This window comes from Callorhinchus milii, unplaced genomic scaffold, assembly GCF_018977255.1.
Source record: "Callorhinchus milii isolate IMCB2004 unplaced genomic scaffold, IMCB_Cmil_1.0 Scaffold3, whole genome shotgun sequence".
In the NCBI taxonomy this organism is placed as follows: Eukaryota; Metazoa; Chordata; class Chondrichthyes; order Chimaeriformes; family Callorhinchidae; genus Callorhinchus; species Callorhinchus milii.
In genome coordinates this window covers 88,039,460-88,283,252 of record NW_024704744.1, presented here as the reverse complement: position 1 = coordinate 88,283,252, position 243,793 = coordinate 88,039,460, and the positions used below count along the sequence as shown (strand labels likewise).

Genomic DNA, 243,793 nt, shown 5'->3' with positions numbered 1-243,793 from the left:
AGAACAGCCGGGTGATAACCTTTGGGAGGCTGGTTTGAAGGACAATAAAAGTGTGAGGTTAAATACTAGAAGGTGTTCCTGCCTTGTTCATTTATGAACTTAGATAGTGGCTGTAGGTTGCATAGATCTCAATTTTTACAATTTGTGCAGCTGACATTAATATGAGACGGACTGTATGAAATTAATTGGAAGCCAGATTTGCAAATTCTGTTTGAAGAAGCTTCTGGAAGGCACAGCAAACAAAATTAATTTCCCAACACAGCAGCCTATGCTTTTTGTGATGAAGAGCTGGAGGCAAACTCCAAATAATGTTCAAGCACCCCATGAAGAGGACTTGGATGTAAAATTAGAGTCAAGCTCACAGAAAGTGAAAGTGGTTTGGAATAATGAGAGTAGGATGATACATGTACCATGTACAATGCATTCAGAAACTCTGCCTACAGAGCAGATGATACCATACAGACAGACTGTATGATATGAGCTCCTAGATATCAGACTGGTGCTGCAGATGGAAGAAGCAGAAAGACTCACTGGCACATATGCTGTGGGATTGCCAGAGGTTAACAACAGATTTGAACTGAGCAAGATCGGGTCATTGGAGTAATTTCAGGTGCAGTGTGGAGAGATGCTTTATCTGTTATCCTGGAAAATCTTGCTCATGTGGGAGTATATGTGAAAATCTTGGCGTATTAGTTATTATGCTGCGTTCATATTGCACGTTCAGCGGAGAATTGCAGCAATTTACCACGAGACATACAGCATATCTAAAACAAACCAGGGTCTCAAGACTGACTGCGAGAATTGTGCTTGAGCTGTGCTCTTGTTGCAGTCAGGTAATTCTGAATGGAGCATCTTTTAAACATTACTGCTGTGCACAATTGGCTGCCACATTTTGCCCACAATTCAGTCAATCCTCTTTACAGTGTATTCTGTGAAGCACTTTGAGACGTCTCGATGACCTGATAAGGCACAATATCAATGCAAGGATTATTATTATTAGAGGGCTGTTCAGACAACCAACTGGGCCTTTAGTAACTTTTTAAAAATCTGGGCAATTTTAGCGCTCAACACATTTGGCAGAATACAACCTTTAGTGAAGCATCTCAAAAAAAATGTTTTATCCTAAAACATCTTAACACAACATGATCCACCTAGTCATTTACTCATTACATTGTTTCCTGGAATTAAGTCAAATGCTATACACAGGGCTCCCACCTCCTGTCTGATCTTTTACTAACATGCTCATCACTATCAGTACAACACATTGAACACAAATCACAGACGCCACGCTTAACAGCAACAGCACACTGAGGACAACATCTTCACTGCATGGTCCATCGTTCCACCACCAAAAGAGCACTCACCAGTCCAGGAAGGTGAACTGGAGAGTCTCATTTTAGGTTGTAGGCATAGAAGGCTAGAGAATACGAGGAGGGGCATGCAGATACAGAGATCAGTGGAAAGATTTTCAAAGGAAAGTGGCACAACAGCAGTACGATGAATCAGTACTGTTGGATTATAGCAAAATTGAACTGATGAGAGGTTGAAGACCGTTAAGACTGGCTCACTGAAATATGCTATTTTTAGTTTCAAATTGGATGAATTCCAGTTTGCTGTGGAGGGGATGCCCGACATACTGGCTGTGAGTGAATCCTCAGTGACTTGCAGATTTAGCAACACTTGGGTAGCTCTGGAAACCATACTGAATACAGGTTGTATTCGATAATGGATTCTACTCTCCAAGCATCTCAGAGCAAGGCTACTAGATAGCAGGGAGATTGCAGTCTTTTATGAAGGAAGTTTTTTTTACAGAGCTTAAGGATATCCTTTGGTGTGGTCTCAGCTGGATGCGTGGCTGGATTGAGCAGCTGCACAGCCTGCTGTAAGCTCAGGACATGAGAGACCCTCAGATCAGCAGTCTGACTATGATGATGAATACCTATTCTTGGAAGCTCCCCTAAAAGGCATTGACTCCTCCTTGCAGTATTGGCCTCAAAACAGTGCTGCTCATCCTTCCTTCATTTATACTCCCAATCACACATTCATGTGTGTCTGGGACTCCTTCCCTCAGTAACACTACTATCAATCCACGACTGTTTGTGGGACACTGCTGTGCGCAATTGGTTGCCGTGTTTCGCCCACAAAACATTCAGTCACTTTGCAGTATATTCTATGAAGCGCTTTGAGACTTCTCAAAGACGTGATAAAGCGCTATATCAAATACAAGGATTATTATTATTGCAAAGAATGGTTAAAGTTTAGATCATACAGGCACTCAAAAGGAATAATTACAACGACTCATAAAGACCAGAAACACAGACTAAGGAAACATATGCATTGAATAGTTTGGTAATGAAGAAACGTTTTGCATTTCATCGTATACCGGGCAGTCCGATACCTCAGGTCCTGCAATTATAAAAAAGCACAAAAAAGGCCAACTTCCAGGTCTCCGCTGACATGGCTTTCTATGCATTGAGTGCAAGATGTGATTTAAAATGCTGCACAACAACAGGAACAATAAAATACAATAGGTGGGTGATTTGGGTCCCTATGACATGTGACAGTAAGTAGGGTTGACTAGGATTGAATCAGCAAATGCATTTTCTTGGCCAAAGTGATGCTGTTGTCATGTACTTTCCGTATCAGTGCTGACTCACTCACACAGGCTACTGGAACATCACTATTTATTGCATAGACAGGGAATGGGTCTGATCCAGTGCTCACTGATACCAAATGTGAATGCTGCTTTGAAAATGACAAAATAATGAAAGATGCAACATATTGCAAAGAGTTTTCACATTTTGGTTCTCTGATCTATGTTGCAACACATCCAAGATCAAAGCAGACACCAAAATGTTTATTTTAATCCAAATTCAACATTATCCCCAATGCCTTGGGACATCCTCCTGACTTGAAAGGATTGATGTAAATGCAATTTGTTGTTATTATAATAATCCTTGCATTTGATATAGCGCCCTATCACGTCTTCGAGATGTCTCAAAGTGCTTCACAGAGTATACTGTAAAGTAAATTGACTGTATATTTTGTGGGCAAAATGTGGCAGCCAATTGCACACAGCAGTGTCCCACAAACAGTTGTGGATTGAAGTAACCAATTTATTTTTTACATAGATTGTTGCTCTGTTTTTCTTGTGCTACCTGTACTTTCGTAGAGTTTGGAGGTCTTTAAAGTTGTGTCCAAGGTCTCAAAAAGCCAACTGTTTAATCAGTTTTCTTATTAAAATAAACCTGAGACAAAGACCAGTTAAGGATGTAAATATTTGTGTGTAGGCCTGAAATTCCATCTCACATTAGAACATTTTGTCTTATTATTTAAGATTGTGCAGAAAAGTCTTCCTTTGGAAGGTGGCTCTTAATAAGAATTGTAGAAAACCGGAATCCAAATTAAAATGGTGTGACCTTCAATTTCCCCCAGCTTTAAATTTTAAACCAGCATAGTCTTACAGGCTAAACAAACAGGAATTTCAGGTCTCAAGAATTTCACCACAAGGATAACTTTTTTCAGCATTGCACAATACCTGCATTTTGGGGAAGTCAAAAACCCTTATGATTAATGTACAATGCCAGGTTGAATGATGGCACCCACATCTCCGTGGGGGCATGAACCATACCCATCAACAATGTAAAATGTTGTGTGGCTCAACTGTTCTCTGCAACCATAAACAAGTGAACTAATCTACCAGAAGTTCAGAACAATGCATCAGACACCTCCTGAATGCAGATAGACACTGTAGCTTTACCAATAGAAGTGTAATCTTTAACTTAGAGCATTTGGAATCACCGATTCCACCGATTCGCTGCTCTGCTCCGATGATTCAAATCTCGGCTCGTTCTATTCATGTACCTCAGTGATTACCTCCTTGAATAACTCAAACTTCCAAATGCAGGGCTCCTAATGGGGAAAAACACAGACATGAATGGTCACAAAATATTAGTTAATTTCAGGCCTGTTCAAGACATCATAGATATCTCTCCTTACATTCCTCCTCTCCACTCTCTCCTACTTTTTAGAGAAGAATGGTTGTTGGAATTGACGTAATTTGCACTCTAGTTTGTAACACAGAGTTCAAATTTTATCACTTAACTTACGATCTAAAGGTAACTTGCAGAGTTGGTGATATATGCCTTTTAAATGATCACAGTTTAACTTCCATGCTTAAGTTAATTGGATCTACTTTGATAATTGGCTAAATTGGTGTTTCAAAGCAATGCTGGAATGTGTAGGGTTGTAGCCTTAACACCTGGGTAGCACATTTACACCTGACAGTAATTGAGCTTTAAAGTTACTGCTGTTCTGAATATTTGCCTCCTGAGAGGAAAGAGAGAAAATCATTTGCTGGCTACAGTGAAGGTCAATTTCTAGATTTGCACATTTATGAAATTAGTGATTTTTTTATGTTATTGAGCTAACTGATTATTTTTCACAGATTGACAGTGCTGACATAAATCACTCTTGCAGAACAGGAGAGATTGCAGATAATGTAATTCAGATGATAAGGGACACTCAATGGCATGTAACTGTTTAAGTACTTGCTCCCTCATGGAGTTAATCATTGGATACTGGAAACTGAAGATTTGATATTCGAGAAAACTTGATACATACATGAAGGAGAGGGGAATAGGAGGGGTGGGAAATTGTACGAATAATAATAATAATAATTTTTGCATTTGATATAGCGCTTTTCACATCGGGAGGATGTCCCAAAGCGCTTCACAGAACACACTGTAAAGTGAATTGACTGTATATTTGTGGGCGAACTCGGCAGCCAATTGCGCACAGCAATGTCCCACAAACAGTCGTAGATTAAAAGTGACCAATTTAATTATTGTTTTTGTTTTTTGGAGGGATTATTATTAGGCGTGTGGAGTAAGGAAACTTGCCCAAGGTTTCGCCCTGCCTGGAATTGAACTCAGGTCTCTCACTTGCAAAGCGAGTGCTCTAACCACTGAGCTACAGGACTCCACCAAGTATAAACGCTATCCATGAAGTATAAACGCTAGCACAGACTGGTTAAGCTGAATGGCTGGTTTCATGCCGCATCAGTCTATGTAACTTTGCAAACCAGAGACCAAGGTTTTTTTTGTTCCGCAATTGAAATGCAATTTTTTTAAAAAAATCAGGAGAATAAATTGCAACCTTGACAGCCCACAAAGGTCTCCCATAACCAGTCTTTTTCTTTCTGATTGTTCTGTTGGCATTTTGAGGCTGTGAAGCCGAGAAATAGCCCCGAAAAGAAAACCCATGGCTACTATCACAAAGTTCCCATTTGCAAACATTGCATTTTCAGTTACATGATCTGGCAGTAAAACACGTGTACTTCTTTTTGTGGGGGGGCAGGGATGAAAAGAACTTTTGTAAAGGTTTCTTTTTGTAATAATTTTCAACTCTTGCAAATATTCACAAGCTATATTAAATAATAATAATAATCATTGCGTTTGATGTAACGCCTTATCACGTTTTCGAGATGTCTCAAAGTGCTTCACAGAATATACTGTAAAGTGAATTGACTGTATATTTTGTGGGCAAAACATTAAAATGACACTAAATGGGGAAACAGCAGAAGACTGGGATTAAACCAGCAATCACAAGGCAATGTGGGCCCAATGGCATTGTTATTGTGCTGTAAATCTCTACAATTCGACCCTTCTAAATATAATTTATTTTACCAGCGTAATGAGTATTCTCAGCACATATGTTTTTTTTTCCCTTCCAAATAATGTTTAGCTTATGGGTAGTAGCTGCAAAGAATACTAAAGTGTAGCAGGGATGGAAAACCTGGCATGGTCTGCCTGAATCATTTCTATGACGTTGCCATGCCACACACTACTGCATCAGCACTGCCAGGGACCAGGAAGGAGCTCTTCAGCTACATGTTTGCACCCTGTCCGGTGATGAGAGGCATTTTTGATGAAATAAAGAACAAAACGAGAGGAGACATTATTAAAAAGTGAATGCCATTTTTTTTCAAAAACGACAGCTCAAGCTCTTTTGTTTTGCTTTGATTTTGCTGTGTGAAAAACGTCCATGCTATACCCCTACACCAATCTAACAGCAGAAGTATCCTTCATTAGCAGTAAATGCTTGGCAGAATGGCTATAAAATATTTCTAAATGCCGCTGATAGTTGTCCTCCTGTGTTTTGAAGTGGTGGCATGAATTCTGCAGCTCGGCTAAGCCTTACTATTTCTATTGAGGTAATGGTTCTCAAGTCACCAGTATAAATCTCCAGAGAACCACCACCACCAGCCACTGTAAATGTATTGGACAAATAGAATAGAGAATTGCTTCAGGGGCTGTCGAAAACTCCAAACTACACATTAGCACTCTTGTGATACCTTTGTGAAGTGTCTTTCTGAAACACCAGTTGACCTTGTACACAGAGGTCTACATCTCTTTTCAGACTTGATTGAGGTGAGGATTAAAGTGCAATAGTTGTCACCAGTGAGTGGAAGCTTTAAACAACAGTTATGTCAGCCAAAAATTCTGCTCATTTGAAGAGATTGGATCTCACTCAGCGACCAAAATATGTCAGAATCAGTAAATTGTTAAATCTACAAATGTCCCTAATTTAAAATCCCAGAGACAGGGCTTTATACTGACTGCAACAGCGCGCTTTGTGTGAAAAGTCGCTTTTTTTACGATTATGTAACAAAAAACAGAGCAAAAATGTAGGGGATTTGAAACAAAAGAAATAATAAAGACAAACAGTTGACACTCTGCATTGCCTCAAGCGATGATGTAAAATTGGTCATTCACTTCATGGCTGAATGTGGGACATAGCTATGTGCATACAAGCTGCTGTGTTCATTTACTAAAAATACAGTTGTTGTAAAAATACGGTCACACTTTACAGTAAAGTGTGAAGTGTTCTGAGGCATCCTCCTGAAGTGACATATAAATACAAGGATTATAATTATTACAACCATGTATTGATTATTGTAAGTTAAAGAAATTATTGTCACATATGGTCTCACAGTGAGGTGTTTAGCGTCTTTAAGTGATACAATACAAATCATGCCTCACTACCTGCAGGGTTGTATGAGGATCACCAGCACATGATAATAATAATCCTTGCATTTGATAGAGTGCCTAAACTGTTTAAAAGGCACAAAGTGCTTCACAGGTGATTGCTGTCAAGTGTTATGACTGTTTCTAGACAAAATCATTTTTCATTTCTAGACAAAATCATCTAACATTTGGCACATATCGAGGATTATCAATATTTCAGTAAAACAAACCCACTTCCAATATTAAGATTTAAGGCAAAATCAGCTTAAGACTGAGTGGAATTCAAGGCCTCAGGAACTTCTGTGCAGGGGGAACAAAAAGAATCAATATGGGGAAAGCACCCAGAGCTGCTGTTCAACACTTTCATGTGATGAGCAGAGCAGGGCTCCATCCAGCCCATGGTCTCAGGTGGAAGAGCTCACAGGATGTTGAGAGAGCTAACAAAATCAAATAAATAAAAAGTTTGTGAAAATTAAACATTTTGTGGATTTTTTAAAAAAGTATATATCTGATCGTTTGATATTCCTTTTCATTCCATGCCAAATTCGACAGCATAATTTAAGTATTCAAAGCCCTTGATGTCTTATTATTATTCCATATAAAGTCAATATTCATTTTCAGTTACTTCTCTAAGTGTTGTCACTGAGCAATAGTGTCAGTAGAATCTGAGAATGAACACATCCTTAAAAATACTAACTTTTTTTTAAGAATGTTTTTGCTTAGGTTTAGGACCCTGTTTTTATTTTTAAAAAGCGTTTTAATTCTGTGAGGACATCTTCCTAAAGGTTTGCATGCATTTCATAGCATTTTGATGATATCATTGCATTTTAGATCATGTGACAAGAACCAGCAGTGCAATCGGATTGATGACAATAGTCCTTTGGAACATCCAGAAACACAACGGTAAGAATGAGAGGCATATATTCAACACTCGTGCATTATAATCTGTTTCAAAAGATTGCTGCAATAGACCATATGGAACATTTAATGGAGAAACAATTGGGATGGCATCATTCAGTAACTTCAGATCATATGATGCAGAAAATGTGTGTATAGATTATAAAACAGTCTGATTGTTGAGATAAAATGGGTTATTTTAGGTAAAATTTGAAATTGCTCCCAATGCTCTAAAGATTGCGCTCCATCGATAAGCTGATGTAGCATTTAAAACTCCAGCAACCACATTTATATTTAATGCAGGACACTCGTCTCATATCTACTGTAGTTCCTAGCACAGATTAATCTTCATCAACAAAGTAGAAACACATTTCAGAGTAGATGTTTTCCACTTAACGAGAGCAGTTATTAACTGCTTCATTCATTACAGGCCTTTTCTCACCAAATGCATTAAATCACTTCTTGTCGAGCTACATAGTTTCAGGGCACAATAACTTACAAACCTCTTTTAAAATAAAAGAACGCTGTTCATTTAGGGGAAAAAAAGACTACATTTTAGAGAGTATAATTATTGTTGGAAGTCTAAAATTCTCCTTTGCTTCTCCCCTAACTGAAAAATTACAACCTTGGTTTTTTTTTAATAAAGGCATCAATTCAAGGCAGTGACTTCCAAAACTATTTTATTTCAAAAAACTATTATTTTTGCATGTCATTATCAAATAAATAGTTTTCATCCAACTTCTTTTCCAATTACCTCACCCAGAATCTTTTTGGTTCACACAGGATTCCACCTGCCAGCTAACTATAAGCCATAAACTCATTTTGTCACAGATTGGCTTTTGCCTACCTCACATTCACTTCATTTAATTAATCTCAATCTGCAACCTGCTTCAACAGATTTCTTTTGCTTAACTTTCTAGATAAATGTTAGGTATGAAATGAAAGTTCTTTCTCTCTGGCTGATTGTGAGACTTTACTGCATGAAACAGATTGCTTGCAAAATGCAGTCACTAAACTGGACAGCAATTCCCTATGAAAAACACTTTACACTCGCTACATGAAATGTAAGAATTATTATTTGTTACATTATTGCTTATTGTCATCTGATGCAACAACTTTCTGCTACTTAGTTTCATGTTCTTACAAGAGAACATTTGCAGGCAGGCGTTTGCCTAGAAAATGTACAGTCACTTTACCCACTTTGTCCAGCAAGTTAAATAATCCTCCAGGTAAAATGGGTCATTCATTTCATGGCTGTTTGTTGGACATTGCTGTGCAAAAAAATTCTGTTGTGTTTGCCTACAAATACAGCCACTTGATTGAGAACGCCTCGATGACATGATGAAGCACTATATTAAATGCAAGGTTTATTATCCTATGAAGCACTTTGAGGCCCCATCCTGGCGTGAAAGGAGCTATATCAAAAGCAAAGGGGCAAAAACAGTCATAAAAAAGCAGGAAATGTACAGCTCCTTGCTCAGCACTAATGGCAAATGTGGTCCTTCATAGAGAATACAAAACTAGATCAAGGAAGGAAAATAAAATGCAGAGGAGCATGTGGGACAATTTATGGATTTAGATTTTAATTATGACCGATAGGGAAACCCAGTACTTGTAGCAATAGTGCCAAGACTAGTGAGATTCAAACTCATTTGACCTCACTGCAAGGTTTAGGTAGTTTTTTGCTTATCTGTTAATTAGTAAGAAAAAAGGGAGTATTTGCTTAAAAATAGGGCAGTGAAAGTGAATCCAGAATGATAATTTCATTGAGGTAGGACAGTTGGTCATGATTGCGTAAGCCGCTTTTGGGACTGATGCCAAGAAATATTTCTTTACGCAGAAGATAGTCGACTACTGGAACGGGTTACTAGGAAGGCTGGTAAAAGCCACAGCATTGGAGTCATTTAAGAAATTGTTAATTGACACTGAAGGTGGAGTTGTCATTCTGCAAAGATTACGTCACAAGGGCCGAATTGCCTTTGCCATTCAAATCTCTCATGATATATACTGACCATCATTTCCAACAACAACAAATTGCATTTATATGGCGCCTTTCAGGTCGGGAGGACGTCCCAAAGTGCTGGGACTGCCAGTTGGTACAATTCACTATGCAACAAAAAGGAATGAACACTCCTGTGATAGACAAACTGCTATTGTGTACAATGAAGCATCTATTATTTTTAAGCTAACACAGATCGGTGTATCAAGCCACAAAGACTTCCGTGTGTGTATTTGTAGTTCTTTTTACACTTGATGAATTCCTTTCAAGTTGAAGCGGCAATCCCAGGAATCGTTTTAGAGGGTATGCAGTTAATTTCAGGTTAGAGGTACAAGTTACGTGGGTTTGGCGGGGGCAGGGGATCACAAGTGCTCAAAATATAAAAATAATAAATATTTAGACCAGTCAAAGCTGTGGCCTACCCATTTAGAAACCCTCATCTCTTGTTAGCCATTAACTCATTACTGTTTGTGGAACGTTACTGTGGTTGCAGTGTATTACAGGGTACACTTTACAGTAAATCCTGTGAAGAGCTTTGAGATGTCCTCCTGATGTGAAACTTTCTGTTTCAAATGCAAGAATTCTTAGTATTAGCTATTTCATTTTTTTCCTTCCAAAAAAAACACTCTACAAACACAAGCATGTAAAAGTGGAAGCTTGTTTAATATTGCTCTACCATCATCCTGAAAGGCATAATTAGAGTACACATTGGAACTGATTAAAGTTACAGAATCATTGTCTCCTTTTGCATTAACAATATATACAATATAAAATAAATACATTTACACAAATGGACATTTGTCAGCACACAGTATGATACACGTCACAAAAATATACAGTTGATTGTTTACAGATGTGAAGCACAAAGCTTGCCTAGACCTACAGACATGTTTTTTTTCCACTACACGTTAACTTCAACTCCTGGTATTTGTAGCTTTTTAAAACTTTTTTGTCTGCTTTTAAACTTTGCACATAAGACCGCCATAAATTGTTTGTAGGCAGGTAAACACAGATGCATAAATAATTTAAATACAACCACCAACACCCACATCCTCTTCTATATAAGAAAAATAGCCGTTTATAATTTTTTCATATTATTTCAAAACTTGTTTTTTTTCTTAAAATGCAAAATAGTGGAATAAATATTTGTTCTGATTGAAATGCAAGTGCAACTGTTTTGGGGAGTTGCACAATCATCTATTGCCATAATTAAGCAGGAAAAAAATGCAAATAAAGAAAAAAAAGAAAACAGATACAGCTAAAACATACAACCTTCATTTTAACTGAATCTCATTTTCTGCCCGTCTGAGCGCTGGTAAATGAGACTTCATTGCTGGTTCTAACCATAAGCATGCGCAAAATAAATCTCAAAATCCATCCCTTGCACTCCACAGAGGCTAAGCTCCTATTACTCAAAATCAGCACCTTATTCCCAGGAGTTGGATTATTTTGAAGGATCGTGCCAACTTCTTAGTTCCCTATTACAGCTATAAACTTCAAGTTATTGACCACCTGAATGAGCTGCTAATGATGAATAAAGTCTAGAATCACAGTACAGTCAATTCTCTACTGAGAAACCACAATCTACTATATAGTCTCGTACAGCTAATGATACACAGTATTTATAGCACAAGGTTGATGCATACCGTCAACCTTATTTTGTTTTTTTTCTCCAAAGCACACAATGTAGCAGTAGTTTGGGAAACTTGTATGCACCAAAAACTTGCGACGACACAAAGCTGTTTAATAACAACCATTTGAGATGTTTGAACATAGCCATATTTACAGCATTTAAAAATTAGACATTTACCTATTGTTTGGAAATATTCAAATTCTTTTCTAAGATATACATCATTATTCTACAATAAACTGTTACACAAAATATCCCTTTTTAAATTAATGATTTAAATGTGTATTGTCGGAAGAGATATTTGTTCTGATTCTTAATCTATTTTGATCTTATTATTAATAGGAGCAATCTTATCACCAGTAAGGAATAGAATACACTATCTCCTGAGGAATTTTACATCCATTACTGTCTCTAATTCTACCCTGTGTCTAATGCGTACAATCACAAGAATCTAACACCACAATAAGAACAAGACAATAGTCTTTGAATTCAACTAAAATTAGAAGAACACAGCAAACATGAAACATTGCAAGCTGAACTACAACATTTTTTTTGTTTCCAATACATGACCTCAGGTTAGGCTCACAATCTTTGATTACATATGTGTACACAGAAGAGGATGTCACATGGTACAACAGGGAGCAGCTACTAATACTGACAATTGAGTACTTGGTACAGGTTAGCGCCTTAATTTGTTTGTAAAACGTAGCAAATGTAGTTTTTTGGGGGGAGGGGGGGAAATGACATTGGACTGTTTGCCAAGTCAAATTAGATTACACCTCTTAACAGTCTTAAGTTTCAATTGATTGACAAATGCATGAAAATGGCCTGTATAATACATGGCTTTGCTTTAGTGCCATATTTCAAAGTATGGTGGGGTAAGCTAGTGTATTCTTGTTGAAACCGGATCGGATTATCATATCAACTAGTCTATCAATGAAGGTGTAATCTAATTGCAATAATGAAATTGAAGCGATGTATTACCTTGTGTTAAAGAAGTTGAGGATCTTGACTGAACTGGCACTCAACATAAATTGCATCCATAAAAAGTATGCACCTTCTCATTCGCTATTGCTTAAGATAAATTCACACATTAATAAAATGGCTGTAGTGGTAAAGCTGGTACAAAAAACCCATAAACATCAACAACAAAAGGTTTTAAAAAAAGCATTCCAAAAGTTTTGTTTGTTCTTCATAACTGTCCATCATTTTTCCAGCCAGCAAATAAATGCAGTATTTTCAGTATTGCATGACTGAGTAAAGCTTACTATTCCCTGAAATAGACGTAGTTCCTAACCTAAGAAATATCTGGAAGACTTGAAAACAATTAAGGAATTAAATGGCTGTAACTGATCTAAGGTGGAAAAAATGCAATGAGAAGAAGCAGCCAATGCAACGCTGCTCTGTTGCCTAATTACAGACTGTTCATATGGAACCTAATATTGCATTCAGCTAATGCACTGTACTGTTAGGTAAAACAGTTGTCAGTCTGAATCCTTTCGTTGATGGGGATATTTCTGGTATTAGTTCAGTGGCATCCATATTATGGATTCCCATCCTTTGGCAGGGCTGGCTTCCTTCTCTCTCTTCACTTAGAGACCTCATTTAAAAAGTTCGACAGCAAAATCTGCATGAAAAAGTCCTAGAAGAATGAGAAGTTGAAAGCTGCTTCACAGTCATACTGCTAAATATCAGTGCAGTTTTTTCAATTAAACACTACTGTTAACTTTGATTCAATTCCTACATTTTTTCCCTTTGACATGGCCTAACCCCATTCTGTGTGCTTTCATGGGATGGCCGAGGTTCCTCTAGTCAGACCTTGGCCTCCAGCATTTCCAAGAATAGTTTGTGCATGGGAACCTTGCCTTCCAGTTTGATGTTGTAGAAATGCTGCACAGCTTTGGTGGAGGTCTGCCGGAGAAGCGGGAGAGTCATCAGCAGCTTTCCAGCACGGCGTGGATCTTCCCCGTGTTGCCCGGCCTCATAGTCCTGCAGTGCTTCATGCAAGACATCTTGCAGCTTCTGAACAGCTTCAACATCTTCTATGTGCATTGAATCTGAAGGGAATAAAACCAACATGAAACTGAACGCATTCGTGCACTCGCAACCATAAAGGAATCAACAGTATCCAGTGATTTAAAACAAAACAAATGTAAGATTCTACATACAATACTTATATTGCTTCAATGTTGTTAACTTGTTTTAAACATCGATGGGCTCAAACACACACTTTAAATTAGAAATGATCAACCTTAAATAAAACGGAACACTATTTGGTGCTTCACTTAAGATCTAACTTGATATGTTAGGCTAACTTAATATCTGGATTAGATAGTCTGCCTACAAATACAATCACTACACTTCACAGTAAATATCCTACAAAACCCCTTGAAATATCTCTTTGACGTGAGAAGGCACTATATCAACTGCACGGATTACTATTATTGTTATTATTAGATGCTTTAGAATGCAACCGCATGACGTTGACATTCAGCAAGTCAAATCAGGAAAAAATCTTCATGTATACATTATCATTTAATTTAATTGATGAAACATGATGTTGTCAAAGATCAATGAATGATGCTTTTTCAAAAACAAAGTAGTGACCATAGCAGTTAATGAGGAGGGGAGGTTGCAGTTCTCAACTTAGTAAACCTTTCATTATTGTCTATGTTAAAAAAATGTAACCTTAACAAAGTCAAATAATTGAATACTTTTTTTTACAAAACAAACCTTCTAGATGATTATCTTTCAATGCAGTGTCTAAAAACAGTTTTTTTCCCCCATCCAAATCTCAAGGAACTTCTATCTATATTGCATATTGTGCTTTTTATTGCTTCTTTTTTTTACAGGGCAAGATATTCACACTGTGCTTTACCTACTGTGATGCCCAGTTACAGATAATTAACTTCTTTGCTTTTACAGTTTCTTAAAAGATTTTAATTTTGTGCTTTGCTACCACTGCTTCTCAGCCACATTGTATCTATTTATATTTCTCGCAATATTAAGTGATAAATGTCTTGCCAGCATGACTTTATTAATAAAAAGATGAACAGATCTGCAATTGGAAAATGTTACTAGCGTAGCACTAGGCCTTCAAATCCTTTTACTTTATTTTTTTCTGTTTCGAGAGATATTTAATGTCAATTATTACAAAAAAAATTGTTACTGCAGGACACAATATATTTTGTTTAACACTGCTTGATAATTATGTTCTCCTTTGCTTTACAATTTCTGCTATGGTAAAATCCAGAGTCACACAAGCCACAACCACTAATGCTTAGGAACAACAACAACAACAAGATTCCATTTATAAAGCGCCTTTCACGTCAGGAGGACGTCCCAAGGCGCTGCACAGTTGGGTCATGACCCGAGCAGGGGGGAAATGGTCAGGGTGAGGGGAGGGAAGGGAGGGAGCGAGGAAGGGGGAAATGGTCAGGGTGAGGGGAGGGAAGGGAGGGAGTGAGGAGGGGGAAGAGAGTCGAGAGGGGAGCTGAAGGCTCGGTCAAAGAGAAAGGTTTTGAGACCGGCCTTGAAGGAGGAGAGGGAAGAAGCAAGGCGAAGGCACTGGGGGATGGAGTTCCAGAGCCTGGAACAGCGTGATCTTATTGTGAATTAGCCCTGCTTTATGACACCACCCCCCAAAAAAACATGCAAATAGAAGATGTGTAAATAAATCTACATGATACTCATACAAAAGTCAAATTCATCAAAGGGGGAGGAGACGTTTCTGAATCAATCTAGTAAACTAGAAAGGTAGTGGATTAGTTTATTTTTCAAAATTGCTGAGTTTAGAAATGTCATTAAGGGTTGAAGGGGCCCTTGCTCCTATCTCATTCTCGTTTGCCCGTCAGGGCCAGCAAAGTGCCAACAGCAGTTGCTGAGACAAATGAAAAAAGTGCAACTTTTTGTTGAAACAATTTCTCTCCCATCAATCTAGGAATTTGCACATCAATATACGAGATGAACTGTTAATTACAAAATCAATTAAAAAATAATTTTCAAAACAGTCACGCTTTGATTCTCAGGGGTACAATTTGGCAGAAGGTTCATCTCGGACCCACCAAATCAAGAGCTGTCATCCGAAAATAAGCAAAAGCAATCTGGTTTTTCATTTTTCAGCGTGGCTGAGCCCAGCCTGAGATTGATCAACACATATGGCCTCAGAAAACAAACTGTCAATACCTTGAGTGCTGCAGAATTTGAACAAATGGCTGTCCTCCCATTCAGCTACTCATTGCATTCCATTTAACAGATTTTATTGAGTTTCCTTCTTGTAATTAAAGAGAAAACTACTGGCCGGCAACCAAGATAAAGTTCAAAGATTAGGTCAAAACAAAAGGAGGCAGGGGGAAATGGAGGGACATGGCGTGATTGTCAACGGTACACAACATCAGAGCTGTTATTGACACACAGGTAGCTAACGATCAGTATGTTATTAAAGAGGGATCTATCATGAACTTTATGCAAATGCTAAAGTGTCTAAAGACTGCGATAAAGCATTGGGGAGAAGGGAAAAAAACAACAAAGCACAAACGATTTTATTCATGATTCATTCCCAGTTGCTTCTGCAATTCAAATGTGGATAATGTACGTGCTGGAGGGTTTAACCTCCTCTGTGCTGGTGTGATATTCAGTGAAATAAAGTGCCTGGCTTTCCTTTTTTTTTAAAAATTGCTGGAGAGTAATTTGGTAACGAAATTTCAGTTGAGTAAAAGCAGCTTTTACTTTCAAAAGCAAAGTCTTGTGAAAGTTGAGTGGATCAGTCCTGTATGAACAGCTTTGCTGAATTACTAAAACCTAATTGAGTTAACCATTTTCGAAGAATGATCCAATTATTTTATGCCACATCCATCATTGATAACATCTATTTCAACACAAGATCAATTTTTGTTGTTAAACAGCACATTATCTTAGAAGAGTTCCAATATACAACCAAGCTTACATTAAAACCTCTGAGCTAGCAGGCAGTTCCCATAGCTGATTTACGACAATGTGCTCCTATTACTTACAGCACATTATCAGTTTATTTTGCCTAATGATGGATACACTAGAATAGCTTATAATGGTGAGTGATTGATTCACTATTTAGCAATTTACTAAAAAAAATATTTAACCAACACGAATACCTGAACTTTCAATATGGCTTCACTGACAAACCCTAGGGGGGTGGGGCGGGGGGGTGGGGAGAGAGATAACCAGCACAGAAGGGGTTAAACATGAGGAGGAGGTTGGTGGGGGAATATGACTTATTTAAACTGTGCCAAACAGTCAAGCAAGTCTGCCAACCTGAATTAGCAAGCGCTATAGCTTTGAGGGTGACAAACTCTTCTTTCTCCAGCTTCATGCTCTTGTATTTTTTTACCAGCTGGAGGACGGCGTTATTCAGGTCGAGGAGCCCAGCGAGCTTGGACTGGTCTTCATCCATGATGTAGTCTTCAGCATAGACCAGTTCGTCCTCAAAAGATAGTGACCTGTACACAACTCCTAGGATCAGAATCTCCATCCAGGCACTCTGAAGGAGACTCATCTGATCGGCCAGAGATAGTGTGGAGAACCCTAGCAAGAAGAGAAAGAACACAATGGTTTTAGTCTTGACACACTTATACTATCGAAACCTAAATGACTGAACTCAAGTTGAACATTTTCCTGCACTTATTATTCCTTGTATAGTCAGAAAATCCTGCACGTTTGACCCCAACATGTGGCAAACACTGCAGGTTCAAATGTAAAATGTTACTTTACACCCCAAGGTACAACAACACAATGTTGTCACCAATTCTATCACTTAACCTCACTATTTGAATATCATGTAGCTGATAAAGACCATTTGGACCATTGCTGGGCCCCCTTTGGCTGGAGTTCTTCCCATGCACCCTGCTGCAGACTGGAACCTGGGACTCCCGAACCAGGCTCACAATGATTTGAGCACATGGCACCAATGAATGCAGTGATGTCACTGTTCCCCGTCCCCCAGACTACTGCTCTTGCTGCCCCAAACCAGGTGTGTTGTAGGACAGAAAACCTGGTGCAATTCCAAATCGATCGTGAACCTAGGCGAGTGCAGATGACTGACTGCACTCAGTTAGCACCTGAACTTATTTGTTTTTGCAATAAGAGCATCTCAAATTCAGTGTGAAAGAGTGCTGTAAAAAGGACTGAAGCCACGCTATATATTTTATATTCCTTGCCACAGGGCTCTCTCTGCCTTGCCATGCCTGTAGTTTCTGTGCCAGGGCATTATTTATGGCAGTGACACTGCTGTGACTATCGGTGAGACAGAGGCAACACAGCTGTGGTAGCTGAACAGCAAATCCGTCACCATTTTATCAGGGGAGGGGGAATTTTAAAACATCTGTTCAGGCAAGGCTGTCAGGCTGAAGACTTTGCTACATGAATCAGTTTGCTTCATCCCTGTCTAACTAAACCACTAATGGCAAACAGCTCATTATGTATCTTTCACAGTATTGTTTATAACAACTAGCATACTAATTTATTACCTCCTCATTGTTAAGATCTGCTATCTTGTTAACAGGGCAAGTTTACAGGTTTTGAGATTTTTTTGAAAAAACAAGGCTGTCGGTTTGACGCAGAGTGGAATGCCAGTTGCCAGAGCTCGCCTTAAGCACTTAATACAATCATCAAAGGGGATTAGCCAAGCTTTCAAACTGTGTGTGTGTATGAGTGTGTGCGTGTATATGAATGTGTGTGTGTATGAATGTGTGTGTGTGTATGTGAGTGTGTGTGTGTGTGTGTGTGTGTGTTGGTGGTAGTGGGCATAAAAGACGACAAGGTTATGATAACAGCTTAGATCAGCCTAAGTTTTTTCAAACCAATAGCAATGACATAATCTAACACTGTGACTCCCCCCATATATATATAAAAATATTATTTTTCTTGGAAAAGTTCAAAATATAGCAAAGTTTTACATGAAACGTTTGCACCATTTAAGCTCTAATCAAATAGCACAACTGAACCATGCCTTTACAGTATGCCAGCAATGCTACCAAAATAACTTGTGTCATCTATAATTCTTTACGTGTGTGTGGCACAGCCACTTCCTCCCCACCCTGCACATGCCTTCAAACACTCAAAAATATTCCTCCAAAGAAAAAGCTTTTGAAATGGTGATGCCAAGTTCTTTGACATGTCCTTCCAAAATGAAAGGTGCAAAATACATCTAAATTGCCTTGCAATTGTATTAAGAAAGCTTTTGCCTTTTCAATCTGATAATAATAACATAATAATAGTAATAATCCTTGCATTTGATATAACGCCTTTCACGTTCGGAGGACAATTCAAAGCACACACAGGATTTATTATAAAGTGTTGTGATTGTGGCAAAGCTGGCAGCCAATGTTTGCACACAGCAACATCCCACAAACAGCCATGGAGTGATTCACCGGGAAACAGAACAAATCTCTTTTGTCACACACTCACAGTACGAACTCCCAGAAGCAGCAGATGCCCTGTATGTGTGTCTGCCAGCACCTTCGTGCGACGGCAGAGAGCTAGTTTTATTTTCTCTCTATCCCCCTCCCCCTCCACCAGACACTGCTGTTGGTAAATAATTAGATTTACACATTCCCAATCTACACACATCTTCGGCCTAATAATTAAAAGCAGGATGATTAGTTTATTGAGTGAAAGGAGGAACTTTTTTTTATTGAGGCCTATCAATGATTTTATCAGGGCAGCACTTTTACGGTTGTCATGTGGGTGCAGGCATCCAATTTTTCTTATCTGACTGATTAATACAAACGCTGTTTCAGGATGCATTAATTAACAGATACAAATCTACGTTCTCATGAAGGGATCAATAAAGAGAAGAAAAGAGGCATCAAAGTGAATTTAGTGCTGATGATGGAGAAGGCAATGTATTGACATTTACGTGCGCAGAAACTCCAAAGTCTGCCCAGTTCTGCTCTGAGCTTCAACCACTGATGCAAACGCCAGTGGCGCTTTGTCAAGCACATTTGGGTAGGTGAATGGGTGCACTTCAGTCTGCTAAAAGGCTAAATATTTGACTGTGTGAAGGGCAAAAAAAATATATATATGACAGTTAGTCTTTAAAAGGCACTTTCATTCTGAAAGATATGCAAGATATAAGTAGTCGTTTGCACACAAAATAAATTCAGCCCAAGGTAACGGGGACATGTTACGCAGATCCGGCAATTGCAGTAACAAAAATAGTGTGCGTTTTGTCCATTAGCAACGGTTTTGCTTTGGGCTCAATTATTGGGTCAGGAGGATTTGCATTGAAACATTGCTGCCTGCCCCCTCCCCACGCCAAAAAAAATTCACCATGCTGCCCGCCATCATACACCGACGAGGTGCACGCACAAATAATGACCAGAGGATGACTGACTGTGTAGTTATACCCTGGGAGACAGAGATATGAGTTAAAATATCTTTCGTTGCCGATAAAATTTGCAAAGATTTAAAAAAAACTAACAAAAGATTTTGGGTTAAGTTAACTGCAGGCAGATTGCACATCATTTGGCTTATGCTGTTGCTATGCATGCTGCTAAACAGCATGCATTTACTTATTTTTAATGTTGATAGAGGCACAGGGGGAAAACAGAAGAATTCAGATTTTTCTGAGCATCATTAGTCATTTGAAGGATATCCCGAAAATCAAAAATTTAGGAAAATTCCCCAGTCACAGACAGATTCTGAATGGTTTAGGCTTTGCTCTCTGTGGTCATTGACTTGCACTTCTGACCAGATTCAATTTTACAAAGTAAAATAGCTTGAAGATTATTCAGCATGGGGTCTCAGTAGCCCAGCATGTTAACCTGTTAATGCACAATACTACATAAGGCAATGGTAGGATAAGACGATGACCTTCTGATCTCAGATGGGCCATCTGGGGAGGTACTCAGAGAAGCAAGTCAGTTCTGTTGGCTTGGCTTCGCTGGGAGGGGAGGAGAAGGAATGGAAGCTTGGAAGCTGACATGCTCTTCTGAATTTCCCATTCAGACATTTTGGAAGAGACCTGAACACAAATTCGATGTCCCACCTCCACAAAGTGCCTAAGTAATGTGGTGGTGGACCTAAAGAATGGGGAGAAAATTAAATAAAAAACAAAACGGAGAGAATGTATTTAAGAGGATACTTGATGCTTACATGAGGGAGAAGGGAAGAGAGAGTTATAGGAGAGGGGAGTAATATGGGTGGAGGCTCATATGGAGTACAAATACTGGCATAGTTGGTCTGAATAACCTGTTTCCATTGCAACACTGGATGTAATTCTATGAAAGAATATAATGCCCCCCCCCCGCCCCCATCAGACATTTTTCACTTGTTTGGAAACAAACGATGCAATGGCAGAAAGTGCACAGAAAGACATCACTACCTCGCTTGCAAAGGACATCACTAAGGCACTGGCAGTTTAAAGCACATGACCAAGTTGTATAATGCTCTTAAAGAAGTCCTTGTGACATCAGCCAGGGTTTCCACTCTTGAAAATATGTGTGTGCAAGAACGTTAATGAAACTAAACCTCACATTTGATATTCCGCCCTTCACGCAGGACAGAGCCTTGGGAGTGCTGGAAATGTCTCAAAGAGCTTCATGAGATTTTACTGTAGAGTGCAGTGACTGTGTATTTTTTGCAGATGAACATGGGGTGAAGATAGGATCAGGCTAAGCCGTGATCTCAGTCTAGGCTCACACACAAAAAATGGTGTATCAGAGTGCTATTGTTTAGCATCTGCAGAACCACAACCTAAGCAAGATTCAGTGGGGAGAGGGAGTGCTTTTGAAGGCAGCAATGAAGTTTACATGGAGTTTCTCTTCCCCCACCCCACAAAAACACATTGGGAGTACTATATTAACAGTCCCACACTATGTGGCGTATCTGGAAAAGAACACAATCATCGTGGGCAGTTCTCAGAGATGGGTTCAGACCATTTACCATCTAAACGAGATGCTAAACTACCAGCCAGCTCTATTTGACAGTATCTGTTATTTAAAATATAAGTCAATGACTTGTTACTAAAATACATAAGAAAAATAACTGATTTGTTGATTTGGGACTAATGTACAATGATACTGTTATGCAAAAATAGATTAGCACAGACTGGGGGTCTGAGCTTCATAGACTAGACTTTATTGCAATGAGATAGCTTAAGATCACTTATAAAGAACAAAATCAGGATACGGTTACACTTTTATACTGAATCAGGCTATGGTCAGGAAGATGCGTCTACCAAGACTATCTTTACTCAGATTGGAGTGTGTCTCCATTTGAATCATTAATCTAAGAAAACCAGAAAATTTAGCAAAAAGCACACACAATGCAAATTTCATTGAACAGGGTTCTTTCCTCCTGCATTTAAATGCATCTCCTTTGTTCAATAAGTATTGAATAATTCTGTTTGTTGAAAGACAGCGAATACAGTGAAAATTAGACAATTTTAACACCTAATCCCCCCGAGCCTGTGTAACGGAGACATACTCTGGTGCCATTGAGCAGATTGTAGTGGTTTCAGCTTTTATCAGGAACTGCTTTCATCTCGTTGAAACAAGGGATAAAACTCTATGCGGCACCAATGCTGGGTGGAAAAAAAATGCATTAACACTGCTATGTTTATCACAATCCATTTAGTAGCGTTATCATTTGCTCTCGAGGCAGACATCCCAAAGTCTATACTGGGATGGTAAGCTGCATGATTCTAATATACCTAATTAGGAATGCACAGACTCTTAATTGCATACATTAAGACAATTCATAGCCAAGATTAATTCTAAATATACCCAAGCAGCTGTTTAAGATGCCTGGATTACAGTATGGACTGCACTTTTCCACTTAATTAGATATCAAAATTAAGCAGGAACAAGCATTTTGACATGACAGGATTGAACTGCTGCTTCATGTCCCAGAGCTGCACTTAAGTGACCACTAAACAGAGCTGCACAGATGGAGCAACATTAAATGTGGTACTGGAAAGTAATTTCAAATAATAAAATATCAATATTTACATTTTAATTACTCCTACTGAGAATCACTCTGTCATTTGACTATTGCTAAGACAGCATGGGGTAGTGAAATGACATTGGACTTCTTACTGGGAGGACTATTTTGTTTCCATTAAGGAATGCCAAGTGATCAGAGTCAACGAGACACAGACTTTTGCAAGAATAACACCAATAGTCCTAAACGGGACCGAGTATCCACACATCAATTTGTGGGCAATGGGAAGGGGTGGGAGGGGAGGAGTGGGCAATAGGAAGGGGCCAGAGGTGTGGGCAATGGGAAGTGGGGGGAGGTGTGGGCAATGGGAAGGGGGGGGAGGTGTGGGCAATGGGAAGGGGGGGGGGAGGTGTGGGCAATGGGAAGGGGGGGGAGGTGTGGGCAATGGGAAGGGGGGGGAGGTGTGGGCAATGGGAAGGGGGGGGGGGAGGTGTGGGCAATGGGAAGGGGGGGGGAGGTGTGGGCAATGGGAAGGGGGGGAGGTGTGGGCAATGGGAATGGGGGTAGAGGTGTGGGCAATGGGAATGGGGGGGGAGGTGTGGGCAGGGGGAGGGGGAAGAGAGAGGGGAAATCAAGAGAGAGAACCTCTGTGCTCTGCCAAGTAATGACTTTAACAGAATCAGATAACTCTGCACTGGTGAAATGTTCTAGCTCGTTACCTCAAAACGCTGCAATTTTTCCCTTCAGCCCCTGGTGCAAGCTGTTTAAATTAAGAGACAAGATTCTGTCCTCATCATTCCGATGAGCTTATCGGATACGATTCCTGTAATAGCAGGAAAGATACAGAACTCTGGCTCTAAACCCCTTCCAATAAACATTGGGCAAAACTACCCAAATGGAAGAAGCTCTTCAGCTCACTCGCTTTTATTTTGTTGGTGTAATCCTGTGAGGCTGAAAGGATTTTGTATCTTTGCATTTTTAAAAAAAAATCTCTCTAGCGTGTTCCCTCCATGATGAATTTTCACAAAACCAGTGATGTGCATATTAAAGCAAATTATACATCCATGATGTCCTCTCTTCATCCTCCCCACACTCACCAATCCTACCCATTTACGTTGACATCATGGGGACCAAGTGAATTGTGTCGACATAAGAAATAATAACAATGTGTATAAAAGCGCTGTTAGAGACTTGAAAATTTGCAATTGCAATTTTTTGTCAAACATAGGCAGGTTGTTGATATAAACAGGTTGTTCCAGATAAGTGAACCCACTCTATATATGGTCTTAACAAAAAACATTAACTGGGCAGAACTCAGGAATAAAACTACTTTCCTAAAAGTTAAAACAAATACCACTCACTTATCCACATTTTGCTTTGTAAGAATGATTTTGTAACTGAGTACTCCTAATAAACTCCTGAAATGTAACATGTGCATCATCCCAAAGGAAAATAATAATAATGTCAACCGGTTTTTTTAACACCATTTGGAACTCCCTCTACCTCTCCATCTCAACCCCTCCCAATTCGTCTTTAAATCCCATCTAAGATTTTTGACCGCTGCTACAGTCACCTCAGCAGCCAAAACTGTCCCAGCAAAGTGTTCTGAGATGTTATCCATCATTGTATAAACACAATGATCTGTGACTACATAAATCGGTCAGAAGTTGTGTGAAGGTCCGGTCATTTGATTGGACAGGTTTGATTTTGGATATTCAATCAATTCAAAATTACAGCAAGGTCATATTTTTAAGTCACTGTCCCGATCCGCACTATTCAATTAGATCGGACTTCCATGGCCCTATTGCCAGCTGATGGTTTGCAGAGTGCCCATATGTCATTTTATTTGCCTCACGTTGTCTACTCTCATTTTCCTATACTTCTCTCAGTGTTGTGAGTTGATGGTGGATTACTCTGAATGACACAATGAAAATAAACAATTGAAGGAAATGCTAAATTTATATGTTGCTGAGTGTCAATTGGAGAGAGGAGAGAGGCGTGTGTGTGTGGTGCGTGTGTTTGTGTGTGTGGGGGGGTGGGGGGGTGGACGTTATTTCCTCCCCTTTGCCGATCAACTCTCACTTTGTTACATAGAGCATGAGAAAAACGTTAACTAAATTCAATTTGTCCCAACTTAACATTGCTTTCTGCTCATCATACTGTTAATGATGCACTGAAATCCGCTGCGGTGCTTCCCTCAAAAGCACCACAGCGCCTCAAAATCAGGATATTTTGTATTGTTTAATGTATCGTTTGCTCCTCTTCCATTTCTTACATCGATAGTCTTTTAAAAGAAATACCGATATGTTGCTTTTTTTTTAAAAAAGGATGTCTCCACATTAACATGTAGGTCAATTTCTTATCTGCTGCACCAAAACTCTGAATGGAGTACATAGCTGAGGAAAACGGCAGACGTGACAAGTCTAATCCGGGGTTCTATGACACTACATTTTGTTGAAAATACTTCATTTATGATTGCTGGAAAAAGAATTTTCCTTAGTTCAGTGCATCTTACAAATTTAGGCTCAATAAATCAGATTCCCTGAACACCCGTCTCCTTCATGCTTTAGAGGAAGCCTCTCCCCCATTTCACAGACCGAGTACCTTTTAATTTCAAAAAAGCCATGGTTCAAAATCTTAATTAATTGTTTCATACTGCTTCAGGATCATTATGCAATGTAATAAAAGACATGTAATTATGAAATTTTACAGCCATTACTGAGCCTGATGGCTCGTATTTCATCATAAGCTTCACCCAATGGCTTTTAGCTACTCCAGTTTCTTTGATGAAGTACAGACAGATCTATCACCCCCAAACAATAACCAGCCCAGGCATCTATAATAGCTACCTACAGATGAAGCAATAGATAAAGATAAACTATAAATCCCTGCACAAATGCAACCACAATGCCTTGAATTGACAAAAGGAGAGGATGAGCTGTCTCGGGGAGACAGCAGCTGTGCATTAGACATCCCTCTCCAGCTATCCGTTAGCTGCCCTGTCGTATCTCGTGTTTTACTCTCTTTCTTCTTCCCTCACCAGTCCCCAGTTGGTTTGTTCTTGAAGTCTATAGTTCCTTTCAGCTAATTCAGCAATCTTTCTTTTAATATAAAGAACTCTGCAGACCCCAGGAGTATGACAATAACAAATGCGTTGAAAGATGAGGATGCTCTTCACTAGACCTAACATTGCTGTGAGGGAATAGTCTGACTGTATTTATACACTGCTCCTACAGGCTTTATTTCCTATTTAAAAAGGAGGTCTGAGCACTGATGCCTTCAAACATGGAACTCTTAAGATGACTTGAATTTCACCGATGCAGTTTCACTTGATTAGGTGGAAATCAAATCTACACATGTGTTTTTTTAAACCAATTTATTATTGATAATAACAATGATCCATGCATTTTATGTAACGCCTTATCACATTGAAGTTTCAAAGAGCTTCAGAGTTTCCTGTAAAGTGCAATGACATGCAGAAATGTCCTGCAAACAGCCATGAAGTGAATGACCAAATTATTTTTTATAGGGAGATTGTTGGCCAGGACATCCCCTTCTCTTTTCAAATAATGCCACTGGATCTTTAATGTCCACTTGAACAGGCAGATGGGACCTTGTTTCCACATTTTACTTGAAAGTTGGCTCCTCCAACAGTGCAGCGCTCCCTCGGCATTGCACTGGAGTGTCAGCCTAGACTATGAACTTAAAGCTCCCGACGTGGGGTTTGAACCCACTACCTTCTTATTGAGCCAGGCTTACCTCACTATGTGTAGACACAGTCTTTACACTTAGGCAGCAATTAATGGTGAAGCACTTTGAAACATTGACATTATAGGCACTATATCAAATGCAAGGATTTTAGCATTATGGGGGGTGGGGGGAGAGAAAAACAATATTTTCAGGAAACCCTCCCACAAATTAAGACTGCTTCAGCCATCAACTGGTTATGAAGAAACTACTACATGCATTTTATAACAGCCAGGAAAAAAGTTATTATGCTAGCCCTCAACAAAAAATACTCTAATAACAGTTAGTGAGGAAAGAAGGCAAACACATCACATTTGTAATATTTGCCCAATATGTGTAGATTATGTGTAGATTAAACAGGAATAGAGAATAAAGAAATAGTCCTTTCTAAAAGCCCATCTTTAATGTAACTCTTTCTCTTGATCTCTGGTCAAATTAATGTAGGTTATGAAATATGAATATCCTTCTCCTTTTTCGTAGAGAGCTAGCCACTTGTTCACTTGCTCATGTGTCATGCTGTATCTAAGGGAATCGGCTGCTGTCGTTTTACAGGAGAATTCAATTGTATATTTACATCATGGTTAAAAACATTTTGGGGAAAAAAAAGGAGATGATAATATGATAGAGATGTATTTCAAGACCTAAATCTTATGACATTAATAATTAGGTAGATTTGGTACAAGGTAGATTTTTTTAATATTGTATTGTAAGGCTGTATTTATTGTACCAAAAATTATATATACACAAAATATGATTTCCATAAGATTGGTATATTCTCCGAACTCAAAACAAAAACTGGATTACTTGGCAAACTTTGCCTTACACAGTGTCTGATACAGAAGCCTACGGGCTTTTGTCAGGAATGCCAGCTCCTCTCTGCCTTCACCCTGGAATCCCTGCTTAGCCTGATGCATTGCTCCCATCTGCTGATGTGCAGAGGTTATAATACTTTAGTGGACTCAGACAGCTCGTATCCAATTCCATTTCCGAGGCCTGCCAGCCCTGCCTGCTTGTTCTCTGATGGAAAGGATGGCCCATTTGAACAGTTATTGGGGAAAGAAATGGCCATTTCATGCTTGTCTGTGAACTTTGCATGAACTGTGAGGAATAATGTACTGTGATGACAGCCAAGTTATTCCTTACAGTAAATTTGCTGTCTGGAATGAACTGAAATAGTGTTTGGTTTGTGTAATTACGTCCATCTATCTTTATATTCCAGAGGCATATCGCAAATTGAAAATACTAAAAATTGACTGTTCATTCTGATATTTAATGATTGCCAATGACATACCAATGATTTATTGGTTACTTACTGATGTGACACATTTGCATCTTATTAGAAGAAGATTACCATTCCTTGAATTCTGAACACAGCTGATCACGACTGATGGATTGATTTGATTTGCAAATGTAATCAAACTAATAAGAGGGAAAAAATGTGCAATAATACCTTGTTTTCTTCGCCTGGCAATCACTGCCTGCCAACAGGGTGATATCCCTGACTAAGCAGCCTCAGAAAGAGCATTTCTTGTCGCTTCGTAGACAAAATGCTTCTCTAATGATAATTCCCTCCTTCCCCTACCGCCACCCGGTCTCCGCCATAGTCTATCTTGGCTATACACCACCAAGCCAGCTGTGTTTGTTACTGTCTGTAAAGGCTATCATCAGTAGCTTGACTGTTTTAATTTCACAAAAAAAAACTCTTGTCCAAAAGGAATGTTGAATATTGTGAAAGAGGCAGGCAGTAAATCACAAACTCTATTGCCACACCTCATTTCCTTAGCTTATTTTATAAAAATAAAAAAAAGTGAGATTCAAAATTCTAAGTGATGGAACCATTCATTTAGTCAAAACGGGAGGGCATTGTCTAAATTAGAGATATAAAACCCAACGTTGGTGGGAGGCGGGGGGTGGGGGGGAGAAACAACCTACTTTAAAATTGCAGACAGAGTGGTAGAAGTTTCAATGTGCTGCTCATTATCTGACATTAAAACTGAGCGATATGATATTTTAATATTTAAAGCCTTTTTCTGGGTGTGGGTTAATAGTATTGTTAATTCAGTGTGTATGTGCGAGGGAGTTAGGTAGTTACACTAATGATAATAATTCTTGCATTTGATGTAGTGCTTTTCACGTCTTCTAGACGTCTCAAAGCGCTTCATAGCATATGCTGTAAAGTGAATTGACTGTATATTTGTGGGCGAAACGCGGCAGCCAATTGTGCACAACAGCGTCCCACAAACAGTCATGGATTGAAAATGACCAATTTATTATTGTTTTTTGTTTTGGAGGGATTATTATTAGGCGTGTGGAGTAAGGAAACTTGCCCAAGGTTTCGCCCTGCCTGGAACTGAACCCAGGTGTCTCGCTTGCAAGGTGAGTGCTCTAATCACTGAGCTACAGGACTCCACTGTACTATGAAATTGATCAACTGCTAACATCAATCCATCCCATCCCACCCCACGACACGTAAGCAAGGCGAACAGTGATAAGGTTTTCACGAAATGGAGTGTTTTGGGTCAAGTTTTGTGGTATTTTCTCAACTAAGAAATCCTAAAAGAAGCTCATTCTTGCAGACAGAAGAACATCACACTGACTTGAGAGAGTCTGAGAGTTACTTCCAAATCTATGTCATGTACTTCTGGATTTCATAATTAGTGAACACCAAGAAAATCACCCTGCAGTAGTCATACCACAATATTAATGCACAGTAAAAAGGAGACATACTTTTGTGTATAAAATATACTCTGAGCAAATCATCACCCCACCGTTTAATAAATACATCAACACCACTATTTAAAAGTAGCCAACCAGAAATTGTACGCATTATAAAATAATAATATTAATAATAATCATCATCCTTGGCTTGACACCTTTCACATCAGGAGGATGTGTCAAAGCGTTTCACAGGATTTACTGTAAAGTGTAGTGACACAATTATTTCTATTAGAGCCCCAGACAAGAGGGTAGAGGGTGTAACTATTTCTTGTGATAATACTTATGATGGCAGAGTGGTTATCCCTGCTACAACTGCATAGCAACTTGTTAATGTACCTCTTCCTTGCTCAAGCTGAATGATATCTCCAGGCAGTTTTTAATTTCAGATGTGGACTTAAATTCATGGCAGCTCTCAACTTCAACGATAAAGTTGACCCCACAAGAGAGCATTCGACCACGACAAATGCGCTTCACTTTTTGTGACAAAACAAACAAAACGCACTATTATTACGAATGAGCGTCAGAAGTTAAGGAGAATTTTTGCAATAGAACAGGTTAGCCACTTTGGGCTGCAGATCAGTGAGGTGGAGTGATATGGTTGTTAACGTATGCTGCATTTCAGTCCTTCTATGTGGTCAATTCAGGATTCAACTTAAGTGTTAATAAAACACAAACTGGGACCAATAATTCATTTTAACAAGGCCAACTGGCCAACTCATAATTCATTCATTACAATTGGTTGGAGAAAGGAAGTCTCAGCCCGTACTTCTGCAGTAACAGTGGAAGGATCTTAACTGTATAATCTATACTAAGCTAGGACTCCTGACGCAAATCAATGAAAGGACTTTCTACCCCCTTCTACTAAAGTCTACCTAATGTTGCACCTCACATCACTGTAAATTGCAATCTTGTGTAGATGTGTAGATTTGTCTGTGCTAACCAAGGTGAACAAAGATCGTCATGGATTGATGCTTAATTGCATTTTTTTAAAAAACAAACAATACAAATAAACTCAGACCTAAATATTAGTTTCGGAGCTCCTTACAGATAAAAAAATACACAGCCTGCTTTATTATCAAAGTAAAACATACTTGTATGATCTGGTTGTTGCAGAGGATTAGAACAGACTGGTTTAAAACTGCTGACTGTACTTCTTATATTAAAACCAAGCTGGCCATTATCGCCCTACTTCCCTCATTCACCAAATTCCTTTCCAGCCAGGTCAACATGTACCTTGTTAGGAACGTGCTGACGTGTTTTAACACTCCTCAGTACAGGTGATTAATCCCTTCTAATGCACGCTAAGTAGCTGCATATCTACCCTTAAATGGGAAAGTAGTACGATAAGGCACCTGCGATTAACACTTATATTGCTTAGGTAACTAGATCAGGGTTGACCTACTCACACGGTTATGACCCCTCTCTGCTCCTAATCTGACCAGACGCTAGTTAAGGTGCCAACCGATCCTCAATTGACCCAAACCGAATTATCTAAGAATATTCAAAATTCAATACAGACTCCGTCCCATAGTCTTCACGTTAACCACAGATTTCTATGTTTCTTGATAGTGCAGCCTCAGTTTATTATTAGCTATTATTATTATTATCATTATTATACATGTCCAAGGATTTTCTGGTGAATTACAGAGAATATTCACCCTAGATTACTTTCTGGTATTACTGGTCCTGGATTCATACAGTTTATATTTGCAGTTTGATTTGTAAATTTTATTTTAAATATGCAAATCAACTTCTCCCACCCCACGGAATGGAGTCTGTGCGAATTGAAATGGTGAATGTTCTGGGAGCCCATTTCTAAGCCACTTGCAATGCCGTTGTGCAAAAGGTGAGCCAAGTGTACGATTTTCCATCCTTTCCTGGTGGAATACCGGGAAAGGACGGAAAATCGTTGGGGCGGACAAGTTTGCAGGGCTATGGGGAGAGAGGAGGTTGTGGAATTGATTTGGATAGCTCTTTGCAAAGGGACATGATGGGCAAATGGCCTCCTTCTGTGCTGTGTAATTCTATGATTCTATGAATACAGAATGGGAGTGCCCTCTCTTGACCCCACACTTCCCTCCCCTCCTAACCAACTCCTCCCTCAAGACATGAACAATGTGAGGGTGCAAAATCTGGGACTGTGGCTTGGCGAGGTGATCCCAAAATACTGCCTAACATATGAATAAGTTATGAGTAAGAGAGATTCAGGGGTGCATGCACTAGAATAAGAAGCTTGAGATTGCAGTAGGGCAGCAGTTTGGAGGTGCTGCTCTGTGTGGGTCATGGATGGCCTCAATGACAACTGTCCTGTAAAAGGTGCCTCTCAAGCTGACCCTTTATTTTTTAAATGGCGTTTACCCACGTCTTCGGCCCACGGTTATTAACAGCTTTAACAGCCGATTTCATAGCTTGTCAGATTGCGAGGCTCCGACACTAAGGGTTTCAAGACATTGTGTGTGGGGATGGGGGGGAGGAAAGAGAGAAAACAACACATGAAAAAAAAGAAATTGCTGGGAAAAAATCTGTATCGTGTGACAGCTGCTGTGAAATCCTGTAACAATTTGAAGTTTTATTCGAATTGGATAGCTGGATCAATTTGTACAGAAGAATTTATAGAAGTCTGTGGGGGGTTAAAGGAAATTAATCAATGAACATTTCTGCAGGCAAAGCAACAGTCAATGCAGACCACAGGATAAAAATGGAATGGTTTCAGAGAAAATGGCTAGGAAAAAAAGGTCTAAGTATAGGCTTACAGACTTTGATAAATAGCATCCAAGATGCTCTTAAGAGTTTCTTTTCAGGAGCCATAAAAGACAGGTCTGTATTTTTCATTCAGATCTCCACATAGCGATGTTGCTGTTCTACGTAAGACTTTTAATTCTTCGTCGGTTAGTTACAAAAGTGTCAGATTTATGTAAATTTTTGCACTCTCGTTGGTCCTCTCACTAGCTGGCTGTCAGGCCACGTTATTCCACTTTGGTTTTTGCTTTACTTAATAAACAAAAAGAAATCTACAGAATTTCGGGTTTCAAATCACGTCAGGCTTAATTAAAGTGGATATTCGGCCACCTGTTCAACTCTCCAAAAAAAAAGTTCAGCGTCCGAAGCTGGGAGGAAGGAGGAGAGGGAGGTGGAGGAATTAAAGCAGGAGGGAAAAAGTATACTTTGAGTAAGTGGGTTAAGTGCGAGTGCAGTATAACGGTCTCCGAGACTTGCTAAGGGGATTGGGCTGCTTACATTGAAGAGCAGCTGATTTAGAAAGGTTTATTTCAGCTCAGGTGATGACAAGCTCTCTGTGGAATTGAATGTGACTTTACTAGGAACACCCCAGCAGCCAGATACCCTTTCTGGCACCCCCTCCATCTGCTTCAACCAATATCCAAATGCATCACTGTCTATCAGGGTCTCAGCACTGACACTCTGGATGTATTGATTAATAGTTGCCCTAAGCTCCTTTTAGCAAATCAAATTTTCACTTTTAGCGAGGATTTCGGTTCTGATTTATTCAGCACAGTGAAATGCAGTAAATTGACTTTGACACTCTGGAAAAACGTCGGAAAAACAATGCTTTCAAGTGGAGAGGAAATAGATATAAAAATGTGTGGCAGCTTGTTTGTTCAGGTTAAAGAGACAATATTCCTTTTTTGTTTAATGGAATTTGAAACTGTCAAAAAATCCACGCTCCTCAACCTTCCTGTTTAAAGTCCTTCAGTCTTCTACCAAAAAGCACACACACGCATGACAACATACACAACAAATTGCAGTCTTGGTGACTAAAGCTAGTTTCCCCCTCTAGTCCCCCCCAATTATCCTTCCTCCCCCACATCCAGTCCCTCACTAGCACCGCCTTCTACCTCCTCCGACGCATCGCCCGTCTCCGCCAATACCTCTCCCCAGAAGCCGCTGAAATCCTGGTCCATGCCTTTGTCACCTCTCGGCTGGACTACTCCAACGTCCTCCTCGCCAGTCTCCCATCCACTACCATCCATAAAATCCAAATCATTCTCACCTCCCCGATCACCCCAGTCCTTGCCAGACTGCACTGGCTGCCTATCCCAGAGAGGATCGATTTTCAAGATCCTCACCCTTGTATTCAAGTCCCTGCAGTCCCCTACCTCTCTGACCTCCTCTTTCCTCAAAACAGTACCCGTTGCCTTCGTTCCTCTGGGTCTGGCCTCGTACTCGTCCCCCGAGTTCTCCGCTCCACCCTCGGTGGCCGTGCCTTCAGGCTACTACGCCCCTAGGCTCTGGAACTGCCTTCCTCACTCCCTTCGTCTTGCTCCCTCTCTTCCCATTTTCAAGTCTCTGCTGAAGACCTTTCGTTTCGACCACGCCTCTGGTCACCTTCCTGCCCCTCGCTCGGCTCCGGGATCCGTTACTGTAAAGCGCTCTGAGACGCTGTCCGGCATGGAGAGCGCTATATAAATCCAAGTTGTTGTTGTTGTAGTCTACTATTAAAAGAGTGGCCTGACTGTTGCAGCATAAACATACCGTTTCCTTGTTTAAATAAACTTATTTAGCCTTTTGAGAAGTATAATTACACAGAGCAGGGAAGTTTCACCTGGTGAAACCCTTCGCTGGCCAACAATTTCCCCCAAAATAAATTGGTCATATCTGTATTATATTATTTTAATAATACTTGGATTTGATATAGTGCCGCCTTATCAGGTCGAACATATCAAAGAGTTTCACAGAGTTTTTCTGTAAAGGGTAAGCAAACACAACAGCCAATTTTGTACGTAGCAAAAGAAAGAAGTGAAGGACCAATTTTTGTTAGCTTGGAGACTGTTGGATGATTGTTGTCACCGAGAGAAACTGCCTTCTCTTTTTGAAAAGTGCTATGCGATCTTTAACATCCACCTGAACAGACAAACAGTTAACGTCTCAAACTGTTGAACAGCACCTCCAACTGCAGCGATCCCCCAGCACTGCACTGGAGTCTCATACTAAATTACGAGCTCAAAGTCCCAACATGGGGTTTGAACCAAAACCTTCAGAAACGAGAGAGACGAGACTAGCAACTGAGCCAGGTTGATACCTTTATACAAATATCTTGATTGTAAAGGGTGAATTGAATTTCCAACAGATTCCCACCTTCGCTGTTTTATGAAAATTGCTACTTGATCTGCACCAAACAATTTAACTGGAGCCCAGTAAGTATCTGAGAACGACTGAAACATCCCACAACCTCCTCTGAACACACTGCACTATATTGCACTCAGCGTGAACTATTGGAAGCATTAATTTCTGCAGAGCTCACATGAAAAGGTTAAAAGCTCTGAAGGAGTAAAACATTAGGAAAATTGGACTACAAATATTATGAAATTTAAATCTTTCATGCTCCAGTCGGACTGCAACACTTGGCTTTGGTGTTGTGCAATCTCTTCTAGCAGGACAATGCCATATGTGCATGTTTAGTGAGTTCTGCGTCATGTAAGAGATCATCTGAAAAGGGGTCATCACATTTTGCCTGCTGCCTGTGATTGTTCTGCAGCCAGTGACTGAACCATCAGCTCTCGTACTTTCCTCAAAGCGTCAGCAGCTAACCAGATGCTGGGGCACAGTGCTCTGTCCTTTACTGCTTAACTGCTTGCTGTGTGAGCAGACATTGCAACTGTATCTTAGACTTCTCACAAGGCTTTCAAAGTACTGTTGATACTGCACCACTTTGTGCAGTGTCCAGTTCCCACGTTTTAAGTTGATAACGTTAAAAATCTATTGTCACAGACGGGATCTCAGTTAGGGTTTCAGGGTAACACTGGCAGATGTCTGGGATGAAGTGGTTTGATTGCCTGCACAGATAGAAAATGATCCTGTGGCATGACCGGTGGTGGGTGAGAGAGGTGAAGAGAGAAATTGTGAAAAACTTAGAGATGACCTGAGAATACCTTCATTGCGAGTTGGCGGAAGGTTCATGCACAAAATGTGTCCATAAAACATTAGCTTGTCAACCCTTGACGGTCTAGTGGGTAAACGTTCTGTAACACTGAAGCGCACAGACAGGATGGGACAGATCTGAAGACTGATTTGGGCTGAGACACTGCAATGAACCTCACTCAAGACTCCTGTGCTAAGGTGTGTGTGCGCGTGGAGGTGGGGGTGGGGGGGTGGGGAGGATTGTAAAATTAAAGAAGAAAAATAAGTCAGCCAAGGATAACACATTTATCATTGTCTAGTGAGTCGCAGTGAAAGTGCATGTAAGTTGTTGGTTAATTGCAATAGCCTCCTCCTCTCCATCGCCACTCTCCCACCCAACTTTCCACAGACATTCTCACACGTGTGCACACATTCACACACCCACACACATGTACAGGCGCACATGCTTACAAATGCACCACACATATCTACACATGCTCACACGCCCACCATGATTGAACAACTTTCTGAGCTGCCACTCACTATCTCAAATTAAACCATGAAGAATCTGGGATGAGGTAACTAAGGGCTGCTTGAGCCCATGACTGTGTCTCCCAGCAAGAAGCAGAGGCTTTAGGATGGGACCAGGAAGGGGGGAAGGAGAAGAGAAATTGGCAACAAAAAGAAGATTAACTTAACCTCTTTTGTTACAGCTCATGATAAGGAACCCATTTTATTGTAGCTGGCAGGTTCTGTATCAGTCTGCATGATAGGAGCCACTGACTTGAACATCTGAAAATAGCCTCTTCTTACACCACAACAGGAGATACAGATTCAGCCATTACAAACTGCTGCCATGCATTAACGTCTAAAGGGAGGAAAGCTTCCTTTTGGCAGAAATAGCATATATTCTTATATTTACCTGCTAATAACCAACATATCTGAAAACAAAATGTCTCACTATCAAGTGTCCCTTTCAATAAAAAGCCTTAACAAGGTATCCGGACCCGATTGTCCAGGGCCTTGGGATGTCCTCCCGACGTGAAAGGCGCTCTATAAATGTAATTTTGTTGTTGTTGTATCTAATATCTTTGTACGTTTTGACTGAGTTTATTTACATGTCAAGTGCTGACAATATTACTAGGGGAAATTGGTAGGGAGGGTCGGTCTGACAGTACGAAGGAGTTTAACATGTACAATCCACATGATATAATCACTTAACAACTGGGCCCTTTACTTTATAAACGGACTCTTGTGTGGTTGGATTTGTTAATGCCACCTCAGCTATATTGGGAATGTCCTTTCTTCAGAAAACAAAAATGCAAGAAAGTAAAAGTTACAAATAATCATTATTTAAAGTGAATTTTGCCCACCAAACACACAGTCGTTCCACTTTACAGTGCATGTAAATCCTGTGAAATGTTTTGAGATGTCTGCTCGATGTGAAAGGTGTGAGACCAAATTAAGGATAATTATTATTATTTTATAAAAGGGTGAGGGGGTACTGATGGGGAAAGGCATCTCCTATAAGAAATTGCAAATGTAATAATTTGGTTTGAATATCACAGTGGAAATGAAAAGATTTCCACGGGTGTATCTCAAAGAGTTCTATAACAAATAGTTCAAAGTACTAAACAATGTAGTGGCTTTCATGTTGGAAAGATGTCTGAAAGAGCTTCAAAATATTTTACTGTAAAGTAGTGACTGTGCATCGGGTAGGCAAAAATATGGAAGTGCTCACTTAAGGCATCAGTGAGTGGGGAGCGGCAGGCAGTTTTAACATTTCCAAGTTGTTAAATGCCGGTGACACATAGGGGCAAAAGAAGAGATACAAGCTCTTTCAACATGAAGATGGAGCACCCAGAACTGCAGCAGCAGGGCCTGAGTAAGCACCTGCAACATTTTGTTAACGAGGTTACATGTGGATATTCTAATCCAACACAAAGTGCAACAATACGTCTGACTGCTGCACTGATAATCTTTTTATCGTATGCGTGAAAGCTAGCTTCAATATTTGATTCAGCCTACATTACTCTCTGGCCCATTCTGTGCATCTTACAATAGACTGGATGAAGCAGAGTGTGGAAGTACTACAGTATCTACATAAAAGAGATTAAAGCCGACAGGATTCCATTTTACAGCTCAATCATATTGTGTTAGCACGCGCTTATCCAAGCACGTACAGAATTGAAAGGGAGAGAGAAAAAAAAGAGGGCAGGCAGGCAGATAGGAGCCAGAATAGGCAGCATGGGCAATTTTGAAGAATATAAAAGGATGCTAATGGCGGGGGGGCCTGACACGCTAAAGGGCTATTAGGGCATAGCCACCATCTCTTGTACCCACTCATTCTGCTCTAACTTGAAATGACTGAAGTCAAGTGCTGTCTAATTCCATTGTGCTCTTTGTCAGATAAGGACTGTTCAAATTTCATAACGCCTGCTTTTTGCTCAGCCGCTTTATTAGCGAGGCAAGCCTAATTCTATTTACTGATAAAGTAATTTTATTTTTTCTTTAAATATTTGCCTCTGTTGTGGACACAGCCGGGTTGAGTGCTTTGCGACGAGGAATTAATCAAAGCAATTTCTTTAGTGCCCTTTCTTCATATCGAAAGAGCCCGCTGATTTTATCATAACCCAATTTCTTAATTCACAATCGCTGTTAAATAATATTTCATCAGAGCAATGTGGCTTGCACATTTGTCTTCTGCTTTTAACACCTTCAGAAATTAAACTGTCCTGATTCATTTCTGCATTCGTGCAATCTAGAAACATCCCAAACTGCCTTTGTGTTAAACTGTGTGTTTGAAGAATGAGAGCGAATGTATTGACACATGCCTTAGGATCCTTAGATTACCTTAGTTAAGTTTTTGGGGGGATAGTGATCTGTTCATCAAAGTATTGGAGGTAAAATAATATTCTTATTTTTGCAACATCAAGCGCTCCTAGATCAGGCAAGGGTTAATGTGGGATCAACTTCCCAGTTCACCGTCCAACAAAACAAAAATCTCACTATCAATCTTAGAGGGCCAGTAAGAGTGCTAAAACAAGCAGTTTGCTGTTGCACTCGTTCATTACAATGTCAATTATTTTATTAAGCCAATGAATAGCATCTGGTAACCGGTAATGCTGCAAAGTCTGACTTCTCTCTTGATGTTTGAAACTCTAAGGATCCAGGTCGGTCCAGCTGAATGTGCCCACTCACAATCACAGAGAGTGCAAGCTATATTTGTGCTACACACAGGTTCTGCATACCTGCGGGAAACCTGGATACTCACTGGTCAAAGGTGACTGATGGTAAAGAACCAATCAAAAAACTGAGATTAGATCAAATGTGGCATCCTTGATTTCCACCGCAGGATCATCAGATAACTTTAACTAAAGGCTTTTGTTCCTGTGGATAACCTTTTCTAAAGGCTTTATGCTCTCAAGCCCTACCCCCACACATCACATCAGCATGGCAGGCTGGCTAATCAGGCTGCTCTCTGTGTCGTCAAGTGAAAATCATCAATTAGACTTGAATTATGGGTGGTTTGTTTGGTACTGGGGGAGACAGATCCAGAGGAGACTGGTCGGATTCTATTCAAACATGGTTCAGATTCCTGCACACCAACTCACAGGTGTACCCAGCACATAACTTGTCTGTACCCATACTGATCCTAATACAGAGCCACTCTGAAACAATAGTGCATTGCTCTTCAAACTGGAATAACCATATATGATCTCTTACCTCACAGTTAGACGTGCAAGAGCAGACTGGGGAAGGGAAGGAGTTTTTTTTTTAAATTCAGAAAGAGCGCTTGTTCTGGGTAAAGGTATTGACAAGAACGGCAAGGATGGAGAAACCATAGGAACAGAATAAAATACAGTTCGATTGCCATAAAAAGATTGTAACCATATAAATTCCACAATTTAATGCAACTAAACAGCAGGATTGGAAACAGATCACGATACATCTATATGTAACATCTGCGTACCCCTTAAAAGAATCACTATCATTAAAAAAAGATGAATGAACGAGTTGCAAGAGACGTTTTATGGGGGTGTAAAGAAGAGGAAGAAAACCACTGACCAGGAAAATAACTAAACTGTTTTCAGATCACCTATTCAGGTGCATGTTCAGGATCAAAAAGAGAAGGGAGTTTCTTCCAGTGTCCAAACCAACAAGGCTCCAGATTAATTGGGCTTTTACCTCACAACTGCTTGTGGGATTTGCAAGCACAAACTACTGCCATGTTTCCCCATACAAGAAAAAACAATCACTACGCTCGACAGTAATTACTTGTGAAGCACTTTGGGAGTTTTGACGTGGGTACTATAAATTAAACCTTTTCAAATGACGGCGCCTTACCCTGGAGAGGTTTTTTTTTTGAGTTGGTTCACCGATATTTTAAACTAGCAAGTTGATGAGGGAGAGTGGTTTGTGCTGCGTTCACTCTACAACTAACCAAGCAGTTCAAGTGCCACTAAGATGATAGTTTAATTCTATCTGTTTGGACTGGATATAATCCCATGTTTCTCGAGAAAAAAAACATGATGTTCATGGGACAAACACTGTTGTGCTACTTTGACTAAAATGCTCTGCCAGCTCCCTATGAGGTTTTCACAATACAAAAACAACAACTTGCATTTATCTAGTGCCCTTAATGCAAGAAGATTACTAGTTACATACCAAATGTGCCAGGACTAGAGGGATAGCTGAATATCATGTAAATATCTCAGTACAGAAACCTACAAACCCTCAAATTTCCAGTGCTCTGGAACATTCTCCCAACACGAAAAGCGCTACATAAATACAATTCAATGTTGTTGCTGCAAAAAGATTGTCTTTTATTGGTATTAGGGAATAGATTGCAAGTAACAAATAAAATTAATGAAAGAACGCATTACCCTTTATAACATGGAGAGAAACCTTGTGTCCACTATTTTACCATCAAACTTCAGAGCTTTGGAAGGAAAGTCATTGTTGCTATGAGTTTACACACAAATATTTGGATACCCGGCAGCCTCAGCTATGTTACTATACTACATTTTATGTGAAGCAGATTCAGAGCTAGGGCAAAGGCAGAGGTGAGTGATACATGTTTTCTTGTAATGGGACACAGAATGTATCTTTCCTCCAAAGAGTTCCAACCTTCTTCTCTTCAAAGATACAGAAGGAGTGAATTGTTTCCCCCTTGACTGTTTAGTAGTCTTACATATCATGGTTGGCAAATTGGAAACCAAATGGATTCCATTCTGAGCACTAACACACTGGTAAAGTTGCAAACGGGTTATGATTTTGTCAGTCAATCAGGGAACAGTGTTGACTATTCATTCACTGGAATAACAAGGCAGCTGAGAAATTCTTAAATGGCAAAAGAAACATTGTTCTTACTTTACAGCTGCAATCGGCAATGGGTGGCAGTTTGTTGGGTGATTTTCTTTACCTGGAATATGCTTTGCCCATCCAATGATGACCACCAGCTCTCGGTCCGCCAGGTCGCACAATGTAGTGAGGGCTTTGATGTCACTGTCAGGGACAGTGGGATCAGGCATGGCGTAGATCTTCTCCGGCTCAGCCACAAGCAGATGCGAGACAATCTTGTTGACTGGAATGGAAGGCCCGGGCAAGGGAAAGCAAGAAACGTTTGAATGAGTTTAGACAGCCTCATCAGTCAGGGAATTGAGTAGCTGCAAGCAGTATCTCTTGGTAAATCTTATTTAATGTTGCCTTAATTAGAATCAATACGACCCAATTTTCATCAGAATGGCTTTGTTATGCACAAATAATCAATCAGGACCTAGAAAATCTCTGAGGCTACATCCAACATACAAGGGATTCTGTGCTTCCTGACACTTGTCTGACACAAGTCGAAAATTGACCACGCATTTTATAAATGTTTCTCAAAAAAAACTGCTAATTAGATGAACTGCAGAAAATTAACACAACAGCTCTCAGATAATGAGTAATGATTTGCAAGTGGTAAGACTGTCCGAAACAAATGGCACTTGCCAACACTGCCCTGTTACTAACACTACTGATGCTCTGAGCTACCAGGGGGGGAAAAAAAAAGTGCTTGGATTGCAAAGGAATGGAAATTAAAATTCAGAGATAAAATCTTTTAGAAAAGGCCTCGAGTGACCTTTACACTTGTTAATCTTTAACCCTTTAAACAGATCAAAAATGATTCTTGTTTTTGTGCGCATTGCTGAAATATTTTTGTCACAAACCTCAGACCAAATTCGACTTGTAACGTTTCATGTGCCCAAATTTCTGGAATTTAGAGCTCTTTGAGATGGTTAGTCAAACAGGCTGACAAACTGATAATGTTTCATTGTAAGTCTGGATTATTACAAGATGGGGCAATTGTTCCGGATTTATAAAGAGTTATGTCACAGGAAACCACAAAGGATGGAGTCTGCCTTGTATTTGCAATATCTATGTTTGGTCAGGAAAGAAAATCCCTTCAGCATACAGTCAGGGGAAAAAAAAAGCTTTCATTTCATTTCCATCTCCATAAATTTCCATTCCATCCCTATCAGAAATGATTCTTTTTATAAAAGCTAGGAAATGTATAGATATTTTGTTACAAAGACTCAACTTAAGATAGTGTCACCTCCAGCAAAGCAAAAGGTGAATGCATAGTGTCTCACTTTTATTAACCTAGAATCGTTTCCTTAGGGTTTACAATATTACATTATTGTGTATTTCCAGTGGTGCTCCTGACAGACGAACTGCACGAGATGCAAAGTAGACCTTCTATTTAGTACTTTTAAAATGGAATAAATGTTAAGATAAATTAAAAGCTCCAAGAGGCATACATAAAGGCACACAATACATTCAAATGATTGCACATTCTTGTGATCAAAAAGATTGTCATTCCAACTGCACAAGGACCTTAAAAGAAATAGAAGGGTGTGACACTGGAGCTACATTAAGAGTACCAAAAATGTTCTCTGTTATTCAGATATCTATATTAAAAATTGTACTCTTGACAGACATTGCAAAATCCTAATATAATGTCATTTACTGAAATGTAAATGTGAGTGAAATGTTTCATCAATACAGTATATTACACACAGTGGTCTCCCTTGTAAAAATGCAAGCTGTGGTTTGATTAACATTTGAAATTCCATGAAGTGCTTTCAGCTATACTTAATTATTTATTATTTAATAGAGGGAATATGCTGGAAAATACAAACAGTAACTGTCTTGTCCATCCTTATGCACAACTGTGCTATAAAAGGCACACATAAAGGCATTGCATTAAAATTATAGTACATTTCTTATAGTCAAAAGAATTATTAATGTGCGCCTCCATAATAAGCAGAATTTCAAACTGGTCGCCAATAAAAATAAATGCAGCCAATTTGAGAAATAATCTGGTTATTTAATCAGTTTTGTTGCGCAACCTTTGCTTAAAGATTTGCATATTTATTTCTAACCAACTCATTCAATTTTTTTTGATAAATCAAATAAAAGCTTAAAGGACCTTGGGATAGCACCTAACTTTAATGGTACGCACTTGATAGCAAGGTCTCATCAAGAAAGCTTAAAGATTTATAAAGGCAATGTCCAACTTACAGGGGTTTGGAGAGGGTGTGGGAGAAAAGATTTGTAATCTTCATTCTAATGTTTTAAGTTAAACACTATGGTTAGTTCAGAAGCTCAGAGAAAACATACAAATTGTCAGTATCATGGCTTAATCCTCATTTTTAAGGGCGTAAGAAAAGTCAAGTTCATAATTTCAGCCATGGATCGATCTTTGGGAACCCACCAACATTAAATAAAGGCTTTGTTTATCATAGGGAACCTGTAGCTGGTTTAGGGCAGATTAATAAAATACAATGATAACAGCTGGTTTCTGGATAGTTTGGAAAGAGCAGAGAAAATTTGGGGACTATTCAAATTACTTTACATAGTTGTATATTACTTTTCACTGCGTACTCCATGTTATCCTTGATGGAAAACAAATCAGCGATTTCTAAAATGGAGACTGAATTAGCTTTGCTGTAAGATCTGTCCCATCTGTTTGCAAACTCTATAACTGGTTGTGTGTGTGTGTGTGTTAATACATTGAAATAGATAAGGCATGCCAGTGTTCCACTGGATTGTAAATTGATGTGCAGAAGCTTTGTATGCTAATGAATCTGCCATATAATACAATACAAATTAATTATTTGTCCTTACATGGCTTTTTGGCTGGTTGAACCAGCTGAGGGTTCAAGTAAGGGCTATTCTCTGCATCTATCCTGCGCTTGTACTTCTGCCGCCCTCCACGTACTCGATCTAAACGCACACCTGAAAAGAACAAGGAAAGCAACTTCAAAATACAGCGGGGAAAAAAGCACACACAAAACCTCATTACAAAGTCGACGGCTCACAATGATGGATGACTTGAATTAACATTGCATTACTTTTCTTTAAAGACTGCTAGGATTGGCATCAGTTTGAAATTCAGAAACTGATTTTATAGAACCATTTACTTGTTCATTTCATCAAGAACTACTTAAGCATTTGGCTACAGAGTAAATTTATTAGAGCAAAACTGAAGATTTTAAAGTGTACAAGACCAGCAATAAGAGACATAACTAAAAACAATTTAAGATGAAAATTGCAGTAGAAAAATAACATACATAACTTGCCTGAGTCTAGCACATTTCCACTGGATACAACTTAATACATTGAGTTCCCATTGCATTTAATACAAAATATTGATCAATCATTTACCAAGTTCTACAGAGTACCTCTCTCTCTCACTGCTACAAAAGAATACGCGCTTATACATATCCTGTTATTACGACCCACAAATATATTACCCTAGTAAAATAGTAAGAGTGCATTGAAGTGGGGATTCTCTCGTTGGCTGCACTTCAAAATTAAACTATGGCCTTCATTTATTTGACACAGTTTAAAAAGATTCCAAAAGAAGTAAATTGATGGAAAGGGCACAGCATATACAGTCTTTAGGTTATTCGATCATGTGAAAGGAAGAATCAGGTTGTTAAAAACATTTTCTATCTTAACCTGAATTTTAATACATTTTGTTTTAATTACATAGCCTCTTCAAACAACAATTTCTTTCAAATCAAAATACCAACTTTTGTGCTAATAAATGCCCATTTGGAATAAAACAAGATATTTTAAGTCTTATTTATTTACAGTGCTGCATGCTTGGTTTGGGAGGAAAAAACAACATAATAGTGTGGTTTCAGCAAGCCTAAATGAGATCACTGCCTAAAGGACAATCTATCCTTTTAATTTATTGACATCAAAAGAAGCCTAATTTAATTATACAAAATTTCTCCTGGGAATCTGTGTCACTACGGAAACAGGCTAACAGGAAGTGTCACTGATGTCTTTTTGGGTGGTTGTTGCTGTTGCTGGGAACATAACAGCTACATTGAAAAATATTGCCTGCTTCAAAACTGTCTCAATTTTGCCAATCACTCACATCGCCAGCATGAAATGGGGCTGCCTCGGAGAGCCCACAACAGGTCAGAGGTTTTAATTGAACAACATCTCTTTCTGTCGTTCCGACAAAAGGCAAGCAGGAAAAATGACTCTGGCAAGATAGCTCAGAGTCGAGCAATGTCCAATTTCTCATTAGGTCTAAGCAGCTATCTAGCTGCTAATGCTGACAAGCCTTGAACCTTTTATTTTTGCTCAGAAATTACTTTGGCAGGAACAGGGATACAGCTTCATCACAGATGCCTGACTGCTGTTGCATTAACCCGAATGAGACCTCATAGACTGGCGATTCGGTGTGGTGGAAACGTGCCCGAATGCAACACGTACAAGTCTTTTGTTATCCTGGCAGACACTCAGAGCAAGAGGAAAGCACCACAAAGCTGTGCACATTAATAACCTGATTATTTGTGTCTCTGCGCACTTGTATCAATTTGGAGAGGCACAGGAGAAAGCAAACCTTTTACTAAGCTGAAAACAAAAGGCAATTACCCAGCTAGTAGGTTAATGCATATGATACTGTATGTGCCAAGACTTTCACACTCAAGCTCCAAGGCAAACATTGTACTATGAAGTNAAAAACTAACAACAGCACCTAGCTTTTCTTTCCTGACTTGCTTGGAAGGGACCTTTTCAGTGTTCCACAGGACAGACTTGGTAACGGAATGGCTCAATTAGCGTTTTATTTTGTCTAAGACTGTAAACCTGAGAAGTAGAGTCTCATTATGCATGTCAGGACGAGACTGTACAGCAAGCCAGCCTACAGAACCCCAATAACGGTGCTGTGAACTGAGCCACATCAAGCACCTTAATAACAGTCTTGCTGCACTGAGCCACACCAATTCATATTGACCTACTGTTCATATTGGTCACAATAACTCTTTCCTTCCTTATGCTGGTCTGAATCCCCAAACTTATCCCATTCAACTCTCAATTCCGCTCACTTTATGCAGGTGGGGCTGATTTCCACAGGTTCACTCCTAATCTTCTTTCCTTCCTCCCTCCTCCCCAAAATAACAGGCCAGGTTACTGAACTTTATTCACATTTGGGCTTCGGAGTCTATTGTTTTATCCTTCCTGCAAGGTTGCCACGCTGACCTAATGAATCAAAAGTACAATATCTGCTATAGTGCCTGAACTTTTGCTGGGAGAATATTATTCTGAATAAATGGTACCGTTTCAGTCCACAGCACTGTAATACAGACTTACTTTATTTCTATAGTACAGTATATGAGATTAACTGACCGCAGTTTATTATTGCCTATTTTTCACTGGTAAGATTTTATTTCAATGCTGTTTTTTAATGCACAACAATATTAAATGCGGTGTTTGCTCTAAGTTCAAGCAAGACGTCCCTAATGCTCAGCTGCACTTGAAACCAAGTTATCTATAAATATCAAAGAGGAGTGTGTAACATAAATTACTTATGTCCAAAAAAACTGCTTAGTGAAATTACTTGGACTAGTAGAACAATAAGTAATTTATTTATAATGGAAAACACAAAGCGAGGAGTTAACATGCTGTCACTATCCTAGGATTATTTTATACATGTAGGCAAGCGTTCAGTTTGACAAATCATTTGGTAATTTAGTACACTGCGAGACGCATAGATAAACAATTTACAAGCCAAATCAACAGGACGGAATGAGGTTTTGGCCCTTTTAATACCATTGCTTTACCATTAGGTGATATCTTATCCCACACAAAGTATCTACATCTGTTCTAAGCCTTGTGCTCGAATGATTTATATTCCTTTATTCATAATGAGATCGTATTACTAATACTGTACTACAACAACAACAACAAAATTACATTTATATAGCGACTTTCACGTCGGGAGGACGTCCCAAGGTGCTGGACAGACAGAGTTATGGACCCGAGCTGAGGGTCGGTGTGGGTGAGGGTGGAGGGGGAAGCAGGGAGATCGAAAGCACGGTCGAAGAGGAGGGTCTTGAAGGTGGCGAGGGAGGGGGCGAGACAGAGGGACTGCGGGATGGAGTTCCAGAGGGTGGGAGCAGAGCTGTAGTTATATGCCTTTATTTATAGTGACTGTATTACTAATACTGTACTACAACAATAACAAAATGACATTTGTATAGCGCCTTTCACGTTGGGAGGACGGAGCAGAGCTAAAAGCTGTAGTTTGGCTACAGCAGCCTTGTATGTCCATTTTCCCCCCTAAAGCTTCTACGTTTATGTAGATCTGTCAGCCTATGTAACATCTCCAAACTACAACTTCAGTTGTCACTAACCTGCTGAGGCTTATGATAATATCATTTCAGCTACGAAGTAAATTCAGCTTTGTGTACAACTTGAGCAGACTGACGATCATTTGAATAAGTCTGTGTTAAATCTACTGTACTAAAGAGGTGATTTAATGCTTTGACTGCACTGACCTACTTATTCCAATACATATGGTTTTTAAAAGCAATGATCTAACCCTTTGCCCTAGTGGAAGTATTCCTGTTCCAGTCATGCCTCCCCATCCCCTCCAATGTAAAACAATACAAGAAAATCTTTCTCTCTCTCTTTCTTCATTGTAACGTTTCTATTTGTCATCAGGGCAAACGGTTAAGTTAATGTGAGATTTTATTTTTCTCTCTTTGCTTGAAATGCAATGCAAAAATTACATACAGAGTATTTTCCAGACACACTTGACAGACTTTCAAATGGTAAAATAAAATCCCAGGAGTTGGTATGGCGGGTGATTTTAAACAGATAGTAATAATAAATGATGTACAGGAGAATATACTGAGGCTGAGTAAGCCAGGGCATTTCAATGTCAGAAGATGCCACAGAACAACAACAATAATTTTACATTCATATAGTGCCTATCACATCAGCAGAACATTTCAAAACACTTCACAGAGCCAACTGCAGGCCTGAGCTGGAGTGGGGCAAGCTAAGGGGAGGGGGTGGGGGCTCGACGGTGAAGGTAGAAAGTTGACCAAAAGCACTGCCAAAACAAACTATTTTAAGGTAGGCTTTAAAGGTTGGGAGTGGGGCCTAGGGATTCAAGGAAGGAGACCCACAGAGTGGGGGGAGAATGGCTGAAAGCTGGGGACAGTGTTCAGATACAATGTGAGGAGGGGGAAAGTGACTTCTGAGAACTAGGCCTTACACAGGAGAGGGTCACAAGCTGGAATCCAAATCTGCACCTGTTAGTTGACTCAGCCAAGGCAGCCACTGGGAATACTATTATTGTACTTCAATTGTACCCAGTATCCCTGTGTTATAGGGAGCGGAAAATCAGCCAGGGTTCTCGCTTATGATCAGAGACTCATACTGGAAGCTTTGGTGGGGATAATACTGGGCTCAGCTTTAATGCTGCTCGCAATAAAATAGCTTGTAGAAGGGCAAAGGGATCTTAACACCAGCAAGAGAACACTGCGAGAGCGGAAAAAATAATTCAAGCAAAAATGTGGAGCGAGTGAAATTTAAAACAAGTTCTTACATACTAAATTGTTTAGGGAAATTAAACTATGTTTGGTGATAATCACCTTATAATAAGCACCTTTTATAATATTATCCTAAGCATTTCTTTTTAAATAAGAATCCTTGCTTCTGATATACAGTATTCCACATCGGGAGGATATCTCAAAGTGGTTCAAAAAAAGACATTTATTTTAAAGTGTGGTGAATGTATTTTGTAGACAAATGCCCACAAAATATAGTCAATTCACTTTAAAATAAATTCTGTGAAGCGCTTTGAGACATCTTGAAGACATGTTATATCAAATGCAAGGATTATTATTATAATGTGGCAGCTAGTTTGTGCATAGCAATGTCCCGCAATAGTAAATATAATTAATTCCTAACATTTTTGACCTCTTATTGTTAACAATGTTAATAAGATTAACATGGAGAAGTGACTGTGGTTGAAATATGAAGGCTGATTCATGACAATGATGATGCATTAATAATAATCTTTGCATTTGATATAGTGCCTTATATATTTGTGATGTCTCAAAGTGACATCACATAATATAAAGTGAATTGGCTACATTTTGTGGGCAAAATATTTTATGGCCATTGGATCTTGTTGTACTCTACTATACAATGCATGATGAACTGGACCTGAAACCTACTGCTTACATGCAATAAATATAAATCCTGTGTTGGACTTAAACACAGAAGCAACATGGTATAAATATTACTGGCTGCACCCTGGAAATTCTCAACTGTAAAATTGATAAAATGTAAAGAGGCGATTCACACTGCAGGTATTTTGGAAACAAATCGTAAAAATAAATATTATTTACCATGGAAGAAAGCACTCCCTGTCAAACAATTAATTTGCTACCATAATGCTACACATATACACACTTGGAAGTAAGGTTATTAAGATGTATGGAGAAAAGGCGGGAAATGGGATTAAAAGATCTGTCCTGATCTAATAAACTAGTGGAACGGGTATGATGGGCTGAATGGCTTACCCTTGTTCCTGTGTTATTTCTTCCATGCATGGAAAATTTAAGATAGATAGCACAGAATTATTTGTGTCCTAANTTTTTTTAAGCAAGACAAACCCCTCTGGTTCTCTGTCAATACAGCTTCATAAATACACTTCATTGCTATCAAGTCTTACTGCAAAGTATGACAAGATTAAATTAACAATAAGACCCATAAATTCTAGTATGGATTAAAAGACAGCTCTTCTGCATCTTTGATTTAATGCTCATATAGCCCCTTTAACTGACACTGAAGGTGTGAAACCTGGTCCTTGCTAGATTTTAACGTATCCATTTTACAGGATACATAGGGATGATAGTAAAATTGTTACAAGTTGCGTTTTAAATTTCATGGGCAACTTGGAATCCCACAAGACACCTACTGTAATTCATGGTTGAATGGACACAACAGGAGTCTTGCCATTCACAGCCCCAAAAAGTAGACTAACTGGTGAATTTGCTGCATGCAGAATTATAAGGCAACAGATGTATGCATCCACAATCAAAGCATATATATGCATATATATATATAAAATTTGTCTTACATAAAGTGGCTCTCATCCACAAGATAAATAGTATTTTGTTCCCACTCTCAGCCCTTTAAAAGACAAGGTTGTTTCTCGGCATTGTGCTCCACCACTGTCAAGTGCTCTGGGAAACTACCCTATGGGAGGGAGGCTATTAAATGCAAGTTATTGTTGTTGTCCTTCCACCTCCCTGCCTTTTCCCTGTTTTCCTCAACATGGTGCAACCCATTTGAAGATGCTCAGTGTAGGATACAGGTCTGTTTCATAGTAAATGGAATTTGGACAAAGTACAGAGTAATGAGTGCTGAAATGTTTCTGATTTAGACTGTGTACTATATTGAAAGCCATAATGAAATGGTAAAGCCAACAATTTACTTTGGGCAATAAAATATCCTGGATCTATCATTGAAGGCACGGCTATTAAAACATTCTGCTTATGTTCTGTACTTGATTCACATTGTAGTTTTTAAATGTTGCTTTCTAATTTCACAGAATATTAATTTGATGGTGTTACAGGCTGGGAAGTAATCTGTAAAGAAAATTTAAGAACACAAGGATAAAAATGAGTAAACGTAAATCTACTGTTTGCTGTTAGTTCAGGACAGAAAACACGTATTAAAGAATTTGAGATTAGAGCTGCTTTTTTAAAAAAAAGCTTTTGGGTGGGGAAGAAGAGGATCGAATAATAATCCTTGAATTTGATATAGCACCTTATCACATCTTCGAAACGTCTCAAAGCACTTCACAGAATATACTGTAAAAGTGAATTGACTGTATAATTTGTGGGCAATATTAGACAATTGATGAGATTTCTTAATATGGAGACTACTACAAGTACATTGCGCTGCTTCACAGGAACTCCACTCTGACACTGTGTTCAGAGTGAAGCTATTGCAAGTTGTCTTGACTCACTGTTGGATAATGGGGAGGAGTCCCATCTGGTAATACTTATGAAGGAATCCTGTGAGGAACTGGCACATACCTGACCCCGCCCTGTCACATCGTTTTTTCTATTCTAATTCTGATAGAATCATGGCTTCGCTTTAAATAAATAATTAGCCTTGCATTTGGTATAGCATCTTTCATATTGGGAGGACGTCTCAAAGTGCTTCACAGGTTATACTGTGAAGCGGAGGGACTGTGTATTTGTAGGCAAACATGGCAATCCATTTGCACACAGCAATGTCCCACAAACAGCCACCATGTCCACTACATCACAGGTATGTTTCAATTTGCAACTTGAAGAACTTCTGATGTTCTGCTATCATACTGGCTGGTGCCTTTGTGCCACTATTTGAGCGATGTTGCAAGCAGGGAGCTGATGCATTGCCTACTTGCATGAGCAGAACTTGGGAGTGGTGGAGTACAAATGCGAGGATCAATATTATTACTAAAACAAGTCAACACCAAAGGTGCATTATATAACTGCAGCATCAGACAAGAAAAATAATATTATTTTATACATCAAAATTTCAAGATTCCCCAAATACTGTACTACTAACATAAATGTTTGCTAGGATGGGGGGAATGTTAAACAAAGCACTCTATTTCTACTGGTTTGCAACTCACCCCCGTTGAAACATGATCTTCCACCTACTGAGGTCTGAAACCTTCCAACTGACTCCCTCTTATTAAAGACTAACTAAAACCCAATTTCATGCTAGACTTAGAAGTACATAAAGCATGATTACTGATGTAGTTTTCCTTGAATCCATTGGTTATCTGTCACCCTTCTCCACTTTTCCCTGTGTACACATGTTACATTACTGCCTAGGCTAATAAAGACTTCTGTCACACCAATTGCATTCATCTTTTGAGCCACTTTCCCTTCTCTAGATAACACTGCCAAATTCACTTGCAGTAAATGAGCTCATACTATCACTTCATTTCTGCTTGTAAAAGCAAAATGTTCCCGCCCCAGAGCAGAAGAAAGGTGTGGGGGAGGGGGGGAATGCAGTTCAGAGAGTTTATTTGCCATTAACTTTGCTCGTGCTCTCTCCCTTCAAAGAGATTCTGACCATCTGCAAGTTTATTTTCTTTGAAACAAAATTCTAACCATTAAAACCTTAAACTCGTAAGTTAGATGTGAATCCAGCTATTTCACCGATCCCCTTAAAATTAAACCTGATGCACTGAATGAAACTGGTGGCTGTAGTCAGACAGCTATTGTACTGACAAGAATTTGGCTCAATTTATAAATCATCGACACTGGGAATTAAATGAAAAAAAACTATTTAGACGCAGATCACTCCAGTGTATAGGAGCATTAGTTTGCCTGCAACTGCTGGAAGGGAATAACTGAGCCATACTTCCCTTAATAGTACAAATTAGTCATTCCCCCCACCCCCACCCAGATACACCCCCATGTATTTTATTTCCTCTTTTCCATTTTTCTCATCTACCTTATATTGTGCATTATTCCTGACTGAGATGGGAAGGACAGGGGTGGGGAAGAAATGACCTTCTACTCTTCAGTCAACAGCTAGGACCTAGGAAGAGCACCCACCCATTGACATTCCCCTCTCCATGTTAACAAGTAGCTAGTGTCTGATTGGCATCTCCACTGGATGAAACTGGGTGAACTGGAGGCCCAGGCCAACATCCCAAGGCTTGAACACAGGTTTTGAGCAAAGGTTTTGAAATAATTGAAGTATTATTTTCAAATAACACTCGGTAGTTGCAGGGCAAAGATTACCCCCAAACACACACACACACTCAAAGTGTGAAGGGTTCAATTTTAACCAATGAAGGGTGCAATTATTTTAATTTATGCCATCGATTCTGAAACTGAACGAATATCAATAAAAAAGACAAAGATGTCAGCCAAACCTTTAATCAGGAGAAGATTAGTCAATTAAACTTGTATTTGATTATTGGAACAAGTGACTTTATCAAACCTTCCGATCCCCATAAATAAACTTTAAATCGATTTGTTTCAAATTTTAGTCATGATGCCGTTAGCCAGACAAATGACCACTCTCATTAAATACCAACTAAATGCCTAATTGGTGACTATCTTGAGTTGGGAGGGGGAGGTAAGCAGGATCTCCCTGGAGCTGAGCTGGCTCCAAGGTGAGTGGTCACAGTCGAGTCAAGTCAACTCTCTGTGGTGGTTTCGACAGTCTGCTTCCTGACCCAGGCGGGTTTATGGTACTTTGGGATATTGTTGATGTTCTGGCTCACTGGCAGAACATGGAGGACAGACTGGTAGGGAGCAGGCATTTTTCCTCACACACCTCCTGTTAACCCTGCAAGCCAAAGCCCCAATAGGTAGGCTTGTCCTACCTGGACAAGCAGTAGAAAGCTTGCCAGACAGTGCTCTCAATGGCAAGCCATGCAGCTTTACTTGGTTAAACTCCAGCAGTAACTCAATGCACATTCTGAGGTTGGTAAGCCTCGACTCTTGCCATCCCTTTACCTCATACTCCCTGGATCTGGTGAGCAGGAGACCCTTCATTTGAATGTTTAGGTTGCATATACACAAACACATTTCCAATGTGAGTCAGTAACTAGTGGGCTTCAATTTAGACCTTTTAATCTAGTAGTTCTGAGTGAATATGACAAGAACTCTTCACCATTGATTCAAGTGTTAGGTTAGCCCTGGAGTTCTAACCTGCAAACTCTGGATTTTTAATACTTCACTCGTGGACTACCACAGCCATTAGTGTCAACGTGCCTTTCCCCAATCAATACTGACTCATTTTACTACATTAATAAGACAGCCTCATTGTGCAAATGGGTTGGACCAACAGAACGATGCTCAACGGCTACATATCATGCTACAATAGCTGAATTCCAATGAACCAAGGGTAAAAGATTTTGAAATTCCCACCCAACAAATTTAATGACAAGAACAGAACCCGAAAACCTTGAACATTTAGTAAGCAAGCAATGGCAAGTTTTCTACGACTGCCTCTTTTTTTTTTGGAGGGGAAGGATGATAGCCAGGTATAAACTTTAAGCATCTGCAGACATGGACACCATTACAGTTGAAGTGAATTGGATAAAAAGCTGTACAAAACGATTATCCAACCAAAGCTTATTCTACTGTCACTCTTCTGCTTAAAAAGTGCTTTCAGAATTTACATAGAAATAGCCTTTGGAATGTTAATCTTTCAATATGATTCTTTATGAACTCAACATGGATTCAAAATGCTTTTTTTCATTACCTGCATAGCATCTCGTAAGAGATCACGACACAGCCAATATTTCTTTTATGCTCATACTGTGTGTTCCCCCCCACCCAGCCACACTCACTTTTGTGAGTGATTTTCTTGTAGCTAGGGGATTTACACCGGAGTGATTCTGCATGGGGGGAAAACATAAAGCTGAGATTAAAAGAACTAATTACAGTATAAAAGAGGCTTGGCGGTGCTGCCGGAGAGCTGACCGGTTAAGCAATAGTCAAAGAGTGTGATCCAATATGGGAGATCTTCTGTAACCTTTTCAAGAGTGGTGTTGGTGAGGAATTTAAAACTGAACAATTTTTCATTCAGTGCCCTCGACAGGAAGACTGCAGTGTTTTAAACACTTCAAATATAGCACGGGAAGCGATCAGGAGGCAGAGAGTTTCTGCAGATTTGAGATTTCTGACCTGCACGCAAGCCATTAATGACATTTGGCTAAGACAAAGCATTATTCACATCAAGTCATAGAATTTATTATTGTTAAAGTTAAGTGTCCTGTTGAAGAATGGACAATTAGCATCATTCGAAGTAATGCAAAAACAATGGATCATAAATATCAATTTTAATAGAACCAGTTTTGAAGAGCTGCCGAGGCATAAAATGGAACTAGGATTTACTAAATACAGTGTAATACTGTTGGAGAGATAACCTTCTCCTGTGGCTGAGTAACTCCCATTTGTACTCAGAACCAAAATATATTTGCATGTTTTTTTGCAATGGATAAATGCTTTTCATTGCTACACTAACTGTCCTAATGTCACTCGTTGCATCCTAGATCTTCATTGCCACAATGATACCATCTGGCGTCTTTCTGGGACGAGGGACTGCAGAGACAGTGACAGCAAGTGGCAACTTTAGCAGTGAACATGTTTAAAAATGCTTGTGTTTGCGTATTGTGATGTTGTATTTACTGCTCCTTGCCCCTCATCCAAGTGCACTTAGTAAAGCTAACCCTTGCTACCCAGTTTATTTTCCAGAAAATTAACTTGGAGCTAATTAATGATTTAATCAAATTGAAATCAGATTAAAAATTGTAAATTATATTTCAAAAGCTTGGGGAAAAAAAATTGACCGTATACAATTAACAAATATCCCTTTCAAACACTAAAGAATGACCATGAAGCGCTTCTGATGATAATGAAAGCTGTCTAACCCTCCTGCTTATCAAGGATTCACCAAAGAAAAAGTACACATTGTTAACATTAAATCCCTATAGGGGACCTAAAATAGCTTTCACTTAGCATTCCATTTTAATTGCTAGGCTGAAATAATTCCAATCTGTTTTTTTGGCGTGCCACTAATTAAAACTGCAAGATTACACAGAGAAAAATAAATACATCATCTCTGCTTGAAAATGAAAGTTTTCTTGAATGACAAATATTTGTAATCAGAGCCATATGCACAGGAGCTAGGAGGGCGAGCTTAATCTCAAAACCACTCCAGCAGCATAAAACAATTCAGTGGGTTATAATTAATGTCACAGTCATAACAGCAAGCTCAAGCCACTGTTTTTCTTTCTACTTAAGGAGAAATAACTAGCTGTTATCTCTACGCCTGCAGAGCCTCCCCATTGTAGATTCAATAATACAAGAGGTTTCTTATCACCATTCGAGGTGAATGATTGTAACTGTGATATGTTTAGACAATGTGTTGTATTTAACCCAATTTACAGGTGCCCCAGCTTGGCCATAGCAGTAAACACTGGGGACTAATAGAGAATTAAACATGTACAATAGACTAACTCCATTTACTCTCAAAACTGAAATGCATTTAGTAAACTCACTTAAAGAGACAGTAGCCTTCTTCAGGGCACTTGCTGTCATTTACTATTCTCATCATTTTAGGGTGGGGGGAATCTCTTTTTTTGATTGCATTTATCTTATCTCATGCGGTGGCTAAGTTTGTCAATACTGCATTATGCCAAGCCCTAAAGCTTTGGTTTTGTTTCCCTAAATGTGGTCAATGTAAAAAGAAAACCTTCAGAGCGACACTTTTGTTTAGTAAACAAGGGCTGTTGTGCAAGTTTGCCAACAAATAGAAACAAAATACAACTCCCTTTTACTCCTGACCCTTTTCTCTCTCACATGGCTTCACGCTGTGCCACAAATCTGCATTTATCATCAATTTGTGAAACATTTATCGGCAAATCTAACAACAGGAACGCAAATGGAAATGCATGCTGTCCCGATGTCATGCACATTTGATTTTTCAGGGTGCTTAAAGTACTGGCAGCCGAGCTTTACAAAAGAAGGGATGCTCTCCCTCTCTCTCTGTGATACTGCAATAACACTGGGAAAAAATAAATATCCTGCCAGAGGAATCAAAGGAGACGATTTATGATTTCATTCCGATTGACGGCCGATTAAATTAAAACAGATCAGTGTTGCAGTTCCTGGGCAGGTGGCTCAAGCCCGGTGACAGCCTCAGAACTATTAAATTGGTGCAGAGATGGAAAGCCTTCCGCTTGCATTCACGCACTTACTGATCAAACTGTGACAAATGAGATGTTACTGTTCTTGTAAAGCAAGGCTACAATCTGTCAAACCTGAACATAATTTGTGACCCTTGGAGACATCTTTTTTTTCCCCTTTTAGTTTAAACAGGGGAACAGTCACAGAATTTCTCTCCTCTCTCACCCATCACCCCCCACTCCTCCCTTCCCATCTGCAGAGATTAAAATGCCATGTGAACCAAGGTTTCGAATGCTCCAAGCTGGTGTCAAATTCTCTGCACTACACTATTGTACAATTCATTTGACCAGACTCCAGAAGATGTCACTTTATAAATACTCAGGTATCTGTACACTAATCAGCCTTTGAAAAAAATTCTAATTAGCTTTAATCCTAATGGCATTGCCTTAATTTCCTTAACCATGATCACCCTGCTTTAAATTAAAATAGACTTGAAACACTTTAAATTTAATTCTTCTGTTGCAAGAAATTTTGCTTTAGCACACCTCTTCCTCACCCACCACCCACCTCAATCATTTTTTTTCAAAGATCGAAAACATCTCTATTGGGTAATTTGGTGTAAATTCAATGATATTCACAGAAAAATCTAGGGCAATCCCATACTGGGGTGCTTTGTGACTTTGAACACAACTTACAAAAGGAAAAGAACACACAATAGAAGCTCTTAATTATCGATATAATTCTGTTGATCTTAACCGTGGAGTATGATTAGAACGTGGCTGTGAAACGAGTAGGGTTAATGGGAGAGACAGCAGACAAGGCCTTTAAATGCCAATAGCTGCATTTAGGACAGCAGCTAAAATAACTATCGGGAGAAACATTCTTTCCAGGTGCTGCTTGCATGGGTTGCATGATGGATAACACATGTGTAGAGAAGCCGCGAGGATGCTGCTTCCATATTTGGCAATATGCTGTAATGTGCACTAATCCAGTCTATCATGATGAACTTTTGAGCCAGCTTCTGAAATGCCCAGACATCAGGAGCTGTCATCAGCCTTTTGTTCTCCCCTTCATTGCCAGCAGCTCTGGTCAGTGCACCATGAGCAGGCCTGCACCCTGCTAACCTTGCCTATTAAAGGCAGGGTCTCAACAGCTGTCTGGAGTGCTAAGAGGTCACAAATACAGTTTGCTATGCCAACAACAACCTCTCATTCCCTTTGAGCATGCCACGAGATCTCCGGTCAGGCTTGTGTCAAGAGGGCATCGCAAGCATTCACAGTTGTTGATGCTTTAAGGAGGAGTGAAGACTAACCTGTGCTAATGAGCTACCATACAAAGCATTTTATTTTCTATTTGACGAAATCACAGTCGTCGAGACCGTGTTAACATGGAAAGCATTCGCCGGTGGCTCAGCCGCCTGACAATATTCCATTCTGAAATCCAAGCTTCATAAAAGGCGAGGAGAGAAACTATGTGAGGTATGTCTCCATTGAGGTTAGGCACTGCAAGTGTTTAACAAGTCAGCGATAAACATCATTAGGGGAGAGTGTCTTGAACAGCGACACAGTCGTCAGGCACAATTAGCAAAATTGTTCCTGCTTTCAAAACAGTAAAATGCACAATAAATCAGATATATCTTTTCTAAAAAACGTCTCGATTGAACAGTTGGCAGAAACACAACACAAAGAAAGGGGCATGGATGCCACCGATTTAACAGTAAATAAATGATCAGATTATTAGGTTCAAACCATCATGTACTAGGTTTGACCAGGCCCCGCATGGTAAGACTGCAGTTCAGGGATCACTATAGTGCACTTGTGTCTTGTGACAACATTTTGTTACCAGGAATGCAAAGCCAGTGGTCCTAACCATAGCTGTCGCTTGCTTGTGTTTGATTAATCTTATCTCTACACTTTGGCAACTCTCAACCGAAGCCCAAATTAGACATTCAAGCAGCCTGCAGAGCTGAGGGTGAATATTTTAGCTACAGATAGGAGTGCTTCTTTTTACAAGTCCTTTAGACATTTTGAGCAGCTTCAGTGGTCTGGGGGGGGGGGGGTGGGGGTGGGGGGAGGGTGATGTATGAAAGCATGCCTGCATCAAAGGGAGCATTAACAAAGCAAAGAATATTAAATCGTGATTGAAGGTTAGCAAATGTCGGCGCATTTCCCCAGAGCCGTCAGAACATATTATACTGTTCTATTCAAGTATCTTAACTTCTACTTTAGTTGCACATGGCACAGGTCCTGACATTATAATTTTGATGCAACATACATTTCTCATCCTGCATAGTGCATTGGAAAGTGCCATATATTACTGTATACACGATGTGTAGTGAATATTGTACAAAACAATAGCCATCAATGTCATTTTTTTGGATAAGATCATTTCAGGAAATGCTGTCTGTGTAATCGAAAACCAAATGGGTTCATTAACTTTAGATTTTTTTTTAGTTTCTTTCAAGTGAATTTGCAGGAAAGAATCTATTAGAACTGTTCGGAACTGAAGGGTAAAAAATGACTATTTAATACTGAGGTAAACTAACGGAGTGTTAATGCTATTTTAAGATACTAACAGAATTAAGTGGTTTGTCTTCATTGTTTCTGCTTGATTTATTGCACCAGGGTAAATTAATTATTATTAAACTCGTGGGTTTTAAATGATAGAAATGACGGAGAAATAATCCATCAGTGAGACAAGGACTTGAATGGAATTTGTACATCTGATCTGAAGTGTGCCAACTTTAAAATAATTTTGTTCAATAGAAAGGTCCCTGTCCTCCATTGCCTGCCTGCATAAAAAAAAAGCTTTTATAATTTTAGGAGGCATTTTGTTTAAAAAAGTTAAAAAACAGTACAATCCAGTGAAAGTTAGCCTTACACTGAAAGCTACCTGGAAAAAAAGGTTCAGTTGCCTGCGAATATCCCACTTGCAAAGGATTCAGGATCATAATGGCTATGAATACCACAGGAGCTTATATCAATTGAACAATAAACTCTACACCTTTTAATAAATATAAATGTCACTTGACTTAAAAAACATTCGAAAATACGGATATTAGCAAGAAGTGAAATCTCCCAGATTAACAGGGAATCAATATAAATGTAATTCCGAGCCTTATTTACAATGCTGCTCAGCCTGTGCTTGTCACAGGTTCATGAACCACGAGTGACAATCTACATAAATGTAAGTAAATAGTGTGGAATCAGAGAGCCTTCTGCCCATCTGTCACCTAGATACATTCAGAATCTAATGGACTGGTTTATAATCTGGTAAACTGGTGTTAGTGGGAGAGGAGTAAGGCTGGAAGTAACTCCAGAACACAGCACAACAAGTTTTTTCACAAATAAAAAAGTGTTTCGAGCCCACAACAGTTCCACTTAAACCTTTGTCTTCACCAATTAATGGGAATCGGACACATTCCAAAAATAAAATCTAAATTCCGTTTCGCACCCCCCAAAAAAAAACTGGTTTGTTGCTAACAGGCAAAGCTGAGAACAGGAGCATGCAAGGTTGTTTTGCTTTGAAAGACAGCAGATAGGATAAATATTTGCATCGATAGTTAAAAACAATCGGCAAATACAAACAGAAGCCGATGCATATTCTCCAAGGAGATTTGAGGAGGAAAATGTATGTGAAACTTGGAACAAAGGATCTGTTTCAACAAAATGAAATATTGAAGGAAACAGATTTCAACCCTATCCAAATGCAAAAAAAAAAAAGCCAAATGCTGCGAGGATATAATCAACTTAATTCACATTTGACGTGAAATATAAAAACATTTTGGGGCCGGGAAACAGCATGAGGGGATTAATTTTCCATTTTTGCATTCAAATGAGGATGCTGTTTTGGATGGCAGCCATTCATTGCAGGCTCGGAGTGTTTTTTTAAAACAAAACTAAAACTACTTGTGGAAGCCGTGCTACAGCTGGAAATGTGTGGTGTCCCTCGCTAGTTCCTCCCCAGAGACCCTCAAAAGGGTATGAAAATATTCACCAACACTTACCCCTTAATTGTATTCAAAATCCCAGAAGGAAACACTTGACAAAAATCACCATTAGCTCCTGACAGTACAACATGTTCAGGAAATGCTTACCTGATCAATAGGAAACCTGTGGGGACTGACTTTGCAACTTTGGAATGTGTATTAAAAAAATTCTCTCTTTGGTTCGATAAAATACAGGAGGCAAAATAGAAGGCACTTTTGTGAATCGGAAACACTGGGAGAGCAGCTCGTCACTGCACGGAGCAGCTGTCAAATTAATAAGTAACTGTCAAGAGATCTGGGGGAAAATTTCTATTTAAAAAAAACCTCTTTAGAGTTCCATGAATAAGCCAATTGTGCCTTCTAATGCAATTAGTGGAGAACAAAAAAATATATAATACACGTGAGTGAGCGAGACAAGGAGAGAGAACGTGTGAGTGAGGGAGACACAGAAAGAACGTGAGTCAGAGGGAATGTGAGTCAGAGAGAATGTATTGTGAGTGAGAGACTGAGAGTATGTGAGTGAATCAGTGAGTGAGTTGCACAGTGAGGATTCAAATGAGTAAACGTGTGAGTAAATGAATGAGCAAGTGAGTGAGACGCCATCCGGGCGCTATATAAATGCAAGTTGTTGTTGTGAGAGGTAGCGAGAATGTGTAGCAGAGAGACGGAGTGAATGAAATGTTAATAGCGTGAGCGAATACGTTGCAGAGTGAATGTGTGAGCAAGCAAGAGGCAAAGAGAACGAATGAGCGAGCAAGTGGCAGAGAGAATGTGTAGGGATGCGAGAGGCAAAGAGGATAATTCTCCTTGGAGCAGAGAAGGTTAAGAGGAGACTTAATAGAAGTTTTCAAAATTATGAAGGGATTCGATAGAGTGAACAAGGAAAAACTATTTCCACTGTTGGGTGGGTCGGTAACTCGAGGACACCGATTTAAAATAGTTGTTAAAGGAAATAGATGAAGAGAAATTTTTTCACACAGTGAGTTGTTCGGATTTGAAATGCATTGCCTGAAAGGCTGGTGGAAGCCGATTCAATAACAGCTTTTAAGAGAGAAGTAGATAATTGTTTGGGGAGGACAAGTTTGCAGGGCTATGGGGAGAAAGCGGGAGAGTGGTACTGAATTGGATAGCTCTTTTCAAAGAGCCAACACAGACATGATGGGCCGAATGGCCTCCTTCTGTGCTATATGATTCTATGAAGTTGAGAATTTCACGTTTTTAAACAGATGAAACAAAATTTTATCAGAAAGATCCAATAAGCTCTGTTTTGGATTTATTGGGCACTTTATTGTAAGAATTGGTTCAGTCAAAAGCTCTTTTGAATGGGGCCTTTGTGAAAAGAGAAATTCGATTTGGGGACGTTCGCTTTATAGTGACTGTAAAACACAAATTGATATATTTTTAGTGGGGAGGCGAATCGGAGCCATTGTTTGCAGTAGTTGCCTTAGAAAATGTAGACGTGCAATTGGGAAAAGTAATGAAACTTTGATGTGAAGTTTGCAGCAACAATTGAAAGTGGAACCTGAGGTACATTATGTGAGCAACTGCACTATAACTGCATTTTGAATACTGTATCTTTACTGCCCTAATGCACAAATGTATGTAACATCACGCTCCAAACTACAAGAGCATAAAAAATGGGCGAGCACTCAGCACTGGCAAATCTCTGACCTCAGACAGAAGCACTTCCCACCAATTCTCTCAAAACATAAATTGTATCAAACAACTCGGAAAGGCAGTTGTTTATACCAACAGTCACTGGGATCTACATACACTAGAATTACAGGTGGATTATTAACAGCAGATAAATTACAAATTAGCAAACGTAACACAGCAGCTCGTTTATTCAGACAGGTTTGGCGGTTCTGATACTGTACCTTATTAAGAGGTTTTACTGCAAAAAAGGATGATAAAATACACTGAGAAGAATCTTTTGCTTCAGCCATTATCTATATTTATGTTCGAACTGCTCCATATGAATTTGGGCATCGCTGAATAAAAGAAACAAGAGCCGATGACAAGAGGATGATTTATGCTTCTAGCCGGGAAGAATTGTAGGGCCCATGGAGGGTAGAGTGCAAGAGGGGGAGGCTAGACAGCTGCTCTCAGTGGGCTGTTTTTTTGGCAGCCAGGCTGTAGTTACCTCTTATGAAACCTGTACCTGCAGACTAGCTGATCCGCAACTGCTCTCCAACAGCAGATGGGGGCAAGGGAGGAGCGAGCGCCAGGCAAATATTTAAAGGAATGCAACTCTTTCTTCGATCAAACAGTGGAGCCGAACGGACACTTGCTCGGCGAGGGCAGCACGCGCTGGTCTTCGGCAACGACAAAATAATGCAGCTTCTCTTCCGCGTTGCATTAAAAAAAAGCTGAAGTTAAAATAGTCTAAAATGGGTAAAAAAAAAGCATGCGCGAGACAGAGATGCTAAAGGAGTAACCTAGTGGTATGATTGCTCCCAAGCGACACGTATCTTCCCAGAGGGCAACACCAACTTCAGAAGCCTTCATGTTCTGCATCCAAATTTGCGGTTCATTAGAGGCCACAGAGTTTTCAAGGTTTCTATTGTCAGCCCCCTCTAATTGCCTATTTGAAATGGCAATCCGAGTGCAAGGAAGGATCCCAATATCAAATGCAGCAACAACACAACAAATGGGAGTGCCATGTTGATATATGTGTATATGGGTGGCTGGGAGTAGAACAAAAGGCTGCTATTTGTCTGAAGGCTCGTGGGGAAAGATGCCATATCAAACTGAGCACCACATCCGTCAGCCCTGTCTCCAACTTCCCTTATCAATTACCAGGCTGTCATCTAAACTCTTGCACCTAAGCAAATGTTAAAACATTTAAAACAGGCGCCTGCATAATGGATGCTGCCCGAACAGAGGTGAATCTTGGCAGATGTGGAGAAACAGGAGCTGAGGGAAGTTCTTCCTGCATTTCTAAGGATACGCAAGCTTCTGGTTCTCATTTTTTCATTTATTTGGAACAAAAACACAATTGGCCACATCGCTATTTTGCTCTGAATGAACAATATTAAAATGTTGGTACATTCTGCACCTGGTCCTAGTTATATGTATCCTTTGTGTGTTGAAGCGCCAGCTACACATTGCTCGCTGGCTATGGCAATGGATGTGGTGGAGTGGGGGAGAAAGAGGGAGAATTTGCAGAGTTTTTGCTTCTTGTGCTCAAATAGCTGCAAAGTGAGGTTTCACACGCCAGCATCCTCCACATTGCTTTTTTTCTACTGACTGAGAATGGGCTGCAGTCCTATTACCAGGGCTATTTAACCAGTACGAAACGACGCTACATGATACTGCCTAGGTTTTTTTAAAACATATAAGGCTGGCTACGGCTATCCCACAGTCAGTTTGCAATAATAATACTCTTTGCATATTGTTATGGCGCCTTTAACATCGGGAGAACATCTCTGAGGGCTTCACATTGTATCAACGCTTTTGAGGTTGGGCTGACAGCAGTAGCATAATTTAAGCCGGACTTTCAGTGCTCTGGTCAAAACTGACGCTTATAATAATAATCTTTGCATTTGATATAGTGTCTTAACATGTCTTTGAAATTCAAACAGTGGGACTGGACTCTTGGTTTAGCACCACAGTAAAGAGTGGCTGTACCATAATGACATTACAAGGATTGTGTCCCTCAAACTGCCGGCTTCTCAAAGCCTTTATGGTTTTACATATTCCAGCCATTGCAAATTTCAAAGAGGCATTTATAAAATTGAATGATATTGCAAAATGACCCATCCCTTCTGTTCTAATATGTTACCTGAAGTGGATTAATTCCATTTCTTATTTATTTATTCTGTGAAAGACAGGCCATATTTGAAAAGGTAGGTCATATGGATTTGATTTGTGGTGGGTTTTAAAATAGTCTAGGAGAAGGTGATGAAGAGGATTCTCTCACTCTCTTTTAAGGCCCATTATGGAGTGCAATGAATGCTCTCCTTAGGACTTGGGCAAATTGGTCCAGTTTGAACAAAGTAACAGTCACCTTCCAGTTTGCCGGCTCTGAACAATTTAAAGTTGCTATTTTTCACTTTGTTGCACGCTTTCTTTTTGCTGGCTGCTCGCCATCAAAGCATCCTCCAGCCCTGGGGAAAGATGGGATGCTCTGCCAGGGAATCAGACTTTTAAGACTGGTTTGGAGGAGGTGGCAGTTCAAGCAAGGTAATCCAGACTTCAGCAGCTCCCCTCCATGCAAACAAAGCCTTCCAGACCCCTCGAAGGCTGAATGGCTTGATCACACACTGTCTTATTATAATAATCCTTGCATTTGATATAGCATCTTATATCTTTGAGACACCTCAAAGCGCTTCACAGAACATAACGTAGTGAATGAACTGTATGTTTTGCGGGTGAAATGCGGCAGCCAATTGCACACAGCAGTGTCCCACAAACAGTCTGTTGATTGAGTACCAATTTTTATTATTATTTATTTATTTAAGTAATTATTTAGTCTTTGGTGGCGAGTAAAAGTTCAAACAGCAGGCGACCTTGGAATCTGAACTTTCTACTCTGTTCGTTGAGAGTCAAGCATTCAGCCCAACACTTACTCAGGTAAGGCTGACTCCCTCTTTACATTTGGCAATATACGGAGAAATTAATCAAATGCATGGCTTTCAGAAATTCCCGCTGCTGAAATAAACAAGACTTTTAGGCAAATCACTGATCTCACTGCAGGCTACAATGAGAATAATTTGTATTTAAGGGCTGTATAATACATTTCTGCCTTCAATGTATCAACACCATGACTCTCTCAAATAAGTCATTTTAAATGCATTAAAAGGTTCGGAAATAAAATAGGTTAGACCTTCTGATGTCAGCTAGGTGCAAATGTTAAAATAAATAATACCATGCTTACCTGTCACGCATTTCATTAAACATTTTTTTTCCCCAGACATCAAGATTTTGTGCACGTCTGTGAGTTGGGGTTTACGTGAAACAGATTGAAACGAAAAGGACGGTTAAGAAGACGGTGGAAGGTCAGCGATACAAACCTGTAATCTTTATCCAAGTCCCTTTCCTTCCCTTTCTAGAACAATCGTCTGCAGAAGGAAAGACTTTTATATAAAGGTTCAGAAGATATAATAAAGCACAAAGTCTCTTACCTTCTTTCAGCATGCCTACTTTTAGGCATTTCATGAAACGACAAGCCTGGCAAGATTTGCGTCTGCGCTTTGTAATTTCACATTCATTTGTCGCTGGACAGCTGTACTCGATGTTACCTAGAGCAAAACAAGGGGGGAAAAAAAAGACCAGAAGGATTTTGATAAGACCAACTCTTGTTACGCAGAAAACTGACCCAAGTCTTTTTCAATTCGCTAAACCAGTCCCAAGCCTCCCCTACCTTGGCTGTCCTCTTCTCCCTCCCCCTTTCCTTTTCCATGGCCCTCTGTGGTTAAATACATTAGTGTCTTAATGAAAATGCATTTTGTTTATTGTCCTCTGGAGAGGAGGGTCAGTGCACAGAGTGCATAAATTGCTAGTGGAGACAAGGCAGGTTGGCAGTGAGCATAATTGTAACCTTGATACTTCATGTTAGCAGCACTCAGGGTCCATCACATTCCCCTAGAAACATATGCAACTCCCTGTAATTAGCACCGCATCCACCTGGGACAGCAGCGCTGATGAAATATTTCAGAGTTAATCACACTTTGTAAACACTGATTTATATTGACTACCCTTCTCTGCGCCCATGCTTCCTCATTAAATAACAGATTAGTGGAGCACTAAGAGACTTAAATACTGAAAACTTCTCACTCAATGCAAAAAAAATGCTTGTTAAGCAGAAGACCTTGGAAAAGGAATGTTTTCGAGTGTGGTTTGCGACGTCACCGGAGAGAATGTTACAAAATTAAATTTGCGCCTTTCGTTTGAATCTCGCACGTGAATCATCGATTTCGGAAGAAAAACAAATATTTAACAATTCCGGCAGTGAGTTACACACCCTCGCCGAGCACACACATGGAGGAGCACTTAAAACCAAACCCACTTATGTACTTATTAAAAATCTAAACTACCTTTGTTTGGCCAGCAGAGATCTTGAACATATGGTCCAGTGGCTGCTTTTTCTAGATTTGCTTGATGGAGATATTAAAAAATGAGCAAATTCTACTGGGGTTCATTTAGGGAAACATCTACAGTTGAGGAACGTGCTGAAACTTGGTATAAAAGGGCCTTCGGGGCCACGTAAATACATACGGGAGGTGGGTGGGGGATCTGCATAATGTAGCATATATAGCAATGATTGCGCAGCTAACAGCCAATAGAGTTAAGCAAAACAAAAAGCCACTAAAGCTGTTGGAGGTCGGAATTATTGAACAAAATCAGTGACTAAATCCTGAATCCATTCTAACCTAATTACATGTAGATGCTCTTAGCCATTGAATGGTAATTCACAATCACAAATCTGGCTAATTTAATAGATTCAGGCGACACTGGAGGATGAGTTTTCGTTGCAATGTTTCTGTGATGTTCCTCTTTGCCACAGCATGTTATGGACGTATGTAACTGCAGCCTTGAAAATAGACACTGTAAAAGACCAGGGATCTTAAATGTAATCATGATTTGAGATAAGGAACCATACCTCAAAGCCAAAGAGAAGTCACTATTGTATCTCTCTGTTCCTAATGAAATGATTCTCTACATGCTACTGTCAGATGACACAAGCTATATGTAAACTGCTCAAAGCTTAGTTTCGCTGATATATTTGGGTTCTTTTGAAGATTGTTTGGTCTCATCATTTACACAGATGCCTTGTAAAAAAAGAAGTGAACAACTGAACCATTTGGCTGATTCATTTCTACCAGGAAGTAATCATGGTCTCTAGTGTCACTTTGCACATACATCACCTCATCGTTTGTGGGGAAATTTGGGGGAAGGAAATATCCTTTGCGGAAGTTACTGAGAAACTTAAATATTTTAGCATTTCTTTAATTACTGCCCACAAGGTATTTTCCAACTTGGTTTGTTAAAACTTTTCAGCATTCTAGCACAGAAGAGGAGATTTCCATTAAAGCCCAGTCCTTCGTTCGTTTGGAATAATAAGTTTAACTACTTTCAAGTTACTAGAAACCTCAGCATGTTAAAAATGCTTGATGGGGTAAACTATCTATGTTAAATGTCATCACAAAACAAGGGCCAAAGAGGAGTTAAATCACCTTTGTCCTCACACTATTGAAGTGATCCTGACACACTACAGCCGGTGAAGAAAAGTTATTGTTTTGCATCCATTTTTTAAAAAATGCGAGGCTTTGTCCTGAAACAAGCAGGAAATGTGTAAAGTGGCTTTTGTCATTTCTCGGGAATCCAGTTAAAACCAATCAGCTGGTCCCTAAAAAAATTCTGTAGTAGGAATGACTGACGGAAAAGAGGACTGACCATTCTTCACAGAAGGTTAGCAGTTTGAGGGTTCCCAAGTCACCTGTAAAAGGTCTTTGAGACTGACTTTTGATTTGTGTTAGGATTTTTTAAGCTAAGAACATGTTTGATTCACTGTTTTACTTGCTAACATCTGCTTGAAATTAACAGTATTAAGCACACATCAATAAAGTTTCTTTTTATTCAGAAACTGTACAAAGTAAGTGCCTATTTACCGACAATGTACTGGAAGACTGTTATGTTGTGATGCTGCACATTTTATCTTTAGGAACAGGGGAGGGAGGGAAGGAGAGAAGGGGTAATATAAGAAAAGAGTAATTTACCTTGTATAGTGCGCTTGAAGAATGCTTTGCAGGCCTCACAGGAAGCGACACCATAATGATACCCTGATGCTATGTCACCGCAGACCAAACACAACCTTTTGGGCATGGAGTTCAACATGTACTCGCACTTGGTCTGCGAGTCTTCGGCTATAGTGCTCGAACAGTCATCGTACCGTTTACGGGAGCTGCCATTATTGCCGAGGCCCACCGTTGTGGTGTAGAGTGGGGGAGAGTCCAGACCATTCTGGTGTCCATTCATAGTGGAGCTGTAGCTCCCACTGGCGTCGGATGAGCCACCTGGACTGTGGTGATTGATACTATCTGTCAGTGAGGCAGGGCTGGACGGCTCCGTCTTAATGTATGATGAGCAGCTCGAATCAATGTGTCGATCCTTGGCTGACATTCTGCAGAGAAGCCTGTGGGAAGCATTGAATTAAAAACAACATTCTTTAGGGCCTTTCTGAAAGGCAAGGGACCAGGCATCATTCATTCGTTAGTCAATACAAGTTGTTCTACACGAACATAATCAGCATAAGGGCACGACAGAGGTTTATCAAAGCTCAAGACAGGTGGTAAACAGAACTGGTAAGGGAGGGGGTGGGGGGAAAGGAAGAAAGACGTCTACTTTAAAACAGACTACTGTTTCCCTTCACAAGATCATTTAAGATCATTTGATCAAATTCTCCGACTGGTAACAAAGTCCACCAGAGTCAATTAGCGACAGTTTAATAAAGTACTTTGTTTGGAGTCTTAGTTGTATGTAACCTACTCTAGGTAACTTGTGTGAAAGATCAGCAGATTCTAAAGATTTTTCACTTTTCATGCGGGTGACCAGATATGTGCAGCAAATTGAGAAGCAATTACTGATGTTAACACCAAGAGTGCAAGATTTAAATGCCGTTTGCCTAAAAAACACTAATAGAAAATTTTAGTGACAGAAAAATTAAAACGGAAAAAAAAATCCCCAAAGATTGATTTAATACTGCTTTCAATTGACACAAATTAACCCCGGTTTGAAAAAAAACATAACCAGATCACTACGCATTCAACGCACAGCGACATCAAATTCTGCATTGACAGCACAAAATGGAATGAAGTCAATTCTGCATCCACAAAAGGATAAGATTGTAACCTCCCAAATAGCCTTTATCTGACAGAAAAGGTTTTCTTTGTTAAATATAGTTTTTAGAATTCCATTGCTCTTACTGTTAATGCGAATTTTAGTGCCTCTAATTTTAGATTCAACTGCAGACCAGAATAAAAACTAGCACCTGACAACTGAATTTATAGATAGTTGTGCATATTCCAGCGCCACATTAATAGTGCCATGGAATTTCAAGGAGAGAGACGGAGAGTGCACTAATAATTTTCAACTGAAGTCTGTGAGCATAATGTATTGGAGAGCAGTAATTACAATGTAATAAGTGGAAGAGTAAGTATTCTAAATTAGAGGAATTCACAGGGCTGTTGTAAGTCAATGCACATTCAGCTCTCTCTAATGTTGACTTGGGAAAAATTTAATCCCCACTCTTTGCCCTGAGTGGTAGTCAAGGGATGGGAGAGATATCAATTAATTACTGCTCTCATTAACAGTACTGGCTGCAAGGAAAATTTGTTGCAGGCAAGGTCCTTAACTTGTGCAGTCTGGAAAAGAATGTCCCTCTGATACCAAGAGCAGCACTTTCGATGGACAGAAAGAGCAGTCCCTTGCTTGGCACTTTAACCCCTTTCTGTGCCGAAGGAGTGAAAATGCATAATACTCTATTAGCTAGGGAGGAAAGAACAGATAACCTGTTGAAAACAGATTTCAGTAAACTTCTGAGAATTCTCAGTGTCAAATAAATGACTTAATGCAGTTAAACTACAGTGCCAGATATTAGTAACACAGAAAGCTCACTGGGTTTTTTGTATAAAAAAAGGAGATAAACCAGTATGAATACAATATTATGGCTTCCTTACTGNCCCCCACCCCCTCATCACACTACTTTGCCTATCCTTGTAGAATTTTTTGTTAAACCAATTAATTGTTCTGATTGTTCCAAGCTCCAGTAAAATAAATACACATCGAGACTATTTCATAACAAAAGGGATGGAACAAGAGAGAGATGGATTCAATGCAAACAAAAATGCAGCAGGTTCTACAGCAAATTTATATGACCCCCCCTCTCCTCGTACTCCCTTTCCTGCTGAGTAGATATACCGCACCACCCATATCCTTTCATTCCACCTTAAAAAGAAACCCCCACTTTTGAACTGCACGTAAGGATGCCCCGTAAGGAAAGCCTAGAAGAACACTGAGCCTTTAACTAATGTACTGCTTTGCAGATTCTGTAAGAGGCTTGAAATTGATCCTTCAGTGGCCCCAGCAGCATTTTATTCTCCTTATCAAAGAAATAAGCAGGAAAACTTGGTGACCCCGACAGATTATTAGCGAGTTGCCTGCCCACCCTCTACCCCCACGAGGGCCGTCGACTACCCCAAGCTTTGCCCCTTGACCAAGAGGTCATTGATTCAGGTCTCAGGGCTAACCCTCACTTGAATACACCCATGTCAGCTGGGGAGTTTAGCCACTTCTTTGTTAAGCCAAACAGAAGGGGGGGGGGGGTAAAAAAAATCACTCAGCTCATCGCACTTCAATGGGTCTCCTATAGCCACAGAGACGCAAGGCAGCAACTGGTCCACAGAGAGGAAAACAAACGAAAGGAAACATTCTTCCTTCCTTTGGTCGTTTTCATCCAACAGCAAAGAACACTTCGTCAATGGAATACAATCGCTTCTCTTGTTAAAACTCAACAGTCGCACTAAAGTGGGGATAGCACAGCAGGTCCAATAAAGATTGTTCCAAGGGATAATTGCGATCCGATCGCTGTGAAAGCTTGCAAGCCAATAATTCCTGCACACAGGCAAAAGCTAATTCCACACGTACTGAGAATGGCAGTGGTGCTCACCGATTACAACAGATTGGCATTTTCTTTTGAATACAATTCAAAAAGAATTAATATTGTGAAAATGACTTTAAAGGCACCTATCATTTTAATCCTCTTTCTCCCCCCCCACCCCCCTTCTCATCACTCCTCACTTAAAACATGCATTATTAATCTAAATGTTTAACATGCAGGAATTTTCCCAGCCACTAACTCTAAACAACAATGCACTTTTTTTCCAGCAGGAATGACTTATTTTTTTTCATGCCCTGTTTGAAAATGCATAAAACAGCATTCATGCTAAAAAAATTACCCTCAATTCAACTTTAGCCAGAAAACTATTTTTAAAATTATGGGATCTGCAATTTGAGATTTCGTAAAATAAAGCTTTTCACCTGGGGATGAAACTGATTCTCTTCTATTTTCATGCTCGTTACTGAGGTTATTTTTTTAAAATCAGAATTGAACATTATTTTGAAAAAGTTCTCAAGGATTTTAACATTTCCTTCTCACTCTGATATAATGTTTTTTCTTTTGTTTAGTGACTTTGAACAGATTCAACAAACTGAACAAATGGCCTCTTCTGAATTTAGATTAGTGGTTCTTCAAAGTAAATCGCTGTAATTCTTTTGTGCTCCAGTGAAAGAATCCTGTTACAATGTTAGTGTTTCTGCTTTGAAGAACACACTGTAATTCACTTTTCTGCCTGAACTAATTGTACTCTCCACAGAAGGTGCCAAAATATGGATCAGTCAATAGGAAAATGGCACCAACTGCATTCAACATGGAACAGGGAAAAAGCACATCTAGATGATACAGTGTGTCAGGAATCGACACTGTAACATATGATTTGGAAAAACATGACCACTTCAGTGTGACAAGGTGTCATTATAGGATCTAAATGATACAATGGCTTGTCAACTGCTGGAGCAACATATCATCATTGCATTAAGGCATCGCAGTGAAGGGGCCAATGCCTTTCTTTTCAGCAACACCATTTTACAACTATATCTAAGATCTCTGTAGGCGAGGATTAAAAACCGGGAGGACAAAGGAATATGCTCAGCTACTTCGGTGGTGGGGGGGGGGGGGGGGGGGGAGTGGGGGAGTGAGGGAAGTGCTGCTCACATAAACTCATTTTTATGCTGGATCTCAATATTCTAGCTTTTTAAACACACTATTTTAAAAACTTTTTAAAAAATTGTGAGAGAGTGATATAGAAGTGCTTAAAAGCAGGTCCTCTACTGATAAAATGAAGCATTTCTGCCTCTGTCCCATTATGGGACATTCAGTCAGAATGTAGAGGGTTAAATTTGGGACTGGACGCTACAGTAAGAGATATGAAGAGAGAGAGAGAACAAACAACACACAAGAGTTATCGGGCTGCGAGTGTTCATCAGCATCGTGTACAAGCACTACACAATCCTTTGAAAGCACGCTACGGCCCTTTTACCCTCGCAGCAAGAAATAGCCATTCAAACAGTACAATAAAACAAGCCGCATTTGGTGACCTGCAGCAGATCACATTGTTTGAGGGAGATAAATTAAAAAGGTCAAATGCACACCAGAGGAGGACTGAATAGCAGGATGGACACTGGCGGTGCGTTAAGGCAAGAATTTGCAAATCCATGCAGGTCCGTCCGGAGTCATTAACAGACTGTCTCAGGGAGGGAGTGTTTTACTAACATATTAAAATACATACCTTTTTCGTATCATTTTCAATTTTCTAATTTTGTTTCAAATGGCCTTTTTTTAAAAAAGCTCACCTTTGAATCCACTGTCTGGCAAGCTTCCCGCTGCTTGTCCAGTTAGGACCAATCTGCCCATTATCATAATGGCCTTGACTTGCAGTAGAAAGAAGTTTTCTTTGCTTTTTGTTCCTCCCCCACCCTACCATTCTCACTCTCTCTCCCTTACAGTGCTGTCCTTCAAGAAGACCTATCATTCTGCATCACATTCTGCATAACAAATTCATTGACTGCAAGCTGGTATCAATAGCTGTGACGTTACATTTCACCTCTGGTTATCAACAAACCAAACTGTCCAGTGACACAAATGGGATCTGAAGCAGATTAATACATAGTCTTTTTTTTAAAAAAAATACAGAATTACAAGCTTGGTTGGGTACCACAACACAAACTTCAGTGGAGTGGACAATGAAGTAAGAATTCATGATTTGAAACACTTCTAAAAACATAGACAGTAGTCTTTCCCCCACTCCACCCCACAAAACTTCAACCCAAACCAATTCCCTTAAGTGACTCACTGTTTATAGACTCTTATGAATCCCGATGCATTCATCTCTTGCATCTTCACACAATGTTCCACCTACTTCTTTTTCACTGCCCACCCACTCCGTGCATTTCAATTATGCAGTACTCTTCGGTTGATATCAAAATATTGAATGGTTTACCCATTACCTATTGCTTATGATAGAGTCCCCACTTCCTTATCTGTTATACCTGCCAGTCCACGAAGTGGAATCGTTTTCGGCTGCATAGCACAATCCGCCAGAATGTTGATGCAAGTGTGAGTTTATGTTAAGTCTAGTTACCCATTTTTAAAAAGAAACAGAGAAGATGGGGTGGGGGGAGCTAGGGGTGAAGTCTGGGTCAAGAGTTTTATTGCACGGGAAGGAAATAAGGGTTTTGCAGAAAATCGTTTAGTTTCACTTCCCATTTGCATTGCTTAGTTAGTTGCTTGATCTGCCTATTGCGGTCTTGCTCACTGTGGAGTTTCCTCTTCTGCATTAAGATAAAAATGAAACGTAACCTTTTAATATTAAAAGGAGGTTGGTCCTGGCCTCCAAATCCAAGAACAAAGTAGACAGGGGTTCTAAACAAATCCTTCTTAACCAAATTTATTTGTAGTTTTTCTGAAAAAAAAGGATGAACTACGCTCAGAAAATAACCTCTTTGGGCTTCCTTTTCCCCCAATTCAGTTTTGCAGCTGGACAAAGATTTTTTTCTTTCAGGCAGGTTCAACATTGTTAGTTATCAAGCACCTTTAGACATCCTCCTGATGTAAAATGTAATTTGTATTGTATTTTATCAATGAAAGCACTTCACTTGCTAGGAAACTAGGTTTGCACTATGTCCACCAGTGGAGAGAGTACTGCTATATTAATGGTTTAGGTTGAACACCATAAAATATCCACAATTGAGGGAACAGGGGATTGGGTGGGGGGGGGGGGGGGGGAAGAGGATGAAACAGCGATAAGATAACCATAGTGCTTTTCAATTTAGTAAACTTTTCTCAGCTTTAATGAAACTTCTCTCCTCCTTTGCTCACCACATACCCGAGTTTCCACCTCCCTCCCCCCCAACTGCCCACATCGCCACCAACCCACTAACCACATGAATATGTGGTGCAATAGCAACAAACGAACTCCATCAGCTTCAAACTAAGTTCCGACATGAGGGTAGGTTTATTTACAAACACTGTCGTGATCCTTCTAACGTAGTGAGGTGACAAATTGAGGAAAATGATACTTGTACAGGTAATAGTTACAGGTACTTCATCTCCCAAATTGTTTTTTTTTGCTGTACAATGCTCACAAAATGCAGGATTCATAAAGAAGTCTGTTAAATTGGGGCGCTCTAACGGAAACAAAATCATCCCATCTATCCCACTGTCTTCATTAAGCAAAGGTCATGGAAAGGGTTTTTAAAATACACTGGGGAATCAATTGCTGCTCGAGAAAATGCCCCCCGCCCCCCCCCCCAAAATACACCCACACACAAACAAATGAGCTTCCCCGCTCAACGCATCCTTCCCTATTAACTGGTGTGAACTGCAATTAGTTTGATAAGTAAATCTCCTCCCCTAAATATTTTCCCAAAAACATGGTGCAGGATTAACTGCGGTCATACCTCGCTCGTGGGTGTCATTCAGTAAATCTACAAAGTTGCGGCAAAGGCCAGTGTGTTTTGCTACCAGGGCTGCTTACCTCCCGAAACAAGACGCACAGGATGTGGCATTCCCACTGAGGCGCCAGCAAACTGCAGAGATTGCGCTCTACACCTGTTCAGTTGCCTTTGCTAAGTACAGAATGGCATTTCATCACAATCACTGTTTAACTGAATGTTTAGCCCTAGCGTGTTGCACCATGCTGTCAGCTAGCAGCAGGGAGCCGTGGAGTTGTTGGCACATTTGATTTTACTGCCATTAGGAAACCAACTTTACATACAGATTGTTACAGGCCGCGTTTCAGATACTCCACGGTAACCACCTTTTTCCTTTTTTTTAATGATGACACTGTAACAGGGTGATTTTATACACTTGGATTTAGTAATAAAGATGTCAGTCAGACTGAGAACCATCAACGGCACTAATGAATTCGCATGAAAAGCACGCGGTGCACACACGTATGAGCATTTCTTGGGGGGTGGGGGTGATCAGGCAATATAATCAAAGGCCATTTCACTAAAGAGGAGGGGAATTTTGCTTAAATGTGACATGGCTATAATTTTTTTTAACAAAAAAGCCTATTTCCTACGAGTCATGCAGGAAAGACATGTCTTTAACTCGATCAGATTCTATGAATTGGTTGTCAAGAAAGGATTGTTGTGATTTATACCCATCTATCAACCTACAGAGGTAGCATTGGTGGTGCAGGCTGCTGTGCCTTCCATCTGCAAAGCACCTTGAATTGGGAGACAGCGATCAGCTGGACCAACTCTACAAAATCAAATTCAATTACTGGTCACTGATGGGGTTGGGGAGGTAATATGCAACACTCACATTTGAATTCACTGAAGGAATCTAAACAAAAAAATCCCATGTTAAGATAAGGAAAAGTTTAAACTGGAGAATATAATATCCAGAACCACGTCCTTCAGATTTCTCATTGCCAGAGAATCACCACCATAATGTCGCTTTTGTTAAGTATCAATTCAGCTGAAGGTAATTTACAGCATTCGTTCATCCAGAAGCCTTTCACTCTTAAAATAGGTTGAAAACAATGAAATGCAGATGCTCAGCCTCTAACAAAGGGGCATCATTTTATAACCATGATACAGTGCTGATGCTAACCGATTGACTTTGCAGGGGGGCGGGGCGTGGAAACAAAGTTTGTTTTAAAAGCGCAACAAAAATACAAACTGGCCTCAAAGCATTGGATATCTTTTTTTTCGATACATCACATAGAACGATACAGCATGGAAATGGGCCATTTGACCCAACCAGTCCTTGCCAGTGTTTATGCTCCGCATGAGCCCCATCCCTGCTATAGGGTTCTATTTTTTTCAAATATAAAAAAATTCAAAGCACAATTGTTGAAAGCAGCAGCTGCATCATCGAGACGAGTGATCTCAACAATGCAGCCAGGTATCCTTGCTGCCGACAGTCATTAAAATATTAGTCTGTTAGACACGTACCAGCAGACAATACCTCCCCCTCCCCCGAGACGCAGACCTTCCAAACTTGACAAGTGGAGCACACATTTTTTTTCAAAAAAGTAAAATTTTAAGGCTCTATGTTCACATCACCTTACATGCCACCAGCAGAAATCAGTCTCATCGCTAAAAATATAAGGTGGCCTCACCGTGCTCTAATGTACAGAAGCAACTGGCAAAATCCCAAATTTCAGTACAAAAATAGATTTGATTAAACATTTTTTTTTCGCGCAATTTCGAGCGAAACCCTTCTTGAACATTGGCTACTTTATCATCGCAAAATGTCAGCAATTCCCCCCCCACCACACAAATTTCTGCTGTCGCTTGCACTCCCAGTGGCAATATCAGTGGAGAGGCTCGCTCTCAAACTGGAAATTCCAAAATAGGCAACCCCGCCACAACCTCTCCATCACCACCTCCCAACCACCAAACTGTTGCCAGTCTCCCACATGCCACGAGTGACGCATGTACAGTGAGATCCAAACGCACAGCAAAAAAAACTAAAGTGCAGTGTACGGGCTAAAGTTACATTTGTGTTCTCCCATCCCGCTGAGCAAGTATGTTGTTTCCCCCATAGAAACTGTGTTGGGTCTTATGGATATCGTCTAAAATCCTACTGTGGGAAGGTGAAATTTGTGCATTTCTGAGTGTGGAGAGTACATGCCTGCCAGAGTCATTGTGGAGTGCAGAACTCAACCCGTTTTCCACTCCAGCCCCCACCACCATAACATGCCTCAAATTCCTCGTAGGCTAAAAAGGTAAAATGTCGGTGGTATAAATGGGGCATATAATCAGGCATTTCCCGATGCACCGAGTTGGCTGAGTGGGTGCCACTGACAGGCTGTCTGATCAAAGGGAGACCGCAGCAAGTTCAAGCTCAGTCGCAGCAGATCTCCATTTGAATTTGCAGCGTTGTCTACATTGATTCGAAACATTCTACAAATAACTCTCCACCACCACCGGCCTGAAACTGAAACTGGTTTCCTTCCTCACTGCAAGCTCTGGATTGCCATTGAGCTACTGGGTATGTTACCCTGCTCCTGACGGTTGCAACGATGGAATGAAATATTCACTCTTATTTTCACTGTCAGCAGGAAATCACTTCACCGCATCAGAAAGGTGCTGCATTCAGTTCCACGGGCAAAGGATTCGGGATTCAGGCTCACTGTGAACAAATGTTTCTCTAATCCCAGTTCACGACTGCTTTTACGCTCAATGATTTTCATAATACTAATGCATTGCAAAGAGTTTAAAAGCGTTTGTTCCCTTCCAATGCCAGAATACATGCAGCTATATATAAATTCTGCACCTGAAGGATGGCACTGAAATACACTTCACACCATCACCATACCACTATGCTGCAACACCCCCTGGCCTGGCAGGAGGCAAGATATTTCAGCTGAGCGGTGTGAAATATAAATCCAGCAGTCACAATGAATAGGTTAAACTTTATTCATGGTCAGTTTAACCTGTTAGGGTATTGTATTAGCATTACACGCAAGTACATACGTGCTATATATCTTTGATTGCTTTTGGTCTTCTTTCCCCTCCCCACCTTCTTCAGCATCTCTCCCCCCACCTCCCAGCCAGCATCATGTAGTGAAATGAGACGTCCTGCCAATGTGAAAGGAGCTTTGTAAATGTAAATGACCCGAGCCCCCTCACCCCCTCCCTCCCGCACCCCTCCTCTCTCCCCCCAAACCCTCCCCCCTCTGCATCTCTCCCGCTCTGTCCTCCTCTCTCTCTGTCCCTCTCGCCTTCTATCCCCACTTGACCCTCCCACAACCTCCCTCTGTTCCAGCCTGGGAATCCTCCGCCGGGCTCACCGTGGCACTCGGCGTTGGCTGTCCAGCAGCAGCCACACCGACTGCCCCATTCCCCACCACTCTCGCCAGCCACCCCGGACACAGACCCGGGGAGCCAACCTCTCCTCCCTTATCCCCATCCCCCCACCCCTGCCTCACAACCTGGACCCCCCTCCCCTCCCACACACCCTTCTGTCAACCGCTCCCTCCACATCGGACTGCAAAATGTCCGCTCCCTCTGCAACAAGGCCCTGGTCATCAACGATCTCATCCTTGATGAGAACGTTGACATCATGGCCTTAACGGAAACCTGGCTCACCCCAGGCGACACCTTCCCCCTCACGGAGGCCACACCACCCGGCTACACCTCCCACCACATCCCCCGCCCCAACCGCCGTGGCGGTGGTGTTGCCCTTATCTCAAGGACACCACTTGCCCTATCCCCTACTCCACTGGCTCTTTCCCCTCCTTTGAGCACCTCACCCTCTCCCACCCCTCATTCCTCTCCCTTAAAATCCTCCTCCTCTACCGGCCCCCTAAAACCTCTCCCACCTTCATCTCTGACATTTCAACACTCCTCACATCTCTTTGCCTCTGCTCTGATCGCCTCATCATCCTGGGCGACTTTAACCTGCACTTCACCCCCTCCTGCTCCATCTCCACAGACTTCTCTTCCCTGCTCTCCTCACTCAACCTCTCCTTACACATAAACTCCCCCACTCACAGTCACGGCCACCCACTCGATTTGGTGATCACCCGGGGCCTCAGTGTCTCGGATGTCACTATTACCGACAAGGCCATCTCTGACCACTACTTCATCTCCTTCACCACCTCCACCCCCCTCCCCACCTCCACCAGACCCACCACCATCTTCTACCGCCCTTGGAAGAAGTTACCCCCACAATCCCTAACCGATGCCTTGGAGTCCTCTGAACTCCTCTCCCTCTGGCCTTCAACCCTCACCGACCCCTCTTCTCCTCTCTCCCTCCTCCACAATACCCTCTCCTCCACACTCGATACTCTTGCCCCCATCACTTCCCGCACTGTCTCCTACTCCCGCTCCTCCCCCTGGTACACCACCCACCTCCGCTCACTGAAAAGCCAGGTGCGGGCTGCTGAACGCACCTGTGTCAAATCTGGCCTAACGGTCCACCGACAAATCTGGCTGGACCTCCTCAAAATTTACCGCTCCACTCTAGCCTCGGCCAAGTCGTCCTTCTACTCCAGGATAATCCTGGAGGCGAAGAACAACCCCAGGCTACTGTTTTCCACCACAACCCGACTCCTCCGTCCCCCCCGCCACCCCGCGCAGGTCATCTCCTCCAACCTTCACTGCGAGGAGATGCTGGATTTCCTTGAATCCAAGATCAAGGGAATCCGCTCCGCGGTCACTTCCCCTCCAACATCCACCAACCCCCCACCCCCACACTCCGACTGCTACCCATCCTCCCCTACACACTTTTGTACCCGTTTCCCCACCCTCTGTCACCAAACTCATCCTATCCCTAAAACCAACCACCTGCTCCCTTGACCCCATCCCCACTCCACTCCTTATCTCCCAGCTCCACTTTCTTGCCCCACATATCACCGACATCATCAACCTGTCCCTCTCCTCTGGCTCTGTCCCCATTCCCTTAAAAACTGCCACCATCACGCCCACCCTGAAAAAACCCTCCCTTGATGCGTCGCAGCTATCAAGCTACCGGCCCATCTCCAACCTCCCCTTTCTCTCCAAGGTCTTGGAAAGAGTTGTCGCCTCCCAACTGCGCTCTTTCCTTTCCACCCATTCACTTTTCGAACCCCTTCAGTCAGGTTTCCGTGCTGCCCATAGCACAGAAACTGCCCTGGTCAAGGTCACCAATGATATCCTGACCATCTGTGACCAGGGCTCCCTCTGCCTCCTCGTCCTCCTCGACCTATCGGCAGCATTCGATACGGTCGACCACGCTATCCTACTCCACCGCTTGTCCTCCCACCTCAACCTTCAAGGCACTGTCCTTGAGTGGTTTAGGTCGTACCTTTCTCACCGTCTTCACTTTGTCTCACGAATGGCTTCTCCTCCACCCCCTGCACTGTCTCATGTGGTGTCCCTCAGGGCTCTGTCCTCGGTCCCCTCCTCTTCACCCTCTATATGCTCCCCCTCGGTGACATCATCCGCAGACATGGAGTTAACTTCCACATGTATGCGGATGACACCCAACTCTACCTTTCCTCCTCTACTCTCAACTCCACGACCACCGATGTCCTGACAGCTGCCTGTCCGACATCGAGTCCTGGACGAGAGACAACTTTCTTCAGCTCAACGTGCGAAAAACCGAGGCCCTCCTGATTGGCTCACGTCAGCGCCTCCGCACCTCAGGCGCTGACACCATCAGCATCCAAGGCTGCACTCTCCACCTCTCAAAGCCAGTCAGGAACCTCGGCGTTTTGTTCGACCCTGAGCTGTCCTTTCTCCCTCACATCCGCACCACAACTGGCACCGCCTTCCATCACCTCCGGAACATCGCCAGACTACGGCACTACCTCACCCCTCACGCTGCTGAAACCCTGGTCCCCGCCTTTGTCACCTCAAGGCTGGACTATGGGAACTCTCTCCTCGCCGGCCTTCCCGCCACCTCCCTCCACAAGCTGCAGGTCATTCAGAACTCTGCAGCTCGTGTACTGTCCCGCACCAGGCTTCGGGACCACATCACTCCCACCCTCGCTCGCCTCCACTGGCTCCCCATCCCCCAGAGGATTGATTTCAAGATCCTCATCCTCACCTACAAGGCCATTCACGGCCTTGCTCCCTCCTACCTCTCCAACCTACTATCCCCCTACCTACCTGCCCGTACCCTCCGTTCCTCTGGCTCCGGTCTGCTCCACGTCCCCCGCCCCAACCGCCCTACCATCGGTGGTCGGGCCTTCAGCCTCTCAGCCCCAGGCTCTGGAACTCTATCCCCCAGTGCCTTCGCCGCCTCCTCCCTTTCCTCCTTCAAGGCCGGTCTCAAAACCTTTCTCTTTGACCGTGCCTTCAGCTCCCCTCTCGACTCTCTCCCCTCCTCGCTCCCTCCCTTCCCTCCCCTCACCCTGACCATTTCCCCCCTCCTCGCTCCCTCCCTTCCCTCCCCTCACCCTGACCATTTCCCCCCTCCTCGCTCCCTCCCTTCCCTCCCCTCACCCTGACCATTTCCCCCCTCTTCGCTCCCTCCCTTCCCTCCCCTCACCCTGACCATTTCCCCCTGCTCGGGTCCTGACCCAACTGTGCAGCGCCTTGGGACGTCCTCCTGATGTGAAAGGCACTTTATAAATGGAATCTTGTTGTTGTTGTTATTGTTGTAAACTAAATTGTAATGTATCAATGCTGTTCCTTTTATGCAACCATAAATTTGTTTTACAATTTAATTCTATTATGTTTACTTTTCTCGAATTTTCTAAAAAAAGATTTTAAATGGTGATCAGGAAAGGTCCTAGCCCTCATCCCCCAACTCCCCCCCCACCCCGTGCCTCCTTCTCTCTTTTGTACTTGTCCAAGGACAAGTGTAACGATGTGTACCACTGCTGAACCTGACGCAAACATCTTTGTACAATACACTGATTGGGAAAAAGAGTCAGGGTGTGTGACAGGCAGCATCACATCATGCTGCAGGAAATTCTGCCACCGCCCACCCCCCCCCCCCACCACTCCCCACACCCCCGAGCTGAGACAGATTGAAAATGGCAGGCCTGGGGAGAGGAGGAAGTATCAATCAATTTTTATTGACTTTTCCAAAAAAAAGATAAACACAGTAACGTTACGAATATATTTAAAGCCATGGCTTTATCAAGCATTACCGTGGTGCAGGACAGCCCCTGTCCATACCTTTAGAGATTCCTTGGCAAATAAATGTGATTTCATTTGTGATAAAACCTCTTTAGAACCACCGTATGTCAGGGTCACTCCTCTCTTTTGCGAGGAAGCTTTGGCAGAATTTGTCAGCATCCTGATTCAGTGGAATCAAGCGCTACAAGGAGGCAAAATAGCTTTTTTTTATTTCTTGGTCTGAACTGGTTTCATTGAAAGACCACTTTATTCTATCACTTTGTTAGAGATTGCAAAAGGAAGTTTTTTTCTGATTGTTTTAAAAACAACTGCAAAACAATATAAACAAAACCCTCAAAGATAAAACAGTTGAAAATAAACGAGTTTGAAGATAAACAGCAAGAATGACTACATTCCTGTTTAACCCCACAGCTGAATATCCCACAAAATATTACTCTCCCCCTCCCTCCTCCACCCTTTCCAGCATGTGTGCCAGATGTCTCCAGGAAAGGGTTAGCAGCAATTTTACATGGCCAACACTCCTCATGTGTGAAGCCAAAAACGAAGCTTTTACAAATAAAAGTGGAATTAACCTAATCTACTTCACAAAGCAGCTCCTGACTGCTAGATTTGTCAAGTCTTGCAATGAAACCACCTCACTAAGTAAGCCATTTGCTTCCCTTTGCCTGTAGCTGTCTGTATTAAACCACACGCACAAAAAACACTGTTTAAAACCTATTTGAAATAACTGGCTAATAAAAAACATTTAGTCAATCTTCATCTCTCCCCTCGTCATTCGGTTTTAAAGCCTCTTTTGTTACCCCCCATCTGTGTTGCAGCATTGCACTTATTACAGCTTCAGTAAATTTACAGTAACGAGACATTCCCTTGACAAATTAATCACTTTCCAAGCATTTTATCATATAAATAAAATATCACCTCTGGAGGGAAATCAGTTAAATCAGTTGATTTAACCCATCTATCAGTAAATCCTAACGTCTTTTTATTTCTCCAGAACAGATGGACTTTTCTGCTGACCAGGGACTATGTTTGTGTACTTCAGAACTGGAGCTTGTTTAGTGATGCTTCCAGGAGGGGTTATGTGTAGTTTGCTGAACGTGTGTGGGGCGAAAATGCATCACGGGAGTTGTAGTTTGTGTGGTGGAAGGGCGGGGGGGGGGGGGGGGGAAGAGAGAGAGGAGGTGAGGTGACAGATTGTGGGGGAAGAGGAGAGTGAGGACAAGAGATAAAGAAGACGACCCACCGTTGCTAAAATCTGCACAGTACTGCAGGATGCGGGCTTGTTTACTGCCTGGAGATCAGATCTGTTCTACCATGAAAGAGAGCTTTTCATCTGAATTGATCTTAATGGGTTTAAAGTGAACAAACCTGGGAGCCAAGCCAATCGGGAGGCATCCCTTTAAACCCCTGGCATCCGCTGGTTTGGCACTACATGACAATAAGTCACTGGGAGGAACAGCTTATTTCTCTTCTCCCGATCCTACTGCTAATTCAAACTGTGACATGATGTGTAGGAAAGAAAATTAATTCAAAAGAACCCCCCAACCCCACTCTCCCCACACACACTCCTCCCATCCCCCGTTCCTTCAACCTGTACAGAAAGCTTTAAGTGTCACTTTCACGTACTGCTAGCAACCCCGTGAGTTTCAGTATGTACTGCACCCTCTGTGTCGTATTGTACAGTGACAGTATGACAAGCAGGATGTGCTGCAGATTGTTCTTGTGAAACTAGACTCAGCTTTCCACTCAACAATTTGATCAGTTCTCACAAACATAAGAGAAAACTGCTTCACAAACCCTTATTTTTAATTTAAACATGAATATTCAAAACTCTTGCAGTGATTTCTGAGGGGGGGATTCTGAATGTGTCATACTACATGCAACGTTTCACATTTGTCTGCAGTTGTCAATTTCTCTCCTGAAGGAATAAAATGGTTTTCTGCAAAATGCAATGTTCAATTGGGATCAACCGGGCGATATGGAGGCATCGAATTCAGCCAGGGTTGCAATAAAGGGAATAAAAACTTCACAGGGGAAAAAAAAAAAAGTTATATGTTAAACCGGTGAGGGTACCCAGTTATCACTTGACATTTATGTCTATCATGTTCAGGACTGAAGCCAAATTAGTCAGATTTATCTGCTGAATGTTGCAATACTCTATTTCAGCCACTAGTAAGCAACTTAAAACAATGCAGCAGCCTCTAGTGGCTATGAAGGGGTACAGCGGAAGACAGAATATATTTCCCACTGGTCCAGCTGATTGTTGGACTGATAAGCTACTGGGGGTTGCAGGGCCCAGACCTTGGGATCAGTAGAATTGTCAACCACAGGAATTATTATAGTATATATTACTGTCAAACCCTGAAGTAATAAAATAAAATGCAGCCTTTAGTCCTGGGTGAGTTAAGTGATAAAAGTGAGCTAATATTATGTTGCGGGCGTGAAATTACATTCATTTTGAATGGAGACAGGAGCTTTTACCAAAGCTGCTTACCCTTGCATTCGACTAAACAGACAGAAAACTGATACAGCAGAGTTAGGAGTGTTGTACTGTACATTACAGTGCTGTACATTATACTGGCTGGCAACAGCTAGCGGTTTTAGCTGATGGAATGTGGAATTTATTATAGTTAAGCGAACTTCAAAACAGGAGAGAGGGAAAAAAATCACTGCACTCCAAAAACATTTGACAGTGTACAGGAAACAAACACTTCAAAATCTTTGCTGACTGGCTTAGGTAGTCTAGGCTATGAAACACGTACAGCCTATAAACCAGTTAGGTGTATAATAACCAGCTTCAAACTTAATTGGATAAATTCGTGCCTGACCCAGTTCTGTACATTATGTTGCACGTCAAATACTGACCCACAGACCACAACAGGTTCCTGGAGTGCACACAGATTTGCAAAACCTCAAAATTGAGGCATCCAGCACTTAGTTTAGGTTAACACCAGTGCAGCTGTTGTGAATATTATAATATTTGGGAAGCAGAGAGAGGGGAGGTTGAGAGAGAATAAAAACAGAACTAAATTCTGAGAAGTCCAAAATGTTCACAACAAAAAGGAACATCCCAGCCTTTGGTCATTCTAGACGAACTTTTGAACCATGACATTTAGTAATTGTTGTGCGCATTGGCTGCTGCGTTTCACCACATAAAAAATACACTTTACAGTATATTCTGTGAAGGGCTTTGAGATGTCATGAAGATGTGATAAGGCGCTATATCAAATGCACAGATTATTATTTATCAGCATTTGAAAAGTGCCCGGACACATTTTGTCTCTAACTGTATGAAGAGCAGGCGAGTGGAAAGCTGTTCGGCGAGCACTGCAATGTCAAAAAGGCAATTCGATGGCAATTTAGGGGGTGTTCAGGTGAGTTTGCGAGCGAGCTGAATCCCATTAACGGGTTGCTACACTGAATATGCTATTTCCTATTACTTTCTTTCATTCCTCCGCTCTCCCCGGTAAATATACACCACCCTGAAAAGAATGCAGCTGTATTAATCCAGATAAAGACCAGTTGTAATCATCGGCCTGATCTATATACTGTGTCTAAATCTATATGCAAATAGAAGCTTTCAAGCATTTAACACAATCCCCAGTATCTAGGGTGAGAGCTTTCAGTTTACATTGGCTGCTTAAATCATTTACTCTGCTTGCTTGCCTATTGGCACTGAAGCTGCTCCATCCGGTAAAACCCACGAAGCACACTCTGAATAACCAGATGGACAAACTATGCAGCAGGTGGGACAGATGGCAGCCAGCCCTGTCTGACGCTGGATGCTTCAGCACAGACTAGCTTCCTTCCAGGTATATTAGCATCAATCTAGCAGAAACTAATCTTTGATTGAAATTCTGCAGGTTTTTTTTTTCGGGGGTGGGGGAAGAGGTGGGGGTGTGGGTAGAGCTGGGGAGAGAAAGAGTTATTTTATTTAGTCTTCGGAGCTATGCGATACACCCACGATCCAAGGGCTGATCTATTTTGCTAAGAGGTGACTGAATACATGCTGCAAGATTAATAATAATATTGCTATTCTCTGCAGTAATGAAATGGTAGTTAACCTTAAAGCATGCACTGCTTTCCAATATATGTTTTAGGTTTAAATGGCCCAGCAGGAAATATTTGGCTTTATGTGAACACACAAGGAAGGCTGGGCAAGAGACACACAGAGGAAAAGTGGGCTGGAAATCTAAACAGATTCACTTTGTGGCTTTTTCTCTTGTTATCCAAATGCACAAATCTGGCACATTCTCTTTAGTCTAAATGATGTTACATTAAAGGATGCAAATCACACAGTTATCCCAATAGATTTCACTTTCCTGTTTACCACCACAAAACACTGAAATAATTGTTTGCCCTCAAGTATTATAAGGGGAAAATAGGGGGTGGAGGAAGCAGCAAGTTTTGCTTTCAGGATCCTCTGAAATAACAGAAAAAGAATACATTTTCATGCAGAAAAGCAGTAGCAAATTCATTTCAGAATTCAGCTAGTTTTTATTTAGATTTTTGATAATATGGATTTTTTTGCTTCTTGAAAACCAGGAAATTGAAACAAATTTGTTTTGGACCTATAGGGCGGAGACGCATGACGTCCACTGCATTGTTTAGGAAACAAACTGAAGACGGCAGAAAAATGCATGGCGCTATGGTTGGGTCTGTTTGGGCTATACACACCTTTCTGGCACTCACCTGATTTTTGTGTTGCACGCACCTGCCGTGGACTAGCTTTCAACCAACCCGTTTTGGTTTCAGGAGGTGCCAGTGTCGTGCATACAAACCTTACCCGCTCTCCTCAATTTGGTAGGAAGGAAAGAGAGAAAACGAATGGGGGGGGGGGGGGGGGGAGGGTGAGTGAAATGGCCAAAGGTTTCAGCCACGGCTCAAAAAACGGTCACATTGTCCCGTCAGAACAAATTTGAGGCAAACGCAGGGCATCAAATCACAATTTAAGATGTTGACTAAAAAGAATAAGGCACGTAGCAAGGGTTACCGATCCTTAGAAACTACAAGTAACAACATGACTGCCCGAATACTTAATTGGAAAAACGCTTCTTACCGTATAACACTGTTTTTTGTTTTCAAAAAAAAATCTCTTTGAATCGGACTTCCTACCAAGGCTCAGACTAAAACGTCTGTAAAAATAACTTTACAAAAATATCCACATATTAATTACAAACTCAACATGGACAAACCTGGGGTTTAACAGCACTGCCTAGTTCAACCATTATTGAATTATATGAACCTACATCATACGAACCTCTCTTTTTTTAAAAAAAACAAAAACAGCTAAGAAAGGTTTAAAAAATAATAAAGCATCTCAACATCTGAGAAATAGTTTTTAAACTTTTTAGGAAAATAAACTCTCCGTGCTTCAATATGTATTCTGTAACATTCTTTCTGTAACAAATTAAAAGGGAAGGAAAGGCCGAAATTCTACACTTGTCTAAAGCAGACGGAATGAAAATGAAATGGCTATACTAAATTGACTTTAAGAAAAGGTAGTCATTTTATGCGTCCTTCCTCGGTTGAATTATCCGACACTGTCGCCTGGGAAAAAAAATTCTAACACTGAGATTCCGTAGCATGACTTACTGCTGTTTGAATTAAAATACAGAGAATGAATCATTGAGTTTCACTGATGTAAACCTTGGCATTTTATTCACACTGGGTAACAAGCTGCCTCCAGAAATGATTACTCGTGCCTATTCAAAACACATCAACGTTTCAAAGCTCTTGTCATTTTACCAACTAGCTAAACAGGACAATTACTGCAGTTAAAATGTTTTGTACTTTTGTGGTGGTGGCGAGGATAGGAGGGGAGGGGAAGAGAGGGGAGAGGCTGTTTTGCTTCATCTGGGAGACCATCCATATTATAAACCAGAACAAAGCCACATGAAATAAAAGCTGGTATTTTTGCCCAGTTTAAAACAAAATCCAGTAGTATACTAAAATGCACATTTACTGAAATCTTCTGTACGGTTGTGAAAAATTGCACTGTATTAAATATTATTTTCAGTTGTTCTTGAGTTTCTACTCCACTCCCAGCACGTAAAAATGTTTTGCAAACCTATTCAAGTCGATTTGCAATCTCAACGACGAACCAACGACTTGCTTTAAGAGACGAGATACAAAAAGTGAATCCTCAGCAGGAAGAGGGTGCAAAAGCAACACCTTTAAGACATAACTGCTGGAGAATTTGCAGACTGGGCACAGGACGACAGGGCATTAAGTGAAGCTGGATGCAAACTTATTCTGAAATTTCTTATCTGTGTAGCCTGCTGAGATTAGTTTAACACAGTAAAGCCATTTATAGCACTTGCCACTATGCCAGACAATCTTCATCCTCTCTGCTCCCTCCCCCCACCCAGCAACCCAACCCAAACCATACACTCTTACGTCCAAGCACGACTGCAAGTGCAGAATGGGAGTCTTCCTTTTGAATCTTATTTAGGAAGAACAATAAGACAAATTAAGCCAAGTGTGCACTGTGATTCAGCAGCATGTTGGAGCAGGCGAGACCCACTCCATCTGTGAAGCTGTGTCCACATGATTGATTGGACAGGTGTCATTCATACTAATGTTAAAACCTGACAGTACTGATCTGTAAGGCTCTACTGACTAATACAATCTGAAGCCAATTACATACCTCCATATGGGTAGAGTAAAGCGGCCGCTGCAGTGAACAAGCGCACCCGGCACGAGTTGCAACAGCTTGGGCGGTCGTTTAAGGAAAGGGCGTTTTGTCAAGCAGACCAAAACGCTGCCACTCTGCACCATGCTTTAATATGGCTTTACAGCAGGTCACTTTTCGCTTTGAATCAAAGCGACGCCTATACCATCATTGAATGTGGGTTTCAAAGAAAATTCAACATGAAGGGAAAGGAAGTGGAGAGGGGGAAGGAAAAAGCAGGGCTAAAAAAAAAGTAATAACGGTTAATTTGACGTGGAACTTTTTGTCACTGAAAGTCTGGGGAGGGAAGGGTAAAGGAAGATGCAATAACTGAGCATCAAGCCAGTGAGATTGTTCATGTCAACCTCACACTATCAAACACACGTGAAGTATGATTGGGGACAGAGGGGCCAAATATTTCACTGTCAGGGTGCACTGAGAGCTGCAATTCATTTCTTTCTTGGTTTAGGACAATGGCAATTTAATACAAGGCAAGTGAATGTAAAAGAGATAATACTGCACGCACTGCTCCAGTGTAATCGGCTATTTCCTCTTGAGAGCTAAGCCACAGTGGCACATACGCACAACACTCTGAACAAATCAAAAATATATTGTTTTTTTTAGCCCAGTCTCTTCAATGAAAGTATTATAATACTCAGGCTTCAGCTCTGTAATGTTAGGTGAACACAAAGCCAGGGGATGTGTGTGTATATATATATATAAAAAAAACAAGAAAGCTTTGAAGGGAATTAAATCAGGACTCACAAGGGTTTTGCTTTTAATGCAGGTTAATTACTGTAACACAGGAGGCTCTGGCAACAAAGAGTGCAGCAATAAACACGTTAAAATGAACGCCACACTTAAACAGCCGTCTAGCCTGTAAAATGCAAGGTTGTCACAGTGTGCATCCTGCATCATTCAAATAGAACATCTGACCTCTTGCAATATTTAAAGCTCAGTGCAAATGTGCACAACCACCTGAACAGCAGGGGGGAAAACCACCCCATTCAAGGTGTTTTGAGCTGCGAGGGTATTTTTGCACCGGTTTCCAAGTCCTACCTATAACGGCTGAGCCTGTTGCTGACTTGAACAGAGCCGATCGTTTAAGGCGATGAATACGATGAAAAGTGAGAGAGAAGAACTTGAGACAAGTTGTCAGCGAACAGAGATCAAGGTATAGTCAGTTTCCCTTCCTTCCTTCCTGTGTACTTCAAGCTATTGTAGCTGGAAATAAAAACCCTCTTAGATTCAGACACACAGACATACCCACCGACACGTACACAAAAGCCATGTGTATAAATTTAATTTGGGTGCAACTACATTAAGGCGACTGTACCGACCAATCATTTAAATTCGCTTTAAGAAGAGAAAAATCAACAGAGATTCTCTTTTGGGGGGAAAAAAGTAGCGTCACGTTAAGACTTTAAAAAAAAATCATGTACAGATTATTATTAAATATAAAATCTGCAGAGCATGTAACAGCAGGTTACACTCCGCTGTGGACACTGCCATTCCTTTGGCTTTGTCACATCTTTGGCTAAATTACAAATAGCAGCACAATATACAGTAACACTGGACTGAGACTGCCTCTGGGAATCTGGAGATAATTCAGAGAACATCAGTAACACAGAAGAGTAGGACATAACCCTGGCTCAGCACTCACACACACACACACACACACACATCCCTTGGCCCCCGCAACCAGAAAGCCCAGAATCTTATATATATATATATATATACACACATATATATATAAATAAATAAAAAGGTACCTACTCTTCGTCGTAGTGGAGAGAAAAAGATTCAGGGAGACAAAGTTCTACCAAATCCATGTGCGCTCAGCACCATTATTCGAGCTCACACTCCTGGCAATAAATCAAAGTTCCCTGACAGAGTGGCGCAATTAACACAAATGTTCTCTGGTGACAGCCTGTAGGCCCCGCCAGCTGGGACCAGGCTCACTCTCCTAATCAAGGTCTTAAAAGTCCCGATTGTAGCTTATTAATATGAAGCGGGTCTTTACATATGCAATCCCCGACCTCACCAATCACCGCATTGGTGGGATTGTAGCCACTCAGAGCTGAGCACTGCAGACAGGACAATTCCTGCACTGACTGAGGGGAGCAATGCAGGTACAGTAGGTGGGAAGACACTAAACTGGGAGGAGGGAGATGAGCCTCCACAACCATATTCAGGACAGGATTTAAAGCACAATTTTCCAGTGGGGCTGAGGGTACAATAAAACACTAAAAGTTAATTTGCTGCTGAACAGAAATTACTGCAAAAATGACAGGTTCTGTCAATGGAATATATTTGACCATAGATCCATTGCAATACCTTGGTTATAGTGATTTTCAGTGAACTCACTATTAGCAGGACTGAAACCTACAGCGCAAGCACTGCAATAAGCAAATTTGAATGCTTTTTAAAAAATCAAATGACTGCACAATGGCTATTTTATTTTGAAGGAAACTCAATCTCCTTTCGCGGCGTTGAGGCTTTGTTCAATTTTTTTAAAAAACGGCGACGTATCACTTTATGCTCTGAAGCAGTGATGAATGCATCTACTTAGAGCTAAACATGGATCTCTCTACAATATGAAATCTCCCTCATGATATTTTTAACTTTAAAATTTACAAGCCCTGGTTGGGTCATTGGTCTTAAACGTTGAAACAAGGAGGAAAGCACAGTTTTTGTACTTGAACCGGTTTTTAAATTATGTAGAGAAAACTACATTTTGGTGCGGGAGAGGAGTTTGTGGGAATGGGGAATTATACATGTAAATTAAATGCTGGGAGTTCAGATCTCACTTACAGGAAAAAAAATTCAACAGGGGAAACTTTGGCATGCTAAAGCCCAACTTGAAAACCATGAATGCACTCAAACTATTATGGCAAATATTTCCTCTGTGCAAATGCCAGTATCTTCACCATGTTGATGTGAATTGCTTGCTGCAGAGCAATAGGACAATGTGGCTTGAAGCAATTGTAGAAAGGCTAACCGGGGCGTCAAAGCCATTGCAGAAACTGTTCTGAAATACAGCTCCTCCAATCATGGTCTCCTTCAAATAATGCGAGCTCCAACAGCTGGCTGTCTCCCTGCATTCCGTTAACCCAATGTAAACCCTTTTTACTGTCCAAAAGCAAAGCTGCCTCACAATTGCTTCTGATGTTAAATTAACCGTTCAGCGGACTTGCTGTTGCTGGCAGTTGCTTTTGCAAGTGTCTCCTAAAAATCTGGAACATCTGTCGGTACAAATTGTGAATATTTAGCAAAACAAATTTGGCCCTAATTGCTGTACATCTGAAGACCGTGATTCACTGTTTATGCAGATTTAATCAATATGTATGTTTCATTCAGCGTAGGTTTAAGAAATAAACAGCCTATGTACATTTTTCTTGTAATCAAAAAACAGGCATTAGTAATTTCTCCTACTCTTCAAGGATTCAGCTGTTTTAATACCTATAATTAACACAATGTAAAATTACTCAGGAATTAATCTTCTGCACTTTACATTTTTTCCATTAATTATAGTTTTTCTCATCCTACACTTCACACTTGTATTTCAAGATTTGTCAAACATAGAAATCAAATTCAGCAACCTAACGACGCTTAAAATCTTTGTGCTGTTCATGGACCTGAAATTTAAATAAAAGCATTCGAATGGGATTTATAAAACTGTCTTTTGCCATCACATCAGGTTATGTAGTGTCGTCTGGACAGGGTTAAAGTGTGGTCTTTTCCCAGACTTGTACAGTCCGAAAAGCACCCACCCATCTTGAACATTTAAATTTACAGTTCTTCGAACGAAACATACCCAAATCTCTTTGACTTCCACATCACCAGAGTCAATATTTCTAACAGAAACAAGTTGTTCATTTTAGATCTCAACCCAATTTTTGTTTGAAAAAAGAGTTGCATTGATTTAATGACAGAAATTTGCAATCCTTTCCGGTTACAAACGGGAAAAGCAGCGGGCACCTTATTAATCTTATCAATCACATTCGACTGCCTTTGATATTATTATATGTTGTACTAGCAAGGCGCACCTACCAACTCTTCTGTGATGTGCTGCTTAGAAGCAATGTTATCATGTGCAATGGGCTGGATCATATGGTATTGACCTGCTCGACACATTTCACATTTTTTTGTGTCGCATCCTGCCTTTTAGTGGGGTGGTGTCAACTCGCCACGGCATTGAACCTGCATAATCTGCCTCAGCAATAGACACGGCCGCTTTGGACCCGCCAGCATGATGCTTTGTGCATCCCTTCTGAACACAAACTGTTCATTAACTCAATGTTTGGCAATAAGCAGAGATGAAAGAATAAGCAGCGTGCTGTGTATTAGTATACAGAATGCATTAGTTCGCAATGCCAGTTCAAACGCATCATTATACAACGCTAATGGAAGTACAATGGAAGTAGCCCAGCGGCCAAACTGAGATATCTCTAGTGCAATACCACACCTCAAGGGGTCACAAAGGCTCTTAACATCTTAGCAAAAGCACACTCTCAAATGCCCCACAGCTCTGTACTGCCTTCTGCCCCCACCGATGTCAAAGGAACCCGTCAAATCCTCCAAAATATTGTGTTCACAAACTACTTTTCAACAATAGAACTGCAACTGTGATACGATATTTAAACAATTCATGCAGACAATGAGGCAGAACGCTCTGTGTTTCTGTGTGTTAAGCAGTCATGTATAAATGTGGATATCATCATCATGTCCAGAGGATGCCCTCCATCTATAAACATTAAGTTATTAAAAACAATGTTTAATACCATGATTACAGCTTACTTGCTATTGTTCAGTTAATGTCAAACACATCACTGCAGCCTGCTTAATTAACCCATTACGTGCCGAATGGTCCTTTGAAAATGTACACACAAGCGATCTTCCACAAATTGAAATGCTGCATTACAGAACACAACAATGAAAAAATGTATTAAACAAATACATTCAATCGGGACCACAGCACAAATTCTTCAGCACTGGACTTTAATTCTGTACCTAAAAAAAAGTCATTACACTTCACGGTAATTCCTTGTGAAGCCGATTGCAACTCTTTAATGTTTCAAGGTGCTATAATCCAACACAATAGAAAACACATCAATGTCCACTGCCTTTGGGGAAAAGAGTTCAACATAGAGATGCTTTAAGCTATCATCAGAAAACTCTTCTGACAGCTCCAGTTATACCACACAAATCTTTGCAGATTTCAAAATGCTGCAAACGACACGCAAGTTGTTTGAGGACATTAAGACCAAAATTGCACATTTGCAATAATTAGAGATTACAAAGATAAGTATCTGCGTTCAGTAACCTACAAAGGAATTAATTTGTGGAGTCCTGTAGCTCAGTGGTTAGAGCACTCGTTTTGCAAGCGAGAGACCCGAGTTCAATTCCAGGCAGAGGGCGAAACCTTGGGCAACTTTCCTTACTCCACACGCCTAATAATAATCCCCCCAAAAACCAAAAACAATAATAAAATTGGTCATTTTCAATCTACGACTGTTTGTGGGACATTGCTGTACGCAATTGACTGCTGCGTTTGCCCACAAATATACAGTCAATTCACTTTACAGTGTATTTTGTGAAGCGCTTTGGGACATCCTCCCGACGCGAAAAGCGCTATATCAAATTCAAGGATTATTATTATTATAATTTGGGGCACTAACTGATACCCTTCACAAACATTTTGTCCCCAGCTGCATTCCGACAAAGAAATGAGCAGGTTTATACTTTAAACATAGAACTTTACTATCAGCATGATAGGGAGTTTCAAGTGTTTAGGGCATTGGGCAATGGGACTGGGTGGGCGGAGGGTGGAAACACAAGAAATACATGCAAATAATCCCTAAAGTCTAAAATTGCCTTGTTGAAAAGTTCTTGCTCACTTTACTGGAACCAACATATAAGCGGTTGGTTTCTGCTGATTACACATTGTATTCAAAACACCATGTGCAGCCTGCAATTCTGGTTTCATATCAACCTCAGGAGCAAGGCATTTCATTAGAGATTGTATTCTCTCCTTGTAGTCTAGCACTGATCACAATGGGTTGTTGGACACCTTGTCCTCCACCACTCCCCCACAAACACACACACACACATAACACATATGCATACACACATGCACATAATCTAATTAAAAATATAGAACCAGTAGTAAGAACGTTTGATAGTACAGAATACTTAAGGTCTCAGTTAGGAAAAAAAAGGCTCATGAGAGTCATTTTGGTGAAACAAAACTATTTAGGTAATTTTTTTAAAAAAAGGATTCCTTTTGTCAGTAATGCACATTCCTGGAATGTCCATCCTGTCATTAAACTGTGATAACTGGACTTAACTCACCAGTTCCTGTAATCTTCCTGCTATTCCTCTTCAGACAATAGAGGGCACTAATGGCTCTATGCTGGCTTCCAGGGACACACAATAGAGAGCGTCGCGAATAGCAGTGTTCACTACAACTGGAGTCTCAGCCAACGCATGCACTTGTCTTCCAAAAGTGGAGAAAACAAAGGGTGGGGGTGGGTGAGCGGGGCGGCTGAGAAAGGGAAACGACTATGTGCATCAGATACTGGGTTTACTTTCCACAAACATATTGGTGTCCGACATGACTTGATAGAAGCAACTGATTGAAATGAAATCTCTTATGTGCGTCAGGCAGCACAATTGTCACATTGAGGAAGAAAAGGTGGCAGTTCTCAGGCACCCTATCATTTTGATATGTTAATAGCCCTTCACAGCCTGTGGGTGGTCTACTTTTGATGCTATTAACGTCTTCGGCATGAAAATCAACTGACGGGTATATTCAGGGGAATAGATTTAAACTCTTCACCCTATTAAGGCCCTATGGTAATATTTCATCACAACAGAAACAAAATAGCATACAAGTGTATTTAGTTATTCCACGCCCCCCCATGGATAAATCGCCATTAAAGTATCAGAGCATCGTTCACTTTGCATCTGTTTAGAGATAATAAAGAAACCTTATTCAAACTGCACCTGTACATTAGCAGTTTAATCGCCGTACTATACAACCTGCACAGTAACAACTAGACTTGATTCCTTTATAATAATATTATTAATAATTCTTGTATTTGATATAGCGCCTTATCACGGCTTTGAGACGTCTCAAAGCACTTCCCAGAATATACTGTAAAGTGAATTGACTGTATTTTGTGGGCAAATTTATTTGCTATAAACACATCCATCCTTGCACAATAATTTTGGCTTGTTTAAAACAGTTTTGCATAAACATTAATTTTCTAAACTGAGCACAGAGCACACGGAGGGTTAATGCTGTGAGCTCCCGACATTGTGCGCAGCGCTCCATCAGTGTACAGTACATCATCTGTATCTATGCATCAGGTAGCCTTTTTAAGCTAGCAAAATGAATTGTGGTTTCCCATTTAATATCAGCTAATCATGAGACATAGCTCTTTAACCGCAACAATGCATTTAATCCTTCAATCCATAGGCACTCCAAATAATGCATAGCATGCAGGTAATTAAAAAAAGTCAATTCATTAGGAATCAAGCAGAGCTGTACAAGTGGCACTATCCTTTCCCTCAGGCCACATTTCACAGATCATTGTATTTGCTTGCGCGTGATCGGAAACTCGACTGGGTTTGAGGCTTCTGAGAACATTACATCTGATATATTACAGAAGTAGGTTTAAACATCAAGTGGTGGTTCCAGTTACTGTTTATAGAGCACAATCAGACCTTTAAACCTTGCGGCAGAAGAGTATTGCATGTCCGGTCACTTCCTTTGTTAATTTTGCTTGCGGTTTGCTTTCACGATCATTGACGTTAGACCAGAAACTGAAGGTTCTTGGGTTAACTTTCACAGTCTGCGTGAGTCATTCATGTATCAATAAGGCTACATGAATAAAAAGATGCAGATGTTTCACCCATAAAGAAAGCTTGCCCACAGCGATCTGAAGTCACTGGTGTTTGTTAGTTACTTCTGCAGTCACACTCGGGACTAACAGCATCTTCACTCCCATTCTCAATCCCAAATCTGTAAGGCTGGCATTCCTACAGTTCTAGATCCTTTGAAAACCCAAGTCCACTGATCCTGCATAAAGATGGCAGTACAGAGGATATCCCCAGTTATCCCCGCTTGACAAGCAGAGTGTGAACAGATCAAACGCAAACCCGAATGTTAACCAATATCCACAGATAGGCCAATGCTCCTTCTATCACCATTTCTTTTGTTTCAAAAATCCAAACACTGTCTTACGAAGATTTAAAATACGGAAGTTCATTTTAGTGTGAAATGAATGGATTTACCACAGCATAAATACTGCAAAAATGTTTTTGCAAACTCCACAGTCTCGAAAAGAGCTCACTATCTTTTGCTGAAGACTCCATTGTAAGCAACACAATGAAGAATTGACCTTGTAGGATTACGTGTAATATATTATTGTAGAGCTCTCTGAGCCAAATTTTTCAAAGGCAACTGCATACTAAATAATAAGTTTCACATGGCACAATGTAACCCCACTGCTGTATATTCTATCCACATCAATCTGTTTGCCGACTATAATAGCTATTGCAACCTCTGACCAGAAAATGGTTCAGGCTTAGTAGCAAATTGGTCACTCTTGATATAAATGTGGTCTAAAATTTAAGGCAGCTGCTTATAAGCGACCCATTTCTGTTGAACTAGCTCTCCAGAAATCTGTAGAAGGGAGGGGTCCTGTCCTCTCAATGGGATCTTCACTGCAAGTTAGAGTGGCTTCTGCTGAAACTGAAGATCTATCTGCATGTCTGACGTTATGTATCGAGACTGCAGGGCCACTGGAACCCCAACTGGAGTAGTTGTACTGAGAGTGCGCAGATGACCCCTATTATCTGAAGGAAGCTACACAGGGGACCACATACAGCTGCACACACACGCACACAAAATCCCGAGAATTCATGATGCATTACAGTACAGCACTTGCAAATAAATGTGGTCTACTGAGATATGGTACTTCTAATCCTTATCTAAATTGCAATTAAGACTTCACAGCTACAGATATCTGTGCAAAACCCAAGCTGTATTCTGTTATTTTTTTGATGGTCCAAAATCAAATCAATCTTCAAATAGGTTAGAATGAAAGTGGCTGATCCCTAATTGCACCCAGCGGTTGACAATATTGTACCTTCTGCCCAAGTGCAGACACCAGGCTACAAGGAGCAAGCAGCAAATGCAGAAATTAAAAGGAGAAAAAAGCACGAATAGTTGGTGATGGTTCATTATATCTCTCTCGTCACACGCCAGGGCAAATATTTGACTGAAAAAAAACATTCGGAGCCCCTGGCAGAAAAAAGAGCATTTTGTTTTCCCTCAAAGGGACCACTTTCTTCAAATAATTGTCATCCCAGATAGTCAGGAAATGAAGTTATGAGCATTTCATCAGGAAAATGTTGATGAATTTCGGAACGTTGTTTCATGCGACTCGTCAATCCCAATGATCAGTTAAGACCAATTATATTAGAAAACACATTGTCTGCTTAACGTAATTTGCGATTGTTTTTGTTTTTTAAAAAAGAAACAAGCAGACAGACATATGGCAATTAATCTCCAATCAAAACATGGCAGTGCACAGAGTGAGAATAAAACACAAGTCTGTGTTAACTGATGCAACCCTCTTAATCTACCGTGACTGAATGCGCTTATCATCTCTGCTACACTTAGCTAAGTTATTTCTTTGTCCAAACATTAAGGGGAAAAAAAATCAATTCAGCTCAGGTTTTCCCACATCTTCATATCACTTCTCATCTGAACTCTATGGAGGTAGAATTTCAATTACCTTGGAGAACTCCCAGCGAGCCAGGATGAAGACGGTCCTCCTGGTCACAGCCAGTAATTGTAGAGGGGTCTGCGTCTTACATTTGATGACATGGCTTACAAAAATAGATATTCCAGTTATTTGATAAAGGAACAAAAGTCCTCATATGAACATTGCCACCATTTCTCAGCTTCATCAAGCGGCTCACCAAACAACTAACTCGGTTACTTTGAAAATGAAACAATTAACATATTTACTATGTGCNAAAAAAATGCTGACTTTAATTGTAGCTGCAACAAGGTTCCCCAGGGAGGATAAATGAACTTTGAATATTCACTGTTTGGTTGAAAAAAATAATTAGCTTGCCACCTCACCCTCTCCTTTCCCATCAGATCAGCTCTTTTCAAATGCATTTCCTTTTAGCACAAACACATGAAAACAACAGTACGTTGGCTTAGATATTACCTCCAAATTTTTAATTGTGACACAAAATTGCTTCCTGCTTTTGTGAAATGGGCAGTGGTAGAAAACATTAAATATGTTTTACAGCAACTGCTGCTAAGTTGTACATGCGCAGAGGGTGCAGAACTGTTGCTGCATCATTTGTTTAAAGGCAAAGATGTATTGGCATGTTTACTCTATGTTGCAAGAAAGGTTTGGATTAACAATGTCCCTCAGATCATTTGATCTCATCCTTTCAGAAAATCCACGTATATCCTTTGGATGAAACGCTATTAAATTGAGGTTGAAAGTTAAAGATCCTGTGGCACTTTTTAAAAAGAGAAGGGAGTTTCTTTCTGTGCCCTGGCCAACAAATTATCCAAATAAAATTGGTCAGTCACTCACTCCATGGCTGTTTGTGGGGCACTGCTATGTGCAAACTGGCTGCCACGTTGAGCTTACAAAATACACAGTCAATCTACTTTTTATAGTATATCCTGTGAAGCACTTGGAGACGTCTTGATGATGTGATAAGGAGCTACATCAAATGCAAGGATTATTATTCTTACTACTTTCCCATTACAGCATCAAGCCCTTTTCTTACACAAGTCCTAGTGACCCATTTGAATGCCATCTGTGTAAAGAAATACTTCCTGATCTCTCCTAAAATGGTCCTTTACAAGTCTGAATCTATGCCTTCCTGCCCTGCTATCTTGACGTGCTTGAAATTATCATTCTGGGTTTGCTTTCCCTATCTCATTTAGCATCTTACATACCACTAAAAGGTCTCCTCGGAGATGTCTCTTTTCAAGGCTGAAGAGTCCTAACTAATCAAGTTGTTCCTTGTGGCTCATCCCTTGAACACTGGCAAAGCTTCAGAACCCAGAAATGAGGGATCATGGTTTTAAAATATTCCCTTCAGTTTCAGAGGATATATTTCCATTAATATCACAAACCTTGGGCATATATTAAGGATAATGTTCAGCCTTGCAGTAGCTTGGATAACGAAAAACGAGGCAAGAGATATGAACTCAGGTACTTGCGGTACAAGTTATACTCAGCCTGTGAGGAGATAGTTACATAACAGGAAGGATCCAACTTACACGGGTTTCCCCTGTCCCACCACCCTATAACAGATATGCATCTCAGAACCCAACCACAACTCTATGTTGTTACAGCAGGAACTCACCAGCCTTAATCATTCCTTGCCTACCCAAAATATTATTTATTAATAATTAATTTATTAATAGGCATGGATATTTTCAGAGACACGACCCGTTTTACACAGTGGCAATTACAAATCCACAAAACAAAGAGCCCACAAATTAAGAGACGGCAATTTCAGAACTACACAAGGCACATCTGTGGGACCACTGAGCTGCATCCTTGGCTAGATGAGTATCAGTGAAACCTGAAATAACACCAGAATTGAGGCTATTTGACACTTCCTCTGCTGTTTGTATAGGCATCACAACATCGCAGTGCCACAAAGTGAGGCTCAATTGGGGGTATTTTCTCTCTGGTAAAGATTTTTCCAAGTAATACAAAGTGGCGTTTTAGGAATAGCTTCATATTTCTTAGTTTAAAATCCTCTGTGTGTGTTGACCAGTGACGTTATGTGCTCATGGCTGTTTTGGAGAAAAATGTAGAGCAAATAAATACACAAATACTTTATAACTATGTCACTCCCCACACCGCCCCCTCCAACGTGCCCACACCTTGAAACAAATGGAATACGATGTTTGAAAATCAATCTGTGGGTTTAGTTACAGTGCATTGTACAAAAGAAGCATACTGCCATCCTCTGGGATTAAAAGTCTTCTTTTTATTGCTAACTATTGTGAGCCGAGGTCTATAATGCTGCACATTTTCTGCCATTTTAAACTCAGAAATTGCAGGAACAAAGTGGGCCTAATCAACATCATTCCTTTGAACACCCAAATCTGATTAGTACGCAATCCCAAAATGTCAAACCACTTCTTACAAAATACTAGCTCTGATATAATTCATCCCGTGTTATATTAGACCAGGGGACCCCATTTCAGGTCAGACATTTCTAGGTTTGAACCCCATAAGCAGAAAAAGCCACAATCGCACCAAAAGTGCTTTCACACATGCCCAACAGTAGATGTGAACAGCCCCATCATTAGCCACATGAATAAGTTACCAAGCAAATAGCTTGAAGTTAATCCTCCCTCAGCATCTGTTTGGGAGTGTTTTCTGAAACCTTTCTTTCTGATGACTTATTTTTACATCGCTTAAAAATGATCCCGCCTGATTCTCTGCAACGGTTTCAACTAGATCCTACCCTTTTCTCTTGTTTGCTTTTAAGACCATTTAGTGTCATATCCCACTGAACATCTGACTAACAAATTGGATACAATCCAATAATTAGAGTGCTCACTGCAAATCCATCTATGGTACAGCAAAGTACTGGTCGCACTTTCCAATGGACTCTAGTATGACATGTCCAAAGGCAGTGGCAGTAATGGGTTGATTATCATAACTCTGTCCTATCTGTGCACAATGAAGAGTTGCGTTTTGCTGCCAGCTTGGAATTGCCAGATTTACGGAAGCACTTTATGATGATTTATTCATCCTATGTTGCGCTACAGTCTAAATATATTTTTTATTCAGATTGAAAATACATATACTGTAGCGTAAACAAGATTAAAATACAAGCACGATCCAATAAAATTTCTATTCAGTGGAAAAAAAGTAAGTCCAGCTAGTGCTGAAGTAGTTCAGATGCAAACAATCAGAGCAAATAACACGGATCTCTTTGCTCTAAGCAGCACCATAAAAAAAACTTTACACCAATTTATGCATTTTACTTTCTCTAATAAAGAAGAAAATGTAGAAAGGTTTGCTGTCCCATCTACAAGTTTTGCTGTGAGTTCTTCATTCGAAAAGACTGCACACATCGATTCACTCACCAAACAGCACTTTCAGGCACGTTGTGGCACTTCATGTAAACAGGTTGAAAAATGTATCTAGTATTTGATTAACTTTGTTCCCTTAACCCACCAGTAAATACTGCAGGTATTCCCTAATCTTAAAAAAAGCCTCTCCTGCTGACATCTGTGCATGCTTATAGTTTGTGTGTGTGTGTGTGTGTGTGTGTGTGTGTGAGAGAGAGAGAGAGAGAGAGAGAGAGAGGATTAGACTTTCATAAGAGAATTGAAAAGCCCAGGACAAATGGACTGGCTGAAATACATAAAAAATTGCTATTTCTTTTTGCTGTCAAATTATCATATCATGGCTATTGTGAGACATTGCTTTGCGCAAATGCCTGCCTCCTGTGAAAGGCGCTATATAAATGCATGAGTTGTTGTTGCCAACTTCTGCTGCAATCGGCCACAAAATCCTCAATCACCGCACTTTCCAGTCAATGCTTTGAAGCGCTTCAAGAAATTCCCTTGACGTGAAAGGCGCTATACCAAATGCAAGGATTATTCTCATATTCATATTGCCACTTTTTATAATTCCACATACTCTCTGATCGATAAAGCTTAAAAAAACAAACTCGGTTTCAGTATTAAAATGTTCATTATTTCCTTTACGTCTTTATATACAATCATGAGCTACGTGTAGCAGATGATTTGACATTTTTGATATTGATCACCGTGTTGAGATAAGAGAGTTGTGCAGTCGTACGGTTGTTTAAAAGAGAATGTCAGTGACGGTACATAGGCGGGATGTGAGTTACGTAATGGGTGGGGGGGGGGGTTGGCTGCAGTGTGGGATGAGATACCAGCTATCAAGCAATGGTGAAGTGAAAGGATGCAGTGGAGGTTACTGCGGTCCTTCCCAACCAAATTGCAACCACTCCTCCATATTCATTTCCTGCATTTCGAAATTAAAACTCGAAGTGGAATATCTTTCCTTAAAAAAATGTTTTGCTGTCAAATTGCAAACCAGCGAAACTGGAAAAAAAAGGGTGTTTCTGTAAATCGCAGTAGAAACCTTTCTCGACCCTCCCCCGCCTCCCTCCCATAAAAAAGTCTCCACTTAATGTTACCGTAGATGCCTAGATAAGAAGCATTCCACCAGGGTCTGCACTTACTGTGTTTCTGCAGCACTAAATGCAGCTTAATTTTGAAACGTGAGTTCTTTTAAGAAGTTAAGACTGAATTCTTCAATAATTTGCCAATTTCTGGATGCGCTAAAGGACTCTGGTGGAATTACACCCCATAAGATTTTTAAATGGCTGGTTATTTCATAACCACTTATTTTATAGCACTGCAAATGCATGCTTCCATTGTCAAACACTGTGCATGTTTAATACATATTAAAATGGCCCGTTACCCATCAAAACACAGGGCTATGCAAGGTTAACAAGTATCCATACAGATATTCCAGCATTTCTCACCTGCGTTTACTGTCTCTATGCAAGCTGTGAGCTTCAACACAGCAACATAAGAATACCCAAGGCAGGAAAATACATCGTTCACATCTGACCAGTCCCAGTTTCTAAATAAATATATTTATTTTAAACACAAAAAAGACTCATCTCTCATACTCCTCAATTGCATTTTTTTTACTAATTTGCTTTCGATTTCTCTCTCGAACCTGCTGACACAATCCACCTCTATTCTGCGTATGTACGACAAAGTAAAATAACTACTGTAAATACGAACCATTTGTTCATCTTCCCTTCTCTGAACTTCAGTTTGTGTTGATCAGTTTAAACATATTATCAAGGTTCAGTTTATCGATACCCTTTAGGATCCTGAACACTTTGACAAAATCTCTCCCTCTCTTTCTCTCTTTCCCTCTATCGCTTCTCCTTTTTTAGTGTCAACATTCGCAGCTTCCATAGCCTCTCCTCATAACTCAGGTGCCTAATTCCAGCTATCAATCTAGTTGTCCTTCGCTGTACCGCTTCCAATGCCAAGAGGTTTTTACTGTAATACAGCGACCAGAATTGTTCCGCAGTATCTCGAGGTGGGGTTGAACCAGTGCCCTGTACAAGCTCAGCACCACTTCATGCCATTTGTGCTCCATCCCTTTAGCTTTCTTTGCTGCCGCTATTCACTGTGCTGATAGTTTCACTGATCTATGCACTGGTAGCCCCACACATTTTCAAGTGTAAACATTAGGTGTGGATATGTGCATTTCCTTTCAGTATTTAATACAAGAACTGAGATTTTAAACTTTTCGATAACAGGACTTCGACATCTCGATTGTTATCGGACACCGGTTCTGTGAAAGACTGGGGAAAATGTATCGCACCATCTTTAGCCTGTGGTGACTGGAGTTGGCAGATGTGCAACACTGATTCACGGCATGCTTCACATCTGCTAACTCCAGCTTCCACAGGAAAGAAAGGAAGAAATCAACCTTTAAAATCTGCCAAAGAAGTCTTTTTTGTACATTAGGTTGCATAACAAGGCCAGATGTCTCAAGCATATGGTTCAGCTTTTCAGCATAGGGCAGACCAATGTGATTCATATGACTAGCTTAATACAGTAATACGGATAACAACTTATATATTAGATATTACACCATATATATTTTATATGGACACGCAATGATGCCAGCCAGGAAACTGGGTGATGCTGCAGTTTAATGCACAATCCTTTCATCTGTAGTATCTAGATTTGAATCCAGCCTCTATGAGGGTCCCAAGTACCTTATACCTACACCAATTCAGTGATCTGAACCCTAGTCAACCTAAAATACTGAATGAAGTCCCTGTCAAATACGGTGCACTTCTCCCATTTACATCATGCCTATCTATTTAGATTTGTGATGGTTATTACTCGATAAACTATAAAACAAGCTCTATCTACTTCCTAGTTGCCACAATCCAGGCCTATTACATAGCTCTCTCTCTCTCTCTCGCACACTCAGGAGTGGTCTCAGAACTGACTGACCCAATTGGATTTGGAAAATCCACACTGATGGGAGTTCGCGATATTCTCGAGAGTGCTATTATCGTACATCAATATGGTAGAGTAGAAGAACTCTGCAACTGGCCTCTGCTTCACTGACCTAGAACTATGTGGTACTGACAGAAGGTATGAAAAATGGAAAAAGGGATTTTTACCACTCAGCACTAACACGCCTCACCTTAATAGGGGAAACAACTCAAATACGCCAAAAAAGCACAAGTACATATATGCAATATACACCTGACTACAGCCATAAACATGGCTGGGGAATCATCATAATAATAATCCTTGCATTTGGTGTAACGCCTTATCACGTCTGCGAGATGTCTCAAAAGTGAATTGATTGTATATTTTGTGGGCGAAATGCGAATCATATACAGAAAGGTACACAATGGAGATTATTACCTGCTGGCTTTGCAAAGCACTCACTGGAGCCTATCTTTATAACAACAACAACTTCAACAACAACTTGGATTTATATAGCGTCCTCCACGCCGGACGGAATCTCAGCCGTCTTATAAGGTGGAAACGTTTCGAATTTGGAAAGCAAGTTTACATTCAGGGCACAATAAAATCAGGATGCACTTCAGTTTGCAGGCTATAAAATTGGTAACCTAATGCCCCATGATTTCTAGAATTGGCCTAAATGTATACACTGATGCGTTCAGCCTTTGGCACTGGGCATTAGAACAATCTTAGGAACTTCCTATTACCCTTGGGTTAATAGTTTGCCACTGTCACCCCAAACTGCAGCCAATATTTGTCCTGTATCGGGAAATTTTATACTCAGTCAGCAGAGATTTAAGCTTGGCCAAAACAGCTTACACAGGTTTAAAAAGTGCACAATGAACTTTTAAGATCAGCAGCGAAACATTCTTTCATTTCTCATTAATGTTTAACCTGATGGGTTACATATCACTAAAAAAAGGAAATGTATCATTAAACCCACATTTGTTGATTTAAAGACATAAAGAAGGCAAATCAGATGTTTCCCCCCAAATAACACAAAAGATTTAAATCATAAAGAAAGTTTATCAGTTATTTCTATAGTTTGAGAGTCAGTTTTGACAGAATGTTAACATAAACCTTATGGTAAAATGTAAATATCATAAACCATTTGAAAATGCAAGAAAAACAGCAGGAGTTGCTTTAAAAACAATTAACAATTTTTTTCCAATTCAAAGCTTCCAAGACAAAAAAAACATTTTGAAAAGGAATGTTTGACTGTGGAATTCAACCCCCATTTTCTCTACGTCTGATCTGCGGGTGTGGAAAGGCTCCTCACAATGACTCCCATCACCCCAAGTTAGCGAAGAGCAAACCATTAAGCAAACAGAAATGTAATATTCACAGAGTTTACAGCAATTCTAAAATCCGAACAGCGAATTGCAAATGTTTATGGGATGCGAATACTTTTTCTTCTTCTCCAACTGGATCTATTTTTCATATCAAGGAACATGGTAAAAAAAACATATAGTCCAGCTTTGACAATCCCACATTTCCTCCCTCCATCTCCACCTTGAGCTGTAGTAGTAAACCTACTGTGGGTGTACTACTTCATAAAACATAGAAAGAGCAATTCTGCATAGATGGCTTAAAGCCATTGCAGTAGACCAGAATGAAGGGCATGTGTGGCTGAAACAAACAACACACAGGTTCAACCTCAAATACAACAGGCAACACTGTTGTTCAGATTCAAAGTCTGTTTTTTGCAACCAGGCTCTCCAATATTAAACAGATTGTTATGTGTGCTCCGCCAAGCCCCATTGCATCATATAATGACACCATGTACTGTACGGGCCGATGCACGGGATCACAGGGATGAAGCCTTTTGTCACCACGTTCACTACACCGCAGTGAATTGAGAGTGCCATGGAAAAACGATCAAGGCAAATCCGGCCAAGCAAATCCAAACTAACCCCGATTTGCTGCCACCATAAAGACAAAAATCTTAAATCAGATTTTTCCCCCCAAATAACACAAAAAATTTAAATCATAAAGAAAGTTGAAGGGTTTTCGCCTGTTAATCCCACTGAAAGGTTACCAGTCCATCACTCACAAGTGGACAACGCAAAGCACTTAAGCAGTCACCCGCAGCCCACCTACGAATACTTGTTCTACAAGGAAATACCATTAAAGTTTTTTGTGTGGTATTCCAGCACTAACCTCTGAAGCTTTAGATTACTTATACAGGTCTGCTCAACGCAAGGGAGCGTGCACAAAATATCACAGGGCGAACCAAGGAAGGAAATTTATAAGAGATCATTTCGATGAAATAATAATTTTGAGAATATTGGGATATACCAATAAGCACAATATTGTCATCTGTGCTGACAATTTCCTCCTCTTTCCTCCACAAACTTAACTACAAAATAATGGTCATTGTCTTTTTTTGCCTCTTTTGATTACAGTTATCGTGTCATGATTATCATAATCACAGCATGTTCTGGCAGCAATTGAAAAAGCAATACAGATTATTGTACGGCAGTGTTATTCCATGCATTTTTTTCACCTTCCGACGTCTAGAAGATGTGAAAAGCGCTATATCAAATGCAAGGATTATTTTATTATTACCTTGAAAAAATATGAGCATGCAGTACTGCAAAAAGATGACATGCTCAAACTCACAGGCCAGGCTTGCCCCTAAAAACAACCTGAGCCAGGATTTTAAAATTATTTTCCATAAAAGATATTCTGAATCCCATCACTTAATGATTAAATTTTTGGTCATTTTTCTGAACGCTCTGCATTTTGTTGTCATGACTTCAGAGACAGACACACAGATCTCTTGATCTCCCCACCATCACCTCCAACTCCCACCAAGGGTGGTGTTTTTTTTTCAGGTGCTGCTCCACACAGTTGCTGAGCAGCCCAAGTAGCCATTTTCACACTAGATGCAAGCCAGCTCATTCCTCTGAGGTTATTGAACCACGAGATCACCGCACATTGGCCTCACACAATGTCAGCATCAGCACACAGAGCGTTCAGTGGGTTGCTCTGGATGGTAATCAGGTACCTGAATCCTGGCGGAAATGCATCCCCTCCCTATCCCACAGGGGCTGAGGCCAAACCTTGTTGGTCTCGCTACTATCCACTGGCTGAAAACTAATTCAACGCACGTCATGGACCCACCATAGAGCTTTATCAGTCTGTGGGATTCAGTAACACACAATGCAGTACATTTACCCAGTGAGCCATAAGGGAAGCCTCATTTGTGGAGTACTGTAGCTCAGTGGTTAGAGCACTTGCCTCACAAGCGAGAGACCTGGGTTTGATTCTCGGCAGAGTGAAACATCGGGCAAGTTTCTTTATTCCACACGCCTCTGTTTACCCAGCAGTAATCTGGAATCCGGTTGTTGTCAACCAACTTCACGTACACCTCTCCCTCCACACCCTACTTGAACCCCTCCAGTCCGGTTTCCGCCCTACCCACAGTACAGAAACTGCGCTTGTGAAGATCACAAACAATATCCTCTCTATCTGTGACCAGGGGTCCCTCTGCCTCCTCGTCCTCCTGGACCTCTCCGCCCGTTTGACGCAGTCGATCACACCATCCTCCTCCACCATCTGCCCTCCATCATGGGACTGCACTCGCTTGGTTCGAGTCCTACCTTTCAAATTGCCAGCACTACATTTCTGCAAATGGCTTTTCTTCACGGATCTACCCAGTCACCTGCAGAGTACCCCAAAGATCCTTGGCCCTTTCTCTTCCTCATCTTTATGCTCCCTCTTGGTGATGTCATCTGCAGAAATTGGGTTAATTTACACATGTATGCAGATGACTCTCAACTCTACTTTTCTACCTCCAGCTGTGACCCCCAGTCCCCTAATATTCTGTCAGCTTGTCTGTCGGACATCAGTTCTGCAGTTATATGTCAAGAAGACGGAAGTCATACTCTTTGGCTCCCGCCAACATCTTCTGTCCCACAGTACCCGCTGCCTCCGCTCTACTAGGTCCCGTCTCCGCCGCGTCCCCCGAATCTTCCACTCCACCATCGGTGACTGTGCCTTCAGCCATTACGCCCTGAAACTTTGGAACTCCCTCCCTCAACCCCTTTGCCTCGTCCCCTCCTCCCCCATCTTCAGGTCGCTCCTGAAGATCTTCCTTTTCGATCGCGCCTATGGTCACTTTCCCCCTCCCCTTAGCTCGGCCTTGGGCTCCACCATTGTTAAACGCTCTGAGACCCCGCCTAGCATGGAGTGTGCTACATAAGTGCAAGTTGTTGTTGTTAGTCAATTGGCGGATCTCTTTTCCAGCGGTAATAATTCCCTCAAAAAAAAATTGGTCACTCAATCCACGGCTGTTTGTGGGACACTGCTGTGCGCAACTGGCTGCTACATTTCACCCACAAAATATACAATTAATTCACTTTACAGTATATTCTGTGAAGTGCTTTGACGTGACTCGTGATAAGGCGCAATATCAAATGCAAGGAGTATTATTATTCTGCCTGATCAACAGATGATTTGGTTTCCAATCCAGCAGTGACCGATTGCCTGTGATAGATATTCTAGTGACAATTCTGAAAATTAACGATTGCATTTCTCAACAAAGATTAACATTCACAGTCAACTCATTGATTGCATTTACTTGCCCTATACAGCATGAAAAGCTGCTAAAATTGAGGACCAGTTGGTAAATGTGCTTGCTAATATTCACACGCCCAATTACTGTTTCCAAGCTTCAAATTAACTTGCACTTCACTGTCTCAGTTTTTGTATTTATAATTCCTCTTTAAAAAAAGAAACGCAATGAAAGACCTGTCGGTTGGCCTGCACCCGGGTGTAAATGTTGCCTCATTTCCAAACCCCCACCCCCACCTCCAACACCCCACACATTTCCTTTCCTGACGCCAGGCTACAATTCCTCAATACAACTGGCCATTCTTCACAAGAGGCTGGACAGCAAGGAGGGCATCGCAGCTGAGCCCACCTCCCAACCTCATTCCATATCTGCACACACACACATTAAAGAATGAGGGTCAGTGTATTAGGATCGAAAGTCTGTATTTTTCCACTCCCATAACAGAGACATTGAATTCAACTATAGCGTTACTGCCACTGAGCTGGCCGAGATTAAACTAGATATCGAACGCCAAACCTTCCTGGTCTGTATGGTTCAGTTCAACACAAAGTAGTGGATTTTCTCCCTCTCCCATCCCCACCACCTCCAGGAGTAGTACAACTTTTTATAAAAATATACCTTTTTCAAACACTGGAACTAACTTCTTTCCATGTGAAGATAATTTCCATGATACAGCTATCGTTCTATTCTGTTTAAACCTTACGATATCCTGAAAAGAATTAAACAAGCGAGTATCAAAGCGATTTAACTTCAGAATCCTGAGCTAGGCTACACGTCAGCTAAACATACACAAACCCTTCAACAAAGTAAACGTCTAATTCAAATTTTTTGCACCAACTGCTTCAAAAAAAATTACATCCACTTCAATGGTGCAAGCATTTTTTTTGCCGATGCCACAGAATATTTAAAGATTAATTTCCTCTGCATCTTGTTCATGGATCTCATAGGGTTAAAGATAAAGCAACTTAAAACCTTTAATCCGAGGTCACGCATGGTTCACTTTGACAGATCTGGAGCACTTTACAGTAACCTCCAGTTAAGTTATACAGAAGTTACAAATCTCAACCATTTTTCTGTTCTCTATGAATGGTGCTTTCAATTTGTCCTCAAATGCTAAATTTCAATTTGTCCTCAAATGCTAAGATTTTTAAGGGAGCTTCATGATGGAAATAAATATTCTGAGTTGCGGGGAAGGGGAGGCAGTAGGAGGAAGAAATCCAACTCAGCCTGAACTGTTCAGGAAATTGAAATAAATTCACCAATTACTTCTGCATTCAGAAAAACAGTCCCTTTTTTTTTCACTGAAAACAATTTAATGCTGAAGGACAAATTGTGATTTCCAAATGATGCCAACTTCTCTCCAGATCTCGTGTTAGCAGCAGGAAGAGAATGACTCAATCATACTTTCTTAGTAAAAATATATCCATATATATACATAGGTATATATACTGTATATACACATATAAATGTCGTCAGTCACTCCGGTTTGCTGACAGACCATAGCATGTGTTACAGAAGCATGTCAAGGAAATGCACGTCTATGAAATGCACAAACTCTGCGGTGGTCAAACAGTAGAGGGAGGAGGAAGTTTCTGTATTCTCCAGTGAACGGGGTGGGGGTGGGGGGAGAGAAGAGAGGGAGGTCAACAGACCTTGTCCCACTCAACCACAAGTTGCTTCTCATTCTTGAGTTAAGATTAGGCCATTTCAGAGTCTTTTGAATCTCAGTTTGAACCTGGACCCCCAAGTTCCTAAGTTGGAACAAATGCCACTTTATTTACCCCGAAAGATATGTTCTTCGGCTTTTATCTTTGTTGTTCCCCCACTCCCTACCCATTTGCCTTTTCTTTTTTTAAAAAAAACAAAAACACAAACATAAAAGGATGTTGTGAGAGCCAGCCATAGCCAGCTTCAAATTCACTAACAAATATTTATGGGGATTTTTTTCTTCATCCATGAAATTAAAAAATCTCTACCAAAGTAAAGCGCTGCAGTTTACAGTCTCACCTTATCCTAATTGAAAATGACCTTTGCACATATTCTTTTAAATTATAACCTGCACCGAACACTGTATCAAAGTGCAACACAATGTTAATTTATTGGCCTAGAAAGTGCCATCTGCCAAATTTAATCATACTGACAGGGTAGTGGTAGGCAGGGAAAGGGTGGTGACAGCACAAAAAGACAAACTGCCAAAATAACCAGGGTAGATTGATCAGGCTCCAGCCACGTCAATGAACGCAGACCTTAACAGTGGAAACATGGACACTGGCAATGGGGGTCAAACAGCATGAGGAAGCTGTAATGTCACCCAGCGTGAATAAAGAACCGCTTTGCTGATTAAAAATAAAGTAATACCACTGTACTTGTATATCAAACTTAGACTGTTCCCCCCCCCCCCCCAACCACCCATGTTTTCTCTCTAAGATTCAGCTTTTTCCTTTCATTGATTGCAATACACTCAAGGAATTATTTGGAGATTGTCAATCTTTCTGCATTGTCGCCCGCGCACCCGCCTCCACACACAACCCACCTACACTCGCATGCACAGAGGCTGTTCAGCACTGTGCAGTCTCTTTCAGTCATGAAGATCTGACCATGGCAAGGCTGTGTGCACTGTTCTATGTGAACTCCCTGATCAGCCAAGAGGAGATATATATGCTTAGAGCAATCGTTTCGGTCTATTACAGCACAAAGCTGCTTTGTGGGCGATAAGGTGGAGCAAAGTAAGCCACATCTGGAGGACAGCTGGAGTGCCCGGCAAGCGGCTCTGCTCCAGATCAGACTCCCAATCCACAGGGATCGTTCAATATTTCCTTGCCTGACATTCAAGCTTCCTCACCCTGCTTGGCTTGCGCCAGTTTCGGGTGAGGCTTTGCTGCAGAAGGCACAAGTAAAAAATAATAATGCTTACAGTAGCAGAGAGGAGGGGAAAAACAGCCAGGACTGGTCTTTGCCAAGTCCACTACATAATTGGCTGCTGGACGATACACAAGACCAGTCTGGGGTGACAGGCTCTTTGACTTTACCTCCCTGTTGGTTAGCACCTGGCTTCCATTTGGCACCTCAATAAAGTGGCAAGAAAAAAATGGGGGCTCACTCTGTCAACAACTATGGCTGCAAACCTGCTGTTTACTCAATCTTTTATATCGTGCCCATATTGCTCCCAAAACAAATTGATAAAATAAAATATAATGCACATGTGATAAGGATTTCAGTCGCATTTAAACCTTAGTTTCCACTGACATTTATATTGTGCTAGGTTTTCCCTAGAAGGCAAGTGTCCTAAGGCTTGGCCAGATTATCCAAGAGTGTGAGAGATACCAGATCAATGTAGCACACTTCCTGGCAGAGCAAACAAAGAGGTGTGGAAATGAGATACCACATTGTCCCAACTGAGAACACTGGATTACGGGGTATATATTGGGGGGAGGGGGGGGGTGGCAAGAAAAAAGAAATGAAAAATGGAAATGTCAATACGCGAGGAAAAAAAATCAAAATGTTACATCAGCTGCCACTTGCTGTGCCGAGATTAGCTGTTGCGTCCGCCTACAAAACACACAGTCACTACACTTTACAGTGAATCCTGTGATGAGCTTTGAAATGTCCTGCCAACGTGAAAGGCAGGCACTATATCAAATGGAAGGATTATTATTTACGTCATTTGATAGACAGACTGTCAGTGGCAACATGATTTAAGGGAATGTCTGCGAGGCACCAATTCAATCCCCACACACTCGACAACATTTCATTAATAGGGACGATTGGATAAAAAAGCAAGAGAGTCTGGCTTGCCACGACGAAGCTTGTTCTAATTAAGTAGTTTCTACCATGAAGTACAATGAAGTACCAGCCCAAATTAAACAGTATTAACCCTGAATCTATGAAATAACATATTCAGTGCATAGCACAATCCTACGCTGTTCGTTCTTTCCAAAGTTAGCTACCCAAACAAATAAATGCAAAATTTTTTTCATAAAGTATCATAAAATCGCACATCACTTCTACAGTGCTTAAAAGACAATGCAACGTACAACAGAGTGGATAGGGTTACAAATTTGTTTTGGAACGTGAGATGTTTGGGATTTTCTTCATTCTCTTCCTCTGGTTGTGACTTTGGCCTGTAAACATGTTATCATGGAATAAGCTGCAAGAATAAGCACCTCTGAAGAAATGCACCACATGCCGATCACTGACCTTTCAAAAGCACAATAAAGTTGCAGTAACCCAATCCCAGAGACCAGGTGCTCCAGCTATATAGGGTTACTGCTTGGCTCTCAGCTGTTCTGAATTTACAAGAGGGCAGGAAAATGGTACTGTGCCCACAAGGGGATTGTTTCCCTGCTAATCAACACAGCAACGCTTCACAGGATACAGTGTCAGGCTGCAAACTCTACTTTAGATGCAAACGGAGTTTAGGGAGGGGAGGGGGGGATCCCTCAGGCAATGAATAGAGTCATCAAAACAGTGGCATCTTACTCTATTCTATATAAAAAAACTAAAACAAAAATCCAAAAACATACATTGGAATGGTGCGATTGAAGGGATAGTGTCCAGACCGACCCAGCAAATTTCATTCAAAACAAAATCTGGGAGGCACACATGCCACTGCAGGCCACGGCATCCAAAATCACACTGCCACACTATGACAATTCAATCATCAAATCTTTTTTTCTCGCTCTCTGCGTTGTCTAGAGATGTTCGGTTAACAAAGCACAGTCAATATCTCATTCATGTGAAGCTCTGGAAAGCCTAACAATGCTGGCCTGCTGGCCAAGCCTTTTGAAAGTGCAACAGTGACTGAGTCTCACTTAACTGAGCAAAGATTTGCTCTGCTCAGAGCAGGAACTTGACTACAGCAGAACCAGTACTGACAGCGAGGGTGCAGACCTGAATTCTAACAACGCTGCATCCAGCCTGTGTTCAGGCAACTGGAACTGGCACTCGCTCTGAATGCAAAGGGCCACAGCCTTCCTCCTCTTCAGGCTCTGCCTGTTTTGAAGGCTAACATCAAGCAATTAGTATAATTAATGTGAGACAATGAGATGTGTTACCACTTATCAAATTGATTGTTCTCCCATCAAAATAAACCGAAGAACCCTCTTCCTGGAAGGTACTGTATAATTTCACTGGGTGATTCAAAATGCCATGTTGCTGGAAGCCAATTAGAAACACAGAGTGGAATACATGATTTAGATTGGTTTAGCCATACTACTTAGCGCTCACTACAAGTCATTTTATGCCTTGCAGCATAAAGAAAAGAAAAGGACAAATCTGAGGCTACGGTTTGTTCAGGTGCTGCGCAGTACTTCAGAGCAGGTTTTAAATGATAAAGGTAACCAAGTTTTTAAACGTCAAAACTTAAATTATTCAACAAACCCTTGGTAACAGGAAAGAAATATTTACATTTCTCCGCAGTCTGACCTACTTTCTTTATAAAGCGCAAGCAGAAATTCTCAAACATTGGCGATAATAGTGCAATTTTTAAATGGGATTTCCATCCACCCAGCCCCCATTCACCCACCCACCTGACCACCCGCCAGTTGCATGCAATGATGCCCTGTTTGTTTTTTTGTGCTGTGGTACAATGCAACTCTTCAGTTAAAAATAGAACCCCAAATAACTTCAATTCAAAGGTGCGTTATACAGGGATCTTCACATCTAATTTATCATAATTTAGTATAATTTCGAGTCACCTAAGCACTCTACAACATGTAAAGTTTAAGGAGCATTCTTATTCTTCGCTCCATAAAAAATATTATTTAAATAATTAAGGCAGGTGCCATTCGTACTATTCAAAGGAGTAGCCGACAACATATTAACTTCAAAGTAAATCCTATGAAGCGTTTTGAGATGTCCTCCTGATTTAAAAGGTGCTATATCTAATGCAATGATTATTATTATTAATTTGAAATGGATTTCTGCATGCACAGAATAAGGAAATCCAATCTGTTGTAAAACTAGTGCTCTCAATACAACTTCCAATTAAGTGCAATACTAACCCTATTCCTTACGCCTGCCTCCTGTGCACTCATATAATTCTCTGCTGCAGGAGGGGTGGGGTGGAGAGAGAAGAGAAGCAAACTAGGCCGACCAAATTTGGATCAATTTAATCTGAATTTAATCCCATTCTCTATGTAAACAAGGCTTAAAAATGACTGTGAAGCTGATCCTTCCAGCATTATTGAGGCTGCACAAATACTGTGCTTCCCCGCTGTGCTCCCAGTTCATAGCACAGCACTGCGAGGTGTTAAGTTCCTGGGTTTCTTTTCTAAAATCCAAGAGTCTGTTGATATTTAGCCCCAGAGATCAAACGCCACTCATGCAGGACATAGTGAGAATATGAAAGGACATGAAGTGAACAGCCCCGGCAGACACACTGTTCAGTTGTCAGTCAGATATAACCCACCACCACTGCCACCACCTTTCACAAAGCTAAACATCTCTTTATGTCAGAACAAATTGGGCGATCTTCAAATCTTTTTTTTCCTCCCGATGACAGAGAAGAAATGAAAGCAGGGGAGCAGAGTGTGGAAGAGACTGTGAAAAGGCAGTCAGTCAGGCAGGGCAGTTCACAGGAAATCGCTGTGGCGTTCACTGCACTGAACAGCAAATACGCTGAACTGGCGATAATCAGCCACGGTGAGAAAAACAGTTTATTCTACAGGCAGAATTAGTAATTTTACTGCCCAAAGGATTACTTTTTCACATGTGTAAAAATCAAAAACTCACGCATGTGAAACGCTGGTACATTTTATTGTTGGCAGAAGCACACAAGGTTTTTCAATTCTCAAAGCAGTTGGTTGTATCTTTTGCACGCCTACAGAAAACAGGAGAGTTCCAGTGTTGCTTTCGTTCACACAAAATAAACTCGTAACTCACTTGCACCCATAGTACTTATGAAAGAGTTGCTTTCTTCCCTCTCTGACACTGGTGAAATGCTCCCTTGTTTTGTCAGATGCATGTGCACCTGTGCATGTGTCACAGATGTCCAATTACTTTTGCGTGTACCAAGTTATTTTTAGTCCCTTCAGTGTATCGTAATGTTTCGGCAATATCCTTGGGAAGCATTCACCGTTTTTAACTATTTTACTACTATAAGTGTAAATGTTTCAGGTATACCTGTCCCCCCAGCAAATTAATTTCAAAACATTCTACACCAACAGTTCAGAATATTATTTTTAAACAATAAGTGACAATGGAAAACCTGAGTAGCCCGGTATCCAGAAATATGAGATATGTTCTTCATTGTGTCATTGGATAAATAATAAAATTATAATCCTTGTATTTGAATTATAATCCTTGCATTAATAAAATTATAATCCAATGCCTTTCACGCCAGGAGGACATCTCAAAGTGCCTCAAAGGATTCACTGTGAAGTGAAGTGACTGTAATTTGTTGGTGAAGGATAGAGAGGGAAACAACAAAACTGCTAAATTAATTAGGAATCCTTTTTAATAGGACACTTCAATAAACTGGTTGTAAATAATGCAGTGTTGGGCCAAATTAATGTATTTTTGAAATAGACCACAAACACCTTTTTTGGTCAATTTATTCTTCTCCTTTCCATCGCCTCGCACTATCAAGATACTGACTCCTGCCGGACGCCGAGGGTTCGACAGATGTCAGTCACCCTCCACAACTTCCACCCCCTCCCCCGTGTCCATTCTTCACAGCTAAGCCTACGTATTAAGTGTTAACATGCTATTCGACCTTGAGGCAGCACATTTGAGCCCGATGCTGTCTTCACCCACAGTTACACATTCCCTCTTTCCAGCAGAGGTTACTGGATAGCTTTCAGAAGTATATCAAGCCAACTCCTTCTCCCTCCTCCCGTGCTCCCCCATCACTCACCCACCCAAACATCCAGGGAAAACTGAGGCAATTTTCCCTGGATGTTTGGATGGGTGAGTGGTGGGGAGAGCACGGGAGGAGGGAGAAGAAGTGGCTTGGTATACCTCTGAAAGCTATCGGCTGCTCCTGATGATATCAGCTAACTCAGCACACACCAGGATCTGAACCTGCATCACTGCAGCCTGCAAATCCTACAACAAGACTGGCCCTTACACACTCAGCCATCAAAGGAGGCTTTTGAAAATCAATCCTGCTCAACAAAGAAATAATACTGTATTTATACGTCTTGCTTTGATTCCCAAAGCCCAACACTCAGCTGTTTCTGTCAAGGCGCTCCTGGTAAAGGAGGTCCACAGACAGGTCTATCTCACTCCGCTTGACCTCTGCTTCCTGTAATCAAGTCACAAGACAATTCTATGGACTGCAATGATCCAACCTTCTAACCACATGAAGAAGCCAGGACAAATGTCCTGAAAAGCCCGGAACGCAGGTGAAATGGGGAAACAATCACCATGTCTTAAGAATTTGTGCAACAATTTGCATTCACATGGCTGACTTCATGTAGGACAGTGTCTTGGAGTGGTTCACAAAGATGAGGTCAAACACTGAGCAAGGAAGGAGGTGGCCATAGATTTCTAGAGAGGATTTAAAGACCGTTAGAGCGAGCAAGACAGAGAGGTCAAGGCAAGGAGTTCCAGAGGTTAGTTAAAGGTTAGTAACTGAAGGCTTGGCTAGTGATTGTGTTGCAGGGGTTGTGGGGGAGGGAAGCTTCCAATATGTATTGATTGTACTGCTCATGATAAGGTGGGTCTGTGTCTGCAGGTTGGACTTGCTCTTCCTCTCTGCAGGGCACTTATTCATACATGATCTACTTCAGTCCTCCTATATCACTACGATAAAGGTCAGTTGTCTTGTCCAGGACACATGTTACTGCTCTGCTCCCTCCAATACAACAGCTATCGTAGAAGTCTCAATAGAATTAACTAGGTTCGAAACAATGGAGAATCAAAGATCCCAATACAATGAATGTTCTGTAATTTACATCGCCAATACACAGGCAAATGTTCAACAAATCCTGAATACAAAAGTTATTTAAAATTGTAGCAGGCACTGTGATATGCAAAGAGATAAAACTTAGCAGTGAGCCATTTCATGCCTCATTAATAAACCTTAAAGCAATTCTGGTACAGTTCATTACAAATCTTTACAGATTTTCAACAATTCTCTATGCTGTTGGTCTATGACTCAGATTGTTACAAATGTGAAAGTAATTAATTCCTCAATGACTAATCCAATCAAGAGATATATGTGTACATATAAAATGAATCCACCTAAATTGGCGTAAAATGGTGGCTTGCAGGAGGTGACGAGTCAGAGACAGTTAAACTCACAGCCAAGGGCATAAGGTTTAATTCAGTTTCAAGCAATGTTCAGTCTCTGCTTGCTCACCAACTGTATATACAGGGCAATCCTGTTAAAACACAGGGATCTGAGTCCATAAGCTCACACCTTGACATTAAAATTAAGTGTAAAAAAGTGGTCGACTTCTGGGCTGTCAGGTTGCTGCTGATACCATTTCCTGGGTGTTGCACGTTTGCTTGTATGTATGCAAGCATGGTGCAGGAAATACTGCTGGTGTCACTTCAAACTGGCACAATAACATGGCACTCAAAATAATAATCCTTTGTTATAGCACCTTTCAAGTTGGGAAGATGTTCAAAGCGTTTTACAGGATTTACTACAAATTGTAGTGACTCTGATTTGTCAGGGAACGTTGCAGCCAATTTTGCACACAACAACATCTAAAAACAGCTGTGAGGTGAGTGACCAATTTGATTTGGGGGATTGTTGGCCAGGACACCGGGAGAAACTACTTTCTATTTTCGAATAATGCACGGGATCTTTATATCCACCTGAATAGGAGTACAAGTTGTCAGTTTAATGTCTCATCGAAAGGACGGCACATCCAACAGTGCAGCACACCCCAGCACCGTGTTAGCATAAGAATGTATGAGTTTCAAATCCCGTCATGGGGCTTGAACCCACAACCTTCTGACTCAAAGGAAAGAATGCCACCAACTGAGCCAGGCTAACACAAATTATTACTAGTTTCCTTGGAAGTGTCTCTCAGCTGGAGCAGTAGTTGAAGTCCCTCATGGAGAAAGAAAGCTCTTTTTTGTTGGAGGATGGGAGACGATTCAATTCAACCTCATCTCCTCCAGTCAGCCACAGATCAACATCGACAGGAGTTAGCGAGACAGGATTATGAAAGGATGAATGACGGCTTCCTGAAGAAGGTAGTTTGGTCAGAAGTCTCGGGGCATGCTATAACTTACAATCAAAGCAGTTTGAGATGATTATTTTGGTAATCAATGTCTATCAATTGCTATAACAATCAAATATCTGAACATATCATTCAATCATAAAAACGGAACAATTTCCTTGTGCAATGTCGTGCATTCTAGATGGGACACATTTGGGGAGTTTGACAGAATCATTCAGATTACGTGTCTGGCACCTCGTTACAAAGCAGTGGGCCAGCAATTGTGTTTTATTACAAAAAATATCCCAACGGTGTTTGGAAAAATAAGATCTGAAGAAGCAGAAGAAATGAGCAAAGCGACTGGGCTGTAGCTGGACGAGCCTGCTCGATAATAAGTCAATTGATTAAATTTCTGTTGATTAAAATGTTTCAATCAATTATAATCAATTCATCATCACAGAATGACTCATGATAACCTATGGATCAGGAATGCATAATAAACATGCAAAATACATATGTGCATGCCAATGACAATAAAGGAATTTCAACCTACGCTCATGAACACCGTCTAAAAGCAAACAAGATTAACCATTTTCCCCCTAAAACAACAGACAAATGGTCTTAAAGGTTACATAAAAAAATCAGCAATATGGAAACAACACGCTACTTAATAATCTTTTGTGATTTACTCAATAAGGATTAGTGCTAAAGAAAGGTACAGTGTTACATTTCATTCCTTTGTGCATTTTCTATTTACTCTTGGTAATGACTGACATCCTCAATACCTTGAAATGTAGAAGTAGTGTTTCAAAGAAACTTAACCAGTGCAAATTGTGACAATAAAATGCCACGGCACGCAAATAATACAATATCAAGTGCTTTACACACAGTCAAATTTATTGTCTAAAATGGAAAGGCTGAATTCATTGCAGGTTTTGTTGAACGCAAAGTCCCAATAAGAAGATCAGCACAATATACTGAAATAATGGAATATTCATCCTCCTAATCCATATGCAATTCTTCAGGAGCTGTTGAACAATGAATGTGAGGCATGCCTGTATTCAGGATTTAAATAAGATGTCTCTCCCTGAAACATAGTTATCATTTCTGCACCATCGCACTCAATATGACAAGGTTAGCATTTTTTTTTCAGTTGAAATGAAAGGACCACAATGTTCTTTTTTTATAAAAGAAGAAAAATCAAAAAAAATTAAGAAGTGTTGTATCTGTCAGTGCATTCAAGATCTAAAATAGCTTCTAGCTTATTTTTTTGGCTCTCATCCATTTCCATCACAGTGAAAAAATAATGTATTGAATATCAATATCAGACACAGATGTTTGTCAGGATATTGTCCTGCTATTGAGCAGGATTGTTTCCTGTACAACTGCACCTTTAATCCTTTCTGCATGACTCAGGGTGCAATCAGCTCAACAGTCCTTACAGAAAACAATGGGATGTCCTGAATTTCTTTGACAAAAGGGATAAGACGCTAAGTAAAATATTGTTTTTAGAGCACCCTTGCAAAACAGTTAAAACCATAAAATTAACTGGGCTACTGCAAGCACAAACTAGAAGTATTTTTTTTAAAAAAACTGCAATACAGAGTTACATTACCACAGAAAATGAATAGTGGGTGAGTGTTTATGGGTCTGAAGCACTTGAAATTCTTACTAGGATTTGTCAGGTTTTGCAATTTCAGTTGGTTTCATGCGATGCAAGTGAAAGTACTGTGTCTGCACTTGTACCAAGCAGTTCCCCCTGCATGTGTCAACAACAACAACAACAAGATTCCATTTATAAAGCGCCTTTCACGTCAGGAGGACGTCCCAAGGCGCTGCACAGTTGGGTCATGACCCAAGCAGGTCATGACCTGCTAAATTGTCCTTTACAATTTAGCTGTATACCTTACAGAGTACAAACACCTATAACGTGTGTGTGTCCTCCCTACTCTCTCCAATACAAGGGCACACACTGTGTTCTCTCTGGGTCCCCTGAAGTTTTTGAGCGTTCACCCAGCTGTCCCGTATGCTTTGGTGTAGGCCATTTTAGGCACCTGCGTTAGAGCAAATTAAGCAAGGACGTCATTCAGAATTTCTTAATTTAACCCGCCCAGCTCCCCCAGCGAAGTGAAATGACCAATATTGCTATTATGCTATTAATGTTGAGAAACGTTTTGTTTTTTTTTAGTTTCAATCCTCCCTCCAACTAAAAAATAAATAAACATTTCAACTTATACCACACAGACCAGGGATCAGAGACCAGAAATTGAGTTCTGGAACATTGGAAGGATTTTTTCAAAAAGTAGGAACATAGCTTCCCGTTACTTTGCTTTGTGCTATTGTGACTGTATGAATTGAAAATAATTTGATCAGGGAAACACAGATTTACTAAAGACGAAAATGCTAATTCTGTAATGATTGAAACAAAAGAAAACAAGAATGCATGCCTGAGAGATAGCTAAAGAATATGCATCACTTAGACAAATGAAGCATCAGCATTATCGATCTACCTTGCGTTACCCTTCGTCTACATGATAAAAATTACAAATTGAAAAACTACATGTGAACAAATAGATCAAGTGCGCTGGCAAGAAAATGCAAAGAATATTAGCCAAGAAGAATGACTTGCACATAATAATATAGTTAATATAAATTGTTTAGAGCCCTTTGGTACTGACAAATATAGCTGTTCTGAATTTCTCAACCATTGAAGCCACTGAGGAACAATTTTGTAGATTTCATCAACAGCTCTAATTATGTTCCTGTCAAGTCTAGAACAAAGTAATCCATAACTGGGGAGCCCATTCAGAGACAGTAACGCACAGAGGTAATTTATGCCCAAGACACAAGGCCCTTTTGTATTTAGCGTACACAACACTTCGCTAACAAGAGGATGCAGAGATTTTATGAGGAGACCAAAAACAGGCAGCTCTTGATGATTTTAACAAATTAAAGAAAGTGGGAAAGCTCTAGAGTCAAGAGCAACTGCTCAGCAGCCGCTTCAGTCAGGTCTTGAACCACGAGAGCTGCAATAAATGATTCCTGTAGCTAACACATTAATCTGAATTAATTTAACCCTTCGAGGTGTTGAATTTTCCCTTTTTGCAGTCTCCTGCACGGCTTTCAAACATTGGCAGTGTGTGAAATTAGCATCAGGACTTGCTCCACTATAAATACCCAGCAAAGCAACTCTTCTTGGCATCAATGCACTCACGACAATCGAAAACGTTAAAGTGCTGAACGTATGGAGCTGCTAATCTATACAGAGTTTGTAAGAAATGATTTAAGCATGAAGCCAATATCAGTTATATTTTAATCATCAGTATACATCAGATGATATACATACTATTTTAGTATAGATTAGGGCAATGTTTAACTACAACATTATGGTCAATCAGGTTTCCCTTGGCACTTGGAAACATTTTGCTAGTTCAGTCTAGAAATCATTATTATAATTTGCTAACCTGTTGGCTCCCTTCCCCAGTGAACAAGATCCTGTATAATGCAGTGGCTATAATAAGGGAAAGATTATGAACGAGTGGGGTTTGCTGTGTTTTGTGTCCCCAGGAGGCAATGTAAAATATTCGGAAAGAATGCTGTGTGATGTGTGGTGGAGAGGGAAGTTGTGAGTAAGGGGGATATGCTGAGTGATATATGGTCAAAAGGGGAGGCGAGCAGACAGAGCAGATGTGGACTGATCCGTGCTCAGGAGGCAGTGCGGAACGCCGGCTGATCTGTGACTATAAGGGAACTAAGACATGCAGGGCACAGCAAGCTCTTAAGATCTTAATCTTTGCAATGAGAACCAATCATGCCACATAGAATCAGTCCATCATGTCAATTGTGCGCCACTCTGTTGTTAGTGGTTACCCTACACCTGAAACTAAACTACAATCCTATCACCATCTTGCCCAAAACTCCACCAAAAATCTGTCTGGTTAACTTTGGAAGGCTATGTTTGCTACCTTTATTGTGCACCACGTATTCTAACACAAGCGCAGTTTATTTTAAATATATATCCCCAGCAGCTCAATTTTGACAATGTGCCAATTTGGTAGTGAAACCCGACCCACTTCAAGACAATTCTCCCATTACTATTTACAAACAAAATGTATATCCCATTGCCACTTTTCAACTTGCCGCCAAACAAACATGATTCTAGAATAGAAAATGTAGAAATGTCGTGTTTAAACTCTTCAACTGGCAAACATATTGATTTTGAAAAGCAGCAGTTCAAGGGCTCAAAGTCTAGGAAATACTGAAGTCATTTCCTCCCCTTCTCTGCTCAAATAATGAATATTTGTGATTCCTCCCATTGCCCATTATCAATATAAAAAAAAGTGTTGGTCCACTTAACTAAGTGTCACCTAAATCCATGAGTCCTCAACTTTGCTTTGAGTCTCCAGTGAGGTACTTTACCACACGCCTTTAGAAAGGTATGCCAAAACTCTGCAATATTTGCTGAATTGCCCCACTCCCCATGAAATCCAATACATTTGTCCAGTGCTTTTTTTTCCTCAATAAATGATCCTGACCTGACTTCTTGATAACATTCAAGCAAGTTACAATGTATTGCTGATGGTAAGCAATATAAGTGGCTTGTCATTTCCAGAAACATGTATCAGCCCTTTTTTTCTTAAAAAAGAATTGAATATCATAAAAGCCACTTCCCAGGTATCAGTTCAGTTACGCTTAAGCTATGAACAATTCTGAAAAAAAAATCGCACATTACTTTTTCTCTCACTTCTTTATTGCACCAGAAACCAGCAAGTTTCATGGTCTCAGCCTTAAGACCACCATTGCCTTAGCATTTAAGATTGTGCAGAATTTTTGAAAATTTGTTAAAGTCTTCTTAAGTACTGCAAAGAAACAGCTTCTAAATTAAGACTGGAAATAGGCCTCTGATCTCATGTTTTGTACACCTTTCCTCTGGTAGTAACTATTCTCTCTACACATTCTCGTGAGACGTGTAGAGATGATAGAATCAACAACTCAGTTCTAAGAGTTGCAGCAGCCTCTATAGTAAAGCAAACAGGAGTTAAGCTTTCTATATTTTAACAAGGTCTCTTAAATGTCTTTCTTGGTGGAAATTAACTCATGTTACATGGACCGAAGAATCTTATTTTCAACGTTATAACAAAATGGAGCAGTCTGGAATTCAGAAACATTTCAAAACTAATTTAAAAACTAAAAGGGCATGTTATTGGTTATACCATACTAGGTATACCAAGCAACATTACTGCCATACTACACAACGATACCGGGCATGATACAAGGCACACTAGGAAGTGTCAATCATAATAGTACAATGTGCTTTAAACAGGAAAGTGTTCTCTCTGACAATCTGCCTTCATTGGTAGAAAAGTTCTTAGGTCCCAGGCTTCAGCAGAGAATGAAGACCTGTCAGTTTCTTCCACAATAGGCAGGGTCTCAATTGACCTATGTCTTCCTTTAAGCAAATATATCTTTCCGATTATTCCAAATAGCATTCAGCATTATGGCTGATATTCCTCATCTCTCATGTTCTCCTGGCTGAAAACGCAAGTGAGAAGAGGGGAAGAGATGGGGCCAGGAGAAAATGGATGTAAATGCTAAAGCTTTAAAAAGTTGAAGCAGGGCCCAATGCTAAATCTACAGGACAATTTGTTTTCCAATACAAAATCATGTTACATATATTGATTACAATATTGCTGATTCTTCACTTTTTATACCTCTACAATTAATGTTTAAGAGCAGTCATATAATCCATCGATAAAATGTACATTATGACTTTCTTTACTGATTCAATAGTAGAGCCTAATGCCCCTTGCCAATGCAGCATTTCTTTTAAAGGTGACAGCATTTGAACAATGCAACAAATTCACTGAATGTAATAGAGGTTTTACATTTTTCCCAATTAAAAGTCCATTTACTTCCAACTATTTAACCCCTCCTCGGCACAGTATAAAAGTTGCCATTTTTAGACAGCATCTGCTTTGAGGAAGTGGTGGTGTTAAATTATTGAAATTCGCAACACTTATTATATAGAAAAAAAGCGATTTGATTCAAAATTCACAGGAACTACCCAATGTAGCCAGGCTATAATCACCACGGCAGGAAGCTGGCACCAGCACAATGAGGCTACCAGCAAAACCAGGCAAGAGATCCAGGAAATTCATCTTGTTTTGTTAAATGGGCTGGCCTGAATGAATGAAGGTATCTGCCGCGAGCAATTTCTTATTCTTTCAGTGTAATCATCAATTTGTGCGTCAAGTGGTTCAACAGATCTGCAGCTATCTGTGGCAGCACAGGAAGCCCAGCATGGTAACCTCTCGGCTAATTTAAAGCCCTTGTGCTGCTGAATCAAACTTGACAAGCACCGGCAAAAAAAACAGAAACTATTATCCCACGTGAGAATCCGCACAGGACTGAAAGAGTTTGAGCGGTGAGACAAAAGACATTGCGTAAACAAAAAAGGGGAAGAGAAAGCGATGGTTACAGAACAGAGGAGGGACATGAATCAATGGTTTCTTTGAAATCACTCTAGTCTTGTAGATTTGCTCCAGAATCCACTTTAACAAGAAGAGCCCTCATGTTATTTTATTAAGGTACCAGAGGCCTGGCCTTCCCCCTGCTCTTGGCCCTAAGATTACCATCATCTTAAAAATTTGAGATCACGAAAAACCTTTCTAGAAATATTTCAAGCCAGTTTTCCTCAGTTCTTTTTAAAGGCACTCCTGATCCCTATCCACTGACTGGCTGCTGGAAAGTGCCTGTGTCTTCTCAACAATACGGACGGGATTGGACTCGCTGCCAGGGCCTCTACGGTTAAACTCCCTGCCAACACTCGCTGTCTAGGCTCTTACATGAAGAATGTCCAGCTGCATGAGGTGTCAGCTGGCAGTGAGCATCAATGAAACTTTACCTAAGCAGACAAAGCCTTGAGAAGGAGGTGGGGGGGTGTAAGGAATACTTGGTTATAGCACAGGTTGAGATTTTATACACTCCCCCCTCCCCCAACTACTGCATTATAACAGCCCTCCACTGTAGTAATAATAATAATCCGTACATTTGATAAAGCGTACCTTATCGCATCTTTGAGACTTCTCAAAGCCCGATACAGAATTTATTTTGTAGGTGAATGCGACAGTCAATTTGCACGCAGAAATGTTCTACAAACAGCTATGAAGTGAATCAGCAATGTTATCTAGGAGATTGTTGGCCAGGTCTTGTGGTCTTCACAATGATCAAAATGTAGAAACAGAATACAGAACAGCATCTTGCTGTACACATTTTAAAATTAAGCCATCAAAATATCTTGAGGCAACAGGTGTTTCCTGGGTCATTCAGTCACTTTATTCCATTAATAGTTGGAAGTCACAATGATTAGTGGAATCATTTGCTAATGTGAAACACGCATTTAGCGCAGTCACTTCTCCACATGAACTCACTTAGTGGACAAACCAATAGTTTCAGTGTTCGTATCTGTATTTTAGTCCATCAATTACACTTACACCGTATCAATATTGTTAATTAGTGGACTTGAAGATATCGGCTTTCCTGCAACAAAATGGCCAGGTGAGTTCAGGTTATCAATATATTAGGTTCCTGAGGGTGGTCACACAGCAGGGCTTCTGTTGTGTGTAACCGAGGACACCGATTTAAGTTAGTTGTTGAAAGAAATAGAGGGGAGGTTAGGAAAACATTTTTCACCCAGAGAGTTGTTCGGATCTGGAACCCATTACCTGAAAGGGTAGTGGAAGCCGATTCAATAACAAATTTTAAGAGAGAAGTAGATGGGTATTTGGGGAGGACAGGATTGCAGGGCTATGGAGAGAAAGCGGGCCAGTGGGATTGAGTTGGATTGCTCTTTTCGGAGCCAGCGCAGACACAATGGGCCGAATGGCCTCTTTCTGTGCTGTATGATTCTGTATGATTCTATGATGCACCACAACATGAGGGTGAAGCAAACAGTCATCAAGCTTCAGCACCTTCAGCTTAGAGAGTCAGTACTGCACTTGATTTTCATAGTTAACAAAAGGGAGAAGAGAAACTGGGAACGGGAACAAGCATGAGCACTTGGTCACTAAGCTCAGGTCGAGCTTGCCCGGGCCAGAGAGGAGATCCAGTCACCTGACTTGCTCAGGTGGTCATGAGGAAAGGAATGAAATCCACATTTCCTTTGACGATTTGGGACCTAGATTGTGCATGTGAGGGAGGGAGGTAAGGGTTGTCTGGGGGTCAACTTTCATTCACATTTGAGGAACGTGGTTGGATCTAATTTGGCTTCATGGGAATGAGTGGGGCCTAACCAAATAACAACAAAAAAACTACATAAATTACACACAGTACTTGGCTCGGCTTGCTGTGTTCGCCTTCAAAATCCACTGTCACTCCATTTTACAGTAAATCCTGTAAAGCGCTTTGAGGCTTCCTCCTGATGTGAAAGGCACTAAACCATACCAAATGGAAGGATTATTATTAATAAAAAAAGTCGCTACAATGTACAGTAAATCCTGTGAAGTGCTTTGAGACGTTTTGACGACATGATAAGGCAGTATATCAAATGGGAGGATTATTACTATTACTACGACAGTAATAAAAAATTATACACAACTTGAAAGGAGTTAAGGGCTGCAATTCAATCCTAGGGTTCAAATGACGCATGCAAAGCACTTGAGATTTGTTCATATCATCTGAACCCCCTCAATGGAATTAAGATGTTCAATATCTCGCACACTGATGTGTTAACACCACCCTGAAAGATTCCTAGCTCATTCACACTACATCTTAATGCAGGCCAACTGGCCTGACAAATAAAGTAAAGACATGAAATAAATGACTGCGCTCAGTTTATCATGCTTAAGCTGTCGTTCTTATTTTGTACAACAGTGTTTGAACCACTGCATCAAACGCCTACTCACCGGCTTGACGAGAAGCAAATTTATTAAAGCTTTTAACTGATCGAGAATGAACCAATTGATTACAATTAAATCACTACTGTGTTTCCAAGGGGGGGGGGGGGGGGGGAGAGAGGAGGAGAAAGAGACTGGAACACAAAGATACATTTTGAGAAATAATTATCCCACTTACTAACGGTATTAGATTGCAGAAAGTTATCAGTAAAAATAAATATCCAAAACAGAAATAAAATAAGAACCTGTATTATGTGAATTTTGCTGTAAGGTTTTATAAAAGCACAAAATCATGTACTTACGGAAAACGGGTGAATAAGCGATTATTCTCTGCAACACAATCAGGAACTTGCCTTTTGTCCTTCTGTATAGAGAAAGGTGAGGCGATTCGCAAACCCAAGGACAACCCATTCATCCTGCCTTGTTATCACATTTACCACCAGGGAAAGCCATTAGGAAGGAATGGTGGTCTACATTCTTAAAGATAAGACTTTGAAACTCCACGTTACACCTGTGTTACTTCAATGGAACAGTATCCATTTTAACTAATGTGTGGATGGGCTGAAATATTATGCAACAACATGCCACGCAGGTATTGCACCTCCCCAGAGCTTCACACCACTACTAATTTACTTGTATTTGTCCCCCCCTCAGCGCTTTGGGACGTCCTTCCGACGTGAAAGGCACACTATAATTTTGTTGTTCTTGAAGAAAACATTTTTTACATCAGCTTTAGAATAATTCACAATAAATGATTCTCACTCATAACATATCTAGTAACAAGGGATGATAATAATACTTGCACTTGATATAGTGCCTTATTACGTCTTCGAGAGGTCTCAAATTGTTTCACAGAATATACTGTAAAGTGAATTGACTGTATATTTTGTGGGATGGCCAAAGGTGTCACAAACAAATGATCTTTATGATATTTAGGAACAGGACAGTTGCAATTTTATCCTCGGTAGTACACAAATCTCTACTATACTTGGGATAGGGTGAAGGAACGGATACCAACTAGGATCCACATCCATCATTTTGACACCACGAAAGGTGTCCTTAGAACAAAAACGTATAATCCCACATGACTAAACGTACTTTGCCCTTGATGCTGACTCACAGGCCAGCTATAGAGGGGTCCTTTCTACCATCACAAACTAGCCCCCTCATTTGTCACATTACTGTTAGAACGGTAAGGTCAGGGTTTTTTTTAAATAAAAAAAGCAGTGCAACGTTTTCAGGGTTACATCTGACACTTATTGTAGAACGATCATACATTAAGCAGCTGGCTAACTGGTCGGCTTGGCGGCGGCTGTTAAATTTTAATTCGAAAGCAGGTAAAACGAGAACGTGCTCACTGCTCATTACAGAATCGTGGAAGAGCTGGATATGGGCAGAAGCTAAAGGCTTGGATCGAGAAACTTGGGAGAATAAAATAACCTCACATTCCTTTCAATTCTGTATTCAGCAAGCTAAATTGTTACTGACTCTATTGCCAACTTCCCAGAATTACATGTCACCAACCCTGACATTTCTTTAGTTCATGTAATGCATATGATCAAAATCTGCACATACACCTACATATTCTGTAGCAATTCCAGACACTACATTGAACTACTGCACAATACAGTGCAGCAAAGGCTAAAATGGTTCTATTAAACTTGTCAGACGGCTGCTCGCTCTTGATGTTTGAGGATCAAACTCACCATTAAGATGGCATTTTCAGATTCGCAATATTGGAGGATAGCATTTTCTGCCTTTTTTTAAAAAAACTCTTCAAAGAGGCATTTAGTTTACCTAACATTTTGGTGAAGATACTTTAAAAAATAAAGGAATGGGATTATTTAACGTGTTGTTAACTGAACAATATTCTTGAATTTCAGAATAAAACAAATACTTGGTCAATAAATAGACCAAATGAGGAATTTGGTTTGGGGCTGTTAGTCGATTGGTGGATTGCAAATGGTAATTTGGTGTGGTATTGCAACAGTAGTAAATAATGACAGGAAACGTATTGTTCTTTGGACTCTAGTGACTTACAAAAATCAGTATGACTTATAAACTAAATACTGCACACAATACCAGAAATATGTCATAGATGTAAATCCACTTTCAGTACAATTTAAAAATGGATTAATAAACAATTCATCTTATAAACTGTTGGGCTGATCTGCAGCAGTTCTGCCTGGCTATGATATTAAATTAAAGAAAGGGAAATTAAGTTAAAATCCCTACGTAAAATGGACACTGTCTTTTTTAATGCAGTTTTTCCAAGGATCTGTGCGGACAGATTTGCAAATACCACTTATCTACATTAAGGGTCAGAATATCCACCAATTCAGCATCTGTTTTAGGCTGTCACAACAAAGTCACAGTCTTACATAATCTTAAAACCAAAATACAGATCACATTCCAGTGATCCAATTAAGATAGAAATGCTTGCAATCAGCCAGGAAGCAAGTCCTGCAACAGATTGTAGGGCTGTAACATCAATTTCTTAAGTGCATTTAAAGGATTACAATTGTTTCTCCCAGCTTGCTATAGAAACACCTATCATGGCACTGTATACCACATTACTGTAATTGGGTACCTGAACAAACATCTCTGTTGCAGTGGGAGGCATAGCAGAAATATGTTGCAATTTTTTTTAAGACTTGAACTCCATGCCCTGCTATTTCAGTCCTTTCTACATTTTCGCTTTGGAACTTCTCTCTGGCAGTAGCATGCTGTGTTGCTGTAACGTGCACAATTGGTGCACAATAATTTTAGCTAATAAAGGGCAGCTTGGGAAATAAGCCTCTTACATTCACTTTACAATGGAAGCAGACCCAGTTCAGATCATTTCATCCCAAATAACTTGCGAAAACTTCCAACGTTCTACTCTGTTGAAATGCCTAAAAGCTGTCATGGTGTTTACATGAGGAGAAACTGATTTAGTTCAATGAGTGCACAGCACAACATTCACTACGGCACATAGAGGCATGCATCGCTGTACATACATGGAAACAGTGCAGTCATGAATCAAAGCTCTCCAGAATGTTCCAGTAATCACACTTGGGGAAAAAAGCTTGTATTTTTACAGTGCCTTATCACGTGAGAAGATCTAAAAGCGCTTTGCTGCATTGAGTAAAGAAGTGTGGGGGGGGGGGCGAGTGTAATCAAATATATCCACAGCAGTATAGCTGACAGCCTTCACTGATTTTTGCAAACAGAGTGGTAATCTTGTCTCTGGTGGCTTCAAGCCCAACAGACAGGAGATGGTTTCCCCAATGTCCACAACGGCAGTATAAACATTGCCACCAGAGGCAGCACCAGCCATCTTTTCTGGTTGCTGGCAGGTTGAGCAGCTCGGGCCCTTGTAAGTCTGATGAGATAGTTTCCTGTGTGAAACGACATCAAGCTGGTTTGCAAGGGTTAAAAATGCAAAGAGCACAAACTTGCCAAATGTTTAAAAAAAATGCACAAATGACTTATATTTCCTCCCACGCTTGCTGCAGTTTTTGTCTGCGACGACCATTTTAAATGGAGAGCTATAATGTCCCACTGGTGAAGTCATTCCTTTCCTTGTATCGCTCTCTCTTTTTTACCTACTTCATTACTGCAAATGTTTCTCTTTAGTTTCTGATTCCACTAGTCAGTGTACCCCAGACTCAGAGTATAAAGATAAAGACTGTTCGTGTGACACTATTTTTCTTAAAGAAATTTAATTGATGTCAAGAGGGAATGCCTTTACATAGGTACCAGGAACCCTGGAATTTGAAATTTACCCATAGTTATTGGAGTACTGTGCCATTGCAACCCACAAAACCTGGTTCAGCTCTGCTATATTTAGTTTGGGTGGTGGGGGGAGGGGTGGTCAGGAAGCGGTAGAAAGATGTGAAGTTTCAGACAGGGAAAACTACAAGAAAATATTGTCTCATTGAAAGGAATTGGGTATTTTCTCTGAGCACTGGAAGATCTGGAGACTTTGTGGCAGGGAACCAATAGGTGCACAACAGTCATCAGAGCCTATAATTCCATGCAATCTACGGAAGCCTAGTGATAATATGCCATAATACTATATTCTGCTATGATGGATTTTGTTAGCAAGGAGTATCGGTGATATTGAAATTTATTTTTACCCAGAATACAGTGGTTTTAATGTACATTATTACACATTCTTGATATTTTCCATATATGTGTTTATACAGCAAGTCCATTGTGGGCTTCAAAAGGGAATTTAAACGGCTGCATGAAAGAAAAGCGGTGAAGGAAGAGCCAGTGGGACATCTTGCTCTGAGAGCCGATGCAGACTCGATGGGCCGAATGCCTTGGTCAATTTCTATGATTCTATGTTACCCAATTTCAATGGTTTTAGCTCACTCCAAGCAGCTCAAGTGAATGTTGTGCTCTGGCCATATAAGAACCAACCTGGGGAAACCAAAGAGGAAGTGGACTGAAAGGAGTACGACAAGACAAGCAGGAAAAACTCTTCCCTTCAGTTGGGGAAATCAGTGGCAAGGGGGCATAGTCTTGGGACTGTTAGCAGTAGAATCAAAATAGAGGTTGAAATAATTCATCATCACAATTGGCTGTTTGAGGCTGGATCAGTAGAATTATTCAGTAAGGAGCTGGATGAGCATTTGAAATGTGAAAAACATTAAAGGATATGGGGAAAGTCCTGAAAAGCGGGATTCATAAAAAAAATTACTTAGAAAAACAGGCAGCAGTGCCACAGACACATTGGGTCAAATGACCTCCTACTGTGCTGCAAATTTCTAGGCTCCTAAGAGTAAGCATCGCAATGAAATTGATGGCTTTGCCGTGGAGGTCTAGCACACCTCTAAACGCTCACTTACTAAACAGGAAATTGCTGCAGAGGAACCAGACTAATCTCAACACAGAATTGATTACTGGTAATAAAGTTATAAAAATAATGCCCATCACTTAATTTAGTATCTTCATCACGTATTATGGCTATAATTAATCAAAATATTGCATAATTCACTCGGATGCTTCAACGCTGTGTGCAAGCAATAAGACCACACCGTACTGATCTAACTCCATTTGCTTTAACTAACAGTGGAACAAGTTGCAACTATAAAATACAGGCACATGTATTTTTTTAAATCACCAAATACTTTTGTACAGGAAAAGTATCCGTTTGCCAGACTTCAATGCATTATGTTTCCATGAAGCTTTAAGTGAAAAGAGCCCTTCTAAGTGGCACTATCATTCCATATCTATGCAGAGCGTCACTCACTGCTCCAGTTTTATCTATCGCTGAAAAACGCAGACAACTGACTCCAGAGTCTTCGTTCTTATCAAATGTAACCAATTATGTGCACATTATATAAAAAAAAGCATGCTCATTACCAAAGGAGTAGAAAACAATAGCACTAAGATTGAAGAACTGCTTTTAAATACTGATGGGGTGGGTTGGTGGGGAGGTGGAGAAGCAGACCGATAGTATTCACTTCTGCAATTAAAATGATTTTCAAATGTACAAAATCAAATAGGAAAAAATTACATTTTAACTAAAAAAAATGCATTCAAATTAACTTTTGACAACAGATCGAAAATAACACGTTTTGCTGTTCAGTTTAAAAAAAGGACTTGTATTTTATAGCGCCTTCTCACACTGAAACATACTGAGGTGCAAAGTAGTCACTAATAATTGTAGTGACTTTTTTTATCCCCCAAATACAGCAGTCACTTGTACCAGCAAAGTCCCACAAAACAGCCTTGAGATTGTGACTTATTGAGAGGATTGTTATAATAATAATAATCCTTGCATTTGATTTAGTGTCTTAAATCAAGTGTTTAGTGTTCGAGATATCTCAAAGAGCCTCACAGAATATATTGTAAAGTAAATTGATATATTTTGTGGGTGAAACACGGTAGCCAATTGTGCATTGCAATATCCCACAAACAATCGTGGGTTGAGTGACCAAATTATAATAATACTTGCATTTGATTTTTTAAAATCTGATCTGTCAATTCAACTAACAACCGGGTTCCTACTTACTATTAGGCAGAGACATGTGGAGTAAGGAAACTTAGCTAAAGTTATACCCTGCCTGAGAATTGAACCCAGATCCTCTCACTTGAGAGGTGAGTGCTCTAACCAATACGCTTCAGGACTCCATGCTGACCAGGAAACTGGGGAAAAACTCCCTTCTCTTTTTCAAAAGAATGTCATGGATCTTTTAACACAGTTCTGAAAACTGGCAAGTGAAAGCTCAGTTTAATGTTGCCTTGGAGTATCAAGAGACACTGATATCAAGTTCCAATGGGGGCTTGAACCCATATCTTTTTGACCCAGATGTAAAAACAGTACTGAGAGATTCCCAGATTATCAGAAAAATTTCATTTTAAACTTCAGATACTTTAAAATGTTCTTCAATAAAAGGGGGATCTGAAAACCTAGCAAGATCCAAATCTGCACATGTGGAGATGGTGGTGGTGGGGGTGATGGTGGTAAGAAAGAATAACCACGAAAGATAAACCCGAGGGGCTTATGGTATCAGGCATCTCTGGATCTGAAGTGCTGACGGCCATAAAAGTGGCTTGAACTGCTCTAGAACACAGAGGTCGACTCTGCAACCTATTCAGTGGAGCAACTCTGCAGGGTCTGCAGTGGTCCTAGGTGTCAGTCGTTACAAGCTCTGTAAAAATAAAAATCCAGGATATTTTATAATGGGTAACACATCTTTGTCATCATATTTTAAGATGGAGGTGAGAGAGCGACAGTATTTCAACCAGACACCATCCCACCCCCTCACCCCTTAATGGATCAAGGTGGTCATAGAGTAGCAAAACCACACGACAAAATCACAATGGTGCAAAGTGGAAAACTGCTGTTTTTCTCCCTATGCTCTGTCCACCACCACCACCCCCACCCCCACCCCACACATACACATATATACACATATACACACACGCAGCCTTTCTGCTGAAAAGTCAGGTTACTGGAAGGAGTCAAGGCACTTCCCCAAAAGGAAGGAAGGAAAGCTGAAGAAACGGAAAACCAGGGTGCTTTGCATGCACGGATCATTAGTGACTTTCTGGGGAATGGTATCCCAGAACTGAGAGAAGGTCTCTTGGTCAGGGAATGATGTGTGGAACAGGAAGGCCTAATGACAATCCAATTATTTTGATTTGCAATAGAAAATTGAAAAATGTTGAATTGATTGATTAATACAGGCCTATATTTCAAATGGTACCGCAGATTCTAAAGCCGGAGAAAATCATTTAACAGGTTGAGAAGAGGAGGGTGGTCAGGAGAGAAAGAGGCTAGGGAGGGAGAAATGCACCTTTCTCTAAATTCCTCACCAGTGTTCTCAAAATTAAGTCTTGGAGAAGCTGCTAAAGTTTAATCAGTAACATACACACTCATGCATGGTTAAGATAACAACAGATCACTGGAAGAAAGAAGTTTTAGAATCTGCAATATCATTTGAAATATACGGCTGCGTTAATCAATCAATTCAGCAATTTTAATTTTCAATTGCAAATCAAAATAATTGGATTGTCATTGAGTTAGCAAGTACTGTAAATTTGATCCAGTCATTCACATCCTGTTATACAGAAGCTTGTTGACATTATTGCAGGAACAAAATGAACACTAGAATATTTAATAGTTCTGCAGCACTTAGCTGGTCAATTGACATGAATTGGCTGAAAATGGTAAACTGAACAAGTCGGGGCTCTCATCTGGAAAATTTCACTGCGCAAGACAATGAATCTGTACTCTGGGCAAAGGCTCACCACGTTAGGAGGATTTTGTATATCAGTCGACTCAATCATCATGTCAATCACTGACAGAATATTCGGCCACAGTAATCACTAGCTACTGGTCTAAAATATATAGACAACAGGCAGCGAGAAGTGATTACCAGACAGTAATCTCATCAAGTGGTTCAAAAGTCATCAAACCAAAAAAAAAAAGCCCCAGTAATTTGAAAGAGTCATCGGAACACACAAGATAAGATTGCGGCTTTGAAATCGCTCTGGGGTTGCCATTCACTATGAGGCGCATAGAATGGTTTTATTCTGGTCTGAGCCACTTTGTTTGGTCAGTGGTGTATGTCATAGCTGACACAGATATCCAGTTTGTTCTCTCTACTGATCCATCCTAAAGGATTAACAATTCCGACATAATCACTACAAATTTGATAATCCACCACTGAATACTGGGAAATAACACAGTCAGTACTGGCTGGGTGATAACTCACCATGGCGACAGCTCCAGTAGTTTTTTTTAAAAATTTCGGTGAGGTGGTCACTCTCGCCTCCTCCTTGAGACACACCACTTTCAGCTTAGAAATCAACTTGCCTGTAAATAATGCTGCTTTGAACCGACCACAAGAAACGAAGGTCTGCAGCAAACTCTCTAATTTTCCCTCCTCTCTTTCTGTATCACAAGACACTGGTGCTCCAAAACATGGCCTCGTGAACGAACGAGGCCAACAGTGCAACACTTCACCAAGATGGAAAGAACAGCAGAGAAAAGGCATACAAGTCAAGAAGTGGTGAAGTGATGCCTCTGGTTTCTTAGAGGAAGGAACATTGAACGAGGCAAGGATTCCAGATTCTGGAGAGCTGGGGGAAAGAATGGGTTAGAGTAGGAGGCAATACTAAGAGTTTTGTTCACAACATATGGAGGGAAGATGATGATTGTATGGTGATTTAGCTGTGAGGAACAGGAGATTAAGCTGAGGAAGCAATGACCATCCTAGTCTCAGTAAAGTGGAGAAAAACGATTAAGCTTGTGACAAAGAAGAAACTGGAGGCCAGAGGTGAGAGAATAATTAAAACTTCTCTCTGTGGTTTGTCATGAGTGCGAGAGGTGCTGTACAGGCCATCTCAGGTATGGGTGTAGCAGTCATTTCCTGAACGGACTTGAATCAGGTGTTGGGGAGAAAATAAATGTTAATACCAAATTAGATCAAGCTTCTTGAAGGACATTTTAGCAGTGGAGATTGAGAGAATTTCATTTGACATCATAGGAAGCCAAAAGAGTCATTTGCTGAAGGAGGTTGAAGAGTGAAGCCGTAAAAGGTAGTAACTATTGGCTAGACTCGTGAGAGATGTGAAGAAACTGCCTTTGAGGAATTGAAAGAAGCAAGGTTAATATTGCCCCATCGAAGGGCACGCAGGCGATTAAGATTTAGTGATTCAGCCATTGCACAGTGAAAGGAGTGAAGGCTGTGTGTACTGAGTGCATGTGATCTGAAGGAAGTTGATGAATGTAGAGCGGAATCATCAGCAAAAGAATGAATAGGGCTGGATAATGAGTGGAGGTCACTGATGTGGAGACAGAGCAAAGTGGGATACAGAACAGAGCTCTGGGGAATCCCTGAGTTGATGGGAGAGAGAGAGAGAAAGAAAAAAAAATCAGAAGATGAACCATCACCTATAGCACAGTTACAGAGATTTAAACTAGAGAGTGAGAAGCACAACTATGGAGGAGGACAACAAGATGATAAGTTCTTTAGAAGGGCTTCAGTGCTGGTCTCTGCCAAAGCCTTTGATAGCGTGTGAAATCCTGCATCTTAAACCTACAACACAACATTAGCATTCAAGAGGTTTGGAAGATTGGAAGTTTACAACACTATATGGTGTGTGTATTTTCATCAGTACACCAGCAAACGTTAACAATGCAGAAACACCACCGAGAGAGAGGGTCAGAGTGAGGAACAAAAGTGTTCCTCGGCAGTAAGTGCGCACTTGATTAAATGCACTGTCTGATGCAGCACAGACGAGACGGTCCCACATTCTAAACTCGGGATGCTGACTCGGGATGATCTCAGCTGGGCCAGAACAATTAGCCTCAGCGGTTGGGGTTAGTGAGGTGAAACTCAGCCCAGGGATTTCCACTGCTGACTGCAATCCAGAGACCCCATCTGGGAAGGGCGCATTTGTGGACAACAGATGAGGATATGATTTTGCTTGGTTGTGATGCGCCTGCAGTCAAATACTCCCTGTCACGTTCACACAGGAATAGTGGCCACTTGGGCGAGGTGCCAAAGAGCTACCACAGTAAGGAGGATGAGGAGAGAGTAGGGGAGAAAATTGAAGGAGAAAAATTGGCAAAAAAATTGACAGAAATTGCAAATCAAGTACCTTTATCCTACTGTGTTAGGAATAATAGTCAAAATATTCACATGGTTCGAAGGAGGGATTTTTAACTTTGCAAAACAGCATTAGCAAGGTTCAAAAGCATACTCATGGAAGAAAATTCAGTGCTGCTTTCGAGGTCTACATTGAAGGTATTTGTAAGAGGGAAAAATAAAGATTTCACAATCACAAAACCACAAGGATGATTCAGTGGAAGTGGCAAAATCCACTAATGTCAGGATAAATCATGTAACTATGGAGAAAAAACAACTTAACTGGGGTTTTTTTTGGTCTTCGGGACATTTTGCCCCCATTTACCTTGAAGTAAATGCTTCAAGCATTAGCATGAGGGACCTAACTAGGCATTTTTTAAACTTGCACATATAGTTTGGTAAAACTCGTTACTTTTTTTTTAAAAAAGTAAAAACAACACATTTACATGCCACAAACCAAGTAATAAAAAGTCTCTATGTTCAAGGCCGTTTGCGGGACATTGCTGTGTGCAAATTGGCTGCTATGTTCACCTACAAAATACACAGTCCACATTACAGTATATCCTGTGAGGTGCTTTGAGACATCCTCCCGCATTGAAGGGTGCCAAAGGTTCCTATACTAAATGCAAGGAATATTATAATAATAATAGTAATCCTTGCATTTGATATAATGCCTTATTATGTCGTTGAAACATCTCAAATCACTTCACAGAATAGAGTGCATATTTTGTGGACAAAACCCAGCAGCCAATTACATACAGCAATGATCACAAACAGTTATGGATGGCGTGACCAAATTATTATTTTTTAAAAAATTTGAAGGGTTTGTTACACTGGAAAGCGATCCTCCAATCATTAACAACTGGGTTCCTACTTGCTCCTAGGTAATCAGAGGTGTGTGGAGTAGGGAAAATTGCCTCAGATTTTACCCTGTCCAGGAATTGAACTTGCGAGGAGAGTGCTCTAACCTCTACGTTACAGGACTCCATTATTATTATTAATAAGAATTATTTGCCTTAAGAATAAAACAGCAGAAACAACACAGAGACGATGCTTCCATCTTACTGTCCAATAATTATAAATTCAAACATTTCATCAAAATTGCCTTTCTGCATAGTATTCAAGGTATTCCAGCTAAGTCTTTGATGCCCACGGAATGATGGTATTTTTAGTCTTTTGGAGACACCGTCCCTTCTAGGGATTCAAATGTTCCTGTTTTACTTTCAACTACAGTCTGTATACACTAGGGCAGACACAAAGGCCTGCTGCCCAGCACAGACCACTTTACAGTTAAAGACTGCAGATCGTCACAAAGATGTTAATTTCATGCAACTCACAACCATCAGTCCATTTAAAGCACAACTGATCCTTACTCTGGGTTGGATATATGAAGCAAATGCAAGTAAAACTAATTTAACCTTTGAAAAGTTATCTCCAGGGGCGAAAACAGTCAAAATCCCTTTATAAGATTTTTAAGCACTGCAATTATTGATGAGTACTATATTACTTCAATTTTCTCTGATCAGAAAAGCAAAGCCACCAGAGACTGGAGCAGCTGTCAAGTCATTTTCCGACTGGAATGAAGTAGTTTACAGTGGGTTTGTGTTGGTCTCCGAAGACCCAGTTAAGAAGCCTTTTTAAACTGCCTTAAAAAAGCCAACTCATACATTAATCAACTTCAGGCTCTGCCTATACTTGCTGCAATACATCAATTACCACACTTTTCTAATAAATTCCCGTTGACGGTGACTGCCTTATTAAAGCCCACTAAAATGATACAACACAAGTAAAAGGCTATTAATATTACCTTCCGTTCCAGCTATCACCTTACCAAGAATTACTGCACAATCTGCTAACAGAATTCATACTGCATTACAATTAACATCAGTAAAGCTAATTCTAACAACATCCAGCTTGCTAATTTTATACACTAATAATAAAAGACATTGCTATGCAAGATCAGCCTCTTTTATCATGCTTCCATGGCACACCAGAGATCTCCTGTCATTGTTCACATGAAAGACAATTATACCAAAGAACATCAAACCCAAAAATGACAATCTGCTAACCAGCACTGGGTATTGCTAGATTCATTTCTCCATTTTCTGAACCAATAGACAACAATTCTCTATGGACACTGGGGGTAAAAAAGGAGGAAAAAAATGCCCTGCACTGATTTATGCTTCCCTCTTCTGCATTCATCAACTGACTACTGCCATTTTCAGATCAACATTTTTATAGCCCGAGGTTCAAATGCTGGACACGTTTGAAGAAATGCACCAATAATGATGGCCATATATTTCCATATTTAAAAACAATGCCACATGTTTGGAAAATGAACTGCATTGTGCCACAGGGGAGCCAGCAATTGCAACAGGTTGCATACTAAAGCTCAGCCTCAGCAGCAACACAGGTTCATCACCATCAATTCCTCTTTCTTTCTGTCCACCCTAGCCTATCCTCCCACCCACCACACACAGACACACACACACGTACCCACACACACACAACACACCACCACCACAAAAAGAAGGAAGATTACTGTTTAAAGAGCAATAAAGGTCCAGTGATCCATTAGTGTGCCTGGCTCAGAGGACACACGCAGAGCAGTTTGTATAAGGTGATACGTTTGGGTCAGCAAACAGACTCAGTTTATTATTTGAAGATGGATAGGACTCTGAAAAAGTTCAAACACACTAAATGCTGTCATACAAGTGTATTACATTACATTGTCCATCACTTTCTTCTTTTTTTATATAAATGATATGTTGCATTGAAAGCAAGCAACGGTTGCATCTGAAACAGTGACTCTTGCATGTTTCATGTTATGGAGAAAATGTTATAAATAGTGTGCATTTGGCGGAGGATGATGACAGCATTATACATGGCCTTTCTGCTTTCTTAAAGTAGCTCATGACTTAGTGTCTCTTTACATAACGTATTATACTGCCTAGGCCCGTCCCTTTTCTCCCCCAATTGCTTTTGTCAGAAACTCATGGCAAGAAACTGAAGATTAATTTTTTGCCTGGCACAAGCAGCATCGTCTCTGCTTCATATTATCCTACAATTCATCAGTTACTGAATTCCCCACTGCAGCCGGGTTCAGTTACCTGCTGCTGTATAACACTACCTTACAGTGATGGGTGACAATCGTGACATTTTCTCATAAAGCCATACTTTGCATTGTAATATGAATATAACATGAGCTGACCTTATGTTGTTGGTTTCAATTCATCCATACTGATAACCTGGATTTGAATTTTTAATTATAGCACGTAGAGATGCTGGTGTTAAACCTTAAAAAACAATTGTAACATTTTATTAACTCTTAAGTTTGGAGAGTGTAAAAAAAAACCTCAAGGTCGTCTCACAAGCAGCCCTGCAGTTAATACGCCTTGAGTACACTCACATGGCTGAACATTTTTATTGTAATTTCTTAAATCAATGTGAGCCCTGTAAACACAAATCGCATTGTGGAACAGAAGTATGAGGGAACTTTGAACATCAAAATTCCGAATGAGGTTCAGGGGCAATTCCAAAAAAATTTTTTTGGTTGAGATTCCGAAGACTGCTATGATCGGAATATTTTCGCGTTTATAATAAAAAACACTGCAACCAAATAATAAGAGAATCCTACTTAAATATTAAATTTATGACTGACCTAATAACTACCTTACCGGAGCACTGGAATCTCAATGTGGTCCAAATTTCAAACCCTGGTCTCAAAGGGGGGAACTGGGAGAGGGAGAATGACTGGGAAGAAATGGCTCCCCATATTATTAAGTGTGCTTACTGGCAGGTTGAAAAAGATGCAACTCTAACACAGCTGCGGCATTGTCTGTAGGGTGGGCAATCCTGCTTTCCTAACCCGAAACTGGGATGCACGGCAGAGATTAATGGTGGTACGGGAAGGGGAAGTGATGGGGTGAGGGAGGAGGAAGAGGAAGAAATATAGCATCGCCAATGGTCAAAGTGATCCTAGAATGTCCACGATTCTGGGAATAATCAATGCCAACATGGGGGGCAGCCACATATGGTCAGGAAAACAAATAATGAAAAACACAAACGCAGATGATGTGTAGAGTCTCGGAATACGTAGTGAGGATTATCAGCCGTGTGGGTACATTCTCAATGACGTCTGATGTAAAGCCCTGAATGGAGGGCCACTAATATTCTTAGGGGAAAGGAAAAGTACATTTCACCTGCTATACATTACCATCTTTTACCAAGGCATGAAACTTAATGCGGATGCTGAATACATGGATGCTGCATTTCATATGCTACTTACAGCCTGCACCAAAACCACTGAGCTCTTTATTTTGGCTCCTTTCAGGGCTGTATTAAATGTTTTTTCTTCCCTAAAGCAACTGCTTATGAACCTCAAGGGAATCTCAATTTCATTTTTCGAAATATGAACCAGCGGTATTCTAATTTTTCTCTCTCTGCTACGCACTCGTGGCCTTTTACTTTAATACAAAAATAACCTTTACAATAAAAAAATACACATTTTAATATTTCCACAGACAAAATCCAATCTGCATTGGATTTTGCTCTGTGTTCTGAACAATTAATATGCCTAAAACTCATTTCTTACCCCTCCTCAACCCACTCCCCAACTCCTCTTCTGCCTTTGGAGATTATTTTCTGACTCACTTCCTCTCCCCACACTCCCCAAAAAAATCAAAGTGCTGCTTCTCAATTTATCAACCCACCCACTGTCAAATTACAATTTGTTCTGCGCAAGTCAAACTAGACTGCTTTTTACTGGAGTCAAAGTGATCTTTGGGACATGTTTGTGTACAGTATTAAGTTGTACAGATTTCAGTTAATTACAGAGCCACAGAAGGGATAATAAAACCCATCAGCATTCAGCAAAACGGAACGCAGATGAAACATTAGAAACTGACACGATGGGACAAATGTCCTTTCGAGCACGATTGCAAGCAAAATGTAAATGTTCTTGACGAAGGCGCCTTGGGGCCTGAGACACTGAAGAGATTCTGTCTCAACACGTACCGTTTTCACCCACAAAATATACAGTCAATTCACTCTACAGTATATTCTGTGAAGCGCTTCGAGACTTCTCGAAGATGTGATAAGGAGCTATATCAAATGCAAAGATTATTATTCATAGAATTATATAGCACAGGAGGAGGCCATTCGGTGCATTGTGTCTGTGCCAGCTCTTTAAGAAGGGCTATCCAATTCAATCCCTCTCCTCCGCTCTCTCCCCATAGCCCTGCAAACTTGTCCTCCCCGTCCTATTATTGTCCTATTGTCCTATTATTACCCCTTTTGATAATCTTTCCCCTCCCCACCCTTTCAACTTCCACCCCCAGCTCGGTTGCCCAGACAACAGTATCAAGCCCTTTGAGATGTCCTTCCGACATGAAAGGAGCTACATAAATGTAAATTATGGTACTGTATAGATTCTTACACCCAATGTTGTACAATTGGCAGAAGTGTGTGCTTTACAGTAAATTTACAATGCTTAAAATCTATTCTGTGAACCTCTGCAAACAGTGATCAAGAAAGGACATAACCTGGTGATTTCTCCCCATCCCCAACTTGCTTTAGCACAAAATAATGCCTTAGTTTGAGATAATGGTTCTATGTCATCATGGTCTAATTTTGATGCCCGTTCAACAAAACAGTGAGAAACTCTGCTTTATGGTGGTATTTAACCCATGCTCCTTGGCTACAACTTTTAAGAGCAAATTAACTTATTTGCCGATAAAATTGATGTTTTTGTCAATGATTGCAATGGAACATTTTTATTCAGTCAAAGCAAAGAGACCCTAATATGGGTGGAAGCAGCAATTTTTTTTAAAAAAGAACATTTCTTCCCTCTCTCTCTGAAGATTCAATACATTATTCTATGACTGGGGGAGAGGAAAATGGTGCTGGTAGAAAGGGAAAAACAACAACTTGCATTTATATAGCACCCCTGACGCAGGATAGCATCCCAGACGCTTAACCACTTCATACGCTTCTATCAATGCAATGGTATATCATGTCCTCCTCCAGATAGCATGAAAGAGAAGCTACTTTCTCTCTTCCCTTCAAATCCCATGGCCTTGTCTAACCCATCTGTGCAATCTTTTTCAGCCCTACTTTCCAGCCCATTCCTTGCACTATCCTGTCTCTGGCTTACTGCTTCTGCCTCATCCTCACTCGATCATCATCCCTCAGCCACCTCTTTCCTAACCAAAACCCTTTTTAACGTCCTACTTCCATGCGCGGATTTCACTTGACACCGGCGGTAGAGAATGGCACTGTGGCACGGGGAGATTCATGAGTAAAATTCTGCATCCCATCACCCTGATGCAGCTGTGTCTGCATAAGATTCCACTGTATACAAAGACACCATAGACTGCCAGGACCACAGCTACTGCTGAACCTACTGCCACAGCTTGAAAACGTTTCAGAGTAATTTCCATCAGATATAGTGACTATGTTTTTTTTTATTAGGTAAACACGGCAGCCACAGAGACTGAATGCAGAAAATCTGAACCGAAAACAGAAAACGCAGGCAATCAGAGAATGTCATTCAGCGTCTAAAACAACAAGTGTAACGAGTGAGTCTCTGTGAACATCCTACATGCTCTTGCTGCAGGCTAGCGAAAGAGCAGCACTAGCCAAAGGCCTGAGAACCAGTCGCTGGTTCTCTCTTTTGGTCATGAAATAGAGGACAATAATAATAATAATCCTTGCATTTGATATAGTGCCTTATCACTTCTTCGAAATGTCTCGATACCTAAAGAAGGCAACAGAAGAATATTTTAAAATGGAGAGGGATAGAGAAACTTAATAAATATATATTTAACATTGCTTTTTGATAGCTTCTCCTCCCTTCCATGCTGTTGCGGATTTTTTTTTAGCTTCCCTTCAAAAGTCTTCATGGGCCACATACCAACTATGGGCTACTAGAAGAGACAGAGGGGCTCGGCTCCTCAGCTGCCTGTTCTCAGGTTACTTGCTAAAGAGGTGCGTAAAGTCGCTTGTAGCTTGGTTACCAATCTTCCCTCTTCTCAATGGGGAAAGATCATCTGGGGCCTGAGACATTTGCTGGTAACCTCCCCACACACTCACCAGAGATCAGTCATTTGGTAAACAGGCAGGCTCCCTACACACGACCATAATAATCGTTGCATTTTTGTCAGGACACCTTATCACAGTGTCAAGGTATCTCAAAGCACTTCACTGGATGTATTGTAAAATGTGTGTATTTTGTGGATAAAACACGGCAGCCAATTTGCACACAACACTGTCCCACAAACAGCCATGGAGTGAATGACCAATTTTTTTTGGGGGGTGGGAGGGTGGGATTTGTGGCCAGAACATAGGATGAAACTCCTTTCATATCATGGTATCTTTAACGCCCACTTGAACAGGCAAACAGGACCTCAGTTTAACTTACTCATCTGAAGACAGAAACCTCTGACAATATAACATATCCTAAGTCAACTTAAGACTATAGTGATTCCAAATCCCAACATGAGGTTTGAACCCACAGCCTTCTGACTCAGAGGCAAAAGTACTACCACTGAGCCAGCAGACATAATTAATATTACAATATTATTATTACAAATGTTTTAAGAAAGAAGCTAAATTTCTGCTTATTTGAAACTACAGTTAGCTCTTTAACAGACAAACATTATCCATACTGGTAAACAGCTGTAACAGTGAACCTGCTGAACTGAAAAGATTGTGTAAATTTTTGCTGCTGAAATGCACTCAAAGGGAAATGGTTTCTTGTTTTAACAATGCCTATTCAACATTTATGCAGCAAGAACCCTTTTGAAATCTCAGGAAAGTGATTAGAGAGGCTGAATCATCTGAAAGGTAAGCTGGGACTGTATCACCGAACACACATATTGAAAGAACCTGGACAATGGGCAGACAAGTAATGTGCCAACTTCAATTGTGAAATCAAGTCAATAACTCCGCTGAGGATGAAAACTGGACTATTGCAGAATTTCTTCAGTTACAAACAGCTTCTTGCTACTCGGAAAGTAAATTGGTGGCTGAATTTCCATACAAAATACAGTAATTGATATGAAAAGTGCTATATCAAATGCAAGGATTGTCATGATTATTATCACTACATCTGTCAAACAAGAGCTGAATACAGCCGGAAAAGCAGTAGAAAAGTGGGAATCCTTTAGAAAACTCAGCCAGGTTTGTCATCCCCCCATGCCCCAATAAAAATGATAGATATTGCAGCCCTGCTGAAAGAATGAAGAAAATTTCCATTGCTTGTTCTTGGGCCGAGTGAAGTTCAATGTGATGATCATCGGTGGAATTGTTGAAGAATTCAAATTCCAAAGGCCAACTCTACAACACTGCCCGGCTCAGTGCTCTACAGTATAAAAGGACTGGACAGACAGACACACGGATTACTATTTCTTAAAATAAATTTCTAGATTTACACTTGGAACCCAAGAACTGCTACGTTTCGCCCCCCAAAATAGTCAATTCACTTTACAGTATATTTTGTGAAGTGCTTTGGGACATCTTGAATATGTGATAAGGCGCTATACCAAATGCAAATATTATTATTATAATAAGACTTCAACATTTTCAGACTGATTTGGAAGGTCTGTGCAGAGCACCAGCATTGACGCTTCACACCCCAGTGCTGCCTGTAGGACTCCTCCCACAGACAAGTGTCATTGCCTGTAACTCCCCCATACATGCAAAAGTTCAAATTCACGGTTGCCATACCAGGCTTGCTGGAGCATGAAGCAGGCTATGGGAAATCTGTGACTTACCCCCTGGCAACTTACTACAATTTGTTTTCCCAAATCTTCACAAGCTGCAAGCCATATCACCAGGGTCAAACTATACAGTGGTCTCCATCTGCCCCATTTTTAATATTTTTGTTGAAAAATCTGTAAAGGAATACTTTGTGACATATTTTTCCTTCCCTCCTCCCCCTTAATTTGTGGAAGAAATTCTCTCTGTCATTCATTTAAATTCAATGATTCCCACCTCCCCACATTATGTACTTTTCTATAAACTCCATGTAAACACCTCCATCATGTATTAGGCATTGTTAAATATTCCACATAATCTTGCACACTGGTTATAATGAACACTATTCAATGTTTCACGTAAACCATCTCATTTGAATGGCTCAGATGGGAGATACAATACAATTACCATGATACTTCCAATACAATTTTTTTTGTCCTTAAATATTACTACAATAACTTCTTAAAGTACCCAAGTACAATAGAAAGTATTTGAACAAACTATAATTTTTCAGGTCATAAAAATGCTAGCAAATCAATTTGTAAAATGTCAGCTTGGCACACGTGGCAACCTGATTCAGTTGGTGACACTCTCTCCTCAGAGTCATAAAATTGTGGGCTCAAGTCCTACATTGGGACTTTGATCTTATAATCTAAGACAGTTGTGGCCAACCTTTTTCTTGATTGAATATTTCTTGATTTATGGCCACACCATAAATATCACTACTTAGTAGCGACTGGGAACAAAATATTGATTTAACACTGACTTATCTAGATGAGTGCGAATGTTCTTGACTCACATGTGGGTCACTTTTGGCCTTTGGGCCAGGGTTGGCTATCACTGGTGTAGGCTAATATGTGCTGGGGGAGTATTGCATTATCAGAGGTGTGGTTCTTTGCATGAGGCATCAAACTGGGGTCTCGTTTGCCTGTTCCATGTTAAAAATTCCACTTGAAAAGAGAAGAGTTTCTCCCTGTATCTTGGTCAACAATCTTCCAGATAAAAGTAGTATTCACTTCATTGGAGTATTGCAGTGTTCAACTGGCCGCCGCATTCACCTACAATTTATCTACAGTCACTACACTTTACAGAAACAGTCTGTCAAGTACTTTGAGATGTTTTGTCAATGATAAAGTACTATTATTACTCATTATTAAAAATGGGATTAACAGATTGTGGATGAACAAAGGAGCAAAGTAATGTACAGTATATAAAACATTTCTAAATTGCTACTATCACCAACACCAGCCCCCCCACCACCCACCCCCCATTAAAATAAACACAATCACCTAGCGAAAAGCTCTGACTGAATGGAAAACCAGAAATAGAGCTGATCAATACTTTTGACTGTGAAAGCAATTGTGTTCTCAGGGGTAGTAGGCATTGTGTTTCTAAGTGCCTATGTGATATGATCCTTGGCCACTGTGAATGGAATGGAAACAGAACGCCATCTGAGGGAGATGCAAGTGCTAATGTGGTGAGGTAATGTGGTAAAGAATAGAATCCAACAAGGCAAGAAATACTGCAGAGCCCAAAATAATTTAACTGGTCCCTCTAAAAATGAATAGACATCTTAAAAATATAGATGTAACTAATTGCCATCACCAAGAAGATGACATTTTTCCATGAATAGTTTCATGAAGACAAGGTTTAACTAAATATCATCTTCACACTAATGGCATTTTAACCCTTACCCTGAAGAATAAACAAGACCATGCAGAAAGGTTATGTTATAAAAACATTTTCCAGGTTACAATTTGGTGACTATTTAACGTCTTAGACCTTTCATCTATTCAGGTTTACAATTTGTTTACTTGATTGGTCCAAAGCTATTTCTGATGTATGTTCCTGGCTTGAGCGTCATGCTTCACCAATGAAATTATTGTAACATAATCATGTTGAAGTGCATTATAGCCATGTCACTCAAACTGGTAATGACCACCTAAACGGATGGAAATAGCTAAAACACCCATCCAAAATGTTAGTGTATTATTGTCAACTTGATTGTGCAAGCTCTGTGTTGAGGTCTCTTTTCTTTGAAACTTCAGCGTTGGGATGCATTTGGTTCTGATTTCTTACACTTGAATGCCTCAAGGGTTGAAGTGCTCAGCACTGTGACACCATTGGTCTTGGACCAGTGAGTGATCCGGTTGGGTATTTGACTTTCTGGAGACTGAGGTTAATGGGTACACAAAAATATTGAAAGGTTTGATAAATTACTTGGATGACAGTAGTTAAACAAATGATTACTCCTAGATTTTTTTTAAAAATTAACAGCAGGCGAAGCGCAGCAACAAATGCAGGTAATATTGTCTATACTCGGGCAGAATGTTGGGTCAACATATGACGCAGGAATCATATTCAGATTCAATGCAATTAATTTACAATTAAATTGTTCAGAAAATTAAAATACTTCACTTTAGTAGACTTGAGATACTAAACACTAGTACACCAGCATGAAACGCAAAGGAAGAGTAAACACTGGGTCACAAAGCCTGTATAAAATGTATCTAAGCAATTCTGGGATTTATTCCAATTGTTACACTTAGGGGTCCAGAGCAAATGAGGCATTTTAAACAATAGCACCTTGCTAAAACGATCAAGTTATTCCAGTTAAGGTCAGCAGCACTCTCCTTTACTCCAAAATTTTAAGTGCCATTTCCCTCATTCACACAGCGTTCATGTGCCTGAGCGCAGGACTATCAGGGAAACAAACCTCGATGTGCACGGTCCATTTCGCACAGACACAGGTACTCCATCCATTTACCAGCCTGAGGAGTGGGTCAGACACATGCTGTTAAGTAAATAGGGCAATTTCAATCCATGTCGTGATGCACATTGGTTTCTGGGGCACTGTGTTGACTCCAGCCGTTATACAACACTGCTCCATTGCCAACCCACCTACATGCGAAGGCAGCGTAAGTGCAACGGTTTTGGTGACAAACCATTACTTTTATGCAAAATTCATAGCAGTCTGTGTAATTCCCTGCAAATTTTGTAACCATTCCATTTATTGTTTTCACACTAGTATCTGCCGAGTGTAAATACTCGAATGATGTGGCATTCCTATACTTTTGTCACCACTAAGAGATAACCTGCTGCCTCCATAGTATAAACAGAACAAAGTCTGATCTTATCGAATCAGCACCTGATGGTTATGAAACTAGCTAGGCAAGTATTGTACAAAAGGCTGCGAGATTCATTCAAAGAATATTCTCCTTTAAAATGACAGCCCTGCACCAAGTTAAAAGCGTGCATTAGACATTCATCCCCTCTCCCCCTAAAAACACACAACACAGGCACAAAATAGCTGGACACCTTCTTGGACTCTGTGGACAGAACACGTTAGTTAATGATTCCTCCTGAAAATAAGGATTTTAATGGCCAAATAGAGTATTAACTGATGAGAGAAAGAGACATATGCAGCAACAATCCACAAACAAATAATGCTCCTCTTCATAATCATCTCTTAATGAAGAAAATTCCCCAAAGTAATTTTGTTCATTACAGGACTCAATGAATGTTTGCCTTTTTAAAAACTGTATTGGCCAAGTGGCCTTCTTTGCAACAGAAACATAGTCTGTCAGTACTTGCTGTTTCTGGTCCATATAAACTCACACATGCACAAAGACCCTGAAACTAGTCAACCAGTCAGATAAGAAACTGATGTTAATTAGTTATGAAGTGAGGAATGAACAGGCATTAGTACTGAGACTAATCAATGGGAAAATCAGTCCGAGCAGGCAGACTAATGAACTGCTATGCATCTGTTTATTTTTAGACGGTTGCAGTGGTATTGCATTAAAATAAATAAAACATTTTGCTTGCTGCTAATCATTCAAATATTGGATTTGTTTCAAGGCTTTTAATGAAGAAACATGAACCGAAAATATTTCAGAATGGTCTGTTAACAGTACAGCGTTTTTAACCAATCTACAGGAAAAATTCCTATTAAATGAATATTAAATTAATGCCCAGGTTACGGATAGCTGCGTCTGGTCTGACGAGCCTATCTGATTGCCAAGACTCTGGACTGTAATGGCCATCTTATTAAATTGTAGTCCTAGGTGCTCCATATAATTGCGACTGTTTGGCTCAACGCGTGGAATTCCAATGCAATTCAGAAAAGCATGGGTTCAATCAAATGCTTGGAAAATAAAATAAGTGCAACAATGAAGAAAAAGTACACACATTTTAATTCCTCCATTTCATCGGCACTGCTTAAAATGAAAAGATCGATCTTGTTCTGGGACACAGTGCAAATTAAGCTTCAACACTGTCGTTCAAATTGTAAAACATTTTAAGTGCTCCTGCACTGTCTCATTTTTAGACTGTTAATAACCCACACAAAAGTATAAATGGAGAGAAGAAAAATGTCTTAAGTTTAGGAAATAGAGAATGTTATTTTCATCAGTGATTTCACATTTACCTGCAAGCACCGACATTAGTTAATAATAGTTCTCGGCACAAAGTACAGTGGAATGCTTCTCACTGCAGAAATGTAATTATCATGGCAGAGGTTATAAGAAATAAAAGGCGAAAAGTCAAAACAAATAATTCTTTGGAAATATCCCTTGAACTCACTGGAGTAAAACATGCTTATTTTGTTGTGTTTAGATGCTCATTATAGAAATGCCACTTTGGGGCTCTGAGGGTTGATCCTGTCAATTTTTCCAAGTCCTACATTTTCATGGTTGCTTAGAGCTGTTAAATGTGAAAGCATTTGCAATAAGAAATTTCATGGCCCCAAATTACACTAAGTTATGGGCAAATCAAAATAAAAGGTTTACAGTAATCAACCATACAATTTGGTTCTGAACATAGCTCAAGTGTATATTTCGGCAGCTCCTGGGTCCTATTACTGTGCTTTTTTAAAACAAACAGTAGCTGCCTGAAGCGATACTACAGCACTCGCCATACACATTCACGCATATTCACAACAATTCTAATTTATTTTAAGAGTGGTGTGTGCCTATACTTTACCTTCAAATTTGAAAAAAATTTGGACCAAATTTATTCATTAGCACACGGCATCCCACCTACAAATCCCTGGTGTTATGGCTACCTCTCCCTATTTCTCTCACCCCCACCCCCCTCCCTCTTTCTGGGTTGAAAACATAACAGGTTTGCATTTGACTTAGAAGTCAGTACAAGCACCAATGCAATCGAAACTGTGTTGAAGCTATTCAGAGAGCTTGGACCAGCAAACATTGAAATGGACCAATGCTGCTTGGATTCCCCCGAGCAATTGGCACAAAAAACAACTTGCATTTATATAACGCCCTATATGTAGGATAATGTCTTGGAGCGTTTCACAATGATGGTGTCGGACCCCGAGCAAGTGTTTGGGGTGGGGGGGGTGGGGGAGGATGGAAAAACATATTGATCAGATGATGTTGATTATGTAAGGTTTCTTTAAGGTCAGAAACAAAACTGGGGAAACAGGACTCCACCATTGAGGATTTGAATGAATATCCTCGGAAAATACCCTGACTGTAATTCACTCTATTTATGAGAAGAATAACTCTGTCATTTTTTTCTTTTAAAATTAAATTTAGATTTAAATACAATCAGATGACTGACCTTCCCCATCTGGCTCGTCCAAGTCTAGGGCTTGGGAGCTGGGGCTTGGATCCTTTCCTTAGCCAAAGCTTCCACTTTTTTCAGTGATCTAGTGCAAAAAGAGTGCACTAGATTGGCACTCCTTGGTAGTCAAGGATGAGTAAAGCAATATCTTTCTCCAAGCTTCAGAAACACAAAGGAAATGGTGAACTCAAGCTTCTATCAGAGCTGTTCTTTAGAAGACTTTAACATTTTTTTAAAAATATAAAAACACAACAGGGAGGAAGAACTTCACAAATGCGCGGGTAGCATCTTTTCCTATGGATAGGGAAATCATATCTTGATGCACATTTACCAAGGCAGTATTTATTGTATCGCCATTACAGAATATTTGAATTGTAAAACAAATTGCTGTCATTGTTGCTGACCTCACTTCACAATCCGTGTTCAGATAATAATTTGTTTCCTTCTGAACTTGCATCTGCAACAGCATGAAAATCATCATATGGAGCCATCAAATCCAATTCCTAACTTAGCTGCACATCTTCAACCAAGAGCTACCCAAAAAAAGTCAGGAATTTCAGGTTTTAGAAACCCAATGCACACAAAGCACCTTACAGCACAGAATACAGCCAGGTAAGTAGAACAATGGACCTCACACTCCATTGCCAATGTTTCTTTGCAATTCCCTACTTTGACTGTCTTGCTTAGATATTTGCATATGACAGCAAACTTTAACATTAGGAAGCCTGAAGCAAGACGAGAGATTAGAAGAAGCTTTCTCTGTCTTCTTCCTCTCCCCCACCCCCAAACAGACAAGCAAACACGTTGAGCAGATGCCTAGTTACAGCAGCTGATGTTCCATCGATTAACTTCAATGTCAACCCTTTCACTATTGTCCAGCTTTGCGCCAAAAAAAGAACCTTACATACAACCAGCCAACAGAGGAAATCACTGGCACTAGTGCAGCGACTGTTCGGCTCACTGGCACTTACGTCAACTGCCACTACCCCCAATGTTACCGTACATAGAATTAAAACTGCTCTATGTTCTATCTGCTCAAAAAGACAAATTAATTTGAAAAGGCATTTTTGAAACAGTTTCCTTTAATTTTGTCCCTTCTCCTCTCCTAAAGGCTTTCAGTTCCCTAGAATTGACAATGCTAAAAATGGGTAACATACACTTTGTTTTTTTGGGTGGGTATTGGTTGAAGATGTGCAGCTAAGTTAGGAATCGGATTCGATGGCTCCATATAATGATTTTCATGCTGTTGCAGATGCAAATTCAGAACGAAAACAAATTGTTATTTGAACAAGGATCGTGATGTGAGGATGTCCCAGCGCCTTGGGATGTCCTCCTGACGTGAGGGACGCTATACAAATGTAATTTTTATTGTATTGTGTAACATATTTCCCCAAAAAATATCGCAATAAACTCTTGCTAAACTATAATCATTTTATCGAAAAAAATATACTTTGAGGATTATTGGAATTGATCTCTCAACCACAGCATCATCTCCCTCCACCCTGTCCCTGGGACATGCAGACTGGCAGACTTGATCGCCAGTCCGATCACATCTGTCGCTGTCACATGCTGCCTCAGAAATGGGATCACGATGCAGTTGAACAGGAACGCAGTGCTGCAGCTCCCACAACCTGCTCATAAACAAACAGTGGTTCAAATGGGCTGGTACTGATTCCCCGACTTACCCCCGAATAGGAACAGCAAAATAATAGGTGCAAAGAATTATTTAAAGCTGTTAAAGTGCCCTGCATACATATTGAGGGGGGAGAGGGGGTGCAACCTCTCTGAGCTGGCAGCTCTCATTTCAGACTTCACAGTTTGAACATCTATTAACTAGCGGCCTTGTCCACTATGAATTCTGTAACCTTTCAATGGCTAGAATTTGAACATTTTTACATTTTTAAAAAAAAAAGAAAATAGCTGTGACCAGGTGCTGCAAAGTAGCTTTGAAGCAGACATTTTGTTGTCCAGCTTCAGCTATGGTAGGGACCAGGGGAGATGGGGATGGTAATGGGTGGTATTCAGCTTGAGAAGCAGTTCCGTTAAAAAAAACACATCTGCTTCCGAGCTGCTTCCACCCTGCAGGTCTAAAGAAGGAGCAACGACAAACCGTACAGTCAATTCACTTTACAGTATATCCTGTGAAGAGCTTTGCGACGTCTAACATGGTAAGGTGCTATATCAAATGCAAGGATTATTATTATTATTATATATCTAAGTTTAAGTATTCCGATATCCTTCTTTCCAGCATTATGGCACAATTCAGTGGCTGCATTTCTCTTTTAATTGAAAAGAAGCAGCAATCCTTCGATTGCCTCCTTCCTGGAACACCTTCTATTTCTTAAGTATCATGGAGGGCTTCATTTTAATGTAACCAGTTGTCAACTCTTCCAGAAGAACAAAATCTAACCCGCATAACCATTTCTATGAGCCACGCATAATGTTCCAATGCATTGTTTGTTCAGGTCTCCTCAGCAGCGTTTATTTCTATTTTATATTTCTGAATACCTCAGCCTCATTTTTAATTGTTGCTACTCCTCAGCCAGGGGCAGGCAATAGTGCCTATCCACCAGGTACATTATAGAGAAACAGATAGGATATCTGACTTGTCACAAAGTTTGCAGAATGCCATTCAATTTCTCACTCTCTTATTCATTTGCCAAATAGCTATCCAGCTCTCTCTTGAATTGCTTGCACCAGCTTCCACCTTTGCTGTCTCCATGTTCTGTAAACAACTACTCTATAAACTAATATCTAAAATGTCCAGTTACTTCCTGTATTCCTTATGCCAAACATATTATTTTGCACAAGTTAGAGCTTGGATCTTTAATAAGGTGTCTTCCAATTTTCCTATTTTTTGTAGTTTCTGCTTGTAACTCAGGTACTTAATGCTAATTTAGGGAACAGAGAAGTAATAAGAAGGACTGAACATCACCAAGTACATTAACTAGAAGATCCCACAAGTTAAATAGGGAGTAATAATCCCTTAAAAAATACAAAAAATAATAATTTGGTCATTCAATCCACGACTGTTTGTGGGACATTGCTTTGTGCAATTGGCAGCCGCACTTCGCCAACAAACTATACAGTCAATTCACTTTACAATATATTCTGTAAAGCGCTTTAAGATGTTTAGAAGACATGATAAGTCACTGAATCAAATGCAAGGGTTATTATTATAAGATCTGGTGTATTCAATTGCACCTGGTTAACCTCTAGAAGGTGAATCCTATTCCTCCCCCCAACCAAATTTATAAAATGCTGATTCTAACCCCAAGTTCCAACAAAGGTCATTTGCAGGGCAACTCCGTTGGAACACAGTCATCTGGGTCTAATATTTCATAGGACAACATCCTAGGGGAGGGGGGGAAGAGGAGGAGGAAGAGGGAGAATTGTGAATGCATTATTGTGGTTTCACACTTTTATGACACAATACACAGTAAATAATGGTTCTGTTTTGCACAGCAAAACACAGCAACCTGATAGCCAGAAGTTACCCATTTATTAGTGCAGGAAGCTGGTGAGTCAGCACGTGGGCTACAGCACTTCTGGTTAGCGTGGGTCCATGGTAGACCAGTTAAAATGAATCCGGGCTTAATCTGTGAGTGTGTTACAACAGGGTTGCATAGTACATTGGTGCTTGTTGAGGATAACTGTACCAACCAGGAGCATTTTAAATATGTATATGTATAGGTACTCTCTTGTACTGTGTATTTGAAGTTATACATGAATAATAATCCTTGCATTTGACATGGTGCCTTTCTCGCCAGGAGCATGTCTCAAATGACTTCACAGGGTTTATACTGTATTGGGTAATAGCTGTGTATCTTGCAGGTAAAGGTTTAAATTTGGTAACATTCAACTTGTTTAGTTAAAACCTCTGCTCTAGGCCAGAAACATCCGAGGCGGTTTACAATTTGCACTGAATGCAGCTAATGTAACGTTAATGTACAACACATTACAGTGAGCCTCAATAATACCATGGAAAATAGTGAACTACAACGATTTTGTTAGAAACACTGAATGAAAGAAAAGCATTAGAAGATTGCTATGTTCCTTACACCCCTCCCACCAGTGAAATCCTGGATAAACTCTCTACTGAGATTTTGAATTACATATATTAAGACCAAGCCAAAACGTAACATTTGTATCTTGGAACTTTCCCTATAATATTTTATTTTTTGGAATAAAAGTTAGCCTATACTGGACTTGAGCTCTTTATATCCCTAACAGAGAAAAGTGCTTTGTTATTTTGGGTGAACTTTATTCAGGACAGCAAGAACTAAACATGTTCAGCTGCTGACTACAGTCAGCAGCTTGGCAGCAGATGCAGAGACAGATTTCCATGTGTCTACTGGTGCCGAAATGTTTGTTACATTAAGCATAGCGGCGTAACAGACCGTATTCCACGTAATATAAAAACAGCATTTACCGCTCTCTCGAAGTGTGAGGTTAAACAAAAACTTCTTTGGGAGAGGGTGGGACTTGGCTGTAAAAGGATGGTGCAGGGTTATTCCTAATGTACAGAAACAATCGAATAATTGCATTTGTGTGCACAACTAGGTCATGTGTACAAATATCACATGCTCGACCCAGCACACTATATTGACCATTAAAAATGTGAGACAAAAGTTTGAAATCAAGAACATCAGAAACCTGGTAATGAGTTTGAAGGTTGCAATTGAACAGAGGTGTTTCAAATGGCACCAACTCAAAACAACCTCGAAACGTAAGTGGTTTACAACAGTCATCTGAACCTTGAGATCAGATTACAACCTTGAACTCACTCCAGCTGTTTTTTTAATATAAATATTAAATTTATACGGCTTCACTTGTATGCGTGAGCACTTTTTTTTTTGCCCAGTTCATTTCTAATCTGTGTTTTACCAGCGGCAGCTGAAGTCTCAAACTTATGACCTTGACTCATAGATGCCATCCAACAAATGGGTGTTGCCTACCTTATGATGTCAATAAAAGGTGATTAGCCATTTTTAATTTGCAGGAATTTATACATCAATATATGTATCACCCACTGAAAAGTATAGACGCCACTGATTATTCTGACTTGCAGGATTTTCTGTCACTGTCCCATTAAAATAAAGCTAGGCTTCAAGTGTTCCCCATCATTCAAGTACAACATGGCGAAGGATACTTTGGTTTGGGCAGGCTGCTGGATTTCTGCAACATAAGGCCACTATTCACTGTGCGACATCTGCACATTCAAAATATCTAGATCGAAAAATTATAATATTCATTGATAATGCAAATGATCAGAATCAAAGGTCACCCCTATGCCATCCGTCGCTGCAGTCATTAACACAGTCTGCTTCAGTGATCTTGTCATTTCAACTGCGATTGCTAATTCAGCTCTCTTCTCTTTCATCAGCCTGAGTAACTCAACGAGCCAGTTTACCTGATCAGGTTGTTAGCAAGGCAATTAGCTGAAACTAGTTTTTCCACCATCACCAGAAAGGGGAAAAACAAGTGTACTGTATTTAAAATAATTCACTTTAATTCTCTGCTTGTGAACATTTCCAGATCTCCAAGCGATAAATGTAATGGCAGGTCGACAGTCACAAAAACATAGCAATGAGCGAACCCAAGGCAGTGGGATTGCTCATGTATTTGACTGTCTTGGGAACTGTCTAGAGATGGGCTGCAGCCCTTCTACCACACAAGGTGGCTTGCTAACCACCTGCAGAAGCAACAGTGATGTGTCTTCTATATTGCAGAGTCCGCTGCCAATGCAAAGTTGACATAGGCGGTAGCGCTGCATTATAAAGGCAGCAATAGATGATCCTCTGTAAAGCGTTTACACTAGAAACTCCACTCTTCAATTACTTCTGTGAAATAAAGGCTGTAGTGAACCAACAGGTACAAAAAGTAAGATCCCAAGGTAGATCTGCTCCTACTGTTATCATTTTTGGAAAGTACATTGCTGCACTTTTGTGCTCATCAAAGTGGGTAAAGTTAGGACTGGAAACTGAACATTTCCTCATCTCGTGCATTAAGATTAAGCACACCCAAGGTCAGGTGTAGCACAGTCAGATGCCAAGTAAAACTTTTCTTTCCTCCACTGAGGGATTCCCTCACAGGACTGTGGAAATGTCGGCATTAGATACCATTCTGCTCATCGGGCTTAAGATATTCTCCCATGGACGAGAAAGATATAGCTGACAGAACCACAGGAGACGTTTATCTAATTAGTGTGGGCTCCACTTGAACCCAGGTTCCCAGGAGAGCTTAGATTCAAGGGGTGAATGGATAGCCCATGATGGCATCCAGTTGCCTTTCTGACAATGAACTTAAATTGGGGTATTTAATTGATATGGGCTTTACACTGAACAAAAGCAACAACAATTTACATTTATATAGCGCCTTTTGGGTATAGAGGACGTCTCAATGTACTTTACATAGTTGACTGGCATCCGAGCTAAAGCTGGGAGGAGGATATACACTACATATACTCTCTGTACTAAACTCTTTTAGTGCATTCATCTCAACGTTTACTTGGGGGGAGGAGCGGCGGGAAGTGGTCACCTTCAGGCCCCTCAGTCAGTCAGGCAGCGCAGCAAAGGGAATTAAAGAAAAGCTACAAGACAAATAATGAAAACAAATTCCCAGCAGGTCAATCAGTATCTGAAAGAGGTTTTGTTGTTTTTAAAAATGCTGAAACAAAAAATGAAACACAAAACACCATTTAAAGGTCTGCACAGAATTGGCTGGCTGCCTCTTCGCAATTTATCATTTCCCCCAACAAATGCTCTGAACACAATTTGTGCTTCTCTGTCGCGGAACTTAATAAGGATGTACAAAACAGAACCAAGCTGATCCATTCTGGCAAATAATTAAAAGCCTCCCATTCTGAGACACTGTGGAGCACGACCTAGATTTGGCTCAGTGCCATGGAAAATTTCAAACAGGCGACAACACAGCAATAACAGGACACAGAGCAAGCTCAGAAAGAGCTACAGACTATATTAAGCCAGCCGTGAGTGAATTCATAGAAGGTGCATTGCAGGTACTCTGACATTTTGTTTCCCCTCGCAAGATGTTCCATGAGAGACTCTGACAGAACTGGGGGAGAATTCTGCTCTCTGCCGGACGGTACTGAACTAGCTAAGGTAATGCAAACGAGTCGCAGCTTCACACCTGTTCACCTGCTGGCAAGGAGGAAAACCCATTACAAGGTGACAGAAGATGAAACCAAAACCCACTTCAGCAAATCACTCCAGCGTCAGTGATTAATTTAAACACACCCACTGGCTGATCTACATTAACTGCATAATTAATAATTTCTTAAGGGATGCTGGTTTAACAAGAGTTGCAGCAAGCTGTATAGATGATGCTTCCTTACTAGCCTAAACTACCACATTATAGATTGAAATAAACCTACATGAAAATTTCTTGAGCTTCCTCCTTTTTAAAAAAAAACATGTTTTGCTTTGGCTTCGATACTTCCCTCTCGCTTTCCAAGTCACGCATTTGGCTAAGAGGGCAAGCAGGCAGCTGGGTCAAAATCTCTTTCCCAATACCTTCTTTTGATGGGCTCTAAGCAGGGAGCTATGCAAAGGCATCCTGGACTTATGCAATGTCACAATATTGCCCTTCTGTCAGGAGGTCTCTAGTTCCTAATCCAAAATCGGGTCAACTGAGGAAGTTGCAATATCACTCCACAGCACAATGCTTTGGAGTACTAATGTGTTTCAGTCAGTGGCTGTTGCTTAACTAAGGCAATACATACACTGAACGGGTTTGAAGCAGAACATTAGGTTGTTCTAGAAATCTACGACAAGCAGGAGCTGGGTGCACCAGCTTCAGTTGCTTGCACTTTCATTTCCAAAAATAGCTGTGGGTTGCCACTTTTATTTTCCATAATGCACAGCAAATCAATAAACCAGTATCAATATTATCAATGCAGAGGTGATGAACCTTCTGCTGGGAAGGCAAAGCTCCAATCACTCGAGACTCTCGTGTGCACTCACGTTTCAAATGGAGGGCAGGTTTCACCAGTTTCCAGCTTATTCGCCTCATAGAGGGATGGAAGGATCTCCAAGACAACCCCCCCACCCCACCACCCTCAAACCAACACCAATCCAGAAGATGTAATACAATATAATAATAATCTTTGCATTTGATATAGCATTTTATCACATCGTTGAGATGTCTCAAAGAGTTTCATAGGATATACTGTAAAGTGAATCGTTTTGTGAGTAAAACGCAGCAGCCAATTGCACACAGCAGCATCCCACAAACAGCCGTGGACTGAGTAACCAAATAATAATTTTTTTTTAAAAGGGATTATTATTCCTGGAAAAGCGATCCGACAATCGACCAACAACTGGGCTCCTATCCACTGCGAGGTGAACAGAGGTGTGTGTGTGTGTGTGTGTGTGTGTGTGTGTGTGTGTGTGTGTGGAGTAAGGAAACATAGCATTTGTGAAAATGACCCAAACTGGGCAGCACCCCCCACCCCAACCTTGACTAACTCTAGGTCAAGGGTAGGGAGAAAATGGGCAAGACAAATGGGTAAGAAAAAGATTGGCACAGTGACGCAATGTGCACTTGTGCATTAACACAGTCCTGTGGTGTGGTGGGTATGTGCAGTTTTCCGTGTGAGTAATCTCAGTTATGTATCATTGGAGAGGGGTTAAAATCAAGAACAATAGAATAATCAGTTGTTTCCATCCTTTTAAAAGCCCAAATTTGTTCTCAGAAGCTCAATATTCCAAGCTAACTATCCAGTTTTACTATAGATAGTGTTGTAACAATGCTTGTTGGAAGTAGCTAAATGCACCACTGGTTAAACACACACTTGGAAAAAGCATGAAATAGGAAACAAACGACCATTTTGACGATCGAGCTTGCGCCTCCCAGCCCACAATACAATCAACAATAGAACTGATTATAACAGCCTGAGGAAAAGTTCAGCAATATTTTTTTTTGTGAAACACTTTCCTCTTTCTCCTCCCAACCACCTCCAGCTCTTTCCATGTTTATTTCAACAAAGATGCCCAATGGAATCTTTCAAGAAAATGTTCTTGTTATGTTTTGGGCAACTGCCTTATGAAGACATGAAGACGCTTATTTTAGCAAAAAGGAACATGACAGACTGAAGTAACAGAACAATGTGGAAATATGAAATGTTCACAGAAGTACTTTGTTTGCGTGTTGAGTGAATAAGAGGAATTACATTCAAAATGAATGAGGAACACTTTAGTTATGGAAATCGCAAGATCAGTTTGGATGCAGAAGGTCTTTCGGCCCATCCAATCTCATCCTTCCAGAAGATTTTCCCACCTATTAGACCTATTCAAAAATGCTCTCGGAGCAACAGGTGGAACCCCAAGCAGACAGGTTGGATAAAGCCAGTCATCCTGGATGGAAGAAGACAGATTAAAGCAGTAGAATAAAATCCCAGTCCCATTTAACAAACAGATCTAGATGTGTGATCCAATCTAAAAGAAAACAGCAGGAACTCCCATAGAAAAGCAAAATTGGCAAACGCCAGTCATTTGTATTCAGCACAACACAATCAGGATTCAAACAGTACTCTAGTTTATTTGAACTATTTAGCATTGGATATTAAACCTTCAGAGTTTCCCAGAGGTAATTTTAGTGAGGTGCTCTCTGGCATACATTTCAGAGTACCCGGTTTTAATATCACTTAATTTAGGAAAATCTAAGGCAAGTACGGTATACTGTAGTTTGTCTTTCTTTCTGCTATAATGGAGTAAGATTACAATAGAATTTCTCCTCGTCGTTATTTTCTTTCCCTTTCTAGAATGCTCTTAAATCAAGGGAAATTAAACAGTCACTTTGGTCACATTCCCAGAAATATCATTAGTTCTGGCCTTTATGCTAACCAGTATGCAAACTGTGTGCTGAGGAACTTACTTGTTCCATTATGAACAACAACAACAAGATTCCATTTATAGAGTGCCTTTCACGTCGGGAGGACGTCCCAAGGCGCTGTACAGTTGGGTCAGGACCCGAGCAGGGGGGAAATGGTCAGGGGGAGGGAAGGGAGGGAGCGAGGAGGGGGTAGAGAGTTGAGAGGGGAGCTGAAGGCACAGTCAAAGAGAAAGGTCTTGAGACCGGCCTTGAAGGAGGAAAGGGAGGAAGCGGTGAAGGCACTGAGGGATGGAGTTCCAGAGCCTGGGGGCTGAGAGGCTGAAGGCCCGGCCACCGATGGTAGGGCGGTGGGGGCGGGGGATGTGGAGCAGACCGGAGCCAGAGGAACGGAGGGTACGGGCAGGTAGGTAGGGGGATAGTAGGTCGGAGAGGTAGGAGGGAGCGAGGCCGTGAATGGCCTTGTAGGTGAGGATGAGGATCTTGAATTCGATCCTCTGGGGGATGGGGAGCCAGTGGAGGCGAGCGAGGGTGGGAGTGATGTGGTCGCGAAGCCTGGTGCGGGACAGTACACGAGCTGCAGAGTTCTGAATGACCTGCAGCTTGTGGAGGGAGGTGCCGGGAAGGCCGGCGAGGAGAGAGTTCCCATAGTCCAGCCTTGAGGTGATAAAGGCGTGGACCAGAGTTTCAGCAGCGTGAGGGGTGAGGTAGTGCCGTAGTCTGGCGATGTTCCGGAGGTGATGGAAGGCGGCGTCAGTTGTGGCGCGGATATGAGGGAGAAAGGACAGCTCAGGTTCGAACAGAACGCCGAGGTTCGTGACTGGCTTTGAGAGGTGGAGAGTGCAGCCTTGGATGCTGATGCTGTCAGCGCCTGAGGTGCGGAGGCGCTGACGTGAGCCAATCAGGAGGGCCTCAGTTTTACGCACGTTGAGCTGAAGAAAGTTGTCTCTCGTCCAGGACTCGATGTCGGACAGGCAGCTGTCAGGACATCGGTGGTCGTGGAGTTGAGAGTAGAGGAGGAAAGGTAGAGTTGGGTGTCATCCGCATACATGTGGAAGTTAACCCCATGTCTGCGGATGATGTCACCAATGGGGAGCATATAGAGGGTGAAGAGGAGGGGACCGAGGACAGAGCCCTGAGGGACACCGTACGAGACAGTGCGGGGGCTGGAGGAAAAGCCGTTTGTGGACACAAAATGAAGATGGTGGGAGAGGTACGACCTAAAGCACTCAAGGACAGGGCCTTGAAGGTTGAGGTGGGAGGACAAGCGGTGGAGGAGGATAGCATGGTCGACCGTATCGAATACTGTCGATAGCTCGAGGAGGACGAGGAGGCAGAGGGAGCCCTGGTCGCAGATGGTCAGGATGTCATTGGTGACCTTGACCAGGGCAGTTTCTGTGCTATGGGCAGCATGGAAACCCGACTGAAGGGGTTCGAATAATGAATGGGTGGAGAGGAAAGAGCGCAGCTGGGTGGCGACAACTCTTTCAAGGACCTTGGACAGGAAGGGGAGGTTGGAGATGGGCCGGTAGCTTGATAGCTGTGACGCATCAAGGGAGGGTTTTTTCAAGGTGGGAGTAATGGTGGCAGTTTTTAGGGGAATGGGAACAGAGCCAGAGGAGAGGGACAGGTTGATGATGTCTGTAATATGTGGGGCAAGGAAGTGGAGCTGGGAGATAAGGAGTGGAGTGGGGATGGGGTCAAGGGAGCAGGTGGTGGGTTTCAGGGATAGGATGAGTTTGAAGCCTCCTTCCATCCCCCACACGACAATAGTATTGCTACTATCCTTTTTAATGTTAATATTACTGTGACCAATTACTTACTACCAGTTACTTGTAATTTATCTAGCTCAGATCATCTTACCCATAAGGGCTTTAATCCTGCATCTCCCCTAATTCTCCTTTAATGACCAGTCTGTTTGGCTGAACCATAATCAGTGCTTTGGATTTACTGTCTGCCATGTTTCCTTGGAATCAGTTCAACTGCAGGGAAAGCCCACATCGCTTCCTCCTCCTTCTCTCCACACACCCCCCAACCCCGGCCTAGACTGATTTTATTGACCGAAAGGTGAAAGCTGAGACAGTCCCACTGGGATTCAAACCAGCTTCTTGTCCCAAAGTATTCATCTGGCTGAGCTTGATGCTTGAGCCGATCATAGGTGGTTAACATTATACTCAAGCCGTGAGCTTTTTTAAAAAAATAGTCGCCCAGGACTTTAAAAAGGAAAAGGATTGCTCTATGTAGCAACCAAAGTGGTCTAATTAAGAAGAGTTGTTCTACCCCATTGAATGAAAACTATTCATCACAAATAAACAGAAACAAGGTTGAGCAACGTAGTGAGAGGAACAACTGGCTTTATAATAAGAATAGCAATAATCCCCTAATTTGATATAATACCTCTAAACATCAAAACATCTTGAAGAGGTGCACAGGGAATTGCTGTTAAGTACAGTAACTATAGTTGAAGGCAAGTGCAAAATGTAGTTTGCATTTTCTGTCAAGTCTAAATTTTGGTTAAATTAAGGATTAACTAACACTTGTTGCAGCTTACAAAAGATGCCGTAGTTAACACTAATTATTAACATTTTATCAACATTCACATGAGGACAATCACAATGCAAGTCAACACGTCTCAGTTTCACTATTCTTTAATCACCGTTTGTAGGTAAAACCCAGTTGCAGCAATTAATCCGAAAAAGCAGATAATATTAATTCTGACTGTAGCGGCTGGTAATTCATTAAAATCAACAAAGCTTTCATTAGCCCCCTACTGATGTCCTTAAAATGGTTTTGAAGTGCAGTTAAAACACAAATATCAAAATGAACAAACAGTAGTATATAAAACGACTCCAAGACACTCTTTGTCCGGCATAAATATCAGCTGCCTGATATTACTCAAGCCTACTTTTTCCATTTCTCCCTGGTCAAATCATCAGACCTTGTTTGTGACATTTGGTCAGTATTGGCCACAATAGAAAGCAATACACTTAAACACAATATTGAAACAGAGATGTTCAGGAAAATGTTAGCAGTACAGATTCTTCCCAATTTACGGACAATACAACATGGAAAGAAAGCTTCTGAACTCATTTACCTACCTTTCTCCAAGTGAAAATGTTATTTTGCATAGTTCAACAAACCAAAAGACAGAATGTAAGCAATGCAGAACCATCTAAAATATTGTTTTGCTGCCTCGTTCTGGATTGCTCTCTGGAACTCTCTGCTGAAACCCCCCCTGCCACACTCACCAACTCTCCATTTTCAAACCCAATCTAAAAACCTCTGCGATTGCACTTTCAGCCACCTCCTCCCCCCATCTCATATTCATTTGTGTGAAGCATTTTTGAGATATCCTCCTAAGTGAAGGGCAGTATACAAGTGCAATTTGTTGCTGTTGTGGAATATCTGCATTCCTTCTGAATTCTCCAGTAACCACAAAATTGCACAGCTATAGATTTGTAAATCCAACACTCATACAATATACAGTAAATTCCTGATAACGCAATACTTCAAGGGAAAAGCCCTCAGTGACGAGTTATCCAGAATGGCAAGTTAGGCATATGTATAAATACATACATAAATGCAGGTGGGATTTTCATAGCATGATGATTTAAATGGCAGTGACAAGTTAATCCAAGGTTGAGTTAACAGGAGTTTACTGTACGTAATTCACCCCAGAGTCAGTTTCATGCCTGAATTTGTGTAGCATTGATACTTTCTAGCTGAGTCAAAATACAATGTACCCCCAAGTAATTCATGAGCATCCATTTTCCACAAGCATGTAACAGGTTAATTTGCCTTCTATGAAATCCCACTACAATGTAGAATAATTGGCTCTGATCAACCTAAATACAGGTCACGTAAGGTGAGCTGCACATATTCCATTCAACAACTACATTTTAATTTTTTTTTAAAAATCTGCTTTCAGAAATAATAGTTTTTTTTAAAGCTCAGACCTGAGGTTTTACTTCCTCGTGTATGAACTGAATTAAATAAGATCACATCATTTTGATTTTTTTTAAGTTTTGAAATTTAAATAAAGTGCAATTTTCAGCCCATTTAAATCGGAATATACAATTGTTGAGCTTCACTGGCTTTTAAATTCCAAATCACTGGAGATAAGAGATATAATCTGTCGTGGAGCTTCAGCACACAACACTGATAGTCATTCATGCAGGACATGACTATTGTGCCCATTAAACTATAAGTAGCGAAAAGTAAACACTTCAAGATTCAGCTCAAAAACAGTCTTATTTCCCATTCACCCTTAACACCTGACTCCAAGAAGAAAATTGTTTAGAAATACAAAACCTCCAGCCTGTCGAGTGTTTATGTTGTTCCAACTTTCCCCACAGCCAAATCTTTCTCTATAATTATTTCAGTGATTATTACTATGAAAATAGCTGGCCAATAATCAGATTAGTCATTTTTATTGACATCTCCATATAAGTTGGAAGGTGATGAAACTCAGTGGTAAGAATGTAATCTACTGCTCTGTCAATGTTACTATTAGGATAAGATGTGTTGCTTTACATTCATTTAGCTAGTAGCAATTATTTCTCCCCACTCACCCCACACTTTTAAGTATGATTTGGTGCACAAATATATGGGAAGTTCCTGCAATGGCAGAGAGGTTCAAAGAAAAAAATATATATTTTCTAGCTTGAAACAAAATAACTCAAAGAGGCAGAAAAATGTTACAGTTACATAATATTTGCAAACAGTTATGAGCTTTAGCTTCTAGTGTGATAGCCACTTGAATATATCACTTTAGGCTGAAGTTGTTGATTAATGTTGCATGGAAAATGTTATAATAGACTTCTATAAATATGGTTTCTGATTGCCTGAACACAACATTGTTACAAGCTCATTCATCAATTTGTTGGTTAAGGTAAGTTAAATATAAGTCCTGTTGTCACAGAAGTCTTAAAAGTAAATTTCTTAACCTGTAACCCAACATATAGTTTGAACCCAGTTGGTGGAGAGGGATGAAAAGCTGACAGTGGGGTTGCTCATATTTACAGTTCTACATCTGACAAACAAATGCACACAATTAAAAATGAAACTACACACAGATTAACACTTCCACTACCCATCAAACCTAGCATTGTGCCATGGCAACTAAAACATAAATAGCAATACTCTGCTAAAGAAGGACAATACACACACTTAAAAAAAGCAAGATGACCTTGCAAAAAGCTTCAACATGAAAAAAATCTCAAAACAATCAATTTACCCACTCACTGGGATAAATGCTACAATTATGATTAAAAGTTTAGTATTTTGCATTGGGAGTTGGGTGTAGAGATATCAAATTTACAATGCAATTTACATTTACATTTCATTTACACAGTGTCTTTCGCATCAGGAGAATATCTCAAACAGCTGGTTGGGCATCTAAGTTGGAAGGGTGGGTGTGGAATTCACATAATCACAGATTCAGGAGTTACTACAGTATATAGAGTGAGCAAATTGTATGTATTTGATTTTTACATAAGCCTCTATGCTATTTTAGTTTAATTTCTACTACTTCATAGCTGCACTAAGAAAGGGGTGGCCAACTAAACTTCAGGGGAAAATTATGAAGCTTCAGAAAGAAAAGAAAATTTAAATAACAATCATATTTTGCCCACAAAATATACAGTCAATTCACTTTACAGTATATTCTGTGAAGACTTTGAGACGTCTCGAAGATGTGATAAGGCGCTATATCAAATGCAAGGATTATTATTATTATTATACGAACATTCAGTTTAAATGATGCATACTTCAAAGCAGAAGATAAGTACAACATGGTTGCATATTTCATTGTGGTAAAATACAACAAACTTCCCCACAGTACAAAACACAGCTGCCATATAAATGAACAAGCTTCACAGTGTTACATCTGTATCTGCGCGACAAGACATATAGATGTAGTGGAATCAACTCTGGAAAGCATCAGTTGGCTAGCATTGCACTTTTAGTGGACTATAATTGAGTCCAGCAGGTTGAATCCTGCATTGTTTAGTCTATCAGCATTGAAGTGCGTGTGTACTTTCCATAGTAAAACTCCTGATTATCAATAGAAGTTTCTCCTCACATCCAGATAATCTAATAAAAACAGCCCTTCTGCATCAATAACATGTGTTCCCAACCCATTGATTGATTTAGTCAGTACAGAAAGAAGTGTGCATATGAGTGGTGGTGGTGGTGAGGGGGTGTAAAGATGGGAAAATGAACTTTACAATCAAAACAATTATTTTGATATTAAATTACACTGACAATAAATTGCAATCATTAGTTAAAACCGAATGCGGCATACTGATAATCCCTTTCTATGTGAGATTGCCACCACATTGACTTTTGACATGTTTGTCNTTTTTTGTATATGACTTTAGGGCAATGTCTTGCCACTATGTTTAGCAGCGTTGTCCAGGAATATTTATAATGGGGAAACCATTATAAATTGGCTGCCATGTTTTGCCCACAAAATATACATTTTACAGTATATTCTGTGAACGGCTTGAGACATCTTGAAGACGAGATAAGGCGCTATTTCAAATGCAAGGCTTTTTTATGTAGATTTATGTAGATATATATATATATACACACACACTGCAAGCCTACTGCACAGAGTAGCGAGAGGTTTGTCACCGGTTTTATTTCCCAGTGCCACAAGGCTCTCCTGCCAATGACACAGAATCTCCCCCCACCACCTACACACATAAAAAGGGTAGAGAAGCAGTGGCTTCCTGACCCTTTGCCAATAGCCCTCTGAACTGGCGCTCGGGATGTGCACAAGAGCAGTGCAAGTTCCCCCATACTCCAATTTTGTCCCTCTCTACCTCAGGGGAGAACTTCTTACCTTCACTCTGTACCTCTTCAAATTGCACTTCTTCATACAGCATCCTAGGTTATCACGGGGTGAGGGGGGGGGGCGAGCTTATATCCTAGCACTCTGCATTCACATTAACACAATGGACTTCCTCCACAAGGGCTGCTTCAAAATTGCTTTTGATTAAACAGGGAAACACAGTTAATCATCAAAGTTGCCATTCAATTTTTTTTTATTAGAATCACTTAAAGTGTATTTAAAAACAACTTTACTGGAAGGAACTTGTAATCCGGGCCATATGCTGGTTAATTTGCCATGAACCCACTCACCAGCCTTTAACTAAATCCCTAATGGTGTTTGTGATCCAGTTGCTGCTTAAAATAATAATCCTTTACATTTGATACAGCACCTTTCACGCAGAAGGACATCTCAAAGCACTTCACAGAATATACTGCAATGTGCAATAATTGTGTATTTTGTAGGGGTGCACTCTTTGTGCCATTATGTGACCAGCGCATCAAACATGCCAAAGTCTATAGGTTTGTGCAGGTGAAAGTGTATTAATTGTAGATCCCCAATCTTGTTACAGTATTTCTCCAATGTATACTTTAGAAATTAAAGGAGTCTTCCGAGTCTTCTGACACTATCTGTTGTACAAGATTAACCTTTTACAGCAAAGGTCAACTTCAGGAATATCTACTCTTTTCATTGACCTTTGCATTTTATCCCTGGGTTCTGTGATTGGCAGTGGTGTAAATACAGAAGGTACATAGTAGTTTTGACCACTATATTCAGTCTATAACAAGGAAAAATTATACACCTGCACACTAACTCCTGCAGACCAGTGAAGTAACATTACAGCAAATTACCTTGCAAAAAGTTTACTGTTCAAACTGCCTTGTAAAAAGTTCACTGTAAGCTTTTTCATGAAAACTTCAAAAATAAATACAAAATAATAGATCTTTTAAATATCCAATTGCTACTTATACCAGCATAAAATATGAGAAGAGGAAAACAAACACAAGGGGTTGAATCCCCTGAAAGCTGAATGGATAAATACACAGGCCAGGAAACACCAGCTTCAAGGCTCGATTAAAAGCAAAACAGGCAGATTTTTCAATCTTGGTCAATATCCGTTGCCCCTGATGGAATGTGTATGATAGGGCTCAACTGTGATGTCTCTATTAACAGCCCACCAATACTCACTCACTCTCTGGGATCCAACATGAAGATTGGCCACTCCTGAGTCTGGTAGCTAAGTGCTGCCAACACCTAAACCAAACTCCAGCTTGAGTCTTGGTCACCAGGAGATGAAAGGAGACCAGGGAAAGTGGGCAAAAAGCATAGTAATTGAGTAGAGTAAATATGCTAAGTGGCAGGTCACCTTTTTCTTCACAGGCAGGTGGGGAACGTCTTGGCTGCAAGGACACCATTGTTTCCTCTCACTGGGATGCCATGCAGAAGAGTTCAAAAGAAAAGGCTCCCTGGCTTCAACTTCTAAGGTAACAATGTCCACAGTGACCGGTTCAGTCAGTGATGTGAACTGAAACACTAAAGCGTGGCTTATATTTAACAGAGATTGAACTCCTGCCTTAAAGCTCACTGTCAAGTCTTGCTGACCGCTTTCTAACATGTGCTGTCTAAATTAAGGCATTGCAAAGGTGCAATAAAGCTGATAGGAAGAGACCTGGTGCCAGGTCGCCTAGATTGCAAGTTTGCGTTCCGCGTGAACTAGTAAGAAGTAAGCTATTCGGTAACTACTGAAAAATAATAGATAACCAGGAACGATTACCAGGCAGTAATTTAATAGAGGGGTTCAGATGATGCTATAAACTACAAAAACAAAGCTCAACTACTGTATAACAGTCATCAAAGCCCTGGGATTGGATTTCCACCTTGTAATCACTAAAAGGTATTTGTTATTTTTAATAATACATACTGGAACTTGCAAGGGATGGTTTTGTTCATTTTAGGGTTATTTTTCCTGCTGACAGTGGATGCCATCTGCCAGGGCACCCTGCACTGATGATTGGCGATGACACGGAAAGATTAACTATTGTGAAGCCATGCTTGTGAGTTTAATTAAGAAATACTTTTTGTCAGGAACTACGGCCAGTAATGCATTAAACGTGGCTGTGCAGACTGCTACTAAAACAGTAGTGGAAGCCCACCTATGTAGGCCAAACTAAAGTACAACGGTCTCTTTAATTTCAGTTTTGATAGAATGACAATCTGTTGAACCTACACCTTCTAAAATGGAGACACCCGCACAGAGACCCAATGATATCAAACTCAGCCACGTATCAGGCACGCCAAAGCTACATATTTACTTAATCAGTCACTATTTTCAGATTTTCTTTTGAGCTAGCTTGGGCCGAGAGGCATCAATTATTTAACGGAAGTAACATGATGCTTCCTCTGTTAAGTCAAGTCTGCAAGCAGACCCCTAGAGAGAATAAAAAATGAATTAGCTAGAATTTATTAGAGAGTTCAATGCGAACAGAGAATCAGCCGTCAGAGCTGGAGCTGGATGAGGATTCCACACACCTTTGACCACCTTGCTGCTGTTTCCCAATAAAATGACGATAGCTACAATAGATGGGTTTGCGGGTGGGAGATGAACAGGTGGATCGCTTTGTTTTTTTTTTTGCAAGCTGCTTCATGGATAGAGGTGCATGTCCGGCGGCTATCTTAGTTCAGCCACGCGACACAGTATTCAGCACACGTAACAGTTATTCATCCATCTCGTTCTCACTAAAGGCATGGCAATGCAATTTTATCGTTATAATCAAGACCATATGACAAAAGCAGAGGCCATTAGGGACCAATTTCAAGTGTTCTTTGCAAGACAATGATTTTCAGATTGCACTTACATATGCTGAACAGTTTGCTTCACTGCACCTGTGTTGATTTATGCTGCTCTCTGCTGTTCTCTTCCTTTCCCTCCCTCCACACACACACACCCCAAAAAATTCTGGTCAAAGTAAAAAAAAGTTTCAAAGCGTTCGTGAATGTTTTAATATTTTCTTGCTTCATTTAATTGAAATCTGCTTTAAATCTTGTTCAGCATTTACCCCCCTTCAACCTCCAGGTGCCAGAGGGCCAGTTACTTGTGAATTATTAAACAATCATATTTGCGGTAGGAAATTGATTTTTGAGTAAATCCACATTGATTGAGTTATGCGAGACTTGAAGTAAAATGTTGCTGCTAACTTGGGAGAGCAGGGGAGGGGAGGGAGGAGGGATGGAAGGAGTAGTAAAAGAAGGAAGAAGAAAAGGGAATGTATTCTGCATCAAGTTTTCACTGCAATAGGGACCCTGACACCTTGCTTTCGCTCTCTCCGAGCCTGTGATGACTAACTGTCTGCCAACCATGACCAAGCGATTAAAGCACACAGCATCTGTGTATCTTTGCAGTAATAGGAGCCCGCTTTCCATTTTCCATGCATTGAAACTTGAGCAATCTGTTAGCTCCTTCATTCTCCGTCTGATGAATTTATTACTCTCCTATTTTTTCTCTCTCCCCCACCCCCCCCAAAGAAAAAACAAGCAGAGATCTCTCCTGAAACAAACACTGCTTTGCATGGCTTTATTTCTCGCTCTCCAGATTGGTTACAAACCTTTCAGTTGCAGCATCATTCCCTGTCCTCCCCTCCGGCCCCTTCCATCACTGCCCCACTCTGGCCGTCCCATTCCAAGGAGTATTTACGGTTTAATAAAAACATGAGTGTCTGCATGGAGAAAGAACTCCGACAATGATAAATTGTTCTCCGACACCTGAAACCCTTGTGTGTGTGTGTATATGTATATATATATATATACACATATTGTGCAAAAGCCCCTTACATCTATTTGATTCACTGTTTTTGTTCACTTTCCTTCCATCCCCTGCCTCCCCACTCCATTGCTATGCTAAGGTCAGTAACTCCTCATTTGGGTAATCGTGAACTTAAAGCCTGCATTTGAACTCTCAGAAGGCCCTGCATCACCATGAATGGCATCAGTGGGCTGCTTTGTAACTTTGGCTCAGGTATCTGTTTTTCAGAAATGTTTCAGAGTTTCTGTTCACCGGTCATTCAGGGTTGCTGGAATATTGATTTTCAGGTAAGACACACCAAATGCTACAAGTTTAAAACTGGTGATCAGCAGAAGTTTAGAAATGACCACATTCAGCTCCCTGAATACTGAGAGTTCAGACGGTGAGTGTGATACTGAACTACGAGAGTTTCAGATTTGATTCGCATTGCAAAAGGTTTAGAGTACAAGAGTAGGGAAGTTCATTGCAAAAGGTTTAGAGTACAAGAGTAGGGAAGTCTTGCTGCAACTGTATAGGGCTTTGGTGAGACCGCACCTAGAGTATTGTGTGCAGTTTTGGTCTCCTTATTTAAAAAAGGACATACTTGCCCTAGAGGGGGTGCAGCGTTGATTCATTAGGTTAGTTCCTGGGATGAGGGGACTGACCTATGAGGATAGGCTGAATAAACTAGGGCTGTATTCTCTAGAGTACAGAAGAGTTAGGGGAGATCTTATTGAAACATATAAGATTCTTAAAGGGCTGGATAAAGTAGACACTGAGGGTCTGTTTCCCCTGGTAGGAGAATCTATAACCAGGGGTCACAGTCTTAAAATTAAGGGTCAGCCTTTTAGAACAAAGTTGAGGAACATTTCTTCACTCAGAGGGTAGTGAATTTATGGAATTCACTACCCCAGAAGGCTGTAGATGCTCAGTCCTTGAACATCTTCAAGGCTGAGACTGATAGATTTTTAAAAAAACAGAGGCATTAGAAGATATGGGGATAAGGCAGGTAATTAGAGTTAGGTCTGAAGATCAGCCATGATCTTATCGAATGGCGGGGCAGACTCGAGGGGCCGAATGGCCTACTCCTGCTCCTAATTCTTATGTTCTTATGATTCACGATCTGTACTGATGAGTTGAGGGTGGGGAGAGGACGGGGGGAGTGCTACAATTGGTCTGGGTCGCTGAGCTAGAAGAGTGGATCAAGGGGTGGGGGGGGGGGGGGGAGAGAAATTATTTAATAATAATAGTCCTTGCATTTAATATAGCGCCTTATCATGGCTTCAAGACGTCTCAAAGCGCTTCACAGAATATACAGTAAAGTGAATTGACAGTGTATTTTGTGAGCGAAACACGGCAGCCAATTGCACTCAAACTCAATCGTGGATTGAGTGACCAATTTTCTTTTAAAAAAATGTAATTATTGTTTTTGAAGGGATTATTACCCCCAGAAAAGCATCTTGCTAGGTTTCTCTATTTCTGATCACTATACAGCGACTTGACTGGAAAGTGAACAAGTTTGGATCTTGACTGTAAAAAAAAGGATTGAATTCATCTTTGATATCACCCCTCTCCTCTCTCCCCGTCACACAGTCTAGCAATACTCACTGTCTAGAGTCACGCAAGGAGAAGGGCCACTTGGGTGAGGTAATGGGGGGCTGCCGATGCCCATGGAAACATACCCCAGCAAGAATCAGCGCCTTCAGGAGGGAAAAAAAAGAGAAATGATGACATTATAACTGGAACAATTTTGCCTAGACAAATAGTTGTCAGCGGGTAATGAACTCCTTTGTTTCTAAGAACACAGAATTCTCAATGGGGCCATTTTAGTTTTAGGTAGCAGTCTAAAAATGCTCAGAGGGAAAGGGGGTGGGGTGGGGGATAAAGGGTCAAAGTAAATGGCTGTCAGATAGACGAGCTGAATCCTGGACTCACGTGGCCTTGCACACTTATTATAGCTCCCTTTCCTGTTATACTGTTGCCCCTACATCCTGACGCAGTAACGTTTTCTTCCCACACTTTTAACTTGTACATGCCATTGCCCACTGTTCACCAACCAGGAGAGAATAAATTAAGTATTGATTCATCCCGGGTTATAAACTCTCTCGTCTCACATCCTGCCCCTCCCCACACACACACCCTCCTCACATACCACCATCAAGTCCAATACGTCATTTCACAACAGCGTAACCAAGCTGGAGATGGGCATTATCGGCAAAGCCAGTTGCAGGAGTAAAGTGGGTGTCTCAGCAGGATTTAGGGAGGGATCATGTTACACCAACCCCCTTATTATCCAGAGGAATGAGCAAAGATTGCTTTGCAAACCAAATCGAGCACAGTTTAAAGTTATTTAAAGAGTAGCAATTTTGAGTAGGTCACTTAAATTGCAACTCCTGCATTTAGGTTCATGTTATGACAGGACAACACAAGAGAGCTCCCATTCTCATATGGCAGAAGGGAGAATGGAAGAGGAAAAAGGGCAAATCAATTTGCGCACCTCCTAAGTTGCCAGTGAGAGAACCTTGCTAAAAGTGTCTGAAAGCAGGTTGCTTGCTTGGCCAGGGAATGGTGTGAGGGAGACCTAAAAGAAGCGGAAGAAAATTGTTTTAAAATGGGAATGTGGAATTGGTGTCGTGTATATCAAATTACACATCGCCGAAAATTTTAAATATAGGACACAGACTCAAAATAAGAAAAAGTAACACATTGGAGTTCTACATTTTATACAATTTTCCTTTGAAAATATTCACTTTTTCTAAGGCTTGTAATTACATTATTCACCCAATGTTCACCCACAAAAGCCACAGACACTGCACCTTATAGTACATCCTGTGTAGCGCTTTGGCACGTCCTCCAGACATGAAAGTCCTGTACCAAATGTAACGATTATTATTATTCAAAAACAGAGTCACACGTAAGGGAGAAAGCTGCCAAATTGTCACCAGTGTTGGCCTTTCTCCATAAGAGCTCCGAGACACCATCCAGTGTGAAGGGTATTATATAAATGCAAGTTGTTGTTTATAAATTGAGGTCTTTGCAAGCAAACTCCTAGATTTTTTTTCTCTTGGTCCTGTCCCAAGTGCTAGATAACCAGCTCCTAGGCCTCAACCTAAGTCTCTCAACTGGAAATGAAAGGTATTGTTGAGTTGCCTAAGGCTATCTCTCTCCCCAACCCCTTTCCTCTCCCTGTGGGCAATGGCTTGGGCTCCACTTGTCCAATGCCAAAGCAAAACAGTGGAGCGAGATAATTGAGCTGTCTTACTGTCCGCCAACATGTACTGTCACCTCCATCACCTTTGTATTGGTTAAGGTCACCCAATCTCCTCTTGGGCAAAGGTGGAAAATAGCCAATGGCCAGAGGGGAACGAGAAATTAAAGGATAAATACTCAAAATCAGCAAATGACAGAGTAGTTACGGCACTGCAAAAAATAACTGATGTTTGTCAGTGAGATGAAGACTGTAATTAAATCTTTGAAGAGAGGTTTCTGCTGATACAATAACAATAAATCTTGCATTTAATATAGCGCTTCATCATGTCATTGAAAGGGCTTAAAGTGTTTCACAGGATTTCTGTATATTTGTAGGCAATCACAGCAGACCAATTATTTTCTAAATGGCACCAATCGGATTTTTAACAGCCACCTGAACAGGCAAACCGGACTTCAGTTATAACGTCTTACTTGAAGAATGGCACTCTGACAATTTAGCAATCCCCAGTGCTGTACTGTAGCATCAACCTAGACTATAAATTTAAAATCCCAATATGAGGTTTGAACCATCAAACTTCTGACTCAGAAATAAGAGTTTTACCAGCTGAGTCAGGCAAATCAAGTTCAAGATGTGGTATATTTGGATTTTAGGAAGGCATTTGACAAGGTGCCGCACAAAAGGCTGTTACTCAAGATCAAGGCCCACGGGATTAATGGGAAAATATTAACATGGATAGAAGAGTGGCTATCGGGTAGAAAGCAGAGAGTAGTGATAAACGGATCATTCTCGAATTGGCAGGAGATGTAACTAGTGGAGTGCCACAAGGATCAGTGCTTGGGCCTCAGCTATTTACCATTTACATCAATGATCTGGACGAGGACATTGAATGTAATGTGTCTAAATTCGCGGAGGTAGCAGAGTGAGCGCTCAGGATGATGCAAAAAGATTGCAACAAGATAGGCTAGGGGAGTGGGCAAGTAGGTGGCAGATGGAATTCAATGTTAGCAAGTGTGAAATTATTCACCTAGGGAGCAAGAATAAAAGAACAGATTATTTTCTGGAAGGGGAGAAGTTAGATAGTGTTAGTATTCAAAGGGATTTGGGTGTCCTTGTACACCAGTCCCAAAAAGTTAGTTTGCAGGTGCAGCAAGCAACTAAGAAGGCGAACGGCATGTTAGCGTTCATTTCGAAAGGTTTAGAATATAAGAGTAGGGAAGTCTTGCTGCAACTGTATAGGGCTTTGGTGAGACCGCACCTAGAGTATTGTGTGCAGTTTTGGTCTCCTTATTTAAAAAAGGACATACTTGCCCTAGAGGGGGTGCAGCGTAGATTCACTCGGTTAGTTCCTGGGATGAGGGGACTGACCTATGAGGATAGGCTGAATAAACTAGGGCTGTATTCTCTAGAGTACAGAAGAATTAGGGGAGATCTTATTGAAACTTATAAGATTCTTAAAGGGCTGGATAAAGTAGACACAGAGGGACTGTTTCCCCTGGTAGGAGAATCTATAACCAGGGGTCACAGTCTTAAAATTAAGGGTCAGCCTCTTAGAACAGAGTTGAGGAAACATTTCTTCACTCAGAGGGTAGTGAACTTATGGAATTCACTACCCCAGAAGGCTGTAGATGCTCAGTATTTGAACATTTTCAAGGCTGAGACTGATAGATTCTTGAAAAAGAGGGATTAGGGGATATGGGGATAGGGCAGGTAATCAGAGTTAGGTGAGAAGATCAGCCATGATCTTATTGAATGGCGGAGCAGGCACGAAGGGCCGAATGGCCTACTCCTGCTCCTAATTCTTATGTTCTAAGATCATAACCTAACTTTTAAATCCATCCATGATAATGTCACACCCTATCCTTATGAATTCCTCAAACTCTACATACCCGGTCACTCCCTCCACTCAGCAGGCACCAGCCTACTTCACATCTCCTGCCACAATTGCCCCTCCATCAGCGATCTGGCCTTCAGCCTCCATCCGTTTTAAAACTCCATCCTGGAGTTCCTTCAACTCGCTCTGCCCTCACCTCCTTCAGATCCGCCTCAAGGCTCTCCTCTTCAATCATGCTTCCCCCCCCCACCCCCCAACCCCTCACTGCCTTGCACCCCACTCCCATCTTGGATGCAACCTTTAGTGCCTTGGGACACCCTCTCAATGTGAAAGGTGCTATATAAATGTAAATTTGTATTTATTTATATATATATGTAGATATGAAAATCATTAGAGCTTCCCACTCTGTTATGACATCATCAGCACTGTTCAATTGAATTACTACCTTGTAATTCACTGCCAGCCATCTATTATCTTATATTAATGCCCCTAAGGGTAATTTGAATACTCTGATGGAATATTTATCAAGACCTGAGGCCTGATTCTAATCATGGCACAAGTAAAAAGATTGGGTGCATCTCATTAGACTGTCCAATATAAATTAGCTGTACACAGATTAGTGAGCAATTTGTATCTCTGTTCAGTTGACTTTGAATCTTATGTAGTTGCAAATAAAATCACATATTTTTTTCCTTGTGTATTTGTGGGTGTGGGGAGAGAAATTGTTCCCCTAAAATGTTATTAAATGTGAAAAAAAATTAAGATCTCAAATCCACCTAAAATAGCAATAGTTTATCATTAAGAAAATACAGCATCACAATACAAGTAGAAATACACTTTCAGTACATATTAGTGCAGAAGGGCTGGCAACAATTGGTATCAGTGAAATCTTCACCAACAAAAAGCTTCTTCTTGTTTGGAAAATCTTAACTGATGCAAACTGTTGCAAACTGAATTTTTTGTTCCAGAACTCTCACAATGTACTGCTGCGTGGAATGTTTGCCTTGGTTTTAAAGGCGAGCTTGTTTGCTTTTGATAACATTGAAAAATGTCATTGCCACCACATAACTCAATGCAGGATGTATAAAACGTTATTGCTGCTTGAAGTGAGCAGAGAGTATTTTAAAAACGCACTTTCAAACTAATGTAGGGACCTCATTACCAGGGACATTAAAGTATAGTATGCTGATTGCCTGCCACTTCTACCAAGTCCCCCCAGAAATCCCTGGAAATATTTACAACAGGCATTTAAGGGGTAACAGCTCATATAATAATAATAATAATAATAATAATCCTTGTATTTGATATAGCGCTTTTCACGTCGGGAGGATGTCCCAAAGCGCTTCACAGAACACACTGTAAAGTGAATTGACTGTATATTTGTGGGCGAACACGGCAGCCAATTGCGCACAGCAATGTCCCACAAACAGTCGTAGATTGAAAATGACCAATTTATTATTGTTTTTGGTTTTGGAGGAATTATTATTATATAAAACAATTTGTTTTGCAGTCACTTACTTGCAATCCGGGTTCAAAACCTCCTCTTCCGACCAGCAGTTCCTTAAATTAAATGCTGGGTTTAGACCAGTTCAACTGGTGGACTTCCTACGCTTCTTATTCTGATCAGGCAGAATGCAGTAGGAAGCTTAGAAAATTTACATATAGGACTGTGCCGGGTTTATGTACTCCTTTCTATTTTAAGATTAAATTAAAATTGCGCATAAAATATCCACAAATATTTTGCCCTCGGTTGAGAAGATCTATGGTCTGGCTTCAGTATGATTGGAAACATTGTAAGAAGAGCTTTCTCCCTTCCTTCCACTCTCCCAATTCTAAAATGGTTACTTGCCGTGTTACTGATATGCATAAGGACTTGATACAGGGCAGGGATTTAAATGTTGGCATCACTCAATATATTGCTTGTTCAACATTATTGTATTTGCATTATGGTACCTTCCAGCATTTTGATTTTCGTTATAGTGCAGAAAAATCTGTACTGTGGTCCTTAAGGGATTATGGCAGTTTTTTTTCCCCACCCATAAAAATCCCCAGGATGAAACATCAGCGCAAGTAGTAGTGTTACACAGAGTTCAACAGAACTTCAACATTACAAACATAATCCATTTAAAAAGACAGTAAAATAAACCATGTTAATTGATCCAACATATTAAAAAAGGTAATTAATATGTACAACTAGGGGCAACGGCTCCTCTCACTCAGCTCCCATTAACCCTACAAGTCAAAGCCCTAAACAGGTAAGATGGACAAGCAGCGAGAAAACTTGCCAGACAGTTCTATCAATGGTAATCAATGTAATTTTAGCTATTTATAACCTTTCTTCTCACATCTCCAGCAGTACCCCAACGGACACTCTGACATCCACCAAGCTCTTGCCAGCCTGCGCAGATCCATGAAACTCATTACGATTTGGAGGCTCAAAAGCATGGTGATGGGTTCCTAGGTGTGTCAGACACCCAGCTGACCAAAACCAAAACAGACAGAATACAAAACTTTGTCTAACCACACTGAGAATTCCAGAATTTGAAAAGAAAAAATTATGTATCAGGATCTGTCAAGTTATCACCCTGCCTCGCTGGTATCTGGTGCACATAGTAGTATAGATTACAAATCAAAGTCAAACCCCAATCATTTTATGTATTTTCAAAATGGTGTCTCTCCTCCCACGAACTGAGCACTCAGAGATGCTGTCCTGCTTGAAGATCACCATAGAAGTGCAAGTTGTTGTTGTCAGAAGCATGGTGTATACCCTGAAGCCATATTCTTTACATAAGTGTGTAACCATAGAAATGTGACCCAGCATATTTTAAGGTTCCTACATTTCCCCTCCCCCACCTGCCTGTACTTTTTTTTTCTAAATCACCTTAAAACAGTTTGAACTGAAAAGGTTGCTTACTCAGTAGCATGTTATGGTGCCTTTTATTCAAAAGTCTGAACACCTAATAGCGGGGGTGGGCGCTGAAGTATCCATTAAGCTATTTATTGGTCTACACCACCAACGAGGCACTAACCTTTCCTTGATCCCTAAACAATCATCTGCCCTTTTCTCTCTCAGATCTGCGCAGGTTGCAGCTGGCCATTGCCCAGTCAGTGACCTAGGCTGACAGAGTGTTCAAACAGGGCTAAACAGGTACCAGCATGAATAAAACCTGAATAAGCTGGTATAGTATGGCTATCTCAGCAATTTTGCATTCACAGTTCTTACCGAATTTTCAACTGAACCAAACAAATCTCAAATTAAACTGTCAATAACTGCATGTATTATCCTGGTAACAGTGCGTTTGTATTATTTAACCCTTTGAGTGGCTCTTTGCACTATATTTCACAACTTGGTACATCTGCAGTTTGCTTTTTTTCCCCAGCAACCCCCACCCAGGATATTTTCAATATGCAGCACACAATGTTTTCAATAATTTCTTTCCTTTCAATAATTCTCAGTGTCATAACATTTCCTACCGTCCCTGGTGGTTGTGTTAACTGGGCACATGTCTCAGGACTAACGTGTTTTCAGGTCCCAGGTTCAGATCCCATCGTGTCTGAACCTAGGACCTTTTAAGGTTGATGATGCATCTAAAAACGTCCTTTTGGAGGGAGGTGAAGAGGATAAGAAAGGAAGAGGGTGAGTGGGTTGAACAAGGCTGTGAGATTCAACGATGTACAAATATCCTGAACTCTGCAAATCAAAGCCCGAATATGAATAACAATGAATAACAGTAACTGGGGGAGAAAAAACATTACTACGAAAGGATTGAAGTGAAGCATTCATAAGACAAAATAGCAAAGAGTTAAAACCTATCTACTAGGGTATCCCAGGGGCACAGCAGGATGCCCATTTGCCAAATGTCTAGGAAGACACCAGCCAGAGGCAAGAAGGAGGAAGGATTGTGTAAAAAAATACAGAGATGCTTGCGAGCCAAAGCTCACACATTCTCCAAGCAGCAGGTTGATCCTGTGTTTGGAGCCAGCAGCACAAGTCAGGGAATAAGGTCATCTACCCTTCCTCTACTGTTTGCTGGCAGGAGAAACACTAAATAGAGAACAAAATACCATTAAAGCTAAAGAAGCACAGGGAACCACTTTTTTAAATTAAAAAAACAATATTTCAAAAATTCTATACAGTCCACAACTTTCAGTTCTGAAATAAAGAGGCACATACTCTTACCAATGTTATACATTCTGTATTTCTTATACCGTTAGAGCTTCATAGTGCTGAATAGCAATTGTACAGCTCTGTAGACTGACTTTAAAAAAAATGTGTTTTTCAGGAAACTTGTGTGACAAATATATACTGTGCAAAATGAAATGAGCAGGGGTGTTTGCCAAAAAAAATTATCAGGAAAGGTCAGGGAAACTAAAGCCTATCTGGAAACAACGCACAAACCCAGAGATATGCATCTTAAATCATGCTAAATTACATGCTTCATGCTGGTGACTCGGTCATGGGAAATTATCAAGCTACGTGATGTCTCATTTGTTCTTAAACACATTATAGTAAATTACTGAAGGGAAACTCATAAATGTTTTCATTTGTCAAGATATCTTCCTGACGGCTTTACATTTTGCCACTCAGATGCATATGAAAAACTGGTCAAGCCGTTTTTTGGGTGGGGTGGGGGGTGGGGGGGGGAGAGTCGTGTGTTGCATTAATTCACCATATAGCAATATTGTAATGCATTCATTGCAGTCTGATTTGGATTACTATAAATATGTTTGCCCTTTACACTGAGCCTGCCTGAGGGATTAGCAGACCCCCAAAAGTTCAGTTGAATATTATCCGAATGTACATCTCTGCCTGCAGTGCAATCTGAACAATTTTGTTCTGCTGAAATTTGCCCCAAAATTAATTTCTAAATCCAAGAAACCAAATCCAGCAATTAAACCCCTTAAAAATAATCAGACTTTCCATTGAGTCACTTCAGTTGCACTTCATGTCGCAATCCTGACATTAGAACAGCAATATTTATCCAACTTAAGAAACATCATCTCTTTTCTCGGGACTACTTATTAAATGAAAGATTTAAAATTTAATTCTTACCGAATCAGCTTCCCCGCATGCTCTATTCTACCTCGCTGAAAAGAAAGAAAACAAATAGCGTTGCAATTTGATGTATTTGCAGGTCCATGAATAAAGACTGCAAGTGATTTTTGCAGTTTCACTGCCACTCACTTTGGAATACACATATTCAAAAGGCTGCAAGCCCCAATGACATGGCTTGAACATATAGATTTAAAAGATATGCATCTTTGATTTTGACAGTTTAAAATCCAGGCTATGAAGGCCAGCAGAAAGTGTGCAATCTCAGAAATGAATAATGGATGGCAAAGTTGACTGCTGCTCCCCCCCACCCCCAACCATCACCACCCACCTCAATACACCACTATTATTTGCTGTTTCCATTACTTCAAACCATATCTTTGAATCTGCTTCAGTGCCAAGAGGGTTGGTTACAAAACATTTCACTTACATTTGTAATGCTTCTCTGCATTTTCTCTAACCTACACCTTCCTGTCCCAGCTCCCAGTTTCCAGATCAAACCAATCTATCTTTCTGGGAAGCAACAGACTGCATCAATGTCTCTCCTCATTCTTCCTATCCCGAAGAAATAATAATAATAATCCCTGCAATTGATGTAGTCTCATCAGGTTGTCGAAACATCTCGAAGCACTTCACAGAATTTACTGCAAAGTGTACTGTCTGTGTATTTTTAGATGAATGTGACAGCCAATTTGCACACAGCAATGTCGCATTAACAGCAATGAAATAAATGAGGATCTGGAGGATTGTTGATCATGACACTGGGAGAAACTCCCTACTGTTTTTGAATGGTGACAAGATATCTTTAACATCCACCTGGCCAGGCAGATGTCTCATCCGAAGGACTGATAATGCAGCGCTTCCTCAGCCCTGCATTAGACTGTCAGCTGAAGGCCCAAAGTGAGCCTTGAACCCTCAACCTTCTGACTCAGAGGCGAGAGTGATACCAACTAAGCCAAGCTGACACCTTAAGATGAAGGCTATAGTGGGGGAGTGATCCATTCCTGGTTATTTTCCTTTTCTTCCATAGATGACACAACTGGGATTGAAAAATTCACTCTATAAATTTAATCCAAACATTGACAAATACTTGGAACTAGGATTCAAGTCATAACAAAGTCTAAGATTGTGACTCTACGGAGGCTTAGCAATTTCTGAAATCAGATCAATTTCAAAAGAACAATGCCTACCATTCTTACCGTTAGTGTAAAGACCATTTCCTTTAAATCTAAAATCATTCAGTGTTTTGGAAACTTCTTAAATTCAGTCGCAATTTTGGAAGCTGCTTTCTGAGCTCCCACCTCCAACAGTTCAAAATCACACAAGTTGATAAGTATGAATTTTTAATTTAATGTTAACTTTTGAAGGGAAAAAATGTTTTGGGGGTTCTTTTATTTGTTCTCTCCAATTTTCTGCAACTGATGTTTCCATGCATCAACACAGTAAGTATACATAAGGTCACATTTGGAACATTAGCTTAAAAGGTTCACTATCACTGCTCTACACAGGGCTATGTAACCATGGGAAGCATCAAAGCCAAATCTATAATGCTCTCAGCCACTAATATGCATTTTTCATCATCAGTTACCGAAGAACGGGAATCCTAACTCTTTTTTCATCTTCCTCCCTAGCCCAGGACCATTGAATAATATTTGTTTTCAATTCATGCTATGCAGTTCAAATAGATGCTAGGAATAGAACAGCTTAACTCTAAACTGTCTTCTCTTTGGTCTTAACAATGTTGGGTGGAAAGAAATTTTATACAACGTCTTATCACGTCAATGAGATGTTTCAAAGCATTTCACAGAGTCTAATGATTGTAGTTTTTGTAGATGAATGAAGCAGTCAATTAGTGCACTGCAATGTCCCACAAATAGCCTTGAAGTAAATGACCAATTTTATCAGGGGGATTGTTGGCCTGGACACTGGGGGAAAATGCTTCTCTGCCATGGGAATCTTTCATTCACCTGAACTGGCAGATGGGACCTTGGTTTAACGTCTTTTCCATTAGACAACACCTCTAACAACACAGCACATCCATAACACTGCATTGGAATATCAGGCTAGACTGTGAACTCAAAGTCCCGATGTGGGGCTTCATTCCACAACCGTCTGACTCAAGAGGCCAGAGTGTTACCAACCGAGCCAGATCAATTTTTAGCAGCCCTAATGCCATCCCAGTTAAGATCTCAACCCAGTTCCTAGCACACGTCAATCCACAGCACAAAACTGTTCATCATATGGCACTAGCCTGTCAGTAGCGGTCAAAGGCCAGAAGATACTGTAGTTGTTGAGGATTGAAAATGTCAAGTTGGTGCAATAAGGTGTGCTCTACTGAGGCAGTTTTTCCACCCAAAACGGTTATGAAAAGAGTGAATAAAATTAAACTACCTTTTAAGACATTCTATTTACGAGCATCATTTTGATGTGCATAAAATGATTTGGTCAAAAATACTGAGTGGTTGAAGGATTGTGAAATTCAGAGCTAACTTGCCTGCAGTGAGCAGGCCTATGTTGAAACAATCTTACATGCAATAGGAACCAACCTATTGACTCAGACCCGCCACCCCATTCCACCAAAAAGATACCTGCAAGAGGGCAACCAGCTCCTGAGGGAAAACAGATTAGTAAATGGAAATTAAAAGGCAAAGTTGGTTAAGCATGACTTGATAATTTGACCTAGAATGCAGAGGGTTGGGGGTTTGAGGAGAAAAGAATCATACCAATTCACTTTAGGTATATTCTGTGAAGCACTTTGAGATATCACTACAACATGATAAGGCACTATATCAAATGCAAGCACTATTATTATTATTTTAGCACAGGGATGATACCCACTCTTTGGCAATATTTTACCATAAAGCTGTGTCACCATATAACACAGCTACCTAATCCTGGTCAGTGTGTACACAGCGTATTCACAGAAGCTTCTGTGGAACGAGATCAAAAAACGTCACACCCAACAGAACAAAGTTATATGCAGGAGCTGAACATTCCTGACACCTAAACAAAATAGCAGCACTTGAGCCAGAGGCTAGTATAAAAATGTGATCACGTATTTATTTGATGACACCAGATGAAAACCCATCAAATTCTTTGGTGTCTGCAAATGGACGAGCTAGAGGGCAGTTATTGGGCATGCTACGTTCCCACAGCGTGAGGAAGAGCTGTTCCAGCTAAATTAGCTGCCAGGGTAGGCTGGTGCTGCCAGCGTAGGCTGACACTGCAGCAGACACTATCAATCATATCACTATGCCCATCTAAACGCACATAAATATAACAGTAATATCCTTCCAACTTCATACGAAAACAATAATGTCACATGTCTGGCCTCTCAAGCAAAGCGGTGGTGGGGGTGGTCCCTCAAGCAGGTCTTACCAACTTGGAGATTATATGGCCTCAGTCCACAATAGTCCCCAGAACCTTGTTTTTGTAATTACCGTACAATGCAAGTGTGACATCAATAAAAATCACCAACTAGAGGGGCGTGGAATAGTTGAAAATAACTAAACTTGTGACAGGCAACACATAATCAAGCTCACAACATGACCTGGCGAACAAAGCATTGTCATGCCTCATACCTCTCCCAGCTGCTTCTATTAAAGGGTTACTGTCTTCATGAAAATGTATTGGCAAATCATTTTATTCCCCATTTGCTTGGGAAACACATTTCGTATTGGCAAATCATTTTTTTCCCCATTTGCTTGGGAAACACATTTCGCAATGAATGACACAAAGGGTGTTGGAATATATCAGCAAAAATGACAGACAGTGTTTCTTCCCCACCCCAAACACTTTCCATGAAGGTAGGGTCCCTTTAATGTCTACTTGTGTGTAACACTTTACCTACAAAAATCCCTAAATGCGAAACCAAAAAGCACAACCTACCTCTGAACTCTAAAATTGAACTCTCACGCCCCTCCCCAGAAAGGTAACCAGGAAATTGGACAGAACGCTTGAAATGTAAGCCTAAGAAACAATACACTGACCCTAGTTTGAATCCTTTGCAACTTAATCATAAACCTAAATTTAACTGGAGCACCTAAGCATAAAACCTAAAAACAATTTGAACCCTTAAAATCTAACCTGAGTTACAACTCAATTACTAGAAGGAGCCTAGGGCAAACGTGTTCCGTCTAATGAAGTCAAGATTCCCCAGCCGGTGGGGCGGAGTGGAGAGAGAGAGGAAGGAGGGAGAGAGGGGGGAGATAGATGGGGGAATAGAAATGCATTACCTGATGTATGAATGGAGGGCAATGCACCAGCAGTGGTTGCATTCAGAAAGCATTTTTTAATGTTTCTGAATTAAACAATGGGTTTTATTTGGGGGGGAGAGGGGGGACTTTCGTTTGCAAAGAGAGTTGCCTTTGCTCTGAGAGGCAGAAACTCAGCTGACCTGCCAGGTAACTAAGGAGTCCCACCAAGGCCGACCAATCGTCAGCAACAGACAACACACAACAGGGTGTGTGCCTGAGACTCAACTTCAAAGGGACCCCCCCACTCAAAACTCAACCTGCTGTCAGGTCACCTCACCCATCAGCTCACAGCAAAGTCACCAGCAATGAGAGGAACTGCACAAAACCATTTCTCTGCTTTCCTAGAAGATGTTATATATATATATATAGTACTGGATGTAATAAAACACACAACGCTGTGATATTACACAACCCACTCGGCCTGCACACACATTTGTTACACAAGTGACTGTGAGCACAAGATCAGATGGAGAGACTCACACTTCCCAGGCCTCCAACCCAGTCCCGTCTTGAGCTGGAAAGTGTTGGGACAATTTGGAAATGAGAAGAATTTTGAAATTACAAACAACAATCGGAAAATAGAGAAAACAAAACGAATCCACAAGGGCTTTCCATTACTTATCGACATCTCCCTTTTTGCATTTCAGTGCTGCACTTTTGATGCTCGAATTTTCTAACACCCCATTTATATTACGAAACGACTGAGTTTAGTGGAGGAGGTGTGGCGGGAGGGGGGGGGGGGGGGGAGGACATAAAGGAAATACACTTTTGCAGAAGGTGCGACAGATCGTTTGTGGTCTGTACTTCTTCAAAGCGCGGCGTGCGTTTTCAACATCAAGACGTGCAATAAGTATTGCAGTAGCTGCAATATTCACTTATAACAAGGTTTCCAAGCGTTATTATAAACACCCAACACTGTTTGATTGTTCTTTTTTTTAAACCACGTCTTTTGCATTGTGGTGCTGCCAAAACATGAATTCAATAGTTTTTTTTAAAAAAAGCTGTAGATGCTATGATTGCCAGTTTCCATTCACTAGTTAAAACTGCGCAGCTACTTCTTGGATCAAATGCAAGAATTTCTGAGACTGCACAACAGATCTGTCAACTTGCGTTACCAAGGAGAGAGACATTTAATCGGCTAACTACAAGCATTCTATTATATTAATTATGGACCAAGCTTAAAACCTGCAGTGAGGTTTACTTGCGAGTGTTTTAACTCCTGTACATCGATACATTTCATTCCACAGAGGTTATGTTTGGGAACCAGCACCACAAACAGGGCGACAATTCACTAAAGCAAATATAGTATAAGCCAGGAAGTGTAACCAATCAACGAGATAAACAGTAAACACTTCTATGTACAGCAATGCTAACCTGTAACGCACCAGTGAAACAAAAACAAGTAGATTGAACAAATAAATATGATGTGCAAAATACACCTGAACGATCAGACTGGACTGCAAATGCGGAACACAGTAAAGAAAGGACATAACAGTTGATCAAACGTATCTACACAAACATCAACATGGCAGTGAATTCATTTGCAACAACACAGTTCTGATATTACAATTGGAAAAATACGAGCAATGGCTATTTACTTTCCTTTAAAGAAGTGTTGTTGTACCTGAAAACTTACCGAGGCGGTTCCTTCCTGTCTGTCTGATGGAATATCAGCGAAAGGGCTGCACCAGAGACACCTTTGAATGAAGCAGTGGTTAAGCTAACCCTAACCCCAAGTATTATTTGTAACTTGTGTGGGCCTCTCATATATATATACTGTATATATAGAATTACAAGTAGGCAGACACACAGAGTGAACAAAACAGTCACACACACAATCACACACACAATAACGGCGTGGGCTCAGAGACCAATTGAGGATCTTAGATTTAAAAGGGGGGGGAGGTGTGTGGGGGGGGGGGGGTGTGTGGGGGGGGGAGGTGTGTGTGGTGTGGGGGGGGGGGGGTGTGGGGGGGAGGTGTGTGTGGTGTGGGGGGGGGGGGTGTGGTGTGGGGGGGAGGTGTGGTGTGGGGGGGAGGTGTGTGTGGGGGGGAGGTGTGTGGGGGGGAGTGTGTGTGGTGTGGGGGGGAGGTGTGTGTGGGGGTGTGTGGGGATGTGTGTGGGGGTATGTGGTGTAGGGGGGGGTGTGTGTGGTGTGTGTGTGTGTGGGGGGGGGGTGGTGGTGTGTGGGGGGGAGGTGTGTGTGGTGTGGGGGGGGAGGTGTGTGTGGGTGTGTGGGGGGAGGTGGTGTGGGTGTGTGTGGTGGGGGGTGGTGGTGTGGGGGGAGGTGTGTGTGGTGTGGGGGTTGTGTGTGGGTGTGTGGGGGTGTTGGGGAGGTGTGTGTGGGGGGGTGTGTGGGTGTGGGGGGTGGTGTGGTGTGTGGGGGGGGTGGTGGTGGTGTGGGGGGGTTGTGTGTGGGTGTGTGGGGGGAGGGGATGTGTGTGGGGGGTTGTGTGTGGGTGTGGGGGTGTGGGTGTGTGTGTGGGGGGGGTGTGGTGTGGGGGGGTGTGGGGGTGTGTGGGGGGGGTGTGTGTGGGGGGGTGTGTGTGGGTGTGGGGGGGGTGTGTGGGGGTGTGGGGTGTGGGTGTGTGGTGTGGGGGGGGGGGTGGTGGTGTGGGGGGGGGTGTGGTGGTGTGGGGGGGGGGGGTGGTGTGGGGGGGGGGGGTGGTGGGGGGGGGGGGTGTGGGGGGGGGGTGGGGGGGGGGGGGGGTGTGGGGGGGGGTGTGGTGGTGTGGGGGGTGTGTGTGGGGGGGGGTGTGTGGTGTGTGTGTGGGGGGGGGGGGGTGGTGGTGTGTGGGGGGGGGGGGGTGGTGGTGTGTGGGGGGGGGGGGTTAAAGATCACCGGCACAATGTGAAGTAAAGGCAGAATCCTTGATTTGTGGGTCTGAGTCTGACTGTCAGGCGCAGCGCATCATATAAACACTAAAAAGCAATGGTATCAGATTTCAAGAGTGCCATTGCGAGGGGTTTAAGTGGAGCGCGAGTTCAACAACTTCCATGTGATCTATCATATCAACACACTCTTTTAACGTAAACAAGAAATCAGCCGCGATTTCAAGTGCCTGCCTCTAAACTTACGACTTTTCACATCTCCATCCTAGAGAGAGAGACAGAGAGAGAGTTAGTTACTGGTTCCTTTAGGCCCCGCGGTGTGCAGGTTCGGGCACACCACCCCGGGTTTGTGTTTCTTTCTCTGGGGAAATCTCAGCAGACGTGTTGAAAAATTGAAATGAAATACATAATCTAGCAATGGCATGCATTGCAGTGAAGATTGTTGTAATAATTCACTCAAGTCCAGGTTAAGCCCATAATCAATCTTTTCTGTGTACAGCGCATTAGGATCTTACATTGCACTGTGCTGTGTACTGTGTGCACTGCAAATGTCCTGACCAGCAACCGGGCCTGGACTACATGTACAGCACGTTACACCGACTGGACTCTGCCCCCCACCCCCGACAACAATTTAAACAAATCCACTCCGACCCACTCTGGTCGTGTCGTAGTTTATATATATTACAATTTACAAGTGCACATTTCTGTTTTTGAAGGTTGACGTGTTAATCTACAGCCATTATTCTCCTCGCTCAGGCTCCTGGCGCTTTATTGCCATTGAATATCTAAGGAATACAGTTAGAAGGAATATATCGTGTTGTTTCTCGCCGAGATAATGCGGCAACGCCGGCCCAGCATTCAACCCGACTTTACTCTCCCTCTCTCTCTCTCTCTCGCACGCTCTCCTCTCTTCTCTCACTCTTCCGTCTGCATCTCTATCTCTCTCTCTCTCTCTCTCTGCACACACAGACACACACACACACGGACAGACATACACACACGGACAGACACACACACACACAAGAGTCACAGCCTCTCTCAGACACTATACTATGGTCAGGAACATGCGATCGCTACAAACGTAACGTGGTTCCCCCACCAGCCCAGCCCAGCCAGCCCAGCCCAGCCCAGCCCCATGTGGTCACAACATTACTGAGCCAAGCGAGAGAGCGAGGGGGCTGAGAGATAGCTACAGAGAGAGGGGGAGCTGAGAGAGAGACAGAGAGGGGGAGAGGGAGCTGAGAGGGGGGGAGAGGGAGCCGAGAGAGAGCCAGAGAGAGGGAGAGAGAGCTGAGAGAGGGAGAGAGAGCTGAGAGAGGGAGAGAGAGCTGAGAGAGAGCCAGAGAGAGGGAGAGAGAGCTGAGAGAGAGCCAGAGAGAGGGAGAGAGGGAGAGAGAGCTGAGAGAGGGAGAGAGAGCTGAGAGAGGGAGAGAGAGCTGAGAGAGGGAGAGAGAGCTGAGAGAGAGTCAGAGGAAAATAACGATACAGTCGAGCGCCAGAATCTCCAAGGCCTACAGTGGATCAGCTGTCAAACCTATAATCTATTTTCAGGACAAGACCTACAAATAATTATACATCCCCCCTTCCCCCCCCACACCCCCATCATTATCCCGGCGAGCACAGCCTGCTGCAGAGAGGAATCTCAGGAACTTTAGGACCCAAGATTTTGCTACAGTTGCAACCTTCTGCAAGGGTAACCCTCCTCCAAGCTCACATCGGCCGCTCTCTCTCTCTCTCTCTCTCCTCCTCTCTCTGTCTCTCCTCTCCCTCTTGTTTTAAAAAAAGCAGCTCTCGGTCGCAATCGCACTGTCAAAAAGAAACTCAACGTTTTAAAACAAAACGGGTGAATGTTTTTTTTATATCACGGTTTACCTTTGGACAACCTCCCTAATCAGATCGAGAAAGCTGGTGGCCGTTTTGTTTTAGGAAAATATATATATATATCTATAATAATAAAAAAATATTTTTTTTGGTTAGTTTAAGTACATATTGGGAGCCCGCTACACACTCTCGCTTTTAATGTCCACGGGGTTCGGGAAACGCTGCAACCTTTACACACACGCCTCCCTTTCCTGGGAACCTGTATTTTGTGAAGGTTTGAGGGGGGAGAAAGAGAGAGAGAGAGAGAGAGAGAAGGCGAAGGCAGAGAGAGAGAGAGGGGGATGTCCTCTGTTACTCCAGGCAATGGGATCTGGGGGCTGGGGGTGCAAGGGGAAAGGACGGAGGGGCTTGTGTGTCTGGGGTGGGTTTTGCCAAAGGCTGTCGCCCTGTTTTCTGGTGAAATTGCTGGCGCTGTCAGTGCGATCGTGTGGTTCACACACACACATATACACACACACGCACACCACCCCGCTCTACAGTGCGCCCGTCCGCACTCAGCGTGACCCACAGCGTCATGTCTCTGTGCTTATTTTATCAATGACAAGTTGGTACAGACGGGGCAAAAAAAATCAGTCTTTAACCGGTGGCTCTGGGCTTGATTCTCAACTGCGCCCTTGAAGAGTGTTATTCTCTCTCCCTCCTTCCTCCCCTCCCTCTCTCTTGCTCTTTCTCTGCGGTGCTTTGTTTTCATTTTATATATATAGAGAGAGATATAGATAGATATATCAATTCTTTTTTTAAAAATTGTCAATGATTCTGATTTCAGTTTATTGTTGATTTTGTCATTTGCATTATTATTATTTTCAAAATCTCACCTTTAAAGAATGACAAAGAGTTTTTTTTTGTCACTTTGGCATCTCATCCGGTAGCTAATGTCCAGGACACTGGGTCAGATTCAGATGGACAGGAGAGTTTTTTTTCCCCCGAAGACAAGTCCCCCGATCTTGTCAGAGAGAAACTAACGCTTTAAGAACCCATGGGGGGGGGGGGGGGGGGGGGGCAGTGCATTAAGCGTTAAACTGAACCCGCGCTGGGTATCAGGAATCTGATCGTAGAGCAGGAAAAGTGATGTTATCGAGGATGATCTTAAAAGGACATCAGCCGAGCCCATGTTGTGTTAAGAAGCGTTATCACTGTTATCAGTGAATAGCAATAACAGTGAGATTGTTATTTATTTATTTACAGGTTCAGTCGTATTTACGTGTATACTCTTGTGCTGACTAGACCTGCGCACCAGAAATACTGACGATCGCCTGTTAAAAGTACCTCAAGGAAACAGATGGTTCAAACGCTGCTACAAATTTACGGTACTAGATTTATTAAAGTTTCAGCTAAAAACACACATAAACTGCAGTTTTAAAGATCTGATAGGAAGAATTTGAGATAAATTTCTATGATCCTTAAAAGAATAATGTTACCCCTCACCCCCTTCGTGCTAAAGAATGACTGCGAAAGAGCAAACTGCCCATTTAGGTGAAAGAATGCCTTTAAATCGCAGTCATAATTTTGATCACGAATATTAATAACTGATCTTCAACTTAGCACACAAATCTAATTTGCACGCTCGATCTATAACTATCAACTTTACTGATTCATCGCATGGCTCAATGTAGAATTCGGGAAGGGATTTTGCTTTCCACAGGACAGCCAATAAAATCCCTGATTTTAATTGAATTTGCGAATTAACATTTACATATATACATACATTTTTTTCAAAAAGGTCGCAGATTATGTTTAAGGAGCAAGCAGCGTTGTATTCAGCACATCGCTAGTATCCGGATCACCATTCATTTCTACTTCTTTACCTAACATGGAGCATTGGAAATCAACTTTACCAATAGCACTGATATATTTTTAATGTAGCACTTTGCGAGATATATCGACGGTTCCAGCGCGGCGCGATACTTTGGCGACTATATCATCTCTCCCACAGTTTGTGGTGGCGACAAATGTTTAATTTATAAAACTTCAACTCCACATCCTATCTTGTTTCGTTGTTGGTTTGATCTGACGGGTGACTTCTGGCAAAACGCATTCGGCGTTTTTTACTGCCTTCAGTAATGACGATTACAAAAATATCGAATATCGAGCAATTCTATTCCACTTTCACACCACACCAACCTTCATCACATCCTATCTATACAGTACGGCGACGCTTCAAAGACATTTAACATGCATCTCGTCTATAAAATATGCATTATCTTGCTTCCTTCAAATGAAAAATTGCTAGGTGACACATTTGTCAAAACAGTAAAGGCGCAGGGAATAGATTGATCTTAAGATGCATCCATAAAAGTGTAATAAAATGACCGCACACCATCTGCATGTTGCTAAAAGAATAGATTTAGAACAATAAGAGATTTGTTCTCGAAATACAAATTATTTAGGTACTCACATGCTTCGTTGTGGTTGCAGTAGGATTGAGTTAATCACAGCTTGGGACCTTCCTCCTGGACTCAGCAATAGCAAATGGCCAAATAGCTGTACTCAACCTGACCACTTAGCAACTTCACAACAGACAGAGAGGGGGGAAGATCAGTATTACCATCCCATGCTCTGTAGCCTATAAATAGCCAACTTTTTGATTGATACAAGGAACAAATGAGAGAAGAATGCGTAATTTTGCGCATGAGCCCCCCTCTATGTAGCAGAGACAGAGATGGGGGGGGGGGGGGGGGGGGTGAGAGTGTGTATATATGTGTGTATGTGAGTGGGTGAGTGTGTATGTGTGTGTGTGTGTGTGTGTGTGTGAGAGCGAGAGAGAGAGAGAGAGAGAGCCCCAGGCAGATCTGCACGGCAAAGTTGTAAGGTTTGAAGGGTCTGCTATGTATTTCAGAGCAGTAGCCTGGTTCACCTGAGGAGAGAATACCCCCAACTGTAATAATAGGAAAATTGGCAGAAATCTGTGCATGTTTTTTCAGCATTTTAATCTTACGGTAGGAACGTGCACATTATTATATTTTGATATGAGAAAATAAAAATAGAACTATTCATTTCCACTTTTTGAGTTAGATGTTATCGAGAGAGATGTAGTGAGAGAGAGAAACATTTTTGGAATCCGATGCTAACGTTATGTAATTATGATGCAAGGTTTAGGGTGAGTTGGTTGTTATTTCAATGCAGTACTACATCTTTAGTTATTACAATATTATTATTAATATTATTACAATATTGGGTCCACTGTTACCCATAATACTTACCAAATCTGCTTCAGAATAAACACAGGTGTTTGTTTTCTTTTTCTTGGAGTTCCAGCTAATTATTTTCTATGCAGATTTGTGAAACTGTTTAGAATTTATGGTGCTCATTTGGATCTACCTTTTGTGTGCCACCGCCTATGAATTAATCATATGGATGAAGTGTTGTAGTTATGAAAGATGAATTATTTGATGTTGTGCTGTTATAGTTGCCCAATCTCTCCGAGACTGAATCGCAGGACCTGTTTTACACTTAAATTGTGTCTTTTTTTATGCTGCTTCTGTCATCAGAGCTTTCTTACAAAAGACCTGCAGATTTCATTTTAACCAGGCACCCGCTTCTATTGTATAGATGCATGTTATTCCCTTTCTCTTTTTTCTTGGTTGTAGAAAGGTTTTCCAGGCGTTTTAAAGGGGGTGATGTGACTAGAAACCAGTTTTTGATTTATGCCCATCAGTCTGTTTCTGCACTGCATACATTTCCAATCTCATGCCCCATAAAATAATAACAAAGGATCCGCATTAATCCGTCTGCAAGGCTGGCTTTGAAAACTCATGTATATGACTTAAAAGTTGAAGACCAATTCATCAACTTTCCACCTTCTCTGACTGACTCATCTTATTCTTATTTTAGCTTTAGCGGTCCAAAATGCACACCTTTACCTGAATTCGAAATAAAACCAATACTCAAAAAGAACTCTGAACAGTCCCCGTCTCAAAATTGTTCATTTCAGATTAAATTGTAATTTATACTTTTTTTTGCTGGAAGAAACACAGTCAGGAAAGTTGAGGTATGGGTTACATACATTATATATATTTTAAAAAGTTGTTGTCACCATATGTTCCCTCTGTTTAAGGAAAACATACTTAGTGGATTCCAATATCATTACACATTAGAATAATATTTATGGTTTTCTTTTGTTCTCTGAATCTCTGAGAGTAACTCAGTAATAAGCAACTATTCACTTCGAAAAAAAAACATTGATCTCTTTAAAGTTTGGAACATTAAATACGGTTCAGTATCAGGCGTATATCTAAGCTGTTGAAGGTGTTAAGAAAGATTGGCATCTCTTGTTCCGTACTCAACCAAACCTTCACTCCCCCTCTCCTCAACACAGACATACACACATACATACACTCACACACACACACACTCACACACACATTCATCACCATTCTATATGACTTTCGGAGTAAAAATCTAAAACAAATGAAAATAACCTGTACTTTCTCAACAGTGCGGCACTTAGTTTTATACGATGAAGAGGGGTATAAGGAATAAAGACTATTTAGAAAATGCGAGCAGATTTCCTATTAGTGGAATATTTGCCTCCCTGTTTTGCTACCGTTATTTATATGTGATAACATATTTTTATTGCAATACGTGTTTGATGCTAAATACTTGACGAAAATCGCTGTGGTATCGCAGGACTCCCTACGTAGATGGGCTGCCTAAATAAATTCCCCTTTTGCAAGCATGTGGTGTTCCCACTGTCTTTAATCTTTCCCTATTAACTCTTCACTAACACGGATGTCAATCAGACACTGCCTATGAAAACACACACAGTCGTGTACGATGTTCTAACTGTCGAATGTAATGTAGAAACAAAACAAAAGGTGCTGTACAAGACTCTCGTGTAGATATAACCAGTGTGTTAAGGTGTTTAAGCACTCTTTGTGGAGCTTCAGCGACAGGTGCAATTGCCACACAATATTGTAGGAATGAGTATTGTTTCTAAGGATTTCACCAAGCGTCTTCCTAATTATACGGTTCAGTGAGAGACGGGAAAACAATGGGATCACACATTGTCTTTGAAGTTTGCAAATAAGACTACAGAACACATCTCTGTAATCGATAGGCGATATCCCCCCCCATTCAGTACGAGCACATTGTGCATTTGTTGGGGTTTTGGGGAGGTGTACCCTTCGTCCGGCATTTGCGTCAAAGAGGCTGTTAATTAAGACAGATAAAATATTGATGCGAGGTGCCGAGCTGGTTTGAACAATTAACCTTGCAATAAACGTGCTGCAGGAGACTAAGAAATCGGGAAACTATTTTCGGTGCAGGCGCCTATGGAAATATAATCATTTTGCAGTGGTGGCTTGGGGAAAAAAGCACGCAGACAATGTAGATGGCTTGAAATTAAATTCACAAAGCTCGAAGCAACTTAGAAATACACAGCTCCAGAGAGAGAGAGAGTTTATCATTCTTCTTCCCTATGTTTGTAAAGGACAGGGAAAGCGAGAGATATAGAGAGAGATTGAAACCCAGATTGAAACATTTGATCTCTTTCCAGGTATATGGGAAAGAAAGGAAATGACCAGATTAATGCTGCAACGTGTGACAGACAGGCATATGGTTTAGAAAAGAAGAATTGCGTAAAAGAGAAAATGCACTTTTGAGGTGTCACAAGCCTGAACAGAGGGGAAAGGCAGGGGCTACAGGATTGAGCTGCAGAGGGAATAGTGTTGTATAGGAACAGGGGGGATAGAGTGGGGAGTAACTGCTGGAGTGCAAATCGAGAATTGATTCATGAAATTGCAAAGTGCCAGATGCGAAAAAAATTTAATTTGGTACTGGAGCAATAATGTGATGGGAGTGTGAATGGAAGAGGAGACCATATACTATTAATTATGTTACAGCTTTGCAACACTGTATTTACACATGACAAAGTGAGTCTTTCTGCTGCGGGAGAAGTTTCAAAACCCTGATCCTTTTTCCCCCACAGCTTCATCTCCATTTCTGTGTAAATATAACCAGTGTGTTAAGGTGTTCTGACCCCAATGGCAATGTTTCTTTATCTAAGTTGAGAAACATGCGTGTGTGTGTGTTTATGTGTGTGATGTGTTTGTGAGAGAAAAGGGAATAATACTTTTTAAGTTCTATTCCCAACGGGTCGGTTTCTAGTTTCTAGTTAGAAAAAAAATCAAATGTAGGAACTGATATTAAAAACGATAACGTTTAACCCTTGAGTTGACTTTAGAAGTGCATTGTACATATGTGCCAAACCCCAAATTTAGTTATTCAAAAAAGAAACTCGCGGTTAGGACTATATAGCTTGAATTTCACGACTGCACCCTCAGCTGTGATAGGATTTTCATTCAGGACTAGCTGTCAGGTGATGGGTCGCGTTCGGGGTTGTTATAGGGCGCATAAGGAGCCTCGTACTCAAAGGGTTAACCTCATATCTCTCACATCGCTTTCAACAAGACGAAGTCGATAGACACGCGTTTTATTTTTCCTTTCACTCGAGTATTCAGAAAAGTTTCGCCTGGAGTAGGTCAGAGGGGATGTAAATGTTGACAAGAACTGTTTGTTATAATAAGTCCAAATCTGTAGCAATTAAATGACCGCGACATTGGAGGGCTCCCTGTCTATTTCAATCAGTTTGCCTTATATTTTGCAGAAAAGACGAAATAATCAATCATCATGCAGTTCCTTAAAACAAGTAATTAGCAAAAGGGTTCAATGTTATTTATTACCCATCGACAAACTCCCCACAACAGTTACAAATGCTAGAAAGATCACCCAGTCACTGGTTTGTTTAACTAAGTTATTAACAGAGAAGTGAAACGAATATAATTTCTTTAAAAAATCCAATACATCTGTCGAAAGCACACATGTATATGAAATAACGTTCGCCCAAACGACATAATATTCTCGTATAAGTTAACTATAACTGGGATAACTGATTCCCCTCCGGCGCTCACGCATTGTCATATAAAACATACAGGAAAAGAAGATATGATCTACAGTGTTTCTTTACATTAACTAATTCCAAGTACGCATAGGGATTGTGATCGATTAATAGCATACCATCTTATACATATATATGTATATATATATATATATGGAGAGAGAGAGTGAGAGTGAGAGAGAGAGAGAGAGAGAGAGAGAGTGACAGACGGAGAGAGTAAGTAAGTTTCTGAGATTACAGTATATTGAAATGATTTTATTTATGCCCGACTTAAAGAAGGATGAATCCTTGCCTGGCGTTGTCCTGACAAACCATCTATATAATGCCAAGAGACTGCAGCTCAATTAGAACTGAGATACGGAACCAAACAACAGTGCAAGGAAAGCAAAGTTCAGAACCAGAGGTCGAAATATTTCGAATGAGATTTTTTTGAAGAACTTGATGAGAGAGAGAGAGAGAGAGAGAACAGAGAGATGAACTATATAGAATATAATGGCAAGCGACCCGGAGCTACTAGCGAGAGAGCAAGTGGGATGTTCATGTAAAAGAAAATGATGGTGTGGGACGAGGTGCACAAATAGAAAGTCTCAACATGTAAACAAAAACAGTAAAAGATTTGCCAAAAGCCTTAGAGCAAAGGTGTATTTAACGTGAAGTTCCAACGTCCCTTGTCCCCGCACGGCGCAAGGCTGCAGCTGCAAACACACTGCACTTGAAAACTATAATGAAAGAGATTTCACAAGGATTTCTGAGCAGAATCGCATGCCCGGGTAGACAGAGATCGAGACAGAAACCGATCGAGATTGATAGCTGATAAGCAGGTAATGTGATAGATAAGTGGATAAACTGATGGAAAGGTACACGAACAATCTAACTCACTGTGAGGAGCAGAGCAGTGAACAATCCCAGCACTTCATATTTACCTATGGACGTGCAATTATAACTGGAACCAGGACCACTAAGATAACAAAAAAATCAGCGATCGTTATTTGACTCTTTCGTGGCCAAGGCTTGATTCTTTCAAACCTAAAGATAAACCCGTGATTCTTAATGTTGGCTGAGGTTTGCTGACAGACAGACAGACAGACAGACATTGCATCTCTGTGTTGTGCCATTTGCACCCAATGGTCAGTCATAATAAACGTAACGTTAACATGATCTGTGTCGTTGCCGAGTTATCCCAGCTTCACCCTGTCGATGTATCGATGCACCTACATACACGAGGTCAGAGAACTGAACACAATAAAGTCTGTAGTTTATTTCACACACGGGGTTTCTTTCACAGGTTTGGGGACTTTAGATTCCATCGTGTTGCGGTGACTGTTGTTCAAGTCATTATTTATTTTGATATCAGATGTCAATTATTTGATGTCTGATGAGGGATCACAGGTTGCCGAGATAGCGCAGGGCAGAGGCGAAAAGTTCAAGCAGAAACATGTTCAAATAGGCTTAATTGAGACTTCGGTCAAAATGGAAATAAATGTGTGTTAACAAGTCAATTGAAAATTCTTTCAAAGAACAAGGTCTGATTTCAAATTGAGTTATATTTATTTATCTCTCTCTCTAAGTGTGTTTCGGAGCTGTGATGAACATCAGGTCTGCCTGTTCACCACATAATGATTACAAAGTAACACGCAAGGCATTTCCTTCCATCTGGGTATCTTGTGTGACATTGTATTTCATTGGAGAGTAACATTTCCGTCAGTCATATCGATACAAGGATAATAAATTTAAAAGGATTGGAACGAAACGTAGTGCAGAGGAAATGCAAAGTCTAGTCAAGTCTGTGGAGCTGCTCCTGTTAATCTTTACAAAAAGGGGGAGAGAGAGAAAAAACAGCAGATGTTGGGTAGCAGCACAAATCTGAATCTTTGCCATTTACACATGGAATTCATATAGATGTGTGTGTGGGGGGGGGGGAGGGGGTAATGTCTATTACGAGCTATTGTCGTTCTGTCAAGTGAGCACAGAAGGTTTTAACCCAGTCCTTTTGATCACTGTACAAATGTGTTCATTTTACCTCTTAGAAGCCCAGGTTGCAGGTGCACGGCACATAACTGTGCTTTATATTGTATGTGACCAGGAGGTTAAGGTTTACACTGTTTATCAAGGCAATACAGGAGTAGCACTTTACTAGGTTCCTGAGTACTTAAATGGAAAGTATTGTACAACTAGCGTGGTGTAGTATTAATTTAAAACACCGGGACTTAAAGGGAATGTAGAACTAATATGAGATGGTATTAATTTAAACCTTCTGTGTCTGTTTCAAGTTTCTTTATTAGGTTTGTAGTTTTTTTATGCAAGGACGTGTATATCAGGCGAGACAAATATGTGTGGTCTTCTCTAGCCCCCCCCCCCCCCCCCCCCCCCACGACAAACACATTCTCCAGCTTCATAGGTGCAGCACCTAACAGTCTTGAGAGGAACTCATAAAACTTCTCACTTGTGTGAATGGCGGCTTTGTGTATCAGACTGCCTTGTGATTCATTTTATGATGATGTAAAGTGAGGGTCTTTATGGCTGTTACTAGGCAATAATGCTGTAAGGCTTGTCGCAGGCTCTATCATAGCCTTTTTGAGGGATGCATTATTATAAGAGGGTCAAAATATATTTTGAAATAATGGAAGGCAGACAGAAATGTGTGTTATTTATCAAAGCTTATATGGAACAAATATTTAGATGGTTGATAGTCATATTTGCTAAGTACTGCCAGCCAGGGTAAAAAAAATCCCATCTGGCTGTTGATGTTGAATCTTATTGATGTCCACAACATCTAGTTATTGTGAGGTGGCTTTAGTTAAAATGACACCAAGTATCCAGGGATAGATTAAGTTGTCTTAAACATTGCTATATACTCCGGGTGTTACTAAATCAGTCAGATCAGGATTTTTTTTGCTGCTGACAAACTCAAATTATTTCAAAAGAACAATCACATATTTTCAATTTTAAAGATACATTTAGCTAGATCATGAATCAATAATGTTTCTTGTTTGCATTCATGCTGTTTAGTCAATAATTCTACTTGTCTCATCTGCCTTTTGTTCAGCTTGATGTAAAGTGTATATTTTGTGGGCAAAACGTGGCAGCCAATTGCGCACAGTGGTGTCCCACAAACAATCAGAGACTGAAATGACCAATTTATTATTATTTTTTGAAGGAACTATTACCCCCAGGAAAAGCAATCCGCCATTCGACTAACAAACAGGTTCCTACTTACTGCTAGGTAAATAGAGGCATGCAGAGTAAGGAGCTTGCCCAAGGTTTCGCCCTGCTGGAAATTGAACCCAGGTCTCTCTTTTGCAAGGCGAGTGCTCTAAACACTGAGCTACAGGACTCCACAAGGAATAGGGAAAGGGAGCCTATATATCTATCATATGAAAATGTTAATAAAGATGAAGAACAAAAGATTAGGGTGTTCCAGGAAGTCCACAATCAGCAGAAAGGAAATTGTAAAAATCCTAAGATTTTATTTTTTTTACATGAAAATGAGACAAAAGGTTTTCAGGTGTTGAGTGATAAAAAGTAATCCATTCAGTAAAACAGCTGCTGTATATGCAATTTACAGGTGGAAACAATGTTTCTCATAGTTCAGAACACGTATACAAACCTGAAGTGATATCATCATTACATTACGTTGTGAAATAAAATAAATGTAAAAAATGTATATTTGTTAATTTTTTTCAAAATCTCACACACAAACATTGGTACAGTATTGAAAAAAAGGGAATGGATTAAATAATGCAATCAAACATTAAATGATTCTTTGCTGATTCTGTACACATTTTGTATCCTTTAAGAACTTGAAAGCTTTGATTGCTGAGCTCTTGTAGAATGAAGCCCTCCCACCCCTTCTGTCTTGGCCTTGGTCACAGTGGATAATATGATTTTGGTGAAATGTTAGAACATTGGGATAGCGTATGAATTAATGGGCATTGGGACACTTCAGAAAGATATGTTGTAGTAAGGGTAGGTGACATACTGCAGCTTGACACAGATTCTTAACTTACTACTGGCGATACATTAAGGCACCCCATCATTGCAACAATAATGATAATCACTGTTAAGCACCTAAGCAAGCAGGAAATGAGGCACTTGATCCCTCTCAGGCACCCCGAGGGCATTATATCATCTGAGCTGATTGGAAATGGCAATGTTGTCAGGAAGAAGCATTAAGGCCAGATTCATGGAATATGAGGTGACCCTGAATTGTGGCGGAGACTGTGCCCACGAGCTCTGCAATATTTGAAACTAGTCTCAGTCTCTGCAACCCAAGAACCAATGCTTGGAAATTGAGTTGGGGGGTGGAGAAAGCAAGTTGGGAGGAGATCCTTAAAAGATTTAGTGGTCTAAAGTAAACCGCCAAGGAGAAGATTGTGTTCAATAGCCAAGCTGGAAAAGCCAACCAGAGGAGAACCGCAGCAGCTGAAAGAATGCTCTGGGGCAGAAAAGATGGTCTCACAGCTGTTTAGGAAAAAATGCTTAGAGGGGATGGCAGACGCTGTTGTTGAAGTCTCGACAACCCCAGTATGGAACGCTGCATGTCTGTTATTCTTGGTGGAACATGTTGCACTGTTAGATTACTGGGATCAAATGAAAGGGCAAGCAAATTAGTAACATTGATGCAGCATGTTATATCATCTGTTCGCTAAGAAATGTGATAGCTGTTTTTACGAAGCCCCCTTTCCTCTCTCCACAGATGTATCTGGACTTTCTGCAATGTATGAACCACACCTCAATGAATCCAAACTACATGCACTATTGCTCCAAAGACTCTGCCTCTTGCACTTACATTAGATACTGAGATACCATCATATGTAACACCTCCATCAGTTATTGCTTCACAGTCAAGATCACCATCATCATTGAATCATCAACAACAAATTAAATCTGTATAGTGCCAGAGTCAGTTGTAATTGGGGTAAGGCTTTCTATACAGTACTGGGGTAATAGCAACAGAATGGGTGGGAAGAAATTCAATGGGACAGTCTTTAAAAAACTAGAGCAATGAATTATTAGCAGAGTAAACTCAGGACTATTGGTTGGGTGCAGAATATGCTGGTTCCTCCATGGCTTGATTCTAGGCAAAACACAATGAGCTGTTTATATGTATTTGCTTGCTTTCTTTGAAAAATATCACAATGTCCAGCATACCCTGTTTTTTCTGCTACCTCTGCTCCAAAAAGTACATTCCTACTGTGGTTTAAAGGGACTGCAAAACCAGGCGGTATCTTTGAAATGGTGTTTATTGTACTCCCGATTTTGTGGTTTTGTAAAAAGTGGCATCCAATCTTGTTCATCTTAACGTGCACAAAGGACAAAAAACAATGAGTTATTGATATGTATTTGCTTGCTTTCTCTGAAAAATGTCACAATGTCCAGCAAACACTATGATCCTGCTAAACAACTCCTGCAAAATTAGCAAACAGTATACTTTAGGCTCAGGTTGTGAAGGCAATTTGTGTGTGCACACTTTTATGTGTACTTTGAGTTGGAACATTGAGCTGTTCAAAAGTGGAGACTGGTTTCAAAATTAACCATTTCCTAGCAGCATTTGCAGACCATGAAATAGCTTTTTAAAACATAACTAAGCAGTGCAAAAGGAGAATGTACCTAATTAGGGATGCTGGCATGTAGACATAGAAGAGCTTTTTTGTTGAGATACACTTTCCTTGCCTATCCTTCCTTCTATATGTGCCTTGCATACAAGCTTAAAAGTTATCAGAATAGTTAATTTGTAGATTACAGAATTTTGGCCATTGCTATGTGGGGGCGGGAGAAGAGAAAATACATCATTCGAATCAGCCAGTGTCTTTGTGTAGATGGATTCATCAGTTAACATGCATTATTTAAGAAAACAAACAGATAAATTAATCTTTCACAAAATGTCTAGGAACACGAGACACACTGAGATTTCTATTAAACTGCAGAGTGCCATTCATTTCATTACCTGCTCCCACGTGCTACCAAAATACTCAGAGGAAATTCACAACTTCTTCATCCTTATTCTCCCAGCACCTTGAGACGTCCTCCTGACATGAAAGGCACTATATAAATGTAATTTTATATTGTAATTTTGTATTGTATCCTCAGACCATACTGATTTTCTAATCAGTTTGAAAGTTTACAACGCTTACAAAGATTACAAAGAATCTACAACATGGAAAAAAGCCACACCTCCCTTCTCCCGATCTTAACTGTTGCAATTTTACACCCTGCCCGTCCTTTTCTTACTAAATTTCCTTATTAGTTTCCATTGTGACAACTGAGGCAAAATATTCATTTAGTATTTCTGCCATTTCCTCTTTATCTGCTGTGAGTTTCTCCCCTTACTGATCCTATTCCTAATTTTACCATTCTTTTATCATTAACGTGTCTATAGAACACTTTACTATTTCCTTTTATATTTTTGCTATGTTCCCCTCATGGTTCCTCTTTGCCTTCCAATCATCCTTAACCTATTTCCTAAGCTTACTCTATTCATTCCTGTTTTCCTCTCCATTATCTATTCCGTACTTTTAAAATGCTTTTTTCCTTAGCTGCAGTTTTGTCTTCACTTCCTTATTCATCCATGGCATCCCATTATTAGTTAATTTTCCCTTATTTCTTCATGGAATGTATTTCTCCTGCACCTTTTCTACCTTGTGCTTGAATATTTTCTGTTGTTGCTCAACATTTTTGTTTGCCAACGTTTCACTCCAGTTTACCTCGTCAAGTTCACAAAATTAGAAAAATAGTTTCCCAATAACCTTGAGCATGCAGTGGCTTGCAACAGAGAGAGAGAGAGAGAAAGACAAAGAGCTTTTAAACAGGCCCAGATGAGAACCCCAGTTGTCACGAAGGACACCTAAGGTTCAGATACCTTGACAGCCTCAATAGACACACTCAACAAAAAGGCAGCCATATTGAGTGCTATACATATAGCTGCAGGGTATAGAGATTGTCCTCTGTTATACAGTGGAATGGCTTCAGGTGGATGAGGCAGATTATTTCAACCAATTCAATAAGAAAATGGATAGTTGAGGGGTAAGAGAGACTGAGTTGTACATGCCTATCTGTTCTTAAACGTGGATATCGTTCAGATGGACCACAGTGGTCTTTTCCACACCTGTGCATTTCTATGTTCCTATACAAAATTAATGTCACCCACAGTCAATCCTGCCCTTACATAAGCCATGGACAGAGCATGGACATTACAAACAAACTTTCTCACTGCGGCTTTGGAAGGAGCTGGTGTCAAAACTGCACAACGCAGTCAGTCATTCTCTTGGAGAATAGGTGCAGACAATTATGATGGAAGGATACCAAAACTGCAGAGATGTCCACTATTATCCAATTACTCAGATCAGTGGCATCTCTAGAAAATGGCCCCCAGCAGTGGCATGTATGGAATAATACAGTTGACATTCAAAACTATGTGAGTACTGTGCATCAGGTAGTCCTGAATAATTTTTTTAAAAGTAAACTAGGTGTCTTAACACATGCAGAAAGCCATCACTGTGTATATGTATGTCACCAACACATTGAAAATTTCTCTGCGTCTGGAATGAATTGTGAACTCTCCCTAGAGGGAAGCAATCTATTTACCTAAGTCCAGAGAGTATTAGGTGCAGGTTGGTAAGAGCCAAGGTTTGTGCAATGGGGGAACCACTGTAGTTCAACCAGCTAAAACCACATAGCTTGCCATTGTGAGCACTATCTGGCCAGCTTGCTCCTTCTAGTCCAGCTCCAATCACTCTACCCATTGGGGTTTTGCCTTGCAGGGTTAATAGGAGCAACGTGGTAAGAACCCCTGCTCCCAGTGTCCAGTCTGCCCCTCCAAGGCCTGCAGATGAGCCATTGGGGCTGGTTCTTCATAAGAAGGAGTAAATTAATCTCAATTCACTCAAAAAATAAACTACCAGGACCAGCACAGATGGTTAACTTGATTCCAACAATCAGTTACCAAGCATGTGACCTCTGAGCAAGCCTAGCTCCAAGGAGATCCTGCTTTTGCACCAACCCCCAAGGAGGACCCAACACTTAATCTACAGTATAAAGTGTTTGCAGCATTAAGTGATGATGCAGGTTCAATAGTCCCTGAAGCACGTGGTACACTTTTTGTAACACCCTCAGCCACGCACACCTTATGTAGGACACATGCCTAAAATAAAGGGTTAGTTGTAGAAAAGCGAATCAAACAGATGTATAGTAATCAGCAAGAGAATGATTCAGGGATGTTCCACCCGTTCTCTGGGTCAGAGCATGTCTTGTGTTATCATTGTTCTCACAGCTGTGGTGATAATTCACTCAAACCACTGCTGTGTGCAATTGGCTGCCGCATTTCGCCCACAAAATATACAGTCAATTCACTTAACAGTATATTCTGAGATGTTTCGAAAGCGCTATATCAAATGCAAGGATTATTATTATTATAATAGGCTCACCAAGTACAGGTAGGATATCATTTTTCAATGTACCTTTTTAACTTGGGTTTTCCTTCTCCTTCCTATCGCTTCTCACCTTAAAAACTTTAACGCCTGGTTCTGAGGAGGGCAAACAAGATGAGAGCACAAGGATAATTGGTCCATTGGCGAGATCTCATGTGATTCCATCCCTCTTTAATGCATGTCTGCCTTTGCTAAAAGAAGTAAACGGTGAAATGTCTGGATCAATGTAATTTACAGCACTGGTGGAGTGCACCATTTGAAGGCTAGAATATGAGCGTGACTCCACTTAATTGGATTTGGCTGCACTGCAATAATTGGCTCAATTGCTGTTTTTAATCCGCATTTACTGCCATGTTAAACCAACATGAGAATATGTGAATATGTGACATGGCATTAGGACTCAAAGGTAGCCTTACTGCCCGGAGTGTTATTCACCACATGGTGGTACATAGGCCTGAAAATTACCAACAGTCTAAAAATAGAACCCCCCACCCCCACACCCACACCACCCCCATCATCAATATAGAAAATCATTTGAGGAGACGTAAAAGAATATTTTCATTTACCAACTTTGCACTAACCATGAATTTTACAATAAGAATGTTTCCGAAGACAGATAGCCAATAATTAATCTATTTACTTCAAGTGCAGCAAATGAATAGGGAAACAAAGCATTTTACATGTAAGGGCTATTTCCTGCAACCTGGTGCCTGGCTGTCCTTATCACTATTTACAGAAATACCTAGGGCAAGTCAAAGTTGCAAATTAAAGCAATATTTATCAGCAGTGTCTTGGCACATCAACTGTTGCAGTACAATTTGAATCAAAGGTCTGTAAGTCATAATAACTCCAGGTATGGTGTACCTGGAAACTAGCGAGGGGGCAAATTGGAAATACTTCAGACAAGAGTTCTATAGTATAAGGGTAAATTGGCTGCAAACGTACTCAACAATTAATGGATATACAAGGGCATGAATCAGGCAAGAGTTGTGGGAATGGAATCACAGGAGATCTTAGATGTAGGATGGGGCAAGGCCATGGAGGCATTTGAAGGTAAGGATGAGGATCTTGAAGTTAATGCTCTGCAGGAATATGACAAGGATGAGTCATATTTTCTCAGTGACATATTCAAGAGCTGTATTTATAAATCAACTGCTTGCCTCCTAGCAACTTGTTTACAACATGCTGATGATGGCAGGAATTTGCTGCAAAATTCCTTCAAAGGATTGTAAATTCAAACAGGAGAAGTTACTTGCGAAAACATTGTTTCTTATATGTTCAAAATCTTTATGTTTTCAGTGACAAATCAATATCAAATATACATGGTGTGTGTATTGATATTAATGTTCAAGAGGATCAAATGTTTTTCAGCAATAGTGTTGCTTGGAAACATTCACTTGCTCTTTCGTCCCCTTGTGAATATGCATAAGTCACAGCTAAGACTTTAATGGTCCAAAAGTTAATTTATGCCGCATAGTTTGAGTAACATTGCAGTAAACAATCATAAGAGCATGTGGAATAACACAGAAGCAATCCGCTTTTGAAACCCATTTCCTCTACAGACAACACAGTAGGCATTTTTCTGAATCGTGGATTCTATGCAACCCACTGAACTTGCGAATGAGACAGCTAAGCATAAGTAAAACCTTCAAGAAGATGAAACTATGAAATTTCTCCTCAACTCTTGAAGTTAATTGAGCGAAACTCCAGGATATCAATCCAACCTGACAACCCATACCGTTCAACTTTGATCAATTCCATTTCACCAATGGCATTTCCATAGTGCCAGTAGCGCAGCAACCAGCATGTTCTGTGTAGTATTTTATCACCTATAGCCGTACTCATCGTTATAACTCACCGTTCCATTATTAAACTGATGTTTCTCCACCTCTTTTTATAGCTATAACTGCTTTCGATGGAAGAATATTCCATCATCTCCTTCTCTGTAATAAAAAAAACGAGTCTACCTTTTCTTGAGGGCTGTTTTGAGATATACTTTGTGATATTACTCAGGAATCTGAGTTGCAATACCGGAAATTGTAATAATAATAATTACTAATAGCATCTTAATACATCGTTGCTCTCCTGTTAAATGTTCATCAATGCTTTGCCATCCCTTTGATGATGAAGCCTGTACAATTAATATACTACTTTTAAATGTGGACTTACCAACAAGCCACAGAAAGCTTGCAACAAGCTGTTTTGAGTTATACCCACATGTCCTCAACAGGCATCTAAGCCCTTGATTAGTCTTGTTGATAAGAACTTTACATTGATTGGATACTTTCATTGATGGTCAGCAATCACACTTAAATCCTTTTCCTTGTCTACCTTTTGCTAATGGACACTTTGTACACATTTCTTGTTGGAACATTTATCACTTTAAAATCTATCAGCTGTCCCACAGACAATCCACTTATTGTGTCATCAGTCTTGCATACCTGCTATAGGTGCCTGGTTACTAAGCTTGTTTTCATCACTGAAAATCCTGAAAGTACCCATTGCAATTTCTGACATTTTAAATGATGTGAACAACATGGGATCTAGAATAGGCACATCTAAAATATTTACATGTTCTTACTTTCTAGGCAATACATCTCTCAATTTACCATCATCTTTTTGTGTTTTGTAGTACAAAACAATATTTAATCCAGTTAGCTTTTTTTTGTCATTACCTTGATGAACTTTTTTTTATAAAAAAGCCTCATATGAGAAACTTTTCAAATGCCTTCTTAAAATCTGAGTAAATTACATTCAGTGGTAGCCCCTGACCATTATTGCATTACCTCCTCAAAGGATTGCAGCAGATTAAACAGTCAAGCCATATTTCTTCTAAAACTATCCTAACTATACCACGTGGTGCATTCTTTATATAAATATCAATTGCATATCCTAAAATGTTCTTGGGTAATTTTACAACAATTCATATTCTACGATTCATTTTTTCACATCTCACTCCCATTGAAATTGAAATTGAATTTGCTTTTCTTCACTAATACACCTTTATGTAGCATATTTCATGTGGGGAGAACATCTCAATGTGTATAATACTCAGTGTGCCTCTTTCCCCCTGCCCCCTATATTCATTAGCTACAACAATAATAACCAAAACCTTATCTATTTCCTTGTCCATTTTCTTGAAGACTCCAGGATAGATAATTTGGTCCAGTGCCTTCTGATGTTTCATGGTCAACTCTTGACCTGGCAGTAATTCTATCATTGATATACTATCGTGCAGAAAATGCGAGTTTTTGGCAATCGGATCTATTTGGACGGTGTTAAGAATGGTTCACAAATACTAATGCCGGTTTAGCAGAGCAGTAAATCTTTTGCACCAGAGGAGTAAACATATCAATTTAGCCAATTATTCAGGGCAGATCCAATTAATTTTAGTCACGCTGCAATTTTACGTGGTGTACTCCACTGGAGTTATAAGTCACACTCGGGCCAGGCCTTATTTTACGCCTGCTGACTAAAGGCAATTTGATGGAAGATGTATTTTAATATCTTTCAAAATGTGTCAGCTAAAATGAGTGTGCTTGCCATTCTGATCTATGTGGAGGTCTCATGAACTACACTGATACTGATGAGTTTCACTGATATTGTACGTGCAATATCGGGCAGCAAAACCTTTTTGCATTGCATATTAGTGCATTATTCTGAATGCATCCATTGGGTATGGATGCAAGTGTAAAATTGACCTGCAGGAAATAATTTTTTTGTTGCAACTGACATAAGTCAAGAAATTATCAACGTGAACACATTTTATTCAGCATGACTATAGGATAAAGCAGAACCATATGTCACTGAACATTCAAGAAATTGATACAGTTGCACAGAGAGAGCCAGGCAACCACAATGCTGAGGATTTCAGCGTATCAGCTTTACATGATATGAATTGGGATTGAACCCCTGATTGGGGAGGAAATAAGACAATGAACGCATAATTGAAAAAAAAACATCATTAACTTGAACACATACAAATACAAATAATGCATAATACAGAAACAGGCCACTTGACCCAAGCATTCTGTGCCTTTACTTATACTCCACACGAGTCGTCACTCATTCCTTACTCCCTGCTATTCACATTTCCCTCAAGTGAAGGTTTAACTTTCTCCTGAATGCATCAATGCTTCAACCAATGAAATATACATTTGGGTTGCAAGAGCAAAGCATAAATGATTTCGGATATCTCCACTCTGACCTGATATAATAATTTTAAATAATAAGATTAAAACAAGATGGACTAAAGGTCTAATCCTGTCTGAATCTGTTACTGTGTTACTACAAAGTCCAAGAAATGTTTTTTTAAGCAAAAGGCTGATTGGCACGTGGAATAAACTATCAGCACAGTTGATGGGATAAAGAATTGTATATGATTAAAAAAAGGAACTAGACAAGATCCTGGAAATTATAAGGATTTGGGATTGTCAGGTGATGAGATAGATGTGTCAAAGGGATCTTTTGAAACTTGGTTTGGTAGGCCGAATGGATCAATGGTCTGTATCTGCTTGAAACTCCTACAAGATTACGAACCAAATACAAGGTTTTCTGTTCAATATCTACAATGCCGTAATGATTTGGTTGAAACAATATATGTATACAATGACCACTGTGGAATTTTCTGCACTAGCATTTGGTTGCATGTTTCTAATTATATATTTATGGCTTGCTGTCAGCCAAGCTGTAGAAGGACCCATTCATTGATCCTTGTGTTTGGGGCTCCTTCAAGACCCGTCTCAAGACCCTCCTCTTCATCTGTGCCTTTGGTCACCATCCTGCCACTTCCCTCCCCACTCTCCACCCTTACTGATCCCAACCTCCAGCTTGGGTGAGGATCCCTGACGGTCCAGCTCCTTGGAACGTCCTCCTGGCGTGAAAAGTGCTGAACAAATGTAATTTGTTATTGTTGTTGTACATGCATCAGGGCCCTTTCAGTCTTTCGAGAGGTGGGCGGTGGCTCAGAATCTCTCACAGAGAGGTCTTTAGAAGACCGGAGAGAGAACTGAATGTCAACTTTCAGGTATACCATAAAGGGGGGAAGAGGGGGGAGAGTTGTAGGCTCTGACTGGAAAGCTAGCCTGCTCCAATAACTGTGCACAAGACCCATTATATAATATTATAAACATGTGAACATGGTAGTGTGTATCTGAGAGTTACCACCTGTTCATTCACACCCCCAGAGAAGGCCTTGTGGAGGATCTGAGAAAGGTGATGGATCTTTCTGTGCAATGGTAAGTATTCTGGAGCTTGGGAGAATTCACCCTTGCCGAAGGATTCTTTACCCTCCTGTGCCTTGACATTCTTAATAAAATCATAGAATTTTCAGTGCAGAAGGAAGTTTTGTGCCTGTGCCTTGCTCGCTTCCCATTGGAGCTATGTAGTCTTATCCAATTTATTTTCTCATTCACCAATACTCCCTTATATCTTTGAGTGTTTAACTATTTCTTGTTTTAAACAACACAATTGATCTCAACTTCAATGGTCACTTGTGACAATATTTCCATACACTGATTTGAATTTAGAAAATCTAACATCCCCTTTCATGTTTATAATCTTAAATTTGCGTCACTTTTGTTGCTGATTTGTCAACCAGTGGAATAATCTTTCACTATTTAGCTTCTCGAATCTTTTCATTATTCTGAATGTTTCTATTAGACTGTCCCCTTTTGACCTCCTCTGCTCCAGTGAATACAGCCATATTTTTATTAGCCTAGCTCGTTCTGAAAGATAGTGTGACCTGGGGTGAAGTAGAGATGGTTTCTATGAGAAGACAATGCACAGAATGTGATGATGAAAAGAAAAAAATCTGTTTCAATGATTAATTGTCCCTTAAGATTAACAGATAAGAATTGTAAAATAAGGGGTACATTGCTGGATAGAAAATTCTCTTTAAACCAGGTACTTGCTCTCATTTCGTAATATAGGGAATCTTTACCTACATGGAATTTAGTGACGGATTATCTCTTAGGTATAATAAATAAAATATTTATCAGGAGGATTTTTGGCCAGGACACCAGGAGAAATTACTTTCTCTTTTTGAATAGTGCCAGAGGATCTTTCATGTCCACCCAAACAAGTGGATGGGACCTTGGTTTAACGTCTCATTCGAAGTATGCACCTCCAATCATGAAGCACTCCCCTAGCACTGCACTGGAGGATGGAGCTTAAAGCTCCGATGTCAGGTTTGAACCCTTAAACCTATTGACTCAAAGGTGAGAGTGCTACCAGCAGAAACAGTTTCACTGCTAAACAGGGTGAGATACTGGGTGTAATTGTGTAAAAGCATCTTTTCTTGTTCTCATTGAGTCTCTTTAGAAGGATTCAATAAAGCACATTGTATGGTGACAGTCCAATTAGTAGCTTTTAAAATACTTGCGAGAAAGCCTTAACTAATGTCAACCCTGCCATAATTAAAAGTTTCTATCATCCATAAATTTAATTAAATTAATAAAATATAAAAACGAGACTAAAATTAATAAATAATGTGATCTGCATGAAGAATCATATAACCTGTAGAAATGAATAATAATTTTTTAATGTTGCTGTAGCACTCATTTAGTAAGTGTTGCTATCATCCCCGCTTTCAGCAGTCTAAGTGCACATCCTGACTCTTTCCACAGTCACTTTTATGGAAAAGTGGACAGCATGGTTCAGCTTTGATGCCTGTGAGAGGCAGACTAACTTAGTATTAAATCAATAACACACGACAGATCGTGGGATGTGAGCAATAAGGCTGAATTTTAATTCTGGAGGATGGAAGCAGACTGTGTCATAAGTCTCAAGTGATTTGTTGCCATCATATGAATCCAGATCTTAAATTATAGCAAATACAAACTTACTACCACAGTAATTATGGGGCCTGACACTCCTATGAGCTGCTTCCCTTGCAACTGCAGGCGTGCATGGCACTGGTAATTCCGTACCTGCAGGCAGAGCCAGGATCGAGTTCTGTTCACTGAATGTAATCAATGTGGATTGTGCAGTTAATGTGTCCTCGCCCCTTACGCTCCACCAATGGTGGCCGCACTTTCACTCACTACACCCGGAATCTCTGGAACTCCCTGCCTCAATCCATCCGCCTTGCCCGGAAATTTGTGCAAAAGCCAGCTAGGATTCAAATATCAAAATTTGTTATAATGTTATAATAAAATCCTTGCATTTGATATAGTGCCTTATCACGTTGTTGAGAAGTCTCAAAGCGCTTCACAGACTAGATTGTAAAGTGGATTGACTTGTGTATTTTGTGGGTGAATCGCAGTGGTCTGTTAAGATCCAAGGTGATACTTTTCATTTATGAAATGGCTGAGGGAGAAAGTAACCTCAGAAAACTGGAGGCTGTTCAACCCCCAAACAAACATTAAGTACAGGACATTATATGACAGAGAAACAAGAAATCCTACCCTCCTCCTGACAGGATTTTTCTGACTGCTGATTCTGCCCTTTTGATAATTTAACAACACAAACCAGATAATTTCCCCAGTGCAAGTTGTTTTTAACCCTTGTTTTATTTAATGACAAAAGGAATGGCAGGCCCACATATACTGTTAATATCAAATAAATTATGGGCTCTTTGTGAAATGAAAGCAATCATGATGACAGGTAGACGTGAAGCAGAGTTATATGGATTGGGGCTGTGAGAGAACCATTGCGATGTCATGATTCTAGAATAATGCTGTCACGTGGTTTAGAGAAATACTGTAGTAATAGTTTAATGAATGAGAATTATTTTGCAATTCTATAGTAAAACTACATGGAGATTAATAACCTGGAAGCCGGAGTAATAGATTGTGCAGGATTAATGCCTATCATTTTGACTATAGCCACATAATTCAGCATAAGTTTTCATTCGCCTACTGCATGTTGCAAATACTATTGGCACAAACCAGTAAAGGAACAGCTGATCCTGGTCAGAGCTGTGTGTATTATTTTCTGACATTTCTTTTGACACGTACAGTACTATTTGTGTTTATATTACCACACTGTGTATGGATTCTTGGCTTGCAGTTTATTGTTCCTCCAGTATAATGGTTCTAGGTAAGCACAATTCATAGAACAATCTTGTCTCAAACCTATAAATAACAATAGTCCTTGCATTTGGAATAACGCCTTATTGTGTCATCGAGATGTCTCAAAGCACTATCAAAAGTGAACGTGAGTCCATTACAGGCAGAGACAGAAGGAATTATAATGGGGGATAAAGATATGATAAAGATAAAGAAAATTCTAGAATTCTTAATTAGGGACGTCGCAGTTGGGTACTTAGGGGCCATAACATAGTTAGGCAGAGTCACCATGGCTTTACAGAAAGGAAGTCATGCTTAACAAATCGTTTAGAGTTTTTTGAGGATGTAACTAGCAGGTTAGATAGGGGGAACCAGTAAATGTAGTATATTTAAATTTTCAGAAGGCATTCGACAAGGTACCACATAAAAAGGATGCTACGCAAGATTAGGGCCCATGGAATTAAAGGCAATATATTAGCATGGATCGAAGAGTGGCTAACGGGAAGAAAACGGAGAGTATGGATAAACAGGTACAACAACAACAAGATTACATTTGTTTAGCGCCTTTCACGTCGGGAGGACGTCCCAAGACACTGGTACTTCTTAGATTGGCAAGATGTAACTAGTGGAGTGCCAGGATCAGTGCTTGGGCCTCAACTATTTACAGTCTATATCAATGATCTAGACGAGGACATAGAACTTAAAATATCTAAGTTCATGGATGATACTAAGCTAGGTGGGAGAGTAAGCTCTGAGGATGACACAAAAAGATTGCAAAGGGATATGGATAGTCTAAGTGAGTGGGCAAGAAGATGGCAGATGGAGTATAACGTGGGGAAGCATGAAGTTATTCACCTAGGTAGTAAAAACAGAAAAGCAGATTATTTTCTAGAAGGGGAGAGACTAGATAGTGTTAGTGTTCAGAGGGATTTGGGTGTCCTTGTACACTAATCACAAAAAGTTAGTATGCAGGTACAGCAAGCAACTAGGAAGGCTAATTCCTAATTCCTAATGTTGGTGTTTATTGCAAAAGGGTTAGAATACAAGAGTAGGGAAGTCTTGCTGCAACTGTATAGGGCCTTGGTGAGACCGCACCTAGAATATTGTGTGCAGTTTTGGTCTCCTTATTTAAGAAAGAACATACTCGCTTTAGAGGTGGTGCAAGGTAGATTCACTAGGTTAGTTCCTGGGATGAGGGGGTTGACCTATGAGGATAGGTTGAATAAACTAAGCCAATATTCTCTAGAATATAGAAGAATTAGGGGTAATCTTATAGAAACATATAAGATTCTTATGGGGCTTGACAGAGTAGACAGTGTGAGACTGTTTCCCCTGGTAGGAGAATCTATAACTAGGGGTCACAGTTTTAAGATTAAGGGTCAGCCCTTTCGAGCAGAGTTGAGGAAACACTTCTTCACTCAGAGGGTAGTGAATTTATGGAATTCTCTACCTCAGAAGGCTGTGGATGCTCAGTCCTTGAACATATTCAAGACTGATATTGATAGATTTCTAAAGGATAGAGGGATTAAGGGATATGGGGATAAGGCGGGCAGATGAAGTAGGTTAGAAGATCAGCCATGATCTTATTGAATGGCGGGGCAGGCTCGAGGGGCCGAATGGTCTACTCCTGCTCCTAATTCCTATGTTCCAAAGGGGTTTACTGTGAAATGTAGTGACTGTGCATTTTGTAAGGAAACACGACAACCAACCTGCATGCAGCAATATCCCACTAACAGCCACAAACTGAATTTCTTATTCTGGTGGATTACTGGCCAGGACAATGGAGAAATTTCCTTCTCTAGAGAATTCCCTAAATTCTACATTCTCTAAATGTATCTAGTTTGAGATTTTGACTAGTAAAAATAAGTTAGGAGACCTAACAATCTGGAGAGGGAAAATGTTTATTTTAACATCGTGTAATGAAAATGTTACTGAAAATTCTCTTTCCTTCATTATCTTCAATTTGTTTCACTTACATAGGTGCTGCACACAATATCATACAATAACAAGCTAGTTTCTGAGACTGGGTGTCATTGAAAATAAATAGTTTTACTGCTTCCAACTATAACAATATGCACTGATATAGCACTTTCCAATAAAAGAATGGCTTAACGCAAGTTGTGATGAATGTAATGCTGGATACTCGCAGGAAAGTAAGAGATTTAAAGTTGGCTAAAGGCATGGTGGATAATAAATGTTTTTAAGAGGTTTTAGAAAGTAGATAGGGAATTAGGAAGGCAAAGTCCTCGTGGAAGCGAGTTCCAGAGGATTGGGGAACTTGCTAGCTGAAGGCTTTGCCATTCATGATGGAGCAAAGGGAGTGGGGAATGAACAATAGAAGTTTTCATAAGTATTACTGGGGCAATACATTTGAGGGACTTGAATTCCAGAGCAAGACTTTAAACTTGAGTTTAAAGAGATGTTTTACAAGTTTTCCTTTGACGCCACATGATGCCAGTGTAGCAGTATTGGGCCAAATATCCTCTCGATGACACAGTATAAGTATAAAGCCAAATATCCCTCTTCTCCCCCCCCCCCACAACCATCTCCCACCCAATGCAGTCTTAAGTACTGAGTAATGGAACACTATTGATTCATGTGCTCTCTGAACTGCATCCTTAGGCAATTCGCAGAAGGAAGCTTAATTTGCTTTTCTAATGTTAAAATTGTGGCACAAATCTGCCAAATAAATGTCTATATTTTAAAAATGAGCTGTTAGCAGAGTCATCCAACTGACACCTTAGTGGAGCTGCCATTATGAGTGTGTCAAGGTTGAGCAGATTGCAGCAGCAAGTTGCCACCCACCTGCACACTGAACCCCATTTCCCAAGCAGAACAAGGTGCAGCAAACACACTACGTGGCAGCTTTCAATACCTGTCTCTCTAGCTGACCTGGAGTATGAACAGCAGAGTGAAGGGACCGGTTCCTTCATTTCTTACATTTTTTAACATATCAAATAAGATACGATAACAGAAGCAATACGGTCAGGTCCAAACAGGGCCCCTGACAAAAAAATGAATAGAGTAGAAATGAATAAGGCATAAATGGGAAGAAATTTCACCTTAAATCAGATTTACTCTGTTCATGCAGCATGAAAGTGTCCAAGATTTGGCACATCCTTAAACCCAGCCTTGGTTTTCAAGCCAGTTTTTCCCTGTAAATTCATCACGTGGTCACTACCGGCGACAACTCATGCTCTGCTCGTGAACAACAAGGTGCAGTCATTTATTTTGTATCATATGGTGGGCAGTTCTGCCAGGTAGAACATAATTGAGTTTATTTGGTTGTGCTGTAGGATTGTAGAAAATAAATTGCCAGGTTTAAATAAAGCTTCCCATCTACCTTCATGGCATGTGACATAATTTGTAGGCATCTCATTTGTTCCTTTCTTCAGTAGAAAAAACAAATGCGTTGTACTAAGCTTACCCACAAACAAGGAGTATGTGACATTTATTATTATTTATTATTATTAAACTTCTCCCTTATGTTAGTGAAGCTCTCCCCTCCAGGTAGTCACATTTATATGGGAGGATGAGTAAGATGCTAACGCTCCAATGTCATTCTGCGTTCTGTCAACAGGAGGTGCCCTTGCTGTGTAGCGCGACAGGCTATATCTATGTTTTTTTATTCTCTGCCCTAGTTACTATCAAGAACTGACAAAACCCATCACCAGTGTGACTGATATATTTAACTTGACCCCATGACTAGAGGGTTATATAGCAAACATCTTAACAATTTGACGCACGTGGCCAGCTGTGTTTTTGCATCCTTTAATTAAATCAAAAAGTCAAATTAAGCAAGAAGGTGTATTTTACTGATAAATAGTGAATACAAACAATTTAGACATTAGCTTGCAGCAGCTATTAATGTGGTTTATTGGCTGCACAGAGAATGTTTGATCATAAATGTATCAAAGAGACTCAAGAGCTTAATTTCATCAGCGAGTAAGTCAAAACACCCTTAGCTAGCAATAACACCTTTACGACACATCTCATCCAATGCTTATTTATGAAGTCATTGTTTTTGGTTATTAAGTGAGCGTTCACACTGGATCTGTGGAGAATTTACAAAGATGGGGGAAAAAAACACTATAAATATCAAAGTAACCAAGAATCCTGATCAGGGATTTACAAATTCTTCATGTTAAAAATACATCTGTTTGTGCATCCCTAACTCATGAGTAATCCATGAATCTTTTCCTATTCCCAATGCAAAATGGAAGTGACGCAGGGAACTGAAACAAGATCCTCGATGAGTGGTATATCAATAGTTCAACAAGCATGGTGAAGTCATAGTATTGTACACTCATAGCTGACTAAAAAGCCTACCGTTAGGACTCTTGTTTGCATTTTGTCATGGTTCTAACAGGAAGCGTGACACTGCTTAATTGTCCATGAAATTTGCTTCCAGATTCTTATAATATTAATTTCAGGCTCTGGGAGGTCATTTATAAAGGAACGTTTCTTTCAAACTGCAGTTTGTTACATGATTTGATTTTAACACACAAACTGTGCATTTTACATGCCAGTAATTTTTTTGGGGACGCTCTGCCCACTGCTTAAATGTCTCCAACCCCATCATGCCCAGTGCTCAATATGTGCATGATCCTAAAGAACAGGTCTTGTTGTCAGATACTCTTCTAAACATCAACAGGAAAGAATAATTAACTTTAACGCTGGTTTGCATATTTCTCCTTTTCTGCTTTTAAAAATGCTTTTGTTGAATCAGTCTGTGCAATGTCATGGTCATGGAAATTGGCTCTGCGGAGTTTCTGAGTCTAACAGTGTAAGGATGTGAAATGAACATGAGTGGCTATGCAACCATTTACCCTGGGCGTTTTCACTTTGAACTGTGCATGTTAATTCTGTTCGTTTGCACTGTCCAGCAACTCTGATGATCCAGAGTCCAAATTATGCTGTCTGCACTCATTATGTAAGGATGTATATTTTTTAAAAATAGCATGCTTTTGGGAGGCAGAAATAAAAGAAAAGTAAACTAACGATTATTTATGGTAACCTCTGGTGCTGAACCCTTGTGTTTAGAATGCACACTCCCTTAGCTGCCGCCTCCGCACTGATGGCAAAGGTCTGATTTAACTGGAATATCTCAATGAAATGTACTCACACACATATTTCTGAGTCTCCTCGTGTGCAATTCATGCTGCCAAAGTCCAGGACGTTTGCTTTAAGGGATGATAAACCAGAAGGAATTCGGAATACCAATATCTTCAGTGAATTCAAAACAACAGTGAAGGATTATTTACTTCAATTGCCTATGGGAATCTGACTTAATCATGCCCAGTGCCAGGGTAACAGTGTATTTATTTAAAGCTATCAAATTCTCATCATAATTATTTTTGCACTACATAATCAATTTGGTTTTGCTTTATGGAATTTGAATATTAAAATGCTTTCTGACGTTGTCAGAGTATTTGATATTTCAGGGTGGTTCACTTCAATAGCTGCGATCTTCCTGCACGGAATAAAAGCTTACCCTTCGCACTGTCGAGCTGTCCACTACGGACGTTTAATGTATCAAGAAAAGCTGCTAAATGAATTTTGTGGCATAGTTTTAGATTTATTATTTGACTTCATCCAAAGTTTATAGAAAATAGAATTGGCGGTACAAGGATGCCACATGACAATATCCCCTAATATTTCCTTTACTAAATAATAATACTTATATTTGATACAACGCCTTTCATGTCAGGAGAAGTCTCAAAGTGCTTCATAGGACACACTACAAGACTGTGTATTTTGCTGATGACCTGTACTTGTTGCTTCATTTGATTACCTTTGAAATAGTCTGGTTGTCCACCTTTCAAGATTCTGCTTAGTTTTATTTACAGTATTTTCCGATTGTGTTCAGCCGGAATGACTGACGGAAAGGTTACCAGGTGGATTCACCTCAATTGGACCAAAATTTGGATCCTCTGTCTAATTTGATCAGTAATGGGCTTTTCTTTTGAATGCTGAATTTATTGAAGCAGTCAGAATAGCACAACATCCCCGTCAACAAATTCACTATGTAGGAAGTCTCTGAAAAAGATTAGTCCTCTTAAAGACCTGGCCAGAATTGGCATTGGCATAGGCCTTCACAGCAATGGCCTGCTCAGCTGGGCATCAGTACCTTGTGCAGGGAGATAAAAATGTAGGAAGGAAAGGCAGTTTTAAAGCATCCTGAAATAAATACTAATAACAGAGAAAAGCAATTTCCATTTGGAAATGATCTTTAATATGATAAGAAATTCTGCACCAAAAACATTCACTAATAGTTTCTTGTGAATTCATGATAAATGGAATTTGGTTTAGTAGAAAAGAGGTTACAGGCACTATACTCAGTTAGCAGGATAGTGCGTTATTTGGTTATTTTGTCATTTGAGTTTATATAATTCCTGTATTTGCTTCACTCTGCTCAACCATATATTTCGGATGTTTCTCAGGATTTCTGAATACTCTTTTATAACATTTTTTTTACTCAAAGCATATTATTCCTGTCAATGAATGGTAGGGACGGGGGGATGGGATTTTGTATCATTTGGCGTGTAACAATTTACACAAAAAATTTAAACATTTCCATAAAATGTTATACATTTGTGGATTTAAGGTGTCATTGCACTTCGGTAAAATATAACATATTGTGGTTTTAACCTTTTTTTTAATGATTATAAACATGGGACTTCAAACAGCTGTTCTAAGGCAGAAATTTTAATGGAGCTGCCAGTCAGGATGTGAGCTGGTCCGTGTAGGCATTCCAAGCCACTCAATCCATAAATTAATTGCCCTATTTGGAATCAAGTGAGTTCAATATGGGGACACAGCGTTGCGTAATACAACAGAATGATCAAAACTAGTTTTTGATTAAGGTGTACCCAAGTTCAACCAATTCAGTGTTCTCTTGGACCCATTTTTAAAGTTTGGCATCTTTAGGCCACAAATAGCGCATTTGCATGCATGTTCTTGTGATTAGGATGTTGGAACAAAGAGGTGTGCATTGAAAATGCTTCATCCCCCTTTCTGAAAAAGTCCTTAATCTGACATCTATCTCTGATATCTGTCACATACTCTAAAATTAAGACACCAATGACATCTTAAAAACCACCCCTTTTAAAGCAATATTCCTTAAATCTCCGTATTTGACAGTCCTACCATTTGCACAGTTACTGTAATAGGCTTATTTTTCAGAAAATAATGGATAAAAAGTGACAAGCTATCCAGTGAATCTGAATGCATAATTGATTTAAAAGCATAAATTAATACAATAATGCCTTTATTGTGTGCCATTGCTGCCAAACCTACAAAAGAGCAGTGGAATAAAACATGGTTACATTCTTTGTGCTGATAGCCATCAATATGTAATGCAGATTATCCCAATTCTTCTCATGTTTCTAACATATGACTGCTCTCAACTTAATTTGAATTTTCATCTCTGTTTCGCACAAGCAATCTTCACTGTTCAAACTGCTCAATTCAGACATTGTACATTCAAATAAGTACAGAAAATACCACAAGCAATTTTTTTCAATTAATTTTTTTTAATTGAACAAAGAATTAGATGGTCCAGGGAGGGCTGGAAATGTCAGACAGAGCACTGCAAATATAAAAGCACACAAACAAAAGTTTTTTTTCAGTTGTGTGGAAGTGACTCAGTAAATATTGTCGTGGAGCTGAATTTAATGTGGGTTTAAAATATATACTGTTATTGCAAGAAAAGGACATCACTGCAGTTTTAGCCTAAAGTTTTAAAGCATGATCTACAAGTTTCAGTTGGCATATGTAATACAAAGAAGCAATAATTGCAATGCACAGTCTATTTGTGTCGTTCAATCCACATGAATCAAACTGAAATAATTGCCCTGGAAAACAGCCCTCGAAAATAATAACCTCCCATTTGCATGAAGACAATTCACTTCCTCTACCCAAACACGCAAACGTACAAACAGACTGTAGCCACGAAGCTCCAAAACCACTTGTTACAGGAGAAATTGTACATAATAAGAAATTAAAGTGAAATGTAACTTTTAACTTCAATCAATTCCAATTCAGTGCATCCCTGATTCAAGCATAAAAATTCCAAAGCCCAAAACTCCATCCAATTCATTCTCATTGAACAGAATTCCTGATTCAAGCATAACACTTGTATTGTAATCCTAATTAAGGCATAAAACTTTTGCAATAATTTATGTTTTCAGTGACAAGCATCATCAGCTCATTGTCCAATTTCACATAAAGGCACCAGGCCGTATTAGGAATCTAATCTTTTTTCACATTAACACCTTCTTGTAAAAGACAATTTGTGCTTTTTGGTGTTCAAAATTATATCCCATTTACACAGTTTGCAGGGATTATGTTTGCAGCCTGTTAATACAAACTCTGTACTTTTACTGCAAATTACAGTGTACTGATATGCAGTAAGCAAACGGCTGCAGCACAACAGGGAAGAAAGCGTCAGCGGTAAAGCTTGTGAAAGTGCATCATAGGGTCATGTAAAGATCAGGCATACTTTCCCACTTATATATAGTAAGTGCAGTACTCCAATTCATTAGGAAATGCTCTCCAAAGTTGGCAGAAAGTAATTTATTTTTAATCCTGTTTTTAAATCATAAAAGGTACCAAATTTACTCAATTCTTCCTGGCTATCACAGTACCTTGCTGGGCTAGTAATTTGATTCATTTGGCAATAGTTATTAAATGGGCAACTATTGTTGATATAGAACAAAAATAAATCAGCAGACTTGAGGTAACAATAACAATGCATGTTTATATTTTGTAAAGTTAATTTGCTCCACAATAATATTTCAGTAAGCAATTTTGCTGTGCGTGTGGATGGTTGGAATAGCAGCAAATTTGTTATGAAAGCAAACTAATGACTGCAAAGTGAAAGAGGTATTAGATTCAGTTGCGGAAACAATGACTTTGCCGCCAGCAGATTAGGAGGTCAAGTCAATTGTTGAATAATTTGGTTATCAATGAGCAGAGGCTGGGAAAGCTCTTCATTTGATTATAGATCATATTTCAGGGAGATATCAACTCTCCATATCCATGGGATTTAAAACATTGCAATCAAATGGCATTCCTTAATTAAAGAATCATAGTAGTCACTGTAAACAGCGCTGATTCAGGTTCCTGTTCAGATCCTCATATCAAAACGTGTAGTGTTTATAGACAAACACAGCAGCCAATTGGTGCACAGCAGTGGTCTGCAAACAAGGAGACCGGATCTCGATTTAACATCTCATTCAAAGGCCAGGACCTCCCACAATGCCGTGTTCCCCCATCACAGCATCCGAGTATCAGCCAAGACAATATCTGGTCATAGGGCGGGAACCACAACCTTATGACTCAGAGGCAAGAGTGCCACCAACTGAATGCAAGTTTGCAGAAATAGATTTTTAGATGGATTTTGAAAACAGAGATAGACAGGAAGTCAGAGGGATTTTTGAAGAGTGTTTCAGACAGCCAAGGCAAAGTGCCTGAAAGATCACCTGCTGATGGTGGGGCAGAATGGCCTGGGGCGGGTCTGTCTGAAGGTATGGCTCCATCCAGAGTGGAGAGAATGGGTTGGCCATAAGTGCAAGTTGTTATAAATTATGCATTTTTATCAAATCTTCAATATATTGTATGAATTAACGTAACTTAAAAAATATAAACATACATTTTAATGTTGAAGGAGCTAATTATTATATTTCTACAGAACTTGCTTTCATGTGTGGATGAGTTTCCCTATTAACCTGCTCACTCCCTCCGTTCATGTCTCCTGCCCGACCCACCCTACCATCAGTGGCCGGGCTTTCAGCCTCTCTGCCCCCACACTCTGGAACTCCATTCCACAGTCCCTCTGCCTCGCTTCCTCCCTTCGGTTGCCTGTTAGGCTGGACTCTTGGATTGCTATTCAATTTTTGCCTCCTTGTCACCAAGTTCTGAATTGGCAGGATATAGGGCCAAAGAGCAATAATAATATAATAATCATTGCATTTGATATAACACCTTACCACGCAGTCAGAATGTCTCAAAAAATACAGTATTTGTAAAGTGTAATACAACAACAACAACAAGATTCCATTTATAAAGCGCCTTTCACATCAGGAGGACGTCCCAAGGCGCTGCACAGTTGGGTCAGGACCCGAGCAGGGGGAAATGGTCAGGGTGAGGGGAGGGAAGGGAGGGAGCGAGGAGGGGGGAAATGGTCAGGGTGAGGGGAGGGAAGGGAGGGAGCGAGGAGGGGGAAATGGTCAGGGTGAGGGGAGGGAAGGGAGGGAGCGAGGAGGGGGAAGAGAGTCGAGAGGGGAGCTGAAGGCTCGGTCAAAGAGAAAGGTTTTGAGACCGGCCTTGAAGGAGGAGAGGGAGGAGGCGGCGAAGGCACTGCGGGATGGAGTTCCAGAGCCTGGGGGCTGAGAGGCTGAAGGCCTGACCACCGATGGTAGGGCGGTTGGGACGGGGGATGTGGAGCAGACCGGAGCCGGAGGAACGGAGGGTACGGGCAGGTAGGTAGGGGGATAGTAGGTCAGAGAGGTAGGAGGGAGCAAGGCCGTGGATGGCCTTATAGGTGAGGATGAGGATCTTGAAATCAATCCTCTGGGGGATGGGGAGCCAGTGGAGGCGAGCGAGGGTGGGTGTGATGTGGTCCCGAAGCCTGGTGCGGGACAGTACACGAGCTGCAGAGTTCTGACTGACCTGCAGTGTGGAGGGAGGTGGCGGGAAGGCGGCGAGGAGAGAGTTCCCATAGTCCAGCCTTGAGGTGACAAAGGCGTGGACCAGGGTTTCAGCAGCGTGAGGAGTGAGGTAGTGCCGTAGGCTGGCGATGTTCCGGAGGTGATGGAAGGCGGTGTCAGTTGTGGTGCGGATGTGAGGGAGAAAGGACAGCTCAGGGTCGAACAAAACGCCGAGGTTCCTGACTGGCTTTGAGAGGTGGAGAGTGCAGCCTTGGATGCTGATGGTGTCGGCGCCTGAGGTGCGGAGGCGCTGACGCGAGCCAATCAGGAGGGCCTCGGTTTTTTGCACGTTGAGCTGAAGAAAGTTGTCTCTCGTCCAAATGACTGCATATTTTGCAGGCAGGGGCTGCCAATTTGTGCACAGCAATGTCCCACAAACAGCTATGAAGTGAATGACTAATTTTATTTGGGGTATTATTGCCAGGACACTGGGAGAAACTCCCTTCTCTTTTTGAATAATGTCCAGGGATCGATTACATTTACCTGAACAGGCAGATGGGACATCAGTTTAACATTAAGTGTACAGAGCTCACTTCCTGTTCTTGATCTCATCTATTACTAAACAGCTCAAAGTTATTTGCATTTTATAAGTAAATTCCTTCCCACTTAGGCTTTCACTGCTTTTATTTCTATGCTGTAGCTTTGAGAGCAGAATAAATGCTATCTCTCATAGATAGTATGCATTCTGCTCTTAAAGTTCACAGTCAAATATAGAGGAACAATATGGATTCATGACTCCAGTATGAAATGTATTCTAAAGCTATGTTTGGTGGTGGGACCAGTGGAGCAGGTCGCTGTCTATCTTTGCTGTACTGGTGGGTTGCCCATGAGTAGTGAGTGCACTGTTTCTCCTTTTAGCTGTAAGTGGTGTATGGTCTGTTAACAGATCCCTGTCCATCACCCTGGTCACAGAAGATGAATGGCCTGGGACCAGATTGTTAATTATCCTATGGCCACAGGTGATGAAAGACCTAGAGACAAATCACTATTGATCCTCTTGTTTGTGGATGGTGGATGCCTTCCACGAACAGATCATTTTAGCTGTAGGTAGCGACCACCCTGATAGCAAGTTGCTACCCATGCTCTTGTCAATAGAGCCATGGGAGATGAAATAAAGGGGAGAAAAGTATTTGGATTCATACTGTTTGCATCTTTAATATATTCTTTACTTCATTTCAAATTTACTTTCTCTGAAAAAAAATTACAGAAACTGTTTTGTCTTTCTTATCCCTGAACTGAAATTTGCTATTGAATAATAAATGATAAATATTTTTTTGAATCCATTGCTAAAGCTTAATGGATATACAGCAGTACAGTAAATCCTTAATAAGTAAATACCCCATGCTTATTCAATAGTCTTACAAGAATTGGCATGCCTTTGGGCAAGATTTTGTTTCAATTGCTATTATTCTTTCTATTTTCTTCTTGTTAATGCACCATCAGTGCAATTTACACTGTTTTTAAATTCTGTAATTTCTGGTCGGCTAGACCTTGAATGAATCTGTGCAAATAATCAATAATATTTCTAAGGCTGACTCTGTTGGTCATAGTTAAGAAAACCTGAGTTGAGTTTGACCATTCAGTCCAGTTTAATCATTGACCATATACAATAACTTATTAACATAGGGTGTTTGGGGGTAAACATGCTGCAACTTGAAGGAAGTAATGGACGAAGAGAGAAGGGAGAAGAAGGGAGTGTGAGAGAAAAAGGGAATAATGGAAATAACGCTGAATTACTGTTCTAAATTTTAAATACATTGGTGAAAGGGTTCCCCCAGACTCTGCAGGACAGTTCAGTAGGTGGTATGTTCTGCTTCTAATGTGTCCTTAGCTGGAATAAACTGGTTTATTCAGTTCCAAAGCCTGCTGGCAATGTTGAGGGGAGGGTTTGTTAAAGCACATAAACATATACAGGAGAATACAATACAATGTATATTACAATATATGATGAAACAAGCACAACCCCTCGCACAGTCCTTGTGCTCCCTCCCACTCCTTTCCTCAACATTACTTTGATTAAAAATACTGTGCTTTTTTCCTGCGACTTTTTGAATGGGTCCAAAGCTGTCAAAATATGAGGTAAAAATAATTAAAGTACTAATGGATGGGCATTTGTACTGATCTGCGGACTGAGTGAGATTTCAGGTGACAATTAAAGAGTGGGATAATGGAATATAGTTTGAAGCATTTTATAATGTTTTTCTTATGCTAATTAACTAACACAGTTCCCATTCTAGTCTCTGCTCATTATGAAACACTGCTGACTTTGCTTACCAAACAATCAAGGACATTTACAGCACAGAAGAAGACCTTTCAACCCATTGTGGCTGAGTTGGCTCTATAAGAGAACAATCCATTGAGTCCCTTTTACCTTCCTTTACCTCATATCATAGCCGTGTATATTACTCCTTTTTAGATATCTATCAAGGTCCTTCTTGAGCACTGATATGGATTTGCCCCAATCACTGCTCCTGGCAGCGAATTCCACATTCTAACAACCCTCTGTGTAAAGAAAATCCTTCTAATCTCCCCCTTTGCTAATTATCTTAAATTGATGCCCTCTAGTCACCAATCAGTGTAAATAATTATTCCCCATCTACTGTATCAAAACCTTTCATAATTTTAAAGACCTCTGTCGGTCTCCCCTCAACCTTCTCTGTTTCACTGAAAACAGATCCAATTCCAGTCTCTGCTCATGGGTCAACTCAACCTTCCCTGGTATCTTTTGGGTAAATCTCCTCTTGACCTTATCTATGGTCCTCATGTGTTTCCTATCGTACGTTTCAGCGCTTTGGGACGTCCTCCCGATGTGAAAGGCACTCTGTAAATGTCATTTTGTTGTTGTTGTTGTAGGTTGACCAAAACTCAATACAGCAACAACAACAACTTGCATTTATATAGCACCTGGCTTCAAATCTACAGTGTACTTTAGACAGGGAATTCTTTTGCTTTATGTTCCCAGTTGTAGCCACTATAGCGTGGTACTGCTACAACAACAATTGGATTTAATAGCGCCTGTCACATGGGGTAGCGTCTCAGAGTGCTTAAATTACAATAGTGCTGGTCAGTAGTGGAGGATTCCCCCACGAGTGCTATAGGTATGTCCAAGGGCGTGATCAGATGATGCTGTGCTGGAGGCTCTGTGGACATAGTGCCTCAGTTGGGTGAGATTGTCTCTGAGTTTGACAGTGCACCATTTAGCAAATTGGACTGTTGTACTTCCAAACACCAATTAACTGCTAGGTCTATAAACTCAGGTGCAATGAAAGTAAAGCAGGATAGGGTACCAGTGCTGGTAAGTCACAGGATTCATGAGAGTGGAAACTTACAGTGCCTTACCTTACTTGGATTGCGGGCATGATGGCCCTTCACAGAAATAAGTGGTGCACTGCCTTTAGCACGATCATCACTGGTGAGATATTTAATTGTTCCATGGCCACCTGCATCCTGAAGTACCTTACTTACCAAGTGAGCTCAGGAACCATGTGTGCTGCTGGTGTTGACTGGCAGATGCATTTCACACACATGAACTAATAATCTCTGTGGGCAGTCAAATTATTAATCATGCCACAGAGAGAAAGCATCTTAAGGAGTTCCACAAAATCCTGGCTGTCCAGCTAGGGAATTATATCGTCAAGTGTACAAACTTGCAGTCAGGAGTGTATTCTCAACAAGATAAGGTGTTCTCTCAAGCTTGAAATTGTGATTGGCAGGGATGTGACATATAGATTTACAATGTGTTTGAGATGGTGCAAAACTGCTGCCGTTTATATAAACTATTCATTTTCTGCATTTTAAACAAACACCTAACATCTGTAATAAAAATATTTGGGTTGTATCTGTTTAAATGTGCAGCAGCTACATCCAGACACAGAATACATGCAGACACGTCAAACCAGCCAACAGTAGTTTTAAATGAATGGTTAACAAAGGTTTTCATCACTGCAAGATTGAAAATCGTGGCAGGTAAAATTAATCTGCCCCGTTTCAGCAGTACTTCCCTTATACTCACTGGTATTTTGTTTAAAAAAACAAAATTCTGAATCTCCGCAATGTCACACGGGCATAATGAGAATGGAAAGCCAAACCATTTTTTTCTTCATGCAAAATTTACCTCTTTACACTGTTCTGTTTCTAACTTGAAGCCAATGTGCATGTGTACATTCGTGCAGCAGTCTCTGTGCAGGTACAGGAATTTTGTTTTCATTAGGAATGCTAGGTCATGCATTGTTACCTTGTGACTTAAGGTTTCACTAGCTGCCTTTGACCCACACAATCCTTTTTAATATTTGGTTAAACATGTAATAACTTAAAATCTAAATACAGAAAGATATCCCTCTGGAATGTCATCCTATGCTTTGTGATTTTAATACGAGTATGCTTTATACAGATGACTGTTCCCCCAGGTTGAACATATAATAATTGATAATTGTAGATTTTGTGATAGAATGAAAAAAAACACCCTCTGCAATTTGTTACGACTTGGCAGGGAAAGTTTATTGTAAAACACTGGGGAGAAATTTACAGCGTTTCAAAATCTATTGGATGTGATGATATCAAATGCATTATGAAATGCTACTTTTTTCCCTAAATAAAGGGCACATAACTATCTCCCACTCAAGGATTTTGAAATGTGACTTTATTTTTGGTTCTAGAGGCAGCATTTGAGTCCAGCTTCACGGGAAACCGACTGAAGTCTTAAGTGTACATTCAGTTTTTAGTTGCATTCAAACAGCGATCAGGAGCAATCTGGGAGAGGAAGAAATCACTGGGCACAAACACTGTTGAAGGATTATTTGTTGGATGTTACATTGAACTGAGGTCTCCTCTGCTGGTATATGTGGATGCTAGAGATCCTGTGGCACTATTTCTAATGGGAAGGGAGTTTCTCCCAGTGTCCTGGTCAACAATCTTCTGAATAAAATTGATAAAACAAGTAATAGATCAATATATAGAACCACCAGTAGCACTGGTGAATAAGACAAATTAAATCCACTCCCCCTCCCCTCACTCCCAGCATGAATTACAAACTGTCTTCGGTGATTATTGTAGATCGAGACAGTGAGGTTAATCTGGGTCCAATAATAATAATAATGATCCTTGCATTTGATATAGCGCCTTATCACATCTTCGAGTTGTCTGAAAGGACCCCCCAGAATTGACTGTAAAGTGAATTGATTGTATATTTTGTTGGCAAATTCTTAGGCCTAATTGGTGAGTAAAACCAGAAGCAAGTGCTCTATACAGTCAAAAGGAACATAATTCTGAAGTTGTTTCCGAGCATTCTGTTGTATCTGTTGTATTATGCATCCAAACAAGGTTAGGTATGATTCACAATCTTTCCTGATGCTACTAGGTGCGCAAGGAGCCTTGCTGCAACGTGAGTTAGCACCTTTTAGATGAAAGGGAAGACATGTACAATAGAAATTACTAAAGGGACACTAAAACCAACCGACCCACTATTTCAAAAACACGCATGAAAAAATTTGGGTAGTTGGTAGTCAACTAATGTTTCCAGCTCCAAAAAGCTCAAACTGAATTCTAAGTCAATCAGTCTTCTATACTTTGTTTAGTCATACTAAAGCTACAATATTCTCTTTCTTAGTCACTAACAAGCCAATTCAAACACCACTGATGTGATAACATCAAATGATGTCTGCTGCCCAGACCAGCGCATTAGGATTGACTTGGGAAAATCAGACTGTTAATGTGTTATTATAGAATTATTTTGTATAATGCACCAGCCAGCAAGGAAGGGGTTAATACTATTGACGCAACACATGTTATCATTAGAGGACTTGGCAACTACTTCAGCCATGCCTTTCATTCATTGCTGCTCACCTTCAAGACACCTTGAAGATCTGATTTGGAAGGCACCAAAAACAAAACAAGTATTTCAGTATTTGATTCACCCAACCATGGTCATCCCTGCTCTTCGTCTCCAGATTACGTTTCATGCCAAAGAGCCCCTCTTAAGTGATCAATTTTCCACTGGTTGTCATGGGGTTTGCTTTATGATGGGGGGAGGAGGGAGGGAAGTGAACATTTGCATTGTTTGAGGCTGGTGATTCAGATGAAGATTCAGGCTAAACACAATAAAACTCTGGTTCGCAAATAATGTGTTCACTTATACAACACTATTTATACCTACAAAGTGCCTTTCTCATCAAAAAACATTTAAGTGACAGACAGAATGCAACTCCACTGTGATCAGTGCAAAAAAATAATGCTCTTAAGAGTTTTTTTTCTCAGTTTTAAATGATGTTTTAAATGTTTTCAGTGAAAATAGGACTTTTTAAAACTCTTCAACAAAAAAAATTGCAGAAGCTAGGACTTTTCTAGGAAGAGTGGCTTACTAATCTCCTCGCTATCCTTTATTTCACCTGAAGGCTTACAGTACACACAAACAATATTGATTTCTCAGGCATTCACACTTCAGGATTGCCTAAGACAGTACTACACTCTGTCCTCCCTGTTCTTTGCCCTTGTGACTGTACAGCACATGATGGAGATTAGACCAATTTGGGCATATGGGGAGTTGACTTATGCAATAATAAAAATAAAACTTGTAACCCAGCCACTGCTCTCTCCAGCTGCTGAGAATGATTGCCAAATATGGATGTTAATAAGAAGGGTGCCAAATAGCATTCAATCCAGTTTCCGCTTCCAATAGACTAAGATAAAGTTCACCAACTTTTCTGATCAATATTACCCTCCTTCTCGTGATGGAATACATTGTCCAGTGATAGTGGCTGATGTTTGGGGTTATTATGGGAGGGGGGTATTTGCTTTCACATGTTTAGCATTATAGAATATCTTTTGCCTCTAGTGTAGAAGCATTGTGAAAGGGGGGAGGAAGGGAGAGAGGCAGAGAGGGAGGAAGGCAGAGAGGGAGGGAGCGGGATTACTAGTCAGCCAGGCAGTGAGGGAGGGCGGAAGGGAGGCGGTTAGGTAGGCAGACAAGGAGGGAGGGAGCGAGAGAGGGGAGGAGCAAGCGAGGGAGGGCAGTGAGGGAGGGATGTAACAATCTGCACGTTGGAAAGATTTGATTTTCCAAATAGACAATTTTCAGACATTTTAAGACAAGATCCTAAACTAAAGCCCCCCCACCCCCTAAATTCTCATCCCTTGCAATTAGTGATGAGTCTTTTCAGCAGCTGTCATAGATGATATCCTTTGCCTTTTAAACTGATCCGTTTTAGTGCCTTTCGGTGCACATTTTGGTTCTTTTGTCCTCAGTGTAAGGTAACCCAACAAACTATATTCTTGTTCCCTAAAAGTAAGGTTCATCCGTTAATATCTTTTGGAGGGAAACAAAAAAAATCATAAAATTCACATCAGACTTACAGTTGTGTGTGAATCTGGCTGATGCCAATCTACCCCCACATTCTGAATAGTTAAGGAGTTCACAAATGGTATGATGATTTTACACCACTTCACATCCAGTTTTGATAATGCGACAGAGGGCCCATTAAAAAAGATTTTACTCCTTTATTAATAAAAATATCCACAAAATTAAAAATAGCCGCATTTGTATTTCGAAGAAACTCTCACACAAAATACACGGATACCTCGAAGATATGATTTAATTCTCTTATAATCTGTTAAAACTGGCCGAGTGCCTTCCCCTGAACTGAGAAGCCTGAAACATAGAAGCAATTCCTTGCGTGAGAGCTTTCAACACACCTGTTTTGCATTTTTCCATGAAAGTGATTGGGGTGCATGACTTAATCCGCAAATCATGACACTGAAAAGCAATACGGTATTCAAAGCAGGGCGCACATGTTAAATCAGTAACATGAGTGTGATTCTCCGCTAATGAAAATGCACTCTCGGCTCTTCAAAGCTCTTAGATACAGAACCTGTAACTGTTTCTTTTCGGGAAACTTCAGAACGCAGGTGCCCACATCGATATTACATTCATATTTTTATATGATATAGTACCAAATAAGTGTTTTCTCATGTCCCTGGATAAACATCCCAGAATAATACGTTTTATTACAGCTATGTTCAAAAATAAGCCTAGCCATTGGTTGGATCGAACGTTCTATATCATGTTTATAGGTTCTTTGAAAAATAGATCATAAATCTTGGAGGAAAATGTTGTTGCCAATGATATAAATTCAATATTATTCATTCATACTTCTCCCTCACCTGTTTTATTTTCTTCCCCTGGGCTTCGCACTAATCTCTAACTAAGAAAGGGAGCTAAATGGTCTGTGCTAAGGCCTCTGCGTCTGTACTAAGACCTCTGCCAATACATTTTTTTTAACACACACACAGTAAAGATGAAAGGCTTTTATTTACCGAGGTACAGTTAAGGCCAGACACTTCTTCTTCCTTTACTTAATTCCTCTATCACTACCCCCCTTAGTGTTCTAATCCTGTGCCAGACTCGTGTATGTCATTCTAACCCTACTAGAGCGCTTTTGCAAGGCTCTCATCTTCATTTTGCTGAACCTGAGATCTGCTCTCTCTCTCTTGTTCTCTCTCTCACTCCCTCCCTCTCTCTCTCTCTCTTTCCGGGGTCTGACCCTGAAGACTGCTACTACTCCAACATGTAATGTTTCACCCACAAAATATACAGTCAATTCACTTTACAGTATATTCTGTGAAGCGCTTTGAGGTGTCTAGAAGAAGTGATAAGGCGCTATATCAAATGCAAGGAATATTATTATTATTATTGAGACTGAGACCCGCTCTCGCTCCAGGCCCTGAGCCTCAAGTCTGCTATCCCTTTCCTGGGCCAAAGCTTAAGGCCCATTCTCTCTCTCTTCTGTTACTCCCCATTTTTTGGGGGGTAAAAAATACATCGTAAAATTCGTGTTTCTGTTTCTGTGTGAATCTGTGTGATGTCAATCTGCCCCCACGTTCTGAATATTTAGGCAGCTCACAAATGGTATGATGATATTCCACTGCCCAGTTTTGATATCGTGATTAGAGGACCTTAAAATAGATTTTGCTCTTTTTTGAGGGAAGAAATGTCCACAAAATTAAAGATAGCCACATTTGTATTTGCCAAAAACTCTCCCATGTTACCTCACAGGTATGATTTCATTCTCTTATAATCTGTTGAAACTGCCCATTGAGGCTGGGCTTGAGGCTGAGTCCTATTATTACTCTCCTGGGCCTGAGCTCGAGATAATAATAATAATAATCCTTGCATTTTATATAGCGCCTTATCACATCTTCGAGACATCTCAAAGCACTTCACAGAGTATACTGTAAAGTGAATTGACTATATATTTTGTGGGTGAATCTGGTATCTCTGCTCTTGGCCTGAGTGTGAAGTCTGTTACCCTCTCCTAGGGCTAAGCTGAAGGGCTGGTATCCCTATCCTGGGCTTAGGTTTGAGGCCTGAGATTTTGTCCTGGGCCAAAGCTTGAGGGCTGGTTTCACTCTCCTGGGCCTGAAGTCTGCTGTCGCTCAAATCTTTTAAAATGGCAAGAATGAAACCCATGCAGAGAAGGTAAAGCACCATTATCCGTATTTCCCTGGAAAGTGCATCACCTCCATCCGCTGTCACCGGGCGGAAGTGATGCACCTGGAGGTCAGAAACTGACCGTGGGTGAAATCACAGTGGAGCACCCGTTTAGCAGCTCTCCCCCAAATCACACACATGAATAAATACACTAATCCTTTTTTGTCCACTTCATTTCATTCTTCACGTCATCGCAGATCGGAAATGCATTGCTAAGTATGTCATAGGGGCCATAAATCAATATGTCTATTCGCCATTATTGAGCTGAATCTCGAACATTAGTAGAATGCAGGAAAAATATCAAAATCGACATTTAGTGACCTGAGAAAATGATTCGCTGCGTGGCATACAGATTTTTTTCCCCACTGTGATGTTCATTTACAAATCACACTGCCGTTTTACAAGCTAAAAAAGCAGCACTTGATATCTGTCATGCTCTGTTTTCTCAGTAACGCAAAGTAACGCAAAGCAGCTGAAGAGATGCACTTTTGACACTCAGGCATGGAGGAGCTTTCTCACAAAAAAGCACATCTTAAAAGTTTTCCCCCTCCCCCCTCCCCTCCAAACTAACTTACTCAGAAGAGGGAAGCAAATAAATGTTAAAGCAAGCTCAGAAGACTGATGGGGCAACATGTGTATGTACTCTAAAGGGAGGGCAAGTCCTGATACACAGGCTTCACACAGCTACTAGAAGACATCAGTCACATGCTAGTTAGACCACCACTGAGGTAGATGGTCAGATTTATGAAGCAAGGACTGCCAACATGTCTTCTGGCTCTGAAATTCATCTTTTCAGTGATGGATTGGAAGGGGAATGTCCAAACTCAGCTCTTGGCTGTAGGTGACAGAGACGGGGGGGGGGGGGGGCAGTGGCAGGATTGGGAGAGCTGGTAATTTCTCCATATGCACACAATCACATGCAGAAGCACACTACACGATACATACATAGACACACACAAGTTAAAAGTAAAGGAGTGTACAAAAAGCTGGAGCATTAGGGGGAAAAGCTCCCACCATAACAATTAAATGGTTCAGATTTTCATTGAATTCCTAGAATTTGTGCTGGGAGTGAAATGTGATGCACTTGTTGGCTATGCTTCCCCAGAGGGAATAGCGAGACAGACTTACTCAAGCTTCACTTGAACACAGAAATGAAAATCAATAAACAATTTGAACTTCTCAGAAAAGAATTTTTTCCCCTCTAATGAATATACAAGCTTGGTTACAGCTTAATTCAAAGATTGAATTTACTGTTTTTTTCCCTCTCTCTCTGTGCAGAGAGCTCATGACAAACACAAGCACAAAGTGACATGTCCCGAAGGGAGATTATGGACTGTGCAGAGAAGAAAAATACAGATGGCAAATGGAAGAGAGGCTATTGAAACAAAAATGCACTGCAGGCTAGCTTATCTTCAGAGTGGAATTTCAGCTTCTAGAGAACCTTAATTAAAAATGGAAATATAATGCAGCTAGTTAGACTTATTTGAAACTGCCCACGGATATCACACAACCTCTGGAAAAATAACAGGTCTTCATTATTTTACCATCGCAAACAAACAAGCCTAGAATTTCCCACTCGATTTGAAACAGGAGTTATAGGTTATCTTTTAGCCTTCCAGTCAGGGAGGTTTCCATTCCTACCTGGTGATTTACTGCAACATAACTAATGCTGAACAAAAACAGAAACAATGCTGTTTCTCCAGCAGTGCATTGATATAGGAAACATAGGAGCAGGAGTAGACCATTCAACCCCTCAAGCCTGTTCTGCCATTCTATAAGGTCTGTACCTCAACTCTAATTAACCTGTCCTTGCCGCATATCCCTTGATATCGTGACCTAACAAATAGCTATCTACCTCAGTCTTGAAAACTTGAATGGATCCAGCATCTACAGCCTTTTGGGGGAAGAGTGTTCCAGATTTCCACTAACCTTTGGGTGAAAAACTGCTTCTAATTTCACTCCTAAATGGCGTAGATCTAATTTTAAGATATGCCCCTTTGTTATGGATTCCCCCACCACAGGAAATAGTTTCTCTGTATCCCAGATCTCTTTTCAAAGGAATTCTGTAAAAAAAATATTAATTGAAAACCTATATTAATTGGTGTACTTTCTATCCCTCTCCACACTTCTTTTTGTTCCCCTATTTATTAGGGTAGGAAATATTTTAGAATCGTTGGTTAAGGATGTGGTAGTGCGGTATTTAGGGGAGCACAATATAATTAGGCCAAGTCAACATGGCTTTACAAAAGGGAAGTCATGTTTGACAAATCTCATAGAGTTTTTTGAGGATATTTCCAGTAAACGAGATAAGGGTGAATCAGTGGATGTGGTCTATTTAGACTTCCAGAAGGCATTCGATAAGATGCCGCATAAAAGGTTAGTCCAAAAGATAAGGGCCCATGGAATTGGGGGGAGTATATTAACGTGGATTGGGGAATGGTTAACGGGTAGGAAACAAAGATTAGGGATAAACAGGTCCTTTTCAGATTGGTGGGATTTGACAAGAAGGATCAGTCCTTGGGCGTCAGCTATTTACCATCTACATCAACAATCTAGATGAGGATATCAAAGTTAATATATCTAAATTTGCAGATGACACAAAACTAGGAGGAAGTGTCAACGCAGAGGACGACATTAAAAAAATGCAGCGAGACATAGATAGGTTAGGTGATTGGGCAGGTAGGTGGCAGATGAAGTATAATGTAGGGAAGTGCGAAGTCATCCACCTAGGTAGCAAAAACAGTAGAGCGGGTTATTTTTTAGAAGGGGAGAGATTGGAATGTGTTAGCGTCCAGAGGGACTTGGGTGTCCTTGTACACCAATCACAGAAAGTTAGTCTGCAGGTGCAGCAAACAATTAGGAAGGCGAACGGTATGTTAGCATTCATTATGAAAGGATTAGAGTATAAGAGTAGGGAAGTCTTGCTGCAACTGTATAGGGCCCTGGTGAGACCACACCTGGAATACTGTGTCCAGTTTTGGTCTCCTCATTTAAGGAAGGATGTACTTGCCTTGGAGGGGGTGCAGCGTAGATTTACTAGGTTAGTACCAGGGATGAAGGGGATGAGTTACGAGGATAGGCTGACCAATTTGGGCCTATATTCTCTAGAATATAGAAGAATTAGAGGGGATCTTATAGAAACCTATAAGATCATCAAAGGGCATGATAGAGTAGATAGTGGGAGATTGTTTCCCCTGGTTGGAGAAACTAAAACCAGGGGTCACAACCTTAAAATCAGAGGCCAGCCCTTCCGCACTGAGTTGAGGAAGAACTTCTTCACTCAAAGGGTGGTGAATGTATGAAACTCACTACCCCAAAGGGCTGTTAACGCTCAGTCCTTGAACATATTCAAGACTGAGATAGATAGATTTCTTATTGCAAAAGGGGTTAAGGGATATGGGGATAAGGCAGGGTCAGGTTATTAACTGGAGTTAGATTAGAAGATCAGCCATGATTGAATGGCAGGGCAGGCTCGAAGGACCGAATGGCCTATTCCTGCTCCTACATGTTATGTTATGTTAATGGCTGCGATCATACAATCACATTCATAATAATAAATTATATTAGACGTGAATTAAAATGCTGTAAATGTACTGACAACACTGGTGAGTGGCACTAGAATGTATAATTAACAGCACATAGTTAGATATATGGCCAAGAAAAAAATAGCCAACTTTATTAGTACAATCATCTGAGAGTTCGTTGTAATTGTAAGTGGCAGAGGAGTTTTTAAACTTCAGACTGTCTAAAATCATGCTGAACTCTACATAAGCCACCAAGAAATATTTGAGTTAGCAGGGGCTATTTTTCAGAGAGGCTGTTTTAAATGGTTGATTGTTTAGATTGACAAGCATCTGTAATAATCCTTGCATTTGAAATAGCGCCTATAACTTCATAACTTCTCAAACGGTTTCAGAGTAATTACTGTTAAGTGTAGTGATATTGTATTTATAGGCGACCGCAGTAGCCACTTTGTGTATGTCTAACAAACTGCCAGAAGATGAATGACCAATTTTATCTCAGAGATTGTTGACAACAACACTGGGAGAAACTCCTTTCTCTTTTTGAGTGGTGCCCTGGGATCTTTAATGTCCACCTGAACGGGGAAACGGGATATTGGTTTAAGGTCTTAAACTCCATCATCTCCGCCAATGCAGCGCACTCCAGCATTGCACTGGGACATTATAAGCTGCTTGTGTTAAAATCAGAGGTTGCTGTGGATTAGAAGGTGTTAGACTGAGGATGTGAGTGTTTTAATCAATGACAAAAATGTGGAGTGCCCTTACATTAAAATATTGAGCCAAATGCATTTTTTTTGACACCAAGAAAGAACATTAAATGCTGCACATAGCTCATTACAATGGCTCTCAGGAGAACATTTAATTTTATTAACAAAATAAAGGTTGTGTGTTGCAGCCTTGCAGCATACTTCAGGACCAATCCTATACCTTATTTAATCATGCTTTGGCCTCTCTGAGTGAGATTGCCAATTATTTGAAGTGAAGTTAGTATGAATGCAGTACACAGCTTGAAATAACCAGGCATTGGCCTGATATTACATCTAAAAGTATAAGAAATATAGTGGTAACAACTAGTGAGGTTTAAAATACAAGAAATAAAAGATGGGATTGTTGCAGCAGAGAGTACAAAGTCAGGTTTACTTTGTAAAAACAATCATTTGGCTCATAAAAAAGATGGAACGTGACTGATTCTGGCACCGTGAGGTGAATCAATGATTCACAAAATGGATATTTATACAAAACATATCTGGCAACGCAACTGTAAGATGCAGCATTAAATTAAACCAGAAAATGGAGGAAATGCGCAACGGGCAAAAAAGCACCTGAAAGACAGTCAGGTGTGACCCTTCATCGGTATTGGAACCACTCTGGCGAGATTAAAGTTACATCTCTGAACTTTATGAGGAGGATAAAAGTACTTCATGATTACATGACAATAAGACAAAGACTCAACAAAATAGACCGCACAATGCAGGTATTAAACTGCTGTTCATTCCAATCACAATTTCCTAGAACTCAGAGTTAAAAAGATAGTGTTCCAGCTTATAGCACTGTAATTAATATTCTCCAGAATAAATACAGGTTTCAACAAAATGGAACACAAACAATCAACAGATGTATAGTTTACAATGGCAGGGGATTAGCGGTAAAACTGGTCTAGTTTGAAACATTCAGTCTGAGCCACTTGAACAAAACTCTTCAACATAGGTTTTCCTATTCCTTAACCCCACTATTATATCTACCCAGTATTGTTCTTTGCCGCTGTTTCGAACAGTAGACATTGAAGGAAATCTTAATGGCACCTATCTAAACCTACTTCCACCATCTTAATAAACTAGGCAAATCTCGTCTTTGGTGGCAGTATTCTCTGGTGACAATTTGACTCAGCCTCCAGGCATCAACATAGAAGCTCCAAGCTGTTAGGTCAACAGGGTAGTCACAAAAAAAATCCAGGTTTGAACGTCAATTGCATCTCAGACAAGAAGCCCAAAGGAAGCTGCAGGACCCCAGATTCCAGACTTCCAACAATGGATTTGTCAGGTTTCCAGATTGATGCAACAGACCTACTCCAAGAGATATCTGTGACCTTAGTTGGCAGGATAACTAGTCCTGCATGGAATGCTGAACTTTATAAGTTAGCTGAATATAAGCTGAATATATATCACTGCATTGATATGCAGTGCTCGGGTCATGACCCAACTGTGCAGTGCCTTGGGACGTCCTCCTGACGTGAAAGGCGCTTTATAAATGGAATCTTGTTGTTGTTGTTGTTGTTGCATTGAAGAAGGTAGAGAAATCACATCGGGATAAAGTGATACCAGTTTGCTGTACTATAATTAGAGGACTTTATAGAAGCATTGAATGTAAACATAATTATAATAATAATCCTTGCATTTGATATAGCACTTTTCATGTCTTCTAGACGTCTCAGAGCGCTTCACAGAATATGCTGTGAAGTGAATTGACCATATATTTGTGGGCGAAACACGGCAGCCAATTGCGCACAGCAGTGTCTCACAAACAGTTGTGAATTGAAAATGACCAATTTATGTTTTTATTTGTATTTTGGAGGGATTATTATTAGACGTGTGGAGTAAGGAAACTTGCCCAAGGTTTGCTGTACTTGACCAATGTCGTTCTGCGTGGCACTCATTTTCTAAGTTGAGGTTGTTACTTAATGGAAAAAAATAGCAATATTGTGTCCAATTGTTTTTGTAACACAACCAGAGTACCAATTGAATATAATGTAACTGAAGAAATTCTGTGTATGTAAGTGTTTTTTGGGGAGGATTAATTTTCCTTTGTTTTGGTTACTTTGAAATGATACATCAATAATATTATTCATCGCATTTGACACAGTTCCTTCTCCTCCTGTCGTTGAAATGTCTCCAAACTCTTCACAGGATTTACTGTAAAGTGTAATGACTGTGTATTTGGACGTGAATGTGACAGCCAATCTGTGCATAGCAATGACCTACAAACAGCCATGTTTCACTCTATGATAATAAAATACGCAACAACTATAGAATTTTTAAGTTGGAACATTGATATTTTGTGGTTGGCTGATTTGGACAGGACAAGTTCCTTCAGCTAAAACACTGTTTGTTTCTGTAGAAGCTTCAAAGCAGAAGCTTCAGCCTGGTAGTAGTAATTAAAGCAGAGAGCTGTGCAACTAAAGTTTGTTTTCAAACATAAATGTTTTAAATATCAATGAAAATAAAACGTATAACATTAAAAAAAACAAATGGGAGAAATTCCATCTGGGTATTGATTTACCATATTCACACAGTATTTCAGAGTGTACCAAAATTTGGTAAATCATTGGATTCAGTCTTAACTTTGAAGTCGCTTTTCTGCAGTTCTTAAAACTACAGAAAAACATTTGTATTTAAGAATTTGCCAAATTCTGGATGCTCTAAAATACTACATAAAGAGAGTAAAATGTAGACCAGGTGTAATTTCTCCCCCTGTTAACAAATTAAAGCAGCATAAATAAGATACACGGAGAGGAGATAATGTTCTCAAGCTATTTGTAAAGTTACTGAGAGAGACAAAACGTTTCAGTGACTGTACAACAGGGCTGGAAATAAATGATAATCTTGTCATATTTATAGCATGATGACAAGCAACATGGCACCAAGATATGGAAAATGAGTGCCACGGTAGAACCAATGCTACCAGGAAGAACAACATTGGACTAGTTTAGATTTGATGCTTCTTTAAAGTCCTCTAATTATAGTGCAGCAAGTTTACATACTAGTATCATTTTACACCGATGCGATTTCTCTATCTTCTTAAATACAGCGATATATTCAGCTATCACACACAGGGCAGATTTGTGCCGATTTCTTTCATTCCTCCAAAATGCGTTTAAATCAAATTATGTTTGATAGGCATTGCTCTCTGAAAGCAACAGAGATAATCAACAACAGCAATTTAACATTCATATAACGTCAGGAAGACATCTTCCTGACGTTATCAGGAAGTGCTTGAAAGTGCTTCAAATCATTTACAGCAATAACGGAGAAATAGGACTAAGGTAGGTTATAAGTGAAGACAGCCAATTCTGTTGACTCAAGTAGCCTGATAGGATCTAATTGTCAGCAAGGCCGAATGGTCTCCTTCTGTCCTGTTTAATTCTATGATTCTATGAATTTGCCAGATTTTTATGGGAATTTGTATATATCGTGAATCCTGATGCAGGTTATGTCTCTCTAGAAATCTGCTCATATCCGTTGCGTCAACTCCTGCACAGCCAGATTGTAACTAAAAGAGTCTCCTGGTGCCCAGTGGGAGATCGACATCCGAGCAGAGTTCCAGAGATTTGGCTTGAGACACCCTGATGCCTGCAAGATTCACTATTCATATCTACTTTTGTGAACTTTGCAAATCAGACTTCCGCAAGTCCATTATTGCTGTATGTGTGCAAGGTACCCTAAAACCTGCTAATGCAAAGTGCATTTCTTGTAGCGAAACTGACTTCAGATTGTTGACGGCCGTTTCCTGATTTTACCCCTGTGCCTCAATTTGTGTTGCTGCCTTTGAACATGCTTCAGAGCATTTATTATTGTTCATTTAATCTTTCTACGCAGCTATTTTTTTAGTGGTTGTAAATCATGTTATGTCAGGAAATGGATCACTTCCCCATTTTAGGCAACCAGTGTCAGCACCTGGCACTCCCAGGTAAGGTGCAACACAATTTGATACAGAGTAATGCTCCCTCTATGCTGTCCCAGCAGTAACAGCATTGCTACTGCTTTTTTTCCCATTTGCTCCAGCTATTCTGTGGCTTCTTGGAGATGAGTTTGCCTACCAAGTGCCAAATTAACCCTTACAGGACCAGAGACCCATTTGCTCACCCAAGCTTGATCACTCAACAACAACAACTTGCATTTATATAGTGCCCTTCACCTGGGGTAGCGTCCCAGAGCGCTCC

At 40.5% G+C, this 243,793-nt stretch overlaps 1 protein-coding gene across 4 annotated transcripts; it reads right to left on the bottom strand.

Annotated features, from left to right (window-relative positions):
• Nucleotides 1–10,568: 10,568 nt before the first annotated feature.
• esrrga (estrogen-related receptor gamma a) lies at nt 10,569–194,339 on the bottom strand. Of its 4 annotated transcripts, XM_042333298.1 has the most exons (9): nt 191,805–191,847; nt 188,737–188,797; nt 182,845–182,879; nt 67,525–67,940; nt 64,930–65,046; nt 42,962–43,072; nt 40,218–40,379; nt 16,844–17,113; nt 10,569–13,611 (listed from the first exon to the last, which is right to left on the bottom strand). In XM_042333298.1, the coding sequence occupies exons 4-9, from the start codon at nt 67,925–67,927 to the stop codon at nt 13,367–13,369; spliced, it is 1,308 nt and encodes a 435-aa protein (XP_042189232.1). In that variant the 5' UTR covers nt 67,928–67,940; nt 182,845–182,879; nt 188,737–188,797; nt 191,805–191,847; the 3' UTR covers nt 10,569–13,366. The 4 variants fall into 4 exon arrangements, with proteins under 4 accessions (XP_042189232.1, XP_007902691.1, XP_007902690.1 ...); XM_007904500.1 differs by lacking the exons at nt 182,845–182,879; nt 188,737–188,797; nt 191,805–191,847 and adding an exon at nt 194,209–194,339; XM_007904499.2 differs by lacking the exons at nt 182,845–182,879; nt 188,737–188,797; nt 191,805–191,847 and adding an exon at nt 89,901–90,060.
• Between the last annotated feature and the right edge of the window lie 49,454 nt (nt 194,340–243,793).

What these genes read in the sequence shown, in the direction of transcription:
- esrrga (XM_007904499.2), bottom strand. Translation starts at nt 89,956, where the DNA reads ATGGATTTGGTAGAACTTTGTCTCCCTGAATCTTTTTCTCTCCACTAC. An exon ending in TCAACCAGCCAAAAAGCCAT is followed by an intron (nt 40,380 to 42,961) that starts GTAAGGACAAAT and finishes CTTCCATTCCAG; the next exon opens with TCAACAAGATTGTCTCGCAT. An exon ending in TATAGCGCTTGCTAATTCAG is followed by an intron (nt 13,612 to 16,843) that starts GTTGGCAGACTT and finishes TATTCCCTTCAG; the next exon opens with ATTCAATGCACATAGAAGAT.